This window comes from Neoarius graeffei, chromosome 10 (assembly GCF_027579695.1).
Source record: "Neoarius graeffei isolate fNeoGra1 chromosome 10, fNeoGra1.pri, whole genome shotgun sequence".
NCBI classification, from domain to species: domain Eukaryota; kingdom Metazoa; phylum Chordata; class Actinopteri; order Siluriformes; family Ariidae; genus Neoarius; species Neoarius graeffei.
This window is the reverse complement of record NC_083578.1, coordinates 41326239-41614596: the sequence shown is the minus strand read 5'-3', so window position 1 is coordinate 41614596 and position 288358 is coordinate 41326239. Positions and strand designations below refer to the sequence as shown.

General features: G+C 42.5%; 3 protein-coding genes across 5 annotated transcripts; all 3 read left to right on the top strand.

Moving 5' to 3' along the window:
• Positions 1-73397: 73397 nt before the first annotated feature.
• On the top strand, positions 73398-275797 carry pxnb (paxillin b). 2 transcript variants are annotated; one of them, XM_060931790.1, is made up of 12 exons: positions 73398-73602; positions 137616-137847; positions 244213-244421; positions 261792-261877; positions 261961-262103; positions 265841-266027; positions 266132-266270; positions 272620-272766; positions 272997-273170; positions 273371-273452; positions 273561-273709; positions 273848-275797. In XM_060931790.1, exons 2-12 carry the CDS (start codon positions 137835-137837, stop codon positions 274112-274114), a joined length of 1596 nt encoding a protein of 531 aa, XP_060787773.1. In that variant the 5' UTR covers positions 73398-73602; positions 137616-137834; the 3' UTR covers positions 274115-275797. The 2 variants fall into 2 exon arrangements, with proteins under 2 accessions (XP_060787773.1, XP_060787774.1); XM_060931791.1 differs by lacking the exons at positions 73398-73602; positions 137616-137847 and adding an exon at positions 252112-252185 and having other exon boundaries at positions 244364-244421.
• Positions 73598-135797, top strand: ctu1 (cytosolic thiouridylase subunit 1 homolog (S. pombe)). 2 transcript variants are annotated; one of them, XM_060931792.1, is made up of 4 exons: positions 73598-74369; positions 75637-75806; positions 132022-132112; positions 135127-135797. In XM_060931792.1, the coding sequence occupies exons 1-4, from the start codon at positions 73874-73876 to the stop codon at positions 135660-135662; spliced, it is 1293 nt and encodes a 430-aa protein (XP_060787775.1). In that variant the 5' UTR covers positions 73598-73873; the 3' UTR covers positions 135663-135797. The 2 variants fall into 2 exon arrangements, with proteins under 2 accessions (XP_060787775.1, XP_060787776.1); XM_060931793.1 differs by lacking the exons at positions 75637-75806; positions 132022-132112.
• LOC132893065 (cyclin-dependent kinase inhibitor 1C-like) lies at positions 266287-269290 on the top strand. The gene is made up of 3 exons (XM_060931794.1): positions 266287-267802; positions 268249-268512; positions 268676-269290. Exons 1-3 carry the CDS (start codon positions 267350-267352, stop codon positions 269171-269173), a joined length of 1215 nt encoding a protein of 404 aa, XP_060787777.1. The 5' UTR covers positions 266287-267349; the 3' UTR covers positions 269174-269290.
• Positions 275798-288358: the final 12561 nt, after the last annotated feature.

Sequence of the window (288358 nt, the reverse complement as noted above, 5' to 3'; positions counted from 1 at the left end):
TGGGGGGAAAGAATCCAGGAAATCACATTGTAGGATTTTTAATGAATTAATTGGTAAATTCCTTGGTAAAATAAGTATTTGGTCACCTACAAACAAGCAAGATTTCTGGCTCTCACAGACCTGTAACTTGTTCTTTAAGAGGCTCCTCTGTCCTCCACTCGTTACCTGTATTAATGGCACCTGTTTGAACTCATTATCAGTATAAAAGACACCTGTCCACAACCTCAAACAGTCACACTCCAAACTCCACTATGGCCAAGACCAAAGAGCTGTCAAAGGACACCAGAAACAAAATTGTAGACCTGCACCAGGCTGGGAAGACTGAATCTGCAATAGGTAAGCAGCTTGGTGTAAAGAAATCAACTGTGGGAGCAATTATTAGAAAATGGAAGACATATAAGACCACTGATAATCTCCCTCGATCTGGGGCTCCATGCAAGATCTCACCCCATGGGGTCAAAATGATCACAAGAACGGTGAGCAAAAATCCCAGAACCACACGGGGGACCTAGTGAATGACCTGCAGAGAGCTGGGACCAAAGTGACAAAGGCTACCATCAGCAACACACTACGCCGCCAGGGACTCAAATCCTGCAGTGCCAGACGTGTCCCCCTGCTTAAGCCAGTACATGTCCAGGCCCATCTGAAGTTTGCTAGAGAGCATTTGGATGATCCAGAAGAGGATTGGGAGAATGTCATATGGTCAGATGAAACCAAAATAGAACTTTTTGGTAAAAACTCAACTTGTCGTGTTTGGAGGAGAAAGGATGCTGAGTTGCATCCAAAGAACACCATACCTACTGTGAAGCATGGGGGTGGAAACATCATGCTTTGGGGCTGTTTTTCTGCAAAGGGACCAGGACGACTGATCCGTGGAAAGGAAAGAATGAATGGGGCCATGTATTGTGAGATTTTGAGTGGAAACCTCCTTCCATCAGCAAGGGCATTGAAGCTGAAACGTGGCTGGGTCTTTCAGCATGACAATGATCCCAAACACACCACCCGGGCAATGAAGGAGTGGCTTTGTAAGAAGCATTTCAAGGTCCTGGAGTGGCCTAGCCAGTCTCCAGATCTCAGCTCCATAGAAAATCTTTGGAGGGAGTTGAAAGTCTGTGTTGCCCAGCGACAGCCCCAAAACATCACTGCTCTAGAGGAGATCTGCATGGAGGAATGGGCCAAAATACCAGCAACAGTGTGTGAAAACCTTGTGAAGACTTACAGAAAATGTTTGACCTCTGTCATTGCCAACAAAGGATGTATAACAAAGTATTGAGATGAACTTTTGTTATTGACCAAATACTTATTTTCCACCATAATTTGCAAATAAATTCTTTAAAAATCAGACAATATGATTTTCTGGATTTTTTTTTCTCATTTTGTCTTTCATAGTTGAGGTATACCTATGATGAAAATTACAGACCTCTCTCATCTTTTTAAGTGGGAGAACTTGCACAATTGGTGACTGACGAAATACTTTTTTACCCCACTGTAATTCCCTCCATCTTGACTAAAACCTCTGTTCCAGCTAAAGAAAAACAACCCCAAAACATGATGCTGCTACCACCATGCTTCACCATGGGTATGGTGTTCTTTTGGTGATGCGCAGTGTTGTTTTTGCACCAAACATACTTTTTGGAATTGTGGCCAAAAAGTTCAGCCTTGGTTTCATTAGACCATAACACATTTTCCTACATGCTTTTGGTAGAGTTATATTATTTATTTATTTATTTGCAAAATTTAGCTGGGCCTGGGTGTTTTTCTTTGACCCTACCTCATAGTCCAGACATATGGAGAATACAGGAGATTGTTGTCACATGTAGTGCACAACCAGTACTTGCCAGAAATTCCTGCAGCTCCTTCAGTGTTGCTGTAGGCCTCTTGGCAACCTCCCTGACCAGTTTTCGTCTTGTCTTTTCATCAATTTTGGAGGGTCGTCCAGTTCTTGGGATTTTCACTGTTGGCCCATATTTTCTCCACTTAGTGATGACAGTGAAGACAGTGCTCCATGGTATATCTAATTCCATGGAATTTTTTTGTACCCTTCTCCTGACTGATACCTTTCAACAATGAGATCCCTTTGATGCTTTGTAAGCTCTCTGTGAACCATGGCTTTTGCTGGAGGATGCAACTGAGTAAATGTCTGAACTTTATTTGGGGTTAATCAGAGTCATTTTAATTGATGGCAGGTGTGTACCCAAAAAGACTGAATGCTGTAATTAAATCAAAAGGTGCTTCAACAAAGTATTAGTTTAAGGGTGTGCACACTTATGCAACCAGCTTAGTGTACGGTTTTTTAAAAATGTTTTCCCCCCTCACAAATTTGTCTCATCTCGTCTTCTTCCGCTTATCCAGGGCCGGGTCGTGGAGGCAGCAGTCTGAGCATGGAAGCCCAAACTTCCCTTTCCCCAGACACCTCGGCCAGCTCCTCGGGAAGAACATTGAGGCGTTCCCAGGCCAGCCAAGAAACATAGTCCCTCCAGTGTGTCCTGGGTCTTCCCCGGGGCCTCCTCCCAGGGGGACATGCCTGGAACACCTCCCCAAGGAGGCGTCCAGGAGGCATCCGAAAGAGATGCCCGAGCCACCTCAGCTGATTCCTCTCGATGTGGAGGAGCAGTGGCTCTACTCTGAGCTCCTCCCGAGTGACTGTGCTTCTCACCCTATCTCTAAGGGAGCACCCAGCCACCCTGCGAAGGAAACTCATTTCAGCCGCTTGTATCCGCAATCTTGTTCTTTCAGTCATTACCCAAAGCTCATGACCATAGGTGAGAGTAGGAACGTAGATCGACCGGTAAATCGAGAGCTTCGCCTTTTGGCCCAGCTCCTTCTTCACCACGACGGACCGGTAAAGCGACCGCATCACTGCGGAGGCTGCACTGATCTGCCTGTCGATCTCATGCTCTATCCTTCCTTCACTAATGAACAAGATCCCGAGATAGTTAAACTCCTCCACTTGAAGCAGGACTTCTCCACCAACCTGGAGAGGGCAAGCCACCCTTTTCTGGTCGAGAACCATGGCCTCTGACTTGGAGGTGCTGATTCTCAACCCAGCCGCTTCACACTAGACTGCAAACCGCCCCAGTGCATGCTGAAGGTCCTGGTTTGAAGAAGCCAACAGGACATCATCATCTGCGAAAAGCAGAGATGAAATCCTGTGGTTCCCAAACAGGATTCCTTCCGGCCCCTGGCTGCACCTAGAAATTCTGTCCATAAATATTATGAACAGAACCAGTGCCAAAGGGCAGCCCTGCAGGAGTCCAACATGCACTGGGAACAGGTCTGACTTACTGCCGGCAATGCGAACCAGACTCCTGCTCCGTTTGTACAGGGACCGGACAGCCCTTAGCAAAGAGCCCCGAACCCCATACTCCCAAAGCACCCCCCACAGAATATCACGAGGGACACGGTCGAATGCCTTCTCCAAATCCACAAAGCACATGTGGACTGGTTGGGCAAACTCCCATGAACCCTCGAGCACCCTATGAAGGGTATAGAGTTGGTCCAGTGTTCTGCGACCAGGACGAAAACCGCATTGTTCCTCCTGGATCTGAGGTTTGACTACTGGCCGAATTCTCCTCTCCAGTACCCTGGAGTAAACCTTCCCTGGGAGGCTGAGAAGTGTGATTCCCCTATAATTGGAGCACACTCTCCTGTCCCCTTTCTTAAAAAGAGGGACCACCACCCCAGTCTGCCACTCCAGAGGCACTGTCCCCGACCACCACGCGATGTTGCAAAGGCATGTCAGGCAAGACAGCCCCACAACATCCAGAGACTTGAGATACTTGGGGCAGATCTCATCCACCCCCGGTGCCTTGCTACCGAGGAGCTTGCTAACCACCTCAGTGACTTCGGCTTGGGTAATGGACGAGTCCACCCCTGAGTCATCAGCCTCTGCTTCCTCAATGGAAGATGTGACAGTGGGATTGAGGAGATCCTCGAAGTATTCCTTCCACCACCCGACAATGTCCCCAGTCAAGGTCAACAGCTCCCCACCCACACTGTAAACAGTGTTGGCAGGGTACTGCTTCCCCCTCCTGAGGCCCCGGATGATTTGCCAGAATTTCTTCGAGGCCGACCGATAGTCCTCTTCCATGGCCTCACCAAACTCTTCCCAGTTCTGAGTTTTTGCTTCCGGAACTGCCTGAGCTGTGGCACACCTAGCCTGCCGATACCCATCAGCTGCCTCAGGAGTCCCAGAGGCCAACATGGCCTGATAGGACTCCTTCTTCTGCTTGATGGCATCCTTTACTTCCGGTGTCCACCACCGGGTTCGGGGATTACCGCCATGACAGGCACTGGAGACCTTGTGGCCACAGCTCCGAACAGCCGCATAGACAATGGAGGCAGAGAACATGGTCCACTCAGATTCAATGTCCCCCGCCTCCCTCAGAAGCTGGGAGAAGCTCTCCCAGAGGTGGGAGTTAAAGACCTCCCCTGACAGAGTGCTCAGCCAGACATTCCCAGCAGACCCTCACCATACGTTTGGGCCTGCCAGGTCTGTCCGGCTTCCTCCTCCGCCAGCGGATCCAACTCACCACCAGGTGGTGATCAGTTGACAGCTCAGCCCCTCTCTTCACCCGAGTGTCCAAGACATAGGGCTGGAGAGCCGATGAAACGACAACAAAGTCGATCATCGACCTCCGACCTAAGGTGCCCTGGTGCCACGTGTACTTATGGACACCCCTATACTCGAACATGGTGTTCGTTATGGACAAACTGTGACTAGCACAGAAGTCCAATAACAAAACACCACTCGGGTTCAGATTGGGGAGGCTGCTCCTCCCAATCACGCCCCTCCAGGTGTCACTGTCATCACCCACGTGAGCGTTGAAGTCCACCAGTAGAACAATGGAGTCCCCAGTCTGAGCACCTCTCAGTACCTATCCCAGGGACTCCAAGAAGGCCGGATACTCTATACTGCTATTCGGCCTGTAGGCACAAACAACAGCAAGAGCCCTCTCCCCAATCCGAAGGCGCAGAGAGGCAACCCTCTCATTCACTGGGGTAAACTCCAACACATGGCGGCTGATCTGGGGAGCTATAAGCAAGCCCACACCAGCCCACCGCTGTTCACCATGGGCGACTCCAGAGAAGTGGAGAGTCCAGCCCTTCTCGAGGAGCTGGGTTCCAGAGCCCAAGCTGTGCATGGAGGTGAGCCCGACTATCTCTAGCCGGTACCTCTCAACCTCCCGCACAAGCTCAGTCTCTTTCCCCTCCAGCAAAGTGACATTCCATGTCCCAACAGCTAGCCGCTGTGTTCGGGGATCAGGTCATTGAGGCCCCTGCCTTTGACTGCCGCCCAATCCACACTGCACCAGCCCCCTATGGCTACCTCTGTGGGTGGTGAACCCACAGGTCAGGCCCACGTCGCTGCTTTGGGCTGAGCCCGGCCGGGCCCTGTGGGCAAAGGCCCAGCCACCAAGTGCTCGCATACTTGCCCCAACCCCGGGCCTGGCTCCAGGGTGGGGCCCCAGCTGCGCCATACTGGGCGACGTCATGGTCCTTGATAGATTGTTATCCATAAGGGGTTTTGGTGAACTGCTCTTAGTCTGGCCTGTCACCTAGGATCTGTCTGCCTTAGGAGACCCTAACAGGGGCGTAATGCCCCCGACAACACAGCTCCTAGGATCATTCAAGCACACAAACCCCTCCACCACAATAAGGTGGCAGTTCTAGGAGGGGTCACAAATTTGTTTGTTTTTTTCAATTCAATTGTACAGATTATAGGTCACATTAAAGGTGGGAAAAGTTTTTCAAATAATTTATAATGGTCTCGGTTTTTTTTTTACATCAGAAAAACCTATCATTTTAACAGGGTGTGTATACTTTTTATATCCACTGTATACTGAAAAACAGCTTCTACCCAAGAGCCATAACTGCACTAAACTCTGCTTGTTTTAAAGGGACTGTGCAATTAAAAAAATAGCAGTATGTGAACGTCTTGTATGTGTGTGCGCATGCATGTCTTTTTAGAGTTGGTAATATACATCAGCACCATTCAGCATGAATTTGTATCTGGTAGATCATGCAAGAAAAGAAGAAAAAGAAAGCACAACTTTATTCATCACACACTTGTGAAATTTCCTCTCTGCATTTAACCCATCTGAAGCAGTGAACACACATGTCAGGAGTTAGGTGCCTCGCTCAAGGCCGTCCCATATTAACCTAACCGCATGTCTTTGGAATGTGGGGGAAACCGGAGCACCCGGAGGAAACCCACGCAGACACAGGGAGAACATGCAGACCCAACACAGAAAGGCCCTTGCTGGCCACTGGGTTCAAACCCAGAACCTTCTTGCGGTGAGGAGACCATGCTAACCATTACACCACTGTGCCACCCAAGAAACACAAACACAGGATTTGAACCCATGTGGTGTCGTGTATTTTAATTGTAACACAGTGCAGTAACCCGATGTGCCACTTAGGCATGACTCAGCTCATAGAAGTTCTTGGCCACATTGGAAGCCAAGTTGATAGAGGAAATCAAATCGATGTAATATACTTAGATATGTCTAAAGCCTTCGATAAATTCTCTCATCATCAACTAATTATCAAACTTTTTCAGTATGGCTTCAGTGGCAACATCCTAAACTGGTTTCAGTCTTACTTCATTGACCACAAACAAGAAGTTACCATCCCTTGTAGAGGAAAATTGCAGAGTAGCCATTTTTAGAGAAACAAGTTTCAGAAACACTTTGTTTCTATGTTTATATAAGATAAAGAATGTTGTTACTGTGTCACACTGTTCTGTTCTGCAAGGTTATTGTAAGCATGTGTACATGTAAAGACCATGTTGTTGTTAGCAGAGAGAAAGATAGCAGAGAGGATGCCATGGCCGAATGCCCTGACCACAAGATAAGAGAAATAGGAAAATATTTGGCATGCAAGTCATGTTAGCGATTATCGTGACTGTGTAAAAGAGTGTGTGAAAACAGGAAGTGCTTCTCTGGGTGAAACACTCTGTGATTCACTGCTGAGAGCCTGCTCTAGCAAGAGTATAAGTCAGATTCTGTTTGCTTTCTTCTAACAGTCTCAAGGTGTTAATTTATTACTTTTTCCACCATAATTCATGGTGTCAGCATCAGAATATCACGAGTAGTGGGGGAGTGGGGTAATTTCCAGATCCTTTGAGGAGAAAACATCATTATCAAGTCTGACGAGCTCCCAGGAGACAGATTGATTGATAGACAACAGGTTTCTGACCCACTGCCACATTTTCCTGTCCCACTGCCGCTGATATCCAGTGAACTTGTGGTGAGGAAAAGCTCTCTCTTTTACAGTGGTGCTTGAAAGTTTGTGAACCCTTTAGAATTTTCTATATTTCTGCATAAATATGACCTAAAACATCATCAGATTTTCACACAAGTCCTAAAAGTAGATAAAGAGAACCCAGTTAAACAAATGAGACAAAAATATTATACTTGGTCATTTATTTATTGAGGAAAATGATCCAATATTACATATCTGTGAGTGGCAAAAGTATGTGAACCTTTGCTTTCAGTATCTGGTGTGACCCCCTTGTGCAGCAATAACTGCAACTAAACGTTTCCGGTAACTGTTGATCAGTCCTGCACACTGGCTTGGAGGAATTTTAGCCCATTCCTCTGTACAGAACAGCTTCAACTCTGGGATGTTGGTGGGTTTCCTCACATGAACTACTCGCTTCAGGTCCTTCCACAACATTTCGATTGGATTAAGGTCAGGACTTTGACATGGCCATTCCAAAACATTAACTTTATTCTTCTTTAACCATTCTTTGGTAGAACGACTTGTGTGCTTAGGGTCGTTGTCTTACTGCATTACCCACCTTCTCTTGAGATTCAGTTCATGGACAGATGTCCTGACATTTTCCTTTAGAATTTGCTGGTATAATTCAGAATTCATTGTTCCATCAATGATGGCAAGCCGTCCTGGTCCAGATGCAGCAAAACAGGCCCAAACCATGATACTACCACCACCATGTTTCACAGATGGGATAAGGTTCTTATGCTGGAATGCACTGTTTTCCTGTCTCCAAACATAACACTTCTCATTTAAACCAAAAAGGTCTATTTTGGTCTCATCCATCCCAAAACATTTTTCCAATAGCCTTCTGGCTTGTCCACATGATCTTTAGCAAACTGCAGACGAGCAGCAATGTTCTTTTTGGAGAGCAGTGGCTTACTCCTTGCAACCCTGCCATGCACACCATTGTTGTTCAGTGTTCTCCTGATGGTGGACTCAGGAACATTAGCATTAGCCAATGTGAGAGAGGCCTTCAGTTGCTTAGAAGTTACCCTGGGGTCTTTTGTGACCTTGCCAACTATTACATGCCTTGCTCTTGGGATGATCTTTGTTGGTCAACCAATCCTGAGGAGGGTAACAATGGTCTTGAATTTCCTCCATTTGTATACAATCTGTCTGACTGTGGATTGGTGGAGTCCAAACTCTTTAGAGATGGTTTTGTAACCTTTTCCAGCCTGATGAGCATCAACAACACTTTTTCTGAGGTCCTCAGAAATCTCCTTTGTTCGTGCCATGATACACTTCTACAAACATGTGTTGTGAAGATCAGACTTTGATAGATCCCTGTTCTTTAAATAAAACAGGGTGCCCACTCACACCTGACTGTCATCCCATTGATTGAAAACACCTGACTCTAATTTCACCTTCAAATTAACTGCTAATGCTAGAGGTTCACATACTTTTGCCACTCACAGATATGTAATATTGGATCATTTTCCTCAATAAATAAATGACCAAGTATAATATTTTTGTCTCATTTGTTTAACTGGGTTCTCTTTATCTACTGTTAGGACTTGTGTGAAAATCTGATGATGTTTTAGGTCATATTTATGCGGAAATATAGAAAATTCTAAAGGGTTCACAAACTTTCAAGCACCACTGTATTCTTGTAAATTAATGGCAAATGATTGTGTTGCAGTGAACTGTAGTAGACATGGACTGTAGATGGGCGGACCCATCGATGTGCGTATTTTTGAAAGGGTAAATACGTATCAAGCTGAGAGAGGAAAACCCTTTCTGCTCTTTTTAAGTAAGGTTTTGGGTGAAACAAGAAACCTACTTGTTATTGACAAATAGCAGTAAGCAATCGTGATCACAACATGTTTCAGGTAAAACGTGAGAGTAAAACACAGTCTTTGCAGTTCCATTGCAACATATAAGTGAGATGGGACAAAAAGGAACAAAGTAACCAGAAACTGAGACAACTCATGAAACCTCCGCCCCTTCTCCAAATGTCAAATTTATGTTAACTAATTATGGACTGGGGCGGCACGGTGGTGTAGTGGTTAGCGCTGTCGCCTCACAGCAAGAAGGTCCTGGGTTCGAGCCCCGGGGCCGGCGAGGGCCTTTCTGTGCGGAGTTTGCATGTTCTCCCCGTGTCCGCGTGGGTTTCCTCCGGGTGCTCCGGTTTCCCCCACAGTCCAAAGACATGCAGGTTAGGTTAACTGGTGACTCTAAATTGACCGTAGGTGTGAATGTGAGTGTGAATGGTTGTCTGTGTCTATGTGTCAGCCCTGTGATGACCTGGCGACTTGTCCAGGGTGTACCCCGCCTTTCGCCCATAGTCAGCTGGGATAGGCTCCAGCTTGCCTGCGACCCTGTAGAAGGATAAAGCGGCTAGAGATAATGAGATGAATGAGATAATTATGGACTGGACACACGTAAGCAATTTAGGATGTGGGTAGAATGATGTGGTTTCCCAGAGAGAGGCAGTTTAAGTGTGCGTCAGATACAGAATCTCGAGGAAAGGTTGAAAAGCCAGTAGAGGAGGATAACAAAAAAGGAGGAAGAAATATAAAATACAGGTTGATTGGGGTGCATTTAAAATGTGGCAAACAGAAGCTGTGGTAAGAGATCAACAGGTCAATTCACATACACGTCAGGGAACTAACCCGAATTCTAGTCCTGCAGCTTCAGCGCAGCAGCCACCAACTGCTCCGCCCCCCATGTGCCTGGCAAGGGAAGACGGATATGATGCCCGCTGCCATTTACCCAAAACTCAACCCAATGTAGGATTTGGATATAAGTAGCTATTCGCTCCCTCCTCCTCCTCCTGTTGTGACACCACGGCCTCTTGCAACCCTTTCACCGCCTCCACCACAAGATCAACCAGTGCCATCTCAAGCCAGTGCTCAAGCATCTCTTTTATGCCCTGAGGACAGCCTGACTAAGGCACTAAAGAACATTGATGAGCGTTTCTCCAAAGTAGAGCAGGACAGGCAAGAACAACTGATTGCACAGAGAATACAGGACAAAGAAAAAGCCAGAAAGGGCAAGAGGGAGAAGGTTTCCAAATGACAATAGTGGCTGTTGTAGGACCATAGGGGCCAGTGATGGTTCATAGACCATGGGATCCACAAGATATCATGCAAATGGCCGCTGAGATAAAGGATCCCAGACAGCATGGTGGTCCTAAGTGTGCTGAGGAACTCGACAGCTTCTGTAAAACATACCTCCCCACCAGTCATGAACTGCTCCAAGTGTTTGCAAAGAAATTAGGTTTGGACTTTAGCAAGATCCAGGACCAGTTTCCTGAAGATGAAGAGCACACAAACCACTCAGATTGGATGCATGGCAGTAACAGGGCCTACCAAGAGTTCATTACTGGATTGCAGAACACTGTCAGAATGAGGTTTCCAGTCCGAATGTACATCACACAAATAACAACCTGTAAGCAGCAGGATGATGAGACAGTAACACAATACCTACAGAGACTGATCATAGTGCATGATATACACTCGGGACTCAAAAGGCTGACCGACATGGTGACTAACGGGGAAGTAAGACCTTATGAAGCCCACCTAAAGAATGCTTTCCTCAGTGGCCTAAAGCCTGACATAGCTACATGTAAGATGGTCAAAGATAGATGTGTCATATGGGAGGTGTGCAAACTTACTGAGGTGGAGAGACATGCAGTACACACAGAAAAGAGGTTGAATGAGAAGATGCAGCAAAAACAGAGGAAAAAGGACAACACTCTTCACAATACCATGCTTACATTGGTGCAAGTTATTCAAGCAAGTAAGCCAGCAGCATGGAGTTGGACTCAGAAGGGGCCATGAAAGAGGTCGTGGAAGAGGAAGAGGTCGACAGCACCAAGATGGCTGCTTCATCTGTGGCTCACTTGATCACTGGCATGACCAATGTCCACAGTATTGGAGTGGTGAGGGTCCCAAGATTACTGAGTTGGTGGACTGACTACCAGTCCAAGTCACTCAAGCTTCTTGCAATGAAGAATCTGCTTTGTGCTCACTGCTTTCTACAGCCTGCACAGAGAGTAGGGTCAGTGAACAAGTAGGCACATATGCATTATACACTGATGAGTTATGCTTGAAAATGTCAATATTTTCTCCAACTGTCACTCATAAGGTTTTAGATTTCTTAGTAGGTTTGGGAGCAGGACATTCTGTTATTAGATCCTCAGAGTTTTCCCATACAGCCAAAGATCAGCAGCCAATCCCAGATCACTGTGGACACCTCTGGAGAACAGGTCCTTGAGAAATTTACCAAGTCACTCCTCTGTAGACTGGGTGAGTCTGAGACATTTGAGTTTTCATTTTTGTTGTCCCATTGTTGCCCAGTAAATTTGCTAGGGAGAGACCTGATGCACAGGTTAGGCATAAGTCTCCTAAGTACCCCAGATGGGTTGCAGGTAGTGTGAATCCCAGATGAGGAGGGTGCAATCATTATAATGGTTAAGCTAGACCCATCTCCACCTCTTTGTGTGAAGGCTGGCACCCTCAGATTTTCTGAATACAAATCAGGAGCTGGTTGAGATGGCAAAAACATGCACTAGTCTAATTGGTACTGATTATATGCAACCAGAAGACTTGCATTGCACTGCTCACATTAGCCATGGGCACCCAGATGTTAAGTTTGAGCAGGACTGGTTTAAGGAAGGTAGGGGACGTGAGAAACTGTTATTAAAAGAAGTTGTTTTGGGATAGTCACAGGTGTGCCAGATTTGTACAACCACCAAATGATTAGCACCTGGTGTTTAGTTCATACATGATCCTGCACGTGTCACTGGCAAAACGAGAGGGGGATAGGTGGAAGGATTTGGGCCTATGGGTTTTGAAGTGTGTAAATGCAAGTGATTGGCAATATGCCACAGATCCAAGAGTGCTGTAGAGTAAAAACATGAATGCATTTCAAATAAATCTGACATAGACAACCTTTATTGTCATTCAGGATGCAACAAGTGTACACAGAACGAAATTTTGTTGCAATTTAGCTCAGCCAAATTGTGATTTGAGTTTTTTTTTTGACACTGGGATGATGGTGGCAGACTTGAAACATAATGGGACTTTGGCTTGATCCAGTGATATGTTGAAAATGTCCATTAGAACATAAGCCAGCTGATCTGCACATTCCCTGAGCACCTGACCAGGAATATTATCGGGGCCTGGGGCCTTCCGTGTGTTGATTCTCAGAGTCCTCCACACCTCAGCTATATCAAAACAGAGTGCCTTTTCATCCTGATGGGGAACAGCTTTCACTGCAGGAATGCTATTTAGTGCCTCAAACCTCCCAAAGAAGTTATTGAGTTCATTGAGGAAGTCCGTGTCATCATCACACTCAGGAGGGGCCATCCTGTAGTTTGTAATAGCACATATGCCTTGCCACATATCCCTGGCTTTAGCGGCATTGTGGAAAAAGTACTGGATTTTTTGACTGTGAGCGCACTTTGCTAGTCTGATGGCACGGTTCAAGTTGGCTCTTGCTGTTCTCAGTGCCTTCTCGTTGCCAGACTTGAAGGCTGAGTTCCGTGCCTTTAGCATTTTGCATACTTCATAAGTCATTCAGGGTTTTTGGTTGGCCTGGGTGGTGATGCTCTTTATGTTGCTGACATCCTCCATGCATTTGTTGATGTAGGCTGACACAGACATGGCATACTCATCTATGTTGGTATGATCATTATAAGTGGCAGCTGCCTTGAACATGTCCGAGCCAGTGCACTCAAAACAGTCCTGTAGTGCCTCCATAGCCCCCTCAGACCACACCCTCATCTGCTTCACTGTAGGTTTTCCTCTGATCAGCAGGGGCTTATATGCAGGGATTAGCATAACCGATAAATAGTCAGAAGAGCCAAGGTGGGTGCAGGGGGCTGCTCTGAATGCATCCTTCATGTTGGTGTAGGCCATGTCTAATGTGTTCGCTCCCCTGGTTGCACAATCCACATGCTGGTGAAAATGAGGGAGAACTGTCTTCATGTTGGCCTGGTTAAAATCCCCAGCCACAATGAAAAAGCCCTCAGTGTGAGCGGATTGCAACTCACTGATAGTCCAGTAGGGGCCGTACGGTGGTGTAGTGGTTAGCGCTGTCACCTCACAGCAAGAAGGTCCGGGTTCGAGCCCCGTGGCCAGCGAGGGCCTTTCTGTGCAGAGTTTGCATGTTCTCCCCATGTCCGCGTGGGTTTCCTCCGGGTGCTCTGGTTTCCCCCACAGTCCAAAGACATGCAGGTTAGGTTAACTGGTGACTCTAAATTGACCATAGGTGTGAATGTGAGTGTGAATGGTTGTCTGTGTCTATGTGTCAGCCCTGTGATGACCTGGCAACTTGTCCTGGGTGTACCCTGCCTTTCGCCCATAGTCAGCTGGGATAGGCTCCAGCTTGCCTACGACCCTGTAGGACAGGATAAAGCGGCGAGAGATAATGAGATGAGATGAGATGATAGTCCAGTAGAGAACACTCATAGCCTCCTTTGTGTTAGTGCTGGGGGGCACATACACAGCAGTGATGGAAACTAAAGTAAACTCCCTGGGCAGATAGAATGGTCTACAGTTTACAGTCAAAAGCTCAATGTCAGGTGAGCAATGGCTTGAGACAAACTTAGCATTTTTACACCAATTGTTATTGATATAAATACACAAACCACCCCCTCAGGATTTACCACTTAGTGTGCAGCTCCTGTCAGCACGAAATGTAGCTAGCCCCTTGATACTGACAACATTGTCCAGGATTGTTGAGTTAAGCCATTTCTCTGTCAGAATTATTGCGCAGCAGTTCCTCATCTCTCGTTTTGATGTTAACTCCAGCTGCAGATTATCTATTTTGTTCTCCAGGAAGCAAACATTAGCAAGGAAGATGAATGGAAGCAGTGTTTTATAGGGGTTAGCCCCCCCCCCCCCCCCCCCGACAGCCGTGCTTCCACCTTCGGTCACACCACCTCTACTTGCTCTTCCGTTGGCTTATGCTCTTAGGGGAGTCTGCTGCACTGTAGGCCCCTGGGTCTTGCTGGCGTAGCACTCAGAGGCTACGCAAATACTCCCAAGTAGTCATGTCTACAAAGCCAGTCACTGGATGAATGTAATTCCAGCAATGATGATGGCAAGCCTCACTGTTGAGTCCACTGTTTCCCAGATTTGTTTGCCTCACTCTCATCTTAGTGAGGTTCCTTTGCAAAACCCAGACTTAGTGCTTTTTGTGGATGGCTCCGCCACAAAAAATCCAGACTCAGGTAAGAACCTTGTTGGCTTCGCAGTGGTCTCTGCCCATGAAATATTTGTTTCAGGATTGCTTCCAAGTCACTTTTTGGCACTAGCCATTGAAATGGTGGCACTCACAGAGGCCTGTAAATTCACAGAAGGCAAGACAGTGACCAGATACAGTGGTGCTCGAAAGTTTGTGAACCCTTTAGAATTTTCTATATTTATGCATAAATATGACCTAAAACATAATCAGATTTTCACACAAGTCCTAAAAGTAGATAAAGAGAACCCAGTTAAACAAATGAGACAAAAATATTATACTTGGTCATTTATTTATTGAGGAAAATGATCCAATATTACATATCTGGGCGGCACGGTGGTGTAGTGGTTAGCGCTGTCGCCTCACAGCAAGAAGGTGTGAATGTGAGTGTGAATGGTTGTCTGTGTCTATGTGTCGGCCCTGTGATGACCTGGCGACTTGTCCAGGGTGTACCCCACCTTTCGCCCGTAGTCAGCTGGGATAGGCTCCAGCTTGCCTGCGACCCTGTAGAAGGATAAAGCGGCTAGAGATGATGAGATGAGATTACATATCTGTGAATGACAAAAGTATGTGAACCTCTAGGATTAGCAGTTAATTTGAAGGTAAAATAAGAGTCAGATGTTTTCAATCAATGAGATGACAATCAGGTGAGTGGACACCCTGTTTTATTTAAAGAACAGGGATCTAGCAAAGTCTGATATTCACAACACATGTTTTCACAACACATGGAAGTATATCTGTAGCAGTTCGTAGGAGGGGATGAAGCACAGAAAGACAGCAAGCCAGAATAAAGTTCCAAACTTGTTTTATTTTGCTCTTTTCAGATGCAACAACACACTCTCCCAGCCATGCACACACACACACACACACACACACACACACACACAAGTCATCTGGTTGGGGAGAGAGCCCACTTCCTCTGCTCTCTCTCTCCTTATATAGGGCGTGGTCGCTGGGAAGACACAAACACAGGTTAATTGACATCAGGTGTAGTGATTCTGCCACTTACCTTCCCTGACTCCGCCCTCCGGTCACAGACTGACGCTTGACCACGCCCCCGCTGCCACATACCCCCACCGCCCAACTCAGGCCAGGCAGCCGTCCGGCCTGCAGCCGACTCTCCCCCCCCTTGACGGGAGAGGAAGTCCGCCACGACCATCTGCACCCCCGGCCTGTGGATCACCTTGAAATTAAAGGGCTGGAGTGCCAGATACCAATGGGTGATCTGCGCGTTGGCATCCTTCATGCGGTGGAGCATGACAGAGGGTGAATGAGCGCCCCAGGAGGGTGAGGACTGCCCACATGATTGCCAGGCACTCCTTTTCAATGGTGCTGTAGCACCCCTCACGCACCGACAGCTTCCTACTTATGTACAGCACGGGGTGGTCCTCCCCCTTCTGGGACAGAACGGCCGCCAGCCCTCTGTCCAACACGTCCGTCTGCAATGTAAAGGGGAGAGAAAAGTCAGGGGAGTGTAACAGTGGCCCCCCGCACAGTGCAGCCTTCACCTCAGAGAAAGCCCGCTGGCATTGCTCCGTCCACTGGACCGGATCTGGTGCTCCCTTTTTAGTGAGATCAGTCAGTGGGCTGGTGATGTCCGAATAATTAGGTATAAACCTACGATAGTAGCCAGCCAGCCCCAGGAACTGTCTCACCCCCTTTTTGGTCTTGGGCCTCGGGCAGGCCGCAATCGCTGCTGTCTTGTTAATTTGGGGACACACCTGCCCATTGCCCAAGTGGAAGCCCAGATACCGTACTTCCACCCGCCCAATTGCACACTTCTTCGGGCTGGCTGTGAAACCCGCCCGCCTCAGCGACCTAAGGATGCCCCTCAGGTGTTGTAGGTGCCTCGGCCAGTCATAAATAATGATGTCGTTGAGGTACGTGGCCGCATAGGTGGTGTGGGGGCGGAGGACCCTATCCATCAGCCGCTGAAACATAGCGGGCGCCCCAAACAGCCCAAAAGGAAGTGTGACAAACTGGTGTAAGCCGAACGGTGTGGAAAAGGCCATTTTTTTCTCGGGATAATGGAGTCAAGGGGATCTGCCAATAACCCTTTGTCAAATCCAGTGTTGAGTAAAAGCGAGCCATACCTAGTCAATCGAGCAACTCATCAATACGAGGCATTGGGTACGCGTTGAATTTAGACACCGCGTTGATTTTCTATAGTCTACACAGAACCGGACCGACCCGTCGGCCTTGGGTACCAAGACCACCGGGCTGCTCCAGTCGCTGTGGGACTCCTCGACGATGCCCATTTCGAGCATGGCCTCGAGTTCTTCCCGAACCACTTTTTTCTTGTGTTCGCGTAGCCTGTAAGGGTGGCTATGCACTACCACCCCGGGGGCATCTCAATGTGGTGCTCTATGAGGTTGGTGTGGCCAGGCAGGGGTGAGAACACGTTCGAAAACTCGGTCTGCAACTGGGCAACCTCTGCGAATTGGGTCAGGGAGAGGTGGTCTCCACAGGGGACCGGAGAGGCACACGATGCTAATGCTCCCTTTTGAACCTCCGGCCCCAGCTCTGCCTTCTCTGGAACCACCAACACCAACGCCACGGGGACCTCCTCGTTCCAGAGTTTGAGCAGATTGAGGTGGTAAATCTGTAGCACCCCACCCCTGTCCGTTCGCCTCACCTTGTAGTCGACGTGCCCGACTCGCCGTGTGACCTCAAAGGGTCCTTGCCACTTGGCGATCAATTTGGAGCTCGATGTGGGCAACAGTACGAGGACTTTATCTCCCAGTGCGAACTCCCTAAAGCGCGTACCCCTGTCGTACAGGCAGGTTTGCCATTCTTGGGCCTACCGCAAATTCTCCTGGGTTAGGTGTGTGAGTGTGTGGAGTTTTGCATGCAGCTTAATAACGTATTGAATTTAATTTTTACTTGGTGAAGGTCCCTCCTCCCAATTTTCTCACAGCACATCTAGAATGCCATGCGGCTTATGCCCATATAACAATTTGAATGGGGAAAACCCCGTGGAGGCTTGTGGGACCTCTCGCACTGCAAATAACAAGGGTTCGAGCCATTTATCCCAATTACGTGCGTCCTCGCTTATGAATTTTTTAATTATATTTTTGAGGGTGCGATTGAACTGTTCAACTAAACCATCCATTTGTGGGTGATAAACGCTGGTGCGGATCGGCTTAATTCCTAATAACCCATACAGTTCGTTCAGTGTACGTGACATAAACGAGGTGCCTTGGTCAGTCAGAATATCTTTCGGGATTCCAACTCGGGAGATGACGCGGAACAGCGCTGCCGCAATACTGAGTGCTGAGATATTGGAAAGAGGCACTGCTTCTGGGTATTGCGTTGCATAGTCCACCAGAACTAAAATAAAGCGGAACCCTCGTGTTGACCGATCTAATGGCCCGACGAGATCCATCCCAATTCTTTCGAACGGGGTCTTGATTAATGGGAGAGGGTGCAAAGGCGCTTTTGGAATGGCCGCTGGATTTACTAACTGGCATTCACGGCACGCCGTACACCACCTACGAACATTGCCGCGAATCCCTGGCCAATAGAACCAGGCCATTATTCAGGCTAGTGTCTTATCCTGCCCTAAGTTTCCAGCCATGGGATTAAAGTGAGCCGCCCGGAATAGCAATTCCCAGTGGCTCTTTGGAATCAAAAGCTGTGTGACTTGCTCTTTAGTCTGAGTGTCCTGCGTCACTTGGTATAATCTATCCTTCATAATAGAAAAATAGGGGAAGGACAGGGTGGCATTTGGCTGGAGCGTTTGACCATCGATTACTCTCACTTGGTCAAACGCATGCCGCAGAGTCTCGTCTCGCGATTGCTCTAACGGAAAATCCACGAGGGATTCCCCGAGAGAGGGAGGAGGAGCCGGCGGCTCCTCACTCTGACGCGGAGATGACGTAGACGGCTCTGTGACAGCTGCTCCCGCCAATGCAACACCGGGACCTCCCCCTGCTGAACTACGGCAGGACCCACTCTTCACTAAATGGCTCATTAACTCCCCGAATCCCAGCCAATCAGTCCCCAAAATTATCGAGTGGGTGAGGCGAGGATTAACCGCCACCTTTACTCTAATTTTTTCCCCTCTGAAAAAAATGTGGACTGACACTAAAGGGTAGCTGTGAACGTCCCCGTGCACACACAACACCTTCACCCCCTGTGCTCCCCCCAATGCCTCATCTTGCACCAGGCTTTGGTGAATTGAGGTCTGATTACAGCCAGAGTTCACCAACGCCTGATATGTATCCCCTTGGATACTCACCGGTATGTGATATGCTCTGGCCCGATCGAGGGCGGCTCCTGGCGCATCAGGGATCCGAACCACCACGCCCACTTCCATTGCCAAGCACTGCTGATGGAGGTGGCCCGGCTCCCCGCAGCGCCAGCAAACCGGCCCGGGCTTCCTCTCTGAACTGGCACTCTGGGGCTCACTCACCTGGGAGGGGGAAGAGACAGACACAGAAGGGAGAAACGGGAGGGCACCGCAGGTGCGACGGGCCGGCTGGGGTGGGGCTGGCCCCCGCCTCTGCGGTGGGGGAACGGGGCGAGGACGAGACACAGGAGGGGAGAGAGAGAGAGAGAGAGAGAGGAGGGGGAAGAAGAGGATGTCCGCTGTCCTGCCATCGGAATAGCCACCAAATGGTCCTCCGCCAACTCGATGACCTGATCCAGCGATGCCGGGCGGTGGCACTGGACCCACTCCACGGTTCCCTCTGGTAGGCGGGCGATGAACTGCTCTAGTACCACCTGATCGATGATCACCTCGGCGTCGTGGTTGTCAGCCCTCAACCACCGCCAGCAGGCGTCCCAGAGCTGCTGGCCAAACGCAAACGGCCGGCCAACTTACTTCAGACACAGAGCGCGGAAGCGCTGTCACTGTTGTTCAGGGGTGCGCCCCACCCGTTGGAGGACGGCCCGGCAAAGGTCCACGTAGACCAGCCAGCGATCGGCAGGGAGCTGTAGCACAGCCAGCAGCGCCTCGCCCGTTAGCCGGGGGAGGAGGCGCACCGTGCGCTGTTCCACCAGCCAGCCCGAGGCCTCTGCTGCCTGCTCGAAGAGCATGAGGAAGGCCTCGGGGTCGTCATGCAGGCCCATCTTAGTGAGGGGAGAAGGGCCCGTGGCGGTGGAGGTGGTGGACCCCGCCGATGCGAGGAGGTGCCGGAACGCCTGTCAGTCTTCCTGCTGCACCAGCACCAGGGCCTCGAACCGGTGCTCCTGCTCCTTCCAGAGGGTGACTGGTGCTGGCTCTGCTGGGCCGTGGCGAGGGCGTGGACCAGGTCTGCGAAGGGGGAGGACTCCATGGGGCTGTTCTTTTCCTGTGCTCGATTCCGGGTTTCAGCACCACTGTAGCAGTTCGTAGGAGGGGGTGGAGCACAGAAAGATGGCAGGCCAGAATAAAGTTCCAAATTTGTTTTATTTTGCTCTTTTCAGATGCAACAACACACTCTCCCAGCCATGCATGCACACACACACACACACACACACACACACACACACACACACACACACACACACACATATATAAGTCATCTGGTTGGGGAGAGAGCCCACTTCCTCTGCTCACTCTCTCCTTATATAGGGCATGGTCGCTGGGAAGACACACAAACACAGGTTAATTGACATCAGGTGTAGTGATTCTGCCACTTACCTTCCCTGACTCCGCCCTCCGGTCACAGACTGACACTTGACCACGCCCCTGCTGCCACAGTATCATGGCACAAACAAAGGAGATTTATGAGGACCTCAAAAAAAGCATTATTGATGCTCATCAGGCTGTAAAAGGTTACAAAACCATCTGTAAAGAGTTTGGACTCCACCAATCCACAGCCAGACAGATTGTGTACAAATGGAGGAAATTCAAGACCATTGTTACCCTCCCCAAGAGTGGTCGACCAACAAAGATCACTCCAAGAGCAAGGTGTGTAATAGTCGGCAAGGTCACAAAGGACCCCAGGGTAACTTCTAAGCAACTGAAGGCCTCTCTCACATTGGCTAATATTAATGTTCATGAGTCCACCATCAGGAGAACACTGAACAACAATGGTGTACATGGCAGGGTTGCAAGGAGAAAGCCACTGCTCTCCAAAAAGAACATTGCTGCTCGTCTGCAGTTTGCTAAAGATCACGTGGACAAGCCAGAAGGCTATTGAAAAAATGTTTTGTGGATGGATGAGACCAAAATAGATCTTTTTGGTTTACATGAGAAGCATTATATTTGGAGAAAGGAAAACACTGCATTCCAGCATAAGAACCTTATCCCATCTGTGAAACATGGTGGTGGTAGTATCATGGTTCATCATCTACAGGAAAACCTATAGCACATCACACACTCATCAAAGAATTGTTAGATGCCATTTTACTCCCTAAGCAGGTTACCATTTGTAAGTGGCATGACGGGTGATGCCCATACTAACTCTACTGATCCTGTCTCCACAGGTAACGCAGCTGCTAAAGCAGCTGCCTCTAAGGGTTCTCCATTTGCATTTGCATTAACCCTAACTTTGTCTCAGAATCCTCTTCCCAGGTTTTCTACACTGGAGAAAGTTCAGTCACCAGCCACATCACAGGAGATAACATGCTGGCAAAAAGCCGGTTGCATCAAATGTAATGGGGTGTGGTATGGCCCTGCCTCCCTAATTGTTATTTCCCCATGTTTGCTAAGTTGATACATGGACAGGACCATGTATCAAAAGGGGGAAGTGATGAGCTATATGGCTAAGTATGGGCTCACAAAGGGGTTTTCAAGTTTCTCCCAAAAATGTTGTGAAAAATGTCTCATCTGTGTAGTACACAATATAGGGAAAGGTCAGAGTATGCCTAAAGCCATGCACCCAACACCAGACATGCCATTTGATCATTTGCAGATGGATTTCACCGAGCTCTCACCTGCTGAGGGAAATAAGTACTGCCTAGTGATTGTTGACATGTTTCCCATGTTGGTAGAGGCATTTCCAACCTCCAAACAAGATGCAGTTGCAGTAGCAAAGGCCCTGCTGACCAAAATTATTCCATGTTGGGGCTTCCCAAAGAAAATCAACAGTGACAATGGCACCCCGTTTGTTAATCAGGCACTGAAACAAGTAAGTGAGGTGATGGGCTTTGACCTAAGACACCACTGTGCCTATCACTTGGCGAGTGCTGGTGCAGTAGAGAGAGAGAGAGAGAGAGAGAGAGAATGGCACATTGAAGAACAATTTGGCCAAATGCTGGCCTGAATTCGGTAAAGGCCCTCCCTATTGTGCTCTTTCATATGAGAACATGCGTAAGAGCAAAAAACAATCTCAGTCCCTTTGAAATTTTGTTTGGCAGGCCACCCAAGACTGGCGTGGGCTCAGGGCCTAAATCACAAGCCCTAACTGTGTTGTGTGAAGATGAAATGTTGTGTTATTGTATGGATCTCTTCTCTGCTCTCTCTACTACTCACAAGCAGATGAAGGATGCACTTCCGGTCCCACCGTCCGGACTGCTCCATGATTTGAAGTCTGGTGATTGGATTGTTGTGAAGCTGGTAAGATTGGGGAGAGAGTCACCTGGATACATGCCTCACACTGCAAGCATGCACCACTGCCAGGAGGAACAGAGGAGGATGAAGAGGAACCATCTAAGACGAAGGAGAAAGAGAGCAGTGAGTAAGTGAAACTAGTGGGGGGTCATGGAGTTTTGGTGAAGTGGGAAGAGTGCAAAAGGGTGTGCCTGCACTCAGAGCACCAAAATACATCAAGAATAGTGAAGTGTCACCCATCTGATGATGCTTGAGAGATATGGTGATGAAGATGATGTATGCTGTCATGGGAAATTACCAGATGGTGAAGATGGAGCCAGAGGAGCTCCTGGACTGGTCTCTGAGCCTATATGAGAATCATAACCCCCCTCTTGAATGTGAACAATGATGGACTATAGGTAAAATGAGGAACTGCTTATTTTCGCTTATGCTTATTGCTGACTGAAGAAATAACACGAAAGCTATGTTTAACCTGTATCATGTAAATCTGCATATTTTTCTACCTGTTCATTTGCCATTTGTGTAGAGATGCCTGTGTCTCGGTGGTGTAGTGGTTAGCACTGTCGCCTCACAGCAAGAAGGTCCAGGTTCGAGCCCTGTGGCCGGCGAGGGCCTTTCTGTGCGGAGTTTGCATGTTCTCCCCGTGTCCGCGTGGGTTTCCTCCGGGTGCTCCGGTTTCCCCCACAGTCCAAAGACATGCAGGTTAGGTTAAATGGTGACTCTAAATTGACCGTAGGTGTGAGTGTGAATGGTTGTCTGTGTCTATGTGTCAGCCCTGTGATGACCTGGCGACTTGTCCAGGGTGTACCCCGCCTTTCGCCCGTAGTCAGCTGAGATAGGCTCCAGCTTGCCTGCGACCCTGTAGAAGGATAAAGCGGCTAGAGATAATGAGATGAGATGAGATGCCTGTGTCTCACAAAAGCAGCAGTGTAGTCATTTCCATTTCCCTGCAAACAAAGTGCCTGTTGAAAACCTGTATAGGAGAGACAGGGACAGAAAAGATGTCTTAGGGAAAGTCTTTTGCTTTACTATAGTTATCAAATAATTGATAAGAATGTGTAGAGGAAAATTGCAGAGTAGCGATTTTTAGAGAAACAAGTTTCAGAAACACCGTATTTCTATGTTTATATAAGATAAAGAATGTTGTTGCTGTGTCACATCATTCTGTTCTGCAAAGTTATTGTCAGCATGTGTACGTGTAAAGACAGTGCTGTTGTTAGCAGAGAGGATGCCGAGGCTGAACGCCCTGACCGCAAGATAAGAGAAACAGGAAAATATCTAGCATGCAAGTCATGCTAGCGATTATCGTGACTGTGTGAAAATTATTGAGAGTGTGTGAAAACAGGAAGTGCTTCTCTGCGTGAAACGCTCTGTGATTCACTGCTGAGAGCCTGCTCTTGCAAGAGTATAATAAAGTCAGATTCTGCTTGCTTTCTTCCAACAATCTCAAGGTGTTAATTTATTACTTTTTTCCACCACACCCTGGTGCTACTTCCACTCCTTTACTAGCTACATCAGGTGTCCCTCAAGGTTCAATTCTCAGTCCTTGGCTATTTCTTCTCTACATCAATGACTTACCTGAAAAAACATCATTTTCTAGAATTGCAACATTTGCAGATAATACTGAATTGTTGAAACCAATTTCCAGCCTGACAGATTCAGTTCTTTTGCAGAAAGATCTAAATGAACTGTGTGTGTGGTCATCATAATCTGGCCTAACATTCACCGAAAAGAAATGTAAGGTGCAAACAATAAGCAGGAAAAAGAATAAGCTCTTCCACCCATACTCAATGAACAAGCACTATCTTGAATGAATTAACAAAGAATGCAACCTTGGAGTTTGGATTGCTACTGACCTCTCATGGAAGAAACAAGTCCTCACACAGAGTGCGAAAGCAAACCAGCTCTTGAGCTATGTTAGATGCTCAACAAAATATCTAAATTCTCAACGTACAGGACATACAATTTATCCTGTCATCGTATGCCCGTAATTAGGGTATGCAACACAGGTATGGGCTCCTCAATCTGTAGAACTCATTAGACAGACTGAACTAGTACAAAGATGGACTACAAAATATATTCTTGGTCTGCCATATACAGTTAGGTCCATATATATTTGGACACTGACACAAATTTTTTTTTTTTACCTGTTTACTGAAACATTCAGGTTATAGTTATATAATGGACATGAACATAAAGTCCAGACTTTCAGCTTTCATTTGAACGTATCCACATTAAAATTGGATGAAGGGTTTAGGAGTTTCAGCTCCTTAACATGTGCCACCCTGTTTTTAAAGGGACCAAAAGTAATTGGACAACTGACTCAAAGGCTATTTCATGGGCAGATGTGGGCAATTCCTTCGTTATGTCATTCTCAATTAAGCAGATAAAAGGCCTGGAGTTGATTTGAGGTGTGGTGCTTGCATTTGGAAGATTTTGCTGTGAAGAAAACATGTGGTCAAAGGAGCTCTGCATGCAGGTGAAACAAGCCATCCTTAAGCTGCGAAAACAGAAAAAAAAACATCCGAGAAATTGCTACAATATTAGGAGTGGCAAAATCTACAGTTTGGTACATCCTGAGAAAGAAAGAAAGCACTGGTGAACTCATCAATGCAAAAAGACCTGGACGCCCACAGAAGACAACAGTGGTGGATGATCGCAGAATAATTTCCATTGTGAAGAGCAACCCCTTCACAACAGCCAACCAAGTGAACAACACTCTCCAGGAGGAAGGCATATCAATATCCAAATCTACCATAAAGAGAAGACTACATGAAAGTAAATACAGAGGGTTCACTGCACGGTGCAAGCCACTCATAAGCCTCAAGAATAAAAAGGCTAGATTGGACTTTGCTAAAAAACATCTAAAAAAGCCAGCACAGTTCTGGAAGAACATTCTTTGGACAGATGAAACCAAGATCAACCTCTACCAGAATGATGGAAAGAAAAAAGTATGGCAAAGGCATGGTACAGCTCATGATCCAAAGCATACCACATCATCTGTAAAACACGGCGGAGGCAGTTTGATTGCTTGGGCATGCATGGCTGCCAGTGGCACTGGGTCACTAGTGTTTATTGATGATGTGACACAGGACAGAAGCAGCCGGATGAATTCTGAGGTATTCAGAGACATACTGTGTGCTCAAATGCAGCTAAACTGGTTGGTCTGCGTTTCATAATACAGATGGACAATGACCCAAAACATAAAGCCAAAGTAACCTGGGAGTTTATTAAAGCAAAGAAGTGGAATATTCTGGAATGGCCAAGTCATTCACCTGATCTCAACCCAATTGAACATGCATTTCACTTGTTAAAGACTAAACTTCAGACAGAAAGGCCCACAAACAAACAGCAACTGAAAACCGCTGCAGTAAAGGCCTGGCAGAGCATTAAAAAGGAGGAAACATAGCGTCTGGTGATGTCCATGAGTTCAAGACTTCAGGCAGTCATTGCCAACAAAGGGTTTTCAACCAAGTATTAGAAATGAACATTTTATTTACAATTATTTAATTTGCCCAATTACTTTTGAGCCCCTGAAATGAAGGGATTGTGTTTAAAAAATGCTTTAGTTCCTCACATTTTTATGCAATCATTTTGTTCAACCGGGTGGCATGGTGGTGTAGTGGTTAGCGCTGTCGCCTCACAATAAGAAGGTCCGGGTTCGAGCCCCGTGGCCGGCGAGGGCCTTTCTGTGCAGAGTTTGCATGTTCTCCCCGTGTCTGCGTGGGTTTCCTCCGGGTGCTCCGGTTTCCCCCACAGTCCAAAGACATGCAGGTTAGGTTAACTGGTGACTCTAAATTGACCGTAGGTATGAGTGTGAATGGTTGTCTGTGTCTATGTGTCAGCCCTATGATGACCTGGCGACTTGTCCAGGGTGTACCCCGCCTTTCGCCCGTAGTCAGCTGGGATAGGCTCCAGCTTGCCTGCGACCCTGTAGAAGGATAAAGCGGCTAGAGATAATGAGATGAGATTTTGTTCAACCCACTGAATTAAAGCTGAAAGTCTGAACTTCAACTGCATCTGAATTGTTTTGTTCAAAATTTATTGTGGTAATGTACAGAACCAAAATTAGAAAAATGTTGTCTCTCTCCAAATATTTATGGACCTAACTGTATCTGTGATACTAGTTACCAGAAAAGATTAATAAGAACAAATCTACTTCCCCTCTGTTACTGGCGTGAGTATCTCGACATGGTATTATTTTTTAAGATCATCACTGGGTTGGCCAAAATTGATCCCCAAGTCCTGCCATCTGCCATTAGTTCCACTAAAGTGACAAGAAATCGCAACAACAGTATAGCTGGAATCATGTACAAACAACCATTCCACAGGACCTCCACATATCAAAAGTCATTCCTGATAAGAACAACGAGAATTTGGAACATACTACCACAAGAAACTCATCAACTGAAACTAACACTGTCCTCCAACAAGTCCCTCCTCCTACAGTATTACACTTTATCCTTGCAGTCCACTTACAATCCTGACAATCCACAAATATGGAGAACAATGTGTGTTAAGTGCAATTAAGTGCATACAGTGCCTTGAAAAAGTATTCATACCCCTTGAACTTTTTCACATTTTTCCACCTTACAACCACGAGCTTAAAAGTTTTTTATTGAGATTTTATGTGATAGACCAACACAGAGTAGCACATAATTGTGAAGTGAAACGAAAATGATAAATGGTCTTCAAAATTTTAAACAAATAAAAATCTGAAAAATGTGGTGTGCATTAGTATTCAGCCCCCTGTACTCGGATACCTCTAAAAACAATCTAGTGCAATCAATTGCCTTCAGAAGTCATCTAATTAGTTAATAGAGTCCTACTGTGTGTAATTTACTCTCAGCATAAATACACTTGTTCTGTGAAGGCCTCAGTGGTTTGTTAGAGAACACTGAAGAACAAACAGCATCATGAAGACCAAAGAACTCACCAGACAGGTCAGGGATAAAGTTCTGGAGAAGTTTAAAGCAGGGTTAGGTTATAAAAAATATCCCAAGCTCTGAACATCTCAAGAAGCACTGTTCAATCCATCATTCAAAAATGGAAAAAGTATGGCACAACTGCAAACCTACCAAGACATGGCCATCCACCTAAACTGACAGAGCGAGCAAGGAGAGCACTGGTCAGAGAAGCAGCCAAGAGGCCCATGATCACTCTGGAGGAGCTGCAGAAATCCACAGCTCAGGTGGGAGAATCTGTGCACAGGACAACTATAAGTCGTACACTCCACAAATCTGGCCTTTTTGGAAGAGTGGCAAGAAGAAAGCCATTGTTGAAAGACGGGCATAAGAAGTCCCGTTTGCAGTTTGCCGGAAGCCATGTAGGGGATACAGCAAACATGTGGAAGAAGGTGCTTTGGTCAGATGAGACCAAAGTTGAACTTTTTGGCCTAAATGCAAAGCGCTATGTGTGGCGGAAAACTAACACTGCTCATCACCCTGCACACACCATCCCCACTGTGAAACATGGTGGTGGCAGCATCATGCTATGGAGATGCTTTTCTTCAGCAGGGACAGGGAAGCTGGTCAGAGTTGATGGGAAGATGGATGGAGCTAAATACAGGGCAATCCTGGAAGAAAACCTGCTGGAGGCTGCAAAAGACTTGAGACTGGGAAGGAGATTCACCTTCCAGCAAGACAATGACCCTAAACATACAGCCAGAGCTACAATGGAATGGTTTAGATCAAAGAAAATTCATGTGTTAGAATGGCCCAGTCAAAGTCCAGACCTAAATCCCATTGAGCATCTGTGGCAAGACTTGAAAATTGCTGTTCACAGATGCTCTCCATCCAATCTGGCTGAGCTTGAGCTATTTTGCAAAGAAGAATGGGCAAAAATTTCAGTGTCTAGATGTGCAAAACTGGTAGAGACATACCACAAAAGACTTGCAGCTGTAATTGCAGCAAAAGGTGGCTCTACAAAGTATTGACGCAGGGGGGCTGAATACTAATGCACATCACATTTTTCAGATTTTTATTTGTTTAAAATTTTGAAGACCATTTATCATTTTCATTTCACTTCACAATTATGTGCTACTCTGTGTTGGTCTATCACATAAAAGTTTTTTATTGAGATTTTAAGTTCGTGGTTGTAAGGTGGAAAAATGTGAAAAAGTTCAAGGGGTATGAATACTTTTTCAAGGCACTGTAGCCTTCTTAGGCCTTTAACTTCTTGTTTTTAAATATTTATATTTTGTTACTAAGCTAGTCGTCATCGTCATCTCATTTGTTTGACTGGGTCCTCTTTATCTACTTTTAGGACTTGTGTGAAAATCTGATGATGTTTTAAGTCATATTTATGCATAAATATAGAAAATTCTAAAGGGTTCACAAACTTTCAAGCACCACTGTTAACTCACAAGCAAAAGTCACGTGACTGAATACAACCTATAGGAGCAGCCAGGCCTTCCTGTCTGCTGTAATATGTATATGTTTTCACAACTTTCACAAGTAACAAACACAGGACCAACTCCTCCAGATATCCCCCAGGTATCCTCCCATGTCTTACTGGTACGAAAATTTATATCTTTTTCACTGTTAGTCAGTCATTTCTGGTGATGCTCTGTGGCTAGGCTACCTGTAGGCAGTATGCTGGAATAAACTTCAAAATCCCTGCCTTGTCTCCCTGGTTCTCTTTCAATCTTTTAGTGTTTGCAACAGATTCTGTCAATTTTCAATTTAAGTTTTTCTACATTCATGTTGATTAATTTTCATTTCTGCAGCACTCTGGTCATCACTATCATCCATCACCACAAAAGTTTTTTTTGAAAATATTCAAAAATTTCTCACCATCTTCACCAAAATTTGTGAGATTATACTCAATGTAATAATACAATATATTTATTTCAAAACAGGCCCTGCTCAAGGTGTTAGAGAAAGTGATTTGAGCATGACATGAGCTAGGCTCTTTCCCACTATGGACAGGAAGACAATGCCATGGTGGTTATCGCACAACCAGCGGTCTCCTTTCCTCTTGTAGATGTGGACTATATTCACATCCTTAAACTGTTGTGGGACCTGTCCTGCATTCCACATGGACTGAAAGAGCTCAGTCAGTTTCTGCCTCATAGCTGGGCCTCCTGCTTTTTAAACTTCATCAGGGATAGCATCTGATCCTGGCACTTTGCCACAAGAGAGCTGCTTGAGGGACTTTCTGACTTCATCTTCTGCGGGGAGCTTGTCGAGGGTCTGTGTTGCTTTCCACCTGTGATAGATTTGCAATAGTCTTGTCGTTGATGTCAGCAGGATGGTTGAGGATGTGGTTGAAACGTTCAGCCCACCGCTCCAAGATCTGCTTCTTCTCTGTCAGTAGCTGGGTCCTATCTGCACTGACAAGGGCAGAAGATCCAGATGGCTGGGGGCCATACATAGCCTTCAGGGCATCATAGAATCACTTACTATCATGGCTACCTGCATAGCCCTGGATTTCATCGGTCTTCATGCTGAAATTAATTGCTAATCCTCGAGGTTCATATCCTTTTGCCACTCACAGATATGTAATATTGGATCATTTTCCTCAATAAATAAATGACCAAGTATAATATTTTTGTCTTATTTGTTTAAATGGGTTCTCTTTATCTACTTTTAGGACTTGTGTGAAAATCTGTTGCTGTTTTCGGTCATATTTATGCATAAATATAGAAAATTCTAAAGGGTTCACAAACTTTCAAGCACCACCGTAATTTTAGTTTGAAGTACGGGTCCACAGTAATTGGCTTTAGCTGTTGTGGTTTCCCTGCCTTAACTTTATTATTATTGTAAAACTATTTAAAATTTGTTTACCCCAAGGCAAAGCCAGCTACAGTGGTGCTTGAAAGTTTGTGAACCCTTTCGAATTTTCTATATTTCTTTTTTAAATATTTTTATTATGAGACAAGGCACATCAAAACAGGAATCAATGCCAAATCTACATTAAGTACCACACCATCCCTGCACAACAATCTGCAAAATACACATACCGATACCACAGAAATACTGTGCATCTCGATGAATTAAAAGCAAGGCATACAGTCTACCTCCTAGGATGTTTTTTTTTCATGCAAACAAGAACAAGACATTACACAATTCAAATAAAATAATAATTATAATAATAAATAACTGGAAGTTCTATTATGTAATAATTAAGTATTAAAGCTGCACAGTACAAATAAAACCAAAAGACAAAAAAAAAAGGGAGAGAGAGAGAGGGTCCATCAGTCAGAGGGCAGGGACTGGAGAGAGTGGAAGAATGTAAGAAAGGGAAGCCACTTGTTATAAAATTTAGCAGAGTTACCTTTCACTGAATATCTGATCTTTTCCAACTTTAGAAAAGACATGGTGTCAATGAGCCACTGATTACTAGAGGGCGCTTTAGTTGACTTCCAGTGGAGAAGAAGGTGGCATCTTGCCAGTAAGGAAGTAAAAGCTAAAATATCTAACTGATTAGAGGTAAACTGGTTATGGTCTTCTGGGAGACTGAATATGGCAACATAGGGGGAGACTTTTATGGTCACTGAAAGTATTTTTGACATGGTATCAAAATAATTCAACCAGAAGCGAGAGAGTAGCAGACAAGAGTAGAACATATGGGTTAAATTGCAGGATGAGGCATGACATTTGTCGCATTTGTCGGCAATACTGGGATAGATTTGCGACAGTCGAGCTTTAGAAAAATGGACTCTAAACAGTACTTTAAACTGTATAAAAGTGTGAGACGAGTGCAGGATGAGCTTGTGTGAATTTTCTTAAGAGCAGTGTCCCACCAGTCATCCTCCAAGTTTAGATCCAGTTCATCTTCCCAGGCAGTCTTAACTTTAGTAACTGGTGAGCAATCAAAAGAAAGAAGTTCATTATAAACTTTAGAAATAAATTATTTTTGAAGTGGATCGCGGTTTAAAAACACCTCCCAGTGTAGAGTAGGTGGTGAGGAAGGAAATACTGGAAACAAAGCTTTAGCGCAGTGTCTAATTTGAAAGTATCGAAAGAGATGAGAAGGTGGGAGATGAAATTCTCTTGAGAGATCTGTAAAGCTGTGAAAAATACCATCCTTGTAAAGGTCTTTAAAACATTTCAGGCCTTTATTATGCCATGTGAGAAAGGTTGAATCTGTAAGCAGAGGTCGAAATAAATGATTCTTCGGTAAAGGAGCTAATGTAGATGCTGACTTAAATTTGAAGTACTTCCTAAACTGATACCAAATTTTAAGTGTGGAGTGAACCACTTGATTATTTGTAAAGCCAGAGAGGTTAGATGGAATAGAAGAGGTACAGTGGGGCAAAAAAGTATTTAGTCAGTCACCAATTGTGCAAGTTCTCCCACTTAAAAAGATGAGAGAGGCCTATAATTTTCATCATAGGTATACCTCAACTATGAGAGACAAAATGAGAAAAAAAAATCCAGAAAATCACATTGTCTGATTTTTAAAGAATTTATTTGCAAATTATGGTGGAAAATAAGTATTTGGTCAATAACAAAAGTTCATCTCAGTACTTTGTTATATACCCTTTGTTGGCAATGACAGAGGTCACACGTTTTCTGTAAGTCTTCACAAGGTTTTCACACACTGTTGCTGGTATTTTGGCCCATTCCTCCATGCAGATCTCCTCTAGAGCAGTGATGTTTTGGGGCTGTCGCTGGGCAACACGGACTTTCAACTCCCTCCAAAGATTTTCTATGGGGTTGAGATCTGGAGACTGGCTAGGCCACTCCAGGACCTTGAAATGCTGCTTACAAAGCCACTCCTTCGTTGCCCGGGCGGTGTGTTTGGGATCACTGTCATGCTGAAAGACCCAGCCACGTTTCAGCTTCAATGCCCTTGCTGATGGAAGGAGGTTTTCACTCAAAATCTCACAATACATGGACCCATTCATTCTTTCCTTTACACAGATCAGTCGTCCTGGTCCCTTTTCAGAAAAACAGCCCCAAAGCATGATGTTTCCACCCCCATGCTTCACAGTAGGTATGGTGTTCTGTGGATGCAACTCAGCATTCTTTCTCCTCCAAACATGACAAGTTGAGTTTTTACTAAAAAGTTCTATTTTGGTTTCATCTGACCATATGACATTCTCCCAATCCTCTTCTGGATCATCCAAATGCTCTCTAGCAAACTTCAGATGGGCCTGGACATGTACTGGCTTAAGCAGGGGGACACATCTGGCACTGCAGGATTTGAGTCCCTGGCGGCGTAGTGTGTTACTGATGGTAGCCTTTGTTACTTTGGTCCCAGCTCTCTGCAGGTCATTCACTAGGTCCCCCCATGTGGTTCTGGGATTTTTGCTCACCGTTCTTGTGATCATTTTGACCCCACGGGGTGAGATCTTGCGTGGAGCCCCAGATCGAGGGAGATTATCAGTGATCTTGTATGTCTTCCATTTTCTAATAATTGCTCCCACAGTTGATTTCTTCACACCAAGCTGCTTACCTACTGCAGATTCAGTCTTCCCAGCCTGGTGCAGGTCTACAATTTTGTTTCTGGTGTCCTTTGACAGCTCTTTGGTCTTGGTCATAGTGGAGTTTGGAGTGTGACTGTTGGAGGTTGTGGACAGGTGTCTTTTATACTGATAAGTTCAAACAGGTGCCATTAATACAGGTAATGAGTGGAGGACAGAGGAGCCTCTTAAAGTTGTTGTTACAGGTCTGTGAGAGCCAGAAATCTTGCTTGTTTGTAGGTGACCAAATACTTATTTTACCGAGGAATTTACCAATTAATTCATTAAAAATCCTACAATGTGATTTTCTGGATTCTTCCCCCCTCCATTCTGTCTTTCATAGTTGAAGTGTAACTATGATGAAAATTACAGGCTTCTCTCATCTTTTTAAGTGGGAGAACTTGCACAATTGGTGGCTGACTAAATACTTTTTTGCCCCACTGTAAGTAGAGCAGGTAAGGAGGATGAAAGACATGACTGTGCCTCCAAGTTGCACCATGGCAGATTCATAGATTTGAACCAAAATGAAATTATATGAATATGTGCCGCCCAATAATACAGTTGGAAATTCAGAACTGTCAATCCACCATTGAATTTACATCTCTCAAGTGTGGATTTACGGATCCTGGGAGCCTTTCCACACCATAAGAAGTCAGAAATAGTTTGATCAATTGTTTTAAAAAACTGCTTTGGCAGGAAAAGTGGGAAACAATGGAACAAAAATAGAAATTTGGGCAAGATGTTCATTTTAACTGCGTGAATTCTTCCAATTAATGAGAGAGGCAAGCTTCTCCATCTTTGGAGGTCATATTTAATTTTAGTCATTAAAGGTAAAAAATTAGCAGAAAAAAGTGACTTTAACGTTCTGGTAACGCTGATCCCAAGATACCTAAAGCCAGACAGATTCATCTTAAAAGGGACATCTGACTGTGTGAGCTGTGATGCAGAAGCATTGATAGGATAGCATCCACTTTTAGAGATATTCACTTTATAGCCTGAGAATGATCCAAATCTCTGGAAAGCAGATAAAATTGTAGGAATGGAAAGGACAGGATCTGAGACATACAACAATAAATCATCAGCATAAATTGACAACTTAAGTTCTGTGCCCAATCGTGAGATCCCTCTAAAACTGGAGGAGGACCTCAGAAAGATTGACAAGGGTTCTATAGCTAGTGCGAACAATAGAGGAGATAGGGGACACCCCTGTCTGGTACCACGGGTTAGAGTGAAAAAACTGGATTGGATGCCATTAGTGGAGATGCTTGCTTGTGGAGATGTATAAAGGAGATGTATCCATGAAATGAACTCATTTCCCAGTCCAAATTTCTTTAGTACAGTAAATAAATAGTCCCATTCAACCCTGTCGAATTCTTTTTCGGTGTCAACTGAGATTACTACTTCGGGTGTTGTTGTGGTAGTTTTAGAGTAAATAATATTTAGGAGTGTGCGGACATTAAAAAAAATAACTGCTGCCCCTTAACAAATCCAGTTTGCTCATGTGAGACAATAGTTGGTGCAATGTTTTCCAGGCGACAGGCCAAAGCTTTAGCAAGGATCTTAGCATCTAAATTTATTAATGAGAGAGGTCTGTATGAGCTGCAGAGATTTGGATCCTTATCTTTTTTTAAGAGGAGACTTATGGAGGCTTGCCTAAAAGTGGGAGGGAGAATGCCATGTTCCAGTGATTCTTTATAAACAGCATGCAGTAAAGGGAATAGTTTTTCCTGAAATCTCTTAAAAAATTCCACTGGGAATCCATCAGTGCCAGGAGCTTTATTATTTTGCATGCTACTCACAGCGAGAGTGATTTCTTCTACCGTTAATGGTGAGTCAAGTTTTTTAGCAGCATCTAAGCTTAACACAGGAAAATTGAGGCTATCTAGAAACGAATTCACTTCAGTGGTGTCAGGTGGAGATTCAGACATATATAAAGAGTAGTAAAATGAGTGAAAAACAGAATTAATGGTGGTGGGATCCTTATGCAATGAGCCAGATGTATATTTTATCTGAGGGATCATACGTGAGGCTGCCTGGTGACGTAGTTGATGAGCCAGGAGCCAACTTGTCTTGTCGCCGTGTTCATAAGGAGCGTGATCGTAAGAGAAGTCGCTCTGCATCACTAGTGGTGATGAGATCGAATTCAATCTGTAAATCAACACGTTGTTTAAGTAAACTGGGAGAGGGGCAAGTAGCAAGTTGTTGGTCCAATTTGGTGATATTGATAGAGAGTTCTTGCAATTTGGCTTTACGGGACTTATTCAAGTGGGCAGAGTAGGAAATAATTTGTCCCCGCAAGTATGCTTTTAGGCGGCACGGTGGTGTAGTGGTTAGCGCTGTCACCTCACAGCAAGAAGGTCCGGGTTCGAGCCCTGTGGCCAGCGAGGACCTTTCTGTGTGGAGTTTGCATGTTCTCCCCGTGTCTGTGTGGGTTTCCTCCTGGTGCTCCAGTTTCTCCCACAGTCCAAAGACATGCAGGTTAGGTTAACTGGTGACTCTAAATTGACCATAGGTGTGAATGTGAGTGTGAATGGTTGTCTATGTGTCATCCCTGTGATGACCTGGCGACTTGTCCAGGGTGTACCCCGCCTTTTGCCCATAGTCAGCTGGGATAGGCTCCAGCTTGCCTGCGACCCTGTAAAACAGGATAAAGCGGCTAGAGATAATGAGATGAGAATGAGTATGCTTTTAATGATTCCCACAGCAGTGAACAAGAAACTGGTTCCATATCATTTTGATTTATAGAGATATAAATAGTTGCAATAAATTCGGTGAACTTATCATCTGAGAGAAGTAATGTACTGAACCTCCAAGGTGTTGAGTACCAGAGTGTGGCAGCGGGGGCGTGGTCAAGCGCCGGTCTGTGACCGGAGGGCGGAGTCAGGGAAGGCAAGTGGCAGAATCACTACACCTGATGTCAATTAACCTATGTTTGTGTGTCTTCCCAGTGACTGCACCCTATATAAAGAGAGAGAGAGAGAGCAGAGGAAGTGAGCTCTCTCCCCAGCCAGACGACTTGTGTGTGTGCACGTGCGTGGCTGAGAGAGTGATTTTTGCGTCTGAAAAGAGCAAAATAAAGTTATTGAACTTTATTCTGGCCTGCCGTCTTTCTGTGCTCCTCCCCCTCCTACGAACTGCCACACAGGGTTGTGAAGAGAACTGAATATCTAAAGAAAGAGGAGCATGGTCAGAAATAACAATAGAGTGATAATTAACAGACAGTACTTTGGGAATTAGTTTAGCATCAATAAAATAATAATTAATACGAGAGAAAAACTGATGCATCTGAGAAAAGAAGGAATATTCCTTGGTACAAAGGTTATAAAATCTCCAAGGATCAGTGCAACCGTTCTTGGACACAAAATCTGAAAGTGACCTCGACATTAAAGAAGAGGTCAGAGATCGTGGGTTAGAGCGGTCTAGGTTGGGATCAATTACACAATTCATGTCCCCTCCAATTATAAGAAGGCTGTTGTTCAATGAGGGAAGACATTCAAAAAGTTTATTCATAAAGTGTGGATCGTCAAAATTGGGGGCATATATGTTAACTAATAAAATGGGAATATGGAATAGCATGCCTGTAACAATTAAGTATCTGCCGTTTTTGTCTGATATCACCTTAGAAGCTGAAAACTGAATCGACTAACCAATTAAAATAGCAACACCCCTGGCTTTAGAGTTGAAATTTGAGTGAAACACCTTGGAAACCCAGGAACATTTAAGTCTGACCTGATGTTTGACGCGCATGTTTCCTGCAGAAACACTAGGTCAGCTTTAAGACATTTCAAATGAGCAAATATCCTTGATCTCTTAATTGGACTCCCCATGCCTTTAATATTCCAGCTCAAGAATCTCAAAGAGGACCCAATATGTGGAATATCAGAAGTACTAGCATTGGTGGACATATGTTAAGTTCCTAGAGATAGAAATAGACTGAATGCAGACCCCCAGGGAAGGAAGGAAGGGGGGGACCACACACTTGCAGATTGAAACCCCCACCCCAACCCCATTGCACTTACAACAACCCCATCCCCAAACAATGGAGAACCCAGTGCTAACTCCACAAGGAGTCAGATCCCCAAAACAAAAACTTACGGCTTTAAGCATGACTATCGAGCTTCGGGTTTTGCTCCTGCAGACCTAGCAACATTTGACAGAACGGTACAACCAATCAAGTCCAAGTTGAAGTGAAAACTGAAAACCACATAATGTGCATATATGAAAATAGTAAAGTGAAAAGAAAAGAGAAAACGAATGAACTAAAAAAGTGATAATTGTCAATATTAACTGTCACTGCTTCCTCAAAGTTGTGTATCATTTCTCGGTTCTCTTACATATTGAGCGACCTGATGAACGCACTGGCCTCTTCTGGTGATTTAAACTCCTTCTCTGCACCATTATGAGTGATCCGGAGGCGCGCCGGGTAGAGCAAACCAAAGTGAATCCCCGGTATTTCGCGGAGCCGGCATCGGACATCATTAAAGGAGGCTCAGGCAAGGGCCGTCCTTGGAGTGTGGTCGGGGAAGACAGAAAAACTCATGTCTCCAATCTTGATCCGTTGCTGAGCCCTGGCTCAGCGCAGTATGTCCACACAGTCTGTATGGTAGTGCAGACGAGCGATTATGGGACGAGGGCGCTCTCCGGGCTTCGGCTGGAGAGTACGATGAGCGCGGTCCACGAGAGGCTCCTTCTCGAGCTTAAAAGCCTCCTTGAGCAGAGAGGAAACAGCTGTAGCAGTAGAAGAGGTGGAAAAATCTTCGGGAATGCCCACTAACCGTATATTATTACGCCGCGATCTCACCTCCAAATCCTCCCATTTATTGTCCAATCTCATCAGTTCAGTTGACAGATGCTCCACTTTAGCCTGTAAGGTAGTAATGTCATTGGCACAGGAGGACAGCGGTGTCTCCATTTCACCTACGGTGGTCTTCAGAGTGCACACATCAGACTGGATGTTTGTAATGCTGCTAGATAACTCCGATTTCACTGCCTGTAGCTCAGTCTTGATGTTTGACAAGTTCTCGGTCAAGGCAGCCTGAAGCTCAGTTTTGAAAATAGCCGCCATCTCAATGCAGAGTGACGAGAGCAGCTCGGCCTTAAAGTCGTGGGAAGGAGTGCTGCCTGCGGCTTCGACCAGGCAAGAAGGGGGGTCACTACAAGGTGGGGATGCAATGTGCGAAGCAGGCCGTGGTGGCTGTATAGGTACTTTAGCTTTTGGAGGCATTTTGGTCTGCAAAAAGACGGCGTTAAATTCGGATTATGATGGTGGGGAAAACACACACCGAAAAAAGATACAAAAGGTGTGCCTAAAATAGTTTTTTTTTTTTTTAAAAAAAAGGTTGTTGCAGGAGTTCAGAGAAACACATCCTACTCCATTAGTTGCTACACCGGAAGTTGAATTTTCTATATTTCTGCATAAATATGACCTAAAACCTCATCAGATTTTCACACAAGTCCTAAAAGTAGATAAAGAGAACCCAGTTAAACAAATGAGACAAAAATATTATACTTGGTCATTTATTTATTGTGGAAAATGATCCAATATTACATATCTGTGAGTGGCAAAAGTATGTGAACATTTGCTTTCAGTATCTGGTTTGACCCCCATGTGCAGCAATAACTGCAACTAAATGTTTCCGGTAACTGTTGATCAGTCCTGGACATCAGCTTGGAGGAATTTTAGCCCATTCCTCCATACAGAACAGCTTCAACTCTGGGTTGTTGGTGGGTTTCCTCACATGAACTGCTCGCTTCAGGTCCTTCCACAACATTTTGAATGGATTAAGGTCAATCCCTATCAGCCCTCGTCCCACCTCACCGGGACTTGGAGGAAACTCAAAACCCTAGACTTATCTATCAGCTAGACACTGAAATACTCTTCCCTATTGAGGGTGCGTGCATGATTGATGTGATACTCGCACTGTTCCATGCAGTGATGCCTTTCTTCCTCACAAGCTTTAGTCAGCGTCTGGTCACTTAGGCCTTCCTTTTCCTCCTGCTCAGCCGGTTCAGGAACCCTCCTGCAGTGGCTAGCATGGATCCATGTCACTCTGCCTGTGACCTTCACTGCCGTTGGGGTCGTGAGCAGGACCTGGAATGGGCCGTTCCACCGTGGCTTGTTCCACTTGGTTCGTCGGAAGTCCTTTACCACGATCCAATCCCCTGGTTGTAGATCGTGCAGAGGTCCCTCAGCGGGTTTGGGAAGTGCTTCTTTTACCTGTTTGTGGATAGATTTCAAAGCAGAGGACAACATTGCACAGTAATTCAACATTGCATCATCACACAGTGTGGTGTCCGGCAGTGTTCCTTGAGCTGGCCCTATCCCCATGTTGGGTACTCGTCCAAACAGAATTTCGAATGGGCTTAACCCATGTTTAGGCCTAGTTTGCATCCTCATTTGTGTGAGTGCTACAGGGAGGACCTTTGTCCATCCTAGCCCTGTTTCTGCACAAGCTTTGCTTAGTTTATTTTTAAGGGACCCATTTTCCCTCTCTACTGCTCCTGCACTGGCAGGATGATGGGCATAATGTTGTTTCAGGTCTATCCCTAGGAATGCTCCTATTTTCTTTAGGGCTGCATTAACAAATGGTGTTCCACTGTCACTTGAGATTTTGCTAGGTATACCCCACCTAGGAATTACATCTCTCAGGAGTGCTTTGACTACCGCCTCTGAGTCTTGTTTAGCTATGGGGAATACTTCTACCCATTTTGAAAACATGTCAACTATTACCAGGCAGTACCTTTTCCCTTTACTAGGTGTCAGTTCAATAAAGTCCATTTGGAGGTGATCAAATGGTTTGTCTGGTATTGGGTGTGCTGCTTGAGTTAGTCTGATACCTTGACCTGCATTATGTTGTGCACATATCAAGCATTGCTTGCAAAATTTCGCAGCATAATTTGAAAACCCCTCTGTGAACCATCTCTTTGTTACTTCTGCTACCATCCCCCCTTTTGACACATGGGTGAGCCCATGTGCCAATTTTGAATAGAAAGGGAACATGTATTTTGGTAGACAGGGACAGCCCGAGGGACAAACCCAGACCAAGTTTGCAAGGATACAGCCTGCCTATTTCCAGACTCGTCTCTCGTCCTGGATGGCAGTGCTCTGAAGGTCCGCTAGCTGTAAACAAGGGGTAGAAGCCTGAGGAAAGGCAAGGTTAGAGGGTGAACTGGAAGCCGAGGCTGCACACTTAGCTGCCGCGTCCGCCCTGGCATTCCCTTGAGACACAAGATCAGTATTGTTAGTATGGGCAGCACACTTACACACAGCAATGGCTCTAGGGAGTAGAACAGCATCCAACAACTCAGAGACCAGTTTATGATGTGCAATGGGAGATCCTGTGCTAGTGAGAAAATTTCTGTGTTTCCAAATAGTGCCAAAATCGTGCACAACGCCAAACATGTACCTACTGTACGTAAAAATATTGACAGATCACCCTGCAGCCAATTTGCATGTCTCGATAAGGGCACAGAGCTCTGCGGCCTGTGCTGACAGGTTTGAGGGCAGACACGACGCCTTGAGGACCTCGTGATCTGAGACTATGGCAAAACCTACTTTGTTCTTTCCCGTCTCTGGGTCTCTGGAGGCTGAACCAACCACATAGAGGATCATGTCTGGATTTTCCAAAGGGTCGCTCTTTAAGTCTGCCCTGGGGGAACAAAAATCGTTAGTGAGAGCTACACAGTTATGTGGCTCTCCATCATCCTCTGTAGGGAGAAGAGATGCAGAATTCAGAACAGAACAACATTTCACAATGATGTTAGGCATATCAAGTATGACAGTGTTATACTTCAATCATCTCTGTGCTGACAAATGTGACATCTTTTTTTTTTTCCCAACAGAAGTAGGGAGACAGCATGCGGGACCAAAAGGGTGAGGTTAGAATACCCCACAATATTTATGGAGGCAGTTACCGCCTTTTCAGCTGCAGCAACTGCACGCAGGCAAACAGGAAGTCCAGCCGCCACTGGATCCAGCCTGCTGGAGAAGTAGGCTACAGGTCTCAATCTATCCCCGTGTTTCTGCAAAAGAACAGAGGTCATAAAACCCTTCTTTTCATCGACAGTTTGAACAAATGGTTTATTGGGGTCAGGCAGTCCCAGAGTGGGTGTGGTCTGCAGAGCACTCTTTAGGGACGTCAGGCGTGTGCGGGACAGCCGCAGCATTGACTGCTTGCAGATCTTGGACAAACCTCCACTCATCGGGCTGGGACGGTTTTCTTCCTTCTTAACTGGAAAAACAGGAGTGCGCACTGGAGAGTCCTGGCAAGGGACAATTACATCTGCCTTCAGCAACGAATCAAAGACCGGTTTTATACCTGCAATTGCTTCTGGTTTGAGTGGGTACTGGGTCTGTTTAGGACTGAAATCTGATTTGGGGGTGATCACCACTGGTTCAGCATTCTTTATTAGGCCCACATCACGTTTACCCTTTGCCCAAACGGAATTTGGAACTCCCGCCAATTTGGGGTGCACCTCTGCTGGAGTTATGCCTGTGGAAACAGAGACAAACAGGCCACTATGGCTGGGGTCCCCAGGACCCTGGTCATCAGTGGCTAGTATTACGCTGCGCTTAACATGCACACACATAGCATGACTGTTTGTAGACCCCAAGCCTTTGACAAAACAACACACTAGGGTCCTCTGTTTGGGACCATTCATTGCCATCGACTGCACACTTCCTGACCCACTTCCCCATGTCTTTCCAATGGGCGGCTCGTGGCCTTGGTAATGAGACATGGGATATAGAATTAATGATGTCAAAGAAATCATGTTGGCAGCAGCCGACCTCAAAGTCCTCTGACACGAGGCCGCGTATAACATGTTTGAGAACACTGCGATGAACATTGATGCAGCTGTTTGCACAACGAGTAAAATGGACCTGCACAGCGCAATAATGTTTAGACCAATATATAGTTTTGAGGGTCAATCTTTCACGTGCATGGGGTCTGCAAACCAAGTCTTTTCAAACTCTACATCTTGCCCTTGGTGAACATGTGCTGTACAATGCAAATCTTCCTCTTTCATATAATCTGTGTCAACTGATGAGGTGTTCAAGTGTGCGAGCTGTACAAGGTGTTTTGGAGTTTGTGCGAGCTGATCTGAGCAGAGCTGCCAGACATACACATACAGGGGGCTTCCAAACCCATACTGCACACCGCACATTTCACTTACTTCAATTGTTAGTCCATCTGGAGTGGATGTGAGATTTACTTCTAATTTGCACATTAAATCATGTGCTAATAAATTTACTGGACATGTATGTGAGATGAGGAATGAGTGGGACGTAACTATTCCTCCCTCGCTTTCACACGGGAGGTTGACTGAGAAAGTTTCGGTTATAAGTCGTCCTGAGATGCCCATCGTCTGAATAGAATTTGAGCTGAGCGGTGGGTCTACTGGAAGTACCCCATGTTGTATCACTGAGTGTGCTGCTCCAGAATCTACTAAAAAGGCTAACACATGCCCACACACAGTGAGGGGCATACAAGGGAGTTTAGAAAAAGGAGTAGTTGTGTATTTTAACAAACTTAATGCAACTTCAGGTGTATTTATTTGGACTGGTATATCGGGCATTTCTGTGTAGTCTTGCTGTTGCATGCAGGTGCTGCTACTAATGTGTTTAACGTTATGTGAATGCTCCTGTCTATGTGTATGTGTATCATCAGGTGAGTGTGTGTTACCTCCCCTGTTCTCTGTGTGGGGCCCGTTCCTGGAGTCCGCCCATCAGTCTGCTTTGCTGTACTCCTCACGGGGCTTCTGCCTGTTACTGTGGAGACAATTTCGAGCAATGTGTCCCTTTTGATTGCAGTTGTAGCAGGTTGCACCTTTTATCCAGGACGAGTCACTCCAGGTTGTCCCGTCTCGGCCCCTACTTTGACCTCTTCCTCCTCTTGTTCCTTTTTCTCCAGGCTGAACAGTCTGGAAAGAGTGAGAGTGGCGACGTGTAGATCTTGGTCTCTTTGTGTCGACTTTGTCTTCTCCTTCTCTTTCAGCAGCTTTTCTGCATGCACAGCGTACTGCTCGATCTTGGTGAGACTCAGGAGTGCCCTCCACTGCAGCCAGGTTCACGGGCCTGGTCAGGCCACTGTGTTTCTCGTGCGTGGCGGTGAGATGGGCGAAAAACGCTGACACCACTTCACATCTTCTTGCTTACACATATTGATCTTAGTCATGTCTATGTTCAAAGGAAAAGCACTATCCAGACGAGCACAGAGAGCAGTGATGGTATCTCTATACTCACTATTGCCAGCCGCGCTCCAGTCTGGTGTAGTCATTCGCTGGTCAGCTTCCGGCCACTCTTTGGAAACTTTGTTCCAATCTATACCCATCTTGGTCATGATTAGGCAGCGAAGTTCATGGGTGGTCGGTCGGAATTTTCTGCAAAATATCAACAGTTCGTTACCAAATCTCTTTCCTCCTACCTCTCTCACATTGGGAAGAGAAGCCATGCTTTCCTTGATATCAGCTGTCATCCAGGGTCTGTGGACTAAAAGCACGCCATCAGCTCCAGCCACTTCCACCATTGGAAGATGAAGAACTTCAGACTTTAGGTTACAGCCTTGTGGACCCACTGGTGAGCACGTGGTCAGGTCCAGGAGAGTATCTTTTCCATCGCCATATGTAAGACCGGATCTCATGTGTGATGGAGAAGCGAGGGGAGGTGCTGATGCTGGAGGCAGCTGGTAGGCTGGGGGAGATTCCAGAGGCTCAGTTTTTTCCTTCGTCTCAACTTCTCCCCTTCTCTGTGGGTGAGGCGCTTGTGGGAATGATGCTCCGCCTTGCTGAGGAGGCAGTGTGTGTCGGGGTGGTGGGGCAGACTCCAGGTCAGGGTCCATCTGAAATTTCAAACACTGAGAAGAGGGTGAGAGCCCTGCCTGTCGTTTCTCTCTTTTGTACTCTCTCTTAAGTGTTTCTTCTTTCCATGCAGAAAATGCCCTCCAGTCCCCAAAGAACTTAACATTATCTGCAGACTCTTCTTTTTCCTTCTGTTTCAACTTTTCTCCTAACTGTCCTATCTGCCTGGGACTAAAACTGCCCTTCTCAGGGAATCCTAAGTCCTTTACCCATATGTCAAACTGTGCCAAATAATCCTCGCCATACGAGGTTTTCATAAACTGGATGTTTGGGCTGTCATAGGAACAGCCAATTCTTATTATAGCACATGCAGCTTCACACTTACTTGCGTTTTTCTTTTCTTTCCCTAACTTACTGTTTCTGTTCCTCATTGTACACTGTTATATCAATAGGTTATGACAACAATGGCTGAGTTTTTATTAGGATCACAAAAAGAACAGGTTGGACTATGTCCAAAAATGTGACACAATAATCCTTTAGGTGTGTTCTTATTCGTAAACAATTTATCTGACATTTGCCTTAAACCAAAGTAGGTATCATTTAACACAACAACCTCAAAGACAACTCGCGCATGTGTACAAAAGCTGTTTCTCTGTTTCAGAATTTGGAGGAGGACAGTACTCTGTTAATTCATCAATATTTTGCATGCACACCGGTGTCTTCGCGTTTTCGCGATCGAACCTCTCTATCCCGTTCCCCAGACGGGCCAGTTGTTCACACAGAACAAAGGGAGCAAGATTCAATTCCCACGAATCGCTGAACGTGAATCCGTCGAAACACGCACCCGTACTTACCCTCCTCAAGTAGGCGAGCGATTACCCAGTCGTCACTTAGGCGGATAATTCTCTTACACAACCCAATAAACTACTCGCAGTTTATTGTCTCAAAATTGTGTTTTATCCGTTGTCTGCAAACATATTGATGGTACCACAGTTTAGCAGTCCTCCTGGGCTCGGACAAACTTCTGTCCGTCTCTTATATCAGTCTTCCTTGACTGGGACAATCTCTGTCCATCTCTTATATCATTCTTTAAATACTGTTTCCACTAATTTCTTTACACAAGAATGCAAAGTTATCACTTATTGGTTCGGTGAGCCCTGATGGTCTGGTCTCTCGTCCGAGTTCTCAGCTCCGCACCGTAGCCTTGGGAGTGTTCCGTCGTCCGAGGATCAGACGCATAGGGCCCACCCAGGGGACGCCAAATTGTAATGGAAATTTCTAATAAACACTTCAGAGCGCTTAACAGTTGTCTTTTCAGTCATTTATTATAGTAGATCATATAAAGATATATAAAATAGGAAAGGAAAGAGAAGAATAGAAGAAGACATCACTTCTGATGATGCCGAGAGTACGCGCACTCTGAGTTGTGTTTTAGGAATGTTATCTATTATACTCTGAAAGCATTCGCTCACTGCTTGTCTCTTCATGTGATTGGCTCAAGATTTTCTATGAAGCTTTGTTAGAGCGTGCACCTGGCGTGCGGGCGGATGCATAGTTATGAGAACTCAGGCACCCTGCTTATCACCACCAAGGTCAGGAAAGGTGGTTACATCATGAGAAGATGCAAGCTAGGATGAACTCAAGCACCCTGCTCATTACCACCAAGGCCACAGAAAAGCGATTACAACATAGGAAAAAACATCTTTCTCAGTATAGGCCACTTGAGCTCAACACACAGAAACATAGAGAATAATAATGTTCATCCATTAAAAATTCCCTCACAGTGGTTAGCGCTGTCGCCTCACAGCAAGAAGGTCCGGGTTCGAGCCCCGTGGCCGGCGAGGGCCTTTCTGTGCGGAGTTTGCATATTCTCCCCGTGTCCACATGGGTTTCCTCCGGGTGCTCCGGTTTCCCCCACAGTCCAAAGACATGCAGATAGGTAAAATACTCAGTCACTGGGGATGTATAAGTCAGTGCATATTTGGTGCAGGTTAGGTTAACTGGTGACTCTAAATTGACCGTAGGTGTGAATGTGAATGGTTGTGTGTGTCTATGTGTCAGCCTTGTGATGACCTGGCGACTTGTCCAGGGTGTACCCCGCCTTTCGCCCGTAGTCAGCTGGGATAGGCTCCAGCTTGCCTGCGACCCTGTAGGACAGGATAAAGCGGCTAGAGATAATGAGATGAGCTGTAGGTTTTACTGAGTATCTTGCAGAACCAGCCACAGTTCTTCTGGGCACTTTGACTGTCACACTTGTTTCTCAATTTTGCAGTAAAACCCAATATAACCATTATTTTTTCTTTTTTAATCTTAAAAGTGGTCTCTTCTGTAACATGCTGCTCAGACACACATGCACACAAAATAGTGTTTGACAGTGAGGATGTGGTCAAGTGTAAACTGTGAACGGCGAGGAGTCAGGTTGAACCAGCAGGTAACACGTGATGAGTTGCACCTGTGTCTAATTACTGGCTGTGTTTCTGTGTCTTCCAGATAGACAGTAACAAGAGAGAGAAAGAGAGACAGAGAGATCACGTGCGCCTTCTCCAACACATGTGGGGTGTGTATGTATGTCAGCAGTCACTGAAAAGTGAAAAATAGAGAATAAAACACACTTGTTCTGAAGCCTGCCTCCCAATTCCTCTTTATCACAAACAGAGAAAGTTATGACAATGTTACTCATATTTTTCATACAAACTACATCTGGGACATGGAGAACTAGTGACATATTTCTCATTATTATACATACAGGACACTTTTTCAATGGAATAAAAACATGTATTCTATTCCCTTCTTGCGGGTTTCAGTCATTTGGTTTGATTGCATGCAATATTGCGAGCATATCGCTTATCCTACGTGTATTACACCACTCTACCCAGTGGAGAATGAGCGTTGAATATGGTTTACAACATTGCATGGTTGTCAAGACATGACCTCGCACGTCAGAGCTGATGTGAATGTTCAATGAAAGTTTTCTGCTGTGCATGCACAGAAGCATTTCTTTGTTCACCGGGAAAGAGAAAGATGCGTTGACCACCTGAAAAGTGACCAAAACTTCATTAGATATTCTTCACACATATTTACAAACAGTGGCAAACCATTACTGTTAGAGCTGGGACTTCATCTCAGCCAAAACTTAGCCAGACACACTAAAAATCAGGGCAAAGGATTTTGCAAGGGATTAGTGGCAGGGTGCCAGGTAGTGCCACTGTGTGTAGTTGTCAATGTTGATTTTAAAAGTAACTAAGTAAATTACATAGGGAAATGCACAAGTATGAATGAAAAATACTGTGGCGAGCGTGCGTGGAAGAAGAGTCTGGAGAGAGAAACCGTAGTTTCTCGGTCATTAGCCTGTGCTACCTGCTCTCGATAGCACTGGCTTGACCGCTTTATTACAGGGCTCTACATTAACTTTGAGACATTGCTCATTCGGGCAACCATTTGTAGAAATCTGGTTGCCCGAACTCAGAACATGGTTGCCCAAATATTACATATTTTTTTATTTATTATTCAACCTTCTCAGACGCTGTCTGTATCAACAAGCATTGACACTAGCGCCCCATGTGAGTAATGCGGTAATTAGTCATGTAGTGAAGGACATACCAATAGACAGTCCCCCCAGGATTCCGCGGGCCTTTTTTGAGATTGTTGCGGGCTAAAATGTATGATGTTGCGGGGGGTTTTCCAAAAAAATTGCGATGAAAGTTGGGGTGTTTTTGAGGTTTTTGTTGCGATTACATTGCGGGAGGAAGTGAAAGTTGCGAGAAGTTGTTGCGATTTTCTCTTTTTGTGATTAAAATTGAGTGATAAGTTATTACTGAAAAACTATTGATTAAAAAAACAAAGACACTGAGAAATGGTCCTATAAACAACTTTACCAATATAAAAGATTACCAGGACTACAAAAATGCAGAAAAATAGGCTTTACTTATCCAAATGCACCTGTTGGTTCAAAAGTTAAAGTGCATAGAACCTCACAGCACAACATGAAATTACCTTGAAATATAATATAAATGCCTCAGCTTTCATGTAAGAAAAAAACTATTAATACTAGTACTGTGTGCAGGCAGTCTCTCCTGAAGACTAAATTAAACAATAATTATAAACTAATAAAATAAATGGCTCAGGCTTCATAGAAGAAAAAAAACAATTTGAACAGAATCTCACAGTATGATGCTGAAGCTGCCTAAACAATGGAAAATAAAATATCATTTTGGCAAAAATGTTGGCATCCATTAATTTCTTGTATTAAGTAAAAAAAATAAAGTGCACACAGTCCTTCACTGTAAACATAACACTTTCAGTAACAGAATTTAAGCCTACATAAACACTGACTCACACATCATGCAATGTTGCTAGATACTGCTGACGTTTTCCAGCCCAAAATATGTTCAAAACCCGCCAAAATGCACTTAAAACCGCCCAATCTGGCAACACTGTGCACATGCTGCTTCTCTTGAACGTATACACGGAAGTAAGGTGGAAGGTAGTTTGTCGACGTCACCTCAAGACGATGCCAACGATTGGTCAAATTTGCGGGAAAGTTGCGGTGACTGGATATAATTGCAACACCGCCCTGAATTTGCGGGTATTGGTTGAATTTGCGTTGAAGTTGCAAATCGCAACATCGCGAAATCCTGGAGGGTCTGAATAGAACATGCTTGCGCGATAATTATTAGCAATGGGAAACTGCATTGCAAGCCCGCGATGTGCAAATGTGAATTCCACTAGTTGTTGAACATCCCGTAATGATAACATGGACGCGGTCTTTCCGAGTCAAACAATCGCAAATTGTGATGGAATTTCATCATAATATAAATGAATAAACATCGTTTTTCATGCAAGTTGACATATTTGGGTAGTTGCCCGATCGGGCAAGCATTTGTGAGAGTCTGGTTGTCCGAATCTATTGAATGGTTGCCCCGGGCAATCGGGCTACTGTTAATGTCGAGCCCTGTATTAGCATTCGCTAACACTACTGATGAACGCTACACTGGCTGGAAGGTTACTTCACTGGTGCACTGACGGCGCCAACTCATGTTTAAGCTAGCCAAAGGCGATATATTTTTGGTCCTTTCCACGATAAATCAACTCGTCTTCAACTCATTCGGTATCATGCTAGCTGAATGGAATATATCTGATATACCACTCAATGCCAGCCAATATTATTTCTATATGTCACTCATGAGGATATCGATGAATTGTTTTGATAAATTTTGGTACTTATGATGATATAGACACATTCACAAACAAAAAGAAAAATCACACGTTGGCTTGAAGATATGGAGTTTATCTTCTTGTGTTGAAAAACTCACCTTTTTCATCCGAAATACATCACAGATCTGAGTGACATACAGTGGTATGCAAAAGTTTGGGCACCCCTGGTCAAAGTTACTGTTACTGTGAACAGTTAAGCAAGTTGAAGATGAAATGAACTCCAAAAGGCATAAAGTTAAAGATGAAACACACTTTTCAACATTTTAAGCAATATCAGTGTATTATTTTGGTTTTGTACAATTTTAGAATGAAAAAAGGAAAGGAGTAACTTGCAAAAGTATGGGAACCCTAGGATATTTGAGCACTCGGATCACTTTGACCAAGGTCTCAGACCTTAAAGGCGTCGTGCGGTAATTTCAGCAATCAGGCTATATCATGTGTCAAAATGTCAGGTTTGGTGGGTTATTCAAGCCCCTCGGTTTCCTGCGATCTCAGTGTCACGATGCGCCCGCTACAAGCATTTAAAGTTGACGCGCACAGCCAAATTTAGGCAGCCAGCCGTTAACTAGGTCAACTTATGTGTGACGTCATACCAGTAACCTCCCTTGGGTGATGCTGGCCTGTCCCCATGTTTTCTCTATGGCGTGCGTTTACCAGAGTTGTTTACATTGCGGATTTTGTGGATTTATTCAGTTCGTGGATAGTTTTGAACACTCAAAACACTATGAAATGATGTATTAATATTCTGTGATACAAAATGCCTAATCGGTGTATTGTGTTTGTTGTTACAGCCAAACACTGAACACTATTTGTGACTGTTAGCAATGGATCTGATTTCAAGGTCATGGCTAGGTATTGATAGAAAAAAATAATTTTTTTAAAAACACATTGTGGCAGCGGGGACGCGGTCAAGCGCCGGTCTGTGACAGGATCATTACACCTGACGGTAATTAACCTGTGTTTTGTGTGTTTTCCCAGTAACCGCGCCCTATTTAAGGAGGCAGAGGGAGAGCAGAGAAGAGCTCATCCCGGGACAAGAACACAGTGTGTGTTTCGCTATCAGATTAAAACTGGCGGTTATACTGAAAAGTCTGGCAATAAAAAGTCTATTTGCATCTGAAGCGTTGTCCTGCCGTCCTCTGTGCTCCACCCACACTTCAGAGAGCTCTACAGTGGTGCCAAAACCCGGGACAAGGTGGAGCACCAACCTCGCAGCCCCATGGAATCCTCCCCGTTCGCGGACCTGGTCCACGCCCTCGCCACGGCTCAGCAAAGCCAGCACCAGGCGCTCGTCACGCTCCGAAAGGAGCAAGAGCGGCGCTTCGAAGCCCTGGTGCTGGCCCAGCAGGAAGATCGCGAGGCGTTCCGGCATCTCGCGTCGGCGGGGTCCACCAGCGCCCCGGCCTCGGGCCCGTCTCCCCTCACCGTGACCAAGATGGGCCCGAAGGATGACCCCGAGGCGTTTCTCACATTGTTCGAGCAGGTCGCCGAAGCCTCGGGGTGGCCGATGGAGCAGCGCGCGGCGCGCCTCCTCCCCCTCCTGATGGGAGAGGCGCAGCTGGCCGCGCTATAACTCCCCGCCGGCTGGCCTACGCGGACCTTCGCCGGGCCGTCCTCCAGCGCGCGGAAGCGCTGGCGCTGTTCTGGCGTGCGCCCCACACGTTGGAGGACGGCCTGGCGAAGGTCCGCGTAGGCCGGTTGGCGGGGAGTTATAGCGCGGCCAGCTGCGCCTCTCCCGTCAGGAGGGGGAGGAGGCGCGCCGCGCGCTGCTTCATCGGCCACCCCGAGGCTTCGGCGACCTGCTCGAACAATGTGAGAAACGCCTCGGGGTCGTCCTTCGGGCCCATCTTGGTCACGGTGAGGGGAGACGGGCCCGAGGCCGGGGCGCTGGTGGACCCCGCCGACGCGAGATGCCGGAACGCCTCGCGATCTTCCTGCTGGGCCAGCACCAGGGCTTTGAAGCGCCGCTCTTGCTCCTTTTGGAGCGTGACGAGCGCCTGGTGCTGGCTTTGCTGAGCCGTGGCGAGGACCAGGTCCGCGAACGGGGAGGATTCCATGGGGCTGCGAGGTTGGTGCTCCACCTTGTCCCGGGTTTTGGCACCACTGTAGAGCTCTCTGAAGTGTGGGTGGAGCACAGAGGACGGCAGGACAACGCTTCAGATGCAAATAGGCTTTTTATTGCCAGACTTTTCAGTATAACCGCCAGTTTTAATCTGATAGCGAAACACAGTGTTCTAGTCCCGGGATGAGCTCTTCTCTGCTCTCCCTCTGCCTCCTTAAATAGGGCGCGGTTACTGGGAAAACACAGGTTAATTACCGTCAGGTGTAATGATTCTGCCACTCACCTTCCCTGGCTCCGCCCTCCTGTCACAGACCGGCGCTTGACCACGCCCCCACTGCCACACACGTGTTAAGTGTTTCTATGTATCAATCATTAATTGTACAAAATGATTTTCATACATTTATGTATTTGTCATATCTTTCTTTGTCACATGAAGTGTTGTCTTGATAACACATGTGGCACATAATTTTAGCAAATGGATGACAGAAGATTAATTGAAAGATTTATGCCACAGAGCTGCCTTTAACTAATAATTATCACTTATTACTGACGATTGTACGTTTACTAAACAATACAATACAAAGCTCAATACTCCCAGCCTATAACATACTGAATATCAAGTTAAAATCATCCGCAATAAAAGGAAAATTATGAAAACTGGAATATCAAGGGATCTACTGTATCAGAAGGCCCACTGCATTTCGCGAGATCGCAAGCTGTCAAGTTGCTAGAATTCCATCTTTCTAGCTATACTTTCACCCCCTACAGCTATCAGTATTACACACAATCATAGATTAATCACACAGCATTCTAATTCAAGTGAAAATGGTCTTTAAAAATACACATAAGTAGTGATTTAGTCAGAGAAACCAACCAAAACAAGTCTTCAAGTCGCCCGTCTTCGTTTCTGTCGTCGTCAGAACTGTCCTCATTTTCTTCTGAAGATGAGCGCTCAGGTTCAAATCTGTAATGCTGGATACCACCAGGACATTCAGCTGTCAAAATCTCTACTTGTGGGCCATTTTCTTCTTCTGTATCGGTAAAATCAAAGCTAATTTCCTCAGCATCACTCCTATTTTCTGGTGTGTCCGTCATTGCAACTGCACCGAGTGGTTACTGGTATGACGTCACGCAGCTGTTCCATTGACCGAGAGGGGGCGCTGTGAACGCAGAAAATTTCAAGTGATGGGCATGATCAAATAAGGACCGATTACAACCGCGGGAAGCTTTTGAAAAATCGACGGTCAATTTATTTCGAATCTCGAAAGCATTCTGGTGCAGAATAATGCGACTTTTATTGCCACTGCGTGACGCCTTTAATTCGTTTGTTAGGGTTATGGCTTGTTCACACTCATTGTTAGGAAAGGCCAGGTGATGCAAATTTCAAAGCTTTATAAATACTCCTCTAACCTAGTCCCAAAAATCAGCAGCCATGGGTTCTTCCAAGCAGCTTCTTACCACTCTGAAAATGAAAATGGTTGAGGCACACAAAGCAGAAGGCTATAAGAAGATAGCAAAACATTTTCAGGTTGCCATTTCCTCAGTTCAAAATATAATTAAGAAATGGCAGTTAACAGGAACAGTGGAGGTCAAGATAAGGTCTGGAAGACCAGGAAAAATTTCAGAGACAGCTGCTCATAGGATTGCTAGAAAGGCAAATCAGAATCCCAGCTTGACTGCAAAAGACCTTCAGGAAGATTTAGCAGACTTTGGAGTTGTGGTACATTGTTCTAGTGTTTAGCGACACCTGCACAAATATGGCCTTCATGGAAGAGTCATCAGAAGAAAACCTCTCCTGCATCCTCACCACAAAATTCAGTGGTGTCAGAAGTTTGCAAAAGAACATCTAAACTAGCCTGATACATTTTGGAAACAAGTCCTGTGGACTGATGAGGTTAAAATGGAACTCTTTGGCAGCAACAAGGAAAGGTATGTTTGGAGAAAAAAGGGCACAGAATTTCATGAAAAGAACACCTCTCTGACCGTTAAGCATGGGGGTGGATCAATCATGCTTTGGGGTTGTGTTGCAGCCAATGGCACAGGGAACATTTCACGGGTAGAGGGAAGAATGGCTTCAATGAAATTCCAGCAAATTCTGGAAGCAAACATAACCCCATCTGTAAAAAAGCTTAAGTTGAAAAGAGGATGGCTTCTACAAATGGATAATGATCCGAAACGCACCTCAAAATACACAATATACTTTAAGAGGCGCAAGCTGGAGGTTTTACCATGGCCCTCACAGTTCCCTGATCTGAACATCATTGAAAATCCGTGGATAGACCTCAAAAGAGCAGTGCATGCAAGACGGCCCAGGAATCTCTCAGAACTGGAAGACTTTTGCAAGGAAGAATGGATGAAAATTCCTCAAACAAGAACTGAAAGACTCTTGGCTGGCTACAAAAAGCGTTTCCAAGCTGTTATACTTGCCAAAAGAGGTGCTACTAGGTACTCACCATGCAGGGTGCCCAAACTTTTGCTTCAGGTCCTTTTCTTTTTTTGTCATTTTGAAAATGTAAAAGATGAAAATAAAAAATTGTTTTTGCTTAAAATATAAAGGGAATGAGTCATCTTTAACTTTATGCCTTTTGGAGATCATTTCATCTTCAACTTGCTTAACTGTTCACAGTTACAGTAATTTTGACCGGGGTGCCCAATCTTTTGCATACCACTATTTCCTGATATTTTCACTCTGATGAGATCACTCCCAATGTTTTCCCACTGAATGGGCGTGCATTGTCAAAATGGTGAACCGCTTCAAAATTAAAATTATTTTGATTAACATATGTATTTGTGGATGTGTCTATGTAACAAAGTACATTACACACTTGCGTGAAGATATGAAGTTTATCTTCTCGTATTGAAAAATATCATTCGTTTGCTTCACTCACTCGCGAATATATATATGTTATTTACCAGCTGGGAGGTCCGTATGGTGAAATACCATGACCGAGGTCTTGAAAGTACTGACCGAGGCCCTCTGGGCCGAGGTCACAGTATTTCACCATATGGACCGACCTTAACCTGGTAAATAACATTTATGTTTTTCTTTACCAAATTCTAACAGAAAACGAGAGCGCCCAAAAGGGAAAACCGAGCCGAGGTGAACTGCCATTTTGAATCCTCATTCATGGCTGTAATTTAAATTGCTTCCTCCTCGGTATACAAGTGCACTTCCATGGCAGGAAAAAAAACTACATTTTGCTGGCTATTTACACTACCGTTCAAAAGTTTGGGGTCACTTTGAAATTTCCTTATTTTTGAAAGAAAAGCACTGTTCTTTTCAATGAAGATCACTTTAAACTAATCAGAAATACACTCTATACATTGCTAATGTGGTAAATGACTATTCTAGCTAAATTCTACTAAATGTCTGGTTTTTGGTGCAATATCTACATAGGTGTATAGAGGCCCATTTCCAGCAACTATCACTCCACTGTTCTAATGGTACAATGTGTTTGCTCATTGCCTCAGAAGGCTAATGGATGATTAGAAAACCCTTGTACAGTTTAGCTCTTTAGAAAAGCTATAAAACTGACCTTCCTTTGAGCAGATTGAGTTTTTGGAGCATCACATTTGTGGGGTCAATTAAATGCTCAAAATGGCCAGAAAAATGTCTTGACTATATTTTCTATTCATTTCACAACTTATGGTGGTAAATAAAAGTGTGACTTTTCATGGAAAACACAAAACTGTCTGGGTGACCCCAAACTTTTGAACGGTAGTGTATACAAAATTGAGTCATTCAGGATTCAGCCATGTTTTTGCTCCGCGTTAGCAAGTTACAGGTTTTTAGCTTTCTCCTGAAATGTTTTATTTTATTTCTTCTTCCTCAGGGTAGTAAAACTCGCTTTCGCTGTGAAGACTGTCGTTATCGCTATCCATGCTGTAAAATTAATGCTATTTTCCTGAGAAATGCTGGCAAAAACTTAAGATTTTTGATAATCTTATAAATAAATCTCATCTCATCTCATTATCTCTAGCCGCTTTATCCTTCTACAGGGTCGCAGGCAAGCTGGAGCCTATCCCAGCTGACTACGGGCGAAAGGCGGGGTACACCCTGGACAAGTCGCCAGGTCATCACAGGGCTGACACATAGACACAGACAACCATTCACACTCACATTCACACCTACGGTCAATTTAGAGTCACCAGTTAACCTAACCTGCATATCTTTGGACTGTGGGGGAAACCGGAGCACCCGGAGGAAACCCAAGCGGACACGGGGAGAACATGCAAACTCCACACAGAAAGGCCCTCGCCGGCCACAGGGCTCGAACCCGGACCTTCTTGCTGTGAGGCAACAGCGCTAACCACTACACCACCGTGCCGCCCTAAATAAAATTTATAAAAAAATAAATGTTGACAAAAAATGTGTGAGGGATCTTATAAATAATCTTATAAATAAATCTCATCTCATCTCATTATCTCTAGCCGCTTTATCCTTCTACAGGGTCGCAGGCAAGCTGGAGCCTATCCCAGCTGACTACGGGCGAAAGGCGGGGTACACCCTGGACAAGTCGCCAGGTCATCACAAGGCTGACACATAGACACACACAACCATTCACATTCACACCTACGGTCAATTTAGAGTCACTAGTTAACCTAACCTGCACCAAATATGCACTGACTTATACATCCCCAGTGACTGAGTATTTTACCTATCTGCATGTCTTTGGACTGTGGGGGAAACCGGAGCACCCGGAGGAAACCCATGTGGACACGGGGAGAATATGCAAACTCCGCACAGAAAGGCCCTCGCCGGCCACGGGGCTCGAACCCGGACCTTCTTGCTGTGAGGCGACAGCGCTAACCACTGTGAAGGAATTTTTAATGGATGAACATTATTATTCTCTATGTTTCTGTGTGTTGAGCTCAAGTGGCCTATACTGAGAAAGATGTTTTTTCCTATGTTGTAATCGCTTTTCTGTGGCCTTGGTGGTAATGAGCAGGGTGCTTGAGTTCATCCTAGCTTGCATCTTCTCATGATGTAACCACCTTTCCTGACCTTGGTGGTGATAAGCAGGGTGCCTGAGTTCTCATAACTACGCATCCACCCGCACGCCAGGTGCACGCTCTAACAAAGCTTCATAGAAAATCTTGAGCCAATCACGTGAAGAGACAAGCAGTGAGCGAATGCTTTCAGAGTATAATAGATAACATTCCTAAAACACAACTCAGAGTGCGCGTACTCTCGGCATCATCAGAAGTGATGTCTTCTTCTATTCTTCTCTTTCCTTTCCTATTTTATATATCTTTATATGATCTACTATAATAAATGACTGAAAAGACAACTGTTAAGCGCTCTGAAGTTCATCTCATCTCATTATCTCTAGCTGCTTTATCCTTCTACAGGGTCGCAGGCAAGCTGGAGCCTATCCCAGCTGACTATGGGCGAAAGGCGGGGTACACCCTGGACAAGTCGCCAGGTCATCACAGGGCTGACACATAGACACAGACAACCATTCACACTCCCATTCACACCTACGGTCAATTTAGAGTCACCAGTTAACCTAACCTGCATGTCTTTGGACTGTGGGGGAAACCGGAGCACCCGGAGGAAACCCACGCGGACACGGGGAGAACATGCAAACTCCGCACAGAAAGGCCCTCGCCGGCCCCGGGGCTCGAACCCAGGACCTTCTTGCTGTGAGGCGACAGCGCTAAACACTACACCACCGTGCCGCCCGCGCTCTGAAGTGTTTATTAGAAATTTCCATTACAATTTGGCGTCCCCTGGGTGGGCCCTATGCGTCTGATCCTCGGACGACGGAACACTCCCAAGGCTACGGTGCGGAGCTGAGAACTCAGACGAGAGACCAGGCCGTCAGGGCTCACCGAACCAGTAAGTGATAACTTTGCATTCTTGTGTAAAGCAATTAGTGGAAACAGTATTTAAAGAATGATATAAGAGATGGACAGAGATTGTCCCAGTCAAGGAAGACTGATATAAGAGACGGACAGAAGTTTGTCCGAGCCCAGGAGGACTGCTAAGCTGTGGTACCATCAATATGTTTGCCGAAACGGATAAACACAATTTTGAGACAATAAACCGCGAGTAGTTTATTGGGTTGTGTAAGAGAATTATCCGCCCAAGTGACGACTGGGTAACGGCTCACCTACTTGAGCGAGGGAAGTACGGGTGCGTGTCTCGACGGACTCACGTTCAGCGATTCGTAACTGGGAAAGAATTGAATCTTGCTCCCTTTGTTCTGTGTGAACAACTGGCCCGTCGGAAGAACGGGATAGAGAGGTTCGATCACGAAGTCGCAAAGACACACCGGTGTGCACGCAAAATATTGATGAATTAACAGAGTACTGTCCTCCTCCAAATTCTGAAACAGATTTGTACACATGCGCGAGTTGTCTTTGAGGTTGTTGTGTTAAATGATACCTACTTTAATTTAAGGCAAATGTCAGATAAATTGTTTACTAATAAGAACACACCTAAAAGATTATTGTGTTGCATTTTTGGACATAGTCCAACTTGTTCTTTTTGTGATCCTGATAAAGAAACTCAGCCGCTGTTGTCACAGCCTATTGATATAACAGTGTACAATGGGAAACAGAAACAGTAAGTTAGGGAAAGAAAAGAAAAAGCAAGTAAGTGTGAAGCTACATGTGCTATAATAAGAATTGGATGTTTCTATGACAGCCCAAACATCCAGTTTATGAAAACCTCGTATGGCGAGGATTGTTTGGCACAGTTTGACATATGGGTAAAGGACTTAGAATTCCCTGGAAAGGGCAGTTTTAGTCCCAGGCAGATAGGACAGTTAGGAGAAAAGTTGAAACAGAAGGAAAAAGAAGAGTCTGCAGATAATGTTAAGTTCTTAGGGGACTGGAGGGCATTTTCTGCATGGAAAGAAGAAACACTTAAGAGAGAGTACAAAAGAGAGAAACGACAGGCAGGGCTCTCACCCTCTTCTCAGTGTTTGAAATTTCAGATGGACCCTGACCTGGAGTCTGCCCCAACACCCTGACACACACTGCCTCCTCAGCGAGGTGGAGCATCACTCCCACAAGCGCTTCACCCACAGAAAGGGGGAGAAGTCAAGACAAAGAAAAAAAAAGAAAAAAAAACTGAGCCTCTGGAATCTCTCCCAGCCTACCAGCCGCCTCCAGCATCAGCGCCTCTCAGCGCTTCTCTGTCACACACGAGATCCGGTCTTGCATATGGTGATGGAAAAGACACTCTCCTGGACCTGACCACGTGCTCACCAGTGGGTCCACAAGGCCATAATCTAAAGTCTGAAGTCCTTCATCTTCCAATGATGGAAGTGGCTGGAGCTGATGGCGTGCTTTTAGTCCACAGACCTTGGATGACAGCTGATATCAAGGAAAGCATGGCTTCTCTTCCCAACGTGAGAGAGGTAGGAGGAAAGAGATTTGGTAACGAACTGTTGATATTTTGCAGAGAATTCCGACCGACCACCCATGAACTTCGCTGCCTAATTATGACCAAGATGGGTATAGATTGGAACAAAGTTTCCAAAGATTGGCTGGAAGCTGACCAGCGAATGACTACACCAGACTGGAGCGTGGCTGGCAGTGGTGAGTATAGAGATACCATCACTGCTCTCTGTGCTCGTCTGGACAGTGCTTTTCCTTTGAACATAGACATGACTAAGATCAATATGTGTAAGCAAGAAGATGGAGAAGGTGTGTCAGCGTTTCTCGCCTGTCTCACCGCCACGCACGAGAAACACAGTGGCCTGACCAGGCCCGTGAACCTGGCTGCAGTGGAGGGCACTCCTGAGTCTCACCAAGATTGAGCAGTACATTGTGCATGCAGAAAAGCTGCTGAAAGAGGAGAAGACAAAGTCGACACAAAGAGACCAAGATCTACACGCCGCCACTCTCACTCTTTTCCAGACTGCTCAGCCTGGACCTAGAGGAAGAGGTCAAAGTAGGGGCCGAGACAGGACAACCTGGAGTGACTCGTCCTGGATAAAAGGTGCAACCTGCTACAACTGCAATCAAAAGGGACACATTGCTCGAAATTGTCTCCACAGTAACAGGCAGAAGCCCCGTGAGGAGTACAGCAAAGCAGACTGACGGGCGGACTCCGGGAATGGGCCCCACACAGAGAACAGGGGAGGTAACACACACTCACCTGATGATACACATACACATAAACAGGAGCATTCACATAACATTAAACACATTAGTAGCAGCACCTGCATGCAACAGCAAGACTACACAGAAATGCCTGATACACCAGTCCAAATAAATACACCTGAAGTTGCATCAAGTTTGTTAAAATACACAACTACTCCCTTTTCTAAACTCCCTTGTATGCCCCTCACTGTGTGTGGGCATGTGTTAGCCTTTCTAGTAGATTCTGGAGCAGGACACCATGATACAACATGGGGTACTTCCAGTAGACCCACTGCTCAGCTCAAATTCTATTCAGACGACGGGCATCTCAGGACAACCTGTAACCGAAACTTTCTCAGTCAACCTCCCGTGTAAAAGCGAGGGAGGAATAGTTACGTCCCACTCATTTCTCATCTCACATACATGTCCAGTGAATTTGTTAGCACGTGATTTAATGTGCAAATTAGGAGTAAATCTCATGTCCACTCCAGATGGGCTAACCATTGAAGTAAGTGAAATGTGCGGTGTGCAGTATGGGTTTGGAAGCCCCCTGTATGTGTATGTCTGGCGGCTCTGCTCAGATCAGCTCACACAAACTCCAAAACACCTTGTACAGCTCGCGAGCTTGAACACCTCATCAGTTGACACAGATTATATGAAAGAGGAAGATTTGCATTGTACAGCACATGTTCACCAAGGGCAAGATGTAGAGTTTGAAAAGACTTGGTTTGCAGACCCCCATGCACGTGAAAGATTGACCCTCAAACTATGTATTGGTCTAAACATTATTGCGCTGTGCAGGTCCATTTTACTCGTTGTCCAAACAGCTGCATCAATGTTCATTGCAGTGTTCTCAAACGTTATATGCAGCCTCGTGTCAGAGGACTTTGAGGTCGGCTGCTGCCAACATGATTTCTTTGACATCATTAATTCTATACCCCATGTCTCATTACCAAGGCCACGAGCCGCCCATTGGAAAGACGTGGGGAAGTGGGTCAGGAAGTGTGCAGTCGATGGCAATGAATGGTCCCAAACAGAGGACCCTAGTGTGTTGTTTTGTCAAAGGCTTGGGGTCTACAAACAGTCATGCTATGTGTGTGCATGTTAAGCGCAGCGTAATACTAGCCACTGATGACCAGGGTCCTGGGGACCCCAGCCATAGTGGCCTGTTTGTCTCTGTTTCCACAGGCATAACTCCAGCAGAGGTGCACCCCAAATTGGCAGGAGTTCCAAATTCCGTTTGGGCAGAGGGTAAACATGATGTGGGCCTAATAAAGAATGCTGAACCAGTGGTGATCACCCCCAAATCAGATTTCAGTCCTAAACAGACCCAGTACCCACTCAAACCAGAAGCAATCGCAGGTATAAGACTGGTCTTTGATTCGTTGCTGAAGGCAGATGTAATTGTCCCTTGCCAGGACTTTCCAGTGCACACTCCTATTTTTCCAGTTAAGAAGGCAAGAAAACCGTCCCACCCCGATGAGTGGAGGTTTGTCCAAGATCTGCAAGCACTCAATGCTGTGGCTGTCCCGCGCGCGCCTGACGTCCCTAAAGAGCGCTCTGCAGACCACATCCACTCTGGGACTGCCTGATCCCAATAAACCATTTGTTCAAACTGTAGATGAAAAGAAGGGTTTTATGACCTCTGTTCTTTTGCAGAAACACGGGGATAGATTGAGACCTGTAGCCTGTAGACCTGTACTGTTTCTTATACTGTTGTTGACCTGGCCTTATCTGATCATTTCTGTGTTTTCTTTGAAGTTTCTATGTCTCCTCACATTCAGAATAGCTCAACGACTATAGGCAGGAGAGTCATAAACGACAACACGTGCTCTTTTTAAGCAAGCTCTCTCTCAGAACTCAACCAAAATGTCAGACTCTGTAGATGATTTACTGGAATTTTTTAATTTAAATATGACCCAAATTATGGATGATATTGCTCCATTCAAAATCAAAAGAGTCAATGATAAGCAGAAAGCACCATGGAAGCAGTACCCGGCTGTTAAACTGCTAAAGAGAGAATGTAGAAAGACTGAAAGAAAATGGCGCAAATCTAAACTTCACATCCATTATCAAATCCATAAAGAGATGCTTTGTAATTATAATTATGAAATTCGTAAAGCAAGACAGTCTTTCTTCTCCAATATCATCAGCAGGAATATGAACAATGCCCGTGTGCTATTTTCAACAGTAGAGAAGCTAACTAATCCCCCACCACAATTAGCACCTGAACTTCTCTCAGTTAATAAATGCAATGAGTTTGCATCCTTCTTCAAAGGTAAAATTGATAAAATACGGCAGAATATTTCTCATAATATATCTCAGTTGCAAAAAATTGAAAAACTGCAATCACCAATGACACAGATAGATAACTTTAACACAATGTCAGAATTTTGTTTAATTGATTATGAGACTCTTGAAAAAACTGTACAAAATCTCAGTTCCTCAACATCTGAACTGGACATTCTGCCCACCAACTTTTTTAAGTCTGTTCGTCATCTTATAATTACAGATGTGCTTCAAATTATAAATACATCCTTGGAGACTGGTGTTGTTCCTGTGTCCCTAAAAAAAGCTGTTGTAAAGCCCCTTCTTAAAAAAAATAATCTGGATCCTTCAGTGTTAAATAATTACAGGCCAATATCAAATCTACCATTCATCGGGAAAATCCTGGAAAAAATTGTCTTCAATCAATTAACTGCCTTCTTGATATCAAACAGCCGTTTTGATAATTTTCAGTCAGGATTTCGTACCAATCATAGCACTGAAACAGCGCTGATTAAAGTTATAAATGACATACGTCTTAATACTGATGCAGGCAAAACATCGGTCCTGGTATTACTGGACCTCAGTGCAGCTTTTGATACTGTTGATCACAACATACTGCTATATCGACTTGAACACTGGGTTGGATTGACTGGTAAAGTTATCAATTGGTTAAAATCATACTTAAAAGATAGAAGCTTCTTTGTTACCCTGGGAAATTGTTCCTCAACGTCAATGCCCTTGACCTGTGGTGTCCCCCAGGGGTCGATTCTTGGACCATTACTTTTCAACCTTTATATGCTCCCACTTGGGCAAATTATCAATAAAAATTCAATTTTGTATCACTGCTATGCAGATGATACCCAAATTTATTTTGCTCTATCACCAAATGATTATGCCCCCCTTGAATGTCTCTACTAGTGTATCGATCAAATCAATAGCTGGATGTCACAAAATTTTCTTCAGCTGAACACAGATAAAACAGAAGTAATTCTATTTGGAAAAAAAGATGAAAGACTCAGGATTACCACTATTCTTGACACAAAAGGGATTAAAACTAAAGAAATGGTTAAAAATCTTGGTGTTTTCATTGACAGCGAGCTAAACTTTGACAGTCACATGAAAGCAATCACTAAAACGGCATTTTATCACCTAAAAAACATTTCCAAACTAAGAGGACTTATGTCAAAACATGATCTGGAAAAACTAATACATGCCTTCATCTCTAGTAGGGTTGATTACTGCAATGGCCTTTTCACAGGCCTGCCAAAAAAGACCATCAAACGACTTCAGCTGGTTCAAAATGCAGCGGCTAGGGTTCTCACACGAACAAAAAGAACAGAGCACATTACTCCAATTCTAAGGTCCCTTCACTGGCTTCCAGTAAGCGACAGAATTGACTTTAAAGCATTGCTGCTGGTGTACAAATCTCTAAATGGTACAGGGCCCAATTACCTCTCTGATATGTTGCAGCGACCTAACCCAATCAGATCTACCAGATCGCAACAGAAAAATTTACTATTAAAACCAGTTGTTAAAACAAAGTGTGGTGAAGCAGCTTTTAGCGACTATGCAGTACAGCTATGGAACCAACTGCCAGAGGACATTAAAAATGCTCCTGCTGTTGGCAGCTTCAAATCTAGGTTAAAGACCAAGTTGTTTTCAGATGCTTTCTGTTAAATAATTAATATTTTTACATTTTTTATAATCTTTACTTTCTCTGCATGTTTTAAATTTACTTTAACTTTATTCTATTTTATTCTGCTAGTTTTTTTTCCCTTTCTCTTTCTTTTTCTCCTTTTTCTTTTTGGCATTTTAATATTTTATTTCTACTATTGTTTAATTCTTATTATTTTCTTTTAATTCTTTTAATTAATTATTTTAGAATAAAGATAAAATTATTTTATGTAATTTTATTTCTCTATTGTTTACTGTTTTTGTTTTTACTTCTGTAAAGCACATTGAACTGCCATTGTGTATGAAATGTGCTATATAAATAAACTTGCCTTGCCTTGCCTAGCCTACTTCTCCAGCAGGCTGGATCCAGTGGCGGCTGGACTTCCTGTTTGCCTGCGTGCAGTTGCTGCAGCTGAAAAGGCGGTAACTGCCTCCAGAAATATTGTGGGGTATTCTAACCTCACCCTTTTGGTCCCACATGCTGTCTCCCTGCTTCTGTTGGAGAAAAAGACGTCACATTTGTCAGCACAGAGATGGTTGAAGTATAACACAGTCATACTTGATATGCCTAACATCATTGTGAAACGTTCTGTTCTAAATTCTGCCTCTCTTCTCCCTACAGAGGACAATGGAGAGACACATGACTGTGTTGCTCTCACTAACGATTTTTGTTCCCCCAGGGCAGATTTAAAGAGCGACCCTTTGGAAAATCCAGACATGATCCTCTATGTGGATGGTTCAGCCTCCAGAGACCCAGAGACGGGAAAGAACAAAGTAGGTTTTGCCATAGTCTCAGATCACGAGGTCCTCAAGGCATCACGTCTGCCCTCGAACCTGTCGGCGTAGGCTGCAGAGCTCTGTGCCCTCATTGAGGCATGCAAATTGGCGGCAGGGCAATCTGTCAGTATTTTTACGGACAGTAGGTATGCATTTGGCGTTGTGCACGATTTTGGCACCATTTGGAAACATAGAAATTTTCTCACTAGCACAGGATCTCCCATTGCACATCATAAACTGGTCTCTGAGTTGTTGGATGCTGTTCTACTCCCTAGAGCCATTGCTGTGTGTAAGTGTGCTGCCCATACTAACAACACTGATCTTGTGTCTCAAGGGAATGCCAGGGCGGACGCGGCAGCTAAATGTGCAGCCTCAGCTTCCAGTTCACCCTCTAACCTTGCCTTTCCTCAGGTTTCTACCCCTTGTTTACAGCTAGCGGACCTTCAGAGCACTGCCACTCAGGACGAGAGACGAGTCTGGAAACAGGCAGGCTGTATCCTTGCAAACTTGGTCTGGGTTTGTCCCTCAGGCCGTCCCTGTCTACCAAAATACATGTTCCCTTTCTATGCAAAATTGGCACATGGGCTCACCCATGTGTCAAAAAGGGGGGATGGTAGCAGAAGTAACAAAGAGATGGTTCACAAAGGGGTTTTCAAATTATGCTGCGAAATTTTGCAAGCAATGCTCGATATGTGCACAATATAATGCAGATCAAGGTATCAAACTAACTCAAGCAGCACACCCAATACCAGACAAACCATTTGATCACCTCAAAATGGACTTTATTGAACTGACACTTAGAGAGGGAAAATGGGTTCCTCAAAAAATAAACTAAGCAAAGCTTGTGCAGAAACAGGGCTAGGATGGACAAAAGGTCCTCCCTGTAGTACTCTCACAAATGAGGATGCAAACTAGGCCTAAACATGGGTTAAGCCCATTCGAAATTCTGTTTGGACGAGTACCCAACACGGGGATAGAGCCAGCTCAAGGAACACTGCTGGATACCACACTGTGTGATGATGCAATGTTGAATTACTGTGCAATGTTGTCCTCTGCTTTGAAATCTATCCACAAACAGGTAAAAGAAGCACTTCCCAAACCCGCTGAGGGACCTCTGCATGATCTACAACCAGGGGATTGGATTGTGGTAAAGGACTTCCAACAAACCAAGTGGAACAAGCCACGGTGGAATAGCCCATTCCAGGTCCTGCTCACGACCCCAACGGCAGTGAAGGTCACAGGAAGAGTGACGTGGATCCACGCTAGGCACTGCAGGAGGGTTCCTGAACCGGCTGAGCAGGAGGAAGAGGAAGGTCTAAGTGACCAGATGCTGACTAAAGCTCGTGAGGAAGAAAGGCATCACTGCATGGAACAGTGCGAGTATCACATCAATCACGCACGCACCCTCAATAGGGAAGAGTATTTGTGTCTAGCTGATAGATAAGTCTTAGGGTTTTGAGTTTCCTCCAAGTCCCGGTGAGGTGGGACGAGGGCTGATAGGGCATGCCCGCTCTCTGAGCACCAATACACGTCAAGAAGGGCAAGGGTTAACTCGGTAACATTACTGAGGCACTGAACAAGATGCGCAAGGTTGCTGAACAATTATGAGCAGACGAACATGGAGGAGACAAAGACAGCTGGTGGCATTGGTTCAGTGGATGGAAGACTCTGATTCTATCCACCATACTGGTCCTGGGCTTAGTGATTGTGATGCTATGTTTGCTCCCTGTTTTCTGTCAATGTTGTATGTCTGTGTTTCAGAGGCAGCTGACAAATATTGGTTACCAGATGGTGAAAATAGACTCTGATGACTTGCCTGACTGGCCTCCAAACTCACACGAAGACTATAACCCACCGTTCCATGACATCAGCACAGTTGACATGAAACTAGTCCTAACTTAAAACACTTTCATTATAATTGTTTCCTGTTCTCTTATTCCTGATCTATGTATATGGCTTGCTAGCATTCATTTAAGATGTCTATGTCTTATAAAAACAGCCTTAGCATTATCCCTGTACACTCAATGACGTGTTAAGTCGAATCTCTCTGAGAACTCTTATCACTGAAACTGTGTACAGTTCTTTTCTTTCCTTTTAGTAATTTATCCTATAGGATAAAAAGGGGGGAATGTGAGGGAATTTTTAATGGATGAACATTATTATTCTCTATGTTTCTGTGTGTTGAGCTCAAGTGGCCTATACTGAGAAAGATGTTTTTTCCTATGTTGTAATCGCTTTTCTGTGGCCTTGGTGGTAATGAGCAGGGTGCTTGAGTTCATCCTAGCTTGCATCTTCTCATGATGTAACCACCTTTCCTGACCTTGGTGGTGATAAGCAGGGTGCCTGAGTTCTCATAACTACGCATCCGCCCGCACGCCAGGTGCACGCTCTAACAAAGCTTCATAGAAAATCTTGAGCCAATCACGTGAAGACACAAGCAGTGAGCGAATGCTTTCAGAGTATAATAGATAACATTCCTAAAACACAACTCAGAGTGCGCGTACTCTCGGCATCATCAGAAGTGATGTCTTCTTCTATTCTTCTCTTTCCTTTCCTATTTTATATATCTTTATATGATCTACTATAATAAATGACTGAAAAGACAACTGTTAAGCGCTCTGAAGTGTTTATTAGAAATTTCCATTACAAACGCTACTATGTTTGCTGTTGTTGTGAATGAGCGAGTCACCAGAGGTCCGTAACTGGGGTCCGTACCGTAGGATACGGACCCGCTCGCCAGCCAATCAGAGCGCAGGATTTGGACCGTGAAAAAAAATATATATGTTATTTACCAGCTTAAGGTCGGTCCGTGGGGTGGCACGGTGGTGTAGTGGTTAACGCTGTCGCCTCACAGCAAGAAGGTCCGGGTTCAAGCCCCGTGGCCGGCAAGGGCCTTTCTGTGCGGAGTTTGCATATTCTCCCCGTGTCCACGTGGGTTTCCCCCACAGTCCAAAGACATGCAGGTTAGGTTAACTGGTGACTCTAAATCAGGGGTGTCCAAACTGATCCATAAAGGGCCGTGTGGCTGCAGGTTTTCATTCCAGCCATGCAGCAGCACACCTGACTTGGCTCATTCAATCAACTGACACACCCACCCTTTAATCAAGGGTGGGTGTGGCTGCAAGTACAGTATTTGACTGTGTGAAGACAGTTCAGTTGATTGAATGAGCCAAGTCAGGTGTGCTGCTGCATGGCTGGAATGAAAACCTGCAGCCACACAGCCCTTTATGGATCAGTTTGGACACCCCTGCTCTAAATTGACCGTAGGTGTGAGTGTGAATGGTTGTCCGTGTCTATGTGTCAGCCCTGTGATGACCTGGAGACTTGTCCAGGGTGTACCCCGCCTTTCGCCCGTAGTCAGCTGGGATAGGCTCCAGCTTGCCTGCGACCCTGTAGAACAGGATAAAGCAGCGAGAGATAATGAGATGAGGTCGGTCCGTATCGTGAAATACCATGACCGAGGTCTTGAAAGTACTGGCCGAGGTCAGTATTTAAGGCCAAGGTCAAGGTATTTCACCATACGGACCAACCTTAAAGTGCCATTCCACCATTGGATGTATTTTTTTGGCATAAAATACAATATATTTTATGACAACATGACTAGACAGAGAAATCTTTTAGCTTCAAAATGATATATCAAACATAATTTTTTGACAACGACAAGTATATTAATTTTGCGACCAAAGTCACCTACCCTTTTAATTTCCGCGCGGTAGTGAAACGTGATGTCATCGGCAGGTTCCCCTTCTTGTGTACCATGTCACGTGTGACGTGGCACAGATTGTCAGCTTCGGAAAAGAAGCGAAAGAAAATAGCAAGTGATGCCCAAAGGAGATGGTCGATGGTGAATATCAGCACAGCAATCGACAAGTGGAAATGGCGTTCTATCCGCCATTGCTGATAATCTGTGCCACGTCACACGTGACGTGGTACACAAGAAGGGGAACCTGCTGATGACATCACGTTTCACTACCGCGCGGAAATTAAAAGGGTAGGTGACTTTGGTCGCAAAATTAATATACTTGTCGTTGTCAAAAAATTATGTTTGATATATCATTTTGAAGCTAAAAGATTTCTCTGTCTAGTCATGTTGTCATAAAATATATTGTATTTTATGCCAAAGAATACATCCAATGGTGGAATGGCACTTTAAGCTGGTAAATAATATATTTATTTTTTTCTTTACCAAATTGTAAGAGAAAACGAGAGCACCTGAAAGGTAAAACCGAGGCGAGCCGCCATTTTGAATCCTCATTCATGGCTGTAATGCAAATTGGCTCCTCCTCGGTATACAAGTGCGCTTCCATGTCAGGAAAAAAAACTACATTTTGCCGCCTATGTAGTCCCCTATTTATACAAAACTGAGTTAATCAGGATTCAGCCATGTTTTTGCTTGGCGTTAGCGAGTTACAGGTTTTTAGCTTTCTCCTGAAATGTTTTATTTTGTCGTCCTCAGGGTAGTAAAACTCACTTTCGCTGTGAAGACTGTCGTTATCGCTATCTATGCTGTAAAATTAATGCTATTTTGAAGCCTCATTCATGGCTGTAATGCAAATTGCTTCCTCCTCGGTATACAAGTGCACTTCCATGGCAGGAAAAAAAAAACTACATTTTGCTGCCTATGTAGTCCCCTATTTATACAAATAGGAGTCATTCAGGATTCAGCCATGTTTTTGCTCGGCGTTAGCAAGTTACAGGTTTTTAGCTTTCTCCTGAAATGTTTTATTTTATTTCTTCTTCCTCAGGGTAGTAAAACTCACTTTCGCTGTGAAAACTGTCGTTATCGCGGTCCATGATGTAAAATTAATGCTATTCTCCTGAGAAATGCTGGCAAAAATTTACAAGATTATCAAAAATCTTATAAATAAATCTTATTTAAAAAAAGATAAACGTTGACAAATTCTACTATGTTGTTGTTGTGAACGAGCGAGTCGCCAGAGGTCCATAACCGGGGTCTGTAGGATACGGACCCGCTCGCCAGCCAATCAGAGCCCAGGATTTGATGGAACCCGCACCGCGAAAAAAATATGTAGTCCCCTATTTATACAAAATTGAGTCATTTACCACTCGAAGGTAAACTTCATTTCTTCGCACAACCATGTAATATCCTCTATACATTTTAAATGTATATATGTTATTTACCAGCTGGGAGGTCCGTATCGTGAAATACCGTGATCGAGGTCTTGAAAGTACTGACCGAGGCTCTCTGGGCCGAGGTCAGTATTCAAGGCCGAGGTCACAGTATTTCACCATACGGACCGACCTTAAGCTGGTAAATTTAATATATTTATTTTTTTCTTTACCAAATTCTAACAGAAAACGAGAGCCCCGAAAAGGAAAACCGAGGCGACGTGAGCCGCCATTTTGAATCCTCATTCACGGCTGTAATGCAAATTGCTTTCTCCTCGGTATACAAGTACACTTCCATGGCAGGAAAAAAAAACTACATTTTGCCGCCTATGTAGTCCCCTATTTATACAAAATTGAGTCATTCAGGATTCAGCCATGTTTTTGCTCGGTGTTCGCAAATTACAGGTTTTTACGGAAGCGTATTAGGGCCACTTGGAGAAAATATTTTTTTCTAAATTCCGAGATTAAAAGTCGGAAATTTCAAGAAAAAACTCGAAATTCCGAGATTAAAAGTCGAAATCTTCGAGATTAAAAGTCGAAATCTTCGAGAAAAAAAGTCGAAATTTACGAGAAAAAAAGTCGAAATTTTCGAGATTAAAAGTCGAAATCTTCGAGATTAAAAGTCGAAATTATGACATACAAAGAACGCATGCTCTAACTGCTGCCATGGCAACGAATGGCCACCGGTAAGGGAAGTCGTGGAAAGTGGCTGCTAACCGGCCTGGCCCTGAACATGTGAACTTAGCGACGTTGACTCTGAATGCAAGACACAAGGGATGCAGTTGAAAGGTAAGATTATCATTCTGTTCTGTTTGATGTGACATTGCATTGCGGATATGGTTAAGGGTACGCAATATCAATTAGGATCAGAAGTGACACTTACTACCATGCAGGCTGCATGCTACAACCACAAGGCGTACTGCTAGTTTAGAAACCTGGACATGACACTACCCTTAGTAGCCGATCATGTCCGAGTGCTAAACGTTTGTGCGTACAGTGAAACGACACACTTGGTGTCCGTATAATGACTGCAGAAACCCGTTTCATCTAGCTAGTATTGCTAATATTATGCTAACGCCACTACAGTGGGCCTGAGCCTCGTCTGTAGAGCAGAAGGGTTTCCAAGTCACCTCTAATATTTCAGTCTAGAGACATCAAACATATAATTTGCCTCGGCAGGCTAGATGAATAATTCCACTTGTACCTACCTGAAGTGTCATGAGTCCAGGAGTTAAATTCCTATTAAACGTTTTCTGGTGAGATTAGCCCACTGAATTGTTTTCGTTTTGGATTAATTGGCTATGAAAGTAGTTTAATCAAGGAAGATAACGTTAGCCTAAATTTGGGCTCAGCATGGGATGACTTTTGATGTTATCAGGGAAGCCCGTGGGAATAAGATGGAACAGGCATATCTGTCCATACAATGTGATAGTAAAATATTGTGATTTCTACAGAAAGTATCATATGTGAACGTTCTGTTATGACTTTTCTCAGTTTAACGCACTGATTTTCATATTTTCCTGTATGAAGTAGTGTTATCACACATGAAAATTAAATACATGATGTCAGAAGCACTTTGCAAATATTATCTGGTGCTACTCAAATTCTTCAGTGTTATAATTTAATGCACTTGATCTGAGAATTTGTTACACATGGCATTACACAATAGTGCCTCGGCCTAAAAAACCGTCCCATCCCTAGCCCAGGGCCCCTACTACTGGGTCCTGGATAATGAATCCCACTTTGCCTCCCACTTCAACACCCCTGCTCCTGGTTTGTTTGTATTGTGCCCACCCCCTCTCCCACCCAAATGAAACCATTTCAACCACTCCATCTTAAATAATCAGGATACTGTTACTGAAACTGTAATACAGAATTTATATACTGAATATTATGTCTGATCTCTAGGAAGAAGTTGATGGGGTTGTATCGACTTGGAATGACCACAGAGTCCATCAAGTCCACAACTCTCGTTCACCTCATGGACGTCCCTCCATATTACATGCAGTCCCTCAGCTGTACGGATGCAGAGACGATTTGCAGAATGTGGACCTGGAGAAAGTTGAAGTCTGCCTTGAAGAGTGCATGTTCAAAGACTTTCCATGTGATGAGGATGTGTTTCACATTTGTGTGGACCTAATGTCAGAGCATAATCTGTCATTAACAAATGTATTTGAAACAGTTAACCTGTATCTCACACTCAGACAGCTGATAAACAATGATCTTGATGTAAATCATTAATTTTATTGTACGCGGTCTTGTCACCTGTTGTAAGGTGAGATAGTACTGTATTCAAGCATCCCGTAACATCCACAACAAGATACACATGATGTCAAGGTTGCCATGGTCGTGGACACCTCAACAGGCACAGGCCATTTCAGAGATGTCTTTTTGTTTTTTCCTTTGCCCATTTTATTCACAATTTGAAATATTGCAGTTTAACTGATTGCCAATTAAAATGTTTTTTTTTTTACTTGCAATACCTGCTTTAAAAGATGTAGCTTCTTATTTTCACATCAAATGTATTAGCAGTCAAGTTATTTTGTTCTACCATTCAACATTTGCAAATATGAATAAAAATGCAAAATCCTAACAAGTTTTAACTGAATTATTTATTCAGATATTTAAAAGATCACAATACAAAGAATGCAAAACTATATAATTTCATTGGAACTGTAATGCCACCTTAAAATCTTTACAGAAGGAAGCCTTCAAAAGTAAGATTTTTTTTTTGTAAACAGCAACTGTATGGAGTAAAACAGTGGTCGCCATGAGAAATGTAAACAAGTAGTCATACATTGGTAATTCCGACTAAAATCCATGACATCTCATCTGAAATTATTTATAAAGATAACTGGAATTTTCTGCTGATAATAACTCTTCCCAGGCAGACAAAACAACAGTACAACAGTAGGCCTAATCCATTATTAGAAGGCATTTTGTTGTCCTTAAAGCACACAACAGGTATTCACAATTCTCTGCAGCATACCACTTAAAGTTCATGCCACTTAAAGTGTGTAAAGTAAACTCAAAAACAAAATACAAAAAAAAAAGTGGTCAACAAGGCGGTGACACTAACATCTAGTGAATGCTGCTGAAAGTCAGTTAACTCACAGTCAAAATCATCAAGCTTCCCCTCTGCATTTTTTCCACCTGGAAAAAACAACTGCACAGCTTTATCAATCAAGTCTGATTTTTTACTTTCCTTCTGAACACTCGTTTTTCTGGTTCCACCTCCTTTTTTGGTTCGTACCTGCACAAATTCCCCTTTCCTAAAATGCAACCATCCCAATTCAATTTTTCTCTCATTCTTCTGAGCATTTCTTGCTGTGGTTTGACACTCACTCTCAGACACGCGATCAGCTTTTTTTCCCTGCAATCTTTGCTTTAAGCCGCTCAAAGACCTTTGACTTGTGACTTCTGGGTTCTTTTTCCTTCCGTCTGCAGTATTCAAAAACAGCCAGTCGGTCACCATAGGAAGGCAGATATTCCCTTAGCTGGTCATCTGTCATTAGGTTTATGATGCTGGAATCAATCTACAATAAATATATACATTATTAATTCTCAGATCAAGTGCATTAAATTATAATACTGAAGAATTTGAGTAGCACCAGATAATATTTGCAAAGTGCTTCTGACATCATGTATTTAATTTTCATGTGTGATAACACTACTTCATACAGGAAAATATGAAAATCAGTGCGTTAAACTGAGAAAAGTCATAACAGAACGTTCACATATGATACTTTCTGTAGAAATCACAATATTTTACTATCACATTGTATGGACAGATATGCCTGTTCCATCTTATCCCCACGGGCTTCCCTGATAACATAAAAAGTCATCCCATGCTGAGCCCAAATTTAGGCTAACATTATCTTCCTTGATTAAACTACTTTCATAGCCAATTAATCCAAAACGAAAACAATTCAGTGGGCTAATCTCACCAGAAAACGTTTAATAGGAATTTAACTCCTGGACTCATGACACTTCAGGTAGGTACAAGTGGAATTATTCATCTAGCCTGCCGAGGCAAATTATATGTTTGATGTCTCTAGACTGAAATATTAGAGGTGACTTGGAAACCCTTCTGCTCTACAGACGAGGCTCAGGCCCACTGTAGTGGCGTTAGCATAATATTAGCAATACTAGCTAGATGAAACGGGTTTCTGCAGTCATTATACGGACACCAAGTGTGTCGTTTCACTGTACGCACAAACGTTTAGCACTCGGACATGATCGGCTACTAAGGGTAGTGTCATGTCCAGGTTTCTAAACTAGCAGTACGCCTTGTGGTTGTAGCATGCAGCCTGCATGGTAGTAAATGTCACTTCTGATCCTAATTGATATTGCGTACCCTTAACCATATCCGCAATGCAATGTCACATCAAACAGAACAGAATGATAATCTTACCTTTCAACTGCATCCCTTGTGTCTTGCATTCAGAGTCAACGTCGCTAAGTTCACATGTTCAGGGCCAGGCCGGTTGGTAGCCACTTAGTTTCCACGACTTCCCTTTCCGGTGGCCATTCGTTGCCATGGCAGCAGTTAGAGCATGCGTTCTTTGTATGTCATAATTTCGACTTTTTTTCTCGAAAATTTCGACTTTTAATCTCGAAGATTTCGACTTTTAATCTCGAAAATTTCGACTTTTAATCTCGAAAATTTCGACTTTTAATCTCGAAGATTTCGACTTTTAATCTCGAAGATTTCGACTTTTTTTCTCGAAGATTTCGACTTTTAATCTCGAAGATTTCGACTTTTAATCTCGGAATTTCGAGTTTTTTCTTGAAATTTCCGACTTTTAATCTCGGAATTTAGAAAAAAATATTTTCTCCAAGTGGCCCTAATACGCTTCCGTACTAATACGCTTCCGTACATTAAAGCGCTTGTAGTCTCAGAACCACTCAAACGTTTTTCTAACGTTTACTTAAACGTTTTTCTGTCTTCTGAAGTCCTGTGCACCGAACTCCGTGCCGCTAGAGGGCTGTTCTTTTCATCTGAGCCTTCCAGGTTTAAGACAGTAGAAGGAAGCAGATGGTGTGGAAGGCATGAGCGTTATATGATTAATTTACATTAACTCAACAAATTGGTGTATTAATTCGCCACATAAGACAAGGATTACTAATAGCAACGGTATCATTGATAAAGTAACATTAGGTTGTGTTATTTAAAATACTCAGCTGCTTTGTACCAGATGTTTCGCGGTTTCAGCTTAGGTAAGCCTGCTCTACCGTAAACAAGCTGTTCGTAAAGAAGAATTTATGACGTATTTGCTATAATTTTTTCCGCAGACACGAGGTTGTAACCTGCTTGGTAAACATTTCGAGTTGCGGTTGCTTCTTTAAACACAAACGAACATCGACACAATTGTATCATTTGGAATGAGTTAGCTAGCTCTATCCACTTCCATCGCTGTCTATCTCGTGTCTAAAGAAGACATTTGCGGGTTTAACTCTATTTGGAAAGTTAGCTTCAAGTTTGATCATTATGCCCATCCAGTGTATCAGTTGTGCAGAAAACCGAGCCGTGCTCAGACGGCCGAAGACTGGCCATTCGTTATGTAAATTCTGCTTCTTCTGGGCTTTTGAAGAAGAGATTCACCAAACTATCGTGTCGGCCCGGCTGTTTAATCGTGGGGAGACGGTTGGGATTGGAGCATCAGGAGGAAAGGACTCCACTGTACTGGCTCATGTTCTGAAATTGCTGAATGAGCGTTACGATTACGGTCTCAAGCTACTGCTGCTTTCCGTGGACGAGGGCATCACGGGATACCGCGACGACTCTCTAGAAACGGTGAAGAGAAACCAACAGCAGTACGATCTGCCTCTAATCATCGTGTCCTATGAAGAGCTCTATGGCTGGACCATGGACGCCATTGTCAAACAAGTGGGCCTGAAGAACAACTGCACTTTTTGCGGCGTGTTTCGGAGGCAGGCGCTTGATCGGGGAGCCATGATGTTGAACATGGACAAGATATGTACAGGTAGTTTTTAAGTAGATAGCCTTTTATGATTACAACGGCGTATTAAGGCCATTGTAGGTTAAAAAAACGGAGCTGAGGGAGGGGATAATATTCCGAGAAAATAAACTCAGAATTTCTGAGATAAAAGTCGGAAATTTACGATTAAAAACTCGGATATTCTAAGATTATAGGTGTAAATTTGCGAGAGAGAAAAACTCGGAAATTGAGGTTAAAAGTCACGAATTTACGAGGGGAAAAACTTGGAAAAAATAGTCTAGTTTGGGTGTGTGGTTTTTTTTTTTTTTGTGTGTGTGTCAAGGAATCAGGGGTGGGTTTCCTGAAAGCCTCTTAAGGCCAAGAGTGTCTTTAATTACCTCTTAAAGGTCATGGGCAACGGTCAGAGGTGAAATGTAGAATATCAACTTTATTGAACGACCCAAAAAACGAATTCAATTTTTCTAGTGTCTAATTTGCACCCTAAAACTGAATAAAACAGTTAAAATATACTGTTTTCTCCAATTTCTGAAGGGTTGTTTACATCTCACTTATGTGCACTTTCACCTCCAGGGGACCGTTGTCGTGACGTCATTTAAGCCAAACAGACTGGGAGCAGCTCTGTGTTTACCTGCGAACCGAGCACTCGTGTACGGACTTCAGTCGTGAGAGGTTGTGTAAAATGTCTGAAAGCGATAGCGATTTTGAAGTAGGAACTCTCCAAATTAAATATCGAGAGGTGAAACCATATATGTATGAGCCTGAATGTGGCTCACTGGTTTGACCGTGCAGTCTCGGAATCGGACAGCGACTCGGCCGATTCTGATCGTGGTGACCCCGGACCTCAACAAGACTCACGCCCAAATGGCTTATCCTGGTAGTTATGATAAATTCTTACTTTCATCGTAATACTAAATAAGAGTCCTTTTGAAGAATAATTAAACCGCCCTCCCTAGTGGATATAGGTAACGATTACTTGACAGTGCGCCGGTAGGCCACATCAGCCTGCCATCCGCGGCATTATACTATTTATAGCCTACTCTAAGCGAGGAAATATCCCTTTGTCTCATTTTCACAATTATTGTACAGGATCCCTCAGGATTCTTGACTTGTCAATTGCAAGAAAAAGTAAAAATGTTTACCTCCAATCTTCTCCTTTTTGCTTGAGCGTTGCTGGTCTGTTTCTTCTTTGACTGCTTGATTTTGTTTCATGCTCACAATCCACTCTCTCTCTGCCTCGTCTCCTCTTTCGGAAAAAGCCAACCCACTCTCTCCACCTCGTCTCCTCTTTCAGAAAAAGCCAACCCACTCTCTCCGCCTCGTCTCCTCTTTTGGAAAAAGCCAACCCACTCTCTCCGCCTCATCTCCTCTTTCGGAAAAAGCCAATCCTCTCGCTCTGCCTCTTGTCCTCTTCTGGAAAAAGCCAATCCACTCACTCTGCCTCTTCTCCTCTCTCGGAAAAAGGTAAAAACTTCTTCCTGAACCGGTCATGTTGTTACAGCTCACTGCACAACAATAAGGCATGGTTTTTCTTTGGAAATTCCTGAACATACGTCTGCACTCAAGCTGAACAGCAATGTAATGGCCCTTTTCCACTACCCTTTTTCAGCTCACTTCAGCCTGACACGGCTCGCGTTTCGACTATCTAAGAACAGCACGACTCTGCTCGCTTCAGCCCCCAGAACTCGCACGGTTTTGGAGTAGGGCTGAAGCGAGCCAAACCGAGCTGAGTGAGGCTAGGGGTGTGAGGAGACACTCCTCTGTGCACTGATTGGTGAGGAGGAGTGTCCTCACACGCCCACACACGCCCCGCGAGCACGCTGGGATCTGTAAACACCGTAAACCCGGAAGAAGAAGAATTACGAGAATTATGAAGCCTTATGCGCCTCGCCTCATCTATACGCTCTTGCCAGTATCTGTTGGCATTGTCGGCGACAACAAGCCACAGCACCAAGACCAGCAACACTAACGACTCCATGTCCTCCATGTTTATTGTTTACTCTCCAGGTTGTGAGACTACCGCTTAAAAGGTCACTGATGTCACTGTTTGCGCCGCCTAACGACATCACCTGACGTCCACCCACTTTTGCTAACTCCACCCAATGTGTCCACCCTTCCAGCCAGCACGGTTCAGCGCGGTCGTAGTCAAAATGCAACTCCAACAGCCCCGCTCAGCTCGACTCAGCCCAACTCAGCACGGCACGGCTCAGCCCAACTCAGCCGCATTGGTAGTGGAAAAGCGGCATATGTAAATGGAAGTAGACTCAGCTCAAGCGGTTTGTTTGGCTTAAATGACGCCACGCGCCGAGTGGTCACGAAAATAGCCGAATAGAAATTCACCAAGATCCGCGCAAACTTATTTTAATTATTACTTATTAACAATACTTTTTGGGACCAGAAGAAAATTACAGAGGGTTTTTTAACATATAAAGTTTCAAATATGCATAAAATTAAAACCGTTGCCTATGAGCTTTAAGAGCTGTCCTCAAACTAACATGGTTTTCCCAAACATCATCATAGCCCAAGTAGTCCTTTAGTTTGCTCTGAATTTATGAGGGACCTGGACCACTTTTCAAAACAGAGGGTCTCGCTTGCAGTCGAATACACAGAATGCGCATGCACCTCCGAGGGACACTCTCAGTTAATGTGCAGAAACTAGTGTTGAATCTGCTGCCAGAGTTCAATTTTTTTTCTTGTACGTTGCAAGTACATCAAGTTAATTATTAAATAAATATACACATTATTTTCCATATTTTATGGAATTACATATGGATGGCATAATGTCACATTGATATCCCCACGTTTTAATCAAATTTAACTCCATTAGGCAAGTGATTCTCATCTAGTGTCATAAACGAGACACATTTCTGCACCTCTAACATTGTGCATGCGAGAAAGAGGTAGGTTTTGCTCTGTGTGTACCTAAGGAGGTTGAATTGATCTCTCTCTCTCTGATAGAAGTATATGCTTGGCATGTCAGTGACTGTTTGAGACCGAATCTCTTTGGTGGCAGAGCACTGCCCTCCGACTCCTAAATCATAAAAGTATGATTTAGGAATGTAGAGCTCTGCTGCCAAAGAGGTTCGGCCTTGTGGATATCCGGGAGATTCTGCCTCAGTGACTAACACATGCCAAACATACAGCGGTGCTTGAAAGTTTGTGAACCCTTTAGAATTTTCTATATTTCTGCATAAATATGACCTAAAACATCAGATTTTCACACAAGTCCTAAAAGTAGATAAAGAGAACCCAGTTAAACAAATGAGACAAAAATATTATACAGCCCTGATTCCAAAAAAGTTTGGACAAAGTACAAATTGTAAATAAAAACGGAATGCAATAATGTGGAAGTTTCAAAATTCCATATTGTATTCAGAATAGAACATAGATGACATATCCAATGTTTAAACTGAGAAAATGTATCATTTAAAGAGAACAATTAGGTGATTTTAAATTTCATGACAACAAATCTCAAAGTTGGGACAAGGCCATGTTTACCACTGAGACATCCCCTTTTCTCTTTACAACAGTCTGTAAACGTCTGGGGACTGAGGAGACAAGTTGCTCAAGTTTAGGGATAGGAATGTTAACCCATTCTTGTCTAATGTAGGATTCTAGTTGCTCAGCTGTCTTGGGTCTTTTTTGTCATATCTTCCGTTTTATGATGCGCCAAATGTTTTCTATGGGTGAAAGATCTGGACTGCAGGCTGGCCAGTTCAGTACCTGGACCCTTCTTCTACGCAGCCATGATGCTGTAATTGATGCAAATAATAATAAGTTCAATTTATATAGTGCCTTTCACAAACCCAAGGACGCTTTACACAGGAGTTACCCCAAAAAAACTAGGAAGAATAGTGTGAGGTAAAGAGAAAAGTTTTCAAGTTAGCTTTGAAGGAAGAGAGAGTGGAACAGTCATGAAGTGATTGTGGTAACGAGTTCCAAAGTTTAGGAGCAGCAACACTGAATGATCTGCCACCCATAGATGCCAGTTTAAAACGTGGAACAGTCAGAAGTCCACAGACAGAAGATCTGAGGCAGTGGGAGGGACAATACAAATGAATTAGCTTACAGAGATGGGAAGGGGTGAAACCATGAAGAACTTTATAGGTTAAAAGCAAGATTTTGTATTTGATCCGAAAAATAATTGGCAACCAATGCAGTTACTGTAAAACAGGAGTGACGTGAGTGTGAGGACTCTTGCTGCTGAGTTTTGGATGTACTGCAGGCGATTGAGCAATGTGGCAGGGAGACCATAAAAGAGAATTGCAGTAGTCAAGATGAGAAAAAAATGCATTGACCAACATTTTGGCATCAGTTTCCAAGAGAAAAGGGCAGAGACGTGCAATATTGTGGAGGTGAAAGAAAGCATTCTTAGTAATTAGTTTAAGATGGGGTTCAAACGTAAGGGTGGAGTCAAAGATAACGGCAAGGTTTTTTATAACTTGGGAAGGACGAATAGACACACCGTCAACATCAATAGTAAAACTGGAGAAATTCAGAACCTGTCTTTTGGTACCTACTAATAGAACCTCCGTTTTGCCAGCATTAAGTTTAAGGCAGTTCTTATGCAGCCATTGCTTAAGGTCAGTGATGCAAGTCCTTAGCAGCTGAACATAGGCTATGGAAGGGGTGATAGTGATGTAGATTTGAATATCATCAGCATAACAATGAAAGTTAAGGCCATGGTTACAAATAATCTGGCCTATAAAACATATAAAAAGAAGGGGACCAAGGACAGAACCCTGAGGCACACCTTGAGCAACAGTAGTAGTGGATGATTTATGAACACCAATAGAAATAAACTGTTGCCTGTTTGCTAGATATGACTGAAACCAGGAATAAAGCTAAGCCAGTAATACCAAAAGAAGACAGTCTGGAATTGAGTATCTCATGATGTACGGTGTCAAAGGCAGCTGTGAGGTCCAAGAGAACAAGGACATTGAGATGACCAGCATCAGTTGAGAGCAGGAGGTCATTAACAACTCTAAAGAGAGCAGATTCAGTGCTATGCATATTGCGAAAGCCTGACTGAAAGGGTTCATAGAGATCAATACAAGCAAGGAAAGTATGAAGCTGAGAGGCTACAACTCTCTCCATTACCTTAGGGTCATTCCACATCAATTCAACTGGGGCCTGCGCACTTGGGTCTCAAATTCTGAAAAAATCACCAGATGTACCCATGTTACCTAGGAGAAACACTGTAAATTTGAATGTAAGCTGTATACTTTCCATGTTACAGCCAATTTTACTGGGGGGTGTGTGTGTGTGTGTGTGTCAATTTTGTTCAGACTCCTTTTTTTTTTTTGTCAAAGTTCACAAGCCCATAGCTCAAGAACTAAACCATGTAGGAGGCTCAAATTTTGCATGCTGGTACATAAATAGGAATAGTATGTAGCAAAACTGTCATTTTGGGTCTGGATGATCCTGCATGGTCATAGCACTCCCTCAAAGATGATCAAACTTTTATTGGAGTTTTTGGCTGTGCTCTGTTTAGGCCTTCAGAAGACATATTTTTACCCAACATAGGCTCTTGATTTTTTTCCCTTATTGAGAAGTAGGAATACTCTGAAAAAAAGAAATAAACAGAGAAAGGAAACTCTATCAGTGTTTGAACAGAAGACCTCACAAGTCTGACAAATCATTTTGGATGTCATTTTCAGAGCACCGTAACACCTTGTGGGAATGTGCGTAGATTTTTAAAAAAAAAAATTTTCTTTATTCTCCATGATCCCTTCTTTTTAAAAACACCAATTTGGCTTGTCTTACTTGAATCTTTTGTAGGTGCATTTAGTAATTATCAAGTGATCAATCTCATTAAATCAGTCTCATTAAATTTGAAGGTTAATAATTAAATTGAATCAGTCTCATTTGAATCGTTTAAATTGAATCAGTCTCATATCATTAAATCACTCATGGAATCAGTCTCATTAATTAATACCATTAATTTTGGTGCTTAATAATAAATTACCAAACAGCTAAATTATGGTATATTCCAAATTATTATGATCACCTACCGTATTACATAACTTGTATGCACCTTTCTGAATTCTTTGGGAGATTGTGTGACTTCATAAATATTGGAACACAAATACACACAGTTTCAATAATAAATGAATTTATTATAACAAAGATAAAAATGGATAATAGCAGTTGAAATATATACAAACAGTGAGATGTGTGAGAGAGAGAGAGGGGGGCCTTGTGTGTGTGTGTGGTCTACACAAGAGAATTAGCTCTGGTAGCTAATTCCACGTGTGTTTGTGGGGGAGGAGTTGACCACGTGGTAAGGCCTATGGCCTAGCAAAAGAAAGAAGCTAGTGTGGGATGCTAACTGAGGTGTGTTTGTGAGGCCAGGTGAGGCCTGTGACCACGTGTTCGTGTAGGCCTAGATTAACCTCGTGTGGCTAAGCTAAGACAACGGAATGCTAGCTAAGGTGTGTTTGTGAGAGGCCACGTGTTTGTGTAGGCCTAGTTTAGCCTTGTGTTTAGCTAAGGCAAAGGAAAGCTAGCTAAGGTGTGTTTGTGAGAGGCCACGTTTGTGTAGGCCTAGATTAGCCTTGTGTTTAACTAAGGCAGAGGAAAGCTAGCTAAGGAGGGTGTGTCGCCACGTGGGGTTTGAGAACAAAGGATTTAGCTCTGGTTGCTAGCTAAAGGTGTGTTTGTGTGTGTGTGGGGGGGAGGACCGCCACGTGTTGGAGACAAAAGATTAGCTCTGTGTAGCTAACTCCATGTGGTGGAGGCCTTGTGATCCCTTGAGACAATACAATTAGCCCTGGAGGCTAATGGAACAAAAGAATTAGCCGTGTGTTTAGCTAAGGTGTTTGTGAGGCCTGTTGAGGCCTGTGACCACGTGTTTCTAAGTAACAAAGGACTAGCCGGTAGTTAACCCACTAGCTCATAATACTGAATCCACTGAAATCTTGATGCGGTCAAGATGTATAAGGAAATTAAGTATGTTAGTATGGAATAAAGAGAAGCATGCACAGCCTATCTATTAAACAATTGAGAGATTCAAACAAACAAAAAAAAATCAATTCAACACGCTGTGTGTCTATAGTGTAACAATTAAACGTGAGTTTAAATTCACACTACTTCAATAAAAGCTAATTCCTAAGACTAGGTTTTGCCCAAATGCCAAGTCTTACTCAGTATCTTGCCTCTAGCAAGATTATGAAGAGATGTTCTGAGACTTTGGAGTTTCACCGTTGTGGAAGTCTCCGTGAATCGATTCCGTGGAGCAGAGAACTTCTTGATCCGACGCGCTCGTGATGAAAAGAAAGTCTCTGATTAAATACTGTGCACAGCTTTTGAGTTAAAAAGGATTCAATCGCTTCTTAACTTTAAAATAACTGCCTGGTTGCAGTGTTGTACGTACTTATAAGGAACAAATGAAAAACCGGTTGTAAACTCAAGCTGAGTTTAAAATCGCGTGATCTTGGAGTCTACCGTGGCCAAAGGTAAACAAAGAAAAGCGTGAAACTCTGATTCTTGCAAGAAAGAAAAGAAAAGACGTCTTTTTGGGTTTGCTCGCGGAGCGAGCGATTCCTCCTTGTGTCCGTGTTGAATCACGGCGCCAAAAGAGGAGCAGCTAGGAGTTTCCAGGTGGTTTATGCCTTCCTGGAGGATGTGACGTAGATGATCCCACCCACGCGTGACGTAGGTCAACGCGGAAGTTGGCTGATGGGAAATGTAGTTTCTGAAAGAGACGGACTGAATGTACCTACCAGAGATGCACCGATTGACCGGCTGCTGATCGGAATCGGCCGATTTTCACGTGATCGGCCATGACCGGCGACCGGCCGGGCAAAATTAAAATATGCCGATTTTCTGCCGATCAAAACTTGTGTATCACAGAGATGAAAGTGGAAATACTCGTAATTCGCAACTAAAAAGACTGCAGCTACACTGGCAGCTTGAACATGCGATTGTGTTGCGCTTGCGCAGAACAGTGTCAGTCCTGCACGCCTAACGAGCTCCGGCGCGCGCGCCGTTAACAACAACAACAACAAAAATCACTATATTTGGATATCCAAATAGGCTATAGTGATATTTTTTTTGTGCCAGATATTGGATGTGAAAAGAAGAAAATGTTTGTGGTTGTGTGAATTTCCCATTACAGGAATTAATACGTTAGCCTATTACCAAACATCTAGTTAGATTTGTACAAAGAGAGAGAAAAAAATGTCTTTTTGTTTGTTTTACAACCTTGGTTGCACTTGATTCCATTGGAAATTACTCTACAAATACACATTTGACAAAGATGATAGAATGGCTATGGTATAAGTATGACTGGAAATTATTTTTGTATTTTGATACTGAATGAAGAAATGGGTTGTTCTATAAGGCATAAGTTTTCAAATCTAAATAGGCTTATGAAAGTGTGTTCCATAGCAGTTGGCAAATAATATATGAGGGGGAGATTGTTTTTGTGCCAGATATTGGATGGGAAAAGAAAAAATGTTTGTGTGAATTTCCGATTTCAGGAATTATGTTAATACCAAACATGAAGAAAGATTTTACAAAGAACAATGTCTTTTTGTTTGTTTTCAACCTTTGAGGTGTTTTTATTACTGAATTATATACTGAATTTATTACTGAAAATCTGGCAGAATGTTCTATTAAAGAAAAGATAAAAAGAAAATAGTCTTTGTGTGTGCTGTGAAGTGGTTTGAAAAAATGAAATTGGAATCGGCCAAAATCGGTATCGGCAGGTCACACTCCATGGAAAATCGGAAATCGGAATCGGCCCAAAAAATTGCAATCGGTGCATCTCTAGTACCTACGCTTTCTTATTTATTTTCCACCCTGAACATGGGCAAAATGCACCATTGAGCGCAATGTTTTCTATATCATTAGAGTAAATAACCAAAGGCCAATTTTGCCCTGACACATGATCACCTGAGAGTGCAGGGGTGGAGGTATCCTTTTCAATTTCAACCACAGGTGCCCCTAAAATCACTGAGTCATTGAAATTGAAAAGGATACCTCCACCCCTGCACAGGCACTCTCGGGTGATCATGTCAGGGCAAAATTGGCCTGTGGTTATTTACTCTTTCTACATTAATGTTATAGAAAACATATTGCTCTCAATGGTGCATTTTGCCCATGTTCAGGGTGGAAAATAAAAAAGATTCGAGTAAGACAAGCCAAATTGGTGTTTTTAAAAAGAAGGGATCATGGAGAATAAAGAAAATAATATTTAAAAAATCTGCGCACATTCCCACAAGGTGTTATGATGCTCTGAAAATGACATCCAAAATTATTTGTCAGACTTGTGAGGTCTTCTGTTCAAACACTGATAGAGTTTCCTTTCTGTTTATTGCTTTTTTTGAGTGTGTTTCTACTTATCTCAGTAAGGGAAAAAAAATCAAGAGCCTATGTTGGGTAAAAATGTGTCTTCTGAAGGCCTAAATAGAGCACAGCCAAAAACTCCAATAAAAGTTGGATCATGTTTGAGGGAGTGCTATGACCATGCAGGATCATCCAGACCCAAAATGACAGTTTTGCTACATACTATTCCTATTTATGTACCAGCATGCAAAATTTGAGCCTCCTACATGGTTTAGTTCTTGAGCTATGGGCTTGTGAACTTTGACCAAAAAGAAAGAGTCTGAACAAAATTGACACACCCCTCCCCCAGTAAAACTGGCTGTAACATGGAAAGTATACATCTTGCATTCAAATAAACTTAGTGTTTCTCCTAGGTAACATGGGTACATCTGGTGATTTTTTTTTTTTTTTTTTTTTTTGAGACCTAACATTTGATAGCACTCCCTCAAAGATGATCCAACTTTTATTGGAGTTTTTGGCTGTGCTCTATTTAGGCCTTCAGAAGAGTTGGATGTCATTTTCAGAGCCCCAGTTGAGTTGATGTGGAATGACCCCTTAGCTAGGAAAGGGAGATTTGAAATGGGTCTGTCATTGGACAGTGAAAGAGAATCTAGACCAGGTTTCTTTAATATTGGTGTAACTGAAGCAATTTTGAGGGAGATGGGAACAGTGCCTAAAGCAAAACACTGATTAATCAAATGAGCAATATAAGGGGAGATAGCAGATACACAGGATTTAAGTTCAGTGGGTGCAGGGTCCAACAGACATGAGGAGGACTTGGTCATAATTTCCGATACTTTAGAAGAATCAGCAGGAGAGAAAGCAGAGAGACAGCAGTCAGCTTTATGAGAGAGAGCTACTTGCGAGACAGAAGAATGAATTTCAGAATGAAAGTGTTGGTAAATACTGTCAATTTTATCCTTGAAAAAATCTAAAAAAGCCTGACACTGAGCAGGGGAACTGGGAGTGGTTGAGGAAGGAGGCTGAAGTTTATTTATTGCATTAAACAGAGTTTTGGGTCTATGATAGCGTAGTAGGAGGATCGGGCAGCATTTAAGAGCATCCTTATACTTTGCGATGTGTTCAGAGAAGAGTGAAAGATGAATAGTAAGGCCAGTTTTCTTATAAAGGCGCTCTAGCCGCCTTCTCTTGGCCTTCATGGCCCTAAGCTCAGAGGTGAACCAAGGAGAGGCACAATTTGCAGAGACCTGTCTAGTTTTAAGGGGAGCGAAAGTGTTGTGTGTTAGATATAGTATTGTAAATAGCAACTGTATCATCAGGAGAGGAAACCTCAGCAAATTTACAAAGAGGAGAGAGGCAGAGAAAGAATGCACATCAATAGAAAGATTACAGAAAGAGACAGTAGAACGCAGAGGAAGTTTAGAAGAAGGCACACTGAGACAACACTCAATCAACTTGTGGTCAGTAAAACCTACATCAGAACCTGATACAATTTTTGTACCAGTAGAGCAAAGCAAGTCAAGTATATGACCATGATTGTGTGGGAAAGTCAACATACTGAGTTAAACCAAAACATTCAAAGACAGTCAAGAGCTCATCAGTAAGGGAGCAACTAATATCAACATGAATATTAAAGTCACCCAGAAGAATGATAACAGTACAGACAGATGAGGCAAGAGTTAGCAGTTCATTCAGTTCTGACAGAAAAAGAGATGGTGATGATTTGGGAGGTTGATAGATTAAGATCAGCAACATCGGTGTGGGAGTGGAGGTTTTCAAAGCCAGATATTCACAAGATGTAACATCGTTAAAAACAATCTCTAAGTTACAAACCACATTGGAAAACTGCAGCTAGACCTCCACCTTTCCCTGTGAGACGGGGCTTTGATATATATATATATATATATATATATATATATATATATATATATATATATATATATATATATATATATATGTGTGTATCCAGCTGGTGAAGACACATTTAAATGTAGATAGTCCTCAGCCTGTTGCCATGTTTCCACCAGCAGAAGTATGTCCAGGGTCTTTTGGATAATTAGGTCATTAATGAGTGACGCTTTGTTGGTGATGGAGCGGGAGTATGTGGTTTGGCATTGTCATGTTGGAAAATGCAAGGTCTTCCCTGAAAGAGACGTTGTCTGGATGGGAGCATATGTTGCTCTAGAACTTGGATATACCTTTCAGCATTGATGGTGTCTTTCCAGATGTGTAAGCTGCCCATGCCACACGCATTAATGCAACCCCATACCATCAGAGATGCAGGCTTCTGAACTGAGCGCTGATAACAACTTGGGTCGTCCTTCTCCTCTTTAGTCCGACTGACACGGCGTCCCTGATTTCCATAAAGAACTTCACATTTTGATTCGTCTGACCACAGAACAGTTTTCCACTTTGCCACAGTCCATTTTAAATGAGCCTTGGCCCAGAGAAGACGTCTGCGCTTCTGGATCATGTTTAGATACGGCTTCTTCTTTGAACTATAGAGTTTTAGCTGGTAACGGCGGATGGCACGGTGAATTGTGTTCACAGATAATGTTCTCTGGAAATATTCCTGAGCCCATTTTGTGATTTCCAATACAGAAGCATGCCTGTATATGATGCAGTGCCGTCTAAGGGCCCGAAGATCACGGGCACCCAGTATGGTTTTTGGGCCTTGACCCTTACGCACAGACATTCTTCCAGATTCTCTGAATCTTTTGATATTATGCACTGTAGATGATGTGTTCAAACTCTTTGCAATTGTACACTGTCGAACTCCTTTTTGATATTGCATAATTAGGGGGATTGGTGATCCTCTTCCCATCTTTACTTCTGAGAGCCGCTGCCACTCCAAGATGCTCTTTTTATACCCAGTCATGTTAATGACCTATTGCCAATTGACCTAATGAGTTGTAATTTGGTCCTCCAGCTGTTCCTTTTTGTACCTTTAACTTTTCCAGCCTCTTACTGCCTCTGTCTGGACTTTTTTGAGATGTGTTGCTGTCATGAAATTTCAAATGAGCCAATATTTGGCATGAAATTTCAAAATGTCTCACTTTCGACATTTGATATGTTGTCTATGTTCTATTGTGAATACAATATCAGTTTTTGAGATTTGTAAATTATTGCATTCCGTTTTTATTTACAATTTGTACTTTGTCCCAACTTTTTTGGAATTGGGGTTGTACTTGGTCATTTATTTATTGAGGAAAATGATCCAATATTACATATCTGTGAGTGGCAAAAGTATGTGAACCTTTTGCTTTCAGTATCTGGTGTGACTCCCTTGTGCACCAATAACTGCAACTAAACATTTCCGGTAACTGTTGATCAGTCCTGCACACCAGCTTGGAGGAATTTTAGCCCATTCCTCTGTACAGAACAGCTTCAACTCTGGGATGTTGGTGGGTTTCCTCACATGAACTGCTTGCTTCGGGTCCTTCCACAGCATTTTGATTGGATTAATGTCAGGACTTTGACTTGGTCATTCCAAAACATTAACTTTATTCTTCTTTAACCATTCTTTGGTAGAACAACTTGTGTACTTAGGGTCGTTGTCTTGCTGCATGACCCACCTTTTCTTGAGATTCAGTTCATGGACAGATGTCTTGACATTTTCCTTTATAATTCGCTGGTATAATTCAGAATTCATTGTTCCATCAATGATGGGAAGTCATCCTGGCCCACATGCAGCAAAACAGGCCCAAACCATGATACTACCACCACCATGTTTCACAGATGGGATAAGGTTCTTATGCTGGAATGCAGTGTTTTCCTTTCTCCAAATATAACGCTTCTCATTCAAACCAAAAAGTTCTATTTTGGTCTCATAATCCATAAAACATTTTTCCAATGGCCTTCTGGCATGTCCACATGATCTTTAGCAAACTGCAGACGAGCAGCAATGTTCTTTTTGGAGAGCAGTGGCATTCTCCTTGTAACCCTGCAATGCACACCATTTGTTGTTCAGTGTCCTCCTGATGGTGGACTCATGAGCATTTAATATTAGCCAATGTGAGAGAGGCCTTCAGTTGCTTAGAAGTTACCCTGGGGTTCTTTGTGACCTTGCCGACTATTACATGCCTTGCTCTTGGAGTGATCTTTGTTGGTTGACCACTCCTGGGGAGGGTAACAATAGTCTTGAATTTCCTCCATTTGTACAATCTGTCTGGCTGTGGATTGGTGGAGTCCAAACTCTTGACAGGTGGTTTTATAACCTTTTCCAGCCTGATGAGCTTCAACAATGCTTTTTCTGAGCTCCTCAGAAATTTCCTTTGCTCATGCCATGATGCACTTCCACAAACGTGTGTTGTGAAGATCAGACTTTGATAGATCCCTGTTCTTTAAATAAAACAGGGTGCCCACTCACACCTGCTTGTCATCCCATTGATTGAAATACACCTGACTCTAATTTCACCTTCAAATTAACTGCCAATCCTAGAGGTTCACATACTTTTTTGCCACTCACAGATTATGTAATATTGGATCATTTTCTTCAATAAGTAAATGACCAAATATAATTTTGTCTCATTTGTTTAACTGGGTTCTCTTTATCTACTTTTAGAACTTGTGTGAAAATCTGATGTTTTAGGTCATTTATGCAGAAATTTCGAAAATTCTAAAGGGTTCACAAACTTTCAAGTAGGGCTGTGCGATATGGGAAAAAATGAATATCCCGATACGTTTTCTCCATTTCACGATATACGATATATATCTCGATATATTTAAATCTCCTCTAAAGGACCCCATGAAATCTAACGTTTACTCTTTAGGCTACGTTCACACTGCAGGCTGAAGTGACTCAAATCCGATCTTTTCGCCCATATGTGACCTGTATCCGATCTTTTATTGACAATATGAACGACACAGATCCGATTTTTTCAAATCCGACCCAGGCCGTTTGGATATGTGGTGCTAATTCCGATTCCTATCCGCTCTTTTCATATGCGACTTCAGTCTGAATCGCCAGGTCGCATTCATCTGACTTGCACGTCATCAACAAGCCACAAACGTCACTATTCTGCGCTGAAGTAGGCGGCGGGTCTCTCAAAAAAAGTTACAACAACATGGCGCATAATCACGGACGCAGATAGAGGGGGGGACTCGTCCCACCCAGATTTAAATTCACCTCGTTCGGTCCCCCCCACTTATAGGGAGGAAAAAACGTCTATGCTGTCTTTCTTTGTATAAGGCAAACCTCACGGAAAAATCAAAAGACTAATTACCATTCGGTTTATTGAGGTGCACGGCAGTGTATACATAGTTGCAACAACTCACATAAAACAAAGACTGATATTCGGTTGGTTGAGCTGCGCGGACTGCACAGGTTGCGAGCTCGAGCTTGGTTACTAACAACAAGTTTGACAGGCATATCGGGGTTGGGGTTGGTTTGCTGGCAGCTTTGTCCCCCCCCCCCAGTTTTTTGTCCCTCCCAGTTCAAAAAACGTATCTGCGCCCCTGTGCATGACATCAATGCGAGGGACGCTTCGGGCTGTGAAGGTTCTGAATCTTCTCAATGGAAGGACGCAGAGGTTAGGGAGCTGATTTCCATTTGGGGGGATGCAGCTATTCAAGCTAGATTGGATGGGTCATACCGCAACCAGGCGGTTTTACTTCCGTAAACACTGGCCATGCTCACTGCGTGTGACGTCGTCGTATCCTGCAATGCGCATGCGGAAGACTTTTAGGTCGCTTTTCGTTCATACTGAGGATCACATACAAGTCGCATATATTTGTTAATGTGAACGACCTCCACAAAAAAATCGGATTTCACAAAAAAATCGGAATTGAGCATTAACCCTTGCAGTGTGAACGTAGCGTTACTGTTTTCACTACAATCCCTGCAGATTAAATAACATTCTTGGTTAACTTTACAGGTGGTTTTCAGCAACACATTTTAAATTTTCATGTTAGTGATTAATCACAGTTGAATTGAAAGACCATTTTTATTCAACAAAGATGTGGCACAAACTGAAAAAACAATCTTGAAAATTGCAACAAAGGGGCAATACAATACAGAGCTGCTCAGAGCTCAAATCAGTATCAAATCAGTGCAAGCTCAACACTGAGAGACATTTAGTCTAAGTAAGAAAAGTGCTCATTCATTCTATTATTTAAAAAAATAGATCTCCAAGCTATTAACCTGACTACTGAGAACCACTGGAACATTCACAATAGAGAGAGAGAGAGAGAGAGATTGAGAGAGATCTGCAAAACATAATTTTTCTCTTTGCACACTTTTGAACTGAATGTTTTCTGGCTCTGCCTCTCGGATGTGTATAATTCCGGTATTGCCTTCTCTGTAAAATGTCTGTGACCAGGCAACTCATATTTGGGATCGAGTGTGTTTAGTAATTTTTGGAAGCCTGGTTTTTCCACTATACTAATTGGGATCATGTCTTCGGCAATGACGTTAGTGATTGCATCCATTATAGCTCTCCATCTCTGACTCGTTTTCTCATATGGGGTGGCTTTGGAGAATGAGGCCGCTATGGTCATTTGTTTAGCTTGTGTGGGGGTTTTAGCTCGTGGATAAGTAGTTCAGAGTTTAAGAGACTCTTCATACTGTACCGGGTGAGTTTTCAGGTGATGGAATGTATTTGTAGTGCTGCTGCCTTTTGTGATGACAGGTTTTTTTACACACTTTACAAACTGTCATTTGCTGTTCCACGTTCTCCTCACGATATCCAAAAAATGCCAGATGACTGACCCCTTACTAGTTCTTTTAGGAACCAATTCGTCCGCTTCCATTTTTAATTTGTCGCTGAAATTGAGAGCTTACACGGTAGCCTATGGAGCACCAGCGATTGCACGAACTGAGTCAGCGCTGTAAACTGGAACTAGGAAATCTTCCCGCAAGCAGTGTTGCCAGATACTGCTGACGTTTTCCAGCCCAAAATATGTTCAAAACCCGCCAAAATGAACTTAAAACCGCCCAATCTGGCAACACAACCGAAACTAGAAAATCTTCCCGGAAGTTCCTTTCAGCACCGAGATGTCGCCCGGAACTGGTTGGCGAGTGCGTGACGTTATTGTTTTCTTTACCCTTAGGCAGCCTCTCGCGTTACTGCCTGAGGGACAGGGAGAAAACCACCAGAAAAGGTTTTAAACAAACACAACAAAAACGAAACAAACGCAAATCGGAAGATGACCATAAAATACTCGATAGTTACGATATAATTTTATGTATCGCACACAGAATATTCGGCGATATATCTAGTATATTCGATATATCGCACAGCCCTACTTTCAAGCATCACTGTAGGTGAAACTATATACCGGGTAGGAGTCCCAATGACACATGGGGGTGCTATGGAGTCCACGCAGACACCTGGGGTCAAACCCCTATGGTTGAGTAGCAGTGTGCATGAATGATGTGTACCAAATTTCATGAGTTTTTGAATATCTACAAGGTGGCATCTGTATTTTTGTACTAGGTGGTGCTATGGCGCTAATGACTAGACCTAGACTAATTTACCACATCCCCTCAAATTGGATAGGACAAATGTATGTGAAAAATTTCATGAGTTTTTACCCAGCATGAGCCCTTCAAAACAGCACAGGAAAATTTCAAAATCCCACATTCCATCCAACATGGCTGACTTCCTGTTGGGCAGAGTCAAATACAACTAAGTGAACTTTGTCCTGTATCACGAGTATCGATCCCACCAAATCTTGTCAATCCGAGCAACTTCATCTCAACCATAGCTTGTCCTCGGGGGTACTATTGAGTTCTTGGACCACACCCAATCCCTTGCTCAGTGTAACTTTGTGATTTTATGCACATTTGATCAGTGTGCCAAAAGTCATGAGTTTTCGAGCATCGCAAGTGCCAAAAGAACAAGTTCTTCCCTGGAGAGAGAAAAAGAATGAGAAGAAAAAACATGCCGAAAACAATAGGGATTTGCACCTTCGGTGCTCAGGCTCTAATTACCACATTATATATGTGATGCTTCATGACGATACAGTATATTAATGTATTTTAAACGCTTTTTTTTTTTTTTTGGCAAAAAAATGCCGTGTGACCTCATTGGCTGGATCTAGCAACTACTAATGCCTATATCGGGGACGTGCATTGCCAAGACTCTCTTCTGCCCCTTTTCCACCAAAGCAGTTCCAGGGCTGGTTTGGGGCCAGTGCTTAGTTTGGAACCGGGTTTTCTGTTTCCACTGACAAAGAACTGGCTCTGGGGCCAGAAAAAACGGTTCCAGGCTAGCACCAACTCTCTGCTGGGCCAGAGGAAAGAACCGCTTACGTCAGCGGGGGGGGCGGAGTTGTTAAGACCAACAACAATAACAAGACCGCGGAAGATCGCCATTTTTAAGCGACGAGAAGCAGCAGCTGTACAAACGCGAAGCCATCCATTATTATTGTTGTTGCTGCTGCTGCTTCTTCCGTGTTTTTTTTTTTTGCTTCGATATTCGCGCCAAGGTTTATGCAAACGTAGCGACGTAACTGACGTATACAGCGACGTAATGACGTGGCTCCCCTTAGCACCGCGAGCTATGGAAAAGCAAACTGGTTCTCAGCTGGCTCGCAAGTTGAACGAGTTGTGAACCAGCACCAGCACTGGCCCCAAACCAGCCCTGGAACTGATTTGGTGGAAAAGGGGTATTCGTAATGTTGCTCTTAAGACTTCTTACGAGTGAGTTTGGGAAAACCACATACAGAGACAATGTTTGTTGCTTAAGAGAGTCTTTCAACTTGCTCTTTAGCCCTAAAGGGCAATGTTAACAGGAAACCGACCTCAGATTGCTTCTCTTTGCAAGGTAGGATCAGTGTCCTCACACCACAAAAGCCACTGCTGAACCCAGGGTGAAAGAAAATGCAGTCTTTCTTTGATAGCGCAATATAAAAAAATACAGCACTCAGATTTTCAACTGCATTTCCAAGAATGTCTTGCAGCTAGAAAGCACGTCATTGATTGTTGCACTTCCTGGATGCGGTGGGAGATGGAATAGAGAAATGTAGAAAGGGCACAGCTTTTTGTCCTTTTGTGTCTTAGCTGTTTATAAAGGTACAATTATTGTGCAAGAGTAGTTTTCCGTTACTTTCAGTGCATGGATTCTTCTCATTTGCTGAAATCTGTTAATTTGAAACAGCTGAACAGTGTTATAGGAAATGTAGGTTTTCCTCCTTGATCGCACAATGTGAAAATAAAGTGCTAAGAGTTTTTCTCCAACGTTTCCCAGAATACACTGCAGCTAGGACGCTTGAGGGCCCCCCCCCCCCCCCCAAAAAAAAAAAAAAAAAAAAAAAATTTATTTATTTTTTTAAATAAAATATTTTCAAAAATGAATAAACTTAAGTAATTTAGTTAATTCTTCGTGTGCAACCACATGACAGTGTGACATATGCACTTGCCGCCATGTTGGATGATATACAAATCCAGAATGCAAGGACATAAGCAGTATGTTTTATTAACATTTTGATATTCTAATTATTCTTGTTTTTATATTATTAACCCAACAAGCCTTTACATTTCAAACAATAAAGATCTTTGACAAAATAGAGTACAGTCTAAAACAGACCTGGGCATTTTACGGCCCGCGGGCCGCATCCGGCCCTTTGGTTCATTCTGACCGGCACGCGTAAGGTTAATTAGAAATTACAAAATAAACTTATTTTCTAATTTTACCTCATGCATGGACTGAATGTGCCTTGCTTTTATTTTGAAGTTGTGTTCAACAAAAACGCAATGCGCGCGACATGAACATGACATGAAATCCCACGAAACCTAATCCCGTGATAACTACTTCCGTAATTTGTCCAGACCAACCACAAACTTGTACGTCATCCTTTAAACGGTCCAGCCAATCACACAGTGTGACGTCACCAGCAGGCGCCGGAGCCCGAGCCGATCTGTAGATCTGATACCTACACCGAATCGACACGGTATCATTATTATAATATGATGCATCTTGCTTGATATTTGGAGTAGAAAGACAATATTGTGATGCCTTTATTGTGTTTTGGGGTGAATGTGACTGAAAAAAAATGGTACAAACGTTCATTTTTTTTTTTTAACCATTGTTTTGGGAAATTTGATTGAATAAATGACATTTTTTGTAAGGCAACCTCGTTTTTTCCATACTCTTACCAGTCTTAGCAGCTTGTAAAAACAATGTTATTTACTGCTTTATATAAAGAAATACAATTAATATTATGCAGAATTTAGTTCAGCCTTTTGGTCTGGCCCTCCACAAAATTTTGTTTCTCATGTGGCCCCATGGAAAAAATAATTGCCCACCCCTGGTCTAAAAGCATGCAATAAAAACATCACTAAGCAAGTAGTACTATTTTATGCTAATTCTATTTTCTTTTCATAGACAAAGTAAACTTGTTGCTTCCTGATACTGCGAGATGAGTTTTCATCTTGTTCTTATCATGTCCTAATTTGAGTGTTTGTACCCAATCTGGATTTATTTGATCATGTAGGTTTGTCGGTACTCCTGCAAGGTGAGAAGCAGAGTGTTTGTGCTGAAGCCCAAAAGTTCAATTTAATCAGCAGAAAACATAGCAATAATTAGCAATGAACTCTTTCCAGATATAAAGTGGTCACCACACAGGCGGGTATAATTAGCTTTTTCCTCAGATAAGTCCTTACAATTTGTTTTTGAACCATAGCGCACTGCATTCTCTGTACAGTTCATCTGTTTTGTTGCTGTTTTTTTAATTATTTTGGGAATTCTGAAGAACTGTTTATTTTTGTCACGAATAGCATTACCACAATTACATACCACACACAAAGTAGGCACTGTCTTTCTTCAAAGGCAGTAAATCAAAAGAAAATCACAAAGCATTGCAGCAGCTCACACGAGAAGCGCTGGTTCCTGGTTGTTGTTGTCATCCAACATGGCGGACTTCCGGTTTGGAAAATAAGCATGATATCACATGCACACGAATTCCTGACATTTTAATCTGAGGGGTGTGTGTGTTTTTTTTTTTTTTTTTTTTTGTTTTTTTTTTAAATCTACAATGGCCCTAATACCATAGATGATTGTTCACAGAATACAGTTGAGTGCAGATGTCTGTATTCTCTGGTTTCTGATGTACTACTATTTTATTTACAAAAAGAAAAATCTTGAAAATAATCATGGAATTGAAGTTTCAAGAAGGTAGATGATTAGGGGAATACCTCTGGTGTAGCCAAAGGAAGGAGTGTGTTGCATTCTGTTTGGAGGATGTGCAATAAGATTGAAGGAAATTTTTAAAAGGTAATGGGTGGTCATACAAGTTATTAATGAGTATATGTGAAGAAAAGTCCTCCATGAAACAAAATTTGCTGATGTTGAAATATTAGTGAATCTTGTGCTAATTTGGTTAATTCTTGGTGCTGACTTCATTATTCCTGTGAGGTATTTGCGGTTGTGTTAGATACTGATGTCACTCGGGATATTGCTTGTGCTTCTACAGTGGCCTTTCATGGGAAATAAAATTTCACTGATCTCAAACATAAGGGATAACAAACAAAGGAGCAAGAGCTTCTTTTCTCACACACCAGTCTTTTTTGACATTGGATTTCTCATATGAGATTATCATGTAGAAGGATTGAAGACAGCAAATGGACTTCAACTTGTACCTATTCAGCTTAGTTAGTGGGCAATGTAAGAAATGCTGAGCACAGTGGGATTTTTGCTGATATTAGTAAGGTTGGGTCCATGGATTCATGCTGTTGGCACTAAATTCTGACAATACAATCTGTGTGCCTCAACAGAAATGGAGATTCATGAGACTAGGATACATTTTTCTAGTTTTCAACTGTACAGTTTTGGTGAGCCTGTTTTCACTGCAGCCTCAGCTTTCTGTTCTTGGTTGACAGGAGTGGAACCTCAAGTGGAACCCTGGTCAGTAAAACTGACCAGGGTCACTAAAAGTTGAGGTTTGATCACTTGAAGGGTGAAATACAATTTGAGAAGTTGGAAACAAGTTACAGTAAAAATTAAATAAAATGTTCTGTCCTTGGAGTACCTTTCTTTTCTTTGCTTTCTTTTCCTCAACTCTAAGTTTGTGAATTCTAGTAAAAATTTAGTTCTAAAGTGCAAAATTCAAAGCCGTTCATGAGTTTTCAGATCACTCCACGATATCCACAAAATTCCCGAACTCTGATCTTTCCTGTGCTTCATCGCTGTGTCATAGCGGAAGCCAGTATCTTTCTTCGGCTCCACTGTGTTGGCGTTTGTAGCTAGCACTAACTGCTAGGTAGGTAAGATCAAAGATGACTAAAAGATGGTGACACAGGTCTGATTTTCTGACGTGCTCTGGGGATATGATCAAAGTGCCCCATCCGTCTACCCTCATGGAATGGATAGATGACATGAAGTTGTGGCCCGACATCCACTACGTTGATCTTGTCAGTTATTTTATTCCGAGTGAGGGCGTTGATGGCGAGGCGCTAAGGAAATACAAAAGCACGGAGGCGTACAATTATCTACACAGTAATAAAGTTGGCAAAATTATGTGTAAAAGAGAGGGCAAGTTTGTTTGCTTAAAGGTTCAGGTTGAGCCGAGCCAGAGCAAAAAAAAAAAAAAGGGGGGAAATCCTGCAGTCTTGCAGCAGCTATCATCTGGAAGGTAGGCCATGTCAGAGTAGAGCGATTGTATTATTGTATTGGTTTACTAATAATGTACAGTTGTGCTCATAAGTTTACACACCCTGGCAGAATCTGATTCTTTGACCATTTTTCAGAGAATATGAATGATAACACAAACATCTTTTCCACTCATGCTTAGTGGTTGGGTGAAACCATTTGTCAAACGACTGTGTTTTCTCTTTTTAAATCATAATGACAACAGAAACTACCCAAATGACCCTGATCAAAAGTTCACATACCCTGGTGATTTTGGCCTGATAACATGCACAGAAGTTGACACAAATGGGTTTGAATGGCTCCTAAAGGTAACATCCTCACCTGTGATCTGTTTTCTTGTAATCAGTGTGTGTGCACAAAAGCTGAGTGAGTTTCTGGGATCCAGACAGACTCTTGCATCTTTCATCCAGCCACTGATGTTTTTGGATTCTGAGTCATGGGGAAAGCAAAAGAATTGTCAACGGATCTACGGGAAAAGGTAGTTGAACTGTATAAAACAGGGAAGGGATACAAAAAGATATCCACGGAATTGATAATGCCAGTCAGCAGTGTTCAAACTGTGATTAACAAATGGAAAATCAGGGGCTCTGTTAAAACCAAACCACGGTCAGGTAGACCAACAAAAATTTATGCCAAACAGCACAGAGACAAGCCTCAAAACTTCTGGAACAAGGTAATTTGGAGTGATGAGACCAAAATTGAACTTTTTGGCCACAACCATAAAGTTACATTTGGAGAGGTGTCAACAAGGCCTATGATGAAAGGGACACCATTCCTACTGTAAACATGTCTGTGAAGATTCTCAGTCATCCAGGCTTCTTCAGTTCTGCTTGACTGGTAGGGAGCATCAGGTATTTATCCTCTCATGGATGAAAAGCTCATCTAAGGTGTCATTCACAACCAGCCCCCAGTTGACCCACACCAACAGGATGACTCAATGACACCTTAGATGAGCTTTTCATCCATGAGAGGATAAATACCTGATGCTCCCTACCAGTCAGACAGAACTGAAGAAGTCTTTTGGATGAGAGGTGAAACGTCTTCAAGAATCTTCAAACAAGTCCAGTTGCTCTCTTTTACCACCCACAGTTTTCCTACTGTAAAGCATGGAGGTAGATCGCTGATGTTTTGGGGATGTGTGAGCTACAAAGGCACAGGAAACTTGGTCCAAGTTGAAGGAAAGATGAATGCAGCACGTTATCAGCAAATACTGGAGGCAAATTTGCACTCATCAGCCCGGAAGCTGCGCATGGGACATATTTGGACATTCCAACATGACAACGATCCAAAACACAAGGCCAAGTCGACCTGTCATTGGCTACAGCAGAACAAAGTGAAGGTTCTGGAGTGGCCATCTCTTACCCCTTTTCCACCAAATCAGTTCCAGGGCTGGTTCGGGGCCAGTGCTGGTTCACAACTCGTTCAACTTGCAAGCCAGCTGAGAACCAGTTTGCTTTTCCATAGCTCGCGGGGCTAAGCGGAGCCACGTCATTACGTCGCTGCATACGTCATTACGTCGCTGTACATGTCAGTTATGTCGCTGTATACGGAAGTTACGGCGCGACATTTGCATAAACCTTGGCGCGAATATCAAAGCAAAAACAACACGGAAGAAGCAGCAGCGGCAACAATAATAATAAATTACTTCGCGTTTGTACAGCTGCTGCTTCTCGTCGCTTAAAAATGGCGATCTTTCGCGGTCTTATTGTTGTCGGTCTTAACAACCCCCCCCCGACTGACGTAAGCGGTTCTTTCCTCTGGCCCAGCAGAGAGTTGGTGCTAGCCTGGAACCGTTTTTTCTGGCCCCAGAGCCAGTTCTTTGTCAGTGGAAACAGAAAACCCGGTTCCAAACCAAGCACTGGCCCCGAACCAGCCCTGGAACTGCTTTGGTGGAAAAGGGGCATCAGTCTCCTGACCTCAATATCATTGAGCCACTCTGGGGAGAGCTCAAGCATGCAGTTCATGCAAGACAGCCCAGGAATTTACAGGAACTGGAGGCTTTTTGCCAAGAAGAATGGGCAGCTTTACCATCTGAGAAAATAAAGGGCCTCATCCACAACTACCACAAAAGACTTCAGGCTGTCATTGATGTTAGAGGGGGCAATACACGGTATTAAGAACTGGGGTATGTAAACTTTTTTTGATCAGGGTCATTTGGATGTTTTTTGTTGTCATTATGATTTAAAAATAAAAAACAGTTTATCAATAAATGGCTTCACCCAACCACTAACCATGAGTGGGGGGAAAAAGCTTGTGTTATCATTCATATTCTCTGAAAAAAGGCCAAGAAAGCAAAAATTCTGCCAGGGTATGTAAACTTTTATGAGCACAACTGTAGTGTTCACTTTGGACAAAAGCATCTTCCAAATACCATAACTATAACCATATTAACCATAAGTACCTAGCTTTAGTCTAATAGAACTCTACCAGCCTACTGTACAAGGATGTCTCTTGTAGAGGCTCAAGAAACAAAAGCTAGGAGAGAAACATAGGTTAACCATTTTAATGCAACTGCTGTCAAACTTTGGAAACAACAAACATGCCATCCTTACAGAATTCCTTGTCCATGTGTTTGTCCAAGCTTCTATAACTTAACTACCCTGATCATTCCAGATATTGGATGGGATTTGTAGGCTGTTTGTTTACACTAGTAATTCAAAGTATGAGGTTTTAGCTATGGGAACTTGGGCAGTTCAGGTAACTTCTGGATATGAAAATAATTCTTAGATGAGAGAATATTAATTACGATTTAAATGTACAAGCCTGCAGAAAATATGGATTTTATATTTATTTGGCCCACGGAGGGTTTGTTTCTTCTTCGGTGGCATTTTGTGAAAACTGAGTGAAATCGTCTGCAACAACTACCAACTGCGTCTTTACTGTCTGCTATGGTGTGGTCTAACTCAGCCAATCAGAGTGCGAGAATTAGTCAACAGATATGGCGTCGCTTCCGGTCATTTGATTCTGGACCTGAATCGAAGATAATTTTGTGGTGAAATAATTAGATTTGCAGCAAATTATGGGCGGAGATGATATAAATCGCTTGAATGTTGAAAGCCAAGAATTTTTAAAAATTTTGTTTTTCTGGGATCGAGTAGTCAGTGTAAACTGGCTGTGTAGGCAGAGAAAACCGCCAGTCACCAGTGCTTGTGGACATCTCTGCATCAGCAAAGCATTTCCGTCTGCAGAACTGCTACAAACTGGATGTTTTTTCTTTATTACACCATTCTCAGTAAACTCTAGAGTGGTGTTTGTAAAAATCCCAGAAGATCAGCATTTATGGAAATAATGGAACCAGCCCATCTGGCACCAACTTTCATGCCATTGTCAAAATTACTGAGATCACAATATTTTCCGCATTTTGATCATTGATATAAACATTATCTGCTGGTCTGTATCTGCATCATTTTATGCATTGCACTGCAGCCATACAATTGGCTGATTAGTGTTTTGCAAAAGTATTAACCCCCTGCAGGGCTTTCGGGGGGTGTATATCAGACCGGTGCTACTGCTGCAGAGCACAGCCTGTAAGGGCTGGCCAGGCCCATGCTCCCCCTGGAAAATTTTGAAATTGGAAACTTCAAATGGTGTATTCTGGTGGCATCTAGGGCTGATTTAGGCACAATTCAACATTAAATTTGCTGTTTTTTGTACCGTGTCAAATATGTGAGGGTCAAAATTTAAAGGCCAAAATTTTTATTTGAAATGAAAACACTTTGAAGCATGCTTCTTCCTTTTTCCAATTCCAGGATACCAAGAACAGAATTGAGGTCAAGTTATGCAATGGCACCATCTAGTGACCAACCCCTAGAACATGGTTTTATGTGTGGTTGCAAATGGTAGTCAGTGCACTCAGCGAAACCCTTTACTTTCTCTTCTGGGTTGAGTACCAGGATCATCTAGGTATTTTTTTTTTTTTAATTAATTTTTATTTAGTTTTATCCTAAATACAAAAATAATTTACTCAAAATTAGTGTAAAAAGGGGGACAAATGAAGGAGGCAAAAATAAAAGGGAAAAGTCAAAAATAAATAAAAATCCCTTAACAAATGAACAGAGCCTGTATGTTGGGAGAAGTCTACCTTGGTTTTAGACTGCCATGTTATTCATGATCATTGTTTTATACGTTAACCATTTTTCTCCAGCCTTTTATAAAAAATTGTTCCTTCATTTTCAACTTGTGATGGAAAATCTTACATACATCATCTCTCATTGACAACCATTGTTTGTGACTTGCCCCCCTGAAAGGCTGTCTATTCATGCTTTTCCAGAAAATGTGTGTGGGGTCTGGATCCATGTGGTTAAATAGTCTGCAGCATGGCGGTTGAGCATTCATCTGTTTTTCTTTTAGGTGTGATGAAGTAACGGATTGTTCCAGCTAAATTCTCTCCATCTTAATGATTGTGTTGTAGTTTGGTGTGTTTTCCAAATATCATACCACATTTCTTCTGGAATCACTTCACCCAGCTCTCTTTCCCATTTGGCTTTAACATTTAATGTTGAATCTGTTCTAGCTTCCATCAAACAACGGTACAAATTTGACACAGCTTTTGGGATAGCTTTACTATAAGCTTGTACAAGTAGCTTTATGATGGGTTGCATTTTATCCTCATTTATTTTAATATTTTTAATGTAATAGTCCCTCGTTTGTAAATATCTAAAGTCTTGATTTATTAGATCACTTAAGTTTTTGAAAAACTTTTCGCCCTCTTTAATTGTGCATATGGCTGTCATTCCTTTTCCACCCACTGTTTACATCTGTAGTCAGATTTCCTTGGTATAAATTTGTCATCGAAAGCAATCCATTTTAGTAGTCCAATTTCCTTTCCCACTTTTAGTTGTTTCACTGTGGAGTACAATATATCTAGAGTAAAAGATAATTGAGTTAAGATCCAGTTCCTCTTTTATATAGATGGGGGTCTCTGTTTCCCCAATACTCACTTGAATTGTTTATTTGAATGCAGAAATGTCTATCTTTCCATCGAGCTACATAACCTTCATTACACCAGTAGACTAGTTGACGCAATTGCACAGCATGAAAATATTTGGAAGTGTCATCCACCTTTTGTCTTTAGGCAGTTGTAGTGTGATATAATGTATTCTAGGTTGTTTACCTCCCCACACAAATCTTGATACAAGTTTATGCCATTTAAGGAATTGATATTTTGATATATCTATAGAGAGAGATGAGAATAGATATAACAGATGTGGCAAGATATTAAGTTTTATCACATCTATTCTGTCATTTATTCCCTGTGGGTAAGTGAGCCATCTGTCAGTATCTTTCCTTATGGTTTTGTCAATATGTTAATTACTTCTATATAGTGTGGAAAGGTTTTTATGTTTATGCCCAAATACAACCCCGATTCCAAAAAAGATGGGACAAAGTACAAATTGTAAATAAAAATGGAATGCAATAATTACAAATCTCAAAAACTGATATTGTATTCACAGTAGAACATAGACAACATGCCAAATGTTGAAAGTGAGACATTTTGAAATTTCATGCCAAATATTGGCTCATTTGAAATTTTGTGACAGCAACACATCTCAAAAACTTGGGCCAGAGGCAATAAGAGGCTGGAAAAGTTAAAGGTACAAAAAAGGAACAGCTGGAGGACCAAATTGCAACTCATTAGGTCAATTGGCAATAGGTCATTAACATGACTGGGTATAAAAAGAGCATCTTGGAGTGGCAGCGGCTCTCAGAAGTAAAGATGGGAAGAGGATCACCAATCCCCCTAATTCTGCGCCGACAAATAGTGGAGCAATATCAGCAAGGAGTTCGACAGTGTAAAATTGCAAAGAGTTTGAACAAATCATCATCTACAGTGCATAATATCAAAAGATTCAGAGAATCTGGAAGAATCTCTGTGCGTAAGGGTCAAGGCCTGAAAACCATACTGGGTGCCCGTGATCTTCAGGCTCTTAGACGGCACTGCATCACATACAGACATGCTTCTGTATTGGAAATCACAAAATGGACTCAGGAATATTTCCAGAGAACATTATCTGTGAACACAATTCACCGTGCCATCCGCCGTTGCCAGCTAAAACTCTATAGTTCAAAGAAGAAGCCGTATCTAAACATGATCCAAAAGCGCAGACGTCTTCTCTGGGCCAAGGCTCATTTAAAATGGACTGTGGCAAAGTGGAAAACTGTTCTGTAGTCAGACGAATCAAAATTTGAAGTTCTTTATGGAAATCAAGGACGCCGTGTCAGTCGGACTAAAGAGGAGAAGGACGACCCAAGTTATCAGCGCTCAGTTCAGAAGCCTGCATCTCTGATGCATACCATCAGAGATGCAGGCTTCTGAACTGAGCGCTGATAACTTGGGTCGTCCTTCTCCCATACGGGTTGCATTAGTGCGTGTGGCATGGGCAGCTTACACATCTGGAAAGACACCATCAATGCTGAAAGGTATATCCAGCTTCTAGAGCAACATTATGCTCCCATCCAGATGACATCTCTTTCAGGGAAGACCTTGCATTTTCCAACATGACAATGCCAAACCACATACTGCATCAATTACAGCATCATGGCTGCGTAGAAGAAGGGTCCGGATACTGAACTGGCCAGCCTGCAGTCCAGATCTTTCACCCATAGAAAACATTTAGCGCATCATAAAACGGAAGATATGACAAGACCTAAGACAATTGAGCAACTAGAATCCTACATTAGACAAGAATGGGTTAACATTCCTAACCCTAAACTTGAGCAACTTGTCTCCTCAGTCCCCAGACGTTTACAGACTGTTGTAAAGAGAAAAGGGGATGTCTCACAGTGGTAAACATGGCCTTGTCCCGACTTTGAGGTGTTGTCATGAAATTTAAAATCACCTAATTTTTCTCTTTAAATGATACGTTTTCTCAGTTTAAACATTTGATGTAATCTATGTTCTATTCTGAATAAAATATGGAATGTTGAAACTTCCATATCATTGCATTCCATTTTTATTTACAATTTGTACTTTATCCGAACTTTTTTGGAATCGGGGTTGTATTTCATTGATTTCGCTTCCCAGTTTATTCTCCATTCTGTCAGTTCTTGGCTTGGTGTGCAGTTAAACATGAGAATTTGTGTTTTGAGTATATTTACTTTATAGCCTGAATACAAACCAAACTTTTCAATCATTTGTGTAAGCTTCTTAAAGGAATTCACTGGGTTATTAAAGTAGATCATATCATCTACAGTGGCATGCAAAATTTTGGGCACCCTTGCTGAAAATGTCCGTTACACTGAATAGTTAAGTGAGCAGAAGGTGAACTGATCACCAAAAGGCATAAAGATAAAGATGACACATTTCTTTAATATTTTCCACAAGATTACATTTTTATTTCCATCATTTACAGGCGTAAAATACCAAAAAATGAAAAGGACCTGAAGCAAAAGTTTGGGCACCTGACATGGCCAGTACTTAGTAACACCCCCTTTGGCAAGTATCACAGCTTGTAAACACTTTCTGTAGCCAGCTGCTAATCTTTCAGGTCTTATCTGGGGGATTTTCGTGCATTTGTCCTTGCAAAAGGTTTCCAGTTCTACAAGTTTCTTGGGCTGTCTTGCATACACTGCTCTTTTGAGATCTATCCACAGATTTTCAATTATGTTTAGGTCCGGGGACTGTGAGGGCCAAGGCAAAACCTTCAGCTTGTGCCTCTTGAGGTATTCCATTGTAGATTTTGAGGTGCGTTTTGGATCATCGTCTAAGGCTACGTTTACACTAGACCGTATCTGTCTCGTTTTCTTCGCGGACGCACTGTCCGTTTACATTAACCCCCCTGAAAAAGCGGGGAAACGGGAATCCGCCAGCGTCCACGTATTCAATCTAGATCGTATCAGCTCCGGTGCTGTGTAAACATTGAGAATACGCGAATACGCTGTGCTGAGCTCTAGCTGGCGTCTCATTGGACAACGTCACTGTGACATCCACCTTCCTGATTCGCTGGCGTTGGTCATGTGACACGACTGCTGAAAAACGGCGCAGACTTCCGCCTTGTATCACCTTTCATTAAAGAGTATAAAAGTATGAAAATACTGCAAATACTGATGCAAATACTGCCCATTGTGTAGTTATGATTGTCTTTAGGCTTGCCATCCTTCCACTTGCAAGTAATAAGTGATCTGCGCTGGGATCTCACACACAGCGGCTCAGTCCCGAATCGTGGCTTGTTCACTTCACTCGCGCGCTGTGTGAGCTGCGCAGGGCCGGAGTGCGCACCCTCCAGAGGGCACTCGCTGTTCAGGGCGGAGTGATTTGGAGTGCAGGATGCCTGCGGAGCCGAGCGTATCCGCGTATTGGTGTTGCTGTGTGCACGGCTAACGGTTTTAGTGTCAACGCGAATCGTTTTAAGAACGTTAATCTGATGATCCGCTGATTCGACGTAATGTAAACGTAGCCTTATTGTTGGACCCATCCTCTTTTTAACTTTTTTTTACAGATGGTGTGATGTTTGCTTCCAGAGTTTGCTGGTATTTATTTGAATCCATGCTTCCCTCAACCAATCAAATGTGCCCTGTGCCACTGGCTGCAACACAACCCCAAAGCATGATTGATCCACACCCATGCTTAAGAGTTGAAGTGTTCTTTTCCTGGAATTTGGCACCCTTTTTTCTCCAAACATACCTTTGCACATTGTGGCCAAAAAGTTCTATTTTGATTTCATCAGTCCACAGGACTTGTTTCCAAAATGCATCAGGCTTGCTTAGATGTTCATTTGCAAACTTCAGACACTGAATTTTGTGGCTAGGACACAGGAAAGGTTTTCTTCTGATGACTCTCTCATGAAGGTCATATTTGTTCAGGTGTCGCTGCATAGTAGAACAGTGCACCACCACTCCAGGGTCTGCTAAATCTTTCTGAAGGTCTTTTGCAGTCAAACAGGGGTTTTTATTTGCCTTTCTAGCAATCCAACGAGCAGTTCTTTCAGAAAGTTTTCTTCATCTTCCAGACCTCATCTTGATCTCTACTGTTTCTGTTAATTGCCATTTCTTAACATTACGATCTGAGGAAACAGCTACCTGAAAACACTTTGCTATGTTCTTGTACCCTTCTCCTGCTTTGTGAGCATCAATTATTTTATTTTTCAGAATGCAAGGGAGTTGCTTAGAGGAGCCCATGGCTGTTGATTTTAGGAACAAGTGTGAGGAGTCAGAGAATTTATACAGCTTTGAAATCTGCATCATCTGACTTTTCCTAACGAAGAATTTGAACAAGCCACAGCTCAATAAGCTAATTAAGGTCTGGAACCTTGGTAAAAGTTACCTGAGAACTCAAATGTATTGGGGTGCCCAAACTTTCGCATGGTGTTCCTTTTCTTTTTTCACTCTCCAATTGTACAAAACAAAAATAACACACACATCTTGCATAAAACGCTGAAAAGAAACATCTCGTCTTTACCTTTATGCCTTTTGGTGATCAGTTCATCTTCTGCTCACTTAACTATTCACAGTAACAGACATTTTCAGCAAGGGTGCCCAAACTTTTGCATACTACTGTATGGACAAACTTATTAAATGTTTGTGTATTAATTTTAATTCCTATTATTGAGGTGTCTTGTCTGGCCATTTGGGCTAGTGGTTTGATGTACAGAGCGAACAATGTGGGACTGAGACAACAGCCCTGTCTGGTTCCTTCCTTTAAAACAAATCTTACTGAGAGGGAGCCATTGACTTTTACTCTAGCTGTGGGTTTGTTATAGACCGACTTAATGCACTGAATTGATTTTAGTATAGATAGTTTTCACATGACGTCACAGAGTCGGGGATTCCCTAGTGGTGGCCATCTTGCGGGTCAAGCTTACTGTACGGGTGACTGAGCACACATTGTAACGCGCGAGTACAAAGTCTTCAAAAGAACCCAAGCAGGCTATTTAAAGCTAGCAATGGTGCACACCTGTTGTATTCACGGCTGTCGTAATAGGTCAAATGATGAAGTCAAGCGGAGCTTTTATGGAATTCCCACTGTACGGGAGCACGAAGGCGAGCAAACAAACTCAGCATACAAAGGAGAAATCTATGGCTTGCGAGAATCAACCGCAAGGATTATCAGCCTTCCAAACACAGCAAAGTCTGCTCCGATTATTTTATAAGTGGTAAGTTGTTTTAAATAAACAATTAATTGTGTTTAAGTTTGTTTTTGGAAACCAAAACATCATGTGAACAATCTCTGGAGAATGCCTAACTGGAACCGCTGAGTGTACGTTTACATTGTAATGTACACTTAATATCGCTTGTTTGTCACGTTTCTATTTGAAACTTGTCACTTCACTCACGCAAGGGTCATTTTTGAAAAACATTTTAGGTCTATTCTGTATGATTTGATTTGTGTTTGGGATGCAAACAGCGCACCTTTTGGCGGATGCTGCCTGAATTGCGCAGATCCGATTTTTTTTTTTTTGGGGGGGGGCGTTGGAGTGTCTGATTATAATTTCAAAGTAAATTCTGTATTAAAATTACTAAATAAGCAAATCCGTTACAGTCCATGAAACAGGAAGTATAAGGATGAGGAAAAAAAAAGTTTAAATCGGGAAGCTGCGCACATTTGCGCAGTCCTGCACACCGCTCGGGCTGCGCAAATGTGCGCAGCTTCCCGATTTAAACTGTTTTTTTCTCATCCTTATACTTCCTGTTTCATGGACTGTAACAGATTTGCTTATTTAGTCATTTTAATACAGAATTTACTTTGAAATTATAATCAAACACTCCAACGCGCCCCCCCCCCCAAAAAAAAAAAAAATCAGATCTGCACGATTCAGGCGGCATCCGCCAAAAGGCGCGCTGTGAATATATAAAGTTGTATATATCAGACAGCCTTTAAAGTTTGATGAAGTCAGTTTCAGGCTTTGGAGCAGGCTTTGGCAGTTTCAGTCTTTGGCAGCCCTGCATAGTCACTTGAAAATGCATCTTTGTCCACTTCGTAGGGGTCAATTCCCCCAATCAAGGCCAGTTTGGCTGCATACCGTTGTCGTGAGATGTCGTCTAATGTATCTATATACTTCTGTTTGCTTGATTTTGCTGACATTGATCTTTATTTTAGAAAACTGACTATATAACTTCATAAATTCGTCCGAGATAACATAGCCGGTAGTGGCGATGGTCCGTTTTGTTTACCCCGCAAGATGGCGGCTGGGGGGCGTTCCCCGGAATGCCGTAACGTCAGTGAAAACTATCTATAGAAACCAAATTTTCCCAGAGTTCAGGCCTCTCAATATATTTCTGAGAAAGGGGCAAGTAAGAAAGAGTAGTAGGTGGAGGTTAAGCATAAGCTGAGCGGAGGCTGCGTTAGCCACCGCCGCAATGTATAAAAAAGAGGGGGGTCCTCCCCCGTAAAATTTTGAAAATGTAGATGTTAAATGGTGAATTCTGAGTGATCCTGAATGCAAAATTTGGATACAAAAATTATATTCATGATCTGAAGATCATTTAGTGTGTTGATATGGACAAATATAAATTTTAAAAATAAAGACTGCCACAAGAATACAATTTCAATCAGTTATTCATTAGAACTTAGAAAAAGTGACATACTGTACATAATTTGTATTTCAAACTATTAAACAAGTAAATTGTATTGAAATGTTCTAACAGAACTTTAATAAATATCATTCACAGTCACACAGCTTATAGCATTCATAAAAATATTTATGATCTAATATTGGAAATTGTTCAGAAGCCGTCAAAGTCATCATCACTGTAATCCCCTTTACTTCTTGTACAAGCTCTGGTCTCGGTGTGTTTAACAATTTCGCGCCATTTTGACTTTAATATATCGGCCTTAGGCTAGTATTTGCGGTCACCAGAAAATTAAAAACTTTTAAAACTAACAAGGATTCATTTCTGAACATTTTCCAACATGATAAAAGGCATCTTTATACGTATATAAGCAGACATTAGATCTACCGGATACAGGCTATAAATCATTATAAACTACGTTAAGGAGCCAAAACAACATGCTAAGGTGCTCAGGGACCTCATAAACAATAAAAACATTCACAAAATTATCAAGTTTTATTTATTTTGAAGAGTGACAAAAAACGATCACATTAATCCCGGTCTTAACAGGTTGCCGGTATTGGATTTGATATCATCATCATATGCTTGTTCCGGGGGCCGCATACAAATAAATGACACTTAATGATGGCCCATGATAAAGCATACATAATTAGGCCTGCTTACCACAGTTAATAGCTAGCACTTCACCACTAACTTGAGTTAATCATTGTCCAAGCATGTAATGTTAGGTCTAACAAAATGACCAACATACATCATTTTAAGACAGCAAAGAATGTTTTTAACCCTGATACGCACACAATGGACTAATATATGGATGGAATGGCTAACTATCCATATGCTATATTAATTTGCAAAAACGTGTGGGGCCAAATACTATAGGCCCTACAGCAAAGCACTGCATGTTAACCTAGATCTGTTATTGCTCCAATGTTTCTCCCAGAAGCTGGAGAAAATAAAGAAATAGTCACTTTCCAAGCATGGTTTGTTACATGTTTACAGCAAATGCTGGAGGACCTGTCACAGTCTTATTACCTTGTGTTTTCGACCTTTTTGCAGCAAAAAAGTCGCTGATGTTTGCCTGGCACTTCCCCAACATTTTTCGGCTTTTTGTAAGCCTAACGTAGTGTTGAACATCCCCGGGTGAACACCACAGTTACACATAACGCACGTGCATGCATACCGCAATATATCTGTCAAGTCTAGGCTGTCGGCATACCCAAACAGAATTCTTAGGCCTCCTGTCTAAAACAACCGATTTTTGAGTGAATAAAAGAATCTCTTATAAAAATAGATGGGGGAAAATTTTTATTTTTATGAAGTATAAATTATGAAGTAAAAACTTATGAATTTCAATTCTTTGAAAAACCACTGTGAGTAGCCGGCAAAATCGCCGGTTGCCGGCAGTTATTGAGAGGACTGAAAGTTAAATATAAACATTCCCAATTGACTATCAAGTGCCTTTTCTGCATCTAAACTGATCAAAGCTGCTGGTATATTGTCTTTATGTATCTTGTGTAGCGCTCTTCTAATGTTAGCTTGTGTTTGTCTATCCATAACAAACCCAGTTTGATCCTCGTCTGTCAAGTCTGGTACAAATGTTTGGAGCCTGTTTCATATTAAGGTGTAGATTTTGTAATCAACACTTAATACTGATATTGGTCTATAATTTTGGCAATATTCCTCATCTTTAAATGGTTTGGGGAGTACTGTGATGATTGCTTCCTTCTGGGGGGAGGGGGGGGATATAGTGTCTTTAGTCATGATCCAATTAAAAGTAGTGTGGAGTAGTGGCGTCAGTTCTTCCAAAAACTTCTTGTACCACTCTGAGGGAAATCCATCACTACCAGGTGACTGATTTTAATTTTCCTATTGCTTCCTGGATTTCGTCTGTTATCTTTTGTTGTTGTGTGTTCACTTTGTTTTGTGCCTAATGAAGGTAGGTCCAGTGAATCCGGAGTTTTCCTTTAAGACTTTCCTTGAGTGAAATGCTTTTTAGGTCTATTTTCGCATTATTGGGAGTGCATACGTTGAGTTGCTATCACAATCGCATCAGTCGGGTGTGTTTTGAGAATTAGTTTTTTGTGATTTCAACCGGAAAGCGCTAACACGGCAGTGGCCGGGGCATGTCTTTTTGCCGATACAAAACGCTAATTTTAAAACCATTGCAAAGCTCAAAACATGACAGTTCTGTGGAAGTGAGTAGAGGGTTCCTACAAACAAAACGAGGTGTGTCTAGCTCTAAAAGTGCACGAAGAGTGTGTATAGTATATTTACTATTCTACACACTCTATTCGTGCACTTTTAGAGCTAGACACGCCTCGTTTTGTTTGTAGGAACCCTCTACTCACTTCCACAGAACTGTCATGTTTTGAGCTTTGCAATGGTTTTAAAACTAGCGTCTTGTATCGGCAAAAAGACATGCCCCGGCCACTACCGTGTTAGCGCTTTCCGGTTGAAATCACAAAAAACTAATTTTCTCAAAACACATCCGATTGATGCAATTGTGATAGCAACTCAGTGTATGCACTCCCAATAATGTGAAAATAGACCTAAAAAGCATTTCACTCCGGAGTTTTCCTTTAATCATTCTGATCTGAAGCCAGTGATTGGAGTGTAAAATTCCTTGCAATAGTCTCTAAAACTTTTTTCAAATACTTTTGGTTCATATTTAACCCTCTGGGGTCTGAGGGTATTTTCTGGCCCTCTAATGATTTTAGCATGCTCTGATTGTCAATTTCAACAAATCTAAGCAGTATTTTAAGTCATATGACTTTTTTTTTGTGTGTGTGTGTGTGTGTGTGTGTATATTCAGCACAAGTTCAGCTACAATAATTATCTATATACAGTCAAGCCGGAAAGTCTGCACACCCTTTCACCTTCGTCACATTTTATGTTGCGGACTTATTCTGCTGTAGATTGAGTTCACTTTTTTGTCACAAAGTTCTACACAAAATACCCCATAATAACAAAGTGAAAGTTTTTTTGTTTTTAGAAAATATGCAATTTTATTTTTACTGACATGGGTTATTTAGGGGTTGCATATCTGTACACACCTTTAGCCTAATACTTGGTTGATGCACCTTTGGCAGCAATTACAGCTTCAGGGTGTCTTGGGAAAGAAGCTATGAGCTTGGCACACTTGTTTCTGGATATTTTTACCCATTCCTCTTGGCATATCTTTGCAAGCTCTGTCAGGTTGGATGGGGAGCATTGGTACACAGTAGGGATGTTAACCGATGACCGTTTGACCGGTGGTTGACCGAATCAACGTCAACCGGTTAATTTTTTTTTTGGTTGTCGGTTAAAAAAAAAAAATCAATCGTTTTGAAGCTGCCGATTTTGGAGCGGAGAAACTGGAATTCTGTGTTGTAAACGCATGGGACATGCCTTGCGGTGTAAGGACGACAGCTGACAAATCAGAAACACCCATTCAGTCATGTCCCGCCCTCCTGTCCCAGTTAAAGACAGCTGACAAATCAGAAACACCCATTCAGTCATGTCCCGCCCCAGTTGAACACAGCTGCCACTTGGCGAAAGAAAAAAGTGTAGACACAGGCTTTTTAGCTTACAAATTAATATTCTGGGTTTTTTTTTTATTTATTATTATTAGAAGGCACATCGAGTTTAGTCTTGCCTTGGCCAGTGCATTCTGAAAGTATGTTTCGGTCTGTAGCCAACAATGCATGTTATTGCAGATCATATCTCTCCACACAAACTAAAGGTGCAGATGCCGACTTTTTCACGGCTGAATCGCGCAGATCCGTGTTTTTTTTTTTTTTAGGGGGGGGCGTTGGAGTGTCTGAATAATTTCATCAGAGTAAATTCTGTATTAAATTAATTATTCTGTATTAATTATTTAGTCATTTTAATACAGAATTTACTCTGATGAAATTATTCAGACACTCCAACGCGCCCCCCCCCCCCCAAAAAAAAAATTCGGATCTGCACGATTCAGCCGTGAAAAAGGCGCGCCGTTTGCATCCCTGTTTAAACTCATAGGTTAACCGACTTTAACCGGCTAATGAGGCTCGGTGGTCGGTCAAGATTTTTTTTTTTAGTTTTCGCCATCCCTAGTACACAGCCATTTTCAGCTCCTTCCACAGATGTTCTATTGGATTCAGGTCTGGGCTCTGGCTGGGCCACTCAAGGACATTCACAGACTCTCTCTGAAACCACTCCTTTTTGTTCTCTTGGTTGTGTGCGTCAGGTCGTTGTCATGTTGGAAGATAAACTTTCGCCCCAGTCTGAGGTCCAGAGCACTCTGGAGCAGGTTTTCTTCAAGGATCTCTGTGTACTTGGCTGCATTCATCTTTCTCTCTATCAGGACTAGTTGCCCCATTCCTGTTGCTGAAAACCATCCCCACATCATGATGCTGCCACTGCCATGCTTCAGTGTAGGGATGGCATTAGTCAGGTGATGAGCGGTGCCTGGTTTCCTCCAGATGTGATGCTTGGTATTCAGGCCAAAAAGTTCAATTTTGGTTTCATCAGACCAGAGAATCTTGTTTCTCATGGTTTGAGAGTCCTCTAGGTGCTTTTTTGACAAACTTCAAGTGGACCGTCATGTGCCTTTTACTAAGGAGTGGCTTCCGTCTGGCGACTTGACCATAAAGGCCTGATTTGTGGAGTGCTGCCTGGATGGTTGATCTTTTGTAAGGTTCTCCCATTTCTCCAAGGATACGCTGGAGCTCTGTCAGAGTGACCCTCGGGTTCTTGCTCACCAGGCCAAGGCCTGTCTTCCCCCAGTCGCTTGATTTGGTCGGGTGGCCAGGTCTAGGAAGATTCTTGGTGGTTCCAAACTACTTCCATTTATGAATGATGTTGGCCACTGTGCTCTTTGGGACCTGTAAAGCTGCAGCAGTTTTTCTGTACCCTTCTCCAGATCTATGCCTTGACACAATCCTGTTTCTGAGGTCTGCAGAGAATTCCTTTGACCCCATGGCTTGGAGTTTGCTCTGACATGCACTGTCAACTGTGGGACCTTATATAGGCAGGTGTTGGCAATCCCCAATCATGTCCAATCAATTGAATTTACCACAGTTGGACTCCAGTTAAGTTGTAGAAACATCTCAAGCAGCATTAGTGGAAACAAAATGCACCTTAGCTCACTTTTGGGTGTCATATCAAAGGGTGTGTACATATGATATTTTACATTTTGATTTTTTAATAAATTAGCACAAATGTCTAAAAACTTGCTTTTATTTTGCCATTATGGGCTATTTTGTGACAAAATGAACTCAATCTATTGTTGAATAAGTCTGTAACATAATACAACATGAAGGTGAAAGGGGTGTGCAGACTTTCCGGCTTGACTGTATATGTATGTCATGATTGTACTAAAAAAAAAAAATGTTGTAAAAAGCAGTTCTATTTCGTTTCTCCTGACCGCCAGAGGCGGTGCTTTCAGCACATGGATATCCATCACACGAACGTGCAGGTCGAGTAATAGTAACAACAAAGTCACGTGTGACCTGGGTGACGTCACCCCGTGACCCCGGCATAAAAGACCGGTAAACCCAGGAAGTGACCTCTTAGATCATCTCGCGTTTGCAGGTTGCGAGCTGGAATTTGGACAAAACGCGTGTTAGTTTCGTTACCCGTAGGGTTGGGGCTGTGCTTACGCACCCTCCAAGAAACTGCGTTAAGTCCACCAATTCTTTTCTCTTGTCGCTATATTCGTTGATTTGTTACTCCGTTAAGCTGAGCGCTCTCGCTCGGTGGAGTTAGCTGATTAGCTCTCCGAGGCGTGTCCTCGCCGCTGGAGGCTGGCTTGTTTTCGTTCAGGTAAGCGGTTTTCATTCATTTAAATGAAAGCGGCGTTTCTCGCCGCTGTTATCAGTTCTGCGGCGCACGGCGCCTATCCTTGTTAACATTATCAACCGCTTTTGTTTTGTGTAGCCTTGCCTCCGGCCTGCTCACGGGCCGGCTGTCTTGTGTGTTGTATTCGTACTGTTGTTACTCCGTTAAGCTGAGCGCTCTCGCTCGGTGGAGTTAGCTGATTAGCCCTCCGAGGCGTGTCCTCGCCGCTGGAGGCCGGCTTGCTTCGTTCAGGTAAGTGGTTCATTCATTTAAATTAAAGCAGTGTTTCTCGCCGCTGTTTATCAGTTCTGTGGCGCACGGCGCCTACCCTTGTTAATATTCCCGACCGCCTTATTTTGTGTAGCCTTGTCTCCGGCCTGCTCACGGGCCGGCTGTCTTGTGTGTTGTATTCGTATTGTTACTCCGTTAAGCTGAGCGCTCTCGCTCGGTGGAGTTAGCTGACTAGCCCTCCGAGGCGTGTCCTCGCCGCTGGAGGCCGGCTTGCTTTCGTTCAGGTAAGCGGTTTTCATTCATTTAAATTAAAGCGGTGTTTCTCGCCGCTGTTTATCAGTTCTGTGGCGCACGGCGCCTACCCTTGTTAATATTCCCGACCGCCTTATTTTGTGTAGCCTTGTCTCCGGCCTGCTCACGGGCCGGCTGTCTTGTGTGTTGTATTCGTATTGTTACTCCGTTAAGCTGAGCGCTCTCGCTCGGTGGAGTTAGCTGACTAGCCCTCCGAGGCGTGTCCTCGCCGCTGGAGGCCGGCTTGCTTTCGTTCAGGTAAGCGGTTTTCATTCATTTAAATTAAAGCGGTGTTTCTCGCCGCTGTTTATCAGTTCTGTGGCGCACGGCGCCTCTCCTTGTTAATATTATCGACCGCCTTATTTTGTGTAGCCTTGTCTCCGGCCTGCTCACGGGCCGGCTGTCTTGGGTGTTGTATTCGTATTGTTTGTTACTCCATTAAGCTGAGCGCTCTCGCTCGGTGGAGTTAGCTGACTAGCCCTCCGAGGCGGTGTCCTCACCGCTGGAGGCCGGCTTGTTGTCGCTCAGGTAAGCGGTTTTTCATTCATTTAAATTAAAGCGGTGTTTCTCGCCGCTGTTTATCAGTTCTGTGGCGCACGGCGCCTCTCCTTGTTAATATTCCCGACCACGGGTGTGTTCGCCCGGTCGTTTTTCATTGCCGCCTGATTGTTTATTTTGGGATACTTACTTGGGGTGTTCTCGCCCTATTTTTTAAGTTCCCTTCTGCCAGCCAGGTGTCATGGACCTATTCTTTCGCTGCGCCAACGGCCGGGCCCCCCTCGAGCCGGAGGACGGCCACCGCGAGTGCCCCTCGTGCCTGGGTATTGATCACCTGCGGCAGGGGCTGACGGACATGGCCTGCGCAGACTGCATGTGCCTGAGTGTGGCTGCGCGGACCGCCAGGCTGGCTCGGTTGGATCCTCCGTCTGACATCCCCCGGGCCTCGGGGGGACAGGACATGGTGCCGGCTGCAGCAGCGGGGCCCAGCAAGCGCCGTGGGGCTCCCCCACGCGTCTCCGCTTCTAAGGCGAAAAAGAAGCGCTCGGACGATTTGGCTCGGAAGGTGGAGGTGATGTCCACCGAGCTGGAGGAAATGAAGGCCCTGCTGGCGAATCTCCAGCCTCCGCCACAGGGCAGCAGTGTTCCCGCAGCCACCCCTTCTGCCTGGCAGCCCGACCGTTCACCATCACCACCGCTTCTGTCACCGGCCGTTGATGCACGCGGCCTGGATGAACTGTCGATCCGGGCGTCGGAGAGCTTTGACTGCGGTGGGTCTGTTTGGTCACGACTCCACCTCTCCGGCCGGTTCCCAGGCCACCAGCCATGGCACCGCGGCAGCGTCGGAAGGCGGACGCTCATCCATCCAGCCAACGCTGAGGGCTGCATTGGCCCGTCTGGGGTTGGACACGCCCCCGGTGGCCCAGCATCAGAGCGCTTTCTTCAGAAGTTCCACACAGCCTTCCTCGTTGTCTGTTCCGCCCTCGGTCCCATACATCGAGGAGTTACAGAGGTGTTGGGCGGACCCTGGACGCCTTTCCCACCTCCCTAGTGACTGCAGGGCCCTGGCAGCAATGCAGGACGCCCCTACCTACGGCCTCCAGCAGATGCCCAACATTGAGCCCTCTGTGGCTGCCCTCGTCCTTTCGCCCAACGAGGCTCTGCGGCCTGACGCCCGATGCCCCCGCACCCAATGCCGTGCGACCGATGACCTCATCGTGCGGGGATACGACACGGCGGCACGAATGGGTCGTATTGACAATTCCATGTCCCATCTGCTGCTGGCCCTCGCCCAGACACTGGAGGGGACGAGCGCGGCATCACGGGAGCTGTGCGACGCGGCTCTCCAGGCCTTTGCCTACTCGTCGCGGGAACTGGGCCGGCTGATGTCGTATCTCGCCCGCCGGCAGATATGGCTGGCACAGTCCCCTCTGGCCGAGCCCGACCGCCGTGTGCTGCGCGCTCTCCCTGTTGTCCCCGGGGAGCTGTTTGGCGAGGCCGCTCAGCAAGCCCTGGACCGGAGTGCCCAGGTCGTCCAGGCGCGGCAGCAGTTCGCTGGCCTCCGCCAGGTCCACCGCCATGGCAATACTGCCCAGTCCTCCAGGGGGCCCACACCGACTCTGTCTCGGCCACGCACCCGCAAGGAGACCAGACGGGTTGATGACTTTCGTCGCCCCACCACCTCCCGGACCCGCGGTGCCGCTCCCTACACCCAGTCCGCTCCTCGTCGCCCCCACGGTGACCGACGGGGGCGCTCTGGACGGCGCTGACATCAGCGCGCCAGCGGTCGGCCGCTTTTCCAGCGAACAGCTCCAAAGCTGGAAAGCGTTGACCCCAGACCCCTGGGTGCTGGTGACCCTCACCGAGGGTTACCGCATCCAGTTCTGCTGCCGACCGCCGCGTTTTCATGGGGTCAAACACACCACCGTGAGCCATCCGGGGAAGTCCCTCGTCCTCCGGCAGGAAATCTCCGCCCTCCTGGAGAAGGGAGCAATCACTCCCGTCGACAGGCAGAGACAGCAAGGTGGGTTCTACTCCAGGTATTTTCTGGTTCCGAAGAAGGACGGCGGTATCCGCCCGATCCTCGACCTGAGGTCCCTCAACTCCCACTTGAAGACCATGAGATTCCGCGTGCTGCGTACAGTGGATGTCTTACACCACATCCAGGCGGGCGACTGGTTTGCCACCATCGACCTGAAAGACGCCTACTTCCATGTTCCCATTGCGCCACACCACAGGCAGTTCCTGCGGTTTGCCTTCGAGGGCCAGGCTTTCGAGTTCAATGTTCTGCCCTTTGGGATATCGCTGGCACCCCGTGTGTTCACCAGGTGTGTGGCAGCGGCATTGGCACCACTTCAGGCAAGGGGTTTGCGTGTCCTGCCTTACCTGGACGACTGGCTCGTCTGTTCACGGTCAGCAGCTCAGGCCCGCACCGACATCGCGACTGTGCTCTCACATGTCGCAGAGCTGGGGCTCAGGGTGAATTACAAGAAGAGCTCGCTGGTGCCCAGCCAGGAGACTACCTTCTTGGGCATGCACCTGGATTCGAGGTCGTTGATGGCAACCCCCTCCCAGACCAGGATCCACAACATCCGCCTGCTGCTTGGCCGCTTCGAACGGGGCAGGTCACTCGCCCTGAAGACCTTTCAGTGCCTGCTGGGCATGCTTATGGCAGCCTCCTCTCTGGTCCCGCTGGGACTCCTGGACTTGCGCCCGCTTCAGAGGTGGCTCAATGATCTCCACCTCCACCCGGTGCTGCACGGGCACAGGCTCGTGAAGGCGACGGATACTTTTTTCAGGCTCCTCCGTCCATGGAGGAGGAGGGCTTACCTTCTGCGGGGTGTTCCGCTGGCGGCTATCCCCTCCCGGAGGGAGGTCATCACCATGGATGCTTCCCTGGGAGGCTGGGGTGCAGTCTGGCAATGCCGGACTGTCAGAGGCTACTGGAGTCCAGGGCAGCGACTGGAGTCCAGGGCAGCGACAGCAGCACATCAACGTGCTGGAGCTACGGGCTGTGTTCCTCGGCCTACAGCACTTCCTCCCAGGCCTGGCCGGCAGACACGTTCTGGTGCGGACGGACAACGCTACGGTAGTGTACTACATCAACCACCAGGGAGGCACCAAGTCCCTCCAGTGCTTGGAAGTGGCCGGCCAACTTCTGCGGTGGGCCCATCGACATCTCTTGAGCCTGCGTGCCATGTACTTGCCAGGCACCGCCAACAGGGCAGCGGATCTGCTGTCCCGCCAGGACCCCGATCCCGGGGAATGGAGACTCGACCCAGCGGTGGTTCTCGCCATCTGGGAACGTTTTGGCAGGGCGGAGGTGGACCTCTTTGCCTGCCAGGAGTCGACACACTGCCCTCTGTGGTTCAGCCTCCACGGCCCCAGCTCCCTGGGCCAGGATGCGCTGGCGCATGCTTGGCCGAGGCAACTGCTGTATGCCTTCCCCCCTCTGCCGCTGATTGTGCCAACCCTACACAGGGTTGCGATGGACCACCACGGGCTGCTGCTTGTCGCCCCTCGGTGGCCGGGCCGAGTGTGGTTTCCCAAGTTACTGCAACTTCTGAACGGCGACCCCTGGTGCCTGCCAGTGAGGACGGACCTGCTATCACAGCTGGGAGGGCAGATCTGGCACCCGGATCCAGCCCGTCTGCAGCTCTGAGTGTGGTCGCTGAAGGGCCGGACCCCCTGCTAGGTCTTTGTGAGCCGGCAGTGGTCAACACCATTGCAAGCTCTCGGGCACCCTCCACCAATGCCCTCTACGCCAACAGATGGAGGCTTTTCTCCAACTGGTGCTTAACTCGGGGGGAGGAGCCTACATGCTGCCCCCTGCCGACCATTCTACTGTTCCTCCAGTCTCTGTTTGATAAGGGTCTTACTCCTGCCACCATTAAGGTCTATGCAGCTGCCATCTCTGCTCAGCATGCCAGAGTTGGGGGAAGGACCGTGGGGTCCCACCCCTTGGTGGCACGTTTCTTGAAGGGTGCTCTCCGGTTGAGACCCCCCCGACAGAGCCGGGTACCCACATGGGATCTTCACTTGGTGCTGCAGGCTCTCTGCGACGCACCGTTTGAGCCCCTGCTCACGGCAGACATTTCATGGCTCTCCCTGAAGACTGCTTTTCTTCTGGCCAGTACATCGACGAGGCGCGTCGGGGAATTGCACGCGCTGTCAGTCAGTGGAGAGTGCCTGCAGTGGCACTCCGGCGACAGTGGGGTCACTCCCCGCTTTCCTCCTGAAGACCCTCTCTGCTACCTTCGTCAACCAGCCCCTTAGCCTTGCGGCGTTCGAGGCGGGCCATGATGAGAGGTCGGAACTTTTGTGCCCAGTTCGCGCCCTCAGGGTGTACGTGTCCCGTACAGAGGGCTTCCGTAGGAGTGACGCCCTGTTTCTGTGCCACACAGGGCCGAGGAGGGGTCTGGCGCTCTCTAAGCAGAGGCTATCCAAGTGGATAGTCGAGGCCATATTACATGCCTACAGGCACAGTGGCTCCCCGATTCCTCCGGCTGTCAGGGCGCACTCTGCACGGGGCGTGGTGGCCTCATGGGCATCGCTGAAGGGCGTGCCCCTTTCAGACATATGCAGCGCAGCCTCCTGGGCTTCCAGCTGCACCTTCACCAGGTTTTACCGTCTTAATGTCGTCCCACATAATTCTGTAGCGACGGCTGTCATTCCAGGCCCGTCGCAGCAGCACTGAGTACGGGTAAGCACTCCTCATGACCTGGTTGGTATTAGTCATCCATGTGCTGAAAGCACCGCCTCTGGCGGTCAGGAGAAACGAAATAGAACGAGGGTTATGTATATAACCGCGGTTCTATGAGTTTCGGATGACCGCCAGAGCTTGGCAGTCACTCGGAGTGTACACGAGAAGATTTGCCAAGAGGTCACTTCCTGGGTTTACCGGTCTTTTATGCCGGGGTTACGGGGTGACGTCACCCAGGTCACACGTGACTTTGTTGTTACTATTACTCGACCTGCACGTTCGTGTGATGGATATCCATGTGCTGAAAGCACCGCCTCTGGCGGTCATCCGAAACTCATAGAACCGCGGTTATATACATAACCCTCGTTTTAGAACTGTGTTGGAATGTGTGAGGGGAAAAACATGACCTTACCCATTGTGACGAACCGTTTTGGTCACTGGAGGTGATTCTGTTCAGTCTGAGGAATGTATCAAGCACAAATTTAAATCTGCTCCATTGATTTGGACAGTTAACTGGCAATCAAAAAATTTATGTCCTATTGTTTTGGGATAAAGGGTTGGCAGTGGGAGGGGTATTCAATGAGAAGTTGAAAAAAAAAAAGTTCATTTCGATGAGAAGAGGGGAAAACCCCTCCCACTGCCATCTCTTAATCCCATCATATTAACTCTTAATCCCATCAGATCAAGTCACAACGTAAGGCAATGTTTTTTCACACATTCCAACACAGTTCTAAAACTGCATTTTACAACAGCTTCGTTTATCTGGTATTTGACTGACTTTATTTTGGTATTTGACTCTATTCAGTGTGTCTTGAAATTAACTCTTGTACTATTTTACTCAGTTCAGAGCCACAACCATCTCTGTCATTCTGTTACGCAATTACTCTAACTTTGCTCCCACTGCAACTCCAAATTTTACTCTCTAAACTCAAAATAGAGGGTTGGAGCAAAATTAACTATTTTGAGGAAAATGCTTTTAATGCTGGAAAAATTGCTCGCACTAGAAAGCATGTTCAAGCTGCCAGTGTAGCTGCAGTCTTTTTAGTTGCGAATTACGAGTATTTTCTCGTGTTAATAATTCGCCATGTCAAAACAAGCAAAACTTTCCTCCTTCTTTTGACGTGAAGAGAGGTAAGCAATTTATTATTTTTTTCCATCAAAGTTGCATTTTGTGGTTTCGAAGCTAAGTTTTAGTGCCGTTTCTAGAACACAACATCAAGAAAACATGGAAGAAACAGCAATAATGGAAGAGCCGGTTTCTAAGGTACCTAAAACTAGCAATGGTAATTATTTTTTGTTACATAATGTACTCAGGCTGCCAGTCAGTATGTGACACACACACACACACACCCTACGCCCTTGATTTATATGAGAAATTTGGTATTCATTGGTGTGTTTTTAAATTTACAGACAATACGAACTAATGTAAACAATTGGCTTCAACTCGCATAAATGTGAATTGGAAACTTTTAGTTCACAAAACGCACAACTCTACTAAAAGATTGATAAACGAGGCTCAATGTCCCCAACATTGAAACCTGAAAGCTTTAGAAACTCTAACAGACCTTTACTTTTTAACAGTACTGTTTTGGGGTTTTGCTGAGTTTACCTTCATCTGTCTGATTTTTTTATTTTCAAAGTAATGAACCGTGTAGCCAGGAAAATCACTGTGCTTTCTAAATGCACTCCTGAAAATTACTCATTAACTAGGGGAATTAAATTTGATATTTTTGACATGTTAATCATTAATGTACATGAAAGAAAAAGGCTTAAAAGTTATAACTTGTTTTAGTGAAAATAAGTACTAAAATGCACTAGAATGCAGGGTTTTGCGTGTTATGTTATTAAAATATTTTCGGGGGACGTTGTGCCCCCCATCTTAGTTTGACTTTCAAAAATTCAGGGTTTTTTTTTTTTCTTTGCTCCACTTTCATCTCTACTAAATACATGACCTACTCATTCTAAACCTGTCGAGCTTCGCTGGTGAAGCTTTTGACACCAAAGGGTTCAGCTGGTTTGTTTTAGGATCGTGTATTTTATTGAGTGTAATTTCTGCCTGTTGTTTCCGTAATTGTCTTGCCAACAATTTTGTTGCTTTGAGGCCTGATTCATAATAAATTTGTTTTAAATATCTCACTTTTGTTTCTGTTTCATGTTGGAGTAAGTTATTAATTTCCTTTCTCACCTCGTTCATTCATTGTTTGTTGTTTTTTTTTTTTATCAAATTTTCCTTTGTTTCTGTTCCAAATGTCTCAATTCAGCTATATGAGTCTTATCATTTTACTCTCCTTTTTTGCAGTTACTTGTAATTGCAATCAATTTTCCTTGTATAACTGCTTTTAAAGGATCCCATAATATAGCTGGGTCTGTTTCACCATTCTTGTTTTCTTCTAAATAAGTCTGTATGTCTGCCCCAATTTGCTCAACAACTGACCTTGTTGTTTAATATCCCTACATTCAGTCATAGTATCTTTCCATCTACAATCCAGGTGAATTTTCAAATAGATGGCACTATGATCAGACACATCTGCCACTCTGATCCATCATTCTTGTATTTTATCTCTGTTCTCTTTCTGCATAAAAAAGTAGTCAGTTCTGGAGTAAACAATGTGTGTTGTTGAACGACTAAAGTCCCTCCGCAGAGGATAGATTTCTCGCCACGCATCAGAAACGCCCATATCCTTCTATGCATTCTTCACCAATTTTGTGATGGATTTCTTTAGAAGCTAGTTGTATCCAATCATAGTCCATGATCACATTAAGATCTCCCCTGCATATGCCTTCTGCTTCTACTGCGATAGTATCATAGAGATTTGAAGAATTCCTTATTGCTCTCAGGTGGCGCATATATTCACCAACATTTGTCCTTGTTTGACCAATTACCCCCTTTATAATAATATAGCTACCCTCTATCTTTTTTTCAATTTCTTTTTGGTACTCAAATTTGATTACATTAGACATAGTATTGCTACTCCCTCTTTTCTGAGCATTGGAATGTAAGCTATAAAAGGCGTTTTTGAATCCAAATCTTTTTCTCATGTTTTGCTTTTGATAAATGAGTTTCTTGTAGGAAGTTTATGCGTCTTTTCCTTTTTAAGTTTGGTCATGATCTTGGCTCTTTTGACTGGGTTTCCTAAGCCATTTACATGTCAAGACAGAAATGTAATTTCTTCTTGTTTGTTGTCCATAACCCATCTTAGTTATGTTAACTTTGTGATGACTCCCACACAGACTTTCAGTTGAACATTCAAGAACAAGTAACATTTCCAAAAACAGTCGAGAACATATTTTAACTATAAACAAAAAGTGAGCTTCATAAAGAGGTGTCATCAACCCTCCTCTGATGTTGACTCTCTTTGTTTTGAGGAGAAAAGCCTCACTTAAAGAAAGGGCCCCCATCCAGTAATATGAGGTTTAACCCATGAAGGATTATTATACTCATTAGTTCTTGCAGCAGTGTTTTAGTCCCTCTTAAGCCAACAGTCCATTTATCTATAATCCTCAAAAGCAAAGTGTATATTCTGCTAAACTTTACCTTCATCTAGCAAGTTATGTCATTCTCATGGTCATTTAACTGGAATTGATGTAAGTACTCATCCTGCGTTGTTTCCCCTAAGCTGAATTCGTTCTCGTGCACGTCTGCTGGCCTCCCCTGCATGATCTCTCCTGGCGTGTTTCCACGTCGCGGTCCTGGTCCCGGTTGACCGAAGCCTTTCGATGAGTGTGGTTTCTTCAGTGTTGATCCCCGCGTTATCCACATCATACCCTCACTCCCGTAGGTCGCTGGCTGCTTCTTCTGCACTGCCCTAAGTTTTCACACTGCTGGCCCAGTGGATGTACATCTTGTTGAGGTGTCTGAAAGCGGATGCCTTCTCGCTCTCTAAGATCTTCTTAATATTGGAGTTTGCGTTATGTTGTTGCATCATCCTCTCAGAGTAATCGTGGTCAAAATATATCCTGTTTCCACCAAGGGTGACTGTTTTCTTCTCCCACACTTTTTTTTCAATATCCTCTCCTTCACAGTGAACTGCTGGAAATTGAGGACAATAAATCTGAGAGGTTGACCAGGCTTGGGAGCTAAGGCTCAATGTGTGCATTGAATCTGCAGGTCGGAGTTTATAGAGAATTCTTGATGGAGTTATTTATCCATAAACTGTGCAACCAAGTCGCTCTTTGACTGCCTCCTCCTGTATGCCATAAATCTGTAAATTGTTCCATATAGACCTTGATTCCAAATTGTTTAGTTTATCCATTATTGTTTTTGCTCTTTCATTATTTCCTGCAATACACAGTTTGCTTCGTGGCTCCAGGACTCGATTTCTTCTGTGCACATCAGAGCAGCTCCTATCTTCTCGTCTTGCTCTCCGATATCTAGTTATTTTGGCAAACTTCTGATCAATGTATTCTTTGAATTCTGTCAGTCTGTTTTTCATTTGAGCCATGATTGTCTTTGAATGTTTTCAGGTCTATTTTCAGTTTGCTTTGCAGGGCTTGAATTTGTTTACTAATGCCATCCAGGCTGCTTTGAAATGAGGCCATGCTAGCTTCCGGTATTAGCTTGCTCTTGTTAGTCGGTACTACTTTACCTTGGGTGTCCAGGTTCTTTTTGTTCTTAATTTTTGTTAACTATCTGCTCATATTCAAAATTTGTTGGTATTTGTATCTCGAGTTTTATTGGCACTTATTACGTTGGCATGTGGGAGCTCCTGATTTACGCATCCATGCTGCTCTACCGTTCCACCGGAAGTTCTAGACCAGGGCTGTTCAGTTAGTTCATAATGAGGGCCAGTTTATGAAAAGTATCCCACTTGAGGGGCCTGAGAAATACAGCTTGAAATATGAGTAATCACATTAACAGATACAGTAAAGTACAACATAAGTTCTTATAGAGCTGGCGATATGGCCTAAAAAAAATCTTCGATTTTTTTTTTTTCACAAAAAAATCCGATTTTCGATTTTAATCAATCCACCACCACTAAAAATCAAACTACAGATGACAAAGAAATGGTTCAAAACAAGTTCTCATTCTCATCTCATCTCTAGCCGCTTTATCCTGTTCTACAGGGTCGCAGGCAAGCTGGAGCCTATCCCAGCTGACTACGGGCGAAAGGCGGGGTACACCCTGGACAAGTCGCCAGGTCATCACAGGGCTGACACAGACACAGACAACCATTCACACTCACACCTACGGTCAATTTAGAGTCACCAGTTAACCTAACCTGCATGTCCTTGGACTGTGGGGGAAACCGGAGCACCCGGAGGAAACCCACGGGGAGAACATGCAAACTCCACACAGAAAGGCCCTCGTCAGCCACGGGGCTCGAACCCGGACCTTCTTGCTGTGAGGCAACAGCGCTAACCACTACACCACCATGCCGCCCCTCAAAACAAGTTTTACCTTTTTGTTTTCACTTAAATTTCCCCTTTGGGGTTAAAGTGCAACCAGAAACCAAAAAGAAGCCAAAAAACAAGCTTGTAGATGAGAACATCGCGATAGCATCTGTGATTGCCTTCCACCGTGCCCTATTCTTATCATAAGGCATACAGTTTGAAAATGTGTCAGGGACGGTTGCTTGCTTTACTTTGGATGGTGTGCTAGTGCTGTGGCTGTTTTCATTCCGCTGGGAGCAGCACTTCTCCCACTCCGCTGCATGCTTCTATTTAAGGTGTTGGAATAAATTCGTCGTGCTGTTTCCTTTGGAAGGAGCCGTTTTCAAACACACCTTACAACGAGGACTTGTTTGGTCTGCGTCTGACGCCGCAAAACCAAACCAATTCCAGATCATGGAGAAAGTTGCTCCTTTCTTGGGCACAAGTTGTGGCTTTTCCCCAATCGCTGCCGTATTGTTTGTGTGTCTATGGCAAGCGGGCAGGAGGAGGGCTATAGTGTCAGTGCCCGATCAGTCCCTGCTGCCCGATCCGTTCTGCTGCCCGATCCGTTCTGCACATGCGCAGAGGGGAGTGTTGGTGGCAGAAGTTAAAACTGAGAGAAAACTGATTTTCATAAAAACACATCGTCCTTAACTGTAAATTCGAATTAATCGATTTATCGCCCAGCTCTAAGTTCTTACAGTATACATGTTGTATTTTGTAACTACATAACTACCAGTGCATTGTATTGTTTTAAGACAAAGGTCCAAGCCTTTCTACATTCAAATGGCATGTTAGGAAATCAGTCCAGGTGATCCATTTCACTCATTTAACTAAGATTTAATTGCTCACAACTGCACCAACAAAAAGACAAGCGCATAGTATGGAATGATCCAGAGGAAATATTACTGCTTACAACAGTCTTGTCTTTATCTCACAGTAATAAATAAGATCTTACTGAATTCTGATCTGTTTCTCATAAAATCCCTTTTGGAGCAAAAGAATAGCAGAAGGATAAGAGCTTAAGCTGAACTTAATTGGGCTTTGACAATAGACTATTTCTTCAGAGTTTAAATTAAGAAGTAATGTTATGAGACATTAGCCAGATCTTACTGAATTCCTGAATTAAAACCCCTTTAGGAGAAAAAGAGAAAGGAAAAAGAGATTGAGCTCATTGTAAGAGCTGACTTGTTTCTGAAAGACAAAGACGTGACTGTTGTAAGAAGCAATATTTTCCTTTGGGGAATGCATTGTATTAAACACAAAAGTAAAGCATTGTATGTATTAAGCAGAAAAACTTAAATCTGCTCCATTGATTGGACAATTAACTGGCCATCATAAAAGTTATGTCCTATTGTTTTGGGATTAAGAGTTGGCAGTGGGTGGGGTATTCAGTGAGGAGTGAATACCCCTCCCACTGCCATCTCTTAGGCCAAGTTTACATTAGACCGTATCTGTCTCGTTTTCTTCGCGGATGCACTGTTCGTTTACATTAAAACGCCGGGAAACGGGAATCCGCCAGGGTCCACGTATTCAATCCAGATCGTGTCTGGTCCGGTGCTATGTAAACATTGAGAATACGCGGATACGCTGTGCTGAGCTCTAGCTGGCGTCGTCATTGGACAATGTCACTGGACAACGTCACTGTGACATCCACCTTCCTGATTCGCTGGTGTTGGTCATGTGACGCGACTGCTGAAAAACGGCGCGGACTTCCGCCTTGTATCACCTTTCATTAAAGAGTATAAAAGTATGAAAATACTGCAAATACTGATGCAAATACTGCCCATTGTGTAGTTATGATTGTCTTTAGGCTTGCCATCCTTCCACTTGCAAGTGGTAAGTGACACGCATGCCCGATATGCACTGGGATCACACACACAGCGGCTCAGTCCCGAATCACTACTCGCGCGCTCTGTGAGCTGCGCAGGGCCGGAGTGCACACCCTCCAGAGGGCACTCGCTGTTCAGGGCGGAGTGATTTGGAGCGCAGGATGCCTGCGGAGCCGAGCGTATCCGTGTATTGGCGTTGCTGTGTGTACGCGAATCGTGTATTGGCGTTGCTGTGTGCACGCGAATCGTTTTAAAAACGTTAATCTGATGATCCGCTGATACGGTCTAATGTAAACCCCACCTTAATCCCATCAGGTCAAATGATCAAAACAGTTCGTCACAATGGGCAAGGGAATGGTTTGTTTTTTTTCCACACATTCCAACACAGTTCTAAAACTGCCTTTTACAACATCTTTTACCTGTTTTTTTTTTTTTTTAAGTATAATCATGATATAGATACTACATAGATACGTATTATTGTAGCTGAATGTGCTGAATACAAAGTCATATGACAAATACTGCTTAGATTTGTTGAAATCGACATCAGAGCATGCCAAAATCATTAGAGTGGCAAGAAAAGAAGAGGGCAAACGCATTTTATGTAGCTACTCAAGCACGCAAAGATTATGCACTACAGCACATGCATATCAACTGATATGCTCATAAAAAATATAAATATTTACACTTGCTCTAGTTGATCTTTGGCTGGATTGAGTCACAGTTCTCAAGCTTGAATTGAATTGCTGTTCTGAATCATCTGAAGCGCCTCCTGAGCATCAAATTGCCGTGCCATCTCGCAACAAGTTTTACTTCCAAACAGCTAGCCTAAACTATGGCTGACACATTTTATCCTGTTTACGGTGGGCGTTCCCACCACGAAAGAGAAACCAATCAAAACCAAAAGAGTGAAAGTGATCATGCCGTTATGTGAATATTATTTTATGAATGCATAAGTGAGCACTCAGTGCTCTGAATTGGGTGTGACTGAGTAAGGTGACAAGTTTTATGTTTCATCAAATTTAGGTAGTTAAATATTATTTAGCAGTGAGCACATAGGAAAGTATAAAGTTTCTGTTCATGTTTATCATGCTTGTATGATGATAACTCAAAGATGTTAATCTAAATACATGACCACCTCATTCTAAACCTGCCGAGCTTTGCCGGTGAAGCTCTTGACCCCAGGGGGTTAATAAAGAAAATCAAGAAGACTGCAGTCAGTACAATCTCTCTGGAGCGATTAAAAATGTATATTATACCAGAAGATTGTGTTACACTGAGAAGCTGAAACATGCAGATCCATGTAATTTACCCACAAATGTATTTATTTCACTTGAAAAGTGTTCGGCAAACCAGCTAGCGGATTTGGGATACCGCGACGTTCTGAACTACTTAGTATTTGGGACTTCTAAATACACCAGAGATGCCTACAAATACTGTGAGGCAGGTTTCATGCATGCTGGAATGTTATGGGAAATTCCGGATAAAGAAAAATACCTTATGACAAAGGTAAGCTCAAATGTGGACTGCTAATTGTAATGAACAAGCCAGAGCCTAGATCTAGCATATTTTATGGTGTTTAGCCGAGTCTACGTTATCAGTACGTAACAAACATGCTGCTAGTCAAGCCAAGCATTAGGTCTAATAAAATGTATTGTGTCCAAAGACCACATCCAGATATACATTTTAACGTTCATACATTTGGCATGTATTTTTATAGCGCAGTAAAGCTGCTAAGTATGACACGTTTGGGTATGTACCAGTAGATTGTACTGAGTAGTGCCAGACCATGGAGCTTTACTATCTGGACCAAAGTTCTGCTCATGTTACACCAACTTATGGACTTGTTGAACGTTAACTTGAGTACACCTAGGCTAGATCTATGGGATTTTTATAACAATGGCCTTGAGCTAGAAAGTGTTAGGAGAAATAAGAGGTGCACAGAGGTTTCATACTAACCTGATATAAAATGTTCTCCATATACACACACGGGAATGCTTTGTTGGCATCCAACCTTCCTGTTTAACTGCAGTTCGCCGTTTTTTCGGGTTCGACAGGAAGTGATAAAGTTAAACCAGGCTTATCTCCACTACAGGTCAGATTGATTGATTTTTTTTTTTTTTTACTAAGTTACTTTATTGATCCCAAGCTGGGAAATTATTTTTACAGCAGCAAGTTATCCCAAGAACAAGCAGACTATACAATGTACTTATCAGTTTGAGTCTGTTGGCGTCATTGGCTCCAATGTTCCTTCCCCAACAAACCACCACAAAGAAAAACATACTGGCCACAACAGACTGATGAAAGATCTCCAGTATCTTGCTGCACACGTTGAAGGAGCTCAGCTTCCTCAGGAAGTAGAGTCTGCTTGTCCCCTTCTTGTATACAGCTTCTATGTGGGATTTCCAGTCCAGTCTGTTGTTGATGGTAACACCCAGGTACTTGTAGTCCTCCACCACCTCTGTGTCCTCTCTCAGAATGCACAGTGGTTATGAAGCATTCTTGGCATTTGTTCATTTGAAGGTCTCTGGCATTTGTTCTTTTAGATGTAACTTCTACTAGTTTATCTGTAGATGCTTACTGAATTGAGCTTACAATCACTTGTGTACACTTGTGCCAGCCATTGTCAATCACAAAGCTTGCCTGGCAATATGGCCACATAAACAAATCTGCAGTTATAATGATGTCATCTGAAAGGCCCCTATATCTGCTGATCTCCTAGAATTTTCACACACCTCAGTCTCTCGAGTTTGCTCAGAATAGTATAAGCAAGAAAAACATTCAGTGCATGGCAGTTCTCCAGAGGGAAATGCCTTGGTGATGAGAGAAGTCAGCGGAGAATGGCCAGATGGGTTTGAGCTGACGCTAAGGCTACAGTAATTCAGATAACCACTCTACAGTTGTAGCACACAGAAAAGCATCTTGGACTGCAGAACACGTCAAACGTTGAGGTGGCTGGGCTACAAGAATACTGTCAAGTTCCACTTCTGTCAGCCAAGAACAGAAAGCTAAGGCTGCAGTGCACACAGACTCTCCAAAACTGGACAGCTGAAAGCTGGAAAAACATAACCTGGTCTGATGAATCTTGATTTCTGCTGAAGCACAGAGATGATGGGGTCAGAATTTGGTGCCAACAGCATGAATCCATGGATCTAACCTGCCTTGTGCCAGCAGGCGGAGATGGTGTAATAGTGTGGGGCATGGGTGTGGGATGTTTTTCTTCTCCCCCCCGGCACAATTTGGGCCCATTAATACCAATCATTGCTTGATTGATTTTAAATTAAACTTTTTGTATAGTACTTTTAACAGTGGACACCATCACAAAGCAACCTTGCTGAAATGTATAAATTTATCCTTAATGAGCAAGCTAGGCTCATTAAGACTGTGGCAAGGAAAAACTCTATGGCGGCATGAGGAGGAAACCTTGAGAGGAACCAGACTCAAAAGGGGACCCATCCTTATCTGGATTGTGTGATCAACGGCAAGTCACTTCTATAACTGTGTGCTTTGCAGTCAAAGATCAACCAAGAAATTCATTATAGTATTAACATGAAGTCTTATTTTGTTCACTGATGGAGACTTGAATGCAAAACTGTTCATGGCAATTGCACCTCTACAGGGATCATGGCAATTGTAGGTTTCCAAGTGATGATAAACTCCAACAAGAAGTAAGACTTCAAGATGGATCTGGCAGGTCCAAACAGCAGAAGGGGTCAGGACCACTGGTATCTCAAGAGTAGCCTGTGTAGCTGAATAGAGAGAGAGGGAGAAAAACACAGATTTTTAGGTATATTAATTGTCATGTGATTGGTTAAGGGCAATGTACATGTGATGAGTACAAGCAGGGACTCCAGCAGGATTAGCTATGACAGCAAAAGGGAGAGCCAGAAGGTAATGGGCATGAGGACAGCCAGCCATTCAACAGTCAATAAACATGCGTGAATGCATTAGAGTAGGGGGTGTGACAGCATCTGAACAGCCTGTTTCATCAATCTGTTTGAGTATAGTTGCTGAACATGTGCATCCCTTCATGACCACAATTTACTCATCATCTAGTGGCTACTTCCAGTATGATTGTAAACCATGTCACAAAGCAAGTCTTCTCAAACTGGTTTCATGAATGGAACAATGAGCTCAGTGGCCTTCCCAGTCACCGCATCTGAATATAATAGAATACCTTTGGCATGTGGTAGAATGGAAGTTTCACAGCATGATGGTGCACCTGAAAATCTGCAGGAATTCCATGAAACAATCATGTCAACATGAACCAAAATCTCAAAGGAATGTTTACAAAATCTTGTGGAAACCATACCACAAAGAATTGACTGTTTTGAGAGCAAAGGGAGGCCCTACCCAGTATTAGTATAATAATCTTAATAAAGTACTTGGTGAGTGTATTATGTTGAATGTTTTGCCTGCTGTTTGCCTAGTTGATACAGTACATTATCTACTTGTACTACTTGCATTAGTTTGATTAGTATTATGGATTAGCTAACATCAGCCAGGTAATAAATGTTAGCTCTGTCAGTCATGTCTCAAAACTCTAACATCTTTTCCTGACAACAGTAAAACCAATATGCTTGCAAAAATTCTGACTACAGTTTAGTTTTGCATATTAATTAATAATGCTGTACTTGGCACTTTGAGCTAGCTTTGTTGATGTGTCATCTTAAAGGTCATAGGCAATGGTCGGAGGTGAAACGTAGAATATCAACTTTTATTGTCTAGAAGAACGACCCAAAAAGCGAATTCAGTCTTCCTAGTGTCTAATATGCACCCTAAAATTGAATAAAACGGTTAAAATATACTGTTTTGCCCAATTTCCGAAGGTTTGTTTACAGCTCACTTATGTGCACTTTCACCGCCAGGGGACAGTCGTCGTGATGTCATTCAAGCCAAACAAACCAGGAGCAGTTCCGTGTTTACCTGCGAACTGAGCACACGTGTACGGACTTTGGTCGTGAGAGGTTGTGTAAAATGTTTGAAAGCGATAGTGATCTTGAAGCAGGACGTCTCCAAATTGAATATCGAGAGGTGAAACCATATATGTATGAACCTATGGCCGTTGCGAAGCAATCGGTGAATGTGGCTCACTGGTTTGACCGTGTGGCCTCTGAATCGGACAGCGACTCAGCCGACTCTGATCGCGGTGACCCCAGACATCAACAAGACTTGTGCCCAAACGATTTATCCTGGTAGTTATGATAAATTCCTACTTTTGTCGTAATACTGAATAAGAGTCCTTTTGAAGAATAATTAAACCGCCCTCCCGAGTGGATATAGGTAACGATTACTTGACAGTGTGCCGGTAGGCCACATTTAGCCTGCCATCCGTGGCATTATACTATTTATAGCCTACTCTAAGCGAGGAAATATCCCTTTGTCTCATTTCCACAATGATTGTACAGGATCCCTCAGGATTCTTGACTTGTCAATTGCAAGAAAAAGTAAAAATGTTTACCTTCAACCTTCTCCTTTTTGCTTGAGCGTTGCTGGTCCATTTCTTCTTTGACTGCTTGATTTTGTTTCACGCGCACAATCCACTCTCTCCACCTTGTCTCCTCTTCCAGAAAAAAACAACCCACTGGCTTCACCTTGTCTCCTCTTTCGGGGGAAAAAAACAATCCTCTCTCTCCACCTCTTCTCCTCTCTCGGAAAAAGGTAAAAACTTCTTCCTGAACCGTTCCCGTTGTTACAGTTCACTGCACAACAATAAGGCAGGGTTTTTCTTTGGAAATTCCTGAACGCACGTCTGCACTCAAGCCAAACGGCAAGACTTGAGTGCACTCAACTCGAGCGGTTCGTTTGTCTTGAATGACGTCACGTGCCGATTGGTCACCAAAATAGCCGAACAGAAATTCGCCGTGATCCGCACCAACTTATTTTAATTATTACTTATTAATGATGCTTCTTGGGACCAGAAGAAAATTAGAGGGTTTTTTAACATATACAGTTGTGTTCACAATTATTCAACCCCCACTGAAATTAAGTGTTTTGGCCAGTTTGACATTGATTTTGATCATTTCAGTCATCTTATTTACAATTAAAGAGGCACTTGTAAATTAGACAAATATAACATAACATTTATAATAAAATGACCACAAATGTCTTTTCTGTGCTCACATCATTATCAGTTTTATTCAACCCCCAAGTGACATACATTCTTAGTACTTAGTACAACATCCTTGTCCAGTTATAACATCTTTCAAGCATGAAGCGTAGCTTGACAAGTGTCTTGCAGTGACCAACGGGTATCTTAGCCCATTCTTCATGGGCAAAAGCCTCCAGTTCAGTCACATTCTTAGGCTTGCGCGCTGCAACTGCCTTCTTTAGGTCCCACCAGAGGTTCTCAATCGGATTTAAGTCGGTGACTGCGATGGCCACTCCAGAATGTTCCAGCCCTTCATCTTCAACCATGCTCTAGTGGACTTGGTTGTGTGCTTAGGATCATTGTCCTGTTGAAAGGTCCAATGTCTCCCAAGCCGCAGGTTTGTGACAGACTCCATCACATTTTCGTCCAAGATTCCCTGGTACTGAAGAGAATTCATGATACCCTGCACACGATGAAGCTTCCCTGTACCATTAGAAGCAAAACAGCCCCAAAGCATAATTGACCCCCCCCCATGCTTCACAGTAGGCAAGGTGTTCTTTTCTTCATAGGCCTGGTTCTTCCTCCTCCAAACATAGCGCTGGTCCATGGGCCCAAACAGTTCTAATTTAGTTTCATCAGTCCACAGAACACTTTCCCAAAACTTTTGTGGCTTGTCCACATGACTTTTGGCATACTGCAGTCAACTTTTCTTATTCTTTGGAGTCAGCAAGGGGGTGCGCCTGGGAGTTCTGGCATAGAGGCTGTCATTACGCAGTGTGTGCCTTATTGTCTGTGCTGAAACCTCAATGCCCACATCTGACAGATCTTTTTTCAGTTCCTCACCAGTCACACGGGGATTTTTATCCACCTGGCGCTTCAGGTAGCGCACAGCAGTCGCCGTCAGGATCTTCTTTCTGCCACGACCAGGTAGCGTTTCCACTGTGCCCTTTGCCTTGAATTTACAGATGATGCTTCCAATAGTATCTCTTGGAATGTTTAACATTTTGGAAATCTTCTTATATCCATTGCCATTCTTGTGAAGAGAAATAACAACTTCTCTTGTCTTCTGGGACCATTCTCTTGCCTTCACCATGTTTGTCAACACACCAGTAAGTGTCTAGAAGGAGCTGAGTATCACAGTCCTTTTAAATCTGCCTAATTGGTGCTTATTATGCTTGATTGATGACATCCACAGGTTTTCAATACCTGATTGAAAACACTTGAATGAACCTCTGTTCTTAAGAGTGGTAGTCTTAAAGGGGTTGAATAATTGTGTCAATGAAGAAATCACAAAAAGGCCATTTAATACTTTATTACAAAAGCAATTGATGTCATTTTAGTTGCATTTGGTTCTTTAACAAGTCCTTGTAAGATGTCATTATGAACACAATTACAAATGTATACTGAATTCCCTAAAACCCTTTACAGCACTGGGGGTTGAATAATTTTGAACACAACTGTAAAGTTTAAAATGTGCATAAATTGAAAACTGTTGCCTATGACCTTTTAAGTTTTTATGCTTGTCTGTATGCTGGTCTACAATACATGCTCTGGATCTAAAGTCTCTACTGTGCCGTCTCTAGCTTCAATTTTCACCTGCTGTGCAAACTCAGTCAAGATGGTGACTTTCAAGCTGACCAAAAGATGCTTCAAAACTGCAAATACAGTCATGGGTTTCAACCAAAAATATGAACTCAATTTCATAATAAAACAAATCTTAGATGCCACTGAATATCATTAATGGTGGATATTTCTGTTTGTTTACATTCAGAAACTGAAATGCATTTTTTAAAAAGTTTTTCATTTTAATTTTTCACTGTCGGGAGTATTATGACGCACTTTAATGGGGTGTAATGATGCACAACATTCAAATTCGATAAGATATGGTGGTATCTTGATGTGATTCATTTGTAATGGATCAAAAATGAGCATTGTCTCAAATTGCAATTAATTAAAATCTTATACAACTGAAAATAATTACACTGCACAATCCATTCAGATGTCTAACAGTGTATAAGGTTAGTTTTTCACTCACGGAATTACATTCACAGCAAAATGTGGTAACTTTTTAAGTTGCAGTACTCAAGATAATGTCAAGTCAAAATTTGTATTTTTATTTGTATTTTAACACTGCATGGGGTATCTTTTGACCCTAAAAAAAGCATAGAAAAATTGGTTGTGTTTAACTCTGAACACAATCTTTTATGAGGAAAGAAAACTCTAATGGAATTGCGTCAGAAAAAACTGAACTTTCATTACTACTTAAAATTCAAACCGTGATTTCTCTGAAGCAACATTGCTGTAATTGGGGTGGTGATTTTTAAATGTGGTTCAGTGCATTTTTTTTTTTTTTTTTTTTTTTTTTAATTTTGTACTTTAGCAATATCACTGCCTTAACTTGTCAGCTCAATCTTAATTTTGTAATTTTGGCCTCTCTGCTGAAGAATTGCCCATAACGAAACAAACTGTGCATTAGAATATAACAAAATTAAAGACTAATTAAGCACTAGTTAATGCATCATGATGTATGCAATTTGCAATATGAAAAAAAGTATTCATATTGGCTCTCTTCTTATATTTGAAGGTCACAATGCGGATGATGTGGCGGAGACGGTGCTGATGAATGTGCTACGTGGTGATATTGCTCGTCTGCGTCGCTGCACAGCAATCAGCACAGCCAGTGATGGTGAAGGAGCAATACCACGCTGCAAACCTCTTAAATATGCCTATGAAAAAGAAATTGTCCTCTACGCCTACTTCAAGAAGCTTGACTACTTCTCTACTGAGTGTATATATTCGCCTAATGCTTACCGTGGTCATGCACGTACCTTCCTCAAAGACCTTGAGGCAGTCAGGCCTAGTGCCATCATGGACATCATCCACTCGGGTGAAAACCTCTCCATAAAGGAAGGCGTGAAGATGCCTGTACAAGGAACATGCTCGCGCTGTGGTTATATCTCAAGCCAGGCACTGTGCAAGTCCTGTGTGTTGCTGGAGGGCCTTAACCGAGGCCTGCCCAAACTTGGGATAGGTAAACACCACCGGCTTCATGACAAGATCTTGGCCCAGCAGGCTTTAACAAAACAGGAGGAAAAGAATCTAACTGCAGTGGACTTTTAATGAGGTGTTTCTGCATGTGATGTATAACATAGGGGCAGGGGGTGTGACCAATTGTATTTTTATCCTTTGGTTTTGCAGTAATTTGTTGTTGAACTTTCTTTGGTGTTCTCCAATAAACCAAACTATTGCATTTAATTACTTTGTGTTTTACATGATAAACAGATGTTGCAAAAGGTTATTGATTTGAGGTATGTGCTTGGATTTGCGAATGTGAGAGAATTTGTTCTGTAATGCCTTCATGAAGTTATGCTGTGTGTGTTACATTACCAAAATATTATGTAACTCCCCATGCGTCAATCAGTACATTTACATGCACCCTAATATTCCACTTTTCCCAGTATGACCGTGGGAATACCATTTCCTCTGTAAAGCACAGTTCAAGAACAGCTTAAGTAGTTTAACATTTCATGTCTTGCTGATCATGTGACTCCCTTGTGTGTATTTTTGTCAGTTACTACCCGTCACACTATTACAGCTGATATTTGGAAGAACGCTGAAACGTCTTGTTTAGGTTGTGTGAGGGTTTTTTGTTTGTTTGTTTTTCCGGGCAATAGAGGGCTCCGAGATGATGATAAAAATAGTAACCATGCGGTCGGCGCGGCCATCTTGGAAGTCACTCGCTCCAGAGCGCTCATAGAGTACACATCATAGAGTAAACATTCACCGATTCGTTTCCGCGTTAGAGGGCTTAGAAGCTTTGATTTTTTTAAAGAATTTAGACATCTGAAGTGATGGAGCACTACTGTGAAAGTTTGGATAAGCAGGCACGGGAGCGTTATGCTTAGAAGGTACGTTTAATTGGGAATGTAGATCCATACACTGTTAGTAAGAAGGAATGGAAAGCTGACCCCAGCTTGTTGCCGCATAATTATCAATTATTTTAGTCAGTGAATAAAATGTAGGCCTAGTATGTAACTTGTACTAACAGCATGTGTACATAAACATTACTAGGCCTAGATCTTAAATGCCATTTGATGCAACAACGCACTGCAGTGGACATAAGCTACCTAATGTGACAAATATATCCATTAATAATTGCTGAAAGTACATAGAAAAGATAATAGTTTGTATCACATTTATTTTAGTAACTATGAAATTCAAGACAATTTAACCTACCTGTCACAAAGTGATCACAACAAATCCGGATACAGTCTAGTTGTCCTAAATTTGATCGGTTAATGGCAGCCAGCCACTGTCGTCTCCTCCACTCGCTTTTCTCCTGTGCTGCAATTCCCTGGTTTGTCAGGACTTTAGGGAGTCTGTGGAAGCTTTTGCCACCCTTTTCCCCCCGGCTACTACAGCCAACAATGACACACGTATTCGGCATTTTGCTTCGCTGAGCAACAACAATGCACTGACACAGCGACGTTTGACTTCCAATATGGCCGCCGCCGGGTTCGCGCTGATCTCGAAGCACTCAATAAACATTTTGCTACCTGGGTGTCTTAAAATGAACTTACATAGCCACACAGCCAGAATAGTGTACACACTTGAATAATGAGCATAATATTGTAACAGCTGGACTATATTCATGAAATAATTCTGTACTAATGGGGTTTCGTAGAATTTAATTTACAGGTAACTGAGTCCCTAGGTGCAAATATTTAGACAAACTTTCCTTTACAGTACCCATAATACTGTACTTGACAGCCAATACATGAGCGAGATAGACAAGACAGCTATAGCTTCAATTAGTTTATTCCCACCTGAGTCACCCTGCTCTGTGGTCAGTTTTGAGTGCTTTTAAGCATGTTAGTTATTAAGCCCTAGTTAAAAGTATAAATCCAACCACTCGGGGAAATAAAGCATCGTGTACCTTTACAGTAGTCACCGCTAGAATGAGCACAGCTTGATGATCTCCGCGAAGACGCATTGTCCTACACAAAAGTAGCAAGCTGAGTAAAGCATGTGGATTGTGGATGAAGTTCGACCCATCTGTGTTCTGTGTTTCAGGTTGGGCTTAGAAAGTGCACGTGTGCACTAGAGGGCGCGCGTGCTCAGTAAGTTCCCCTTTTTGATGTCAGCGCCGGACTCTACTCACAGACCTGCGTGTTTGAGGAACCACACAACTTCAGGATAACTTGTTTTAGGGGAGAAAGAGAAAAACAAAGGCTACGGCTCGCTGCAGTCTTTTAGCTACGTGGGCGCGAACAAGCGAATAATTAACGCAACATGGACGATTTAGGTAAGATAGTTTTCTTTCTCCATACCTTTATGTTTCCTGTAGGGTGGGGGAAACAACCTAGCGGAAAAGTGTGGGTGGAATGGGAAGCGCGAATGTGCTACTTCGTGTGTAGTTAACTAACAGTAAATAGATTTAAAGTGAATTAGCTATTTTAAGCAGTGTGGTAATCTCTCTTCGCCGTATTACTAAGTGTTTTTTTTTTTCTTGTTTAACTGTTCTGATAGCAAAAACGCATATTTGCTTTACCACTCGTTTGGCTAGTTTAGCTAACAAGTTTGGGAATGCCAGGACGTCTGACGCCTGGTCGAAGAAACGTTTAAAAATATAAGTATTCAGATACACCCTGAACAAGTTTTCTTTAAAAATAAATAGTTTATATTAACAGAGTACGTTTGGCTAGAATTACTGCTTAGTGTCTTGTCCTTGTTTGCCTTTCTGCCTCTTAAAGGGGCCAGCTGACCCTTCCCAGAAGCCTCTGCGCAGAAGAGCAAGTCGACATTTTCGATGCTCTCAGTATTCCCCTGTGTTTATGTTCGAAAAATTATCTGCAACAGCCCTAGACCATAGATCATAAATTATACTGTGAAATTAAAGATTTTGTCCAAGTAGAGCGGCGGCTACAATTATCAACACCGTAGCGAACTTTTGGCCATTGCAAAAGTAGAAGAGACTTTCAATACGTAAATTGTGCAGGAATAATTACTCAGACTTCCACTGGGAAAAAAATGAGCTGATTCCCGATTACATGGCACCGTTCCGCAATTATTGACACCTTTTTGTCCACAGTTATCAACACTGTTCCACAATTATCAACATCCAGATGATTGATTTATTTTTAAAAAAAATCGGTGTGTAACATTAAGTTACAGTTTTTATTTAGAATTTGTTTTACATAGATTTATATGTAGTACAAAGTATATTTTTTTAATATAAATATATCAATGTCTGGGGGCGTCGTGGCTCAGGTGGATAAGGCACCATACCATAAATCCGGGGACCTGGGTTCGATTCCGACCCGAGGTCATTTCCCGATCCCTCCCTGTCTCTCTCTCCGCTCGTTTCCTGTCTCTACACTGTCCTATCCAATAAAAAGGTGAAAAAAAGCCCAAAAAAAATCTTTAAAAAAAAAAAAGTATATCAACGTCTGTCTGTTCGCATGAACACAAACAGCAAATTGGATTCTGGGAAGGGTGAGCTGGTCCCTTTAATCTCTGTCTCTCACACAATATTTTTTCCATGACTGATCCTGGTTTGACAGTAGGTGTACTGTCTGTGCTTCCCTCAAAGAAACCACCAGACAAATCAAGACACCATACAAAAATTTATATTTTAAACATTTTGCTTTACATTCTTCAGTAAATAAAACTTTCTCTCTAGTAATTATATTGTCACAATGTAGAGAATTTGTTAATGTCTGTATCAAGATCCTGCATAATGGTTAACAACTGATAAAACTTGCACACACAAGTTTCTATCCACATTCACTGGATATGAGCAATCGCATGCTCTGATTGGCTACTCTACAACTAGGATATCAGCTCATATACCGTGAGTAGAGCAAAGCAAAATCGCAGCACGCATCAAGTCAGATATCACTTTATCAAGTATTTAAAAGAAACAGAAATAGCTAAAAGAATATAGCCCCACCCCACCCTAATATCTCCTTGTCCACACTCCAGCCCAGTCGGTGGTGCCAAACCAGCAAAAACCCTAAAGAAGAAGAAGAAAATGGCGGACTGTGTTACTGAACCATTCAAAGATGAAATAAAAACTCAAAAACAAACCCCCCAAAAATGGAAAAAAAGCCAACAAAATATAGAATAAAAGTATTTGATGGTAAGAACGTATCTTCTTTTTTTTTTTTAATTTTTCAAGAATTATAGCATTTTTCACAAATTGAAAATACTGGTGAAAAAACGATTCTTTTAAAATGGTGGCGGTGTCTAAAGGATGCTTGAACCAATACTTTTTAAATTAAAACCTAACAAAAACACCTCACATAAAATGGTCAGCAACATTAAAGAACAACCTTTTTATTTCTAAGGCAAATTTGAAGTTTATTTTGAACAATGTTAATACCTTAAATTAATGCAAAACATTGAATACATTTACATAACTTTCACTTAATAAATAAAACATAACCCAACTACAATAACCTAACATTAAATAACAGTTATAGTAATAAGTTTTTTGTTTTGGAATTCTTTGTATTCTAAAGACTTTTTTTTTCCGAATGGAGAACATTAAGTTGGGGAGTTATATTTACCATGATGTTTTTTATTATTATTATTATTATTATTATCAATTGACTACAGGCTAATTATTGGTGGAAGGGATATGTATCATGGGTTGTGATATAGTTATGTCAGTAAAAGTATTTTGGGCATCTACATAATTCAGTACATAATGCTCACACTCAGTGACTTACCTTGAGTTTTCTTCATGAAATAGCCAAGAAGCCAAGATTGGTTTTTATTGAGGTATTTCACTCACGTGACCAAGTCATGTGATGCTGCCATTTTGGACGGCACGGCTCGAATCAGTTTGAATGTGAGGAAGGCGACAAACGAAAAACATAAAAGAAAAAGGAGCGAGATGCAGAAAACACCTTCACTATCCAGCGACGTAGGGCATTTACAGGGCGAGCAGAGGGAGAGGTATTTGCAAAAATTGAGGTTAGCAGGCTTAGAGAACGACGTTTACCTGCTTCCACCAGGATTGTTCACTGACGTACGGAAGTACACGAAGCCCTCGTCTTTACCTGACTTCGGCCCACATGATCTGTATACCTATGTCGTTAAAAACCCATCGCCATACACAGGTATTGATCTGAAAGCGTATAAGAGTTTGGATGCCTACAAATATTTTGTGTCAGGCTGGGTAACGCCTACATCAGCGGGTCGTCCCTGGAGCCGGTGGTCGCCATCTTATTACAGCTAAGGTTTGTTCACATTTTCATTTACTTTCGGTCCTCAGGATAAACAAAATGTTATTAAATGTCATTGAAATAACTTCTTAGTCTGTTGAGACATGACCCGTTATAAATTTGCTGTTACCAGGCAATGACCAAGAACTGTATTATTAGGGTCGGTGTAGTTGTAGCAGTGTACTAGCAGCTAGCTGTTAGCACTAGCTAATGTCAACAACAGTAGCTAGTATGTTACTGTAGCAATGTTTACGTTCAGTCATTTGGATGACTGTTAAAACCTTTCAGTCTCAAGTTTTTCCTTTACTGGATTTACTAGTTTACTGAGCTAGCGCGCTCGGGCAAGCTGGGAGCTAGCGCGCGCTAGCCTGCCTACTGTTGTTGACATTAGCTAGCTTGACGTTCAAAATGGCGGACACCGGGGCGTCACGTGACCCTGTGACGTCAGGTGAAATACCTCAATACAGTGCTCAGCGTAAATGAGTACACCCCCTTTGAAAAGTAACATTTTAAACAATATCTCAATGAACACAAACGATTTCCAAAATGTTGATAAGACAAAGTTTAATATAACATCTGTTTAACTTATAACGTGAAAGTAAGGTGAATAATATAAACTTAGATTACACATTTTTCAGTTTTACTCAAATTAGGGTGGTGCAAAAATGAGTACACCCCACAACAAAAAAAATACTAGCCTACATCTAGTACTTTGTATGGCCTCCATGATTTTTAATGACAGCACCAAGTCTTCTAGGCATGGAATGAACAAGTTGGTGACATTTTGCAGCATCAATCTTTTTTCATTCTTCAGCAATGACCTCTAGTGACTGGATGCTGGATGGAGAGTGATGCTCAATTTGTCTCTTCAGAATTCCCCAAAGAAAATAATTTCTTTCCACCACAAAGGTGAAGGCTACAAGAAGATCAGCAAAAGTGGTACAAAAATTTAAGAAAGATGGAACTGCAACCATTTCACAGAGACGTCCAGGTCGTCCACGGAAGTTAACACCTCGACAGGAGTGTCTTCTGATGAGAAGGGTTGAAGAAAATCGGCATGCAAGTTCACTGCAGTTATCTAAAGAAGTAGAAAGCCAAACTGGGGTGACTATTTCCCGTGACACAATACGGCGTACACTGCAGAGGAATGGCATGCATGGGTGCCGTCCATGAAAGAAGCCTCTCCTAAAGCCCAGGCACAAAAAAGCCCGTCTAGAGTTTGCCAGGGCAAGATGAAGACTACCGGGACTCTATACTGTGGAGTGATGAGACCAAGATAAATGTTTTTGGAACTGATGGCTTCAAAACTGTATGGCATCACAAAGGTGAGGAATGCAAAGAAAAATGCATGGTGCCTACAGTGAAACATGGTGGTGGCAGTGTCCTTATGTGGGGCTGCATGAGTGCTGCTGGTGTTGGGGAGCTGCATTTCACTGATGGCGTCATGAATTCACAGATGTATTGCTCTATACTGTAAGAGAAGATGCTACAATCACTCTGTGCCCTTGGTCGTTGTGCACTTTTCCAACATGACTAAACGCGCATCTAATGCCTCGGTCACAACCGGCCATACGTGCTCCTACGGCCGGTCTACGTGCAAAAAAACGCAAGAAACGCACGGAGGGCGCGCGTGAAACGCACGGAGGGCGCGCGTGAAACGCACGGAGGGCGCGCGTGAAACGCACGGAGGGCGCGCGTGAAACGCACGGAGGGCGCGCGTGTGACATGCTGATTTTCGAGCCGTAGACTGGCCGCAGACCGGCCGCAGAGGTTCTTTGTCATGTCAAACAAACTCTACGGGCGCTTACGTTTTTTTCAGGTTGCAAGACAAACTTATGGCCAACGAATCAAAATTTGTTCTTTCTCCACGAACAAAAAAAACGCAGCGATTTGGGAAACGCCAAAAATCGCACGGCCAAAAAATCGTACATCCGGTTGTGACCTAGGCTTAAGGCCACTGTTGGGTTTCTGAAGAAGAACAGGGTGAAAGTGATTCAGTGGCCAAGTATGTCTCCTGATCTGAACCCAATCGAACACCTATGGGGAATTCTGAAGAGACAAGTTGAGCATCACTCTCCATCCAGCATCCAGTCACTAAAAGAGGTTATTGCTGAAGAATGGAAAAAGATTGATGTTGCAAAATGTCGCCAACTTGTTCATTCCATGCCTAGAAGACTTGGTGCTGTCATTAAAAATCATGGAGGCCATTAGGGCTGTAACGATATACCCAACTCACGATTCGATTCGTATTGCGATTTTTGACCCATGATTCGATACACCCACGATTTTTTTTAAATGTATTTTTAGTAAATTTGACTTATTAACATTTACTTACTTACATTAACTATTTAATAACAAATAATTCAGACCACTGCAGAGAATGAGTAATATGTATGCAAAAATGAACAAATGTATATCCAAAGACTGTTTTATTTCTCAAAATAATACTGTTGAGCCGGAAGCTCTGTTTTTTTCGGTTCTGAAAAAGTCATTTTTCCAAATCGTGTAAATCCGTTAAGATTTTTTTTTTGGGGGGGTGGCTCTCTCACTGTCTCATTCTCATAGGGCCAATGATTTTCTGTGATCGCGGAAAACAGATGGAAATTACGGAATTTTTATAGTGAAACATTGCTCGCGTGTCAAAATGTAACTACCGCAGAAGGCTTCCGCCCAAGCAGACATGCCTTCAGTGTTGCCAGATATTGCTAACGTTTTCCACCCCAAAATATGTTCAAAACCAGCCAAAAAACACCTAAACCCGCCCAATCTGGCAACACTGCATGCCTTTCCGGTCAAGTGATTGTGATTGGCTTGTGGCACACCTAGCCAGCCAGTGAGCTGCTTGTTTACAGATTCGCTCCCCGCGTCGCAACCAGAATGGCGACTGCTTAAAAGAAATGAATGCTCTGCCAGTGGCAAGTGTGGACGTTGCGTGACTCGCAGAAGATTGTCGCAGGTCGCCGAAAAAACGACTTACTAATAGATATAAAAAATAAAAGTAATTTAAGTAAGTTTAAAATGTAATTTAAATAAAAAGTAAAGTATTCATAAATTGAAGTTTGGAAGCACCTCTGTTTTTGGGCTGAGGAGAAGTTTGAAAGGGTGTACCGTGATTCTGCCTTCTTGTATCGCGACACGGATCGTGGCTCTGTGTATCGCGATTTCGATACGCATATTGTTACAGCCCTAGAGGCCATACAAAGTACTAGATGTAGTAGTTTTTTGTTGTGGGGTGTACTCATTTTTGCACCACCCTAATTTGAGTAAAATTGAAAAAATGTGTAATCTAAGTTATATTATTAACCTTACTTTCACGTTATACAACCCCGATTCCAAAAAAGTTGGGACAAAGTACAAATTGTAAATAAAAATGGAATGCAATAATTTACAAATCTCAAAAACTGATATTGTATTCACAGTAGAACATAGACAACATATCAAATGTTGAAAGTGAGACATTTTGAAATTTCATGCCAAATATTGGCTCATTTGAAATTTCATTACAGCAACACATCTCAAAAAAGTTGGGACAGAGGGAATAAGAGGCTGGAAAAGTTAAAGGTACAAAAAGGAACAGCTGGAGGACCAAATTGCAACTCATTAGGTCAATTGGCAATAGGTCATTAACATGACTGGGTATAAAAAGAGCATCTTGGAGTGGCAGCAGCTCTTAGAAGTAAAGATGGGAAGAGGATCACCAATCCCCCTAATTCTGCGCTGACAAATAGTGGAGCAATATCAGAAAGGAGTTCGACAGTGTAAAATTGCAAAAAGTTTGAACATATCATCTACAGTGCATAATATCATCAAAAGACTCAGAGAATCTGGAAGAATGTCTGTGCGTAAGGGTCAAGGCCGGAAAACCATACTGGGTGCCCGTGATCTTCGGGCCCTTAGACGGCACTGCATCACATACAGGCATGCTTCTGTACTGGAAATCACAAAATGGGCTCAGGAATATTTCCAGAGAACATTATCTGTGAACACAATTCACCGTGCCATCCGCCGTTGCCAACTAAAACTCTATAGTTCAAAGAAGAAGCCGTATCTAAACATGATCCAGAAGCGCAGACGTCTTCTCTGGACCAAGGCTCATTTAAAATGGACTGTGGCAAAGTGGAAAACTGTTCTGTGGTCAGACAAATCAAAATTTGAAGTTCTTTATGGAAATCAGGGACGCTGTGTCAGTCGGACTAAAGAGGAGAAGGACGACCCGAGTTGTTATCACCGCTCAGTTCAGAAGCCTGCATCTCTGATGGTATGGGGTTGCATTAGTGCGTGTGGAATGGGCAGCTTACACATCTGGAAAGACACCATCAATGCTGAAAGGTATATCCAGGTTCTAGAGCAACATATGCTCCCATCCAGACGACGTCTCTTTCAGGGAAGATCTTGCATTTTCCAACATGACAATGCCAAACCACATACTGCATCAATTACAGCATCATGGCTGCGTAGAAGAAGGGTCCGGGTACTGAACTGGCCAGCCTGCAGTCCAGATCTTTCACCCATAGAAAACATTTGGCGCATCATAAAACGGAAGATACGACAAAAAAGACCTAAGACAGTTGAGCAACTAGAATCCTACATTAGACAAGAATGGCTTAACATTCCTATCCCTAAACTTGAGCAACTTGTCTCCTTAGTCCCCAGACGTTTACAGACTGTTGTAAAGAGAAAAGGGGATGTCTCACAGTGGTAAACATGGCCTTGTCCCAACTTTGAGATGTGTTTGTTGTCATGAAATTTAAAATCACCTAATTTTTCTCTTTAAATGATGCATTTTCTCAGTTTAAACACTGGATATGTCATCTATGTTCTATTCTGAATAAAATATGGAATTTTGAAACTTCCACATCATTGCATTCCGTTTTTATTTACAATTTGTACTTTGTCCCAACTTTTTTGGAATCGGGGTTGTAAGTTAAACAGATGTTATATTAAACTTTGTCTTGTCAACATTTTGGAAATGGTTTGTGTTCATTGAGATATTGTTTAAAATGCTACTTTTCAAAGGGAGTGTATTAATTTACGCTGAGCACTGTACCTGGAGCTTTTCATCTGGGTATACGTCTTCCAGCTTTGACTGCATTGTGCCGCACTTGATTACTGCCCCTCCCTCGGGAGTCAAGTCTCTTATTTTGCTATAAACGCCTCCTTTTTCAGGGCAAAAATATTCAGGATTATAACCCCAAATGAGGGGCGGCACGGTGGTGTAGTGGTTAGCGCTGTCGCCTCACAGCAAGAGGGTCCGGGTTCATGCCCCGTGGCCGGCAAGGGCCTTTCTGTGTGGGGTTTGCATGTTCTCCCCGTGTCCGTGTGGGTTTCCTCCGGGTGCTCCAGTTTCCCCCACAGTCCAAAGACATGCAGGTTAGGTTAACTTGGTGGTTGCGTTAGACTTTTTCATTGTCCGTCATTTTGACGGACAGGGTCGTAAAAATTCCGTCATTGTCCATTATTATCTGTCATTTTATTTTAACTTTTAAATGGCAATGTATATAGGCTATAAATGCTATATATTTAATAACTTGTGTTTTCATGGACTCATTTGCATTTAAAAATTAATTCACAGAACAAGCTTGTATTATTTAATCATTCATTTATGTATTTATGATGCAAAAAGATGAACAGAGATTCTGACGTTCGGTCACTTGTGAACCCACTTTCCCTCCGCTAAAAACATTGCGGCTGTTGTGCCTTAACGGGCATATGAACAATGTTATTTTACAACGTAGCAAGACAATTGCAGTTAAAATATGAGCAGTCCACTACAATGATATGAGTGACAATCTAATTTGACCTGTTTGCGTGAGCTCAAACCTTCCTTCTGGCCCGCATGGATTTAAATTGGGAGCTCGCTTGTGCATAATTAAAGTCGTCAATGGAGACTGCTGCTGAGGCAATTGTCATTAAATTTTGCGTCTTTGCCTCAGACAGACGACTTCTCATTGACGTTTTAATTTTATTCTGAAGGCTGAACCCGCGCTCTGCTGCGACACTGGAAACTGGAATAACCAGCGCCACTTCAGCCAAAGTTCTGAAGTCGGGAAACATTTCTCCCAGGGAAGTGATCAGAAGCCGGCAAGAGCCTCTGAAAGTTGGATTTCCCGACCCTGCTAGTACTCTCTTCATAGGGAGGAAATCCTGCAGCATGCGGTCTTTCTGCACCAGTGGTGCAGCTGCACCCCGCGTCTCGGCTCGGCGGAGCCTGGAACCTGACACGGAAGGTCTTAAATAAAATGAAGTCATGTTTAAATGTTAGTTTGTCTACCCGTGCTCTCATTAAAATGATAGTTTAGCAGATATTCGAGCAGTGATGTTCCTAAGCTTGCTGGGGAAGAATATAATAAATCGACATTTGTTTCATTTTAAAAACAAGAAAACAACTAGCCTAAATGAGCGCTATTGCATTAAGACGTACAGGCAGGGAAACGACACAAACAACCCAATGCATCTCTTTTTTTTTTTTTTTTATAGCAAAAATGACGTGTCTTCTGCAGAGAAGGGAAACATTAATACATCTCACTGTGCTAGTGGTTAGAAAAGTCAGAGCGCGGTCAGGAGCGTGATGGGGGGAACAGCCTTGCGCAGTGGCTACAATGTATACATGAGTAGCCTATGCACTGAACATCAAGACTGCCGCAATGTCGGCCCAGATTGAAAGTGACGGCAGTGAAGACTATGTATACTGTATGTAAGAAAACTCTGCCACAACTTGCCCATCATTTCAATTATATGTTTCATTATGTTTTATTATTGTTATTATTAGGCTATTATTGTTATTGGTAATGGTAAACATCCCTCAAAATGACCGATGGCCTTCAGATTTTTCCGTCATAGCTAAAAAAAAATCCGTCAGTGACGGACAGTTGTCGGTTAACGCGACCTATGGGTTAACTGGTGACTCTAAATAGACCATAGGTGTGAATGTGAGTGTGAATGGTTGTCTGTGTCTATGGCCCTGTCCACACGGCAACGGATTCAGGTGACTCCAATACAATTGCTTATCGTTTAGGCCTGGCGTCCACACGGCACCGGCGTTTTGGGTGCCCAAAACGCAATCTTTTTGAGAACGGGTTCCAGAGTGGAAAGATCTGGCAACGTTGCCGTTGCGAAGTCGTCTGGATGAGTAGAACGGATTTGTTTACAATGACGTCACAACCACATGACTGTGAGTGCTTCACGCCGGGTAGAAGTGTAACGAACTCGATGCGAGTTGTCAACAAATCCTATAACTTGGTTCATGAAACGCGCTTACAAAATATTTTCACTGTGAATATTTATTGTGTAATGGTGCAAAGTGAGAGAGACTCTGCCCTTAGGGCAGAGTCAATCCCACCAGCAAAAATAGGGAAAAAAGGAGCGATCTCACCTCTTCAGATGTGGGTTTAAATCCTACAATACATTCCTCAAAAAGGGCGTAGAAGAGCAAATTAATCCATCAACGTGTAGCATTCAATTTATTCCGGACCATTAAAGACGCCGCCTTCCGCGTAGAATCATACGTCATCCTCGCCGCCATATTGGATAGGTCAAAGCGGAGAATAAAGATTCATGTGCTGCGTTTAACTGTACCAACAGGTTTACCGTCCAAACGAGATCACATGGGATTACCTTTCACAGGTGAGAAACAACAAATTAATCCATCAACGTGTAGCATTCAATTTATTCCGGACCATTAAAGACGCTGCCTTCCGCGTAGAATCATACGTCATCCTCGCCGCCATATTGGATAGGTCAAAGCGGAGAATAAAGATTAGCTGCGTTTAACTGTACCAACAGGTTTGCCGTCCAAACGAGATCACATGGGATTACCTTTCACAGGTGAGACTGGAAAAATACTTTTCATTGTATTTGGTCATTATAATGTAATTTTACGAACAGATTTTCCTGACTTTGTGGCTAATATGAAGTCTCGCGCATAATAGTTTATGCGCATGCGTCCTTACTACTTCTATTGTTCTGGTGTCTCCGAAGGGACCGTCTTACAGCGCCCCTAGAGGTGTGGCATGTGTATTGCATCGTTTTCAGCAAGCGTTGCGTTGCCATATGGACCTGATATTTTACTGATCGTTGCCCATTTGGACGCGATATATTTTTAAATAACATCTCGTTGCTGTTGTCGTGTGGATGTAGCCTATGTGTCAGCCCTGTGATGACCTGGCGACTTGTCCAGGGTGTACCCTGCCTTTCGCCCGTAGTCAGCTGGGATAGGCTCCAGCTTGCCTGCGACCCTGTAGAACAGGATAAAGCGGCTAGAGATAATGAGATGAGATAACCCCAAATGATGCCACTGTTACAAACTCCAGCAAGTGTATCTTGTGCATTGGTAGACCCTTCATTAATTTTGACGTGTCTTCCCCCCCCAAACATTTGTTGCACATACTGGTGTCAGAATTATTTCGAGTGAAATACAACCACAGTTTAGCTTTAGGCCTTTTAAAGGTAGCTACTAGCTAATGGCAATCAAGTGTAATGTTAACTAGCAATAGCACGAGGTGTAATGATGCTTAGGTTGCCTGTAACGTCTTTATCGGACCACCAGAGGCCAAATATTTCAATTGACATTGCAGCTATTTAAGTGACACTGAAATGAGGCATTAAAATGAGGGACTGAGATCGGTTTGTTAGATACTGATCGTATAGGAACTGGTGCCATATTAGCACCAGGTTTTGGTACCCATTCCTAGTCCTAACAGGCTGAAGTCCACTATTGTTAATTTTCATGCTCATAGATGTTCAGTTCAACTTGACCAGTGAATTATAAGTAGGAACATCACGAAAATATGCCAGCCTCTTCTCTCATCTTTTACTGATCCTCAGTGATTGTTGCTGTAGGCCAGATATTTTCACAGACTGTTCATCTGTTCATACCTTCACACTTTGCCTTCGGCTAGGGCGTGTTTAAGCTTGAGTCTTTTTGAACACGAAGTAATTCCACCTCCCTTTTGTTCTCTTTCACTTATAAGGAAAATGTGAAAACAGTACCTGGGGAGTGACTGCCAGTACTGCTGTACAACTTTATTGGCTATACTGAAAAACTTAAACAGGCATAGAAATGTTGTAGGTGCGAAAAAAGGCAACTGGACTTGCTTGAAATTCTTGAAGATGTTTCACCTCTCATCCGAAAGGCTTTTTCAGTTCTGTCTGACTAGGGGGGAGTTCGAGGTATTTATCCTCTAGTGGACCAAAAGCAACCCTAAGGAGAGTCGTTGAGGTCACATGGGTTGTTGACCCGCTCAGTCATCCTGTAGGTTGTTACGGTCACTGGAGGCTGGGTGCAAACAGTGTTTGCAGCCTAGAGAGTCATTAGGATGATCTGTGGGTCGTTGGCTCTCTCTGCTATCATGCGAGTCATTGAAGTCAGCTGAGTTTTGGTGTAGATGTGTATTCAGTTTTCTGGGAAGTGTGCCAAGGACTGCATTGTAGGTGGCTGATAAGTGGTGTCTCGGACCACCTCTTCTGTTCAGTGATGGTTGTTCCAGGTTGACGAAGATGGCTACTTTTACTCCCCTTTCAAACATCCGGTCTTCTCTGGCTAAAATGTGTACATTGCAGTCCTGAAACGAGTGTCCTTTGTTATTGAGATGAAGATGGACTGCAGAGTCTTGGCCTGAGGATCTGGCTCTCCTGTGTTGAGCCATGTGCTTGTGAAGCAGTTGTTTTGTTTCCCCAATGTACATGTCTGTGTATTCCTCACTGTGTTGAATTGCGTACATTACATTGTCCTGTTTGTGTCTGGGTATTCTGTTCTTAGGGTGGACCAGTTTCTGCCTCTGAGTGTTACTGGGTCTGAAATGTACAGGAACGTTGTGTTTGTGGAAGATCCTCCTGAGTTTCTCAGATTGTCATTCCCTACATTTCTGGACTGTTCTTGCATTTGTTGCTGTTTTCTTCCCTGTCTGTTATGTTTCTTTTTCTGGTCTTGATGAAAGCCCAGTTGGGATACTCGCACTTCTGAAGTGCTTCCTTGATATGTTTTTGCTCCTTTTCTTTTCCTTCTACCGTTGTAGGAATTTTCTGAGCCCTGTGATGTAAGGTCCTAATGACCCCCAATTTGTGTTCCAGTGGGTGGTGAGTCAAACAGTAGGTACTGGTCTGTGTGTGTGGGGGTTTCTAGTAGACGTCGATGCTAAGGCTTCTGTCTTGTTTGATGTGCATGCTGCAGTCCAAAAAGGCTAAGTTGTTTCCACTGACGTCTTTGAGTAAACTCCTCAGAAACAATAATAATATGACTTTATTTTCCGAAGGTTAATAACCAGTTTAGTTCACGCTAATCTCACATTGTGCCTTCTAGATTTTGGAATAGGTTTACACCGGATGCATTTCCTGATGCAGCCCTCCTCAATCTATCCGGGCTTGGGACCGGCACCAAATATGCACTGACTTTTATACATCCCCAGTGGCTGAGTATTTTACCTATCTGCATGTCTTTTGAACTGTGGGGGAAACCAGAGCACCTGGAGGAAACCCACACAGACATGGGGAGAACATGCAAACTCCATGCAGAAAGGTCCTTGTCGGCCGTGAGGTTAGAACCCGGAACCCTCTTGCTGTGAGGTGACAGTGTTAACCACTACACCAGCATGCTGCCAAAAGGCAGATATTATCTCCCAGTGCAAAAATTGAGCATAGCATAGTTCTGGCAAGCCACAAAGTCAAGCTCAGCCCAATCCCAGCTACATCAGCTGACTGCAGCTGATCTCAAGCCAGCCCCATCAGCTGTCAGCTCTGCTAACAGCTGACTACCTTCTATGCATTCTAGTGGCATATCTCTCATAGAGTGCCTATTTAAGCTGCTTTAATCTGTCTACCTTTGCTGCTTCCTCTGCAAGCCATTTTGCAAGAGAGCACCATTTCTATTTGCCGAAGCTCTTGTTTGGCAAGTAGAAGTCTTCTGCTCTCAGGATAAATGAATGGCCTGCACCAGGCTCCTGGAAATCTTGTGAATAAATAGCATCACAGCTCCAGTCGGAGCTTCCCTTAAGGAACGGTTTGCACTGTTGCAGGGGGGCATCCACGTTGAGCCCCCAGCTGCAGGTCTTTTCAGCTCCTCTGCTCCTAGGGAAGCTGCCGAAAATGAAAAAACTGCTTGCACCTCTATGCGGTCCCATCTGTGGCTGCTCTGCCACCCAAGAGAGCACGAGTCTAAGCCCAAAAGCCGCACCTGCAGTCCCAAATAACTCTTTGTCAGCCTTGTCCAGCATCACTTGCCGCTGTGAACTCCAGAATCCAAGCCCTGAAGTCTGGTCGGCTCCCTCTACAAGTTTGTGTTTCCCGGCAAAAGTGGGTTTGTTTACATCGTCCATGCTCCCAAATTAGCCATGGGGCTTGCTCCTGTGTCGTAGAACAATGACATAATTCCCCCCCCCCAAACTACTCAATCCAACAGCTTGCATTAGCCCTATAGGTGTGCTTCTATGTATCCAGGCTTTTTGACCTCTTTAAATCTATAGAGAACTTCATGATGGGGTGAGCTTGGATACAGGCTGCAGATCTGAATGCTAGTCCTGGTCTCCTCCTCTCGGGTAAATAGAACGGTATCTCATTCTTCTTTAATGGAAACCTGGAATTTCTATTAGCATTTAAGTTGTTCACAGATGCAGCCCCTTCCATTGGTTGGGGGCAGTTCAATAATCAGCAGTTTGCTGATGCATAGCCAAAAGAATTGTCATCCTTGTCAGCTAACACTTCTTTCACTGCTCTAATGGGATCTACCCAATCATGTAGCTTGTCTTCTGTGGGGTAAACACTGGTCAAGAAGCAAATTCTGTTTTTGTGACAATGAGGCAGCTGTAAAACATCATTAACAAGGGCACTCCTCAGTTCTGTTATTAGTAACACACCTCACAGGTCCTCTGCATTGGATAATTTCATCGTTTGAACAGCCCACATTCCAGGTTTGGACAACAACTGGCTGATTTCTTGTCCCACTTTGAATTTCAGAATTTCGCCAACTGTGCCCGGAGGCAGCACTATCTGGCCTGACCTGCCCTATTCATTCAAACTGCGCGAGATTAAACAATGTTTATTGCATAGCTGCTCAGGCTCTCTGTTACCCCTTTTCCACCAAATCAGTTCCAGGGCTGGTTTGGGGCCAGTGCTAGTTCACAACTCGTTCACTTGCGAGCCAGCTGAGAACCAGTTTGCTTTTCCATAGCTCGGGGTGCTAAGGGGAGCCACATCAGTTACGTCGCTATATACATCAGTTACGTCGCTGCGTTTGCATAAACCTTGGCGCGAACATCGAAATAACAATAACACGGAGAAGAAGAGGCAGCAGCAACAACAATAATGGATGACTTTGCGTTTGTACAGCTGCTGCTTCTCGTCGCTTAAAAATGGCGATCTTTCACGGTCTTGCTTGTTGGTCTTAAGAACTTGATGTTCATCACCTGTCCGTGTGTTTTGTTGTTGCTTCCAGCTCGCTCACTGTTGGTTCAGTCAGCTTGAAACTCATGATTCCCACCTAGTGATCGAATCTCTCGTGTTGACTTGTTTTTCTCATAAAATTGACTGAAAACTTTGCTGTCGAGTGCCCACAAAAGATCGGATCACTGAAGAAAATTTTGTATACTTCCTAAAAATCAATGATTTTCCTAATATCTTTTCATGGAGAAAAAAATGAGGTGTATAAATATCAGTAACATTGTTTTAAAGAGAATTAACAAAAATTTCACCCTCTTATACACAGCGCATTTGTGCACCACCATCATTAGTCATGCTTGGTGTCCACAATTTAAAGTGGACATACCTGCTAAATTCAGGCTTATGTTTAATCACAAAGCATGTACCAATTTCATTGATATATTACTTTTAAGCCTTCTAGGTGCATAATTGTGATATAAAAGAAGCCGCCTTTATCTGTAATTCTTACCCTGATACTCAAAATTCTAAATCTTTTATTTTTGGCTTTTTGGTCTATTCATTTCTGATTGAGGTTTCTTCTCATGAATAGAACATTAAACCAATTGAAAATGATTGCTGGTTTGTGACCGGGGCAATCGACAGAAATGGAAATTTTATAGAATGCTGGATTTTCAAATGTTCCTAAGTTGCAGTGGTAGAAATACTTTTTTCCAGTGTTCTGCAATATTGCAGAATGTCAATTTTGTTCTGCAATTTGGAAATATTTTCTGCAAATATACAAGCCTCCATACTACACCCTTCTCAACCTCATCATCATCATCATCAGGGCGGCCTCAGCCGAGCTGCACACCTAGCTGTCCAATTCTCACGATCCAGCATACAGTTGGCTAGTTCGGCAATGTCGGCCGCCCCTGCGTCCCACTTCAAAGTGTCCAAGAATGTTGTTACTGGGCGTCCAGGCCGGCGAGAGCCGTGGGTTGGCTCCCACAAAACTAAATGGCTTGCTGGCAGATCGCTGTGGCGGAAACAGTGGCCTGCAAGGCTAAGCCTACGCCAGGCAACCTTGTCTGTGATCTTGGGCAGGTCGCCATATAGGACTTTGTTGGAGATATGGTCCTGCCAGTTGACGTTCAATACAACTTGCAACATGTGGGTGTATGAGCCGTCCAGCGACTTCTGAAGGGATGTATTCAGTGCCCAGCACTCACTTCCATATAGAAGTATGGGTTCCACGGTGGTGCGGAAGAGTTTGATCTTGAGATCTTGTGGCATGCTTGATTTCCAGACAGCCTTCATATCGTTTAGGGCTCTCCAAGCGAGTGCCTTGCGCACCTTCATATCACAACTCGTGGAGCTGACCCAGGAGCCTAGGTATTTGAAGTCGGCTACTTCCTCCAACGGGCTGCCGTTTGTCGTCACTAGAGGAGTTGTGGGGACATTGAAAGACATCACTTTGGTCTTCTGCTCATTGACAGTGAGTCCGATCTGGCGACACTCCACTCCTCCTCCACGAGCGTCAGCAGTCTCTGAGCCTGTAAGACATTGTTAGATAGTAGAACAATGTCGTCGGCATAGTCGAGATCTGCAAGCACCTTTGCCGGGTGCCTGCGCGACCTGCGCGGAGTTAATGTGAGACCAAGTTCCGCCTCTCTCCCGGTGATGGCTTTGCGAAGGGCGTAGTCCAGAATGATGACAAATAGGAATAGTGCCAATGTGTCACCCTGGAGTACTCCTTGGATGATCTCAAATTCATCGGACTCGCCATCTGTCGTGACGACCCTGGCGCGTGTGTTAGTATACATCGCCTTGATGGCATTAAGCAGCCTTGGTGGAATACCGTAAGCCTTCAAGATCTTAAACATAGTGTCACGATGGATTGAGTCGAAGGCCTTTCTGAAGTCTAGGAATGCCAGTACTGCAGGGAGGTTGTTTTTTCGCACTTCTTCGAGGATACGACACAGGGCAAGAATATGGCTAATGGTTGATCTACCCTCACGAAACCCATTCTGGTTGAAGCGGAGATGAAGGTCAATGGGACCACCGATGCGATTAAGGATCATCCGATTATACATCTTGGCAACGTTGCAAGTTAGACTTCTCAACCTAATAATGCCTATATTTACATCATATCTAGCTTTACAACTCATAGCATTACTGTAATTCTTTATTCTCTCTATTTTTAATTTCAGTCTTCACAGATCCTTCTCTGCAGCAAAGTTATCATTCCATGATACCTCCACAGGTCTTTCATCCCCCTCGCCCTGACACTACGGGCTACTACAACTTGAAGTATACCAACTAATTCATAAATGTACTAGTTATCACACCCACACATTATCCTTCCACACAACATACTAATAAAGGTATCACCACAATAAAAAATAGAACACAACTGTTCTTCAAGAAACAAAACATTCATTTTTATGTTACACGTCATGTTACATTTTGTCAAGATTAAGTTTCTAGCTTGAACAATAGATTGTTACCCAAAATGTACTTCATTCAGTGTTTGCATCTGCAACCTGTAGTTTTAAATTGAAAGCAAGGTTTCAATTCTACACTCTGTTACATCTTACGATGATGCAAAGAATTGATGCCATTAAGGAATAAAACCCAACTGGCAAATGGAAAGACGTTTGGGTTCATGGTATTTGCCTGGCTTCTAAAGTGCAAGGTCTTGAACTGAACTGAGAACTACTGCAGGGGCTTCACTGCTCTAAACTAACAGAGAACTGGGTACAAACTAATCATGGCAGAACTGAGAGCTACAGAACTGAACCTATGAGCTTTGTCTTACAGGGCAACTGTTTTACTTTGTGCTACAACCCCTGGCAAAAAATATGGAATCACTACTCCTGGAGGATGTTAATTCAGCTGTTTTACTTTGTAGCACAAAAAAAAAAATCACAGATATGACACAAAATTATTTAATTTAATAGCTGAACATTCTGGCTTTGTAAAATATACCTCTAATTAATTTTTTGTAATCAATGGCACATTTTTTTTCAAGATCAAGTCGAAGAAAAAATTATGGAATCACTCAATGATGAGGAAAAAATTATGGAATCATAAATTTAAAAAAATCACAATTAGTACTTTGCTGTACCTCCTCTGGCTTTTATGACAGCTTGAATTCTTTGAGGCGTGTACTTCACTAATGAAAAACAATATTCTTTATCAGTCAGGTTCCAACTTTCTCGTATAGCAGTTGACAGATCAGCTTTGCAGGATGGAGCCTTGTCATGGACTCCCCCCCCCCCCCCCAATTTCCACCATATATTTTCAATTGGATTGAGATCCAGACTGTTTGCTGGCCATGCCATTGAGTTGATCTGCCTTTCCTGAAGAAAAGTTTTAATGCTCTTTGCTCTGTAGCAAGATGCATTATCATCCTGAAAAATGACTTCATCACCACCAAAAGTACTTTTGATTGATGGAATGAGAAAAGTGTCCAAAATTTCAATGTACACCTGTGCATTTACTGTAGAGGTAATGACTGCCATCTGCCCAGGTCCTTTACCTGACATCCAACCCCATATCATCAATGACTGTGGAAATTTGCTTGTTTTCTTCAGGCAGTCATCTTTATATGTTTCATTGGAACAGCACCAAACAAAAGTTCCAGCATCATCTCCTTGGCCAATGCAGATCATGATTCATCACTGAATATAACTTTCATCCAATCACCCACAGTCCACGACTCCTCCTCTTTAACCCCTTTGTAACCTTGTTTTCTTCTGTTTAGGTGTTAATGATGGTTAACGTTTGGCTTTTCTGTATGTAAATCCCATTTCCTTCAGCCGATTTCTTAAATTTTGGTCACAAACATTGACTCCTGTTTCTGCCCATTTGTTTTTCATTTCTTTTCTTGTGCATTGTCTATTTTCAAGGCATCTTGCTTTGAGTTTCCTGTCCTGACGCTTTGATCTACCTGTATGTTTCCCTTTTACAACCTTCCCATTTTGTTGGTACTTGCTCCAAATTTTAGACACAGCTGTCTGGAAACAACCAACATCTTTTACCACACTCCGTGTTGAATTACCTTCTTTAAGGAGTTTTATAATCCTTTCCATTGTTTCAACTGACAGCTCTCTTGTTGGGGCCATGTTTTCTGTCAATCAGCCAGGTGTAACAGCTCATTCAGGTCTACAAGCAGTCTCTTTTAACTGCAGACTAATGCCGCTTTTCCACTACAAACGCGGCTGAGCCGTGCCGTGCTGAGTTGGGCTGAGTCGAGCTGAGCGGGGGCTGTTGGAGTTGCATTTCGACTACAACCGCGCTGAACCGTGCTGGCTGGAAGTGGGTGGACACATTGGGTGGAGTTAGCGAAAGTGGGTGGACGTCACGTGATGTCGTTAAGCAGCGCAAACAGTGACATCAGTGATCTTTTAAGCGGTAGTCTCACGACCCGAATAGTAAACAATAAACATGGAGGATATGGAGTCGTTAGTGTTGCTGGTCTTGGTGCTGTGGCTTGTTGTCACCGACAACGCGAACAGATACTGGCAAGGGCGTATAGATGAGGCGAGGCGCATAAGGCTTCAGAAATTCTCGTAATTCGTAATTCTTCTTCTTCCGGGTTTGCGGTGTTTACAGATCCCAGCGTGCTCGCGGGGCGTGTGTGGGCATGTGAGGACACTCCTCCTCACCAATCAGTGCACAGGGGAGTGTCTGCTCACGCCCCCAGCCTCACTCAGCTTGGTTTGGCTCGCTTCAGCCCCACTCCAAAACGGTGCGAGTTTTAGGGGCTAAGCAGGGCTGAAGCGAGCTGAGTCGTGCTCTTTTTTGGTAGTCGAAACGCGAGCCGTGTTGGGCTGAAGCGAGCTGAAGTGAGCTGAAAAAGGGTAGTGGAAAAGGGCCATAATTTGCACATTTAGGCTTGTGCGGATATTTGTTTTAGAAATGCAAGTTATAGCTTGATTCCATAATTTTTTCCTCATCATTGAGTGATTCCATAATTTTTTCTTCTACTTGATCTTTAAAAAAATGTGCCATTAATTACAACAATTTCATATAATTTTTTTTGGTATATTTTACAAAGCCAGAATGTTCAGCTGTTTAAATAAAACAATTTTGTGTCATGTCTCTGATTTTGTTTTTTTTTGCTACAAAGTAAAACAGCTGAATGAACATCCTCCAGGAGTAGTGATTCCATATTTTTTGCCAGGGGTTGTAGTCTGCACCACAGGCAAGACAGCACTAGTAAAAAAAAAAAAAAAAAAATAGAACATGTACACATGTATTAGTGTAGCTTGGTATGAGAAAACAAAATATTCAAAAGTATCTATGAATAAAGGTAAAATACTGTTGCTGTCTTCAAAAGGGATATAATATCAATATAATTTTGCATGATTCAACAATACAATATATACAAACCAATACAATTTACCAATTTATATGTATGCAACTATAACAGCGACCGTCTTCATTTTTGTCACCCTCGCGGACGCGCGATCTGTCGCTGTTGTTGTTGGAGTCACGCTGGCTGCCGGTTTTGCCAAGATATGAGAAAATCGTCCTTGTTTTCTTGGCGTTTTTGTTGGACTCTTGCCCCGAAGAAACAATCCTCTTCTTGGGAGCCATGTTTGTTGTGCCGCATTGAATTCTGGGAGATGCATGGCGGGAACTGCCGAGGTAGTTGTCGGGTCATCCCGGCAGGTATTAAAAGTGACGAAATCTTACATCGGAAAATGGCAACTGCCCTTATTTGGTTGTCGTCGCCTTTCACCGGTATTACGTAAATATTGCTCAACTTTGACCTGGAAAACGCCGTCAGGTTCGCTCGGCGCAGGTTTCAGTTTATTTACAGTGCTGCTAGTTTGCTAAATTGAGAACCATTGAATCCCGAGCCTGATTTTTTTTTTTTTTTTTTTTTTTTTTTCATTCTGCAAAATTGCAGGTTGTTTAATTTTTCTTTTGCAATCTTGAAAATCATTCTGCAAAATGCAGACTGCAGATGGGTATTTCGAACACTGAGTTGTTGTGGGGTTTTTTTTTTTTGTTGTTGTTGGTTGGTTGGTTGGTTGGTTTTTTTGGACATGTTTAAACAAGTTTTCAATTCAGCGCTTCATGCTCTTTAATTTTATATATTCTGCAACAATATGATGACTACTTTAAAAATGGCAGTGTTTCCCACAGACCAGGTAGCAATTTGTGGTGCTCCCTGGTAACACCAAGGCAACTAACAATAATGAAAACGCATTACCCTAATTGGTGCAAAGCCTGCATGCCCTATCAGAACATTTAATTCTACGTGGCTTCCTGAAAAAAAACTCAAGTGCCCTATCGTAAGGGAAGTCATTGGGTTTGGGACCATTTTATGGAGATTTGTAAACAGGCTACCAGGTGTTCCCCTTGGAGCCTATTCCTGAGGTCTGTTTTTAATCTATGGATAAAAAAGTACATTTTCTTCATCAAAGCACTAAAAATTTCCATTACATCAAAAAAATATACAAAGGAATACTGAATTTGTATGTGCTTACCCTATTCGTAGCTGAGAAATCCCGCTCGCAATTCACAGATGAGCAAACATTGAGAGTCAATGAAATTATAATAGTCAAATAAATACGAAGTTATTATTAACCTACAGGTATCCTACAGTAGCCTATCTCAACTACCGCATTTTATCTTTATCACATTGTTTGCTGTGTTTCCAACATTATAGGCTGACAGCTGGATGTTCAATATTGATAACGTTATAAGGCTAGCAGTTCATAAAGCTAGCATAAGGCTACCTTTTCTGAGTTACATACTGGACAGGTGTGTTTGAGCACAGTACATCATACTAACCTTTGGTAGACTCCAGGTATCGTTGACCATCTTCTCTGTGCTAAATATCACGCAGCATTGGGTTTTCCTCTTGATAGCCCTCGAGCAGTATGTGTGGAGAGGAGGAGTGGGCGAATCAGCTGCCAGTGTGTGTGCGTATCAGTGATGCAGTAATGGTTTATCTACTTCGCTAATAAAGATGTTTCTTAAAATATTCAGATTTTATGCTTCAGATAGCATCAACTAGGCATCCCTGCGAGTATAACAACATTTTATTTAGGCTAGTGGGAAATCCTTATTTATTGTGAATGTCAAGCCATTATTAATAACTTGCATGAATGCTGAAGCGGGATAAACGGGATAATGCAATAAGGCCGGTTCCTCGCGTCAAGCTGCTACTGTATGCATCAAAATTGGTTTATAGCCTGACTCGGGGATGTCCGTTTCATGTAAGCCAAGAAGGCTATGATAAAGCTCATCACGAGCACGACGTAGGCTACCTTTTAAAATAAGGGGTCGGAAGGCGAATCGGGAAGGCTGCATTATTTTTAATTAGCCTAACAGGCCTACTTGCAGTCCGGGTATATGCGCAACGGCAGGCCTTTGTACACGCCTCTCCGTCTCTCTCTCACTCACTGAGTGCGTTTACATGCACATAGAGAAAATCGAATTTCTGCCGTTGCTCGACTGAAATCGAAGTTCTAAATGCCATGGATACACCTTAGCTAGGCTGAAATTGAACCGAACTTGATTTCTCGTAATCGAGCTACACGATCTAGATTATGCGATTTTTGCCGAGCTACTTAGTGCATGTAAACCCTATCGAGCTACGTAGTCGAGCTACTTACTTCAGCACTGCCCCTTCCGGAAGTGACGAGTGACGAGACCACAAGCGGGGAACACGACAGCCTCGGTCGGCATGACAACAGTAGTAGCGAGCAGCAGAAGAGGTCAGGAGGAACAAATGAAGAGAAAATGGCGAGCAGAAACGTGCATTTCTGGAGCAATGAGGAGACAGAGTTCATGCTCATTCAGCTTAAGGAGTTGAATATATTAAAATTCATGGACGGGAGAAAAACGCACAATGGAGAACACGGAACTGATAACTTTGTTTATACTCTTGAATAGCTCTTCTTCATGACGACAACCGGAAGTGTACCAACACGATGGGGCGTGTAGCGCCACCTGTGGCTCGGGTGCACAATGTACCTCACACAATAGCTCGATTTCCTTGTGTGCATATAGGATTGGATTTCTCTGGCACCCCTGCTAGGACCCTTTGCTTGATTACCGACAGCAGCACGATTTGGTTGTGCATGTAAACGTACTGACAGTCTCTGTGTGTGGGGGTGTGCGCGCGTGAATGAGAAGAAAGAGCACTATGAATGAACGGAACGATATGCAACGGAATTTTTTTTTTTTTTCAAAATCGCGAGTCTGATTGTGTGGCGATAGGAATCCATTGTGTGGCGCTGCGCCACACAATGATCTATGTATGGGAAACCCTGAATGGCCTGTCATTGCTACGGTACTTTGAGAACTGACTGTTCACTTACTGCCAAACACATCCAACTCCTTGATGGGGGTCATCATAACAATATAATGTTTTTCACCGCACATCTATATAATTCACTTTTTTGAATCCTGCAAAGGCAGCTATCCTCCATTAAGGGGTGGGTGTTTCAGTTTTATACAGACCTTTTAATAGAAACAGTCTTTGCTGCTGCTGTCCCTGGTTTAGCCTTTCCACATAGGCACGTGGAAGGGCAGGGAAGTCCCGGAGCAGAGCCACCCGGCAAATACAACTCCGTTGCAAATATTGCAATGTAAATAAAGTTCCTTGATGAAGTGGTCCTAACTGAAATGTCATTTTGATTCATGTTGGAATGTGCTCTGCTTGCTGTCAGTTGTGCTGCTCAGTAAATCTTGCGGGCTCAGTAACCGCGGGCTTTAGAAAATTTCAGGATTTTTTTTTTTTTTGGTTAAAAAAAATTAAACTTCGTTTACAGTTTCATTTTTTGGCTGACGAAGAGGGGAAAAGCACAGAAAACACAAAAAATGGCCTTTTAATGTCTGTTACTGACACGAAAGAAGAATGACTAAATGTGCCTGGACCCGTTAGGCTACGTTCACACTGCAGGCTGAAGTGACTCAAATCCGATCTTTTCGCCCATATGTGACCTGTATCCGATCTTTTATTGACAATATGAACGACACGGATCCGATTTTTTTCAAATCCGACCCAGGCCGTTTGGATATGTGGTGCTAATTCCGATCCCTATCCGCTCTTTTCATATGCGACTTCAGTCTGAACCGCCAGGTCGCATTCATCTGACTTACACGTCATCAACAAGCCACAAACGTCACTATTCTGCGCTGAAGTAGGCGGCGGGTCTCTCAAAAAAAGTTACAACAGCATGGCGCATAATCACGGGCGCAGATAGAGGGGGGGACTCGTCCCACCCAGATTTAAATTCACCTCGTTCGGTCCCCCCCACTTATAGGGAGGAAAAAACATCTATGCTGTCTTTCTTTGCATAAGGCAAACCTCACGGAAAAATCAAAAGACTAATTACCATTCGGTTTATTGAGGTGCACGGCAGTGTATACATAGTTGCAACAACTCACATAAAGCAAAGACTGATATTCGGTTGGTTGAGCTGCGCGGACTGCACAGGTTGCGAGCTCGAGCTTGGTTGCTATGGTTACTAACAAGTTTGACAGGCATATCGGGGTTGGGGTTGGTTTGCTGGCAGCTTTGTCCCCCCCAGTTTTTTGTCCCTCCCAGTTCAAAAAACGTATCTGCGCCCCTGCGCATGACATCAATGCGAGGGACGCTTCGGGCTGTGAAGGTTCTGAATCTTCTCAATGGAAGGACGCAGAGGTTAGGGAGCTGATTTCCATTTGGGGGGATACAGCTATTCAAGCTAGATTGGATGGGTCATACCGCAACCGGGCGGTTTTACTTCCGTAAACACTGGCCATGCTCACTGCGTGTGACGTCGTCGTATCCTGCAATGCGCATGCGGAACACTTTTAGGTCGCTTTTCGTTCATACTGAGGATCACATACAAGTCGCATATATTTGTTAATGTGAACGACCTCACAAAAAAATCGGATTTCACAAAAAAATCGGCATTGAGCATTAAGCCTTGCAGTGTGAACGTAGCGGTAATGTCCTTTTAATAATCAGTTAAATAGGATAGAAAAAAGCACTATTTGAAACTTGAATTTGCTAACTGGACTCAAGTGCTCAATGTTGTTTGTCATGATAATAATGCATAACGTGCACATTGTCTGCAGCATGAAACTCTTCGTTCATTTGGTCAGTTATTTGGCCAATCATTCCAGCCCAACACAGTTCCTTTTAGAAATACAGCACGTAATCTGTGGTTGGTAGAAGAGAGCAACTGGACTTGCTTGAAAAGTCTTGAAGACGTTTCGCCTCTCGTCCGAAAGGCATCATCAGTTCTGACAGTTCAGTTCAGTTTGACAGAACTGATGATGCCTTTCGGACGAGAGGCGAAACGTCTTCAAGACTTTTCAAGCAAGTCCAGTTGCTCTCTTCTACCAACCACAGATTACTATGTACCTGGACGACTGAGTATCTTCACAGATATACAGCACGTAATGTTCATTATTATTTTGGTATCGCTCACAGAATATTCGTTCTTCACACTTATATTTGCTGAATCATTAACAAATACTTGGAGGCTGTTAATATTCCAGAATGACCCGCCCAAGCGAAGTCTGTGTGGGAAACTTTATGCAGACAATGAGGAAATTGTTGATAAAAGTAAGGTGTTTAAATTCAAAATAAAGTGGTTAATAATTTTAATTTATATCACAACTTTCACAATCCCAAGGTCACTTTGCGTAGGGGAGGGTGTGGCAGATTAAGCAGTAAAGATGGAAGAGAAGTGTTCATTGAAGAGAAAAGTCTTTAATTCAGATTTGAAAGTAGAGAAAGAAGAGCAGTTATTGAGGAAGAGAGTTCCAGAATTTGGGGGCCATGGCACTGAAGGACCTGCCTCCCAGGCTGGAAATTCTGGTGTGTGAGACAGCAAGGAGATTATTGATAAAAGACCTGAGATTGCAAGAGGGGCAGTAAGGGGTCAACAGCTCGTGAAGGTAGAGAGGAGCAAGGTTATGTAAGGCTTTGAATTTGAGAAGCAAGATTTTGAACTTAATATGGAACTGAACCGGTAGTTGAAAGAAGATGGGGGTGATGTAAGCAGAGCACTTGTATTGGGTGTGGACCCTAGGTGCAGAGTTCTGAATATATTGTAGCTTTTGTAATGATTTAGCTGGGAGGACAATGAGGAGGGAATTACATTAGTCTAAGCGGGACATAATGAAAGCATGAACCTGAGTTTGTGTATCATTACTCGTCAGAAATGGGTGGAGACGAGCAATGTTATGGAGATGAGAGAATTAAATTTTGCTGAGGGGCTTGATATGTAGATCAGAATTCAGTGATGGGTCAAATTTTATACCAAGGTTTCTGACAACAGGAGCAGGCTCAATAAGTGCACCATCAATACTAACAGTACAATTGGAGGACTGAGATAGTAAGGGTTTGGGGGCAACCAGTAAAACTTTAATTTTGTTTGTGTTTGATTTGAGAATGTTATCCTGCATTCAAAGCTCTGAGTCAGACATACAATCAGTTAGTGTATTGGGAGGAGTGTTTGTGGAGGAGTATGTAATGAGATATAACTGAATATCATCTGTTGGACAAAGATGTCATGATTCACTCCGTGGACAGTTCCAGAGTTGCGCCAGTAGACATGATCATATGTCTGTATAGTCGAGATATGTGCATTGGAGCTGTAGATAAGAAAGGGTCCTCTTCATGAACGGTGGATGTAGCATGAGCGTCGTGCAGTTCCAGGTGACTGGCACAGACTGTATGACAAAGGACCCAGGCAGAAGTGTAAGTACAGTATATCTGCAAGTATATAAGCTGCATTGCTAGGTAATTTTTAAAAAAAACCACTCCGTGCCAAAAAGGAAAATGGGTGGTGGAGGAAAAAAAAAAAACAGGCAGTAGTCATGACAGAAAAGTGAACATGCCATGAAACACCATGCTAACTCAGACCATGCATCTTAGTCAACCCAAACCTCACTACACAACTAGCTAGAAGTTGTGAGAAATGCAGGTGAGCTACACAAAGAACAACCCAGACTGACAACAGCAACGAAGCAAGGGCGTAGAAACTCATTACAGACACAATCAAGGTGCAGGAGAAGAGGAAGAGGGCTTGTGCAGGTAACAAGCAGGTGTGCTCTAGGCCAGTGTTTCTCAACCACTGGGCCGCGAAGCGCCATCTAGTGGGCTGCAAATTTTTTTTCCCAAGTTGAAGCTAATTGTTACTCACAGTAGGGCCCGATTGCTGGGTTGCATCCGACATCACATCTGCCTCATTAAGCAAGTCACACTACAGCTCGTGATGCTTTGTGATGGGTTGTCAATGAAAATGAAGCATTTTGGTGGCGATATACAGGTGAGCTAAAAGTTACCCACCAGGTGAACATTTGACTGTTGCGCCTTTGCACATTTGAGTCTGGCACAGTTCAAGTGGCCGCACACGCTCATGGAGCGCATTGTGTGCGCGCTTGGGACCCAGTCAGGAAATACCTGATAGTGATTTGAGCGCAATCAGCATACGCAGATACGGACACCTGTTTTCATTGAGACTTTGAAGTATTATCTAGGTCACATTTATTTCTAGCCATGTTTATAACGCTGTTTAAATAATCTGCTTTCCTTTGTGTTGTAAATATTACATCTACTAATAAACACACTTCCTGCACTTGGATCCATCTACCGCCGTCTATCTTGGAGTGTCCTGATCCCCAAATCTTTAACCCAGCCACATATAAAAAGTTGTACGCCTCCATGCTCTTCCAGGTTTTCATCTGTGTAGAACGATGTCTGCAGCACTAGGTAGTTTGGGATGTCGGGGAGCTCAACGGATGGATAATTTTCCAACTCGTAGGAAAAATCCTTTGTTAAAGTGTAAGGATGTATCCCATTGAGTGGTTTCTATATTCACTTCTTTTGAGTGTACTACTTGGTTTTAATAACTTTCTTGTTTGCTGAACACAAACATGCCAATAAGTTCTTGTGGTAATGAACCAGACTCCACTTTTGGATCATTAATCCCTTTTGGTTGAGAATGCCCTGCATGCATGGTTTTATGTTGGCTTCTGGTACATCCATACAATTTTAAATACAATACCTACAAAACAGTTTGTTTTTATTGCATTTATTTAATTCCTGGGCTCCCATCTGTAACAGGGAGTGGTGATGTGTTCCATTAATACGCTTAACAATAGATTATTAGATTCTAGTAGAATAGATGAGCCAAAATATTTGGGGATCTTTTTTTAATGGGCCCCATCTTGGGACAAGAATAAATAGGTGGGCCTTAAAGTAGAAAAGGTTGAGAACCCCTGCTCTAGGCATTATCACAAAGCAAACATAAGTTTCCTAAGTGAATAGAAAGGTCCAATAGAAACACCGGTGAGAAGCCCACAGTGTACTCTCAACTGGAACTAGAAGTGAAGTTAAAGCAGATACACAGAATCTTTATTTTTAAATAAATTTCTGAGTGGATAGTATCTCCATCCTTGACTCTTGTATGCTGCATAAATGGGAATTTAAAAAAATATACATTTTTGAGAGTTAAAATCGATCTCGAAGTTGGCATTTGAGCTGCCCCACTGAGCTAGCCATGCCGGAGTGTGTGACGTCACTGCAATAACTGGTTTTAAGGCCAAGGCCTTTGACAGCTAAAGACCCAAGTCATATAAATAAAAATTTATGGTGAAAGTAAGAAATACCGTTACCGACTTGCTCAACTAAGACTGATTTGACTTCATTGATTGTGAGTTGACTCTCATTAAAACAGGATAGGTGTTATAACTTATGCAACATACATATACATGCATGCATTTTCACTGATAAAATGTTAAAAGGTTAATTAAATAATCAGATGAACTGAGACAATCACATTCTGAAGCAAATTAAATCATCTTATACTGGTAACTTAAACACACAATCCAAGTTACATGTATTAATCTAAATGCAGGTAAACAACGTGTTTTTGTTGTTTTATATCCAAATGAGAGTCGGCGCTTACCTGTACGTTCTCACTTCTTGAAGGCCGACCTTGTGGCCAATTGTTTTGAAGCAATCTGACTTTCAGTTGTTCGTTCAGTTCTCTATTCATTCACCTCTTCCACGTAAGGGAGAGATGGCAGCAATATCCAGTTTAGAAATAAGACTGCTGGTCCACTCTTTCTCTGTTTTGTCCATATGGAGTACTCCGCCATTACTGCTCGGCTCAGGCAATTCTAAAACCCGGGACGGAACGGGACTCCACCGGTTATAGCAACAACCGTGGGGAGGTCACTTCCCGAGCGATATGTCACATCCCGTTCCATCCCGGGTTTTAGCAACAACCCTCTGCTCACTCTGGGAGGACTGGTGCTCATGTCAAAAATTAGCTCATGTTTTAAGTCGTTCAAATTCTGTAAAGCTGCTCTGCGACAATGTTTTTATTGTTAAAAGCGCTATACAAATAGACTTGACTTGACTTGGTGTAAATGAAATTTCCTTTTTAAAAAAATAAATAAAATAAATCCTTTTCTTGTTTTCTTTTAGTTGGTACTGGACCCTCTTTCAATACAGGCTTATAGCCAACGTTCCTCAACAGATCAGAGGTTTTGTACAAGTCTTGAGTAAAATGTGCAGAGCAGAGGAGAGACCACTTCATAGGTGCCCAATGTGCCTGTGAACTTCTTGCAAGACACATCCAAGTCTTTGCAGTTTGAACATTCTTGGGCCATGAATGCAACGTAAATCCACCTTCTGTTGTGTTGCTGCACCAGCCACAAACGCATCTACGTGGCATGGCGATAAATTGGCTTAAAATGGAGGATCGGAGTTGCAGTCAGCTCTGTGTTTTAGTATAGCGGAAATGGCAATGAGACCGATAGACTTCCTGCTGTGACGGTACGGACGTCAAGGTCATTCACTCAGACCACTACTTGTATAAATCACTTTAATCATAAAAATTACTATATTTGATTGTTAATGCTTAAACCTATTCCTGTGCCATTCTTGTGGTCTCAAGGCATTTACAGTATAAACGAAACTGAGGCCATGGCTCTGCATATATGCGTTAAATTAAAATTTTAATCTCCTGGTAATTATTATAAATAGTCATTAAACAATTATCTGTCGAATGAACTGAAACTCTGTTATATTGCCCAGCCCAAAATAAAACAGCCTGGTTTTGAGTCTGTTCCTTTTTAAATTTACAAATCTAAATATCTTTGCTCTGGTTGGCTAACATCTTTTAACTGCAATTCACACGTGTAGATTCCATTAGCCAATCGGAGTGAAGCAATTTACAGATATAAATTTAAAGGCACCCTTAAAAAAATCAACCTGTCTTATCCTGTCCTGTTTTTATACCATGCTAAAATGGCTTTAAAAAAAAAAAGAACCAAGGGTTTTTTTGTTTGCTTTTTTCTTTTTTTTTTGGTCCCGTCTTCCAAATAAATAAATTAAGACTTTACAAAAGCATTTCAGGGAATAATATAATTAAAATTTGCATGGCATGGGAGGTTTAAAAGTAGACTCCCTTTCAGATTTTTCAAGTGTAGGTCATAAAAAGAATATTTCCTGGCACCCAATTACTTTTGTTTAGTGGACCGCAAGCTACTGAATTCGATTCACAGACTTACAATTTTATTAGTGGTGCGTTGTTTTTTTTTGTTTTTTTTTTTTTGGTGTTTTTTTTTTTTTAAATAGAGCAATTAATGAATTCAGGGCCATGTGGCCCTAAATTCTCTGCTATTTTTGCCTGCTTCACTATGACCCAATTCAAGATGCTGTGTCATGCATCACATGGTGGGCTTTCCCCATTCTCGCAAGGCATTGTGGGATACAAATTTGAAACAGGAGGACGTGAGTGTGGGAATGAAACGTGGAAGACCGACTACAGTAACGGAAAGCAAGAAGAAAAACCATCATGTTGTGAGGGAAAGGAAACGCAGGACCAAACTAATAAGTATCAGTGGTCAGCGAGCACCTCGTCTTTAACTTTATGTTCTCTTGAATGAGATAATGAAATGAAGTTCCGTTGGTGGAAATGTCGAAAGCCAAACTACGAAGAAAAAAATATCAGGAAATCACCAAGATAAAGTTTGGATCGCCTGTCGCGATGGTCGTCAGGGATGAATGGTGGACTATTTTGGACAGCAGCAAGACGACCCTATATCTGACAAGGTTAGATCACCAGACCAGACGTTAGATTCTAACGAACTTGTCTGACTTTTACTAACTTAGAAGATTATCATCAGAGGGTCTACCATTGGCAATTTATAATAGTCATTATTGACATTAATATGCCTAAAGTCAATGTTAAAGTTTGGTCTATAGTCACTGGATTTATCTAGATCCGTTACTATTAATAAGATTTAATTGACACGAAATGTGGTGGATCATTCTCATATATATATATATATATATATATATATATATATATATATATATATATATATATATATATATACACACACACAACCCCGATTCCAAAAAAGTTGGGACAAAGTACAAATTGTAAATAAAAACAGAATGCAATGATGTGGAAGTTTCAAAATTCTATATTTTATTCAGAATAGAACATAGATGACATATCAAATGTTTAAACTGAGAAAATGTATCATTTAAAGAGAAAAATTAGGTGATTTTTAAATTTCATGACAACACCACATCTCAAAAAAGTTGGGACAAGGCCATGTTTACCGCTGTGAGGCATCCCCTTTTCTCTTTACAACAGTCTGTAAACGTCTGGGGACTGAGGAGACAAGTTGCTCAAGTTTAGGGATAGGAATGTTAACCCATTCTTGTCTAATGTAGGATTCTAGTTGCTCGAATGTCTTAGGTCTTTTTTGTCGTATCTTCCGTTTTATGATGCGCCAAATGTTTTCTATGGGTGAAAGATCTGGACTGCAGGCTGGCCAGTTCAGTACCCGGACCCTTCTTCTACGCAGCCATGATGCTGTAATTGATGCAGTATGTGGTTTGGCATTGTCATGTTGGAAAATGCAAGGTCTTCCCTGAAAGAGACGTCGTCTGGATGGGAGCATATGTTGTTCTAGAACCTGGATATACCTTTCAGCATTGATGGTGTCTTTCCAGATGTGTAAGCTGCCCATGCCACATGCACTAATGCAACCCCATACCATCAGAGATGCAGGCTTCTGAACTGAGCGCTGATAACAACTTGGGTCGTCCTTCTCCTCTTTAGTCCGAATGACACGGCGTCCCTGATTTCCATAAAGAACTTCAAATTTTGATTCGTCTGACCACAGAACAGTTTTCCACTTTGCCACAGTCCATTTTAAATGAGCCTTGGCCCAGAGAAGATGTCTGCACTTCTGGATCATGTTTAGATACGGCTTCTTCTTTGAACTATACAGTTTTAGCTGGCAACGGTGGATGGCATGGTGAATTGTGTTCACAGATGATGTTCTCTGGAAATATTCCTGAGCCCATTTTGTGATTTCCAAAATAGAAGCATGCCTGTATGTGATGCAGTGCCGTCTAAGGGCCCGAAGATCGCGGGCACCCAGTATGGTTTTCCGGCCTTGACCCTTACACACAGAGATTCTTCCAGATTCTCTGAATCTTTTGATGATGATATGAACTGTAGATGATTTGTTCAAACTCTTTGCAATTTTACACTGTCGAACTCCTTTCTGATATTGCGCCACTATTTGTCGGCGCAGAATTAAGGCCTCTGCATGCTCTTGCGACAAGGCTTTCGCAGATAGCTTTTCGCAGACAGTTGTAATTTATCATTGAGCGGGGAGTTATAGGCGTGTGCGATGTTATTCACCGGCACAACGCAAGGGGGCGCGAAGTCGCTAGGAGTAGTTGGTGGGTGTGGTTAGTGGAGTGTTTATCCTCCGGTTACTTATAATGACTAGAACTGGAGTCGTATAGATGTACGTACTTCCTCAATCAACCGTTCTTCATGCTGCTCCATCTTCGCTCGTGTTTTTAAAAATGCCGGTCGTGAAAACAAAACAAACCGGAAAAGTAGGGAAGCGGAAGTGCGTGTACAGCGGATGTAGAGTGGACCAATCAGAGCCCTCTTGTCTGCGGCGCTGTCTGCGAGGCTTCTGCGGTGGTCACAATTTTTGGGAGGTGCGCGCAGAGTGTCTGCGAAGGTGGGGGGGCTACACAGACGCTATCTGCGACACCGTCTGTGAGGACTGGGTTGTCAGCATAAATTGGCCTTTAGGGGGATTGGTGATCCTCTTCCCATCTTTACTTCTGAGAGCCGCTGCCACTCCAAGATGCTCTTTTTATACCCAGTCATGTTAATGACCTATTGCTAATTGACCTAATGAGTTGCAATTTGGTCCTCCAGCTGTTCCTTTTTTGTACCTTTAACTTTTCCAGCCTCTTATTGCCCCTGTCCCAACTTTTTTGAGATGTGTTGCTGTCATGAAATTTCAAATGAGCCAATATTTGGCATGAAATTTCAAAATGTCTCACTTTCGACATTTGATATGTTGTCTATGTTCTATTGTGAATACAATATCAGTTTTTGAGATTTGTAAATTATTGCATTCCGTTTTTATTTACAATTTGTACTTTGTCCCAACTTTTTTGGAATCGGGGGTGTGTGTGTGTGTGTGTGTGTGTATATTGTGTATCTATATGTATGTATAATATTGTGTGTGTATAAAAGGTACATTTGTGTGTGTGTGCGTACGTATGTATGCACACACACACACATTTATTTATTTATTTATTTATTTTAAATATATTCTTCCTTATAGACCCCTGAATGAGTCATGTAATGTCCGCTGCACACCTATTTGCAAAAACACAACAGAAGCTTCTGGTGATGGCTGTCTTTTTTTTTTTTTTTTTTTTTCTTCCGTGTATTTATTTATTTATTTATTTTATAAATAGCAAGCCAGAATTTTTCTTTTCTTGTTGTGTTATTAGATTATGAGAATTGGAAGTTCATAATGGTAAATGTTTTTACTGCATACTATTGAATCACACATCATTCCAAGCTTACTGAAAATAGTTGTGGTTTCAGGCAATTAGGAGGGGTGATGGGTCCAAGAGCACCATCTTTGGCGTTTGGAGTGTTATTTCCGTTTCCGGTTGAGCGTTCGTCGTGTGCATTCTGGCTGCCACTTCTCACTGGATCTTTTTGTATTTATTTATTTATTTGTGTAGTTTGAGCTTTGTTTTTGTTTGAGTGTTTTTGTCTGCTGGCTCTGGACCCAGTTTTGAGCATTGGTTCCCTCCAGGCCTTGGTTCGCCGTGGATGATGCCTGTGCTCCTAGCTATGGACTGCAGTGAGCTTGTTGCTCATTTTAACATCATGGTTGTCCCCCACTCTGTGCAGCAGTCCTTTTAGTGCTTGTCATGATGTTCCGAGCGATGTTACTCGGTGGAGTCATGGCAGCTGTGCAGGTAGTTTAGTATACCAGCGCTCTGTGTGGCGGTGCGTCTGTGCTCGCTTTGTGGATCCATGGCGTGGTGTTCCAAGTGATGTTGCCCGGCGGCGGCTGTGCTGGCGGTGTGAGACTTGTTTTCGTGCGCCTTTTGGTGGGACTGTGGCTGCTACACCATTGGAATGACATCCTGACCTCTATTTGGTGGACTTTTTTCCCTCTATAATTGGAAAGTGACCTTGGGTTTTGAGAGCGGCGCTATTTTAACTGAAATTATTATTATTATTATTATTATTATTATTATTATTATCTCTGTAGTGCTTGTTCATCTCAGCTAAGTAGCTATCAGATCAGTAAAACTGGCATGCTAACAATGACCTTTTAACAGGCTTAGCTTGCAAGTTAGCTAATGCCGCTTTTCCACTACAAACGCGGCTGAGTCAGGCTGAGCCGTGCCGTGCTGAGTCGAGCTGAGCGGGGCTGTTGGCGTTGCATTTCGACTACAACCGCGCTGAACCGTGCTGGCTGGAAGTGGGTGGACACATTGGGTGGAGTTAGCGAAAGTGGGTGGACGTCAGGTGATATCGTTAAGCAGCGCAAACAGTGACATCAGTGAGCTTTTAAGCGGTAGTCTCACGACCCGAATAGTAAACAATAAACATGGAGGATATGGAGTCGTTAGTGTTGCTGGTCTTGGTGCTGTGGCTTGTTGTCACCGACAACGCGGACAGATACTGGCAAGGGCGTATAGATGAGGCAAGGCGCATAAGGCTTCAGAAATTCTCGTAATTCGTAATTATTCTTCTTCCGGGTTTGCGGTGTTTACAGATCCCAGCGCGCTCGCGGGGTGTGTGTGGGCATGTGAGGACACTCCTCCTCACCAATCAGTGCACAGGGGAGTGTCTGCTCACGCCCCCAACCTCACTCGGCTCAGTTTGGCTCGCTTCAGCCCCACTCCAAAACGGTGCGAGTTTTAGGGGCTAAGCAGGGCTGAAACGAGCTGAGTCGTGCTGGTTTTTGGTAGTCGAAACGCGAGCCATGTCGGGCTGAAGCGAGCTGAAAAAGGGTAGTGGAAAAGGGCCATAACATGCCTAAGTTATATTGCTTTAGCAAACCTATGTAACTCTGCATCAAGAAAGTAGGTAGCTAATGGTAGATAGCTAGCTCATGTTCTTACTGAGGAGTTGCCGAAAGACCCTATTCAAGTGACCTCATGCGTACATTACCACTAGGCCAAAATGCTAACACCGCCATTTTGGATGTAAAATAAACTACATACAGACCTGTCCAATACTGTTAGTATAGCTGAAATTCACCATGATAATCGATTGTTCAGCATTTGGACATACAAATCTCATCTCATTATCTCTAGCCGCTTTATCCTGTTCTACAGGGTCGCAGGCAAGCTGGAGCCTATCCCAGCTGACTACGGGCGAAAGGCGGGGTACACCCTGGACAAGTCGCCAGGTCATCACAGGGCTGACACATAGACACAGACAACCATTCACACCCACATTCACACCTACGGTCAATTTATGGCCCTTTTCCACTACCCTTTTTCAGCTCACTTCAGCTCGCTTCAGCTCACTTCAGCCCGACACGGCTCGCGTTTCGACTACCAAAAACCAGCACGACTCAGCTCGTTTCAGCCCTGCTTAGCCCCTAAAACTCGCACCGTTTTGGAGTGGGGCTGAAGCGAGCCAAACCGTGCCGACTGAGGTTGGGGGCGTGAGCAGACACTCCCCTGTGCACTGATTGGTGAGGAGGCGTGTCCTCACATGCCCACACACGCCCCGCGAGCACGCTGGGATCTGTAAACACCGCAAACCCGGAAGGAGAATAATTATGAATTACGAGAATTTCTGAAGCCTTATGCGCCTCGCCTCATCTATACGCCCTTGCCAGTATCTGTCCGCGTTGTCGGTGACAACAAGCCACAGCACCAAGACCAGCAACACTAACGACTCCATGTCCTCCATGTTTATTGTTTACTATCCGGGTCGTGAGACTACCGCTTAAAAGATCACTGAATCAGTGACATACAGAGCATCGTGGACGAGTTCGCGGAGCGCAAGGCTCGTCGTATGCCCTTCAAATAATGCGCGCAGTAGGCTATTGATGTTTTATTATGAGCCATGTACAGTATGTCGCCTAATGTTTTTTTGTTTCTGAGTTACATGTTCGTTTGAAGGACTTAATGTACAAAATAACATAGTTGCACCCCGGAGTGTTGAAATTGGTAAACACAGTGCATTCAGTGAGGTTTGCACCGCCCTCCTTTTATTTCTGACTCTTCCTGTCAGCGTTGCAACCTCTGAGCGCTCATTCGTATGCCCTTCAAATAATGTGCGCAGTATAGGCTATTGATGTTTTATTATGAGCCATGTACAGTATCCTAATGTTTTTTGTTTCTGAGTTACATGTTCGTTTGAAGGACTTGATGTACTAAATAACATAGTTGCACCCGGTAGTGTTGAAATTGGTAAACACCGCAGTTGCGGACATTTTGTAGCCTAAAATGATGTTATGATAAGCTTTAATAAAGGGCCCGGTCATTTGCCCCGCCCCCGGCCCAGCTCTGACTTGTTCCGCCACTGTCACTGATGTCACTGTTTGCGCTGCTTAACGACATCACGTGCCATCCACCCACTTTCGCTAACTCCACCCAATGTGTCCACCCACTTCCAGCCAGCACGGTTCAGCGCGGTTGTAGTCGAAATGCAACTCCAACAGCCCCGCTCAGCTCGACTCAGCTCGACTCGGCACGGCACGGCTCAGCCGCGTTTGTAGTGGAAAAGCGGCATTAGAGTCACCAGTTAACCTAACCTGCATGTCTTTGGACTGTGGGGGAAACCGGAGCACCCGGAGGAAACCCACGCGGACACGGGGAGAACATGCAAACTCCACACAGAAAGGCCCTCGCCAGCCCTGGGGCTCAAACCCAGGACCTTCTTGCTGTGAGGCGACAGCGCTAACCACTACACCACCGTGCCGCCCGACATACAAATCATCAAGCAAAAATTCATTTTCTAGCTTTCCTAAAGATTCTGAACACCAGAATAAATGGATATCAGCTTTTAAACAGGTGGTGTTGGAGGCTGATAACAGCACATGGGAACCATCAGCGTATAGTAGAATTTGCAACACACACACTTTATATCTGGCTAGTATTTAATCTGTCATATTAAATTACCAGTTTTTGTTGTGATAGTCAGAGACCCCAAGTACACACACAGATCTATATGCTGACTTCTTGGAAAACTCTTAATATTTGTGATCATGTATGGGGGATATTAGAAGCATTATATACACTTGTGTTCAAAATAATAGCAGTCCAACACGACTAACCAGATCAATCACTGTTTTTGGTAGAAATTATGTTACTACATGGCAAATAATTTACCAGTAGGTCTAGTAGAGTCATAGAAAACCAACAGACCCAACATTCATGATATGCATGCTCCTGAGTCTGTGTAATCGAATAATTAAGTGAAAGGGGCGTGTTCAAAATAATAGCAGTGTGGAGTTTAATTAGTGAGATCATTCATTCTGTGAAAAAACAGATGTCAGTCAGGTGGCCCTAATTTAAGGATGAAGCCAGCACATGTTGTACATCCATTTCTCTCTGAAAACCTGAGAAACATGGGTCGTTCCAGACATTGTTCAGAAGAACAGCGTGCTTTGATTAAAACGTTGATTGGAGAGGTAAAACGTATACTGTAAAGAAGTGCAGAAAATGATGGGCTGCTCAGCTAAAATGATCTCCAGTGCTTTAAAATGGACAGCAAAGCCAGAGAGACATGAAAGAAAACAGAAGACTACCATTCGAATGGATCGAAGAATAGCCAGAATGGCAAAGACTCAGCCAATGATCAGCTCCAGGGTGATCAAAGACGGTCTGAAGTTACCTGTGAGTACTGTGACAATTAGAAGATGCCTGTGTGAAGCTAATCTATCAGCAAGAAGCCCCCGCAAAGTTCCACTGTTAAAAAAAAAAAAAAAGACGTGCTGAAGAGGATACAGTTTGCCAAAGAACACATCAACTGGCCTAAAGAGAAATGGAAAAACATTTTGTGGACTGATGAAAATAAAATTGTTCTTTTTGGGTCCAAGGGCCGCAGACAGTTTTTCAGACAACCCCCAAACACTGAATTCAAGCCACAGTACACTCTGAAGACAGTGAAGCATGGTGGTGCAAGCATCATGATATGGGAATGTTTCTCTTACTATGATGTTGGGCCCATTTATCGCATACCAGGGATCATGGATCAGTTTGCATATATCTAAATACTTGAGGAGGTCATGTTGCCTTATGCTGAAGAGGAAATGCCCTTGAAATGGGTGTTTCAACAAGACAACGACCCCAAACACACCAGTAAGCGAGCAGCATCAGGGTTCAAGACCAACAAAATGAAAGTTATGGAGTGGCCAGCCCAATCCCCGGACCTTAATCTAATAGAAAACTCGTGGGGTGACAGCAAAAATGCTGTTTCTGAGGCAAAACCAAGAAATGCAGAGGAATTGTGGAATGTTGTCAAATCATCCTGGGCTGGAATACCTGTTCACAGGTGCCAGAAGTTCTCAGAAACCGTGGTTATACAACTAAATATTAGTTTAGTGATTCACAGGAATACTAAATCCTTAAGATTTTTTCAGTTTATACAGTAAATATTTGGAGTTTGTAATGAAAAATGCAGACACTGCTATTTTTTTTGAACAGCTCAATGTTCATTTTTCTTCATTTTCTGTCAAGTAATTAAAATATTCATGCATTTTTCTTCATGTTTTGATGTAGAATATAATGTGCATATAATGTGCAGTGTTCCCAATGCATGGAAATAAAAACTATTATAAGGATTTTGAGCTTTACTCACGTTTTTAAACACACTGCTATTATTTTGAACACAACTGTATATCAATATTGAGTATTTAAGTTTGTTTTATAAAACAATGTGACAGCAGTATTTTAACACCACATGCTCAGCAGGTATAGTTAACCCCATATCCAGGTTTTCAACCGCTGGTTCATGTATCAGATTGGGGAATTTGTCATCTCTCCTAAACCACTTCCATTTAACCCTTTGGGGTCGAGAGCTTCACCAGCAAAACTCGACAGGTTTAGAATGAGTAGGTCATGTATTTAGATAAATATCTTCAAGTTTTACATCATACAAGCATGATAAACATACTGACGGAAACTTTATACTTTACACTTTATGTGCCAACTGTCAGATATTATAGTTTTTAAATTACCTAAATTAGATGAAACATAACTTGTCACACTGGAGTCGGAGCACTGAGCTCCCACTTGGGCATTCATAAAAGACTATTCACATGGTAACGACATAATAATCACTATTGCCGCTTTTCCACTACCAACGCGGCTGAGTTGGTCTGAGCCGTGCCGTGCTGAGTTGGGCTGAGTGGGGCTGTTGGAGTTGCATTTCGACTACAACCGTGCTGAACCGTGCTGGCTGGAAGTGGGTGGACACATTGGGTGGAGTTAGCGAAAGTGGGTGGACGTCACGTGATGTCGTTAGGCGGCTCAAACAGTGACATCAGTGATCTTTTAAGCGGTAGTCTCACGACCCGGATAGTAAACAATAAACATGGAGTCGTTAGTGTTGCTGGTCTTGGTGCTGTGGCTTGTTGTCACCGACAACGCCAACAGATACTGGCAAGAGCGTATAGATGAGGTGAGGCGCATAAGGCTTCAGAAATTCTCGTAATTCGTAATTCTTCTTCTTCCGGGTTTACGGTGTTTACAGATCCCAGCGTGCTCACGGGGCATGTGAGGACACTCCTCCTCACCAATCAGTGCACAGGGGAGTGTCTCCTCACGCCCCTAGCCCCACTCAGCTCGGTTTGGCTCGCTTCAGCCCTACTCCAAAACCGTGCGAGTTTTGGGTGCTGAGTAGGGCTGAAGCGAGCTGAGTCGTGCTGCTCGGAGGTAGTCGAAACGCGAGCCGTGTTGGGCTGAAGTGAGCTGAAAAAGGGTAGTGAAAAAGGGCCATTTCACTCTTTCGATTGGTTTCTCTTTCACCGTGGGAACGCCCACCGTAAACAGGATAAAATCTGTCGGACATGGTTCAGGCTATTTGAAGGTAAAACTTGTTGCGAGATAGCATGTGAATGTTATGCGCTTTGGATGATTCAGGACAGCAATTCAATTCATGATTCATTTCATGATTCAGGACAGCAGTTCAATCTTGAGAACTGCGACACTGATGATGAGTGGTGCTTTTTTATTTAACTTCGACTCGATCCAGCTGAAGATCAGCTCGAGTAAATGTAAATATTTCTTCTATTTATTATAAGCATTATGATGTGTACGCTGTAGTGCATACACAGGAAAAATGACTGAGCAATTTGTCCAGAGTTAAAAGTACTTTTCTCAAAAATAGTTAATTTTGCTCTATTTTGAGTTGAGAGTAAAATTTCGAGTTGAAGTGGGAGCAAAATTACACCGTAATTGAGTAACAGAGTAGGTTGTGGCTCTGAATGGAGTAAAATAGTACAAGTGTTAATTTCAAGACACACTGAATAGTCAAATACCAAAATAAAGTAAAAAACCGTATAAATTAAGCTGTTGTAAAAAGCAGTTTTAGAACTGTGTTGGAATGTGTAGAAAAATATATTTCCTTTACCCATTGTGACTTGACCTGATGGGATTAAGAGTTAATCTAATGGGATTAAGAGATGGCAGTGGGAGGGGTTTTCCCTCTTCTCATGGAAGGGAATGGAAATTTTTACCCTTCTCGTTGAATACCCCTCCCACTGCCAACTCTTTATCCCAAAACAATAGAGCATAAATTTTTTTAAAGGCCAGTTATTTGTCCAAATCAATGGAGCAGATTTAAGTTTTTGTGCTTGATGATATATTCCTAAGGCTGAACAGAATTGCCTGAAGTGATCAAAACGGTTCGCCACAATGGGTAAGGTAATGTGTTTTCACTAGTGCTGTCAAGCGATTAAAATATTTAATCGCGATTGTCACGACTGTCATAGTTAACTCGCAATTAATCGCAATTTAATCGCACATTTTTGTCACATGAAAAACCATTGTAATTCTCTTATCAGCATAAAAAAGTGAATGGGCTTGCTTTGTACCAATGTTTTTTTTTTAATTGCAGAGCATAACACGTCTCGTCACAGCCACTGACATCCATAACTTCCATATTAGATGAGAAAACCAAGGGATGAAAAATAAAGTGCATATCACTGTGAAAATAAAAAAATGTTTTATTTTACTCTTCATTAGTTTCTTTTGAAGAGAAGTATTTGCCATAAAAGAAGAAAAAAAACGATAACTAAAAAACATTCATCATACGTTCAGAAATGTTCATCATAGTGTGGCACTGTATTATCTAATTCTCACTGCTTATAACTCTACACCTACCCGGTGGAGATGAGCTGGGAAACTGAAGACTGAAGGAACAGTATTGAAAAGTATTTTTCCAGTCTCACCTGTGAAAGGTAATCCCATGTGATCTCGTTTGGACGGCAAACCTGTTGGTACAGTTAAACGCAGCACATGAATGAGGCATCTTTATTCTCGGCTACTGTCTTGACGCTATACCAGAGACGGTTGAAGAATCTCCACTTTGCCCCATCCAATATGGCGGCGAGGATGTTTATATGTCTATGCCTTTCTCCATCACTCACACGTACTCTTAGTGAAGCAGCGCGCGACAAGCCTCAACAGGAACTACGGGTGACTCGCAGGGCCAAATTAGAATTTGCGTTAACGGCACTATTTTTTTAATCGCGTTAAATTGAGATCGCGTTAACGCGTTATCGCGTTAACTTTGACAGCACTAGTTTTCACACATTCCAACGCAGTTCTAAATCTGCTTTTTACAACTTTTTTTTTTTTAAGTACAATCATGACCTACATACTACATGGATATTATTGTAGCTGAACTTGTGCTGAATACAAAAAAAGTTGTATGACTTTGAAAATACTGCTTAGGTTTATTGAAATTGGCAACAAAATCGGGGCATGCCAAAATCATTAGAGTGCCAGAAAATACCGTCAGACTCCAGAAGGTTAAAGCAGTTGTCATTGTTGCTGGGACTGAATATGGATCTGTAGTACCAAAGCCCACTTTTGTGCATATCTTGACTTATATTTTTCATCTATTTTATGAGTTCATTCATGGAAAATGAAGCACAGATGTGCATCAGAAGCATCGTCACCATTTTGTTAATGTTATTACGTTCAATATGGCTGGCAAGTGGTTGCTATATTACATAAGTCATGTGACTGAATAAGCTCATGAAATAAGGAGATTGGAGACAGGTTTAGAACAACTTAGAAAGGGGCCTTTTTTTTTCTTCACTATTTTTGTTTGTTTTTCAGCAATTTTATTTCACTGTGCACATCTACACACACACTGCTCTGTGCTGCTCAGGTCTCTCTCCCATGGCTCTTGTGCCTCCCCTTTATATCCTTGCCATTGCTCACTTTCCCTGGCTCCACCCACCATTCACAAACCGGCACTTGACCACGCCCAAGCCTTCACAACGTGTTTTAGCTAGCTATTTTTGTTCAGCTAATGGCATCTGGTTGGGCTTTCAGTGATTTTCCTTGATGCTGCAGTCATAAAAATATTACATCTTGATTGTTCCCGCAAGCAAGTTTTAAGCATCAAGAGCCTTGTATGCCAGTTTTTTCTCTAGCACAAACTCTGGGTTTCTAAAATATATGTTTACTTGTCTGGTTATTGCAGGCTAATCCACCATTTAGGATCCTTTAGCCACTGACAGAATGCCAAGCCATAAAGATCTTCCAGTGTTACACCATTTGAAAGTTGGTTTAGCCAAACAGCACTCCCTATATTTTATTGGTAAGACAAATGGACAACTTTTTAGCTAAATCTATCCAGTTCATAAATAAAATCCATGATGGGTTCTTCAGTCAGATTATAACTTTGTAGTGTCAAGTTGAAAGGCTGCTCAGGTCTGTTTTGCAACCAGATTGTGTAAGGATTTTTATTTATTTATTTATTTATTTATTTATTACACCAAAGGGGTCTATTATAGTGGTAGCTAACATAATGTACACCGACATGGCTTGTGCATTGATACAGACTAAGGTAAATGAATGAGTTTGATTATTGTCCTCTTCTAACAAAACTTCTGAAGTGGCATATTGTATCTGTGCCCGTGACAGTCAGTAAGTTTCAGATATGAAATGTGGAGTTCTGTCCTTGCACCAAAAAGATATCTGATTCTGGCTAATGTCTCTGTATTGTATTCGTCAGAGTTATATGACTGCTTTGTGTCAGACTTTATTTCAGGGTTTCCCATACATAGACCATTGTGTGGCGCAGCACCACACAATGGATTCCTAGCGCCACACAATCAGACTCGCGATTTTGAAAAAAAAAAAAATTCCGTTCTGTTCATTCATAGTGCTCTTTCTTCTCATTCGCGCGCGCGCACACAGAGACAGACAGAGAGGCGTGCTAATTAAAAATAACCAGGGATGAGAATTTTCTGCCGATCGGTGGATTTCCGACTTTTTCAGACCAAAATGATCGTTTTTGAGATTGATGTAAACCCATTGAGAAATTCTCGGGGGGGGTGTATGGTTAACGATCTGTGGTCACCTTATAACGCAGACATCCCAAGTGTCCCGGAAGTTCCGGGAGTGTCCCGCATATTGATAGCGGCTCCCTGATGCCCGCACATTGGAGAATATCTCCCGGAATCTAGAGCAAGTGCGTGCACGCGAAACATTAATGTCTGCATCGCGCATATGACGGAGTGCGCGAGAGAGCGCATGCTAGACAAAGAGCATCCTGATTGGGTTACTCAGCAAAATAAGCCAATCAACTTTCAGTGTGGGCGGGCTTCTCTTTTCTCGAGGACCGAAGCTTTCAGTTGAGTCAGTGCAGCCTACAGGACCGTCATGGCAGAGAGAGAGAGAGACAGCGTGCCCCAAAAAACCAAAATACAAAACCCACTTCACTTCAGATTACACAAAAGAATCTCCCTGTCTAATAAGGGTCAACAATAATGACAGTTTCGCGCGATGTACTGTTTGCAGCAGTGATTTCAGCATTGCCCATGGTGGCTTAAGTGATTGTAAAGGACATGTTGAGGTGAGGAGTGTCATTTCATGTGCATTATATTTAGGTCTACAACAGGCTGTCATGAAAAGACCAAACTTACTGAAGATTTCCATAAAGTAACAATGTATGAATATACATCAAATATATCACATATATATCAAATACACGTCATATATAAGTGTGTATCTTTTATAAATGGGGTTAGCTTATCTAATGTAGCATGTTGGGGAGAATCATAGTATCATATCTATATTTCTGATAAAATTTTCGGTATGATACCGTGTATAACTCTCCTACTTATTGCTCATTTCATGGGGGCGGGGGAATTGCTGGCATGTGCCGCGCGGGAGCGTCTGCCCAAACTTTAGGCTGAGATGAACTTATAGTTTTTGATTTAAAAAAAATTCCAATATGTAATGCCAATTGTACACGCCTGTTCTTTAATTCAAAATCACCATCTTGATTTTCAAATTGACCATATGGTATCTGTATTATATTACACAACATCCTGTCCAGATAAAACCTAGTTCGTACACACAACAGTTGAAAGGGAAGTGTTAACTGATGTTGAATGTTGCCTGCTTAATATGCAAGACCTCCTGCTACCACGATAACATCAGAAGAAAGCTTAAGAGAATTATATGATAGAACTTTTTTCTGGTTTGCACTTCATTTTAAAGGATTAGAGTATTCAAAGACATGAATAGTAAAAATGCAGAAATATAATACTGTAGAGCTCGTTTATATTAAAAGATGCATTGATTTTTTTTTTTAAATCATCAAATGTGAATTGATTAAAAACAAGTCTCTTGTACCATATTAATCATTTTCACCTGGTAGTCCACCAAGAAGGGGAATTTATTTCCAAATACATTGCAACTTTTTGCTGATAAAATTAATGATTTTAGGGTAAAAAAAAAAGCCAAAAATCATTAGCTCCCTGCCCCTGGGCCCCACTGGGTGCCTGCAGCCCCCAAACCCCTGGCTTTTTTCAGACTTGAATATTTTTCATTCTCATCCCTGAATAACGCAGCCTTCCCGATTCACTTTCCGACCCCTTATTTTAAAAGGTAGCCTACGTCGTGCTTGTGATGCGCTTTATCATAGCCTTCTTGGCTTACAGGAAACAGACATCCCTGAGTCAGGCTATAAATCAATTTTGATGCATACAGTAGCAGCTTGACGCGAGGAACTGGCCTTATTGCATTATCCCGTTTATCCCGCTTCAGCATTCGTGCAAGTTTATTAATAATGGCTTGACATTCACAATAAATAAGGATTTCCCACTAGCCTAAATAAAATGTTATACTCGCAGGGATGCCTAGTTGATGCTATCTGAAGCATTAAATCTGAATATTTTAAGAAACATCTTTATTAGCTTTATTGGCGAAGTAGCTAAACCATCACTGCACTGGATTTCTCAGCTATGAATAGGGTAAGCACATAGAAATTCAGTATTCCTTTATTTTTTTGATGTAATGGAAATTTAGTTCTTTGATGAAGAAAATGTACTTTATCCATAGATTGACCTCAGGAATAGGCTCCAAGGGGAACACCTGGCAGCCTGCTTACGAATCTCCATAAATGGTCCCGTACCCAATGACTTCCCTTATGATAGGGCACTTGAGTTTTTTTTCCGGAAGCCACACAGAATTAAATGTTCTGATAGGGCATGCATGCTTTGCACCAATTAGGGTAATGCTTTTTCATTATTGTTAGTTGACTTGGTGTTACCTTAAGTGGTTTCTTACATCTAATTATGATATTTTACTTTTTTGTTACATTATACTATTTATTTCATTTTAGTATTGGTTGAGGTAAGTGTTGAGTTCGATATTTAAAATAAAAACCTCCAGCTTGTTTTTTGCAATTTATTCCTTGAATGTCAACTAAAGAATGATTGAAAGATTGCCACCAAAAAGGCAAAAAACTAAGGTAAAAACTAAACTTTAACTTCAATTTTGGTGAGTAATTTTCATAAATTTAAAAGAGAGGTTTTCCACCAACATCAAGCCCAGCAGACTAATGGCCTGCCCTGTAATGTAAAGTTGGGTCGAGGAATGAAACCAGGCAGGGTTCTGGTAAAAATTGTTTTAGCTGTCTTCTCTTAAAGAACTTAAAAGAATTTAGATTGAACTGAATAATCTCAAATGCTTCTTGTAGCTTTAAAATAGTCCCAGCAGGTGACACTGAAGAAAAATACTGTGTGTTTGAACACCGCCTGCTGTAAACACTTTGCATACACCCCAATGACCGACTCCACCGACCGCCACGACGACACCGCGCACGATTCCCTCATCAGCACAGTGGAGCACCACAAATTGCTATCTGGTCTGTGGGAAACACTGTATTTAGCTTGATTTTGTCTGTTTTTCCACTTACCAACACGTTCCTTATTCAGAAAACAGCATCTGCAGATTGAGTGCCTGTGTGTGTTTGTGATGGGTTTTGATCTGTCTGTACTGAAGAAAGTTGAATTGACAAAAGTATGATCTAGGAATGTAGACCTCTGCCCCCTAGGAGATTCTGCCTCACGGATATCTGGGAGCAGCAGTCACTGACACAGACACAGCTGTTCAGAGATGATTCTCAGTTTATTGAAAGACAAACATGAGCGCGTATTCACATTCAAGAGTGTGTTGTAGCCAGGGCTTTGAACCGGTTCAAGGAACGAAAACCGGGAACTTTTTCTATTTCACATGGAACAGAAACGAAACCAGAAACTTTATTATTTTTTATGTTCCGGAACAGAAACGCTTATTAAAAATAATGGTAACCGGTTAATACCGGTTTTTATTTCGTTCCTCAAAGTTTCCGTAGCCTACAAATAAAATAGCCATTCTTCTCCTGCACAAGTTTCTATGACCCGCTGGGGTTCACTTCCTGTGTGACATTCGCTGACTGAATGGAGAGAGGGGGAAGGTGGATTGCTATCACGTCTCCATGTGATAATAAGTGAATTACTGAGTGTCTGAGCAAAGAAGAGCCTGAACGTTGCAACCTCCCTATTGGCTGTTTGTAAAAATGTATCAGTTGTTGCCCTTCCCACGGGAATCATCGCGGGCTCGAGAGACGAGACCTGACGAGTTAGTTCGTTGGTAGCCGAACAAAATGTCTGGACACAAATCGGGTTTTCAGAAAAGGAAAGAAAATAAACAGAGGGTTGAAAATACAAAAAAGGAGGCAGAAAATGCAAAACGAGTTTTAAGGTAGGACAAATGGTTACTTTTTAAGGCAGCCCGCCGTGGCTGCAGGCTTTCAGTTGTCATTGAATGGTTACTTTTCTGAGGCAGCCCGCCGTGGCTGCCTGCAGGCTTATTTATTATAGCCCATTTAGTTAAAATAGTTGATATAAAATGTTATAGTTATGTGATGGTTGTCCTGATTTAGACTGTTTTTTTGGGGGGGGGGTTTGCGCGATGTTGCACCCGGGTCCAGATTAGGGCAGAACCGGCCCTGGCTACATTTCAGGTGTAGTTTGTTTTATGTATGTATGTACTTGCATAGATGTGTACTTGGTCTTCCAATATGGCGCCTAACAAAATCTCGCGGCGCGGTGACGTCATGCGGTAGCCCTCTATAGGGCCTGACTAGCCTTTGGTAACACACTAAACGAATTATCTTTCATTTTTGGCACTTTTTCTGTTTGTGTAGATGGGAAGACATACTGAGAATCCAAATCGCCAACATTTGAAATAATAATTGTTTTGAATTATTTCTTGTCTTATTTAATGGAGGTTGTAATAGAATTAGCCTACATTTGGCTTAAGCCGGATGAGACAGAGACATAACTTTATAGCCATTTGTTAAACAGCTGACAGGGAACGTAATTAACCGTTCCGGGAACGAAATTTTTTTGTTCTAACCGGTTCGGGAACGTCTATTTAATGGTGGAACCCAAAACCGGAAACGTTAAAATTCCGTTTCTGTTCGGAACGAACCAATAGGAAAAAAATTCTGGTTCAAAGCCCTGGTTGTAGCTAAATGATTGGAAGATGTGATTCATGAAGCCAAGTTATGTGTATGACAGGGTAACATAAATGGGTGATGAAGCATTACATCACTGATCAGGATAACCTTATGAAAACAGAGAGCAGATGTGCGAATGAAGAGAAGTTTCTAGGATTTAACTGTAACTAGCCAAAACAGTTAGCTAGCAAACTGGCTAAAACCTGTTACAAGCATGCCAAACAGATCTCTATCAATTTGTGTGTGCAGTGCAGTAGGATTCAGAAGCATGTGCAATAGTTACAGCATTGAGTGACTACCTCAAATAGCATTAAGTTTAAAGAAACATGACCACGTTTGTTTTGCAAAACTGTTATAAATAGGATTTTTTTTTTCCTTACCCTGCTAGCCCAGACAAAATCTGCTTGTCCAGGCTGCCCAGTTTACAAATTAGTCCCCACCTCTCTAGTTTAAGCAGTGCTTAATTGTATGTGTTTATCGGACTAAACTGTATCCACCACGACCACAGCTAAATGATTTGTGCTAAATGACTTCTGGTTTCCTGCCCCCTCACACCCTGTCCTGAGGTTAGCCCAGCACTCAATGGCACTTCCTCAGGAAACTGCAGAAAGGGGAAGTAGCCTTTTCTCACCACAACCCCAACCACAAAGATTTTCAGCAGGCAGACATGAACACTGACTCTAATACTCTACAAAGAGGCATTTTAATCAGCTAAGTAATGTAACTTTTCTGTGTTGAACCATCAGTGTTTCTCGCTTCCCATACAACTTTTATATTGCCAGGCTTTTAACAAAAGACTGTCGTCATCTTTAGTGCTGAAACCAAAATGAGGGACAGATGTTAATCACATTTCCATGTGTGCTATTAAGAAATATACTTGAATCGGCTTCAGCTGTTTTTTCGGACATGATTACTAAGAAATCTTGGGAATTTAATGGCAGTGATGTACGCCTGGTTTTGCACAGCCAAATTTGGCATCTTATTCTTGCTATTCAACTTGCATAAAAGAGAAGTTAAGTGTATCAAACTACTTTAAAATTACAAACATGGAATATGATTTGTGTGGTGATCAAAGTAGGCAGTGATATAGAGTCTACATTATAGACTATTCTCTCTTCCTTTGCTGTCTTCTCTCAGGTTCTTTCTGAACACACACTGCCCCTCTTTTTGGCCATGCGTCTTGGCTAGGACACAGTGCTGATTGTTTTCCTGATGGCCTCAGATGTTCCAGCACTAGAGTCTGAGTTTGAACTGAATTTTTACCACATGACTGAAACAAGAACACCACCACCACCCCAAGGCATTGTGTCAAATGTTCCACTGAGTGCATGTAGTCATATTAAGAGCTGTGTGCAAGTTAAACTGAAAAGGCCAGATATAATAATCTCTGTGGCTTCAGCTTGGGTCATGTCCATGTTTAACATGTTGAACTTAACCTATGTGTCATATGGAGTCACAGGAGTGCCATGAAAAAGAATAAATCAACAAAAGAATAAACATTAATAAAAGTTAAAAATATGAAAACAAATGCAAAAATAAAATGGGGAAAATTAATTTTAAAAAAGCAAGAAAAAAATAAATGCAGAAATAAAAGAATAAAAAAAAAATTTTTTTTATTGCTTTTGCTATTCCCTATTGCTTTTTCCAGGGTTTTTTCCTCCTCTAATAGAGGCTTTGCACCATCACGTGACCCCATAGCAACAGTAATAACGCTGCTATGACGGGACACGCTTGTAGTGCTTCATTCAGCCGAGTTAGTTATTGACCAGTATGGGAATGTTTTGCTACATTTTTGGACGTGCAAATTCTTTCTGAACGAAACAAAGACATCAGATTTATTTATTTTTTTTAATTTACCGAAAGTAATTCATAATCGGGGGGGAAGTGAAATTTCTAAAATGGAGAAGGGGCGCACATTCAGTGGGACTCTGTTACCCCTTTTCCACAAAATCAGTTCCAGGGCTGGTTCGGAGCCAGTGCTGGTGCTAGTTCACAACTCGTTCAACTTGCGAGCCAGCTGAGAACCAGTTTGCTTTTCCATCGCTCGTGGTGCCACGTCATTACGTCGCTGTATACGTCAGTTACGTCGCTACGTTTGCTTAAACCTTGGCGCGAATATCGAAGCAAAAACAACACGGAAGAAGCAGCAACAACAACAACAATAATAATAATAATAATAATAATGGATGACTTCCTTTGTACAGCTGCGGCTTCTCGCCGCTTAAAAATGGCGATCTTTCGCGGTCTTATTGTTGTTGGTCTTAACAACTCCGCCGCCGCCCCCCCCCCCCCCCCCCCCCCCGCTGACGTAAGTGGTTCTTTCCTCTGGCCCAGCAAAGAGTTGGTGCTAGCCTGGAACCGGTTTTTCTGGCCCCAGAGCCAGTTCTTTGTCAGTGGAAACAGAAAACCCGGTTCCAAACTAAGCACTGGCCCCGAACCAGCCCTGGAACTGCTTTGGTGGAAAAGGGGCATGTGTCGAGTGGAGAGGTCAAAAACCTTATGGTATGCTCACTTCATTTCCACAAAGGTAAGAATTCAAAAAAAAATTTCACAACTACAGCAAGGTGCTCATTCTTATCCAGTGAAGTGAGCATGAGCAAGAACACCATGGCTCTGCAGAGCCTCACCTTCACCGAGACTTAAAAAATGCATTTACATTTGGGGATCCTTCAGAGCGCATTGTGCGCATGCTTGGGACCCAGTCATTATGGGAAACACCTGATGTTGATTTGAGCGCAGTCAGCGTGCATGTAAGGACACAGAGGCTTTGCGAAGTATTATCATTGTCATGTTTGTTTCAGGCCATGTTTGAGACTGCTTTCGTTTTCACTTGTTTTTGCAAATATCACCCCTGCTAATAAACATGCTTCCTGCACTTAGACCCATCTATCGCCGCATACCTGACAGAATGCTTCACAAAGTCTCTGTGAAAACAGCCTGCTGAGTGCACTCAGATCAGTATCAGGTGTTTCCCATCATGACTGGGTCCCAAGCATGCACACAGTGCGCTCTGAAGGATTCCTGAATGCAAATGTACTGTAAGTCTTGGTGAAGGTCAGGCTGTGCTGAGCCGCTATGTTGCTCAAATTCACTTGACTGTATAAGAATGAACACCATGCTAGAGTTTTATTTATATATATATATATATATATATATAAAATGGTGCTGTCAAGCGATTAAAATATTTAATCGCGAAATCGCGATTAATGTCGCGACTGTCATAGTTAACTCGCGATTAATCGCAATTTAATCGCACATTTTTGTCACATGAAAAACCATTGTAATTCTCTTATCAGCATAAAAAAGTGAATGGGCTTGCTCACCGTTCGAACTACGGGGGTACTCGGGATCCGAGATCCCCTGAAACAGACCTGAGATCCCTTGAAAACATGATTTGGGAAATGTTGGGGGGTCTCTAAAATATTGGCAAAATGATGTTTATTGATATAGCAATCGTGTGTAACGGGAAGCATTTGCATATCCGAAGTGAGCGCGCGATGGAGATCCGCGCTCTGAGACAAGCGCAAGCACCCCCCCAAGGGAAAAAAAAGGGACCCCCCCGAAAATATCGGCATAGTTCGAACACTGGTTGTACCAATGTTTGTTTGTTTGTTTTTTTTTATTGCAGAGCATAACACGTCTTGTCACAGCCACTGCAAAGTGGGGCTGGAGCCGCCGATGGGAAAACGAAACCTAAGCCGAGCACCGTGGCTCTTCGGGGGAGGGCAGAGGACTCTGGCTGTGCGGGGCGTGGCATCATGTCACAGAGCATTAATCTCGCGATAAAAAAATTATCGCCGTTAAAATTGAGTCAAGTTAACGCGTTAATAACGCGACATTTTTGACAGCACTTATTTATTTATTTATTTATTTATTTATTTATATATAAAATATAAAACTCTAGCGTGGTGTTCATTCTTATACAGTCAAGTGAATATGAATTTTTCAAGTGAATTTTTTTTTTGAAGTCTTACCTTGATGGAAATTAAGTGAGCAGACATAGGGTTTTTGACCTCTCCGTTCAATACCAAGTCCCACCGAATGTTTCTCCCCCCACCCCCACCCACCCGCCATTTTACCTTTTACATTTAGAAATTTCTCCAGTGGGTTTTTTTGTTTGTTTGTTTTTCTTTTTCCCCCTTGATGATGATTTTACTTTTGGTAACTTAAACCATATGTGCTAAAGAAGGCAACTGGACTTGTTTGAAATCCTTGAAGACGTTTCACCTCTTCTTCTGAAAGGCTTCTTCAGTTCTGTCTGACTAGTGGGAAGTTTGAGGTATTTATCCTCTAGTGGACCAAAAGCAACTCTAAGGAGAGTCGTTGAGGTCACATGGGTTGTTGACCCGCTCAGTCATCCTGTAGGTTGTTACGGTCACTGGAGGCTGGGTGCAAATGGTGTTGGCAGCCTAGAGAGTCGTTAGGATGATCTGTGGGTCGTTGGCTCTCTCTGCTATCATGTGAGTCATTGAAGTCAGCTGAGTTTTGGTGTGGATGTGTATTCAGTTTTCTGGGAAGTGTGCCAAGGACTGCATTGTAGGTGGCTGATAAGTGGTGTCTCGGACCACCTCTTCTGTTCAGTGATGGTTGTTCCAGGTTGACGAAGATGGCTACTTTTACTCCCCTTTCAAACGCCCGGTCTTCTCTGGCTAAAATGTGTACATTGCAGTCCTGAAAAGAGTGTCCTTTGTTATTGAGATGAAGATGGACTGCAGAGTCTTGGCCTGAGGATCTGGCTGTCCTGTGTTGAGCCATGCGCTTGTGAAGCGGTTGTTTTGTTTCCCCAATGTACATGTCTGTGCATTCCTCATTGCGTTGAATTGCATACGTTACGTTGTCCTGTTTGTGTCTGGGTATTCTGTTCTTAGGGTGGACCAGTTTCTGCCTCTGAGTGTTACTGGGTCTGAAATGTACAGGAACATTGTGTCTGTGGAAGATCCTCCTGAGTTTCTCAAATAGTCCAGAAATGTAGGGAATGACAATGTTCTTGCATTTGTTGTTGTTTTCTTCCCTGTCCGTTATGTTTCTTTTCCTAGTTTTAACTAAAGCCCAGTTGGGATACCCGCACTTCTGAAGTGCTTCCTTGATGTGTTTTTGCTCCTTTTCTTTTCCCTCTACCATTGTAGGAACATTCTGAGCCCTGTGATGTAAGGTCCTAATGACCCCCAATTTGTGTTCCAGTGGGTGGTGAGATTCAAACAGTTGGTTTCCTGTATGCGTGGGTTTCCTGTAGACCTCAGTGCTAAGGCTTTTGTCTTGTTAAGTGTGCATGCCGCAGTCCAAAAAGGCTAGGTTGTTTCTACTGACATCCCCCTGAGTGAACTTGATGTTGATATCCTGCACTGATGTGTTCTGTGAAGGCTTCCACCTCATGGGTTTTGATTTGTACCCAGGTGTCATCCACATACCTGAACCAATGGCTAGGAGTGACCCCTGAAAGTGGTCAAGGCTTTGTTTTCCACTTTCTCCATGTATAGATTGGCCACTATAGGGGACGCTGATGAGCCCATGGCACAACGTTGCTTCTGTCTGTAGAAAAATTGGTTGAACTGGAAATAGGTGGTGGTCAGGCAGAGGGCAAGCAGGGTGCAAATGTCCGGTAAGGTGCTATCTTGAAAAAGTTGTTTCCTAGCCGATTCGGCTGCTTCTGTGCTGGGAACATAGGTGAAAAGAGAAGTGACATCGTAGGAAACCATGGTTTCATCTGAATCGAGCTTTAGGTCTGCAACTTCAGTGGTAAAATCTTGGGAGTTATTCCGACAAGAGAAGCCAGCATGGTGGCTTGTTGTTTGGCGATGTTATACTAGGTGACCAAATTTATGCTGCTGATAATGGGTCTGAGTGGAGCTCCTTCCTTGTGAATCTTGGGGAGTCCATAAATGAGAGCAGTGGCTTCCCCAGGGTATGGTCTGTAGTACAGAGATTGGTTGATGGCATGGTCCTTTTCTAGTTGTTGTAGGCAGCTCGCAACTTTTTTTTTTTTTTTTGGAACCTGCTGGTGGGATCCTGCCTCAGGGTTTCATAGGTGGTTGTGTCGCTGAGGAGACTGGTCATCTTTGAGTGATAGTCTGCTGTGTTTAGCACCACTGTGCATCTCCCTTTGTCAGCAGGAAGGATGGTGATGTTCCAGTCTCTTTGAAACAATGTCTTAGATGGTGAGGTTGGAGAGGGGTGCTGATATTTTCAGTCTAAGTTGTTCTGCCTCTGTGTTGGTCAAATTGTTGTTTCTGATGGCTGATTCTGTGGCTGTGATGATGAGATCTACAACTGGTATCTGCTCTGGTGAAACTCCAAAGTTTAGTCCTTTGGACAAAACATCCTTCTCTGGTTGGCTGAGTTCCCTATCGGATAAGTTCTCAGTGGTTGGACCCACTTCTCTTGGATGTCAGGTTTTGTTGCCTGGTCAGATTTCTTCCTCCAAGTCAGCACTTCTGTCTTGCGGGAAGAAGTGGTTTTAGACAGCAGTGTTTGAAATTTGTGTATCTGTCGTTCCTTGCCTTTGTTGTGTTGTGAGATCTGTGCCTTCTCAACAAACTCGGAGACTCTTTCTAAAACTTGACTGGAAATAAGTGCTGTCAATTCTTCAAACAGCAGTTCAGTTCAAACAATGATTTCAGGACTGCAGTGTACACATTCTAGCCAGAGAAGACTGGTGGTTTGAAAGAGGAGTAAAAGAAGTCATCTTTATCAACCTGGAATGACCATCACTGAACAGAGGAGGTGGTCTGAGACACCACATATCAACCACCTACAATGCAGTCCTTGGCACACTTTCCAGAAAACTGAATACACATCCACACCAAGACTTCACTGACTTCAGTGACTCACATGATGGCAGAGAGAGCCAGCGACCCGCAGATCACCCTAACGACCCTCTAGGCCAGTGTTTCTCAACCACTGGGCCAAAGTGCCATCAAGTGAGCTGCCCCCCCAAGTTGAAGTTAATTTTTTACTCGTAGTAGGGTATAATTGCTGGGTTGCATCCAACGTCCCATCCATCTCATTAAGCTACGGTCACACTACAGCTTGCGATGCTTTGCGATGGGTTATCGATGAAAATGAGACATTTTAGTGGTGATAATACATGTGAGCTAAAAGTTGTGGTCACACAGCAGGTGAACACTTGACTGTCATGCCTTTGTGCGCTTGAGCCTGGCACAGCTCGAGCGGCCATGCGTGCTCATGGAGCGTGTTATGTGCGCGCTTAGGACCCGGCTGTTATGGGAAACACCTGATACCGATTTGAGCGCAATCAGCAGATGGGCAATTCCATGTAAATGTCAACCTCACCATGCAAAAATAAAGCAACATGTAATTCATCAAAACCACCCCCAAAGATATCACCTAGGCCTGTATTTTTTAGATGTGAATAAGTTGAACCAATTTGTCACAAGAATCGTTCCCTTCGCCTTAATATGTCAGTCTTTCTTTCTTATAATGTAAACCCCAAGCTAAAATCAACTTTGATCATGTACAATTCTATATTATTGCCACAAGCCACAGAAATGTATGCTAAAATCCACAAAACAGCAAAACAATAGCCATCCTAAATATTATTTAAGAACTTTGATAGTTTTAGCTGATATTTAGAGAGTTTTTCAAAGGGTTATGGTGGTTAAATTGCTGATTTTCTAAACATATGCCATGTCTATTTCAGACGCGTCACATCCATAACGGAATTTCGTCACATCCATAACGCTGACTTTTCCTTCCGAAACTCTGCATGAAATACAAAATATTTTAAACAAAGATTTTTTAATATTCACCTTGGACCCCTCTATCAAATGGATATCTCCATTTCGACATTAGGTTTACAATTTCACAGAGTTTGATAAAAATGTAGAGTCACCCAAGAAAAGTGATACTTTTTCTGTCACATCCATAACGCATCTTTTATTGGCATTTTCTGGCATGTTCGAGATGTACTATAGGATTTGTTCTTGTTCTATCACTTCTCCAGTATGGTACAGCCTTAAAATATGCAACACCTGTTTAAATACTGGGAGACAATAAAACATGCACTGGGTCATTTGTTGGCATTTTGAGTTCAAGTGTCACGTCCATAATGCTGGAATTGCTCAGATACAGACGCTGTTTTCACAGAGGCTTTGCACACATTATCATGGTTATGTTTGTTTCTAGCCATGTTTATAACGCTGTTTAAATATTTTGCTTTCTGTTTTGCTTTTGTAAATATCACGCCTGCTAATAAACACACTTCCTACACTTAGATCTGTCTACCACTGTCTATCTTGTGTCCTGATCCCCAGATCTTTAACCCAGCCACATATAAAAGGCTGTATGCCTCCATGCTCTTCCAGGTTTTCATCTGTTTGTCCGTGTAGAATGATGTCTGCAGTACCAGGTAGTTTGAGATGTCAGGGAACTCAGTGGATGGATACTTTTCTAACTCATAGGAAAAATCCTTCTTTGTTAATGTGTAAGGATCTATCCCATTGAGTGGTTTCTGTATTCACTTCTTTTGAGTGTACTTCTTGGTTTTAATAACTTGCTTGTGTGCTGGACACAAACATGACAAGTTCTTCGATCAGACTCCACTTTTGGATCATTAATCCCTTTTGACTGGGAATGCCCTGCATGCATGGTTTTATGTTGGCTTCTGGCACATCCATGCAGTTTTAAATACAATACCTACAATTAAAAACAGTTTGTTTTTATTGCATTTATTTAATTCCTGGGCTCCCATCTGTAACAGGGAGTGATGTTTCATTCCGTTAATACACTTTACAGTAGATTATTAGATTCTAATAGAATAGGTGAGCCAAAATAATTGGGGATCTTTTTTAATGGGTCCTGATTCGTTACAAGTGGAACCCCGATTCCAAAAAAGTTGGGACAAAGTACAAATTGTAAATAAAAACAGAATGCAATAATTTACAAATCTCAAAAACTGATATTGTATTCACAATAGAACATAGACAACATATCAAATGTCAAAAGTGAGACATTTTGAAATTTCATGCCAAATATTGGCTCATTTGAAATTTCATGACAGCAACACATCTCAAAGTTGGGACTGGGGCAGTAAGAGGCTGGAAAAGTTAAAGGTACAAAAAAGGAAGAGCTGGAGGACCAAATTGCAACTCATTAGGTCAATTGGCAATAGGTCATTAACATGACTGGGTATAAAAAGAGCATCTTGGAGTGGCAGTGGCTCTCAGAAGTAAAGATGGGAAGAGGATCACCAATCCCCCTAATTCTGCACCGACAAATAGTGGAGCAATATCAGAAAGGAGTTCGACAGTGTAAAATTGCAAAGAGTTTGAACATATCATCATCTACAGTGCATAATATCAAAAGATTCAGAGAATCTGGAAGAATCTCTGTGTGTAAGGGTCAAGGCCGGAAAACCATACTGGGTGCCCGTGATCTTCGGGCCCTTAGACGGCACTGCATCACATACAGGCATGCTTCTGTATTGGAAATCACAAAATGGGCTCCGGAATATTTCCAGAGAACATTATCTGTGAACACAATTCACCGTGCCATCCGCCGTTGCCAGCTAAAACTCTACAGTTCAAAGAAGAAGCCGAATCTAAACATGATCCAGAAGCGCAGACGTCTTCTCTGGGCCAAGGCTCATTTAAAATGGACTGTGGCAAAGTGGAAAACTGTTCTGTGGTCAGACGAATCAAAATTTGAAGTTCTTTATGGAAATCAGGGACGCCGTGTCATTCGGACTAAAGAGGAGAAGGACGACCCAAGTTGTTATCAGCGCTCAGTTCAGAAGCCTGCATCTCTGATGGTATGGGGTTGCATTAGTGCGTGTGGCATGGGCAGCTTACACATCTGGAAAGACACCATCAATGCTGAAAGGTATATCCAGGTTCTAGAGCAACATATGCTCCCATCCAGACGACGTCTCTTTCAGGGAAGACCTTGCATTTTCCAACATGACAATGCCAAACCACATACTGCATCAATTACAGCATCATGGCTGCGTAGAAGAAGGGTCCGGGTACTGAACTGGCCAGCCTGCAGTCCAGATCTTTCACCCATAGAAAACATTTGGCGCATCATAAAACAGAAGATACGACAAAAAAGACCTAAGACAGTTGAGCAACTAGAATCCTACATTAGACAAGAATGGGTTAACATTCCCATCCCTAAACTTGAGCAACTTGTCTCCTCAGTCCCCAGACGTTTACAGACTGTTATAAAGAGAAAAGGGGATGCCTCACAGTGGTAAACATGGCCTTGTCCCAAATTTTTTGAGATGTGTTGTCATGAAATTTAAAATCACCTAATTTTTCTCTAAATGATGATACATTTTCTCAGTTTAAAAATTTGATATGTCCTCTATATTCTATTCTGAATAAAATATGGAATTTTGAAACTTCCATATCATTGCATTCCGTTTTTATTTACAATTTGTACTTTGTCCCAACTTTTTTGGAATCGGGGTTGTATGAATAGGTGGGCCTCAAAGTAGAAAAGGCTGATAACCCCTGCTCTAGGCTGCTAACACTGTTCACACCCGGCCTCCAGTGACCCTAACACCTACAGGATGACTGAGGCCAAGTTTACATTAGACTGCATCTGTCTCGTTTTCTTCGCAGATGCACTGTCCGTTTACATTAAACCGCCTGGAAACGCCGGGAAACGGGAATCCGCCAGGGTCCACGTATTCAATCCAGATCGTGTCTGATCCGGTGCTGTGTAAACATTGAGATACGCGGATACGCTGTGCTGAGCTCTAGCTGGCGTCGTCATTGGACAACGTCACTGTGACATCCACCTTCCTGATTCGCTGGCGTTGGTCATGTGACGCGACTGCTGAAAAACGGCGTGGACTTCCGCCTTGTATCACCTTTCATTAAAGAGTATAAAAGTATGAAAATACTGCAAATACTGATGCAAATACTGCCCATTGTGTAGTTATGATTGTCTTTAGGCTTGCCATCCTTCCACTTGCAAGTGGTAAGTGATATGCACTGGGATCACACACACAGCGGCTCAGTCCCGAATCGTGGCTCGTGCGCTCCACTCGCGTGCTCTGTGAGCTGCGCAAGGCCGGAGTGCGCACCCTCCAGAGGGCACTCTCTGTTCAGGGCAGAGTGATTTGGAGCGCAGGATGCCTGTGGAGCCGAGCGTATCCGTGTATTGGCGTTGCTGTGTGCACGCGAATCGTGTATTGGTGTTGCTGTGTGCACACTAATCGTTTTAAAAACGTTAATCTGATGATCCGCTGATACGATCTAATGTAAACATGGGCTGAGAGGGTCAACAACCCATGTGACCTCAACGACTTTCCTTAAGGTTGCTTTTGGTTCACTAAAGGGTAAATACCTGGAACTCCCCACTAGTCAGACAGAACTGAAGAAGCCTTTCGGATGAGAGATGAAACATCTTCAGGGATTTCAAGCAAGTCCAGCTGTCTTCTTTAGCACCTACAGTTTACGATGACATGGATGACTGAGAACCTTCACAGACATTTTGGTAAATTAAAAAAATCTGATGTCTCTTGATTCATTCAAAATGATTTGCACATCCAAAAACACAGCAAAACCTTCCCATATCGATCAATAACAACTAACTCTTCTGAACGAAGCACTACAAGTATGCCTCCTGTCATGGCAGCATAGTTACCGTTGATATGGGGTCATGTGATGGTGCAAAGCCTCTATTGCTTTTTTGTTTGCTTGAATGTCCAAGCTGTCAATCAACTTGCTTTGGGTGACCCTTCCTGTCCAGGCTGAGTAATCAATTCCTGCACACATGAATCCTGCTTTGTGCAGTGTGAATGTAGTAGTGATTTGAATCGGGGAGGGAAGGAGATGATTTGCTCCTTCTGTCTGTACGCTGGCCATTATTTGGTCTTTAGTATTTTACAATTGTCCTTTTTTTGGCACTCCTATGACAGTGTTCTGTTTCCTTTACATTCTTTTTTTCATTTAAAATAAGTTGAAAATGACTCATTGTTGCTGTGTAGTGGGTAGTGTTGCAACCTCAAAGCTGGCTGTATGAAAACAAACTGTGTAAACACAGGTCAGTTCATCCACATACAACCAATGTGCACATTTAAATTGGGTAATTTTTTTGAAGTGTAATTTCATCAGAGATTAATTTCAGAATTTACTGGTTGTAGTGATGGCATTGTGGCCTCCACATTTCCTCTTGTGTATCAGTAAAGTACATCTATCTATTCATGTATTGTATCTGCAAGTTCATCATGCAGTGCTATACGTCTTCCAAATTATTGCCCATCACTTGAGAAGGTGACTCAGAATTCTGCAAATATTGTCGTGGATACTGTAGTGATCCTGAACAGATGGTCATTTCTGTTTTCAGATATATATTGCAAGGATTGATTCAGGATGCTCATTTGGGGCCACAATGTCATCACTTACAACCAGTAAATCCAGACATTAGTCTTCGTTATTAAATTACACTGAAGAAAATTAATAGACTTGACCCAATTTAAATGTGTACGTTTGGTTGTATGTGAAGAAACTGAGGTGTGTTTACAGTTTGTTTTCATACAGCCGGCATGATTTAATAGTTCCGGAATAAAAGCTAAATTTGAGTACTCACCTGAGTTGAGAATCAATAGGATAGAATAGAATGCCTTTATGGTCACTATACACATGTACACTGAGATTAAAGCATCTCCAATAACAGTGCAAACAGCGTGGGGGGAGAGAGAGAGAGAGAGAGGGGGGAAGGGGGGAAAGAAAAAAAAGGGGGGGTGTAAGGTGCACAGTCTGAGGTGTATGTGTTGTGTTACATATTATGGAGTGAGGTACTGCACATATAAAGTATTGCACAGAGACGGTCACATTATAAATTATTGCACGAGAGAGTCACATAAGATAAAATATTACACATTATGAAGTATTGTAAGGTAAGGTGCACAGACTTGACGTGTATGTGCTGTGTGTAAGGTGCACAGACTTGAGGTGTATGTGCTGTGTGTAAGGTGCACAGTCCTGAGGTGTATGTGTTGCGTTTCACATTATGGAGTGAGGTATTGCATAGAGAGAGTCACCTTATAAAGTACTGCACATTATAAAATAGTAAAGTAAATAGACTATAAAGTCAGAGCATATCCGAGTTCAGGGCGGTTATGGCTTTTGGAAAGAAGCTGTTTTTTAATCGATTTGTCTTTGTCCTGATGCACCTGTGTAGCGCCTCCCTGAGGGCAACAGGTCAAACAGATCAAAGCCAGGGTGGGAGCTGTCCTTGATAATATTCTTAGCTCTGCTAAGGCAACGGGAAGTGTAAATGTCCATCAGGGAGGGGAGAGGGCAGCCAATGATCATCTGTGCTGCCTTAACTACTCTCTGGAGCCTCTCCCTGTCTACAGCAGTGCAGCTGCCGTACCATACTGTAATACAGTACGTCAGCAGGCTCTCGATGGATGAGCGGTAGAAGGTCAGCAGCAGGTTGGAGTTTAGGTTGTACTTCCTGAGGACTGTCAGGAAGTGTAGCCGCTGCTGAGCCTTCTTAATGACTGCTGTAATGTTTGCTGACCAGGAGATGTCGGCGGAGATGAGGACGCCGAGAAACCGGAAGGTGTGGACCCTCTCCACATACACGTTGTTGATGTAGAGGGGGGCTAGGTCGGTGCTGTGCTTCCTGAAGTCAACAATGAGCTCTTTGGTTTTCTTGGTGTTCAGAGCGAGGTTATTTTCTGAACACCAGGCTGCCAACTTCAGGACCTCCTCTCTGTAGGCTGCCTCGTCTCCCTTTGAGATGAGTCCGACCACTGTGGTGTCGTCAGCAAACTTGACGATAAGGTGGTTGTTGTTGTGGGTCGGACTACAGTCGTGGGTGTAGAGGCAGTACAGGAGGGGGCTCAGCGTACAGCCCTGTGGAGAGCCAGTGCTCGACGTGCGGGTGGAGGAGAAGTGGGGGCCAAGTCTCATGGTCTGGGGTCAGTTAGTTAGAAAGTCCTTTATCCAGGCACATGTGAGAGGGAGGAGCCCGAGAGTGTCCAGTTTACTGATAAGAATGTCTGGGATTATTGTGTTGAAAGCAGAACTGTAATCCACAGAGAGTATGCGGACGTAGCTCTGCTGCTGCTTCAGGTGGTTCAGTACAGATTGTAGAGCTACGGCGATGGCGTTCTCTGTGGATCTGTTCGCATGATATGCAAACTGGTAGGGGTCGAAGTCTGGGGGGAGGTGGTCCTTGATGTGCTGAAGAACTAGTCTCTCGAAGCACTTCATGATTACCGGAGTGAGGGCCACAGGACGGTAGTCATTCAGGCTGGTGATGGGATACTTCTTCGGCACCGGGATTATTGTAGCTGATTTTAGGCAGGGCGGGATGACTGCCTGAGCCAGGGAGAGGTTAAAGATCCTGGTGAAGGTAGGGGCGAGCTGGTGGGCACATGCTCTGAGCACCTTACCAGGTACTCCATCTGGGCTGGCAGCTTTCTTGGGGTTTACTGCCAGGAGCACCCGTCTGACATCGTGCTCCTGTACAGTGAATGGGATGATGTACGAACTGTGTGGTGGTGGGGGCAAAGCTGGAGCAGATGAGTGCTGCTGAGATGTTTCAAAGCGAGCAAAGAAGCAATTTCGCTCCTCTGCCAGCGGCACACTCCAGTCTCCTGTTGACGCATCACAGTCCCTGAAGTTTATGATGTCTTGTATACCCCGCCACACCTCCCGTATGTTGTTGCTGGACAGGTGGGACTCTATACGCAGCCTATGGTCCGCCTTGGCTTTTTTAATTCCTCTTTTCAGGTCAGCTCGAGCAGCACTGTACAGAGCTCTGTCACCTGACCTGAAGGCAGTGTCACGAGCCCTAAGGAGTGAGCGGACCTGGCTGGTCATCCAGGGTTTCTGGTTTGGGAAGACCCGGATGTTTTTATTCACCGTCACGTTTCCGATACAGAACTTGATAAAGTCCAGTACCGTTCCTGTGAATGTCTCCAGCTCCTGGTGTTCAAATAAGTCCCAATCTGTCCATTTAAAGCAGTCCTGTAGTTTGGAGAGTGCGTTGTCAGGCCAGGTTGTGATGGTCCTTGTGGTGAGCCTGGTTCTGCGTCTGAGGGGGGTGTAGGCTGGGGAGAGCAGGAGGGAAAGATGGTCTGACTGGCCGAGGTGGGGGAGGGGTATGGCTCTGTACGCATGCTTGATGTTGGAGTAAACATGATCCAGAGTGTTCTCCCCTCTAGTAGAACACTTAACATGTTGGTAAAACTTCGGCAGTACAGTCTTCAAATTGGCCTTATTAAAGTCTCCTGTGATTATGTGAACACCGTCAGGGTGAGCCTGCTGCTGTTTGTTTACAGTGTTCAGAAGGAGAGAGAGCGCTGTGTTTACACAGGCATCAGGTGGAATATACACAGGTGTGACAATCACTACAGTTAGCCCTCTCAGTAGAAAAAAAGGCCGGCATCTTAGACATGTACTCGAGGTCTGGGGAACAGTGTTTATCTATAATTGTTCCGTTGTTACACCAATTATCATGCACATAAATACAGCGCCCTCTCCCTCTACTCTTACCAGAGTTCTCATTCCTATCCCAGCTGAGCAGAGTGCGGCCTGCTAGCTGCAAGCTAGCATTGGGTATTTCCGGATGAAGCCAGGTTTCTGTGATAATTATAACGCAGCAGTGCCGAACATAGCGATTTCCAGCGAGTTGTAATTCCAGATCATCCGTTTTATGTACCAGAGATCTGGCCTTGGAGAGATACAGGCTCGGTAGAGGTGGCTTGTGTGGTTGTTTTCTTAGCCTTAGCATAGCACCGGACCTGCGGCCCCGCTTCTGCTTCCTCTCCCTCCTCCGTCTACGCTGCCTCCTAGACCCGACAACAATCCACGGAGAGCCCGGTGGTCTCGCTATGTCATCTGGGATGTTATGCGTGAAGAGAAAGTCACTTGAAACAGATACCTGATGTTGGTCACCGATGGCTAAAAGTGTCTGGCGGGTGTACTGGATGTTCGCAGAACCGATGTTGCACAAACAAGCAAGAAAGAAATACAAAAACACACAAACATAGCACTGAAAAGGAGAGCTGTAAGCCGCTGCAACCACGCGCGCCGCCATCTTGGATATATCAAGCCAGCAATCTTCAACCTCTGACATGGTAACACTACCTGCTACACTATACAGCCATTTCAAGAAAAATTTGTAATTTTCAAGTCATTTTAAAAGGAAAAATAATGCAGGATAAATGGAACACTGTCATAGAAGAGCCATGAAAAGACTAAAACTATAAAAGACTAAGACGAGATAACGGCCAGCATACACATACAGGAAGCAAATCCTCTCCTTCCCTCCCCGATTCAAACCGCTATCGCATTCACCCTGTGCAAAGCAGGATTCATGTGTGCAGGAATTGATTACTCAGCCTGGGCAGGAAGGGCCACCCAAAGCCAATTGACTGACAGCTTGGACACTCAAGCAAACAAAAAAGCAATAGGGAATAGTAAGAGTAATAAAGAAAAGCATTTATTTTCTTATTCTTTCATTTTTATTAATTTTATTTTTCAACATTTATTTTCTTCTTCTTTTGTAGAGTTTTTTTTTTTTTTTTATGGCACTCCTGTGACTCCATAGCGTCAGCCAACACTTAGTTAAAAGTGTGTGTGTGGGGGGGGGCATGCACACGTGTGTCTGGAATAGTACTCCCTCCTCCTCTCTGTATGCTTGGTCTAAAGGTCCATGTGGAAGAGCTTTTATTTTAGGCTCTGCATCCGTTTCAGGGGAGTGTTGACTTTCTGCTGGGCTTGTAGGAGACATGGTGAGTGTCTGACTTTCTACAGGTCTTCTTCCAGCACAGATCTATCCCCCCCCCCCCCCCCCCCCCCCCAGTTTTTTTTATCAGCTACTGCGTGGTGCCCCATTCAAAAAATAAATAAATAAATCATCTTTTCCCTGCCTGACTCTCAGTCCTGGAGTCTTTCATTCTTTGCCTCCCCCTTCCACATACAGATGCATATCATTAACTGACTCTTACTGTTCTGCTTTGAGCCAAGTTGTGATCTTGAATTCTGTCATTCTCTTGTTCTCTTGCTTTCACCGGTATAAATATAGTATTTTTCATACAGGAATTTCTGTTCTTTACCCATAAATACAGCAGTTATCACTGACTTGTAGCCACATGTCAAAGAAATGTGCTTGTTCTGTGCAGTTTCAAAGATGTGCAGCAATTAGCAAGCAGGGTTTTATTTTCCAGGCACCACCACCTCCCCCTGCCCGAATAATAAAACTAATGATAATGCTTGATGATAAAACCTTTTGGCAGTAACTCTTAGATTAGTTAGGTTAACATGAACAGTCACTTCATTAATGGAGGGAAAGAGGGTATTGGCTCTTGAACCTGTCGAGAAAAGATATTTATGCTGCAACTTAATACATGTGCATGCTATAAAACATATGTGCATGTTATTTTAAACTGAAGAACATTTTGTGCAAAGTGGTAATTCTGAATATAACTTTCTTTAAACTCAGTGCAGTTAATATTTTAATAAGTTGAAATTGTATATTCAGTGAGACTTTACAATGCATACAAAGCATTTCTGAATAAATTACAGTACACAGCACTTCTGAAACAAACAGGCTTTGCTATATAAGGTTGCAGTCAATGTGTGACTGTTTGTCTATAATTGGGTGGGCGGAAGTCATGGTTGTGGAATGACCACAAATGAAGTGTCTTTTTGTAAGTCTGAATTTATGCTACAGTCTAGCTCACAGCTCTCTACCTTTCCCAACTGTAGCTCCTTTCTGTGCTGGTTCTGCAATGGAATGTATGGAATTCAGATTCACATTTCAGATATTCACCCAAGGGTGTGTATCTGAGGGGGTGGCAGTGGCCAGGGATGAAGGATTTAAAAAGGTCTTTAAATAAATAAAATTCTGCGTTTGAGGTTTCCTTACCCTTTTTGAAATTAACCTACTTGTTTATTTTACAATGATTTTTTTAAATGCATATGACTCTCTTGCACAACAGTATTCCTGCAAATACATGCAAGATTACCAGATTGTAGCAGATCCAATGAGAATTTTACCTGGACTTGTTTTGGCCAACTGTCATGCAGCTAAACGCACTACTTCATAAGATGAAACAGCCTTTTTCGAAGTAGAAAGTTCTTTCTGGTCTTGCACTGTATGGTGGATGTGAGCAAGCAGTGTGTTTCATTCTTCTTTCCTCCTCATGATGACGCCTAATATCAAGGATTGAGTTAATACTTGGTTCTGTTTGCATTCTTAATTACACTAAACAACCACACCATTTGGTTCTCCATAAACAACAGTCTTGCACTTCTCACACCCTATTATGTTGAAACAATCTACTGCTGCCTCCCCCTGTTCTATTATAGTTATAACACAGTAAATACTCAATTGGTCTATTAAGGAGAACTGTCTCAGAATATACAGTTGTGACTTATTAAAGAAAATATCTTGCAAATAAACAATTTAAGCTAAAAGTCGGTCTTTGTCTGTCCTTTATTTTAAAAAAAAATCTGCATGTTGAATTAGTTCTTAATGATGTAACCACTAAAGTGATGAAAATAGATGGGACTATTTTTTTTGGTCATGGAGGCTGCCATAACTCCATTGTGCATAATGTCATTTTCCACGAGTACAGTGCATACTTGTACAAGTGCATACTAGTGTCAGCAGAGCAAAGTATTGTCCACGGGGCCAAGTGTTCTGTCAGGGATGGTTGGAGACAGATGTAAATTCAGAAGATCTTTATTATAAAGGAAAGTGCAGAGTCCAAATCAGCTGGCGCGTATCATGAACGGTAAAACGGGCAAAAGGTCGCGTGAGGTACAAACAATATTGTGGACAGAAGCAGGGTCAAAAATGAACAGGAAACCAGAATCAGAAACCAGGAAATCAGTTGGGAAACAAGGCTTGGTAATATGTCACAACAATACAATACTTTGCAAAGTCAGTCTGCATTCTGAGTCCTTATTTAGGTGCGCTGATTGCATCTTAATCCCATGCAGGTGTGTCATTCGCTGCGCATGAGTCAGTTCAGAGCATGCCTGAGAGTCCTTTTGTTGCGCGTGCAGGTGTGACAACTGTAGTATATTATGGTCTAGCATGACTTCTCGTTCAATTTGTTTGCATTTCTCCACAGAAATTATGGCAATGCAGTATTAGAAAAGGAATCAAAATAAAGTTGTGGCTAGTTTATTGCCTGTTTAATTTAAAAAATATATTTATCTGCTTATCTTCTGCGTTTGATGCATGACATGGTATGCTGTCATGCTGCCAGTGTCGGTGTTTTGTGGTGAAACGCAGTCGGGAGCGCGTCTGGATTCAGTTGTCATTTCTGCCTCGTGTCTGGCTTCTTCCCAGTGGATTTTTTTCGTACAAGTCCTCCACAAAATAATCTTCTGTAAAATGCTCACTGCACAATTTACTGCTTTTTACAGGAGTAAAGTTTTCTCGCTTTACTTGATGAAAGCCATTTGGCCAAATGTCTTGGATCCAGGACGGAATGAGGAAGATGTGCAGTATCCTACATTACGCAGCACCACCCTCGTTTTTGTCTCCTAATACATCCCTGTATATGGCTAATCCAGTATGGCCATGCCCAGGGAAATGGCCCAACGGACTGATGTTACAACTTCAACCTGTTTTTTAAGCTAAAGTCCACTTAACTTTTTTCGTCTGGAACATAAGTGTATAATGATGAGGACATTTCATAAACCCATAATTTCAAAATTTCCTGGTTAATTGCTTTAAATCTCATTTATTTCCTTAACTAGTATACAAGCTTTATTGATCATGATGTTAGTGTCAATATAATGTTCATGTAATGTCAATATTACATGACTGGTATGCAGGGGTGAAAGTAAGCGGGTCCGGCGTACCACTAAAAGATTTGGCCGTACCAGAAAGAAAAATATACTGTCTCTGAAAAAAAAAATGTCAGCATAACACACCTGCTAACGTCAATTTACCAAAAGCAACACGTTTTCCTCAATATTCATTGCATATAACTCATTCTGACCTGTCTCTGAATTATGTCTGAAGTGAATTCCTTCTGTGTTTCACTCGACAGACAATGTGCGAGAGAGTGCACATAGCCCACTGCTTAACCATCTTGCGCCAACGTGCACAGCTGGTATCCAAAGTGTTTTAGTAGACAGATGTTTGTTGCAAAGTCTCCCAATTATAATCAAAAACTGATACAGGTTGGATGAAAGAGTGATAGTGTGATAAAGTACTATACTCGTACTACTGAGTGATCAGAAGTCCTAGTGAATGCTTGATAAGTAGACAATAATAAATAATTAGGTGTATTTTTCGGTGCGCGCGCGCACTATGACTCAAAATAATAGTACCGGCAAGAAATAAAAGTTACTTTCACCCCTGCTGGTAGGAAAAGTATGATCTGAACGAACAGGATGTCCTGTGTTGTCCGTTCATGGTGGTGTTGTGTTGATTTGGAGACAACAATATGGGAAGTCAATAGCATGCCTTATACGCCAGTCTTTTCCATTTTTTGTCTTATCCCAGCTAGGGTTGGGTACTGAAATCCGATGCCAATATGGCACCAGTTCTTATATGATCAGTATCTACTGGACTAAATTGCAGCAGATATTTCAGTGCCACTTTAAATGCACTGTGGTAAACTTGGTTTTACAGTATATTGGACATTTGCTGCACGTGTGAGATTCTCACGTATATTTCTCGAGAAATAAATACACAAAAAGGACAAAGTGTGGATTTTCTTACTCTGGAGTGGACAGGGAACAGAGTATAATTGCATATGTTTTTACATTTTCACACATGAAAGCCCACTGAGGCTAATATTTCAGAAACTCGGGTCACCAGTACTTGATAGAAATATAAAAGTAAGGGACCGTTTAAAGAGTACATGACATGGGCAAGTATGTAAGATGTTCAGGGATGAGAATTTTCCGCCGATCGGCGAATTTCTGACTTTTTCAGACCAAAATGATCATTTTTGAGATTGATGTAAATCAGTTGAGAAATTTTCGGGGGGGTATGGTTAACGATCTGTGGTCACCTTATAACGTCTTGATTCTTGGTGGGCTCCGGGTTAACACACTCGAGTCTTTCGACATGTCGTAATTAACATTCACTTTTGCGACAATGTTCGACTTATTTGCGGTAGAATTTTCGGGAAATTCCATCGCGTGCAGTGTATAAACACAAGTACGCATGCTCTCCACGCGTGGCTTGCAATCGCCGTTCACCAACCGTACACACTGTTTGACGATATGCATTGGTAACATCAGAAAGACACGTATTCAGGCGGGATATTTTAGCATATCGACAATGGCAAAAGTCCTAGATAAGAAAGAAGAGGGTCAAGCAAGGGAGATTGATAAAGGTGCAGGAATAAAGAATCGTTTTCGATGGGCTTGGTTGGAAAGAACACTGAATGTCGAAATCGACGAGCAGACTGTCGCAACGAAGGTCGTTGATCACATAGGGAAAATAGACGTCCCAGGAAAAGTACTTTGCTCATTGTGTTCTGACATGATAAACTACGCTAGTAGAGGGGCAAGGGCTATCGAACTTCACATATACACCAAAAAACACAAAGGTAGGTCGAAAATTATTTTGCCTGTTCAATGATTCATTATATTTATAATTTATATCACACGAATCAGTGCCATTGTGTGTGTGTGTGTGTGTGTGTGTGTGTGTGTGTTTTTATATCTATCTATCTATCTCTCTATCTATCTATCTATCTATCTATCTATCTATCTATCTATTGTGTGTATATATGTGTGTATATATATGTGTGTGTGTGTGTGTGTGTGTGTGTGTGTGTATGTGTGTATATATGTGTATATGTATATGTGTGTGTGTGTGTGTGTGTATATATATATATATATATATATATATATATATATATATATACACACACACACACACACACACACACACAGCGGGGCAAAAAAGTATTTAGTCAGTCACCAATTGTGCAAGTTCTCCCACTTAAAAAGATGAGAGAGGCCTGTAATTTTCATCATAGGTACACTTCAACTATGAGAGACAGAATGGGGGGAAAGAATCCAGGAAATCACATTGTAGGATTTTTAATGAATTAATTGGTAAATTCCTCGGTAAAATAAGTATTTGGTCACCTACAAACAAGCAAGATTTCTGGCTCTCACAGACCTGCAACTTCTTCTTTAAGAGGCTCCTCTGTCCTCCACTCGTTACCTGTATTAATGGCACCTGTTTGAACTCGTTATCAGTATAAAAGACACCTGTCCACAACCTCAAACAGTCACACTCCAAACTCCACTATGGCCAAGACCAAAGAGCTGTCAAAGGACACCAGAAACAAAATTGTAGACCTGCACCAGGCTGGGAAGACTGAATCTGCAATAGGTAAGCAGCTTGGTGTGAAGAAATCAACTGTGGGAGCAATTATTAGAAAATGGAAGACATACAAGACCACTGATAATCTCCCTCAATCTGGGGCTCCACGCAAGATCTCACCCCGTGGGGTCAAAATGATCACAAGAACGGTGAGCAAAAATCCCAGAACCACATGGGGGGGACCTAGTGAATGACCTGCAGAGAGCTGGGACCAAAGTAACAAAGGCTACCATCAGTAACACACTACGCCGCCAGGGACTCAAATCCTGCAGTGCCAGATGTGTCCCCCTGCTTAAGCCAGTACATGTCCAGGCCTGTCTGAAGTTTGCTAGAGAGCATTTGGATGATCCAGAAGAGGATTGGGAGAATGTCATATGGTCAGATGAAACCAAAATAGAACTTTTTGGTAAAAACTCAACTTGTCGTGTTTGGAGGAGAAAGAATGCCGAGTTGCATCCAAAGAACACCATACCTACTGTGAAGCATGGGGGTGGAAACATCATGCTTTGGGGCTGTTTTTCTGCAAAGGGACCAGGATGACTGATCCGTGTAAAGGAAAGAATGAATGGGGCCATGTATCGTGAGATTTTGAGTGAAAACCTCCTTCCATCAGCAAAGGCATTGAAGACGAAACGTGGCTGGGTCTTTCAGCATGACAATGATCCCAAACACACCGCCCGGGCAACGAAGGAGTGGCTTCGTAAGAAGCATTTCAAGGTCCTGGAGTGGCCTAGCCAGTCTCCAGATCTCAACCCCATAGAAAATCTTTGGAGGGAGTTGAAAGTCCGTGTTGCCCAGCGACAGCCCCAAAACATCACTGCTCTAGAGGAGATCTGCATGGAGGAATGGGCCAAAATACCAGCAACAGTGTGTGAAAACCTTGTGAAGACTTACAGAAAACGTTTGACCTCTGTCATTGCCAACAAAGGGTATATAACAAAGTATTGAGATGAACTTTTGTTATTGACCAAATACTTATTTTCCACCGTAATTTGCAAATAAATTCTTTAAAAATCAGACAATGTGATTTTCTGGGTTTTTTTTCTCATTCTGTCTCTCATAGATGAAGTGTACCTATGATGAAAATTACAGGCCTCTCTCATCTTTTTAAGTGGGAGAACTTGCACAATTGCTGACTGACTAAATACTTTTTTGCCCCACTGTATATATATTAGGGATCGACCGATATGTTTTTTTTCAGGGCCGATACCGATTATTATGGAATTGGGATGACGATAACCGATATGTGCAACCGATAAATGTAAACATTATAATTCACATGAAATTAAACATAGCACACACTGACACAGACCTTCATATCCATGAAATGTATGTTTAATTGTAAAATTGAACATGAAATTTTGTGCAGGGAGATGCCAGCAGCATTTGTACAATAAAGTCAAACATGAGTTAGAATAAAATGAGAAATAAAATAAAATAAATATTCACCAATAAAAAAATAAATCGCTCCCTACTATATTACAGCTCACCATTTTCAGTGGAAAATAAATGAAAATACACTCTGGATTCTTTTACACTAAGAACTAAGTAAGACTTACCAACTTCAAGTAGTTTTTAAATAACAAATCAAGTGTAGGGAGCTGCCTGCAGCATTTTTTAAAAAGTAAAATCAAACATAAAGTAGGCTATCACTCCCTATTATGAAACAACTTTACAAGTAACCATCTACATTCTAATGCTTTTAATGCCCAAGCCTAATATTCCCAATTTAGGAGGATTATATTGTAGTGAAGGAAGCATTACATGTAGTTTCAGCGAGACTAGTTGGTTGTAGGCTAATTCAAGTGCTTCCTTCCATAAGCTAAGTTTGCCTGGCTACACAGATGCAAATGGACAATTTTAACGAGTAGTAGATGAAGAATGTAAACATATAATGATGTGCTTTTGCAACTTGTGTGTTTGTGACTTATTGCGGCAAAAGCAGCGTGTCCTTACCTTGAAGTGGGATCTGCTTCTGCCCGAGTGCCCATACGGCCGCCTTGAAACAGTTCACAGCGTTTAACTACACATGTCGATTGGCTATATCTCTTGTGCCAAACAAATCAGATGTTGTGGTGGGCGAGACCGTGTTCTTGAACTCAGAGAGGCGAGTGCAGGAAAGGACGTGCAGTGACAGTCACGTTAGGAACGAAATGGCTGCAAAAAGGCATGTTCTCGGCATATCGGTGGAAATTATGGCCGATACCGATAACCCTAAAAATGCAGAATATCGGCCCGATATATCGGCCAGGCCGATTATCGGTCGACCCCTTTTTTATATATATATATATATATATATATATATATATATATATATATATATATATACACACACACACACACACACACACACACACACACACAGTGGTGCTTGAAAGTTTGTGAACCCTTTAGAATTTTCTATATTTCTGCATAAATATGACCTAAAACATCATCAGATTTTCACACAAGTCCTAAAAGTAGGTAAATAAAACCCAGTTAAACAAATGAGACAAAAATATTATACTTGGTCGTTTATTTACTGAGGAAAACGATCCAATATTACATATCTGTGAGTGGCAAAAGTATATGAACCTTTTGCTTTCAGTATCTGGTGTACTCCCTTGTGCAGCAGTAACTGCAACTAAACGTTTCCGGTAACTGTTGATCAGTCCTGCACACCGGCTTGGAGGAATTTTAGCCCATTCCTCTGTACAGAACAGTTTTAACTCTGGGATGTTGGTGGGTTTCCTCACATGAACCGCTCGCTTGAGGTCCTTCCACAACATTTCGATTGAATTAAGATCAGGAGTTTGACTTGGCCATTCCAGAACATTAGCTTTATTCTTCTTTAACCATTCTTTGGTAGAACAACTTGTGTGCTTAGGGTCGTTGTCTTGCTGCATGACCCACCTTCTCTTGAGATTCAGTTCATTGACAAATATCCTGACATTTTTCTTTAGAATTTGCGGATATAATTAAGAATTCATTGCTTCATCAATGATGGCAAGCCGTCCTAGCCCAGATGCAGCAAAACAGGTTCAAACCATGATACTACCACCACCATGTTTCACAGATGGGATAAGGTTCTTATGCTGGAATGCAGTGTTTTCCTTTCTCGAAACATAATGCTTCTCATTTAAACCAAAAAGTTCTATTTTGGTCTCATCTGTCCACAAAACATTTTTCCAGTAGCCTTCTGGCTTGTCCACGTGATCTTTAGCAAACTGCAGATGAGCAGCAATGTTCTTTTTGGAGAGCAGTGGCTTTCTCCTTGCAACCCTGCCATGCACACCATTGCTGTTCAGTGTTCTCCTGATGGTGGACTCATGAACATTAACATTAGCCAATGTGAGAGAGGCCTTCAGTTGCTTAGAAGTTACCCTGGGGTCCTTTGTGACCTCGCCGACTATTACACGCCTTGCTCTTGGAGTTATCTTTGTTGGTCGACCACTCCTGGGGAGGGTAACAATGGTCTTGAATTTCCTCCATTTGTACACAAACTGTCTGACTGTGGATTGGTGGAGTCCAAACTCTTTAGAGATGGTTTTGTAACCTTTTCCAGCCTGATGAGCATCAACAACGCTTTTCTGAGGTCCTCAGAAATCTCTTTTGTTCGTGCCATGATACACTTCCACAAACATGTGTTGTGAAGATCAGACTCTGATAGAGCCCTGTTCTTTAAATAAAACAGGGTGCCCACTCACACCTGATTGTCATCCCACTGATTGAAAACACTTGACACTAATTTCACCTTCAAATTAACTGCTAATCCTAGAGGTTCACATACTTTTGCCACTCACAGATATGTAATATTGGATCATTTTCCTCAATAAATAAATGACTAAGTATAATATTTTTGTCTCATTTGTTTAACTGGGTTCTCTTTATCTACTTTTAGGACTTGTGTGGAAATCTGATGATGTTTTAGGTCATATTTATGCAGAAATATAGAAAATTCTAAAGGGTTCACAAACTTTCAAGCACCACTGTGTGTGTGTGTGTGTGTGTGTGTGTGTGTGTGTGTGTATATATATATATATATATATATATATATATATATATATATAAAAGAGAGAGAGTGTATCTTTTATAAAATGGGGTTAGCTTATCTAATGTAGCATGTTGGGGAGAATCATAGTATGATATCTATATTTCTGATAAAATTTTAGGTATGATACCATGTATAACTCTCCTACTTATTGCTCATTTCATAGGGAGACGGGGGGGAATTGCTGGCATGTGCCGTGCGGGAGCGTCTGCCCAAATTTTTTAGGCCGAGATGAACTTAGTTTTTGATTTTAAAAAAATTTCCAATATGTAATGCCAATTGTACACGCCTGTTCTTTAATTAAAAATCACCATCTTGATCTTCAAATTGACCATATGGTATATGTATTACATTACACAACATCCTGTCCAGATAAAACCTAGTTCGTACACACAACAGTTGAAAGGGAAGTGATAAGTGATGTTGAATGTTGCCTGCTTAATATGCAAGACCTCCTGCTACCATGATAACATCAGAAGAAAGCTTAAGAGAATTCTATGATGGAACTTTTTTCTGGTTTGCACTTCATTTTAAAGGATTAGAGTATTCAAAGATGTGAATAGCAAAAATGCAGAAATATAATACTGTAGAGCTCGTTTATATTAAAAGGTGCATTGATTTTTTTGAAATCATTAAATGTGAATTGATTAAAAACAAGTCTCTTGTACCATATTAATCATTTTCACCTGGTAGTCCACCAAGAAGGGGAATTTATTTCCAAATAAATTGCAACTTTTTGCTGATAAAATTAATGGTTTTGGGGTTAAAAAAATAGCCAAAAATAATTAGCTCCTGCACCCTGGGCCCCCACCGGGACTCTGCCCCTGGGCCCCGCTGGGTGCCTGTGGCCCCCAAACCCCCGGCTTTTTTCAGTCTTTTTAAATATTTTTTCGTTCTCATCCCTGGATGTTACCAAGATTAGTCATCTACTTCACAGGATATCGAACATATTACAGTGTTAGGATACAGCATTGATTTCAGTACAGTGGGATGTAAGACTCACTACAAATACAATATTGCACAAGTCTTACAGAAGTGCAGTAATAAAATAATTATCTATAAAAGAATTGCTGAAAATCCAGAAATTGAGATTTTCACATTCTGGATGCTGTTGTAGTGGAGCATAAGACTCACTGGAAGGACAATATTACATTACTGCAGGGTTCCCCAGTTAATTTCCCCAAGGGCCAAATTATGTCAAGCATGCCAAGCCAAGGGCCAAAACGTCCAGGATTAAATACTCATACACCCACCAGCAATGGAAAAATAAACATCCTGGCACGCGCACACCTTTTTATATCTGACTCAAACCAGAAACATTTTTATTGACTACACCTCCAATAGCAAAAACAATGACTAATACTAGCGTAAGTGGCACACAGCAGGAAAGGACTGAGTATCCTGAGGCAGATAAGTGTCAACTTTTTGACATAGGTCTACATACCAACAGTAACATTTAATGCTGATTGTTGAACAGTATACCCATCTGGAAAATGTCCAAACAGCTTTCTGTATTAAGCCTCTTTTACACAGCCTGTTTAAGACAGGAATGTTATGCCTTTATTTTACCTCGCATTCTGTGTAAAACATTTGAAAGCGGAACGGGGGGGTCTGTGTTGTTCCGACTCTGAGCTGGAACAATTGATGGTAATGGAGGCGGAATCAATATCTGTGTGAAGGGGACAGTCGGCATTGCAGAACAGGGGTGTGAAGTTTGACATTCTTTCTGAGACCAGCACAAATTTAGATGTCTCTGCCTATGGTACCTAAGGTCCACGTGCCTTTTTGCCTCAGATCTCTTCCTACTACTACCTTTTTTCCTCCAACATATTTCTGATTGTCCAGCAACTTTGCTTGAGAAAGAAAAGTGGTTTAAATAAATATACATGATTGTTTTGAAAGTAATGCCAGTATGCCCATGGTATTCATATTTTTGATGCATAGTCAGGGATCAAGTTAATGCAGAAATCATGCATTTTTACACACACAAATGCCCCCCAAAAAATGCATGTTCAGAATTTTAATGCACCCTGGGATGCAGGGCTTCTACTTCAGTTTTTCCCAATTGCCTTGGCAAATCTGTTAGATTGTTGTTTTAACAAACAAAGGAAAAGTGAACAGAACGAAATGGTCACATCATGGTCGCTTTCACATGACATCATTGCAACTGCAGATTTGTTTAGGTGGCCATGTTGCTTGGTGAGCTTTGTGAGCCATGTGAACTTTTGTGTTTGCCAGCAACAAGCACAAGTGTATGCGAGTGATTGTCAGCCCAATTCAGTAAACATTTACAGATAAACTTGAAGTTACATGTACATCTAAAAGAATAATGCCAGAGACCTGTAGTGCTTTTGGATTTAATAACCGATGTGGAGATGAGCCTGGTTTAACTCCTCACTGCTTCCCAATGAACCCAGAAAGACGAGAAAAAATGGTTAAACAGGAAGACTGGATGATGATGATGATGATGATGATGATAACATCCCCGTGTGTGTAGCACATTTTATATCAGGGTAGTATGAAAGCTCTGTGTAATGTTAAAATGAATATCCGGATGTGGACTTTGGATGCGGTATATTTTATTAGACCCAATCCTTGTCTCGACTAGCAGCATGTTTATGTACTGATAATGTAGGCTCAGCTAAACACCATAAAATATACTAGATCTAGGCCCTGGCTTTTCTATTACTATGAGAGGTCCACATTTGAGATTACCTTTGTCATAATAAGGTATTTTTCTTTATCAAGATTTTCCCATAACATTCTGGCATGCACGAAACCTGCCTCAAAATATATCGGTAGGCATCTGTACGTTTGTCTGTCTTTATCATCTCTGGTGTATTTAGAAGTCCCGAATACTAAATAGTTCAGGATATCGTAGTATCCTAAATCCAGTAGCTGGTTTGCCGTACACTTTTCAGGTGGAATAAATACATTTGTGGGTAAATTTAAGAAGAAGCCTTTATTTTTTTTATTTTATTTTTTATTTTTTTTGTCACATGTAAACTCAAGCACAGCTCTGCATTTAACCCATCTGAAGCGGTGAACATGTACGCATGCACACACAGAGAGAGAGAGAGAGAGAGAGAGAGAGAGAGCAGTGTGCAAAATAAATAAATTTGTGGGTTTATTATATGGATCTGCGATGTCTGCATGTTTCAGTTTTGACTTAACACGATCTACTGGTATAAAATAAATTTTTAATCGTTTCAGAGAGATTGTTACTGACTGCAGACATCTCAATTTTCATTATTAACTGTTGCGGCTGTTTTTTGTTTGGTGGACTTGTATATAAAGTTGTACACCTCCATGCTCTTCCAGGTTTTCATTTGTGCTGTCCCTCCCGCTCCCTCAGATCTTCTGTCTCTGGACTTTTGACTGCCCCATGTTTTAAACTGGCATCTATGCAGGGTTTTCATTAGCATGGAAAACAACAATATAAAATGTGAAAAGTAACAGATTAGGCCAGGGGGCAAAGCCCCCCCAACCCAAAATGAATTTTGCAATTTCTAACAGCCAATTGTTAGCTCTCCATGGTCCATCTGAAATAGATTTTTCTATAAATGTATAGAATGGATCTGAAAATTATTAAGTTAGGATTAGGATAAGTAATATGACAAACAGCAAATCTTCTTGAATTCTAAGTATTGCAAACACGTTCAGCTTGAGGAAGAAGCATATATAAAACATTATCTCTTCACAAACAACATGCATATGTAAACTGCAAACATCTCCAAGTATAATAATTAGCTGTACAATTAGATATATGGAATCTATTCCTCCACGACATGCCATGATTTAGAGATTCAAATCATGTCAATTTTGAAGCATACACCATTTTTGAAATTTATCAATTTGCCATCTCAGCAAAATACTGTCTTGCTTTAGTATTTTCTTAAATGCTCATCTCTAATTTTTCCATACCTGTGTAATGAGTTTTGCATATAACAAAAAATTCTGTGTACACAGTGCTGAGTAAATAAGACCTAACATCGTATTTCTCATTTAAAGAATATTAAATTACTGTTATCCATCATTTACTATTACAATATGAATTCTTAAACAGAAAAAACATACCTTCTTCCAAACGATTTTTTCAGTAAAATAAACACTACAACCATCAAGCACTGAACTCTGGAACTTCAAACAGTAAAAAAAAAAAACTAGAAAACAAAAAAATACAATTGAAAATTTTAACAATGAAATCTTCGCAATCTGCCGGTCGAGTAATTTTGACGCTGCTTCACTTCAATGGGCTGAGTTTCAATGAGAATATCTGTGTATGCAATGTGCTGTGGTGATTTCTGTGATCATCCAAATCAGTTCAGAAACCTACACTGCTGTATTAATGGTAGATTTCATTCCTGGGTCTCATGGCAATTACAGTTCGTATGCCACAAAGCCCAATCATGATTTGGGAAATCAGAACATAACACGAATGCTTGCAGAACGAAGAAATTGAATGTATAACGACAAACATGCAAAATAGCAATAACTTTTAAAATGTAAACTGGGCAGGGTTCTCCACTTTTCAAAAATAAAAGGTGGTGGAAGGGGCAGGGCCTGGTGAGGGGTCGGGGGGACATAGTCCCCCTGAAGCTGACGGACTTTGGGCTTTTTTGACAGTGAAACTGGTCAATAAATGGATAGGAAAGGCTAAATCATTGTTAAAATAATTTTACAAAAAATTAACACATTCTTACTTGTACATATCTTTATTGTCAATGTGAGACTCATTTGATATTTCAGTTGAGACTGATGCACCTGTTGTGAATCCCTGAATTAATTATATTTTTTTCTGTGTGTGAAAAATAAATGAACTTCCATGCATAAACAAAATACCCAATTACAATAAATGCATACATTTTTTACAATACACATAATGTTAATTGGGTGAAACCACTCCAATCCATGCACGAGCTGGTGCGCATGCCAGAGACTGGCATTACAAAGCCTCCGTAGTTCAGGTCCTTTGACCCAGGAACCTGGAAGTCCTGCAGTAAACAACCACAGTGAAGCAACTGGAAAATGCAGCTGTCGCCTAGCCTGGCAAGCCAGACTAAATGTAAATATTTAGTCTGGCCTCTATCCGTAGACATTTCCGAAGGGGGTAGGAGGAACAAACCGCTGTCTTTCAAACTGTCTCTGTGCGTATAGGCCAACGCTCTGACCAATCAGCGCAACAGTGACTGTGACGTAGTCAGAGCGACAGAAAGCAGTGGGGGAGACCTTGAAATAGATAATTTTTCAAAATGCGTATTAATTAATAAACAGGTTCTAGATATTAAGAAGTTTGGAGATAATGACCACAAGTTTGGAGTCTGTACCATATACACTCATTTTTTTTCCAAGTGTTTTCAAGGGTTTGCTTAAACTGTTTTTGAGAGTTTTTATTTAGTGGTGTTTGGTGAAATAATTTCCCTTAAATTTAAAATAACGGGAAAATAAGAAACAATCAAAAAGTAATGTTTCAAAGCTGTTTATTAATTCTTCGTACTGCACAAACTAGCCCCATCCTTCTGGCTACGAGCGGAGCCAGCTGGTAGATCAGACTTTTGCCATAGCCGGTCGGCAAAACAGCGAAAACGTCCTTCTTGAAAAGGAATGAGCGGAGAGCCTCTTCCTGCTCATGTTTCAACGAAAACTCCAAGTCTAATTCTTCTAAAACTGATTCCAAAGCGGAGTCAAACGCGCGCTGTTCACTAGCCGTAGCCATCTTTCCTGCTGCGCCTTCTCCAGCGTCGCGCAGCTTTGTTGTCACTCCTGCAAAAGCCCGCCCAAAGAAGCCAAACAAAAACCTTGCGTTGTGATTGGCAGGCACGATTTGATGCCCGGGGTGTTTTTGTTTATATGGTGCGAGGCTAGACCCATTCGCTAGGCAAAAATATTTTTGGCCACTAGGCGGGTGGGTCTAGTTTACTAGGCTAGCTGTCGCCTACACAATCACAGATGCGTAAAATAAAAGACCTGAACTTGTGTTTGTGCGCTGTTATATGATTACTGTAACTGTGTATGGTCAGAAAAGACAATAGATAAGCGTAACCGTTGCACAATAACGCTACAAACAACCGAAAAGTTATTTAGTTGCTAGCTAGCTGCAGCTTGTAGCTTCCAGCGTTACTATGTCAGTTTAGTGTAATGTGGTGCGGTGTAGTGTAACGCAGGGGTAGACCTCAATCTACAGAGCTCTGTGTCACAATCTATCACGGCACGCAATTAACGGCGTTCCTTATCAAATAAGTCAGACGAGAAATTTCGAACAATTATGGGAAAATTGCATTTGGCCGAAAAACAACCGATTCAGATGCCATTACAACCAATGATTTCGATCGGCAATCAGTTACTCATGAAAACCCTGTCTATGGGTGGCAGATCATTCAGTGTTGCTGCTCCTAAACTTTGGAATTCACTACCACAATCACTTCATGACTGTTTCACTCTCTCTTCCTTCAAAGCTAACCTGAAAACTTTCTTCTTTACCTGGTTGCAGAATGACAGCATGCTATGTAAGAACATATATGAGCGTGGCATTATGCTGCTTTTATTTGGTTTACTATAAACAACCAAAGTCAGAATATTGAGGGACCTTCTTTATGGCAATATTGTGGAATGTCTGTGTAAACAGGTTATCAGCATCATCTCTACAACCACATTCACCTCAAGAAGTCAAGTGTATATATATATTTTTTCTCTCTCTCTCACACACACATTTTCAGTTTGTCACACTTGAGGTTAAATAACACACCAACACACTATTAATAGCTTGACACTTAAAATTTGTACTTACCAAATAATGTCAGTCTGTAAATACGAAGTTGTTTTATTTGCTTTTCTGGTGACAATATACAGTAATTTGCTTTTACACAGATGTTTATGGTTTATATGCATATCAAGCATGTTGATTTTGCATTGGCATAGTCCAGTCAAATCAAACAAAACCAAGCAGTCCAGTCAAATCTGAACTGACTGGTTTCCTGGTCAACTTTGCACTTTTTTGTGCAGGTCATGTCATTCTTGGTTTAGGACCGTTAATGATCACCTGTTATTGCCAGTAAGTAATAGATAGAGATGATTTGGCGGCTTTAACTAGACAGTCGAGAATTGTAGAGAGCGCACACGTCTGACCTCTATGCTTGCTCTATGGTGTAGGTCGGTGGTCAAGTGTATGGTGTGTGATGAGGTTAAAATAAGGTAGAGCAGCACAAACTTTTTATTTCACGTTCCATGCTTTATTTAACATGTTATGACAGGAGAATTAGTGCTAGTGGGTCCACGTACGCCAGGCATTTGGCTCTTGTCGTGAGACCTGGCTCACAAGCTGTTATTTGGGGTTCAGGGCATTACTGTACAAGTGCAGTTGTAAAAAATGTTTTATTTTGTTTTATATCTTATTAATGATGATATCAAGTTTATTATAATGACTACTTTTTTAAATTACATTTTACTGGTGCCACATAAATCTCAGGGTTACTCTTAGCAACTACAGCAAAATGACTTTGAAATTAAGTTGTTGGGGGGGCTTTTTTGCTTTTTTTTGTTTGTTTGTTTTTTAAATTGCTAATTTTATTTCTGCAAACAAATTGAAATGAAGCTTTTTTTATTCAAACCATATTATAATCCATTATTTCTAATGGAGACAGCTTGGTTTAATAAAAATCAATTTAATAAAATATTTGCCATCTGGTGCTTTGAAACTGACATTACAGGCAATATAAGAATCACTGCACCTCATATGCCATCACGAGTGAACATTTTACTTGCTCTCATGGCAACAGATGCCTACCGTTAGCTAGTAGTGATCTTAAACACCGGTTAAAGTGCCTAAATCTATATTGTTCAATTTGAAGTTCAAATTTCCCTTAAGTTAAAGGGGCAAAAAAGCTGTGACTTAGTCGTTGACCTTCGTTTTGTGCCCCCACCACCACTTTTTTTTTTTTAATGATTTTATTTATTTATTTAAGTATCCATTTTGGCATCATTAAGGCACTGGCACAATTTTAAAAGCATCATTTTAGCATCAGCGTCGGAAACATCCCAAATAATACCCAACCCTAATCTCAACACGGTGTACTTCTAAAATCTGCCAGCTAAAGGAAATATTGAAATCAACACTGTATTAACCCTTTGGTGACTGACCCCTTGAAAATGGTTCCTCCAGGAACCATGACGTTTCAGTTGTCAAGACAACGGAAAAACTAAAATACAAATACAAGAGCATTTTGTTTTGTGCACAAGAGCATTGTGACGTATCTTTCTGTTTTTGTATTTTAGTTTTTCCGTTGTCTTGACAACTGAAACATCATGGTTCCTGGAGGAACCATTTTCAAGGGGTCAGTCACCAAAGGGTTAAAAGCTCATATGGATTGTATAATCCAGACCTACTTTAGCTTGTTAGAAAAAGTTAATTCTTATTCATGCTGTTTTACAGTCTCATTTAACATACTTTCATTGTATGGCTTTAACATGATGTCCATATTTTAGATTTTCCTGCTTGCTCACTCATGATTGGGTTTGATCTTTATCTATATTAGGTCACTATGGAGACTTTGAACCATATGATTATTAACCACCCCTTCAGGGCAGCAAAATAAAGGAAAGAAAGTATCTGGGAGATTGTATGAAGCCAGTACCTCTCTAGACTTTTAACAGCAGGACTGAACATGCTTACCGCTGTTGAGTTTCAGCACATTTACACTGACAGGCATGTTGATCCTTAAACTTAAAATAGCAAAGCTCTATGCTCCCATGTGGTTCTATGGCAAGGGTTAAACGTAGCTAGCCTCGGGGCATGTGTATGCTATTATTCTTACACACCTACTGTCTAATGTCTATATTTAAATGGTCTTTAGTTACCGCAGATGTCAGTAGTTTGCCTGTAAAATTGCCTCTTTTTTCCCTCATTTTGAGTATATGAAAACCTGTTATGTTGAAACATGGTAATGGACAATTTCAAGTATTACGGAAAGAAAAAATGTGACCGAGCAGAAACACAAAAAGAAACAAGTGTCCAAGTAGACTTAGAGGTAAGTTTTGGTCAAGAATGGGTTAATGTCCCCTGGCTTCATTGTCCCTCCCACTGCATTACATTCTGTCTCATAGGCGCGCGCGCGCGCACACACACCATTCTCTTTTACACTCCTTTTACTGGCTTTGACACACTTGCTAGAATGGACAGGTGTGGATAAAAAGATTGGAATACTTCTGAGACATACACGCACAAAATAATGTGAGTATCATTTTTTGGCTCTTTTGAAGTTATAGTTGATGTTTATGTAGCTTGTATGTTCTCTTATTTGTGTGTATGTCATGTCTCACTCTTTGGACTGCTCCTAGACAGGGCTACTAACAGTTCTCAGCTGTGTTGACTGCTTTTCAGTGAAAGACAGACATAGCTTCTTCCTGTGTGTGAGATATTAACCATCATGAAGTCATATATAACCTCTATTTTTAACTGCTATTTTGACCTCTCTAATAAAAGCTCAGCCTGTACTGCTGATTTAAACAGGCATTCTATCTATGTTGTTTTATGAATAGCACAGTTTCAATGTGCAACCCTGCCCTCAGCTCATTTGTGCCTTCATGTGATGACTTGCTCTTCAGAGATTATTCTTGCTGTTCAGAGATTACTCATAAGTAATCTTTGCCACCACACCTCCAGATATGGCCTGGGATTTCATATCTGGTCCCTTGGTATTTGCACTCATAAACTTTTTGAGTAACAGTGGGACAGGCTCAGATGTCTGAGGCCCAGGTTAGCTTATAGTTGTCATATAAACCTTCACTGTTGCAATCTTTAGCCACCAATGTCAGTCTTTCAACAAGTGTGAATTTTTTTTTTTCTTCCCCGAGTATGGTATGTCAGAGCAAAAAGCTATTATTGATTACTGGTGGCAGGGTGGATGGTGGAACACATGGAAAAGGATAGAGAGTAGTGAGACAAACTTTATTTCTCTCTCTCTCTGTCTGACAAGCTGAAACAGGCTTTATATTTCTGTGTCAAATCTACACCTTAGGGCAGTGTTTCTCAACCACTGGGCCGCGGCCCATTAGTGGGCCATGAAGCGCCATCTAGTGGGCCGTGATTTTAAAAAAAAAATTTTTACTCGTAGTAGGGTACAATTGCTGGGTTGCATCCGACGTCACATCCACCTCATTAAGCTAAGGTCACACTACAGCTCACGATGCTTTGCAATGGGTTATCGATGAAAATGAGGCATTTTGGTGGTGATGCATGGTGATCTACACTTGAGCTAAAAGTTGTGGTCACACAACAGGTGAGCACTTAACTGTCACACCTTTGTGCACTTGAGTCTGTTGCAGCTCAAGCGGCTGCGCTTGCTCACAGAGCATGTTTTGCACGCTCTTGGGACCCAGTCGTTATGGGAAACACCTGATACTGATTTGAGCGCAATTACCGTGCACAGATACGGACGCTGTTTTCACGGAGGCTTTGCGAAGTATTATCATGATCACGGTCATGTTTGTTTCTAGCCATATTTATAATGCTGTTTAAATACTCTCCTTTATGATTGTGCTTTTGGTTTTGCTTTCATTTTTGTAAATACGACGCCTGCTAATAAACACTCTTCTTGCACTTAGATCCATCTACTGCTGTCTGTCTTGTAGTGTCTTGATCCCCAGATCTTTAACCCAGTCACATATAAAAAGTTGTACACCTCCATGCTGTTCCAGGTTTTCATTTGTTTGTCTGTGTAGAACGATGTTTGCAGCACCAGGTAGTTTGAGATGTCGGGGAACTCAACAGATGGATACTTTTCCAACTCGTAGGAAAAATCCTTTCTTTGTTAATGTGTATCTACCCATTAATCTATCCCATTGAGTGGTTTCTATATCTACTTCTTTTGAATGTACTTCTTGGTTTTAATAACTTGCTTGTTTGCTGTACACAAACATGCCAATAAGTTCTTGTTAATGGACCATACTCCACTTTTGGATCATTAATCCCTTTTAACTGAGAATGCCCTGCATGCATGGTTTTATGTTGGCTTCTGGCACATCCGTACAATTTTAAAGACAATACCTACAATTAAAAAGTTTATTTTTATTGCATTTATTTAATTCCTGGGCTCCCATCTGTAACAGGGAGTGACGTTGCATTCCATTAATACACTTTACAATAAATTATTAGATTCTAATAGAATAGGTAAGTCAAAATGATTGATCTTTTTTTTAATGGGCCCCAACTCGTTACACAAGTGTGAATAGGTGGGCCTTAAAGCAGAAAAGGTTAAGAACCCCTGCCGTAGGGTAAGACACTAGCCTGATGTAGGGCAATTCCATGTAAATGTCAACCTCACCATGCAAAAATAAAGCAACATGTAATACATCAAAACCATTCCCAGAGATATCACCTAGGCCTGTATTTTACAGATGTGAATAAGTTGAACCAATTTGTAACCAACCTAATATGTCACTGTCAGTCTTTCTTTCTTATAATGTAAAACCCAAGCTAAAATCAACTTTGATCATGTACAATTCTATATTATTGCCACAAGCCACAGAAATGTATGCTAAAATCCACAAAACAGCAAAACAATAGCCATCCTAAATATTATTTAAGAACTTTGATAGTTTTAGCTGATATTTAGATAGTTTTTCAAAGGGTTATGGTGGTTAAATTGCTGATTTTCTAAACATATGCCATGTCTATTTCAGACGCGTCACATCCATAACGGAATTTCGTCACATCCATAACGCTGACTTTTCCTTCCGAAACTCTGCATGAAATACAAAATATTTTAAACAAAGATTTTTTTAATATTCACCTTGGACCCCTCTATCAAATGGATATCTCCATTTCGACATTAGGTTTACGATTTCACAGAGTTTGATAAAAATGTACAGTCACCCAAGAAAAGTGATACTTTTTCTGTCACATCCATAACGCATCTTTTATTGGCGTTTTCTGGCATGCCCTAGATGTACTATGGGAATTGTTCTTGTTCTATCACTTCTCCAGTATGGTACAGCCTTAAAATATGCAACACCTGTTTAAATACTGGGAGACAATAAAACATGCACTGGGTCATTTGTTGCCATTTTGAGTTCAAGTGTCACGTCCATAACGCTGGAATTGCTCCAGTACACTTTACAATAAATTATTAGATTCTAATAGAATAGGTAAGTCAAAATGATGGATCTTTTTTTTAATGGGCCCCAACTCGTTACACAAGTGTGAATAGGTGGGCCTTAAAGCAGAAAAGGTTAAGAACCCCTGCCGTAGGGTAAGACACTAGCCTGATGTACACCTCTCCAGAAATGTATCTACATGTCGCTGTGCTTCATTTCTGAGCATGCAGTGGGACTTTCACATCAAGCTGCTTATACTGCTGAATATATACAAGTTAAAACACTTTTGTGTTCAGTGAGAATTCACTTAGTTTATAATTAATCATGAGGTTTCTTTTCCCCTCAGTAAATTTGTTTCAGAACATTTTGTCAGCTATTTTCTTTTTATTATTCTAACAGTGAAACTCGCATTCCACCCTTCTCTATGTAAAAGCGGTAAATTCTGGTATGTTTCATGCAATAGTGCCACCCGATGGAGACTTCCACCTTACATGCAAGTATAAATTCTTCACCTGTGCAAGTGTAGATTTTACACACAAGTTTAAATCGGCCTTTAGCAGATTAGGCTCTGTGATGGTGACATTTAGCTTCATAGTACTAACATGTATACCAGCACTGGCATATTGACTTTCTCCCTGGTTTTCAGTATAATATATTGTTATTCTGTTTTAATGTAATGATGCAGTTTCTCTTGATATTATATTACATCACAGAGAAAGGAAGTATGAGTTAATGTTGCATGTTATCCAGTATGCAAGCTGGTTTGACCACCCTGAACATTTGTGCAGTACCCTTTTGAATTCTTATTTTTGAATGACTATCATGACATTTCACTTCCTAAACACTTTTTAAATTAATTGAAATTACATAATTATGCCATACGCTAACATAAAGAATATATTTCTGCTTAATGGTAGGGAAGAACATTTTTCGCACTAAATAGGCCCTGTACATTCCATTTTAATTGATCCCACATATAAACATTATATCTCCATTGTTTGCTACTGTGTCTCCAGCTACATTATTAAAATGTAAAAGCAGCTGGAAAACTCGGTGCTTTCATTCAGCTCTAGGGTCCCCCTGCAGTACCAATGTTACAATGGGTTATTTTGTTATAGACCCTTTTCAGTCACGTGACCTTCGTAAACGCGACCGCCATTTTGGACATGTAGTGGACTTCGGCTCGAATCAGTTTGAATGCGAGGAAGGCGACAAACGAAAACATAAAAGAAAAAGGAGCGAGATGCAGAAAACACCTTCACTATCCAGCGACGTAGGGCATTTACAGGGCGAGCAGAGGGAGAGGTATTTGCAAAAATTGAGGTTAGCAGGCTTAGAGAACGACGTTTACCTGCTTCCACCAGGATTGTTCACTGACGTACGGAAGTACACGAAGCCCTCGTCTTTACCTGACTTCGGCCCACATGATCTGTATACCTATGTCATTAAAAACCCATCGCCATACACATACACGCCAACGTCCGAGGTTCCGGAGCGCGCTCCGGCTTGCTCCAGGAGTGCTCCGGCCGAGGTTCCGGAGTGCGCTCCGGCTTGCTCCAGGAGTGCTCTGGCCGAGGTTCCGGAGCACGCTCCCGCTTGCTCCAGGAGTGCTCCGGCCGAGGTTCCGGAGCGCGCTCCGGCTTGCTCCGGAGCAAGCCGCTTAATTTGAGGGCAACCTCGGCCGGAGTGTGCTCCGGAACCTCGGCCGGAGCACTCCGGGAGCAACCCGGCGCGCGCTGCTTAATTTGAGGGGAACCTCGGCCGGAGCACTCCGGGAGCAAGCCGGCGCGCGCTGCTTAATTTGAGGGAGAGCAAGCCGGAGCGCGCTCTGGAACCTCGGACGTCGGCTCCGGCAGCTATTTATACTGGATCCGGTGTAAATAGCTGCCGGATCATAATTACAGTAAACTAGTAAATACAGTAAAGGAAAAACTTGAGACTGAAAGGTTTTAACAGTCATCCAAATGACTGAACGTAAACATTGCTACAGTAACATACCAGCTACTTGTTGACATTAGCTAGTCAACAATAGCTACTACAGAAGAACAAAGAGGTTACAATGGGTTATTTTAGCCTATTTGGTTACACACTCGCCGCCACAGAATGTTAACAGCAATGTAATGCCTTTTCTGGCTAATTTTATTCGTCTTACCTCCAACAAAGTGGGCACTACACAAGCGTTGGTATGCCGAGGGCTGCCAATCTCTTAATGGCCGCTATCCATCTTCTCCATCGGGATCCGATAAAATGATAAACCTTGCCTTGTTTGTTGATGGTTACTACATCCAGGTGCACAACAATATAATGGCATGATGGAAGTCTTGCTGAAAGTAAAAACTTTCTTTGCTGCCGTTCCTCAGTGCTGGCTGTGGTAAACTACTGGTAGTACACGTCCAAAATGGCGGCCGCGTTTGTCGTGACGTCACGTGAAAAGGGTCCATACCTGAACACACAATAGAATGGAACAGCAAGGGCTGATGTTTGGCAGACTTTATTAGTTGTTTATATAAATGTAAAGTATTTTGAAGGATGCAATTTGTATAGCAAGAGATTATATAGTGACTACAATATTTTATGTACTGTCCCAGGTCTGTCCTTTCTGTCTTCTATGTCCCTCTGCGCACATATTCATTCTAAGCAGTGCCAGAGGCTTGGACCCTTCTAATAATAGATCAAACCCCACCAGTGAAGGATGCTTGTTAAACATTGTGTTATGCCTGTTTTTATTTCAAAGTGGGATGCCACATTGTAAAGTTGAAATGTTGTGCATTATCACTTACAGACAGGCTTACTGCCTCTTCAGACAACAACAAAAAAAGAGCATACAATAGTTCTCTTAGACAGGGATTTGTCACAAATGTTTTGTGGTAATTCCAGTGTTTTGCATGAGGATTCACTTTTCCCCATTTTGTAGTTTTACACCCTGGAATTAATTGGGATTATGTGCAGAGTCTAAACAAAAAAAAAAAAAACTAGATACAGGCTTTCGTCTAAACGGGGGAACAGGGGCGCTGCGCCCTCTTACTCTTGGCGTGCGCCCCCTTACCGACTCCGTGAAAACATCCCAGCAACACCACGTGACAGTGTGTCTGATCATCAAATACGTTATAATTACTCCAAAAATATTCCAATCATAGTAGATACACCGTCAGACGGTGCAAAAACAATCCGAATTGGCGTTTTCCAGACTGAGGCGCCATGTTGTTTAGTTGTTTACTTGTCGCGGCTGCTCTCGCGAGATTTGACATGGGTTACCGGCGCGGGAGCTTTTGACGGAAGTAGTTTGCAAGTTGTTTTTGTTGACACTTGGGCATTTAAAGATGTCATCCCGCGGCACGAAACGGAAGAAAGCCAAAGACTGTCCGGGGCAGAAGAAGATTACTTCTTTCTTTTTCAATGTTGACAGACAATTTGTTACAATTTCCCTCTCAGATAGCCTCAGAATGTCCCATTGGAGCATTTTTCAAAGGCTTTGCACGGCGGGGGGGGACAACCGGCAACATCCCCCCCCCCCCCCCCCGCTTTGCTCCCTCGCCATGGTGAGCGCCCTCATACTAAATTTTTCTAGAAAAAACCCTGAGATAGAACTCGACGCCAACGGCGTCAATGGGGATGCCTCCGCCTGGTAGGCTACACGCCTTAAGTTGTGATTTGGGGATGGACATTTGACCTCACAGTAATCTTGACCTGTGACCTTTTCACCTCAAAATCTAATGTTTGTCCCCAAATGCACAAATGGTGAAAGTTTGGTGAAATTCCTTTCATTTGCCTTGGAGATATTGTTTTCGGACAGACATTTGACCTCACAGTGACCTTGACCTTAGACCTTTTGATCTCAAAATCTAATCATTTCATCTTTGTCCCAAAGTGCACAAATGGTGAAAGTTTGGTGAAATTCCTTTCATTAGTCTTTGAGATATGGCATTCACAAGGTTTGGGGGTGGACATTTGACCTCACAGTAATCTTGACCTGTGACCTTTTAACCTCAAAATTTAATCAGTTCATGTTTGTCCCAAAGCGCACAAATGGTGAAAGTTTGGTGAAATTACTTTCATTAGCTTTTGAGATATCGTGTTCACAAGGTTTCGGGACGGATGGACGGACAACCCAAAAACATAATGCCTCCTGCACCTTAAGGTGGCAGAGGCATAAAAATCAATAATACAGAAGTGGGGATATTGGTGTAAAACAGATGGGATGGCATGTCACTGCAGAATGCTACTTGATGCTGGTTAAGTGTGCCTTCAGTTTTGAATAAATTGCCAAGTGTCTCCAGCAAAGTACCCCCACATCACACCTCTTCCTCCATGCTTCATAGTGGGAACAACACAGGTTGGAACCAAAAATTTCAAATCTGGACTCATCAGACCAAACTACAGATTTCCACAGGTCTAACATCCATTTTTTTGAGTTTCTTGATCCAAGCAATTCTCTTCTTATTGGCCTAGCTCAGTATTGGTTTCTTTGCAGCAGTTTTGGCCCTTTTCCACTACCCTTTTTCAGCTCGCTTCAGCTCACTTCAGCCCGACACGGCTTGCGTTTCGACTACCAAAAACCAGCACGACTCAGCTCGCTTCAGCCCTGCTTAGCCCCTAAAACTCGCACCGTTTTGGAGTGGGGCTGAAGCGAGCCAAGCCGTGCCGAGTGAGGCTGGGGGCGTGAACAGACACTCCCCTGTGCACTGATTGGTGAGGAGGAGTGTCCTCACATGCCCACACACGCCCCGCGAGCGCGCTGGGATCTGTAAACACCGCAAACCCGGAAGGAGAATAATTATGAATTACGAGAATTTCTGAAGCCTTATGCGCCTCGCCTCATCTATACGCTCTTGCCAGTATCTGTCTGCGTTGTCGGTGACAACAAGCCACAGCACCAAGACCAGCAACACTAACGACTCCATGTCCTCCATGTTTATTGTTTACTATTCGGGTTGTGAGACTACCGCTTAAAAGCTCACTGATGTCACTGTTTGCGCCGCCTAACGACATCACGTGACGTCCACCCACTTTCACTAACTCCACCCAATGTGTCCACCCACTTCCAGCCAGCACGGTTCAGCGCGGTTGTAGTCGAAATGCAACTCCAACAGCCCCGCTCAGCTCGACTCAGCACGGCACGGCTCAGCCCGACTCAGCCGCGTTTGTAGTGGAAAAGCGGCATTTGACTGTGAAGGTCTGATTCATGCAGTCTCCTCTGAACAGTTGATGCTGAAGTGTCTGCTACTCGAACTCTGAAGGATTCATATAGGCTCTAATCTGAGGTGCTGTTATTTGGCACTTTGAGGCTGGTAACTCTAATGAACTTATTCTCTGTAGTAGTGGTAAGTCTTGGTCTTCCTTTCCTGGGAAAGTCCTCATGAGAGCCCGTTTCATCATCGTGTTTGGTTTTTGCAACTGCACTTGAAGATGTATGCAAAGTTCTTGTTTTCCAGATAGACTGACCTTCAGGTCTTTAAAGCATATACGCAGAACCCTGGCCTCACTTTCATTTATAAATGCCTCAAGAATGGCACAGGAATAGTTTTAAGCGTTAACAATAAATCTAATATAGTAATTTTTACAATTAGTGATTTTATATAGTCTGAGTGAATGACGTTGATGTCCGTAATGTCATAGCAGGAAGTCTATCGGTCTCATTGCCATTTCCGCTATACTAAAACACAGAGCTGACTGCAACGCCGATCCTCCATTTTGAGCTAATTTATCGTCATGCTATGGCGATGTGCCAGCAACACAACAGAAGGTGGATTCATGGCCCAAGAATGTTCAAACTGCCAAGATTTGGATGCGTTTTGCGAGAAATTCACAGGCACATTGGGCACCTACGAAGTGGTCTCACCTCTCCTCTGCTCTGCATGTTTTACTGAAGACTCGTACGAGACCTCTGATCTGTTGAGGAGTGTTGGCTATAAGCCCGTATTGAAAGAGGGTGCAGTACCAACAATTAAATAAAACTACAAGAAAAGGAAAGCATTTATTTTATTTATTTTTTAAAAGGAAAGTAAGTTCAGTTGCACCAGTTCTCCCAGAGTGTGAGCTGAGGGCTGTTGGTAAAACCCGGGACGGAACGGGACATGACACATCGCTCAGGCAGTGACTTCCCCGTGGTTGTTGCTAAAATATATAAAACAACACGTTGTTTACCTGCATTTAGATTAATACATATAACTTGTGTATTTAAGTTACCGGTATAAGATTATTTAATTTGCTTCAGAATGTGATCGTCTTAGTTCATCTGATTATTTAATTAGCCTTTTACGTTTTATCAGTGAAAATGCATGCATGTACATGCATGTTGCATAAGTTATAATGCCTGTCCTGTTTTAATGAAAGTCAACTCACAATCAATAAAGTCAAATCAGTCTTAATTGAGCAAGTTGGTAACAGTATTTCTTACTTTCGCCATAAATTTTTATTTATATGACTTTGATCTCTAGCTGTCAAAGGCCTCGGCCTTAAAACCGGTTCCTGCTGTAATGTCATGCACTCAGGGCTGGCTGGCTCAGCGGGGCAGCTCAAATGCCAACTTTGCGGTTGTTTAACTTTCAAAAAGATATATTTTTTTTATTCCCATTTATGCAGCATACAAGAGTCAAGGGTGGAGATACTATCCACTCAGAAATGTATTTAAAAATAAAGGTTCTGCATATCTCCTTTAAAGTAATGGTGGACTGTCCTATCTCTTTACTGAGTTGAACAGTTCTTGACATAATATAGATTATTACAGTTGTGGAACAGGGCTGTTTACTGTATACCAGCATTACTTTGACACAACTGATGACCTCAGACGCGTTAAGATTGCAAGAAATTCTGCTAATTAATTTTTGATGAGGCATACCTGTTAATTGAAAAGCATTCCAGGTGACTACCTCATGAAGCTGGTGAAGATAATGCCAATAGTGTACATAGTGTCATCAAGGTAAATTAGGTCTACTTTGAAGAATCTAAAATATGAAACGCTTTTTTTTGTTTTTGTTTCGTACATAACACATATGGAATTATTTCATAGTTTTGAGGTCTCCAGTTTTACAATGTAGAAAATAATCAAAATAAAGAAAAACCTATGAATGAGTAGGGGTGGCCAAACTTTTGACTGGTCTTGTATATACTTATAAATTTGTCCCTAATGACCAAGCCAGAGGTGAGGTGGCAAAGAAAAAATTGGACAACATGAGGAAGAAACTTTGAGAGGAATCAGACTCCAAAGGGAACCTATCTGCATCTGGGTGACACTAGATAGTGCGATTTATAAATAACTCTCTTCTGTAACTGTGTGCTATATGGTCAAAAAGTGTAATTGTGTAACAAGAAAATTATAGTTTTAATATGAACTATATTTTACTTTACGCACTACGAACTCGCATGACAACTCATGTGATTTGACTTACAGTTGATTTAGCAGCATGAATGAAGACAGTTAGGCTGGTTGGAATGAGGCAGTGACTCATGCTGGCACTGGAACCACTGAAAGAGTAATAAACTCAACAGGAGAGAGAGAGAAGTAATGCACTACTGTTTCCATTTGATTGTTTTAAGCTCTGTCTGCATGTGGTTATTTTAAGCATTGCACTAGTGACTGGTTAATATCACACTATTTTTGCACACTGTATATTTTTATACAACCCCAATTTCAAAAAATATTTGGGCTATCGAAGTTAACACACATTCCTTTTAACGCCATTAAGTTTTTTTGTTTGTTTTGTTTTTTACACGCGCAATTAATGCATGCATGTTCTGTGCCCCCGCCCCCAGAGTTCGGGAAATCAGGAAGTGACGTAGCGCGAGCAATGTAGCAAGTAGCTGGTCGGCATAAGTTCTGATAAACTGCACTTATGTACAGAATCAACTTATATTGTTGCATTCTGACTGTTTACATAAAACGTATGTGTTTTTTATATGCTTTTGATGGTCCAGAGGGGAGAAAAGATGATGTGTTAAGGTCCAGGTGTGTGTGTGTGTCAGCACTGGAATGAGTGTTGTTTTATTCTGAGAAATTTATGAGCTATGTAGAAGTGTTTTTATAAATGCAGTATTTGCTTATGAATGTATTTACCAGTGAGTTATTGCATTTTACTGGAAAACATCTTTGAGCTGTGTGGCTTAACAAATTTATTTATTTGGGTTTTGTATCTTTTTTTTTTTAATTTATAGATGGCCACTACAGTTGTCCAGAGTCCACATCATTTAGTTAGTTTATTTTATTGCATAGTTTGAGGCTGGAAGTTAAGAACAGAACTAGAGGAAGATACTACATTGTTTTGTTCACACTGAATTGTGCTAAACCCTCAAAATTATAAAGTTCATGCTGCTTTACTTTTTAAATGCAGTCGGGGTATAAAATACCCACAAAAATAATTAATTTGTGCTGTGTCCAGCCTTATCCTTCCTGACCTGGTCACATACATTTTGCGTAAAGCAAGCATATTTATCCACTCTCCAAAAACTTGAAAAGTATCCCTTTAAGGTACATTTAGAACAGATGAAAAAATGTGCGATTAATTTGCAGTTAATCGTGAGTTAGCTAGGGACGATGCGATTTAATCGCGATTTAAATATTTTAATCAGTTGACAACCCTTAATGCACATATACCCACATTATATAGACAAGTATTTTACTGGGAAATATGCTACTTGTATTTTTCATACAAACTACATTCTGGACATTGAGAAACATTTTCCAATATCCTCACTCGTGAGGACATTGATGAATTTTCATAAATTTGCATACGTTTTGTTCGTGAATGTGTCCATATAATAAAATGAAAATCACATGTTGGTTTGAAGATGAGACATTTATCTTCTCGTGTTGAAAAACTTGTATTTTTGTACAAAAATACAAGTTTCTGTACACCAGTTTTTTACACAGTACGGTGGGCGGCACGGTGGTGTAAGTGGTTAACACGGTCGCCTCACAGCAAGAAGGTTCTGGGTTCGAGCCCAGCGGGCAGTGGGGGCCTTTCTGTGTGGTGTTTGCATGTTCTCTCCGGGTGCTCCGGTTTCCCCCACAGTTCAAAGACATGTGGTTAGGGTAATAAGGGACGGCGTTGGGCGAGGCACCTAAATCCCAACTGCTCCCTGGGTGCTGTTAGCATGGCTGCCCACTGCTCTGGGTATGTGTGCACGCTCAATGCTCGTGTGTGCATGTGTGTTCACTGCTTCAGATGGGTTAAATGCAGAGAGGAATTTCACAAGTGTGTGATGAATAAAGTTGTTCTTTTTCATACAAAATGCATACCGGACCTGAGTGACACATTTCCCAATATCTTCACTCCAATGACGTCACTCCCAGTGTTTTCCCACTGATTTGACGCACGTTGTCAAAGTGGCGAAACTGGTTCAAAATTAAAATTGAGTAACTTGTGGATTTTTTGTGGATTTGTCTATATAATAAAAAGAACATTGCTCAGTAGCATGAAGATATGAATTCTATCTTCTCGTATTGAAAGATATATTTCACTCATTTGCTACGCTCACTCATGAAATGTATTCACAACTTGAAAGATAAGCTTCATATCTTCGTCACCATGTAATGTCCACAAACTCCCCGAATACAAACAGTTTTTATCAAATGCCTGACCAGGGAGGTGAATATTTTGGATCACTGCCATAGACCCCTTGCGTGTGATGTGATGTCACGCATCATGTGATAATTTCATCTGGGGGCAGACAGACACACCATCCTTCATGTAAGCAAGGCTTAATCTGTCTTAAAACTAGACGGCCTTTCTATTTCATAAAATTGGTGAAATTTAGTTCACTCTGAAATTGTCATTGTGATGCATGTTTATTTCTGTAATATCCTAAAAAAAAAAACCCCGGCCATTCTGTGGCTGGGAAGTTATTTAATTTGAGGGGATTCCCTAGCAAATAATGTGCATGAAATCACTTGCTTCACGCAGACAAAGGAAGTCCGTGTGTGCATGTGCAGGTTTACTTTGACCATACACTGACAGTTACATCATTTTGTCGCTAAATGAACAGCTGATCACATGGAGGTGCTTGCTGACTGCCGATATTTATTAGTTTGTTCCTGTTTCTCCTTTCCTCTGCAACATTACGTCTTTTCTTCTCGCTTTCCGTTACTGTAGTTGGTCTTTCACGTTTCATTCCCACACTCTCATCCTCCATTTCCCTCTCCTGTTTCAAATTTGTCTCCAACAATGCCTTGCGCGAACGGGAAAAGCCCACCACCTGATGTATGACGTAGTCTCTTGTTTTGCATCATGGTGAAGCAAGGAAAAATAGTGGAGAATTTAGGGCCACATGTTTCTCTTTCACCATCGGCGTGCCCACCATAAACAGGATAAAATCTGTCAGACATTGTTTAGGCTATTTGGAGGTAAAACTTGAGAGAGCCTGTGGATTTTATGCGCTTCAGATGATTCAATTCATGATTCAGGGCAGCAATTCAATCTTGAGAACTGTGCCACTGATGATGACTGGTGCCTTTTTGTTTTGTTTTTTTTGTTTTAAATTTTTGACTTGATCTAGCCAAAGATCAACTCAAATAAGTGTAAATATTTCTCCTAATTATGAGCGTATCGGTTGATATGCGTGCAGTGTAGTGCATACACAGGAAAAATGACTGAGCAATTTTTCCAGAGTTAAAAGTATTTTCCTCAAAAATAGTTAATTACCTCCGCCAAGGAGGTTATGTTTTCGGTAGCGTTGGTTTGTTTGTTTGTTTGTTGGTTTGTCTGTTAGCAACATTACGGAAAAAATTATGAATGGATTGCTCTGAAGTTTTTTCCAGAGGTGTGACTGGGCACAAGTAACAATCCATTAAATTTTGGCGGTGATCCGCATCACCTTCTGCATCCCGGAATTTTTTTAAAGGATTCTTGGCGGAGGTCTGCGCTCTGAGTGCTTTTCTAGTTTTGCTCCATTTTCAGTTTAGAGGGTAAGAGTTGGAGTGGGAGCAAAATTGGAGTAATTGTGTAACAGAATAGGTTGTGGCTCTGAACTGAGTAAAATAGTACAAGAGTTCATTTCAAGACGCACTGAATAGAGACAAATACCAGATAAGTGAAGCTGTTGTAAAAAAGCAGTTTTAGAATTGTGTTGGAATGTATGAAAAAACATCGCCTTACCCATTGTGACTTGACCTGATGGGATTGAGTTAATCTGATAGGATGAAGAGTTGGCAGTGGGAGGAGTTTTCACTCTTCTCATGGAAGAGACTGGAAATTCTCATTGAATACCCCTCCCACTGCCAAACCTTTATCCCAAAACAATAGGACATAAATTCTTTGATGGCCAGTTAATTGTCCAAATCAATGGAACAGATTTGTTTTTGTGCTTGATGATACATTCCTAAGACTGAACAGCATCACGTCAAGTGATCAAAACAGTTCATCACAATGGGTAAGGTAATGTTTTTTCACACCTTCCAACACAGTTCTAAATCTGCTTTTTACAACATCTTCATTTCTGTTTTTTTTTTTTTTTTTTTTTAAGTACAATCATGTCTCCTCCCACTGCCAATAATATATTACATAGATATTATTGTAGTTGAATTTCTACTGAATACAAAAAAGTTTTATGACTTTGAAAATACTGCTTAGATTTGTTGAAATTGACAACAAATCTAAGCAGCTGACTTCATTTTCTTGCCACGTAATATTCCTGAACTTAGACCTGACCAATTGAAGCAACCCCAGTGTAGGGTTACTCCAATTACAAAGAACTTATCATTGCAACTATCCGTTAACTTTTTTAATAAATGTATTTACTTGTCAAATACCTGTGGACTTTATTAACTGCCATTCAGATTCAGAAGTTTCAACCAAAAAGGGGTAGTCATCACACTGTGGCATGTAGATCATGTAATTTCCTGGCAAATAGTTAATGGAGATTTATTTATTTTTTTATTATGTTTTTTTAATAATCTGTAACGGATTAAAATTTTAATTGTAGCAAAGTAAAATACCTCAAAATAAGCATACTTAACTAAAGGTAAAATTATAGTTTTAAAAAAATACTCAAATTACAAGTACACACAAAAAAAACAACCTTGGTTATAGTAATGAGAAAAATTAGGATGCAGTGCTGCTGCACAGCAACCTATGGGCTCCCCCAGGGGAGCCCATAGGTTGCAGTGCAAAGCACTGCAACTATTGTTCTTCTACGTGTTTCTTCTTCTTCTTCTTCTTTTTATTATTCCTACGCAAATTTCGATTTCGAATAACTCAATAACCGTACGTCGCACACAGACAAACAATATATCAAAACGTGCGGCTCGATCGGACTCGCTATGCTATTACTTTTCTCTACAGAATACGATTTTTTCGCGACATAGTCGCGAAAAAATCGTCCAAAAAAACCCCATTCATTTCTATGGAATTAATTGGAAAAAAAGCACTTTTTCAAACATCCGCTGCTCTGGCATGCTTTCACCTAGAGATGTGATTCAAACTCTAAAACGTAGGAAAACTTCTCCTCTGTGAATCTGGCATTAAACTTTTCTGCTAGGTTCTACACTTTCGGATCAGTACCGGCTCAAACACCATGTGGGTTCCGGGAGAAAATCCAGCTTTTGAATGGGTGTCTATTGCGTTACACACCAGTGGAGCTCGTTTACTTAGTGTAGAGAGCTTGAAAAAATAGCTCAAACTATCTCGCTTAAACTGTGTTTTCAGCCACAAATTTCACTCTACAGACATGATTTTCTCAAAAGTAGTAGTAAAACTTGTCCTGATTCACACAATGTGTCTACCTAAACGATAGGATTTACAGTTTTTGAATGAGAAGCCTCAAACTGAGGAGAGTGCAGCCGAGAGGCCTCATTGACACCCATTATAAACGTGACAGAAAAGTCACTCATTTTTAACTCGCTCTAGTGTCCTCATTTTTAACACTACAGACAAAAAATTACATCAGTGTATTCAGGAGACCCTTGTGGCGCTCACTGTGGAAGACTTTTGTGAATAGCTGCTTTCATTTTCGAGTTATTTGTCGTTGTTCGAGGCCTGCTCCTGAGCAAAAAACAGCAGAAAACTGACAAATTCTTGTGTGTCTTAACGCTCCTGCTCAGGCCCGTCGCCATGCCGACTGGGGCCAGTGAGGGAGCAGAGAGAGGGGGGGCTGCTGGTCACACATTCACGGCCAGCAAACATGCGTGACCGAATTGCTTCGCGCACTGCATCCTCTCACAATTTCCCATGGGGAATTGTCCGGTCTAGTTGTAATTTGTTCCTTCATCACTGGCTTTACCTTTTCTTTTGTTTAGCATTTTGGGTGTTCGCGTACGAAGAATGTAAAAGTAGCTTACTTTGTTTTAAATTATCTCTGAGTAGAACTCATGGCTTTCCCCAGGTACTTGAATTCACCAACTTTCTTTACATCTACTCCTGCATCTTCACTACACTCTCATCCCCATTCTCATTGATGCACATGCACAGTAGCAAAGCATGTGTTTTGCTACTGCTCACCTTCATTCCTCTTCGTTCCAATGCATACCTCCATCTCTCCAAACCCAGCTCAACCTCCTTTCTACTTTCACCACATATCACAATATCATTCGCAAACATCATGTTCCATGGTGACACTTGCCTCACTTTGTCCGTCAAGCTATCCATCACTATGGCAAACAAGAAAGGACTCAAAGCAGATCCTTGATGAAGTCCCACCTTCACCTTGAACCATTCAGTCGTTCCAACTGCACACCTCACTGCTGTTTCACTGTTCTCATACATGTCTTGCACCACTCTGATATACTTCTCATTCACTCCACACTTTCTCATACAATACCATAACTCCTCTCTTGGCACTCTATCGTATGCCTTCTCCAAGTCTACAAACACACAATGTAGCTTTCTCTGGCCTTCCCTGTACTTCTCCATTAACATTTCTTAAAGCAAAAATTGCATCCGACGTGCTCTTCCTTGGCATAAACCCGTACTGCTGTTCACATATTGCTACCTCTCTTCTCAATCTCTCCTCCAATACCCTTTCCCATAACTTCATGGTGTGGCTCATCAATTTTATCCCTCTGTAATTACGGCAGATCTGTACATCTCCCTTATTCTTGTATATTGGGAATAGCACACTCTTCTCCATTCATTTGGCATTTTCTCATTCTCTAGGATCTTATTAAGCAATCTCCTAAGGAGCTCCACAGCCATCTCACCCAAACATCTCCAAGCCTCAATCGGGATACCATCTGGTCCGACTACTTTCCCAGTCTTCATTCTTTTCATGGCTGCCCTCACCTCATCCTTACTAACCAACTCTGCTTCCTGATTTGCGGTCTCCAATGAATCTGACCTTTTCTCTCTTGGATTCTCCTCATTTAATAAATCCTCAAAGTACTCTTTCCACCTTCTTAATACAATTATTTGTCCGCACATTTCCATTTATATCTTTCATCACTCTTATCTGCTGTACATCCCTCGCGTCCCTGTTTCTCTGGCTAGCTAGTCTGTACACGTCTTTCTCTTCTTCTTCTTTGGTCTCCAGTCTTTCATACAACTCCTGATATGCATCTGCTTTTGCCTTCGCTACTGCTCTTCTTGCCTTCTGTCTCATCTCTCTCTATTGAGGTATTTCACCTGACGTCACAGGGTCACGTGACGCCCCGGTGTCCACCATTTTGGACGGCAAGCTAGCTAATGTCAACAACAGTAGCTGGTATGTTACTGTAGCAATGTTTACGGTCAGTCATTTGGATGACTGTTAAAACCTTTCAGTCTCAAGTTTTTCCTTTACTGGATTTACTAGTTTACTGAGCCAGCCGGCCCCAGAGCGCGAGCTAGCTAGCCAGCCAGCCGGCCCCGGAGCGCTAGCCAGCCAGCCGGCCCCGGAGCGCTAGCCAGCCAGCCGGCCCCGGAGTGCTAGCCAGCCAGCCGGCCCCGGAGTGCTAGCCAGCCAGCCGGCCCCGGAGCGCTAGCCAGCCAGCCGGCCCCGGAGCGCTAGCTAGCCCCGGAGCGCTAGCTAGCCAGCCAGCCAGCCCGCCCCGGAGCGCGCTCAGTAAACTAGTAAATACAGTAAAGGAAAAACTTATAACGGGCCATGTCTCAACAGACTAAGAAGTTATTTCAATGACATTTAATAACATTTTGTTTATCCTGAGGACCGAAAGTAAATGAAAATGTGAACAAATCTTAGCTGTCAGGGAACAGTCCTGGTGGAAGCAGGTAAACGTCGTTCTCTAAGCCTGCTAACCTCAATTTTTGCAAATACCTCTCCCTCTGCTCACCCTGTAAATGCCCTACGTCGCTGGATAGTGAAGGTGTTTTCTGCATCTCGCTCCTTTTTCTTTTATGTTTTTCGTTTGTCGCCTTCCTCGCATTCAAACTGATTCGAGCCGTGCCGTCCAAAATGGCAGTGTCACATGACTTGGTCACGTGAGTGAAATACCTCAATAACCGCCTGCTTTCCTCATCTCTCTGATCATCCCAATTCTTCTTTGCTAGCCTCTTCTCTTTTATAATTTCCTGCACTTCTTTGTTCCACCACCATGTCTCCTTGTCTTCCTTCCTCCTTCCCAATGACCAACCGAGCACCTTCCTTGCTGCCTCTCTTACTAGTATAGCAGTAGTATCCCAATCTTCTGGCAGACTTCCATCACCACTCAATGCTCGTCTCATTTCTTCCCTAAACTCCTTCTGATGATCAACATCTTTTAGTTTCCACCACTTAATCTTCGGCTTCACTATTTCACGCTTCCTCTTTTTCACTTTCAAGCTCATCCTGCACACGACCACTCAATGTTGTCTAGCTACACTCTCCCCTGCCATCACTTTACAGTCTCCAATCTCCTTCAGATTACCTCTTCTGCATGTATGTAGTGGAGTATGTAGTCCACCTGTGTAGATGGAGTATGTAGTCCACCTGTGTAGATCTTCCTCCACTCTTAAATGTCACCCTGTGCTGCTCTTTCTTCTCGAAGTATGTATTGACTATTGCTAAATTCATCCTCTGAAAAATCAACCACCATTTGCCCTTCCACATTTCTCTCTCTTACACCATATCTGCCCATCACGTCCTCATCTCCTCTGTTTCTCTCGCCAACATATTCGTTGAAATCTGCTCCTATCAGCATGCTCTCCTCCCTCGGTATACTTTCTACCACTTCATCCATCTTTTCCCAGAAAGACTCTTTCTCTTCATTCTCACATCCAACCTGTGGGGCATACGCATACACAACATTGATTACTACTCCTTGAATCTCCAACTTCATGCCTATCACTCTATCTGACACCCTCTTCACATCAGTCACACTGCTGACCAATTCTCCCCTCAAAACAATAATAATTATAGAAATAGGAAGATATTGTACTGTATAGGTCAAGACTATCCTGGTACTCAACCCAGAAGTGAAAATGAATGGTTTCGCTGCGTGCACTGATTGCCATTCACAACCACACATTCTTGGCCCTGGTTGCTAGATGGCGCTGTTACATGATTTGACCTCGATTCTGTTCCTGGCATCCTGCAACTGGAAAATGAAGAGGTGTACTATATTGTTCAATATTATTATTTTTTGTTTTTATTTTCTTCATTTTTGTTGTGCAATAAAATTTTCATTTCAAATCTAATTTTGCCCTTTAAATTTTTCCCCTTGCATCTTTTGACAAGGTAAAAAAAAAAAAAGCAAATGTAATCATCTTGAATTGTGCCTAAATCAGCCCTAGATGCTACCAGAATGCACCATTTGAAGTCTTTAACTTAATTTTTTGGGAGAGCATGCCCCCAGACCTCCCCTAGCAGCTGGCCCTTCAGCGCCCTCTGGGCTGGGGCTCCACGTCAGTAGTACCACTCAATATTTTTTCTGGGGAAAGCTCTGTAACTTTTGTTGTCACACTTCCATCTGTTCTACATACTGTTCTGTAATTATTTGGTTTATTTTGTAATGTGTAGCTCTGGAAATATTTTATATAAATATTTTATCTTTTAGATGTTCATGTTAAAAAATACACAAGTAATATCTTCCGTTATATTGATGTGCACTCTTGTGGACATAATGAATGTGCAAAAATAGGTATTCAAATATATTTGAACCCATGGGTTTTTTGGAATGAATAATGGAAAGCCATTTTTGTATAATTTAAAAAGGACTAGTGGATAGGTGTAAATTGTTTGCCCAGCAGGGGATTCACACCCCTCCCTCTTTCTTATTGTCCTGCTCAGCAGCAGCTAATCAGTCACAATACATCACGCGCATAAAGCCAATCGTGTTATGCCAATTATGCCATGGTTAAAACAACTGATCAGAATTTTTCCCCATTCTGATGGCTGATGTGAACATTTACCTGAAGCTGCTGGCCTGTATCTACATGATCTTTTGCAATGCAGTGCTGCCACATGATTGGCTGATTTTAGGTAATTGCGTCAATGAGCAGGTGTTCCTAATAGTGTTTTGCTGAGTGTATCTTTGCTTGACTAGGAGGGTTGCTTATATATTTTGTGTGTACATGCAAGAATCTCAATTGGTAAATTCTGGCAATAATTAATGGAAATAACCAGGGATGTGATTTTTCTGCGAATTCGCGGAATTCCGCTTTTTTCACCTCAAAACTTGGGGAAAAAAATGTTTCCGATTTTTCCCTCAAATCCACATTCGTATCCTATTCGTTCCGACTTTGTTTGAAAGATGGCAGCCTCGGATTTGCATCTTTATGCCTCGATCACGGAGGCTGCCATCTTTCAACTCTTTGTTTGAAGCGAGCGCGTTCATTGGTTGTTACAGAGCGATGGGCCAATCACGTACCTCGTTTCATCTCATTGACGTAATTACGTCATTTACGCAATTACGTCATTGAGATGAAACGAGGTACGTGATTGGCCCATCGCTCTGTAACAACCAGTGAACGCGCTTGTTAGATAGCTGTACATAAGCTCGCGTCAAGCAAAGAGTTGAAAGATGGCAGCCTCCGTGATCGAGCGTAAAGATGCAAATCGAGTTAAAGAAATCGACAGAATAATGAAAAACAAGTTCCGCTGGGAATGGTTGGAGAAAGAGGTTGCTACAGACGTTGGACATAAGACTGTGAGACATTTGTTCAGCGATTTCGTTCTTTGGGGAGAGGGCAGAGGTCTCTGGCTGTCATGTTTGGGGATACTGGGACCTCACCTGCCTGAGCTACAAGCGTCCAAAGTCGGGCTGGAGCCCGGGATAGAAACGAAACCTAAGTGGAGCGCCGCGGCTCGCCTCGGGGCGAATTACGTCCCGAGGCGCGGGGCTAGCGGGCCCTGCTCGCACTGGTTCTTTGGGGGAGGGGGGGTGAGTGAGTGTGAGAGTGTGTGTGTGAGAGAGTGAGCGTGTGTGTCAGAGTTGCATGTTGACCATTAAATTGGCTTGAATTTGTTAATCATGACAATTTTTTTCCTTGTGTGTTTTGCTTGCCATTTTAGTACAATTTTTAAGTCAGAAAACCCCAAAACCCAGGAGCTTCGGGGGGCTTCCCCCCTTGTCCCCCCACCAGGGTGCTGCCCTGGACCAGCTGGGGGCCTGTGGCCCCCAGACCCCCGCCTAAAATTTTCAGATAATTTCACCAGCCCCAAATCACATCCCTGAATAACTTGCACCTGGATTTCGCTGATGCAACTCACAGAGCCTGAATCGGCCTGTTACACTAGATCAGGCAAGGCACTTTCAAATAAGCCTTGCTTGGAGGGTAGCTTCAGTTAACACAAATTGGCACTAGAGGTTATAACACCAAAAAAAAAAAAAAAGTGTATTTCGCCAATTAGGTTTAGAAGAGAGAAATGCTGGCTTGCTCTATGAGCGTACTACTCACTGTGACCACAGTCTGGAATATAGTGTTATGCATAATGAGACTGGTCAAGGCTGGCAAAAATTGCAGTTCAACAGTCCCATCTGATGGTGCAGTTGAAAAACCAGCAATAAAGAGTGAAATAGAATTTCTAAAGAACAAATAATGTTATGGTGGCACAGCAGAAAGCATTGTCAGCTTCAGGGTCCCTGGTGTGTTACCTGTACTGTCTGTACAGAGTTTGTTTGTATGTTCTCTCCATTTCTGTGTGGGTTTTCTCCAGGTTCTGCAGTTTCCTCTCATCTCCCAAAAACATGGTAGTAGCCACCACCATTGTCTAAGATAAATTGATCCTAGGGATGTGGTTGTGTATTTGTGTGTGTGTGTGTGGTGCCCTTCAATGAACTAGCCCCATCCAGGGTGGAGTGCTGTCTTTCACCCAGTTTTGAACTATTTTGATGCATGAATTAGCGTGCCTTTGGCTCCCTGTTGCTGAAATGTGCATATGCACACTGTGTGCTAAAGTTCTGTGGTTTCAGTTACTTTTTCACAATTTATGCTTCCATTTAAATTTGGCAAATAATCAGATTTCAAAAATCTTTTTCCATGCAGACGCGTTACTGGCAGATCTGGAGTCATCCACCGCTCATATCTCAAAGTGTCCAGTGTTTCTCCCAGATGAGACACCCTACTCTTTTCCCAGTAGTGGAAGCCTGCTCCCGGATGACACATCCCCTCCTCCTGTGCCCCCTCCTCCATCTTCAGAGGCTTTGAACGGGTCTCTTCAAAAACAGGCCGACTCCCACCACTCCTCACAACAGGTTAGGTGTACAAAAAGAAACATGAATGTATTGATTCATCACCTGTTTCACAAAACACCAAGAATGGGCATACTGGTTGCTGAATGCATAACTGTTTGCAGCTCTCCAGGATAACCAACCTTCTTGTGTCCCCCAAGAAAGTGCTTTACAAATTTGCTAACACCTGTTGTATCATAACATCAAAATTGTTTTTGTTAGGGCTCTAGAGTAGAGCAATAGGAAAGCAGGCATCCTTTTCATCTTGATTGGACTTGCATTACATTACTGGCATTTAGCAGACACTCTTATCCAGAGCGACATACAACATACTCAGAGCAGCCTGGGGAGTAGTTAAGGGTTAGGTGCCTTGCTGAAGGGCACTTTAGCCATTCCTGCTTGTCCACAGACTCAAATTGGCAACCTTTTGGTCCCAAAGCTGCTTCTCTAAATATTTGGCCATGGCATCCATGCCACACTCATCCATGACTAGGCGTTCAAGAGAGCATAATTGGAGTGTTGATGTTGCACTGCATGATCATGGGTGTCACTGAGCTTACATTGTCTTTCAAAAGTATTCATCCCACTTTGTGTTTGTCCTGTGTTGTCATATTACAAGCTGGAATTAAAATGGATTTTTTGGGGGTTCGCACCATTTGATTTACACAACATGCCTACCATTTTAAAGGTGCAAATTGTTGTTTTATTGTGACACAAACAATAATTAAGATGAAAAAACAGAAATCTGGAGTGTGCATGTGTGTCCCCCCCCCCGAGCTACCTTTTGCTGCAATTACAGCTGCAAGTCTCTTGGGGTATGCCGCTATTAGCTTAGCACATCTAGCCACTGGGATTTTTGCCCATTCTTCAAGGCAAAACTGCTCCAACTCCTTCAAGTTAGATGGGTTGCATTGTTGTACAACAATCTTCAAGTTATGCCACAGATTCTCAATTGGTTTGCGGTCTGGGCTTTGATTAGGCCATTCCAAGACAATTAATGTTTCCCGTTAAACCAGTGTTTCTCAACCACTGGGCAGCAGCCCATTACTGGGCCACGAAGCGCCATCTAGTGGGCCGTGAGTTTTTCAAGTTTGAATCCAAATACTAAATAGTTCAGGATGTCGTAGTATCCCAAATCTGGTAGCTGGTTTGACGAACACTTCAAGTGGAATAAATGCATTTGTAGGTAAATTACGAACAAAAAGTTTTTATTATTGTCACGTCACACACACACACACACACACACACACACACACACACACACACACACACACACAGAGTGTGAGCAGAATAAATAAATACATTTCTGGGTAAATTATATGGATCTGTGATGCTTGCTAGAAGAGGAGAACAGGGAGAATTGAGAATCGTGCGGCTGTGGTTTGTTTACACCCAATACTAAAACTTCTAGCAACCATCACAAAGATGCATGCAAAGCCCAGAAATTCCTCCTTACCTGGGCAAAAACAATACAGGATTTATCTTGTAGTGTCTTGATCCCCAGATCTTTAAAGCAGCCACATGTTAAAAAGTTGAACGCCTCTATGCTCTTGCAGGTTTTCACCTGTTTGTCCATGTAGAATGATGTCTGCAGCGCCAGGTAGTTTGAGATGTCAGGGAACTCAACGGATGGATAATTTTCCAACTCCTAATGAATAACTTTATTTAAACACAGTAAGTTGTAAGCAGAGCTGGTGTGGTCATGCATGTACAGATGCAAATAATTACAAATACAAAAGACTAAAATAAACACAATCTTTAAAAATAAATAAAAATAATTATTTGTTAATTATTTTCACATTAAGTTAATAGCATGCATAACTATTGTCTTTGTATTTAGTTATGACTACAATAGGATCAAAATTTATTCTACTGTCAAATTTAGCTAGTAAATTTTTCTTTCATAAGAAAAATCCTTCTTTGTTAGCATGTAAGGATCTATCCCATTGAGTGGTTTCTATATCCACTTCTTTTGAGTATACTTCTTGGTTTTAATAACTTGCTTGTTTGCTGTACACAAACATGGCAATAAGTTCTTACCGTAAAATACCAAATAATAGCCCGGGCGATTATTTGTCTCAATCACGTAAGAGACCCGGCGCGTATTAGAGACTAGGCGGCTATTTGGAACAGGCGATTAATTCCTTCTTCACAAACACCTTCCCCAAAATCTACCTCAAAACGGGGAAAAAAATCATTCTCAGATAGGCCTACTTTTAACCAGTATAACTTAGTTTGTTTAGAGTTAGATTACAGATAGCACGGTGCCGACTTCGGGGAATTTTGAAGACGCAGAATGCATCTTCGCATGGCACAGTCAGGGTGGATAAAGGATAAATCACACACCTTTTCCTGTTAATGACTAGTTAAGCGCATGCTTTACAAAATAATCAAGAAACCACACCATTGTCTGTGCGCAGCACTGTGATTTAATTACTCTGCAAAGTTATGGTCACTTGCTATCACCCTCACCCATGCAGCCTCCACCCTTTGCGCTTCGCGATGTCTGTCAATCTGAAATTGCATGGAGGGCGCGACGTTGAAGCAACATAATTAGGGTGCGAAGTGTCAAACCAAAGGGTTTTTTCTTATGCTGAAAAATAAGTGACCTGCAGTGGCTACATACTGTCATCTTGCATTCTCACGTTTCTCTCCAAGACGTCTCCCTATTTGGCCGATATGAGCCTATTCCCCGAGTGAGTTGGTACGGTGGCTCGACCCCGTAGAAAACTTAAAGTTCAGATGAAAGTTAGTTGAATAGGTTACTGACTTGTAGGCCTACATGTTGCCTGCCTGACGCGTGCTTCTGCCCAACTTGCACGACAGATTACTTGTTGAAAAGGCCCCTTGGATTAGATTGGCCGCGAGCAGACTGAAATGCATGTTAGAACGCTCTCACCTTTTTTGTAAAGCGTCTTCCAGATCCAAATGGGTAAGGGCAAGTGAAATGGTATAAGGTCTTTAATAAAACTCAGTGTGTGCTTTGACGCATGCATTCGGCAATTTGGGTCGTTTAACAGAAGCAGCAGTCCAACCTTGGAAACCCGCAGTCCTCAATGTCACCACACACGCTGGCTTTCGTTGGGTATACCCAAAGGGGTGGCTAAGACATCTGTTAAAAGTTACGGAGTTGCATTCCTCAAGAAATATTACGGTAGACCAAACATTGAAATGGCATGTTTATTATCACGTAACAAAATGTTGTAAACAGTATTATAGAAATAATTTCATTCATTCATTCATTCATATTGTTTCGGTAGAAAACTATGCAATGCAAAATCGTTTAAACACCAGAAAACCAGAAAAGTGCTGGGCCTCAAGATTCTAGATAGAACGTTCGGACGCTTTTTTTTTTTAGACCCCGGCGAGTATTCGGAACCGGCCTTTATTTGTCACAACACACGCGTACACCCGGCCGTTAAAGGGAACTCGGCGGTTAATTGGAACTCGGCTATTATTTGGTATTTTACGGTATGTTAATGGACCAGACTCCACTTTTGGATCATTAATCCCTTTTGGCTGGGAATGCCCTGCATGCATGGTTTTATGTTGGCTTACGGCACATCCATACAGTTTTAAATACAATACCTACAATTAAAAACAGTTTATTTTTATTGCATTTATTTAATTCCTGGGCTCCCATCTGTAACAGGGAGTGATGTTACATCCCATTAATACACTTTACAATAGATTATTAGATTCTAATAGAATAAATGAGCCAAAATAATTGGTGAACTTTTTTAATGGGCCCCGACTCATTACAAGTATGAATAGGGTGGGCCTTGAAGCAGAAAAGGTTGGTAACCCCTGCTTTAAACCACACCAGTGTAGCTTTAGCAGTATGTTTAGGGTCATGTCCTGCTGGAATGTGAACCTTCATCCCAGTATCAAATCTCTGACTCAAACAGGTTTTCTTCCAGAATTGCCCTGTATTTAATGCCATTTATCTTTCCTTCAGTCCTGACCAGCTTTCCTGTCCCTGCAGATGAAAAATATCCCCACAGCATAATGCTGCCACCACCATGCTTCACTGTAGGAATGGTGTTCTCAGGGTTTCCGCCACACATGGCATTTCCCATGATGGCCAAAAGATCAGTTTTAGTCTCATCTGACCTGAGAATCATCTTCCATGTGTTTGAGGAGTCTACCACATGCTGTTGGGCAAACTTCAAACATGTTTTCTTAAGCAATGACTTTTTTTTCTGGCCACTCTTCCATAAAGCCCCACTGTGTGGAGTGTACGTCTTAACTCTTTACCCCTTAATGACGACATATGACGACCCCGTGTATATCCCATAATGATGACATATGACGCCTGGTCCAAAACCTTGTCTTTAGACTTTTTTTTTCTTGTAAATATGTTCTAAGAGTAAACAGTATATACATATACAAGGGTGACTCTAGCATCTGCTTTAAATGGTAAAGAGTTAAAGTGATCCTATGGACAGATACTTCCGTCTCCGCTGTGGATCTTTGCAGCTCCTTCAGTGCTATCTTTGGTGTCTTTGTTGCATCTCTGATTAATGCCCTCCTTGCCTGGTCTGTGAGTTTTGGTGGGTGGCCTTATCTTGTCAGGTTTGTAGTGGTGCCATATTCTTTCCATTTTGCTCGAATGGATTTAACGGTGCTCCCTGGGTTAGTCAAAGTTTGAGATTTTTTTTATAACCCAACCCTGATCCATACTTGAGTGGCAACAGCCCAGGATTGCCTCATCAGGCTATACCTTTGGATGAAAGACTTTTCCCCTGCTCAGGCCTGTCCTTGTGGTTGACGGGGAGAATATTGTCAAGTAGTCTGGTAGGGCCACCCATGGCGGGCAGGCTGATGTTGAACTTGGACTGGCTGACAGGGCCCTGGTTTAGCCTTGGGATGCAGCAAGGTGGATGTGCACTTTAGCGGAAGATCTTAAAAGACAGCGGTAGATGGGACATGACACTGAGGGGAAGAACCATTGTGGTCAACTGTCAGGGTCTCCCAGTTTAGGTAACTACTGCTATATGCAGGTGTGGTGCACCGCATATTACCAGTCTATCCGGAACTAATAGAAAAAAACACGATGAAGTTCACTTACAGCTCCAAGGTTAAAGCCCTTGATCACCAGCAATTTCCACAGTCAGACATTGCAACCCCAGCAAGTAATGATGAGTTTTGCCCAAATCTTCCAGGAAGGCCAGACTCCAGACTGAAAGAAGGCCTATCTAGACCATCTCACTTCTTCAAAGTATCAACACTGAACTGCAGAACTCTCCAAACATCACGAGTAGAGCTCAGCAAACTTATGATTATAATATAGCAGTGTCTTGTATTCAGGAGCATTGATTTGTTCATACAAATTCTGACCCTGAAATAGTTGCTCGTAACCTCGGATCTACAACACTGTTCACAGCTTCTGGCACCCGAAATGAAGCAGGCACATCTGTCCAAAGGGTTGGCATTTCCATCAATTCCAGATTACTGCCATTTTTAACATCTGTTAAAAAGCATGATGAATGCATAATTGTAGCAACATTCAAAGGCAACCTTAAAACTGTAATTGTTTCTTGTTGTGCTCCTCACAACAGTTATCCTGTTATCTGAGTGATCACAGCGTCCACAGTTTTAGTCTACTTATTCCTTCAAAGCCCCTTATTCATCATACATGAACAGTCTACTGGTTGTTGGGATATTTTTGCATTCTGGAAATTTAATTTCTCCTTGGTTTTATTCAATTATTGTTGCGAAAACGGCGTTCTACTCCTTGGTGAAACCTCGCTCAATCTACGCCTCGGCAAAACGTCCGGGATTTCCGGAATACGCAAGATCAACATTACCACGGGTGTATCAGGCACAACTAAAGGTTTTGAAAATTTCACCCTAATGCGTAAGAAATGGCTAAAGAGTCGAGTTTCCCATCATCTAAATTCAAATGCGATGTTTGTCGTATGCAAATTTACTGCGACCTTCACCGTATGTAAATTCACCGTGACTTCTACTGTATACAAATTCACCACAACATGTAGGAAATGGCTAAAGAGTCGAGTCTCCTATTATTCAAATTCTTATGCGACTTTTAACTACAGTATATGGAACTTTGTATTATATTAAGTGGATATGTCTATCCTCTTCCTGGCCCGGAATGCGAGCCCAGAAAATCGATTCCTGTTTGTTTAGGAAACCGACCAGAGAGAGATAAATTTGTCTCACTTGGTCATGCTAAAGTGAGACGCACTGTTGTTCAATTGACTGGCGTACAACCATCAATGCATGCAACCCAAAACAAGTATTTTAAAATCGCTCATCTCAACACAGAGTCTTTGAAAACAGGCAGCATTTTCAAGAGATTAAAGAAATGGCATTAGAGAAAAACTGTGACATCTATGCATTCTCGGAAACTTGGTTAAACTCAACAATGACCAACGCCAGTGTTGAGATTGATGGTTATCAAATCTTTAGATTAGATCGTCCAGGAAAACCTGGCGGTGGAGTTTGTGCATATGTTAAGCATGGGCTTAAATGCAAGGTTCAAAAGGATCTTACGGACATAGAAGAATCTGGACTCCATCAGCTCTGGATACAAGTGCAGAGTAAGAAATTACGATCATTTTTGGTATGCATTGTCTATAGGCCCCCAGAAACCAGCCTTTCTTGTCTTGAAAACGAGCTCATGCCAAAATACGTTCAAGCCTTGTCTCTTAACAAGGATATTGTCCTCACCAGCGATGTAAACTGCAACCTGTTGACTAAGAATCCTAAGGGGGATGCATTGCTTTCCTTTTGTGAATCTGTAAATGCTACGCAATTAATTGAAAAACCTGCGCAAGTTACAAAGACCTCATGCAGCCTCCTGGACATCATCATGGTATCGAATCGGCAACTAGTTAAATCTAGTGATGTGGAGGGAACTTACACTAAGAAATGATCATTGATGGTATGTTACTTTGGACCTGAAAGTCTCAAAGCAATCTCCCCTCTACGTCACAACTCGGAGCTATAAAAGGTATACCGCTGACCAGTTTGCCAGTGACACCGCCCATAGCCCTTGGGACACAGTGAACCTAATGGAATCTACTGACGATAAATTGGATGCATTCAGTGATTTGTTCATGACCTGCTTTAGTTGTCGTGCATCAATAAAAACGGTGAAATTAAAGTGCAAGTCAAATCCAGCTATCACTGCGGAAATTAAGGACCTTATAAGATCAAGGAACCAGCTCCACAAGAAGGCACGATAAAGCGGATCCCAGGAGAACTGGGAGGCATTCACAAAATTACGACAGGATATCAAGAAGCCATTCAGGGAAACTGAATGGGATTATTTCAATCAGCGAGTGATGATAAACAAAGGAAACAGTAGTGCCATGTGGAAAATAATATGCAGCATCTTACCAGCAAAGTCAAGCCAAAGACTTCACTACACCAAGGACACTAGCATCTTGGCAAATGAATTTAATAAGTTTTTCGTCTCAACCGGAATAGTCGCTGCAACAAAATCTGCAGAATTAACGACTTCACAAGGGTTGGATGATGTGTGTCCCCTGTCCCTCTCCACTGTTGTTGCTGACGACGACCTGTTTGAATTTAAACCTGTCTCTAGTGCGCATGTACGAGAGGCGATTATGACCATGCCATCAAACAAGTCCCCGGGGTATGACAAAGTGCCCATTTCAGTAGTTAAGGACTGTCTTGATCACATTTTGCCTACATTAATCGATATTATCAACCATTTGTTTTCAAGTTCCACCTTTCCGCTGGCCTGGAAAAGGAGTGAAGTGGTTCCTCACCTCAAGGATGGAGACCATGAAGTACCAGGTAACAACCGGCCTATTTCCTTATTACCAGTCCTTTCCAAAGTTGCTGAGCGGATTGCCATGCATCAATTCGATGATTACCTGAACCGGAATAATTGTCTCTCACCACATCAGAGTGGCAATTGGAAACTTCATTCAACTGAATTGTTGAGTTTGTTAGTTACCGACCATATTTTCCAAGCCACGGACAGTAAGCAAATAACTGTGATGGTGCTTATTGACCTGAGCAAGGCTTTTGACAGTCTGTCTCATTCAACACTACTTAGTAAACTGCAAAGCTTGGGCACCTCTGACAGGGCTCTTCACGGGTTCAACAGCTATCTAATGCCGCTTTTCCACTACAAACGCGGCTGAGCCGTGCCGTGCCGAGTCGAGCTGAGTCGAGCTGAGCGGGGCTATTGAAGTTGCATTTCGACTACAACCGCGCTGAACCGTGCTGGCTGGAAGTGGGTGGACACATTGGGTGGAGTTAGCGAAAGTGGGTGGACGTCACGTGATGTCGTTAAGCAGCGCAAACAGTGACATCAGTGACAGTGGCGGAACAAGTCAGAGCCGGGCCGGGGGCGGGGCAAATGACCGGGCATTTTATTAAAGCTTATCATAACATCATTTTAGGCTACAAAATGTCCGCAACTGCAGTGTTTACCAATTTCAACACTACCGGGTGCAACTATGTTATTTAGTACATCAAGTCCTTCAAACGAACATGTAACTCAGAAACAAAAAACATTAGGATACTGTACATGGCTCATAATAAAACATCAATAGCCTATACTGCGCACATTATTTGAAGGGCATACGAATGAGCGCTCAGAGTGGTGACAGGAAGAGTCAGAAATAAAAGGAGGGCGGTGCAAACCTCACTGAATGCACTGTGTTTACCAATTTCAACACTACGGGGTGCAACTATGTTATTTTGTACATTAAGTCCTTCAAACGAACATGTAACTCAAACAAAAAAACATTCGGCGACATACTGTACATGGCTCATAATAAAACATCAATAGCCTACTGCGCGCATTATTTGAAGGGCGAGCCTTGCGCTCCGCGAACTCGTCCACGATGCTCTGTATGTCACTGATTCAGTGAGCTTTTAAGCGGTAGTCTCACGACCCGAAAAGTAAACAATAAACATGGAGGACATGGAGTCGTTAGTGTTGCTGGTCTCGGTGCTGTGGCTTGTTGTCACCGACAACGCGGACAGATACTGGCAAGAGCGTATAGATGAGGCGAGGCGCATAAGGCTTCATAATTCTCGTAATTCGTAATTATTATTCTTCCGGGTTTGCGGTGTTTACAGATCCCAGCGCGCTCGCGGGGCGTGTGTGGGCATGTGAGGACACTCCTCCTCACCAATCAGTGCACAGGGGAGTGTCTGCTCACGCCCCCAACCTCAGTCAGCACGGTTTGGCTCGCTTCAGCCCCACTCCAAAACGGTGCGAGTTTTAGGGGCTAAGCGGGGCTGAAACGAGCTGAGTCGTGCTGGTTTTTGGTAGTCGAAACGCGAGCCGTGTCGGGCTGAAGTGAGCTGAAGCGAGCTGAAGTGAGCTGAAAAAGGGTAGTGGAAAAGGGCCATTAGGGACAGAGAACAACATACTTAAGTAGATAGATACAGGTGTCATACAAGGTGATCCACTTGCACCATTTTTGCTCATCATATGTCTTAACTATGCCTTAAGATCTTCAATCCGCGATCTAGATGGACTTACTCTTCGTCACCATTGTAGTCGTCGCCATCCTGTGGAAGTTCTGTCTGACCTTCTGACCTTGACTATACAGATGACATAGCACTTCTTGAGGACTCACTCAAAGCCGCACAGGACCTACTTATCAGGGTGGAGAATGCTTGTCAGGATATCGGTCTGTGCCCCAAAGACGAAATATATGCATCTGAATCCTTCTTCACACGATCTGCTGCTTTCTTCAGATGGCTCCACAATCGAAGGGGTTGATGACTTTAAAGCATATACGCAGACCCCTGGCCTCACTTTCATTTATAAATGCCTTGAGACCTCAAGAATGGCACAGGAATAGTTTTAAGCATTAACAATAAATCTAATATAGTAATTTTTACGATTAAAATGATTTATATAGGTAGTGGTCTGAGTGAATGACCTTGACGTCCATAACATCACAACAGGAAGTCTATCGGTCTCACCATTTCCGCTATACTAAAACACAGAGCTGACTGCAACTCCGATCCTGCATTTTGAGCTAATTTATCGCCATACCACGTAGATGTTTTGCTGGCCAGTGCAGCAACACGACAGAAGATGGGTTTACATTGCATTCATGGCCCAAGAATGTTCAAACTGCAAAGATTTGGATGCGTTTTGCGAGAAGTTCACAGGCACATTGGGCACCTACGAAGTGGTCTCTCCTCTGCTCTGCACATTTTACTGAGGACTCGTACGAACCCTCTGATCTGTTGAGGAACATTTGGCGATAAGCCTGTATTGAAAGAGGGTACAATACCGACAATTAAAGGAAAACTACAAGAAAAGGAAAGTTGGGGTTTTTTGTGTGGTGGTGGTGTTTTTGGGGGTTTTTTTTAATAAAGGAAAGTAAGTTCAGTTGCACCAGTTCTCCCAGAGTGTGAGCCAAGGGTTGTTGCTAAAACCGGTGACGTTCCGTCCCGTCCCAGGTTTTAGGAATTGCCTGAGCCGAGCAGTAATGGCGGAGTACTCGGTATGGAGAAAATGGAGAATGAGTGGACCAGCCGTCTGATTTTTTTATTTTTTTTTCCACTGGATATGCTTGCCTCAGCAGCAGTATCTCACCCTTACGTGGAAGAAGTGAATGAACGGAGAACTAAATGAACAACTGAAAGTCAGATTGTTTCAAAACTATCGGCCACAAGATCGGCCTTCAAGAAGCGAGAAAAAAGACGGGTAAGCTCCAACTCTCATTTGGATATAAAACACGTTTACCTGCATTTAGATTAATACATATAACTTGTATTTAAGTTACCGGTATAAGGTTATTTAATTTGCTTCAGAATGTGATTGTCTTAGTTCATTTGATTATTTAATTAGCCTTTTACGTTTTATCAGTGAAAATACATGCATGTACAGTGGGGCAAAAAAGTATTTAGTCAGTCAGCAATTGTGCAAGTTCTCCCACTTAAAAAGATGAGAGAGGCCTGTAATTTTCATCATAGGTATACCTCAACTATGAGAGACAAAATGAGGGAAAAAAATCCAGAAAAATCACATTGTCTGATTTTTAAAGAATTTATTTGCAAATTATGGTGGAAAATAAGTATTTGGTCAATAACAAAAGTTTATCTCAGTACTTTGTTATATACCCTTTGTTGGCAATGACAGAGGTCAAACGTTTTCTGTAAGTCTTCACAAGGTTTTCACACACTGTTGCTGGTATTTTGGCCCATTCCTCCATGCAGATCTCCTCTAGAGCAGTGATGTTTTGGGGCTGTCGCTGGGCAACACGGACTTTCAACTCCCTCCAAAGATTTTCTATGGGGTTGAGATCTGGAGACTGGCTAGGCCACTCCGGGACTTTGAAATGCTTCTTACGAAGCCACTCCGTTGCCTGGGCGGTGTGTTTGGGATCATTGTCATGCTGAAAAGACCCAGCCACGTTTCATCTTCAATGCCCTTGCTGATGGAAGGAGGTTTTCACTCAAAATCTCACGATACATGGCCCCATTCATTCTTTCCTTTACACGGATCAGTCGTCCTGGTCCCTTTGCAGAAAAACAGCCCCAAAGCATGATGTTTCCACCCCCATGCTTCACAGTAGGTATGGTGTTCTTTGGATGCAACTCAGCATTCTTTCTCCTCCAAACACGACAAGTTGAGTTTTTACCAAAAAGTTCTATTTTGGTTTCATCTGACCATATGACATTCTCCCAAGCCTCTTCTGGATCATCCAAATGCTCTCTAGCAAACTTCAGATGGGCCTGGACATGTACTGGCTTAAGCAGGGGGACACGTCAGGCACTGCAGGATTTGAGTCCCTGGCGGTGTAGTGTGTTACTGATGGTAGCCTTTGTTACTTTGGTCCCAGCTCTCTGCAGGTCATTCACTAGGTCCCCCCGTGTGGTTCTGGGATTTTTGCTCACCGTTCTTGTGATCATTTTGACCCCACGGGGTGAGATCTTGCGTGGAGCCCCAGATCGAGGGAGATTATCAGTGGTCTTGTATGTCTTCCATTTTCTAATAATTGCTCCCACAGTTGATTTCTTCACACCAAGCTGCTTACCTATTGCAGATTCAGTCTTCCCAGCCTGGTGCAGGTCTACAATTTTGTTTCTGGTGTCCTTTGACAGCTCTTTGGTCTTGGCCATAGTGGAGTTTGGAGCGTGACTGTTTGAGGTTGTGGACAGCTGTCTTTTATACTGATAACGAGTTCAAACAGGTGCCATTAATACAGGTAACGAGTGGAGGACAGAGGAGTCTCTTAAAGAAGTTGTTGCAGGTCTGTGAGAGCCAGAAATCTTGCTTGTTTGTAGGTGACCAAATACTTATTTTACCGAGGAATTCACCAATTAATTCATTAAAAATCCTACAATGTGATTTCCTGGATTCTTTCCCCCCATTCTGTCTCTCATAGTTGAAGTGTACCTATGATGAAAATTACAGGCCTCGCTCATCTTTTTAAGTGGGAGAACTTGCACAATTGGTGGCTGACTAAATACGTTTTTGCCCCACTGTATATGTATGTTGCATAAGTTATAACACCTATCCTGTTTTAATGAGAGTCAACCCACAATTAATGAAGTCAAATCAGTCTTAGTTGAGCAAGTCGGTAACGGTATTTCTTACTTTCACCATACATTTTTATTTATATGGCTTTGGTCTAGCTGTCAAGGGCCTCAGCCTTAAAACCGGTTACCTCTGTGACGTCACGCACTCAGGGCTGGCTGGCTCAGCAGGGCAGCTCAAATGCCAACTTTGCGGTCAATTTTAACTCTCAAAAATGTATTTTTTTTTTTATTCCCATTTATGCAGCATACAAGAGTCAAGGATGGAGATACTACCCACTCAGAAATGTATTTAGAAGAAGAAACCTTTAATCGTCACATGCACACTTCAAGCACAGTGAAATTCATCCTCTGCATTTAACCCATCTGAAGCAGTGAACACACACGCGCGCACGCGCGCGCACACACTCAGAGCAGTGGGCAGCCACACCAGAGCGCCTGGGGAGCAGTCAGGGGTCAAGGGCTCCTCAGCCCAAGGCTGCTCCACGTCAACCTAACTGCATGTCTTTGGATTGTGGGGGAAACCGGAGCACCCGGAGGAAACCCACGCAGACATGGGGAGAACATGCAAACTCCACACAGAAAGGCCCTCGCCGGCCGCTGGGTTCGAACCCGGAACCTTCTTGCTGTGAGGCTAACCACTACACCACTGTGCCGCCACGATGGTGTATTTAAAAATGAAGGTTCTGTGTATATCCATTAAGTATCTAAGTGGCTACACCAACACTCAACACAAAGACCAAAGTATTTCAAGCATGTATTGAAACTATACTCTTGTATGGGTCTGAGTCCTGGACACTGAATGCTACTCGTAGAAAGAAGTTAGACACACAGATGCTGCGTTTCATTTATGGCATCTCTTGGAGAGATCACAATCTCAAACAAAGTGTTATATGATTCACTCCAGCCTGTTTCCACTGTCATACAGAAGCGACGATTGGCATTAGCTGGACATGTCATCCATAGTCATGAACCTGCTGGCAAACAACTTCTCTGGGAAACAGGTACACTCAGGAGAATTGGTCATCCTTATGTGACTTTGAAGAAAATCATAGAAATGGAAATAAATCTTAATTGTGAAGAACTGAAAACCGCAATGACTGCTAAGAATTTTTGGCACTCCAATTTCATCGTGGTTTCACCATTGCCTCAAGGTATCGGATGAGTCAAGATCCATACTTCACAACTTTTGTCTCTGACCTGTTTGGAGTGGTCCTTAGTTTTCATGTTGCTTGCTTAGTACTGTTGCTGAGTCGGGGTCCTTCCAGAACAGGTTGATTTATACAGACATCATGTGACACTTTGATTGCACACAGGTGGATCTTAATCAACTAGTTATGTGACTTATGAAGTGAATTGGCTGGACCAGTTGTGATTTAGGGGTTTCATATGAAAGGGGGTGAATACCTATGCATACTCCGTATTTCTGTTTTTTCATCTTAATTATTGTTTGTGTCACAATAAAACAATAATTTGCACCTTTGAAATGGTAGGTAAATCAAATGGTGCTAACCCCCCAAAAATCCATTTTAATTCCATCTTGTAATACGACAAAACAGGACAAACACAAAGAGGGATGAATACTTTTGCAAGACGCTGTATTTATACAGAATAAGGCAGTTACCACTTTCCACAGAATATTTCACCACCCTTTGTGATGCATCATGATCAATAGTTTGAAAAGATGCAGTGGCAGAATTGCACGTCTTGGAGGAAGTACAACCCCGATTCCAAAAAAGTTGGGACAAAGTACAAATTGTAAATAAAAACAGAATGCATTAATTTACAAATCTCAAAAACTGATATTGTATTCACAATAGAGCATAGACAACATATCAGATGTTGAAAGTGAGACATTTTGAAATTTCATGCTAAATATTGGCTCATTTGAAATTTCATGACAGCAACACATCTCAAAAAAGTTGGGACAGGGGCAATAAGAGGCTGGAAAAGTTAAAGGTACAAAAAAGGAACAGCTGGAGGACCAAATTGCAACTCATTAGGTCAATTAGCAATAGGTCATTAACATGACTGGGTATAAAAAGAGCATCTTGGAGTGGCAGCGGCTCTTAGAAGTAAAGATGGGAAGAGGATCACCAATCCCCCTAATTCTGCGCCGACAAATAGTGGAGCAATATCAGAAAGGAGTTCGACAGTGTAAAATTGCAAAAAGTTTGAACATATCATCATCTACAGTGCATATCATCATCAAAAGATTCAGAGAATCTGGAAGAATCTCTGTGCGCAAGGGTCAAGGCCGGAAAACCATACTGGGTACCCGTGATCTTCGGGCCCTTAGACGGCACTGCATCACATACAGGCATGCTTCTGTATTGGAAATCACAAAATGGGCTCAGGAATATTTCCAGAGAACATTATCTGTGAACACAATTCACCGTGCCATCCGCCGTTGCCAGCTAAAACTCTATAGTTCAAAGAAGAAGCCGTATCTAAACACGATCCAGAAGCGCAGACGTCTTCTCTGGGCCAAGGCTCATTTAAAATGGACTGTGGCAAAGTGAAAAACTGTTCTGTGGTCAGACGAATCAAAATTTGAAGTTCTTTATGGAAATCAGGGACGCCGTGTCATTCGGACTAAAGAGGAGAAGGACGACCCAAGTTGTTATCAGCGCTCAGTTCAGAAGCCTGCATCTCTGATGGTATGGGGTTGCATTAGTGCGTGTGGCATGGGCAGCTTACACATCTGGAAAGACACCATCAGTGCTGAAAGGTATATCCAAGTTCTAGAGCAACATATGCTCCCATCCAGACGACGTCTCTTTCAGGGAAGACCTTGCATTTTCCAACATGACAATGCCAAACCACATACTGCATCAATTACAGCATCATGGCTGCGTAGAAGAAGGGTCCGGGTACTGAACTGGCCAGCCTGCAGTCCAGATCCTTCACCCATAGAAAACATTTGGCGCATCATAAAACGGAAGATACGACAAAAAAGACCTAAGACAGTTGAGCAACTAGAATCCTACATTAGACAAGAATGGGTTAACATTCCTATCCCTAAACTTGAGCAACTTGTCTCCTTAGTCCCCAGACGTTTACAGACTGTTGTAAAGAGAAAAGGGGATGTCTCACAGTGGTAAACATGGCCTTGTCCCAACTTTTTTGAGATGTGTTGTTGTCATGAAATTTAAAATCACCTAATTGTTCTCTTTAAATGATACATTTTCTCAGTTTAAACACTGGATGTGTCATCTATGTTCTATTCTGAATAAAATATGGAATTTTGAAACTTCCACATCATTGCATTCCGTTTTTATTTACAATTTGTACTTTGTCCCAACTTTTTTGGAATCGGGGTTGTATGTTAGCCTTCACCCTCAATCCAGGATGAAAAACATCAGTTCAAATGGTGCACTTTGGCCCATGGAATGGGTTTTTTGTTTGTTTTCTGCTATGAAAGAATGTATTTTCTGTTAAGAAATAATCCTCAGGAATGCATAGACTTGGCATGACTTCCACCACTGAGAACAGAGGTAGATTCCTCAGAGATGGAACTACTTTTTGAATTAATGAAAGGTTTGAACAACTAGTCTCCACTGAATTTTTTTTTTTTAATTACACTTGTAATTTAATTTCACAGTCTAAATCAGGGGTCTTCAAACTTATCCACAAAGGGGCAGTGTGGCTGCAGGTTTTCATTCCAACCAAGCCTGTTTGGCAAGAATAAAAGCCTGCAGCCACACTGACCCTTTGCAGATAAGATTGAACACCACTGGTCCAAATGGTTTAAATTAGATCAAAATCTGTCTTTCTTTTATGTGTACACAATTATCTTTTTTTTTTTTGCATATTCTTTACTGTTGTCATACCTTTCACATATTTTGTGGAATTGAGAATCTACTTCTGAAAATATTCCATCAGTTTTCTATACAGTGCCCTCCACACTTATTGGCATCCCTTGTATAAAAGGGGTCCACCTTTTGTTGAAGTGGCTTGATCTCACACGGGGGGGAAAAGAGAAAAATCCAACCTTTAATTGAAATAAAGTTATTCAGAGGAAAATAGATCTCTCATTAAGAAATTATTTTCAGCAAAATTGTGTGCCACCTCATGTACATACCTTAGCACTTCAGAATCACTCAATTAAGAGTGCTTGCTTTTGCAGAATGACAGAAAGCTCAGCAAAAGTTTTAATTGACAATTATTTGCCAAAGGTGAAGTGAGTATCGGTGTATAATAACCAAGGTGAAGTCAAGCCTGTGGTGGATAATTGTTTTTGTATAAATATGCAGGTGATTTATTTCAATTAAAAAAAAAAAGTATTTATTTCAAAGTTCAAAAGTGGTATGCAATTCTAATAAAGGTGTGGTGCAGACTTGTCACTTTTCTGTGCCGACTCACATAAAACGCTTTGTTTTGAAATAGATAAATTTAAATTCCACCTTACCTTTGAATAGTTTTAGACCAAACTTTGTGGCATCTTTTGTGCTCTTAGGAACAGCGGTTTCTTTCATAATTTGTAATTCTTCCTCACTTGGTGACAAAGCGATTGACTGCCATTTTGCCAAATCAGTCTAGGTGATGATCGAGATATAATCCGAATTTCTTGACCAATCAGCATATACGATTTTCTGTCATCACCTGTGTATTTATACTAAACTCATTTATCACAGATTTCTGCAACATAATATGATTTCTCTTGACCATCTGGAGACTCACTCATCCAAAATAGTTAATATGCTAAAGGCTTTTTTGTGTGTGTCTGTCCTTTCAAAGATTTTCACAGTGCTATTTGAGATCATTAATTTATCTGACTGGTTTGGCATGGTCAAGATGAAGGTACAGTCTTCTGAGTATATAGGCTTAATATTTATTTTGAATCAGTTGAAGTGAAGTTTGCCCTTTATTGCTTTTCAGTCTCTTGGCTCAACACAAAAAAGTACATTGTCTCAAGACATCAGTAGTCCCCCATTACCTCATACAGAAGAGGACCACGTCTACAGGTCAGTTATATGACAACAAAAACAAATGGATTGCTTGTTTCTATACAGTGATGAAGCTTCATCTTCCCCGACTGTTATTCTAGTTTCCCCAACAAGCAAAAGACACCATCAGACTCCTCAGCACCAGCTATGAGCTCTGCACTGGGCAGCAACTTGTCTGAGCTGGATCGCCTGCTACTGGAACTCAATGCTGTTCAGCAGAACACACCATCCTACACCACCACAGGTACCCACACATATGTACACACCTCAGTACCTGCATCACATAGGTGCAAAGAATAAGATAAACAAAGCCTTGGATTAGCTTTAAAATTAAAGTTTTGGGTAAAAATTCCCAGCAATTAGTATTACCATCTCAAATTTTAATTATCATTAAAAGCACTTGATTTTAATGTGAACTTTTCAAACCACGTTAAATAAGTGTAAAACAAATTTGGAGCAAATAGGTGTTAGAAAATAGTTGCTGAAAACGTGAAAAAACTGAACTATGTAGTACCGAGTTGTGGTATTAGACCGTTAGACAGTTTTTCATTTTTGTGTTCATAAATCATAGCTTGATGACTCACTGAAGCCATACAGTGCCTTGCAAAAGTATTCATACCCCTTGAACTTTTTCACGTTTTTCCACCTTACAACCACGAACTTAAAAGTTTTTTTTATTGAGATTTTATGTGATAGACCAACACAGAGTAGCACATAATTGTGAAGTGAAACGAAAATGATAAATGGTCTTCAAAATTTTAAACAAATAAAAATCTGAAAAATCTGATGTGCATTAGTATTCAGCCCCCCTGTGTCAATACTTTGTAGAGCCACCTTTTGCTGCAATTACAGCTGCAAGTCTTTTGTGGTATGTCTCTACCAGCTTTGCACATCTAGACACTGAAATTTTTGCCCATTCTTCTTTGCAAAATACCTCAAGCTCAGCCAGATTGGATGGAGAGCATCTGTGAACAGCAATTTTCAAGTCTTGCCACAGATGCTCAATGGGATTTAGGTCTGGACTTTGACTGGGCCATTCTAACACATGAATATTCTTTGATCTAAACCATTCCATTGTAGCTCTGGCTGTATGTTTAGGGTCATTGTCTTGCTGGAAGGTGAATCTCCTTCCCAGTCTCAAGTCTTTTGCAGCCTCCAACAGGTTTTCTTCCAGGATTGCCCTGTATTTAGCTCCATCCATCTTCCCATCAACTCTGACCAGCTTCCCTGTCCCTGCTGAAGAAAAGCATTCCCATAGCATGATGCTGCCACCACCAAGTTTCACAGTGGGGATGGTGTGTGCAGGGTGATGAGCAGTGTTAGTTTTCCGCCACACATAGCGCTTTGCATTTAGGCCAAAAAGTTCAACTTTGGTCTCAAGCACCTTCTTCCACATGTTTGCTGTGTCCCCTACATGGCTTCTGGCAAACTGCAAACGGGACTTCTCATGCCTGTCTTTCAACAATGGCTTTCTTCTTGCCACTCTTCCAAAAAGGCCAGATTTGTGGACTGTACGACTTATAGTTGTCCTGTGCACAGATTCTCCCACCTGAGCTGTGGATTTCTGCAGCTCCTCCAGAGTGATCATGGGCCTCTTGGCTGCTTCTCTGACCAGTGCTCTCCTTGCTCGCTCTGTCAGTTTAGGTCAGTCTTGGTAGGTTTGCAGTTGTGCCATACTTTTTCCATTTTTGAATGATGGCTTGAACAGTGCTTCTTGAGATGTTCAGAGCTTGGGATATTTTTTTCTAACCTAACCCTGCTTTAAACTTCTCCAGAACTTTATCCCTGACCTGTCTGGTGAGTTCTTTGGTCTTCATGATGCTGTTTGTTCTTCAGTGTTCTCTAACAAACCACTGAGGCCTTCACAGAACAAGTGTATTTATGCTGAGAGTAAATTACACACAAATTACACTCTATTAACTAATTAGATGACTTCTGAAGGCAATTGATTGCACTGGATTGTATTTAGAGGTATCAGAATACAGGGGGCTGAATACTAATGCACACCACATTTTTCAGATTTTTATTTGTTTAAAATTTTGAAGACCATTTATCATTTTCGTTTCAATTCACAATTATGTGCTGCTCTGTGTTGGTCTATCACATAAAATCTCAATAAAAAACTTAAGTTCGTGGTTGTAAGGTGGAAAAATGTGAAAAAGTTCAAGGGGTATGAATACTTTTTCAAGGCACTGTACTATGCTAATCACTTTTAATGTTTATTTTGATTTGGATAATTCTCCACGTTGTCTTCAAGTTCACATCCACCCACCATTATGGATCACTTCTGTTTTCTTTCGAAATGGCAAGTTAAAACTTATTTCCATAGAATCACCAAAATTAAAGAAAATAGTGTTTTTGGTTTTGGGGTTTTTTTTAAATCTGTTTTTGTTAATCTAAACGCGTGCTGCTATTTTTCAAGTTCAGATGCACTAGGGGTGCACTCTGTTTTTGTGCTGTGTTGCTGAATGCTAATTGAAAATTGATTCATTCATGGATTGGTGGACTTCTGCAGAAAAGAAATAAAAGAAAATATTATGGGTATTTTTTTTTTTTAAATTTAATATATGGATGATTTCCGACGTGCAAGATGCCATTTTTCAACTCACATTCAGTCGCAATACATGTGCACTCTGCTCTTGCATTGTGTTGCTAAATGCTAGTTGAAAATGGATTAATTAATGGATTGGCGAAGTTTGATAGAAAATAAATAAAGGAAAATATTGTGGGTTTTTTCTCTTTTTTTTGGTGTATGTATGATTGGACAAGTTTTTGAGGCTTTCACCTCAAGTTCAAAGCGACCATGTGCACCTTTGGCTGTTACATGGATCTAAAAATAGATTTGTCTAGCTTGACTGAAACGCCAACTCTATTGACATAAAACAGAATTTAGCTGGTTTATTTATTTGCTTGCTTATTTATTTGTTTGTTTTATTTATTTGCTTGCTGTTATTTGTATGTCACAGACAGATTGGCACAGAGCCATGGAGAGAGAGAGAGAAACTTCGCTTGCTTTTTGTAATTGTACATATTGGTCTCGCCTAACAATCGCTAAGATAAACCAAAAAAAAAGTGTATACAGTACACTGAATGCTGTGGGGGTGTAAAACTGCGGCTCTGCAGTCAGATATTAGTGGAGGTTGCACCTTTCCCGCGATTGGGCATGGTTTTGGCGCCTTCAGGGGACACGTCCCCTGTGTCTCAGAGCAGAGTCCTACTTTTTTCACAATTCTGTAAAATAGTCGATAGATTAATCAATAGAAAAATAGCTGTTAGTGACAGCCCTAATGTTATTTTAACGTTTATGCAAACCAAAAAAAGTGCATAGCACCTCATCTCATCTCATTATCTCTAGCTGCTTTATCCTTCTATAGGGTCGCAGGCAAGCTGGAGCCTATCCCAGCTGACTACGGGCGAAAGGCGGGGTACACCCTGGACAAGTCGCCAGGTCATCACAGGGCTGCACATAGACACAGACAACCATTCACACTCACATTCACACCTACGGTCAATTTTAGAGTCACCAGTTAACCTAACCTGCATGTCTTTGGACTGTGGGGGAAACCGGAGCACCCGGAGGAAACCCACGCAGACACGGGGAGAACATGCAAACTCCACACAGAAAGGCCCTCGCCAGCCCCGGGGCTCGAACCCAGGACCTTCTTGCTGTGAGGCGACAGCGCTAACCACTACACCACCGTGCCGCCCCAGTGCATAGCACAATTAATTTTATTTATGGTTTTCGCTATAAAACTTGTTGAAATAATTTCAGTTTGGGTATCAGTACTTTAACATTTTCAGCATGTTTTAACAATACCATGATAATTTTGATCACTATAGTGGTGATATTTTCATACCATTTCATCTGTAGTGCATATTGACTTAGAATGATGTTCTCTCAAACACAAGCATGCTGATTTCTAATGTGTAGGTATCAACCTAGTGTAATTGTGCAATGCATTGTAATTTGTTGATCTGTAGAAGATGCAGCTCCCCCACTTCCTTCCTCCAGTTCTGCACACTATATCCAGGAAAATGGAGTCCACTCAGGAATTACCCCTGCTGCCAAGGACAAACCTCAGAGAAATGGAACCAAAGGGCCAGAAGAAGGACGCCCCACTGTGGAGAGCCTATTGAATGAACTGGAGAGCGCGATACCTGCCCCAATGTAAGAGCCTCCCAGTCTTATGCATCTGCATTTTATGAATGCTGAAATATGACTATATTTTATACTATAATTGTTGATTAATGCTAACATATTTGTGTAAGTAGGCCTGTCCCTTCTGGACTTCAAACGGAGGGGCACTTGGATGTACCATCTGAGCAGCAAGGTCGAATGTCAGCCACCTCAGCCACGCGAGAATTGGATGAGCTCATGGCTTGCTTATCTGATTTCAAGGTGCAGAGCAATGTGAGTGCATATTTGTGTGCCCTAAAAATTACATGCAACAGGACTGTATGCAAGTTCCTTTGTGTAAGGTCGGGGGGGATTAAACGTTTGGAAGAAAATTCCTTGCAGTGCCTCAAGACAGGATTGCTGAATAATCTAACTAGTTCCACATGCACACCCTTTTGACAAAAGTCGAACAATACTAGCTTAGATGATTTTTTTTTCCGTCTGTTCAAGTCTCCAGGCTGTTGTTGTTGGGTTTTTTTTTAATTTGTCTGTTTTCTTTCCTGCTCTTTTTCCTTCTTATTGTTATCTTCCAGCCAAGCTCTTTGGGCTCCCTAAACTCTGACCCACTATTTGATCCATCCAACAGCTTCTCTACCATTGCAGAAATTCATTCTCCTTCTGCCACAGTAGTCCCTACTGCAGTTTCCCCAACACCAAGTCTCCCTTCTAAACCAAACGGTCACTCTCCACTGCCCTCCTCTCCAGCAATCTTAGAGTTACGCATAGTGGAAGATTTCAATGACACTGTTCTGCGGTGTAGTGCCCTAAATTCTGCCCCTTCTGCCCTTCACTCAACCACTTCATTTGCAACCATTTCCAGTACTCTATACTCCCCTTCAAATCCACATCCAGACCAGGTTTTCAATGATTCTGTCTCCACGCTGAGCACTGACCTGGAGTCACCTGTGGGTTTGTCACAGACCATCACTACTACCACAACCACTGTGTCTACCATCAGCCCTGGCAATCAACAGCATATCCCTGCCAATCCTGAGAACCTTCTTCCCAGCAGCAGGACTAAATCAGCTCAAGTGTTTTCTGTGCCCATTGCTAAATCTCAAAGTCCATTAATTCAATCTTCTAATGATGTCTGTCTTGTGACCAGTCCAGAGCCTAAATTTCCTGCTACATCTCCCATCTTTACATCTGTACCTGGTCGTGAATCACCTGTCATACAATCCCCATCACCTCCTAAACCTGCTTCTCCTGACATCACCACACCTCCTGTGCATTCTGTATCAGTGCCCAAGATCTCAAGTCTTTCAGCAGTGCTACCTGAGCCAGTTATTGTTACCACAAAACCACTTTATCCTATGAAGCCTGAGGCTCCGGCTCTGGAGACTTCTCTTGATGATGCTTTGGATAATCTCCTCACCATGAATGTCAGTAAGCCTGAGCCTGAGTCCCAAAATGGGGCTACAACAGTTTGTAAGATGAATTCAGTAGAACACCCACAAGTGATTCAGGGGATGCATACTGCAATAGACCATAGGGTGATGCAGCTGGACATGCACAGAGAGTGCACAGCAGGAGATGGGCTTCTTGAGGACCAGTCTGATTGTAGGAGTGAACTTCTGGACTGGGCTGATATGGAGCTGAAGCTGTCATATGATGGCGCGGATGGCTCCATGACTCCTATGACTGAGGCTAGCTGGATGGATGACTCCCTTACCCCTTCCTCCTGCCCTGGAACCCCAGATGCCCAGATGGACCTGCCCACATTACATCCTGTCAGCACCATGGATAGGATTTCAGCATCTGGACATGTATGAAGGAAATTGCATTGTTTCAGTACAGCGAAGGAAATAGTGTCATGGATTGTTACTGTAAAGGCTGTGTGCCAGTGTACTGTGTGTCAAAATCTCGAGTGTTGGCATGTGAATGAAGCATGAAGAACTTGAGCATGAGTATCACAGCTCTATGTACCATTAGCACCCAATGGTTTCATGCTCTGCATTCAGCATTATGAAAATGATCCTAGTTTAACATATTCTACCATACATTTATTGCCTTATTACAGAACTCTCAGCTTAAAGCTCTTGTTGTGTGTTTTTGTGGTGGTGATAGTTGCCTGAAGTTGCCTGAAGGTCCGCTCTCATCAACAACAGCATCTAATCTCAAATAGGTGAACCAAGTTCTGCTGACTACTGATTGTTGCATGTTTTGTTATTTGAGTATGAATCATCTGACAGGGTCTCTACCCCTGGCTCAGATCAAGTCTGTGATCAGACGTACCAAGGAGACGTCCAATGTCCATCCCATGTACCGGGATGGCATTATTCGCAGGAAGATGGGCCCAGTAATCTTCCACAAAAGCAACTCTCAGGATCGCCTCATAGAAGAGCTCCAAGGCAAGCTGGGAATTGCTCGCAAGGAACGCCCCAAGAAACAACCAGATGATTGGCTGACCGAGGGCATCATTGTCATGTCGAATCCTAAACGCTTGCGAGACGACCACAGCAGGGAGGTAGATAAGGTAGATGTGCGAAATGACGAGCAATTCAGAGTACACATTTTCATACTTTTTGAATACTCTGCATTGATGAGACTATTGACCAGTCACTGCTTTTTATCAGTCTTTCTCGATTGACCTTTCATCTTTTCCCTCCTGTATTCTTTCTCTGTCTGTCTCTCTTTAGATTATTATTCCCCCTGAGTCTCCTATTCCTCAGAGAAAGGTGATACCAGCTCCCCAGTCCAGTTCCCCAGCCCCTCACCTCCCACCCCTAGCCATGGAACCAAAGCCCAGGCCTATAGTAAAAGCTGTACCAGTTCCACCTCCTCCTCCTCCAGCGCACTCTCTACCTATTCCTGCCCCCTTTCAGCTTGCTAGGGAATCCACACCTCCTCCCCAACTCCCTGTAAAATGTGAGCCTCCTCCATTCGAAGTTAAGCCCCCTACTCCTGAGCCAGTAGAGCCTCCTCCCCTTCCAACAAAGCCTGCACCAGCGCCACCTCTACCTCAGTCTCCCCCACCTGCCCCTGTTGTCGCTCCCAAAATGTTGGTGTCTGTGGGATGTCAAACGGAGTACGATCCCTTCTTCCCTCACGTGCAGGTGCAGGCATGGAGTTCTTACTCTAAAGATGTAGGAGGTGGGGGTGCTCAAGTTGCACCCCTGACTTTTAGTCTTCCTTGAACTGAAAATAGAGCTGCAACTGCTAAAAAAAAAAAAAAAAAAACTAGATAAACATAAAGAAACAGGCCAAACACGATTTGAGATTTAGTAGTTTGAGTTTATATGTCAGAGATAGTTTCCTCCTATAATAGTGATTTACCATCACTTAAAATATTTAATTCATTTAGGAACAATACATGTAGGTGTGTGAGATATATATATATATATATATATATATATATATATATATATATATATATAATTTTTTTTGTTTTGTTTTTTTGGTATGTTTATTGTTACAAATTGTCCATGAGACGCAAATCTTCTGGACAGAGGGGTTTGCACTTTCCGGGTTTCTCTCTGAAATAACAAGCTGGTGTTGTGTGGGGTGGGCTGGGTTTTTTGTTTGTTTGTTTGTTTGTTTTTTTCTCTCATTAACTTCAAGATTGAGAAGAAAGTAGAGGCTGGTGAGGGAATAATTGGATATACGAGGGTAAGTCAAAAAGTTCTAAGACAGATGTTATAATTTCAAAAGGAATACAAAGAAGGAATTCTCCGATGGAAACATCGCTTGCAGAAGTGTTTAAATTTAAATGGAGGATATGTAGAGAAATAGCTTTATTTTCATAAATAAAGATTTTTTTCATCTGTCAGCCTCGTATCTGCTACAATGCAAGTGATAACAGAAAATAACACTGTGTTGGGAAACTTCCTGATTTTTTTTTTTCCACATGTTAAATAAATTTCTTAATAGAAAACTTCCATCCATTATCCGTAACCGCTTATCCTGTGCATGGTCACAGGCAAGCTGGAGCCTATCCCAGCTGACTATTGGCGAGAGGCGGGGTACACCTTGGACAAGTGGCCAAATGATCGCAGGGCTGACACATAGGTGGGGTTTACATTAGACCGTATCAGCGGATCATCAGATTAATGTTTTTAAAACGATTAGCGTGCACACAGCAACGCCAATACACGGATACGCTCGGCTCCGCAGGCATCCTGCACTCCAAATCACTCCGCCCTGAACAGCGAGTGCCCTCTGGAGGGTGCGCACTCCGGCCCTGCGCAGCTCACAGAGCGCGCGAGTGAAGTGCACGAGCAGTGATTCGGGACTGAGCCGCTGTGTGTGTGATCCTAGTGCATATCGGGCATGCGCGTCACTTACCACTTGCAAGTGGAAGGATGGCAAGCCTAAAGACAATCATAACTACACAATGGGCAGTATTTGCATCAGTATTTGCAGTATTTTCATACTTTTATACTCTTTAATGAAAGGTGATACAAGGCGGAAGTCCGCGCCGTTTTTCAGCAGTCACGTCACATGACCAACGCCAGCGAATCAGGAAGGTGGATGTCACAGTGACGTCCAATGACGACGCCAGCTAGAGCTCAGCACAGCGTATCCGCGTATTCTCAATGTTTACACAGCACCGGACCAGACACGATCTGGATTGAATACGTGGACCCTGGCGAATTCCCGTTTCCAGGCGTTTTAATGTAAACGGACAGTGCATCCGCGAAGAAAACGAGACAGATACGGTCTAATGTAAACTTGGCCACAGAGACAAGCAACCATTCATGCTCACATTCACACCTACAGTCAATTTAGAGCCACCAATTAGCCTAATCTGCCTGTCTTTGGACTGTGGGGGAAACCGGAGCACCCGAGGAAACCCACGCAGACACAGGGAGAACATGCAAACTCCACACAGAAAGGCCCCCATTGGCCACTGGGCTCAAACCCAGAACCTTCTTGCTGTGAGGCAACACACAAGAAGTCAAATTGCACTGTGATAAAATTATTGAAATTAACACACAATTTCTACTATTTTTGGATGGCATCATAGTTCAAACCACATGTATGCTGCTTAAAATTGCAGCACCCCTACTGTACAATTTGCCCAAAAAAGTGGGACATCTCTACTGTTCTCATGAAAGCAGAGGTTAGGCTCTCTGAGTGTGTATAAGCTCTGACATGTACCATTAGTTGCTAGACATTCTTTTTTATTTTATTGTTGCACTACATAAATGCAGTCATTTTTACCACCAAGTGTTGGGGAAAGATATGGTAGTATGACCAGCTTAAAATCGGTTGTCTTCCTGTATGTGGTGCTATAGATTGATTTGGTGGAAATGCACATCCTAGAGAGTAGTTAATTTAAGGCAGATTCAACATATGCACTCAACTGCAGGATGAGTAACAGATTATTTTGACCATTTCCTGTAAAAATTAATAAAAAAAATGCACATTCATAAGTTAGAAAATTAGAAAAATGTGTACACTTGTATATGAGTGTCTACCTTCCAGATGCATATGAAAAGCTTGGGTACAGCAGATTTGAGTTTCTGGGCGATTTACATGTGTGTGTGCTGGTCTGGGAAAACCCATAACATGTTGCGATGGCTGAATTCTGGCAAACAGAGAAAATATGATGGGGGAAAAAAATCTGTTTTGGACCATAATTACTTTTTTTTTTGCCTATAACATACTTTGACACTACTCAATATTTGTCACCAAAAAGATGTGAAAAAGTTCATATTAACTTTAATAACCTTGGCTTAGTGGTCTGCCATGAGATCATGTTGGGCAAGGAGTCAGTTTAACAAAGGTAGTGGTAAATTCAGTCAGTCTGCCTGAAGATGCCTAAAACTGCTAGATTTAAGTGTACCTTTCTCATGCAGTGACTGTCAGACTTTGATCAAATTATTGGGTAGATAGAGAAAAACACCTTTACATTAGTGTAGCCTAGGCATAAGATGACTGTTTTAAAATCATTGAATGACTTAATAAATTAATTTTTAAAATCCCTGAATTATGTAAATATAATTTCTCATCTATAAATATTTGCCCTTATTATATGAAATAAGGGATATTATTACACATATACTGAATGCCATCCTATTCTATTCAGTTCTGAATAGTTTGTAGGCTATGAACAAAGGCTGGTATAAAGATGGATATAGATATCATGGTCATTATTATAAACTGTATAGCTTATTTATTACATATTAAATAGTAGTTGCTTTCGCACAACTGGTGTGGTGGTGTAATTTTTTTTACAATAATTGGAATGGAATCATTAAATGCAATTTTATCACTTTTAATTTTAGGGGAAAAGTAGACTTAAAAATGTTATAAATTGTGGTTAAAATGCATGCAAAAAAGATATTTCTCATTTCAGGAAAGCATGTAATTTTCATTGTCAGAATTTCACCATGTGAATGGTTTTCCCATGCTGCCACTAATATAGATTCATTGCAGGGTCTCTAATGGCTTACTGGCATTGCTGAATATGGGGAAGCTTTTAAAGATGGTTCATACATAGAGATATATTTCCCTGTGTGTCTTTTTTTTTTTTTTTTTTTTAACTTGGGTCTGTGTGTCTCTGTTGTTAAGTTTATTTAATTTTAACGTGCCAGCTTGTTTATGGAATGATCTGATCTTTGTTTTCCCATCTTTTTAGATCATGGCTCAGGGAAAGGGTCCAAACACACAGGTCAATAAACTAGACAACATGCTGGGAAGCCTGCAGTCTGATTTACATAAGCTGGGTGTAAAGACTGTGGCCAAAGGAGTGTGTGGTGCTTGCTCCAAACCGATTGTTGGCCAGGTGAGGAGTGTTCAGTGATGCTCCTTTTCTTTGACTGTAAGGGATGTAAAGAGAAATACTATACATATTAATGAATCGACAATTCCCCTATAAAAAGGGAAATTAGGACCTAGTTAAGATTTAAAATGTATTATACAAATTTTGTCACTTGATAAATCAACACTAGTTTATCTTCAGTATCACAGGTTATTACCAGAGTGAGTATAAAATGTTGTGGGTGCTTCTTACAGGTAGTAACTGCCATGGGCCGCACATGGCACCCGGAGCATTTTGTGTGCTCTCACTGCCAGGAGGAGATTGGCTCTAGAAATTTCTTTGAACGCGATGGACAGCCATACTGTGAGAAAGACTACCATCACCTCTTCTCTCCTCGCTGCTACTATTGCAATGGTCCCATTCTGGATGTGAGAACACTTGCATTAGACTGCACCCTTGCAATCTAATGCACTGAATGCAAATATTTATCAAGTTCATTACTGTTCTAGAGATGTATTTAGAAGCATTCTAGTATAATTGGAAGGAAATGCTTAATGTAGAATGAGATCCATATTATATGAATGTAGAAAAGAGGTATAGAGAAAATGTTTGCTTTTCCCATCTGCAGAAAGTAGTGACTGCTCTGGATAGAACATGGCATCCTGAACACTTTTTCTGCGCTCAGTGTGGGGCCTTCTTTGGCCCTGAGGGTGAGTTGCTGCTGCTGCTGTTGCTATTCTCTCCTCTGCACTCATCTGTGTTTAGCTTGCAACATTGTTGAGGTCTCTCTCAGTGTGTGTGTGTGTGTGTGTGTTTAGGTTTTCATGAGAAAGATGGGAAGGCATACTGCCGTAAAGATTACTTCGACCTGTTTGCTCCCAAGTGTGGTGGCTGTGCCCGTGCCATCCTCGAAAATTATATATCTGCCCTGAACAGCCTCTGGCACCCTGAGTGCTTTGTTTGTAGGGTATGTATATGTGTGTTCTGAAATGTGAAGTATATTTTATGGATGGCTGACAAACTTTACACTCCATAATTTTGTTAATGTAGAATAGAGGTGCTGAATTCTTGTAAGATTTTTATTTCCTGTATGTGTTTACTGTAGGAGTGTTTTACTCCTTTCGTGAATGGCAGTTTCTTTGAACATGATGGGCAGCCATACTGTGAGGTTCACTACCATGAACGACGTGGCTCTCTCTGTTCTGGCTGCCAGAAGCCCATAACAGGCCGTTGCATCACGGCCATGGGCAAGAAGTTCCACCCTGAGCATTTTGTCTGTGCCTTCTGCCTCAAGCAGCTCAACAAGGGCACCTTCAAGGAGCAGAATGACAAACCATACTGTCATGGTTGCTTCGTCAAACTCTTCAGTTAGACTGAGTCAATCTGGTGTGTGCTTGCCTGTCTGAGTGTATTGGATATGCAGCAAAATACAAGTTTCAAAAGCCTTATGTAATAGAGGAGTAAAGAGTTTAGATAAGTAATGTAGAGGTTTGAATTTGGTTTTTTGGGAATTGTGTGCAAATGTCTGCTCACTGGTTGAGTGTGAAAGAATCTGTTTTAGGAATGTGGCTTTGTATCAAGTTTGGATCATTTGACCTGTGAAAGTCTTTTCACTATGTAACAATGGTTTGTGGTATGAAATAGAAAATGCCACAGTGGCAAAATGTGATCACAATTTGTAAGAATTGGATGTGGGCTCAACAGTTTGTCCAATGTATTTAGCATTTGCAAGAAACAATTTATATTACTGTGCAGTGCCTTGTTTTCTATCAGAAATTATGATACATGAATTGTACAAAAAAATTGTTTAGCAACTGATATGTACATTTATATGGAGACTGACGTTCTTGGTGTGCCAATAATTACCAGCCCATAACAAGCCAGCCATGATGAACTACAAACACTGAATAGGAGTGGTGTGGTGTTGAGTATTGTGAACCTCAGTCACCCAAGTAAATTCCTGTGTATATATAGAATTATCCTTTTCAGAGGGAAGCCGAGGCTTTTGGTCTTTTTATTCAAGCGATCATAAGCATTATTGAATTATTTACCCATATAATCATGTTGAAATAACTAAATGCATCATCTCAAAAATACTTTACTGTATTTAGGTAACTTGTCCTCATTTTTCGTACTCTTACCATTTTAATAACCACTTATTCTCTTTCATTTTCTCAAGCAAATCTTGGGTTGTTTAATTAAATAGCTGTGACAATGTTGTGCAATTTCTATCCCTTTAACACAGTATATGATTGGTTTAAAGATAAGTATGTCTTTCTGTCTCAGAGACAGCTCTGGGCAATTTTAACTGCTGTATTCCTTTATAACATTCTAATGTATTTTTCTCATTTTTTCTTTTTTGTTTGTCTGAAAGTCTTAAGCATCACAGACATTTTAAAGAATGGGTTATGATGGATGAATCATTAGAAATGTAACACCAGTTTTTAAATTCCCCCTAGAAATTAAAAGTGGGTATTTCCTTATTTTCAGAAGTATAGCCTTGACTGCTTGCCAAATAATCCAAAGATCTTGTGTATTGTAAAGGTAAGAATGCATGTACGAAATTACTCGCAGTTAACAATCCTTAATCTATATGCATTATCCTCTGGGACTACATATTTTCATCACTAGTATGAGGATGCAGTTCAAACATATGGCCTTATTTTTCTTACATAATGTATATAAAGATAACTTTTAATGGAGATGCTGTGATAATTCAGAGATCTTTCCTATCTTATTATTCTTGTTGTTCTGAGAGCTAGGTGCCTAGAGGACTCAATAGTCCATATGCCTCAGGGCCTATTTGACACTGGTTTTAAAGTTTTTCCCTTTTTTTTTTTTTTTTTTTAGCATGCAACTTTTATGTCAAAAGGAGGGCTTCAATTTTTCTTTCTTTATACTGTTACAGTCTCTTTTAGTGGGCCTTCATTTACTGTGTCTATTTACCCAATGTGAAACTGCAGGTATATATAATTTCCATAACTGGCATTTTGTTCTGAGTCATAGTAATTGGTTGAATTCTTACCGTTATCAATAAAATGCTTTGATGTCTTCATGCACTTTGTTTAATTGTAGACTTTGTGTTCATTCAATGTATCAGGAGAATTTCAGAAAAGAAATTAAAATTATACATGTTACAGGTTTAAATGATCCAATTCAGTTTTCAGCAAAATTTGGTCAAAGATCAAATCCTCTAGTGTTAATCTGGATGTTAATAGACTTCCCCAAACTGGACAGTTGAAGATTGGGGGGGGGGGAAATCACCTGGTCTTTTTCCAGTATTCAACTGTCCAGATTTGGTCACTCTGTGCCCATGATACCCTCAGATTCTTGTTATTGGCTAACAGGAGTGGAACACAATGTGGTCTTCTGCTGTTATAGGCAATCCACGTCAGGGTTCAATGTTTTATGCATTCTGAGATTCTTTTCTGTTCATTACGGTCATAAAGAGTACTTATCTGAGTTACTATGTCCTTCTGGGGGCGGGGTACTGTTCTAGTGGTACATTCTGCTGAATGCACCACCCTCTGCAGGGCGTTGTGGTCATGGATAGAGTAGTTGCCATACTAGGTAGTGATGTTACCTGCCAGGAAGTCTCAACAGCACAGACATACAATGTCCAAGTTGTGTGAGTTTGCCTTGCTTTCCTGAACGTTACGGATGTTGAGTGACCAGGAGACATTTTCATTGATGTGCACTCCAAGGTATTTGAAGTTGGCCTCCCTTTCCACCGGAGCCTCAGATATTAAGAGGGAATGTAGTTTCCTCCCTGCTGACTGAAGAAAGACGAAGAAGATGGCTGTGGACTTTAGATGTTCAGCGCTAGATTCTACACTTGCTTGAAGTTGGCCTGTTCATGACTGTTTATGATCAGACTGACCACCACTGTGTCATCAGCAAATTTAGTGGTGGAGCTATGGGTAGCCACACAGAAGTGGATATACAGTTGTGTTCAAACAAGTAGCAGTGCATTAAAGTGAATATCGATTTTATTTTAATAGCTTTTCTTTCCATATTTCAAATGAAGTGGAAACATTTACACGTTCAATTCCAAATCAAAGCATTAACAAATTTTGTCAAGTCTGCGTTATTCTTTTACAGGAAGCAAAAAAAGAAATATTAATCTGTTCAAAGATATATGTATACCAGCATCGAGATTTTTCTCTTCAAACTGAACTAATGTTTAGTTGCATAGCCATTGTTTTTGATAACTGCTGTGCATCTGCGTTGCACTGAGTCAACCAACTTCTGCTACCTATAAACAGGTATGTCAGCCCAGAATGAATGAACTACATTCCACAGTTCCTGTACATTTTTGGGTTTGCTTCAGAAACTGCATTTTTAATGTCACCCTGCAAGTTTTCAATGGGGTTGAGGTCAGGGGATTGAGCTGATCGCTCCAGTACCTCAATCCTTTTTGTCTGGAACCAAGATGTTGCTTGCTTACTTGTGTGTTTGTGGTCGTTGTCTTGTTGAAACACCCTTTTCAGGGGCATTTCCTCTTTGGCATATGGCAACATAATCTCCAAGTATTTTGATGTATTCAAACTGATCCATGATCCTTGGTATACCATAAATATACATAAATTGGACAAAGGCTGAGCTCACACCTGCACAGGTCTCTAGTGCAACAATGGTGCTTTCCAGGGGCTTCTTGCTGATAGCGTCGATCAAACGTCTTCTGACTGTAACAGTACTTACAAGTAACTTTAGCTCATCTTTGATCATTCTGGAGGTGATAATTGGTTGAATCTTTGCCATTCTGACTATTCATTGATCCGTTTGAACAGTAGTTGCTTATTTTCTTCTGCGTGTTTTGGGGGTTTGTTGCCATTTTAAAGCATTAGAGATTTTAGCTGAGCATCCTGTAATTTGCTGCACTTTTTACGTTTTTCCCTTCTCCAGTCAACTTTTTAAATTATGTTGTTCCTCAACAATTCAGAAGGATATAAATTTTGTGTGTGAAACATTTGCTTTGCTTCTTCCTTAAAAAAGACGGCCTTTTGATTTCATAAAATCGGTGAAATTTAGCTCCCTCTGAAATTTGGTCATTGTGTTTATTTCTGTAATACAGGGTGTCTCAAAATACATGCAACCCGTGTCACTGCTAATAATTCTGCCAATATTAATGTTCTTGTTCTAATTTTTCAGATTTGAAGAGAGGAGACCATAACTAATAATAATTATTAGTCAAAGTGCCTTGGGCAAAGGAGGAAAAAATAGTGTTTACTACTTATTTGGAAACAAAATAATTCAAAATGGTGCAAGCAAAATTTCACAGGAAGTTCAACTTCAACTATCCTCAAAAAAGACAAATTTATCATTGGGCATACAAATTTCAAGCAACAGGATCAGTAAACAACCTCAACAAGAAGGGAGAAACACCCAGATCTGGCAGAAAGCTGACTGCAAGATCTCCTGACAATGTGGATGAGGTGAGAGATTCTATCAGAAAGAGTCCAAAAAAGTCCATCCGAAGATGGAGCCAAGAACTGGGTCTTTCATGTGCATCAGTTCAAAGAATCATGATCAAGGATCTTCAGCTGTACCCATACAGGATCCAGATCAAACATAAACTCAAAATTGGAATAAAATTTATTTATAAAATTTTTTATAACCTTCACTTGAAAAACCTGAAAGGTAGTCTACCTTTTAATAAAGGACAATTAGTGACACCTGTTTTTTTTTTTCACAGAATGAATTCTCAAATTAAACTCCACACTGCTATTATTTTGAACATGCCCTGTTGAATGAATGAGTCACTTACTCAGAACAAGCAGGGTGCATGTCATGACAGCTGGGTCTGTTTTGTTTTTTTTGTTTTTTTAATTGCACTACTACATCTACAAGTAAATTATTTGCCATGCAGAAATATCACTACTATTAATAACAGTGGTTCATCGGGTTACTGATGATGTACTACTGTTTTGGGGTGGGGGTTAACACAACTGTAGATGGAAAACAGCAGGGTGCTCAAGAGACAGCCTTGCGGGGTGCCAATGTTGAGGGTGTGAGAGATATAGGGGGTTTTCGCTGACGTCAGATTTTTGTTTATCATGCGGCATCTGCCATATGGCCGGGCAAGCAAAGAAACATAACCGTGACAGTTAATAATGACAATCAAGACGACTGCAGTCAGTATAATCTCTCTGGAATGATTAACAATTTATATTATACCAGCAGATCGCGTTACATCCAAAAGCTGAAACATGGAGGCATCACAGATCCATATAATTTACCCACAAATGAATGTATTTATTATTTATTCTGCCTACTGCTCTTTGTGTGTGTTTGTGTGCACATGCATGCACGCTCAATGCTCACTTGTCTGCGCATGTGTGTGTTCACTGCTTCAGATGGGTTAAATGCAGAGGAGGAATTTCGCTGTGCTTGAGTGTACATGTGACAAAAATAAAGGCTTCTTATGAGTTTACTCTCAAATGTATTTATTCCACTTGAGGGTAAACTAATAAGACTGCACAAGCGTGTCATATTTAGCAGCTTTACTGCACTCTAGTGCAGTAGAGCTGCTAAGTATGACACGCTTGTGTACGTACCAGTAGACTGTACTGAGTAGTGCCAGACCATGCAGCTTTACTATCTAGACCAAAGTACTGTCCATGTTACACCAACTTACGGACTTGTTGAATGTTAACTTGAGTATGCCTAGGCTAGAGCTATGGGATTTTTATAACTGAATGGCCTTAAGCTAGAAAAATTGTTAGGAGAAATATCAGGTGCACAGAGCTTTCATACTAACCCAGAGTTCTGACTAGACCAGCATAAAATATCAGCATATTGGCACCAGTCATAACAGCTGGGGGTTAGGGGGCTGCCTTAGGCCCCCAAAAGCTCATGGGTTCTGTATGCTCAGAGAAGCATTCTAGTTCATTTCCTGGCACTTGCAGGCTTCCCTGAAAGTCACTCTTTTTTTTGGTGGTAATGTTTTTTGGGTTTTTTTGCCAAACGTTGTTGTGATTGTTTTTGATTGAAGACTTCATTCATTCTCATTATCTCTAGCCGCTTTATCCTGTTCTACAGGGTCGCAGGCAACCTGGAGCCTATCCCAGCTGACTACGGGCGAAAGGCGGGGTACACCCTGGACAAGTCGCCAGGTCATCACAGGGCTGACACATAGACACAGAGAACCATTCACATTCACACCTACGGTCAATTTAGAGTCACCAGTTAACCTAACCTGCATGTCTTTGGACTGTGGGAGAAACCGGAGCACCTGGAGGAAACCCACGCGGACACAGGGAGAACATGCAAACTCCACACAGAAAGGCCCTCACCGGCCACGGGGCTCGAACCCGGACCTTCTTGCTGTGAGGCGACAGCGCTAACCACTACACCACTGTGCCGCCCGATTGAAGACTTACTATAATTAATATTCAACTGCATTGGTGACATATTTATGAAATAAGAATAAAACAACCAGTTAATGTTCACCAAGTGTCACTTTTATTTTCAGCTTCAGCCACTGAATTACAATACATGACTATCCAGATCTAACTCTGGGACCGGGGTGTAGCAGGCCAAATTAACCCCTGCCCAGATTAAACCCAGGTATAGTTTGGCCCAGGCCAGAGTATACCCCGGGAGATAAACTGTCCTAGGCCAAACTGTACCCAAGGTGTAAAATAGCCTAGGCTAGACTATCCCTCTGTGTAAAGAGGATTTGATTGTATTTACACAGTATACATATACACACTTTTTAACCTGGAGGGAACCGAACGGGTTCCTGTTTCCAAGTGATTAAAGTTTTTTTCATTTTGTGCACACGTCATTGTTTGTAAACTGAAATCTTTGTAAATTACAGTTAGGAAAGTCTATTTTTACTAGGGCCCTAGCTAGTGAGATGCCGACATTAAATCCTACTGGTGGGGATAGATGTCTGTGAAATCAATATAAGAAATATGTTTACATAACATCTTGAGCTTCCTTGCAGATTTTTCAGTAGACTTGACTGTTTAACACACTGCTGGCACTGTAACTAAGTAATAAGGCTAAGATAGTTCATGCATGTATGTAGAGTGTGTGGAGGGGGATGCACTGCTGATGTAGTGATGGTTTTACTTAAGTGAGCATAGCAGGCAGCCTTACTTTTCATTTCATAATGTAATCTTTATTTAGTATACATCTAAGTTTTTTTTTAAACAAATAAATCTGCAATTTATTTCACACTGTGTTTGTTGATGCATTGATTCTGATCTACAGTGGTATGCAAAAGTTTGGGCACCCCTGGTCAAAATTGCTGTTACTGTGAACAGTTAAAGTACATATCCTGGACCTAATTCATTATATGAAAGAATGTCCCTTTACACACTCATCCAGAAGGTAATTTTGCACAAGGCCATTTGTCTACAGCAGAAAAATCCCAAGGGAATCTGGAGCCAGATTCGTGACGTCACCTGCGGAAGCACCAGCAGGCTGCGAGAGCTTGCACGGTTTCAGTGCACAGCCTGTGTAGACCAAGTTTAGCAGCTAGCGATTTTGCATTGAAATATGGAATGGTCCCTTGAGTGCAATGTTACTTCACCTTTGGATGAAGAATGCAATGTTTCTACACCCTCCTACAATACATCTGTTAACCATTTTAATAATTACGTGATAACATTGAAGAAATTTGCAGAAAACCACCAGGTCATTTTCTCATAAACAAACCAACGCTGACGTAGGATTCAGAGGGAGGTGTCTCGCACGTGACGTCACGAAAATCAATGTTTCCCAAGAAATCCAAATGCCAAGTTTGTTCAGAGGCGGACCAATTCACCTCAAATGGCTTGATTTCAACTGAATTTTTCTGGTATTGCGCAAGGTAAAAAAAAATTGCACAAAATGTGACACACATTTGACCAAAATTTAATATAAAATAGGAGAATTACATTGATCTTGCTCCTGAATTTACCCGTGTTATGCACTTTAAGCAAGTTGAAAAAAGGCATAAAGTTAAAGATGACTCATTCCCTTTATATTTTGAGCAAAAACAATTTTTTATTTTCATCTTTTACATTTTCAAAATGACAAAAAAGGAAAAGGGCCTGAAGCAAAAGTTTGGGCACCCTGCATGGTTAGTATCTAGTAACACCCCCTTTGGCAAGTATCACAGCTTGTAAACACTTTTTGTAGCCAGCTAATAATCTTTCAGTTCTTACCTGGGGGATTTTCACACATTCGTCCTTGCAAAAGGCTTCCAGTTCAACAAGTTTCTTGGGCTGTCTTGCATGCACTGCTCTTTTGAGATCTATCCACAGATTTTCAATGATGTTTAGGTCAGGGGACTGTGAGGGCCATGGCAAAATCTTCAGCTTGTTCCTCTTGAGGTATTCCATTGTAGATTTTGAGGTGTGTTTTGGATCACTGTCTTATTGTAGGACCCATCTTTTTAACTTGAACTTTTTTACAGATGGTGTGATGTTTGCTTCCAGAATTTGCTGGTATTTATTCGAATCCATGCTTCCCTCGACCAATGAAATGTGCCCTGTGCCACTGGCTGCAGCACAACCCCAAAGCATGATCGATCTACACCCATGCTTCAGAGTTGGAGAGGTGTTCTTTTCCTGGAATTTGGCACCCTTTTTTCTCCAAACATACCTTTGCACATTGTGGCCAAAAAGTTCTATTTTGATTTCATCAGTCCACAGGACTTGTTTCCAAAATGCATCAGGCTTATTTAGATGTTCATTTGCAAACTTCAGATGCTGAATTTTGTGGCTAGGATGCAGGAGCAGTTTTCTTTTGATGACTCTTCCATGAAGGTCATATTTGTTCAGGTGTCGCTGCATAGTAGAACAGTGCACCACCACTCCAGGGTCTGCTAAATCTTTCTGAAAGTCTTTTGCAGTCAAACAGGGGTTTTTATTTGCCTTTCTAGCAATCCAACGAGCAGTTCTTTCAGAAAGTTTTCTTCATCTTCCAGACCTCATCTTGATCTCCACCGTTTCTGTTAACTGCCATTTCTTAATAACATTAAAATCTGAGGAAACAGCTACCTGAAAACACTTTGCTACGTTCTTGTAGCCTTCTCCTGCTTTGTGAGCATCAATTATTTTATTGTTCAGAATGCAAGGGAGTTGCTTAGAGGAGCCCATGGCTGTTGATTTTAGGAACAAGTGTGAGGAGTCAGAGAATTTATACAGCTTTGAAATCTGCATCATCTGACTTTTCCTAATGAAGAATTTGAACAAGCCACAGCTCAATAAGCTAATTAAGGTCTGTAACCTTGGTAAAAGTTACCTGAGAACTCAAATGTATTGGGGTGCCCAAACTTTCGCATGGTGTTACTTTTCTTTTTTTCACTCTCCAATTGTACAAAACAAAAATAATAAACAAATCTTGCAGAAAACGGTGAAAAGAATTGTTGTCTTTACCTTTATGCCTTTTGGTGATCAGTTAATCTTCTGCTCACTTAATTATTCGCAGTAACAGACATTTTCAGTAAGGGTGCCCAAACTTTCGCATGCCACTGTACCCTTTCATTTATATCAGTGGACTCGACCATTTAACAGAGATCATATGGCATTCTGTATTTATATTCACTCCAGTTGAAAGGTCTTGTCCTTTGTCAGTGTGTGTACGTGTGTGCTAAAATGTGTTACCAATACAGAGATGTTGAAGTGGGAAAATGTGTTAAGCAGGCCTTCCAAACCGTGTACACACACACACACACTGTGTGTGTGTATACTAGTGCATCTCAAAAAATTAGAATATTGTGAAAAAGTTCAATATTTTCCATCAGTTATTTAAGAAAGTGAAAATGTTATATATTATAGACTCATTGCACATAAACTAAAATGTTTCAAGCATTTTTCTATTTTAATTAGTATGGCATGCAGTACAAAAACATAAAAAAAACCATCTCAAAATATTAGGATATTTCATTTCGAGTTTGAGTAAAACAGTATGAACAGTATCTCTTGGTCTAGTTCAGTACACACAACCACAATCATGGGGAAGACTGCTGACTTGACTGTTGTCCAGATGATGATCACTGATACCCTCCACAAGGAGGGTAAGCCACAAAAGGTCATTGCTGAAAAGGGTGACTGGAAAAGGTGCACAAGCAACAGGGATGGCCGCAGTCTTGAGAGGATTGTCAAGAAAAGTTGATTCAAGAACTTGGGAGAACTTCACGAGGAGTGGACTGAGGCTGGTGTCACTGTATCAAGACCCGTCAGAAGTGTTTTATCTGGGCTAAGGAGAGAAAGAAATGGATTGTTGCTCAGTGGTCCAAAGTCCTCTTTTCAGATAAAAGTACATTTTGCATTTAATTTGGAAATCACGGTTCTAGAGTCTGGAGGAAGAGTGGAGAGGCACAGAATCCAAGGTGTTTGAAGCCCAGTGTGAAGTTTCCACAGTCTGTGATAATTTGGGGTGCCATGTCATCTGCTGGTGTTGGTCCACTGTATTTTATCAAGTCCAAAGTCAACACAGCCATCTACCAGGAGATTTTAGAGCACTTCATGCTTCCATCTGCTGACGAGCTTTTTGGAGATGCTGATTTCATTTTCCAGCAGGACTTGGCACCTACCCACAGTGCCAAAACTACTACCAAATGGTTTGCTGACCATGATATTACTGTGTTTGATTGGCCAGCCAACTTGCCTGACCTGAACCCCATAGAGAATCTATGGGGTATTGTCAAGAGGAAGATGAGAAACACTCGACCCAAAAATACAGATACGCTGAAGGCCACTATCAAAGCAACCTGGGCTTCAGTAACACCTCAGCAGTGCCACAGACTGATCACCTCCATGCCACACGCATTGATACAGTAATTCATGGTAAAGGAGCCCCAACCAAGTATTGAGTGTATAAATGAATATACTTTTCAGAAGTTGGACATTTCTGTATTGTAAATCCTTTTTTTGATTGATCTTAGGGAATATTCTAATAATTTGACATACTGGATTTCTGATTTTCATGAGCTATAAGCCATAATCATCAAAATTAAAACAAAAAAGGCTTTAAATGTTTCACTTTACATGTAATGAATATAGAATATATGAAAGTTTACCTTTTTGAATTAAATTATGAAAAAAGGAACTTTTCCATGGTATTCTAATTTTTTGAGAAATTAGGAGCTAATGATATACGCCTTCGTCAGTCTGAGGTTACTAAGAGTAACTTTGTAGAGGTGTTTAAATTAGCGAAGGCGATGTCCAATGCTGTAGCATGCTCTGGCCCCATCCCAATGCAGTGTGGCGATATAGCTTACAGCAGGTTATGGTCGCTGAACTGCTGGCTGTCCAGGTGGTGCTCTGAAAACAGTGTGGCCTTGATAGATAATTGGGGTAATTTTGAGGGCACTGCTGGCCTGTTAGGGTGGGACGGTATCCATCCCACTCGGGAAGGTGCTGCTCTCATTTCTTGCAGCATAGGTCATAGTTTCAGGACAGGCCTAGTTAATTCCTGACAATCCAGAGCCAAGGCCAGGGAGCAGACGAACAGGCTAAACCGACTGTCTGCTAGCTGCACAGTCGTCACTCAGGGTCCACTACATTGAGACTGTGTCTGTTCCCCGGGCTAAACAAAAAGTTAGAAATTTTCAGAGAGTTTGCTCCAGTAACCTAATCAATATAAAATTAGATCATACTGACTGTCCAGCTGCTGCTAGCACCTTTGATCTAAAGGTGGGGCTATTAAATATTAGATCTCTTACATCTAAAGCGCTAATGGTTAATGAACTCATTACTGATCAGGAGTTTAATGTACTTTGTTTAACTGAAACATGGATTCAGCCAAATTAATATATAGCATTAAATGAAGCAAGTCCTCCTGGATACAGTTATATACACCAGCCTCGTCAAACTGGCAGAGGAGGAGGCATTGCAGTTATTTATAATGATTATCTAGGTGTAACACAAAAACCTGGTTATACATTTAATACATTTGAAGTTCTTCATACTCATATAATGTATATAGCCTTGAAAAATAAGTCTACCCAGTTAATTCCATTGCTTATTATTTACAGGCCCCCGGGGCCATATTCTGAGTTTCTTTCTGAATTTGCAGATTTTATCTCAGATCTGGTTATTTCCTTAGAAATAGCTGTCAGAGCTTTTGATATTCACTTCAATAACCCAGAAGACCCTTTAAAAACAGCGTTTGTGTCCATTTTAGAGTCAGTAGGGATTAATCAGAATGTCATCGGACCGACCCATAATAGTGGTCACACCCTCGATCTAATACTAACATTCGGGGTAAACATAGACAATATAGTCATACTTCCACAGTCTGAAGTTATCTCAGATCATTATCTCATCTCATTCAAAATATGTCTGAGTAATAATATATGCACCTCACCACGCTACTGTATTAAACATACATTCACGTCAACTACTGCACAGAGCTTTATAAATGATCTCCCAGAGTTATCAACTTTGATTGGGTTACTGTCAGCCCCTGCAGAACTTGATCAGGCAACTGAATGCTTAGAGTCAACATTCTGCCATACCTTAGATAATGTAGCTCCTCTTAAATGGAAAATGATCAGAGACAAAAAATTAGCACCCTGGTATAATGATGACACTTACACATTAAAACAAACCACTCGAAAATTGGAATGTAAATGGCATCAAACAAAATTGGTAGTGTTCAAATTAGCATGGAAGGAGAGCTTCCTGAAGTACAGAAAAGCTCTTAGTGCTGCTAGATCAACATATCTCTCCTCCCTAATAGAAGATAACAAAAATAATCCTAGATTCCTATTTAATACTGTAGCAAAATTAACCAGGAATAAGTCCACTATAGACACATGCACACCTGCAGTATATAATAGTAACGATTTCATGAATTTTTTTATGAAAAAATTGAGAATCTCATCTCATTATCTCTAGCCGCTTTATCCTTCTACAGGGTCGCAGGCAAGCTGGAGCCTATCCCAGCTGACTACGGGCGAAAGGCGGGGTACACCCTGGACAAGTTGCCAGGTCATCACAGGGCTGACACATAGACACAGACAACCATTCACACTCACACCTACGGTCAATTTAGAGTCACCAGTTAACCTAACCTGCATGTCTTTGGACTGTGGGGGAAACCGGAGCACCCGGAGGAAACCCACGCGGACACGGGGAGAACATGCAAACTCCGCACAGAAAGGCCCTCGCCGGCCCCGGGGCTCGAACCCAGGACCTTCTTGCTGTGAGGCGATAGTGCTAACCACTACACCACCGTGCTGCCCAAAATTGAGAATATCTGACAAAAAATTCAAACTACTAATTTCAGGTCAGACAATGAAAGTGACCTTGTAGTTAATCATATAACTCTATCAGATCATCAATTAGAATGTTTTACTCCCCTTAAAGAAACTGAATTAATCTCGGCATCAAAAGCCTCAACTTGTGTACTACTGCAGATCCCTTACCTACACGTCTACACGTCTATTCAAACAGATAATACCTGAAGTAATTGAACCGCTTCTAAAAATAATCAATTCTTCTCTCACGATTGGCTATGTACCCAAATCCTTTAAACTAGCAGTTATCAAACCCCTGATTAAAAAACCTGACCTTGATCCCTGTCAGCTGTCCAATTATAGGCCAATATCAAACCTCCCCTTTATCTCCAAGATCCTTGAAAAAGCTGTGGCACAGCAGTTATGCTCATATTCACATAGGAATAACATCCATGAAATGTATCAGTCAGGATTTAGACCTAATCACAGCACAGAAACAGCTTTGGTTAAAGTAGTAAACGACCTACTGTTGGCGTCTGATCAGGGCTGTGTCTCGCTGCTTGTGTTGCTTGACCTTAGTGCAGCATTTGATACCATTGATCATTCCATTCTTCTGGATAGACTAGAAAATGTTGTGGGAGTTAAGGGAACGGCCCTCTCCTGGCTCAGCTCTTATTTAACTGATCGTTATCAGTATGTTGATATAAATGGTGATATTTCTAGACGTACTGAGGTAAAGTTCGGTGTTCCACAAGGCTCTGTCTTGGGTCCACTGCTTTTTTCTCTATATATGTTACCTCTGGGTGATATTATGTGTAAACATTGTATTACACTGCAAAAAATTGAAAACTGAATTTGAGGAGAAAATTACTTAATACTAGTGAAATTATCTTGCTGCATGGACAGATATTTTTACTCGATAAGACATCTTAGAATAAGTTGGTTGCAATCTAGAACTAGGTTTATTAATCTCAGAATGGGTGTCTTGTATTCCTCTAATAGGAAATGCTAGATCGTTTAAACTATTTTCAAGATATTTTCACTTGCTAAGATATCATTTTTTTGCAGTGTAGTTTCCACTGTTATGCTGATGACACACAGTTGTATGTTTCTGCAAAACCTGATGAGAGACACCAGCTTTATAGAATTGAGGAATGTGTTAAGGACAGACACTAGATGCTTATTAATTTCCTTCTGCTTAATTCTGACAAGACTGAAGTACTTGTACTAGGACCACAAACAGCTAGAAGTAAGTTTTCTGATTACACAGTGACTCTGGATGGCCTTTCTGTTTCTTCACGTGCAGCAGTAAAAGACCTCGGGGTGATCATTGACCCCAGTCTTTCATTCGAAACTCACATTGATAACATTACCCGGATAGCTTTCTTTCATCTCAGAAATATTGCTAAGATAAGAAATTTAATGTCACTATAT

What these genes read in the sequence shown, in the direction of transcription:
- ctu1 (XM_060931792.1), top strand. Translation starts at nt 73,874, where the DNA reads ATGCCCATCCAGTGTATCAGTTGTGCAGAAAACCGAGCCGTGCTCAGA. An exon ending in TTCTCCTCTCTCGGAAAAAG is followed by an intron (nt 75,807 to 132,021) that starts GTAAAAACTTCT and finishes CTCCTCTTCCAG; the next exon opens with AAAAAAACAACCCACTGGCT. An exon ending in TTCTCCTCTCTCGGAAAAAG is followed by an intron (nt 132,113 to 135,126) that starts GTAAAAACTTCT and finishes TTATATTTGAAG; the next exon opens with GTCACAATGCGGATGATGTG.
- pxnb (XM_060931790.1), top strand. An exon ending in AGCGCGATACCTGCCCCAAT is followed by an intron (nt 266,028 to 266,131) that starts GTAAGAGCCTCC and finishes TTGTGTAAGTAG; the next exon opens with GCCTGTCCCTTCTGGACTTC. An exon ending in ATTTCAAGGTGCAGAGCAAT is followed by an intron (nt 266,271 to 272,619) that starts GTGAGTGCATAT and finishes CCATCTTTTTAG; the next exon opens with ATCATGGCTCAGGGAAAGGG.
- LOC132893065 (XM_060931794.1), top strand. Translation starts at nt 267,350, where the DNA reads ATGAAGCCTGAGGCTCCGGCTCTGGAGACTTCTCTTGATGATGCTTTG. An exon ending in GGATTTCAGCATCTGGACAT is followed by an intron (nt 267,803 to 268,248) that starts GTATGAAGGAAA and finishes CCCCTGGCTCAG; the next exon opens with ATCAAGTCTGTGATCAGACG. An exon ending in ACAGCAGGGAGGTAGATAAG is followed by an intron (nt 268,513 to 268,675) that starts GTAGATGTGCGA and finishes GTCTCTCTTTAG; the next exon opens with ATTATTATTCCCCCTGAGTC.